The sequence below is a fragment of the Schistocerca serialis genome, chromosome 5 (genome assembly GCF_023864345.2).
Source record: "Schistocerca serialis cubense isolate TAMUIC-IGC-003099 chromosome 5, iqSchSeri2.2, whole genome shotgun sequence".
NCBI classification, from domain to species: Eukaryota; Metazoa; Arthropoda; class Insecta; order Orthoptera; family Acrididae; genus Schistocerca; species Schistocerca serialis.
Genome location: NC_064642.1, coordinates 467,813,707 through 468,098,065, shown reverse-complemented (window position 1 = coordinate 468,098,065; position 284,359 = coordinate 467,813,707). Strand labels below are relative to the sequence as shown.

Here is a 284,359-nt window from a genome sequence, read left to right as displayed (position 1 = left end):
ACAAGGGGAAACTACAGCCATAATTTTTCCCGAGGGCATGCATCTTTACTGTATGGTTAAATGATCATGGTGTCCTCTTGGGTAAAATATTCCGGAGGTAAAACAGTCCTCATTCGGATCTCTGGGTGGGGACTACTCAGGAGGACGTTGTTATCAGGAGAAAGAAAACTGGCGTTCTGCGGATCGGACCGTGGAATGTCAGATCTCTTAATCGGGCAGGTAGGTTAGAAAATTTAAAAAGGGAAATGGATAGGTTAAAGTTAGATATAATGGGAATTAGTGAAGTTCGGTGGCAGGAGGAATAAGACTTCTGATCAGGTGAATACAGGGCTATAAATACAAAATGAAATAGGGGTGATGCAGGACTAGGTTTAATAATGAACAGGAAAATAGGAATGTGGGTAAACTACTACAAAACAGGATAGTGAACGCATTATTGTGGCCAAGATAGATACGAAGCCCACACCTACCACAGTAGTACAAGTTTATATGCCAACTAGCTCTGCAGATGACGAAGAGACTGATGAAATGTATGATGAGATAAATGGAATTATTCAGATAGTGAAGGGAGATGAAAATTTAATAGTCATGGGTGACTGGAACTCGATAGTAGGAAATGGAAGAGAAGGAAATGTAGTAGGTGAATATGGAATGGGAATAAGGAATGAAAGCGGAAGCCGCCTGGTAAAATTTTGCACAGAGAATAACTTAATCATAGCTAACACTTGGTTCAAGAATCACAAAAGAAGGTTGTATACATGAAAGAAGCCTGGGGATACTGGAAGGTCTCAGAAAGATTACATAATGGTAAGACAGAGATTCAGGAACCAGGTTTGAAATTGTACAGCATTTCCAGGGGCAGATGTGGACTCTGACCACAATCTATTGGTTATGAACTGTAGATTAAAACTGAAGAAACTTCAAAAAGGTGAGAATTTGAGGAGAGGGGACCTGGATAAACTGAAAGAACCAGAGGTTGTAGAGAGCTTCAAGGAGAGTATTAGCGAACGATTGACAAGAATGGGGGAAAGAAATACAGTAGAAGAAGAATGGGTAGCTTTGAGAGATGAAATAGTGAAGGTAGCAGAGGATCAAGTAGGTAAAAAGACGAGGGCTAATAGAAATCATTGGGTAACAGAAGAGTTGTTGAATTTAATTGATGAAAGGAGGAAATATAAAAATGCACTAAATGAAGCAGGCAAAAAGGAATACAAATGTCTCAAAAATGAGATCGACAGGAAGTGCAAAATGGCTGAGCAGGGATGGTTAGAGGACAAATGTAAGGATGTAGAGGCGCATATCAATAGGGGTAAGATAGATACTGCCTACAGGAAAATTAAAGAGACCTTTGGAGAAAAGAGAACCACTTGCATGAATGTCAAGAGCTAGGATTGAAACCCAGTTCTAAGCAAAGAACGGAAAGCAGAAAAGTGGAAGGAGTATATAGAGGGTTTATACGCGGGCGATGTACTTGAGGACAATATTATAGAAATGGAAGAGAATGTAGATGAAGATGAAATGGGAGATATGATACTGCGTGAAGAGTTTGACAGAGCACTGAAAGACCTAAGTTGAAACAAGGCCTCGGGAGTAGACAACATTCAATTGAACTACTGACAGCGTTGGGAGAGCCAGGCCTAACACAACTCTACCATCTAGTGAGCAAGATGTATGAGACAGGAGAAATACCCTCAGACTTCAAGAAGAATATAATAATTCCAGTCCCAAAGAAAGCAGGTGTTGACAGATGTGAAAATTACTGAACTACCAGTTTAATAAGCCATGGCTGCAAAATACTAACACGAATTCTTTACAGACAAATGAAAAAACTGGTAGAAGCCGACCTCGGGGAAGATCAGTTTGGATTCCGTAGAAATGTTTGAACTTGTGAGGCAATACTGACCCTACAACTTATCTTAGAAAATAGATTAAGGAAAGGCAAACCTACATTTCTAGCATTTGTAGACTTAGAGAAAGCTTTTGACAATGTTGAATGGAATACTCTCTTTAAAATTCTGAAGGTGTCAGGGGTAAAATACAAAGAGCGAAAGGATATTTACAATTTGTACAGAACCAGATGGCAGTTAGAAGAGTTGAGGGGGATGAAAGGGAAGCAATGGTTGGGAAGGGAGTGAGACAGGGTTGTAGCCTCTCCCCGATGTTATTCAATCTGTATATTGAGCAAGCAGTAAAGGAAACAAAAGAAAAATTCGGAGTAGGAATTAAAATCTGTGGAGAAGAAATAAAAACTTTGAGGTTTGCCTATGACAGCAAAGGAGCTGGAAGAGCAGCTGAAGGGAATGGACAGTGTCTTGAAAGGAGGATATAAGATGAACATCAACAAAAGCAAAACAAGGATAATGGAATGTAGTCGAATTAATTAGGGTGATGCTGAGGGAATTAGTTTAGGAAATGAGACACTTGAAGTAGTAAAGGAGTTTTGCTATTTGGGGAGCAAAATAACTGATGATGGTCAAAATAGAGAGGATATAAAATGTTGACTGGCAATGGCAAGGAAAGCATTCCTGAAGAAGTGAAATTCGTTAACATCGAGTGTAGATTTAAGTGTCAGAAGCCGTTTCTGACAGTATTTGTATGGAGTGTAGCCATGTATGGAAGTGAAACGTGGACGATAAATAGTTTAGACAAGAAGAGAATAGAAGCTTTCGAAATGTGGTGCTACAGAAGAATGCTGAAGATTAGATGGGTAGATCACATAGCAAATGAGGAGGTATTGAATAGAATTGGGGAGAACAGGAGTTTGTGGCACAACTTGACTAGAAGAAGGGATCAGTTGGTAGGGCATATTCTGAGGCATCAAGGGATCACCGATTTAGTATTGGAGGGCGGTGTGGAGGGTAAAAATCGTAGAGGGAGACCAAGAGATGAATACACTAAACAGATTCAGAAGGATGTAGGTTGCAGTAGGTACTGGGAGATTCAGAACTTTGCACAGGATAGAGTAGCATGGAGAGCTGCATCAAACCATTCTTTGGACTGAAGACCACAGCAGCTACATTAGTAAAAAATTCAATTCATAACGTTATGGCTGTTTTTCACCTCTTTAGATATCAAGGGATATTGACTAGCAAGTATAACTTCACATCCTTTAAGCTTGCTCTTGACTGACTGAGTCACATCCATCTGAGTACGACCTCTCTCCAAAAACTTCTGTTAATCAGTATGTCTGTACCAGTTGCTACTTTTAGAAGAGCATTTTCTAATGTCCCATTCTTATTCTAACATGCAGATGTCAGGAAACAAAATGCCTTGGACAGGATTTCCCTCAGTTGTTCTTGAGAGAGTATATACAATACATAAATACTACATCATGATGTTCCAGACTGCACACTGTAATTTTATGGACAGCCAATTTTGTTGTATAAAAAACCATGTTTTCCTGTAAATGTGTACTTAATTTCATGACTTAAAGTCCATGGTATACAGTGAGCTTTTTCTAGTGGATATCTTTCTTATTTTCTTCTTCTTGTATGTGGTTGCTGTCTCTGTGCTGCTTCCAAATTCCTTCAGTCAAGTTTCCTGTGCATTCAACTCCAACATAAGTCTCTCAGATTTTTCTTTATGGAAAATAATGTAAGGTTACTCTCGTCAAAAATCAAACTGTCAGTGGCCACACTAAGAGATGGAAAATTCTCCTCATTGCATTTTATTTGTAGAGCCTGTAAAGGCATAGTTTGGATTGTACAACAGGCTCAAAGTACAGATGAGGAAACAATTTCGTGCAGTAAAATGGTGACAGTGTTGGAAGGCTCTCCAGGAATTCTTTCATGGAGTTTTTCTCATTATATTTCTTCATTTGTTTTGTTTAACAATGTGACATATCTGAATCAGGGCTCAACTCACATCTCAAATCACCAGCTAATATCAAACAGTTCATTGTTTGATTTCAAGAGTGTTCACCTCTCTTTTCTCAAATTATAAACCAATTTGCCTTTCCTCCTTTATTCACTTGTGGTCTTTCCAGTATGTATGGTTGGAATAATGATCAAAAAGTTCCTAGATGATTTGATTTGATTTGATTTTTTATTGGTCCAGTTGTATCATACAGCACAAATTGTACAATGGATATTGGACAGGTCAAAGATAAGTTAAATAATACATAGTACAGGGTGATTCAAAAAGAATACCACAACTTTAGGAATTTAAAACTCTGCAACGACAAAAGGCAGAGCTAAGCACTATCTGTCGGTGAATTAAGGGAGCTATAAAGTTTCATTTAGTTGTACATTTGTTCGCTTGAGGCGCTGTTGACTAGGCGTCAGCATCAGTTGATGCTAAGATGGCGACCGCTCAACAGAAAGCTTTTTATGTTATTGAGTATGGCAGAAGTGAATCGACGACAGTTGTTCAGCGTGCATTTCGAACGAAGTATGGTGTTAAACCTCCTGATAGGTGGTGTATTAAACGTTGGTATAAACAGTTTACAGAGAATGGGTGTTTGTGCAAAGGGAAAAGTTCTGGATGGCCGAGAACGAGTGATGAAAATGTAGCACGCATTCAGCAAGCATTTGTTCGCAGCCCAGGAAAATCGACTCGCAGAGCTAGCAGAGAGCTGCAAATTCCACAATCAACTGTATGGAGAGTCCTACGAAAAAGGTTAGTTATGAAACCTTATCGTCTGAAATTGGTTCAAGCTCTGTCTGCAGCTGATAAGATTAAAAGAATCGATTTCTGTGATTTTATCCTTGCTCAAATGGAAACAGATGAATCTTTCGTTTCAAAGATTGTGTTTAGTGATGAAGCAACTTTCCACACTAACGGGAAAGTCAACCGTCACAATGTCTGTATATGGGGCACTGAGAATCCGCAGGAAACAACTCAGTATGAACGTGACTCACCTAAGGTGAACGTTTTCTGTGCCATTTCAGCCAGTAAAGTTTTTGGTCCCTTTTTCTTCGAAGGTGCTACTGTAACCGGACTACAGTATCTGGAGATGTTAGAGAATTGGCTGTTCCCTCAGCTCAAACAAGAAGCACAACAATTCATATTTCAGCAGGACGGAGCGCCACCACATTGGCACTTATCTGTCCGTAACTACCTGAACGTCAACTACCCGAGGCGATGGATCGGCCGCCAGGCAGCCTGTGACAGAGCACTTCATCACTGGCCTCCAAGAAGCCCTGATCTTACCCCCTGCGATTTTTTCTTATGGGGGTATGTTAAGGATATGGTGTTTTGGCCACTTCTCCCAGCCACCATTGATGATTTGAAACGAGAAATAACAGCAGCTATCCAAACTGTTACGCCTGATATGCTACAGAGAATGTGGAACGAGTTGGAGTATCGGGTTGATATTGCTCGTGTGTCTGGAGGGGGCCATATTGAACATCTCTGAACTTGTTTTTGAGTGAAAAAAAACCTTTTTAAATACTCTTTGTAATGATGTACAACAGAAGTTTATATTATGTTTCTTTCATTAAATACACATTTTTAAAATTGTGGTATTCTTTTTGAATCACCCTGTATTATCAAAATAATAGACAAATTAAAAATAGGTACCTATTACAATTAATTTTGTTACGTATTCAGAAATTCTCTGACACTAGAAACAGTGCTTTATCAGAAATGCCTTTAGTTTAGCTTTAAATATTGGATAAGTAGCATTTTTTATTTCCTCTGGTCTCTTATTGTGTAGTATTACACCAATGTTAATTATGTTCCTCTGATACATGGTTATTCTGTGATATTTTTATGTATATTTGATCTCCCTCTGGTACTATAGATGTGTACATTTTTGTTCTGTAGCAGTTTGTCTGTTTTCAGGAGGTAGTCCCTAGTGAACAAGATAGTTTCATAATTGAATAAACTTGGAACATTTAGAATACCAAGCTCAGTAAAATGGGACTTACAAGGCTCCATCTTTTTAAGGCCACAAATTATTCTTAGAGCTCTTTTTTGCATTCTGAAAACCTTTACACTGTGAGTTGAGTATCTCCAGAAAACAATCCCATATTGGACTAGTGAGTGGAACTGTGCATAGTATGCCTGCAGTACTGTTGTTTTGCTTGTTGTAGCCTATAAAATTCTTAGGCCATAGCACACAGATGATAGTTTTCTAGACATGTTATTTATATGTGTGTCCCACTTTGTCTTGCTAAACCCACAGTCCCAAAAATTTTGTGACACATTTTCTAGGGGATCATTTTTTAATTGTGCTTGAATAAACATTTGATTAGTTGGGGGAATTAAATGAAAATCAACACACACAGTTTTTTCAGTATTTATAATGAGTTTGTTTTTTGCGAACCACTCAGAAAGTCTTTTCATAGAACTTTCTGCTGTGAACTGCAAAGTTTCTTGACTGGATCCAGTGAGCAATATGCTGGTGTCATTGGCAAACAGGATAGGTTTTGTGGGACTCATATATTCAATTAAGTTGTCCACATAAATCAAGAAGAGTAGTGGACCTAAGATTAAGCCCTGTGGTACACCATATTTGATTGTTAATTCGCTAGAAAAAAGGAGTTGTTTCTTGTTTGATTCATTTTGTTGAATTCATACTGAAGTGATACTTTCTCCCTGCGTGTTTTTTTAATGTGTGAACACAACCAGCTGTGTGCTACACCTCTTACTCCTCGTCTTTGTAATTTTTTGAGCAGCATGTTATGGTCCAGACTGTAAAGGCTTTTGATAGATCTAGAAAAATACCTGCAGCTAATTTATGTTGATCAAGGGATTTTAAAATGCAGTCTAAGAATTCGAAAATTGCTGTCTGTGTGGATTTAGACTTTCTAAAACCATGTTGTTGTACTGTAAGAGGTGCATATTTATTTATGAAACTTAAAAGCCTGTCATAGAAGAGTTTTTCTAGAATTTTTGAGAAGGAACTTAACTGTGACATGGGTCGGTAGTTTGATATTTTTTCAGAAGAACCTTTTTTTAGCAGTGGAGAAACTTTTGCTACTTTAAAAATATCTGGAAATAGACCAGTTTTTAAAGAGAGGTTGAAAAATTTTGCCAATGGGTTTGCTATGTGGTGAGCACATGCTTTTAATATGAAATCAGGTACTTCATCAAGACCACTTGACATTTTATTGCTTAATGATTTAATTTTACTTATTATTTCATTGGAGTTTGTTTCGTAAGCGTACATAGAAGCAGTCAAGATCACTGACTTGCTGTAGAAACTTGAGACTGGTCCTTGACAGTGTACTTGAATGAGGTCTTCAGCTAGTGAAGTGAAGTATTCATTGAACTGTTCCACAAATGAAGTTGGGTCTGTGACTTGAGCCTTCTAGTGTTAATGATGCATTCTTTTTCTTTGCCGCTGAACTACAAGTTTCTTTCTTTATAACTCCCCATGTGGATATCATTTTGTTAGATGAGTTTCTTATCAAACTGTCATTCCACATAATTTTTGCCTCTTTGACTACTCTACAATAGATCCTTTTGTAGGCTTTTGAATAATCTGTGAATTCTTGGCTTACTCTATATTTCTTACAACAGTACTGCAGAAGTCTGCTTCTCTCACTGCAAGTTTTTATGCCTTTAGTTACCCATTGCTTATTATTGTTAGATTTTACTGTTTTTACTACTTTTGGAAATGCTACATTAAAATAGTGAAGAAAGATGCTCTGAAAACTCATGTACATGCTATCAACATTGTTCTGAGTGGCAGTGCTTTCCCAGTTTGCCTTTGCCAATAAGAGATTAAAAATTCTAATGTTATCTTCAGAAAAGGTTCTTTTTTCAACTACTTTTTTGGAACTGCTACTGCTTGTTGGCATTTCTATACACATCAGCTGTGCCTCATGATCACTATAACCCATGCACAGTACTCTGCTTGTGAATCTGTAATTTGTTTCCGAGATGAATATTTGGTCAATAATAGAATTTGTGCATTCTGTTAATCTTGTTGGGCAGTGTACTGTGGGGATCATACTGAATGTGTTGGTCATATTTATCAAAGCATCTCTGGTGCTGCTGTCTTTTGAAAAATCAATTCTGAAATCCCCACAAAGCACTATCTTTATATTTAATATACTGATCCTGTTCAGCAGAACCTCTAGTTTATTCATGAAGACTGGCAGGTTTCCACTTGGTGCTCTATATATGATAATAACTATGAAATTAAGCTCTGGCAATTTAATAATGGAAAGTTCGAAGTCCTTTTCAATTGAGTCAATATAACTTTTACTGACATCACAGAACTTTATTTGTTCTTTCACAAAGATAGCAGAGCCACCATGTTTGGAAAACTCTTGGCTAAAATGACTTGCTAATCCATATCCTGAGATTGAGGTTAATTTTACTTCGTTATTTCGTAGCCAATGTTCGGTAATGCAAATTATGTCTACATTTAGTGCATACTGGAGTAGTGCTTCCAACATGGAAACTTTATTTGTGAGTGACTGAACATTATGGGGTAGTACAGCAAAATCTGGGTATTTAGTAATTTTAGTTCAAACCGTTTCTGAGTCTTTATCTAATGGCATTTCTAATACAGCACTTACCCTAAAAAATTTTCGGTATCTTTCTTGTGTGTGGCTTCTGTTTGCTGGTGGCAATCAGCAGGTGAGTTAACTTCTGGATCTTGTATAAGTTTTGCTTCATCTACATCTGTCCTCTTCGGTTTAAACCATTTCGTAATTTTTGTTTGGCTTATGACTTCATTGTTTGTTTCTCACCCAATCAGTTTAAACCACTTGATAATTTACATTTGGCCAATGGCACAGCTTGTAACTCATCTAAAGCACTTCTTAATCTCCATTTGTTTGTCACTTATACTTTTTTCTTCACTCTTCTTCGAAATGCGAGTACATATTTTTTCGGCTAGTAATTTCTTTCCTGGCATATTTAAATTAAGTCCATGGACTGTATGGAACCTTCGCTCCAATCTTTTTCTATCTACAATATCGACATCCTTAAAGTTAGTGCATATTTCAGTGATACACTCTTTTACAACATTAATTTCGCGGTTCACACGCGGCCGCAGTGGTAAATCATGACAATGTGGGATGTTCACAATGAGTACATTTGTGTGGGCTAAATTATTTAAACATTTCCTCATTTCTGTAATAACCTTGTAGGTCTTGTTTCTATAGACATTGTTTGATCCTCCTATTAACATCGAAATCGTCTTTATTCAAACTAGCTACGTCAGTTGCTGTTGTTAGGTCCGTTATTTCCCTCAGTGGAGCCCCTTACTTTATGAAACCAGATGCCTTGAAACTACATGTTCTCATGAAGTATATTTAGAAATCAGTTTAAGAAACTGAAAGGCCGATAATAAAAATCACAAATGAAATTAACTGCATCATCTTTATCTTGAAGAAAATTGAAACCGCATGTAAGTGTGTCAAACAGTTTCAACAAAACTTTAAAAAGAACACCCACTATGAAGTTTGCTTAACTCATTAGTAAATAAATTGCTCATTATTTAATATTGTATTCTGAATTTTCGTATTATGTGTAGGTTAGGTCTAAGGCAGATACTAACTCATAGTTTCACTTTCATTCTTTGGGACAGGGCGATTGTGAAGTGACATTGTGTTGACTGTCTGCCCAGTGTAAATACACCATCATTTGACTGTGATGGCGCCTGCCGTTCTGCTCCATTGACTTCTGGTGTGATCTGGCCTTAAAGTGCACAGCTCCACTGCATAGTGACTTCTATGAATAAAACACTAAGTCTAGAGACAATTATAATTTTTGATAATAAACTGCTTAAAATAACTAAATGGTTCAAATGGCTCTGAGCACTATGGGACTTAACATCTATGATCATCAGTCCCCTAGAACTTAGAACTACTTAAACCTAACTAACCTAAAGACATCACACAACACCCAGTCATCACGAGGCAGAGAAAATCCCTGACCCCGCCGGGATTTGAACCCGGGCGCGGGAAGCAAGAACGCTACTGCACGACCATGAGCTGCGGACTTAAAATAACTGATGGGGACTGTGCCTAATAACAAACTTCCACTTAGCATTAAGAGTGTGAAAGAGCTGATCATATTAAAAATTGTCAAATCTCTGGATTCTAGTACTGATGTAGTGGAAAGTACTTCTTGCATATGAATACATAAAGTACACTCAAATTATAAGAAAAAAAGGTATAAATGAAGCAGACTTCACAACCTGCAATGAGGTGGGCAAAACTGTTGTCTGTAAATTCCTGCTCCTGGGACCACAATGTTGTTAATGCAGCCTGGTGCTAGAATCCAGTCCATTGTAGTGGTGAGCCGTGGCCTGATGCTGTGCTGCTTCAGAGGCAGGGCCCTGTCATAACAAAGTAAACCCACTATATACACTCACCATTCAGACCTAGCAGTATCTTGTGTTTGACTGCTGCCACGCTGAGGCATAATTCATGCCCAAGATGGTTTCATGTGGGCCAACCAGCTCCATCTACATCAAGTTGCTTCATCCATGTGGTGCAGAAAATGGTGGAAGCGGAAAGTGACTGGGGTTTGTATGGTTATAAAATCTTAAGAAAATGTAACTTTATTAAATAGTATAATAACACAGAGCACATGCATGAGAAGGAACAAACAAGGAAACAGCACTCACTTTATCAAATACTATAGTCCTAATATGATAATATAATACACTACGAAATATTTGCTCAACTGGTATTAAACAGCTTTAAAAAATGGTGTATGGATACATATACTAAAATAATGAAGCACTAACCTAATAATGTAGCCCTCTGAGATCAAAAATTTTACAATAAAGGAGGCACCAAATTTTAGACCAAAATAACAAAACACGCAACAACAAGAGAACTCAAGGATACCCAAAAAAAGATCTTAGTCCATACCGGACCTGACATGGCTCACTGACAGCTTGTTGGGCCTGCAATTTGTAGAGGAGAGCTGTATTTGACTGATTTTTGTCTGTTTTTTGCTGCTGTTTCCCTTTGTCTTATGTGATTCTGGGACTGGAGCTGGAGCCACCAAGAAAGGGCCACCTCAAAGGTAACTACATCCAATTTCTGGGCATCTCCAAGGTGTCTTGGGTTCAGAGCCTGCTGACAACACAAATTGATATCCACTATTAACTGTAAGGTATTAACCATATGAACACCCTGTGCTCCAGCACATATTGCACCTGACCCACTGCCAGAGCTGCTTGCTGTCAAATACACTCTCACCTACTGCTGCAGATATTCCTTACCTCAGTTTCACATCCATAAAGCCACATGCTGATGTCCCTATTTCACCGAGGCCACTCTCCTGGCCAGTGTCCACACACCACCGCGGCTAAGCACACACCGCCTTGTGTTATGCTGAGGTAGACGCTGCTGCCAAGGGGTAAACACACACCACTGAGTCGCCACCTCAGCCATCTTACTGATAAATAGTGAATGTTTCCAAATGAACTCTTGTGATTCCATGAACCACTGAGTGAGTGAGTGATGTTACAAAACTCAGTGCCTCATGTCCCAAGTTGTGAGATGGCCATCCTGGTAATTAATCAGTGTTTGCAGCACCCAGCCCCATTACACTGGTGTCAGGACAGAGCCAGAACAACAAATGATATCGTGGGCTGGTATTCAGCATCGTCATCTCAACATTGTAATTGAGAACAAACTGTTTTTTGGCTGCTTTCGATTAGTGATTGACAACAGAATGGTTATGGTGGAGGATTGAAAGGTTGGTTTCAAGGTTCAGTTCATGAAATTGGACTCAGGCAGTGGTCTGAGTGCATTTAGGTTGAACACTAGAGAAACTGATGTAGGCTGTGCCCAGTTATGTGTGGACACTGTAATTTGCTGGGGTGTAGTGCTCCATATGCATAGCCTTCAGCAGTGATTGGTTTTAAATGTAGGCAGCCTGGGCAATATACTAGACACTGTAGACAATGCACATGGTTAGCACTCAGGTGAATGGATTTGGAGTGTATGCAGTCATGAGTTGATGTAGATATTAGTATTAAGTTCTTTCCTTTTGGTATTCTTCCTGTGATATTTTTCTAATTATACACTACTGGCCATTAAAATCACTACACCAGGAAGAAATGCTGATGATAAACAGGTATTCATTGGACAAATATATTATACTAGAACTGACATGTGATTACATTTTCACACAATTTGGGTGCATTCATCCTGAGAAATCAGTACCCAGAACAACCACCTCTGGCTCTAATAACGGCCTTGATACGCCTGGGCATTGAGTCAAACGGAGCTTGGATGGCGTGTACAGGTACAGCTGCCCATGCAGCTTCAACATGATACCACAGTTCATCAAGAGTAGTGACTAGCGTGATGAGCCAGTTGCTCGGCCACCATTGACCAGACGTTTTCAATTGGTGACATCTGGAGAATGTACAGGGTTATTACAAATGATTGAAGCGATTTCACAGCTCTGCAATAACTTTATTATTTGAGATGTTTTCATAATGCTTTGCACACACATACAAAAACTCAAAAAGTTTTTTTAGGCATTCACAAATGTTCGATATGTGCCCCTTTAGTGATTCGGCAGACATCAAGCCGATAATCAAGTTCCTCCACACTCGGCGCAGCATGTCCCCATCAATGAGTTCGAAAGCATTGTTGATGCGAGCTCGCAGTTCTGGCACGGTTCTTGATAGAGGAGGTTTAAACACTGAATCTTTCACATCACTATGCGCGAAACTTGCCCGCACGCGTTCAACCGTGTCTTCGCTCACTGCAGGCCGACCCGTTGATTTCCCCTTACAGAGGCATCCAGAAGCTTTAAACTGCGCATACCATCGCCGAATGGAGTTAGCAGTTGGTGGGTCTTTGTTGAACTTCGTCCTGAAGTGTCGTTGCACTGCTATGACTGACTGATGTGAGTGCATTTCAAGCACGACATACGCTTTCTCGGCTCCTGTCGCCATTTTGTCTCACTGTGCTCTCGAGCGCTCTGGCGGCAGAAACCTGAAGTGCGGCTTCAGCTGAACAAAACTTTATGAGTTTTTCTACGTATCTGTAGTGTGTCGTGACCATATGTCAATGAATGGAGCTACAGTGAATTTATGAAATCGCTTCCATCATTTGTAATAGCCCTGTACTGGCCAGGGCAGCAGTCGAACATTTTCTGTATCCAGAAAGGCCCATACAGGATCTGCAACATGCAGTCGTGCATTATCCTGCTGAAATGTAGGGTTTCGCAGGGATCGAATGAAGGGTAGAGCCACAGGTCGTAACACATCTGAAATGTAACATCCACTGTTCAAAGTGCCGTCAATGCGAACAAGAGGTGACTGAGACGTGTAACCAATGACACCCCATACCATCACGCCGGGTGATACGCCAGTATGGCTATGATGAATACACACTTCCAATGTGCGTTCACCATGATGTCGCCTAATACGGATGCGACCATCATGATGGTGTAAACAGAACCTGGATTCATCCGAAAAAATGACATTTTGCCATTCATGCACCCAGGTTCGTCGTTGAGTACACCATCACAGGCATTCCTGTCTGTGATGCAGTGTCAAGGGTAACCGCAGCCATGGTCTCTGAGCTGATAGTCCATGCTGCTGCAAAACATCGTCCAACTGTTCGTGCAGATGGTTGTTGTCTTGCAAACGTCCCCATCTGTTGACTCAGGGATTGAGACATGGCTGCACGATCTGTTACAGTTATGTGGATAAGATGCCTGTCATCTCGGCTGCTAGTGATATGAGGCCGTTGGGATCCAGCACGGCATTCCATATTACCCTCCTGAACCCACCGATTCCGTATTCTGCTAACAGTCATTGGATCTCGACCAACGAGAGCAGCAATGTCATGATATGATAAACTGCAATCGTGATAGGCTACAATCCGACCTTTATCAAAGTTGGAAACATGATGGTACACATTTCTCCTCCTTACACGAGGCATCACAACAATGTTTCACCAGGCAACGCCTGTCAACTGCTGTTTGTGTGTGAGAAATCAGTTAGAAACTTTCCTCATGTCAGCACGTTGTAGGTGTCACCACCAGCACCAACCTTGTGTGAATGCTCTGAAAAGCTAATCATTTGCATATCACAGCATCTTCTTCCTGTCGGTTAAATTTCGCTTCTGTAGCACGTCATCTGCATGGTGTAGCAACTTTAATGGCCAATAGTGTATTTTCGTTTTCTTCCTGTTGTTGTAGACACAGTCTTTACAACAGAAAATGAGGGGTTATGACTATGGAGGTAGTTCAGGTTTTGCTAAAGCAAATGGCTCAAATGCAGGCAGATAATATGAACTTACAGAAGCAGGTAGAAGCATTAAGAGAGGATAGACCCTCATCCAGTTTGTCAGTACCCATCATAGATGCCAATAATGCTTCCCTAGTATTTCCTTTCTTGGGTAAGGCAGGGGAGGATCTGTCAGGATTTGTAGGTAACCTGTTGACAGCTGTAAATATGAGTTGTTGATCAGAAAGACAATGATATTAAATATGGCCAAGCTATGCTTTGTGGGAGATGGAAAAATATAGATACTATATCATGAGCAGTTAAGAAATGCTCAGGTATTTTTGAAGCTCTGAAGAAAACCTTCTTACAGTGTTGTAGGAGGAAGAATAAATGTATGTACTACAGGGATGTGTTAACCAGCATGTCACAAAGGCAGGGTGACTTCATCGCGATTTTCATGGCCAGAATTAGGGAGCTTAATGTGAATACATATGAGCTGACATACAGTGATGTTACTAATAACATACTTCTGCATGAAGCAGCCTAGAGAGCATCAGATGCATTTTTTCAGAGTTACCATCTGATGTATAGAGAAAGGTATGGGCTGAGATTCATAAAGACTTAGCAGGAGCTATAGGAGGTAAAATTTTTCCCATTCCATCATGTCGTGGTGATAAAGTAACCTTGTTGTGACCAATATTACAAATAGTCATAGATTTCACAATGTTCTTTATTAACTTAAGAACATCACATTTCACATAGGTAGGGCATCATCAGGTTATCTGGAAATATAAGGGGAGAATGACATTACAATGAATCCAGCATGAGCCGGCCATTGTGGCTGAGTGGTTCTAGGCGCTTCAGTCGGGAACTGCTGCTGCTACAGTCACAGGTTCAAATGCTGGCTCAGGCATGGATGTGTGTGCTGTCTTTAGGTTAGTTAGGTTTAAGTTGTTCTAAGTCTAGGGGACTAATGACCTCAGATGTTAAGTCCCTTAGTGCTCAGAGCCATTTGAACTATTTTTTGAACCCAGCATGATACTAACCTGGACTTCAATAACAGCAAAGTAGGAATCAGAAAACTAGCCAAATAAATGGCATAGCAATATGTATATGATAACTTACATAATTTTTTTAAAAGTTACTGGCAAGAGGCATGCATCAATTATATTATGATGCTAAATGGAATAAACCACAAAACAAACCATAAAAATGGACTGGAGGAAAACACCGGGAACAGGAGCAGTTGAGAACAAAAGGAGAAACTGAGACAGCTAGGTAAGTAACAGAGACCTCAGTCATAACAAACTAGAGGAACTAAAAAAAATCATACTTTATTTAAAAATGGGAGCATGGAACCATAGAAAACTTGATTTTTATTGGTCATCTGATCATTAAGCAATATACCTTTCTTACTTTTTGAAAGTTTAACAATTTCAATCTTGTCAAGAAGGTTAAATCTATTCCCTTTGGGAGCATGGTGTAAAACATTATGTTCCTGAGTGCGGGTTGTTGGTGGCCGCTGGATTAGAGGTGTTCTGCAATGGCGGAATTTTGTTTATCCTGGCCTTTCCTTGTGACTAAATGTTCCTGAAACCTAGTTTTAAAAGCCTTTCCTATTTCACCAATGTAAGGTGCTTGATATTCACAGCACTCAAGTTTATGTACACCAGAGGCAGCATATTTATCTTTTTGTGGACACCCACTATGAATATAATGATATTGGATTTTATAATCATCATTGCGATAGGGCCTGCGGCTGCAATGAATTTTTTGAACGATTTTGTGATGCCTTCAGCAGCTGTTCTCTTTGTTTGATCTACAATTGTACAGTTTCAGCCTTAGGCCATTTTCAAGTATCTAAAACGGAAGCATTACACATTGGATGCATTACTATCACTTATGAATTTAATGTAAGTGATACTAATGCAACTAATTTATAAAGCTTCCATTTTATAAACTTGAAAATAGCCTAAGGCTGAAACTGTACAATCGTACATCAAATAAAGAGAATGGCAGCTGAGGGCATCACAAGATCCATAAAAAATATTGGATTTTGTTAGAGGTGGTAAACAACATTCTTATATTTTGATCTCAAAAATGTTTAGTTAGACCATAAGATACATTACCAAAAGATGGAAGCTAATAAAATATGCAGTTTTGAAGTACAGGACTAACAGTAGTTTCTTTGTCACAGGCAGTGTTGTTTGCATATACAGGGTGGTCCATTGATAGTGACCGGGCCAAATATCTCACGGAATAAGAATCAAATGAAAAAACTACAAAGAACGAAACTCGTCTAACTTGAAGGGGGAAACCAGATAGCGCTATGGTTGGCCCACTAGATGGCGCTGCCATAGGTCAAGCGGATATCAACGATATCAACTGCATTTTTTAAAATAGGAACCCCCATTTTTTACTACATATTCGTGTAGTACATAAAGAAATATGAATGTTTTAGTTTGACCACTTTTTTCGCTTTGTGATAGATGGCGCTGTAATAGTCACTAATGTATAAATATGTGGTATCACGTAACATTCCACCAGTGCAGACAGTATTTGCTTTGTGATACATTACCCGTGTTAAAAAGGACCGTTTACCAATTTCAGAAAAGGACAATATCGTGTTGATGTATGGCTATTGTGATCAAAATGCCCAACAGGCATGTGCTATGTATGCTGCTCGGTATCCTGGACGACATCATCCAAGTGTACGGACCGTTCGCCGGATAGTTACATTATTTAAGGAAAGAGGAAGTGTTCAGCCACATGTGAAACTTCAGCCATGACCTGCAACAAATGATGATGCCCAAGTAGGTGTTTTAGCTGCTGTCATGGCTAATCCGCACATCAGTAGCAGACAAATTGCACAAGAATCGGGAATCTCAAAAACGTCGGTGTTGAGAATGCTACATCAACATCGATTGCACCGTACCATATTTCTATGCACCAGGAATTGCATGGCGATGACTTTGCACATCATGTACAGTTCTGCCACTGGGCACAAGAGAAAGGACGATGACAGATTTTTTTGCACGCGTTTAGCAACGAAGCGTCATTCACCAACAGCGGTAATGTAAATCAGCATAATATGCACTATTGGGCAACAGAAAATCCACAATGGCTGCAACAAATGGAACATCAGCGACCTTGGGGGGTTAATGAATGGTGCGGCATTATGGGAGGAAGGATAATTAGCCCCCATTTTAACGATGGCAATCTAAATGGTGCAATGTATGCTGATTTCCTACGTAATGTTCTACCGATGTTACTACAAGATGTTTCACTGCATGACAGAATGGCGATGTACTTCCAACATGATGGATGTCTGGCACATAGCTCACGTTCGGTTGAAGTAGTATTGAACAGCATATTTCATGACAGGTGGATTGGTCGTCGAAGCACCATACCATGGCCAGCATGTTCACCAGATCTGACGTCCTCGGATTTCTTTCTGTGGGGAAAGTTGAAGGATATTTGTTATCGTGATCCATCAACAATTTGTGGCAACATGCGTCAGCGCATTGTCAATACGTATGTGAACATTACAGAAGGTGAAATACTCACTGTTGAGAGGAATGTCATTACACGTATTGTCAAATGCATTGAGGTTGACGGACATAATTTTGAGCATTTATTGCGTTAATGTGGTATTTACAGGTAATCATGCTGTAACAGCATGTGTTCTCATAAGTGATAAGTTCACAAAGGTACATGTATCACATTGGAACAACCGAAATAAAATGTTCAAACATACCTACATTCTGTATTTTAATTTGAAAAACCTACCTGTTACCAATTGTTCATCTAAAATTGTGAGCCATATGTTTGTGACTATTACAGTGCCATCTATCAGAAAGCAAAAAAAGAGGTCCAACTAAAATGTTCATATTTATTTACCTACTACACGAATATGTAATAAAAAATGGGGGTTCCTATTTAAAAATACGCAGTTGATATCCGTTTGACCTATGGCAGCACCATCTAGTGGGCCAAACGTAGTGCCATCTGGTTTCCACCTTCAAGCTAGACAAGTTTCGTTCTTTGTAGTTTTTCAATTGATGCTTATTTCGTGAGGTTTTTCACTTGGCCATGATCAATGGACCACCCTGTATAATTTCTCAATGGTGGGTGGGCTGGAGCCATTATTAAAAGTGACATATTTAAGAATTTCTATTTCTTTTGTAATGGATTGTGTGCTAAGAGGAATTCCTGAGAGACAATGTATCATAGATCTAATGTAATTCATCTTGTACGTATGAGGATGACATGATGTGGCACATATAATTGAGTCACTTCTAGAAGGCTTAAGGTATGTGTCAGACTTGATGACACTATTAGTGAGGCAGAGTTGCAGACCATGGAAGTCAAGAATGCCTTTACTATTCATAACTTCTTAGATCTGCAACTTCACCTCATTAATAATGTCATCAAATTTGACATTTACCGTAAGCCCTCTACAAACCACTCAGTTATACATGCCATGTTATGTCATCCTCATAAGTACAAGATGAGATATTTTAGATCTATGATATTCCTTATAACTGAAATTCCTCTTAGTGCAGAATCCATTACAAAAGAATTGGAAAATCTTAAATATGTCACTTTTAATAATGGCTACTGACAAATTATATATGTGAGAAAACATCATGGGATGACTGAAAAACTACTGTTAGCCCTGCACCTCGAAATTACAAATTTTCCAAGCTTCCATTTTTAGGCAATGTATCTTACACTCTAGCTAAACTTTTTCAGGGTCAAAATGTAAGATTAGTATTTACCAGCTCTAACAAAATACAATATCACTACATTAACAATGAGCATCCCTGAAAAGATAAATATGCTGCCTCTGGCCTACGGTATATAAACTTATGTGCTGTGAATTTCAAGCATCTTACATTGGCAAGCCAGGAAGAGATTTTAAAACTAGCCTTCTGGAACATACAGTCACAAGGAAGGGGCAAGTTAAACATAATTCTGACTTTGCGGAACACCTCTAATCCAGTGGCCACCAAACACCCACACTCAAGAACCCAATGGTTTTACACCATGCTTCTAAAGGGAAGGGGGCTCAACCTTCTTGAAGAGACTGATGGTGCTAAACATTTGTACACTAAAAAGGATTTGCTTAGTGATCAATTTCCCAGTAAAAAATCAAGTCTTTTATGATTCCATGTTTCCCAATTTGAAAGAGCTTGAATCGATCTCCTGGTGCTCTCCTCCCTCACGTTGCTGGGGTGCTGGCATGGTCACTGCTGTCGATAGTTCCAATGCAGGTCACGTCATTGTGGGCTCGGAAACCAGTCCCTCAGGGGTCGGTAACTGGTATGAAATAAGATCCACGTCTGTCATGTTCCGTTCTATCTCAACGTATGTAATAGGCAGCGTCGTCGGTTGACATGTAGGCATCGTGTCTGCATGTGGTATCTATATGAGGCACCTATGCAGGCATTCAGAACAAACATGCCCTCCCTGCCCGCACTCTGAAAACGTCTGCACTCGACAGCCATCAAGTCATGTGTGATGGGATGTGTTTGCGCACTTCGATTTGCACACACATGATGCACTCCGTCCAGAACAGGATACATCTCGAACAAGTGCTGCTTTTTTCTACATGACTTAGTACTTCCATGAAAGGTCGCAGCTTGTCCATAACAAGTGTGGCCAGAATTTCAAATGGCAGCTCAAAGATTTGCATGTTCCAAACACCAAGTCTTGCGTGGTCAACAGTCACTTCACCCTCATTGCCGTCTGAATGGTGGAAACGATATCCATTAGTGGAACAGAGAATAAGCCGTTCACAAGCTGCTTCATTGAATAATTTTAGATAAACTGTGCTGTAGACAATTTAAAGATGTATACTGAGTAGTTCCTGTGGATCGACTTGCATTACTTCATGCAGGAAAAACTCTACTTCATATACATTAGGCCGTGCATACTGGGCGTGGAACATTAATTTTATTGTGGCCTTTCTGTACAAGAGCCCCATTGTCATTCAAGGTGATCTTTTTACAATAAAATACCACTATCAGTGAAAGTAAATAATGGCCCGCTCACAGAGCCCCACACAGACCCCACACACGTCCACTTCAAAGTATGGCCTAGAGCCAACTGCCACTGAGCCACGCCACTAGTGTTCAAAGATTTATTACGTAGATTAATGTGTTGGGCACCAAACTTCTACTTTGAGGCAATCCATCGACTTGCTGGCACAAATCAGGTTATGCAGACAACATCAGGAGGAATGTGTGTGTGTTATGAAGAGTGAGACACAACTTTGTGGAGTTGAAGAAAGCACAAGCAGCTGATGCGAACTGTAAGTTATTTGCAATGTACCCATCATTCATTGTGCACAATGGTTTGTTACGCAAGAAAACAAAACTTGGACCTCATGTTACATTTCTGGTGATGATGCATGAGGAAGTAGTGAGGCACGAATATGATACATGTTATCAGGCCATGGGGTCATACGAGGTGTGATCAAAAAATAATGGAAATTTTTTAATTTCATGGGCTTTATACATCCAATTTTCAAATTTTTTTTATCTTGTTAGGACACATGTTCCTGGTGTGCGTTTGCATTTTCAGCTATTTTGAATATTTAGTTTATTGTTAACAATTGAAAATTTCAAGTGTGTTTTCAAGTGCTTGGCGAATTTTTACCTTCGAAAATGTTAGATCAAACAATTTGCATTGAATTTTGCTTGAAAAATTGAATAAATTGCAGTGCCTTATTTGAAACATTGACTGTGGCTTTTGGCGAATCTAATATGAGTAAGAGAAGCATTTATGAATGATATAAATATTTCATAGTAAGTCAAGAAGACAATGAAGAAGATGACTGCCCTGGACGCGCTGCCATAATTAGTGACAAGAATGTGGAAGAAGTAAAGAAAATAATTCTACAAAATTTCCAAATCATCATCAGAGTGGTTGCTGACAATGTCAGCATATCCTTTGGCTTATGGCATACAATTTTTTCAGATGTTTTGAGTGTGAAACATGTAGCAGCAAAGTTTCTTTGAAAATTTTTGAATTTTGAGCAAAATTGATGTCACTCAGGAAATGCTGAGTGAAGTCGACAGAGATCCAGAACTTGTAAAGAATGTTATAACAGGTGATGGAACATAGTTATATGGGTATGACATTGAAACCAGGGCCAAATTGTCCCAATAAAACTGCCTGAAGAGCCAAGTCTGAAAAAAATTCAAGTTAAGTCACATGTGAAGGTTCTTCTCACTATTTGCTTTGAGTAAAATGGGATAGTGGATCATGAATCCCTGCCTTATGGTCATACTGTCAATAAGAAATACTACCTGGAACTTGTGTGCCGTTTGTGTGAAGCAGTCCGAAGAAATGACCAGAATTGTGGCAAAATCACTCATGCAAATTGCATCATGATAATACTCCTGCTCATACCTCAATGCCTGTTTGTGATTTTTGGACAAAAAACAAAACCATTATGTTGCCTCTGCCCCTGTATTCACCAGACATGGCCTCCTGCAAATTCTTTCTATTCTCAAGGCTAAGAGAACTATGAAAGGAAATTGTTTTGCCGCCAGGGGATCAGGTAAAAGCAGAATCACTGATGGAAATGAACACCATAATGAAAAGTGAGTTCCAGAAATGCTTCCAAGCAAGTGTGTTATATCTGAGGGAGATTTTTTTGAAGGCAACAAAATTCATGTTGATGATTAAATAAGGATTCTTTAAGAAAAACGAAAACTCCCATTAATTTTTGATCACACCTCACTGCTCACTGAACCATGAAACAGTGTGTGGCCAAGTGTTACTGGTGGCATACTTGTAAACCTAATGTGGAACAAATCATGAAGAAGGGGAGTCCACACAGCATCTAGGGGTACCATCTTTGACTGAATTGAGCAAACGAAAAATTCCACTGTGGAAATTACTGGAGGCTAAGTGGTATGGACATCTTAGGTCCTGACAGGGAATCACTATGTGCTAAAAATAATAGATCATTTCCCCTTTGTGTGGGAATGATGGCTATCCCAAATCAGTAAGTCAACACTGGGCTCAGCCCATAGTAAATAACTGGTTGTTGCACTGCAGTGTTCTGCATAAATTAATTATGGGTCAGGGCACCAACTTTAAGTCAGAATTAATGAAAGAGCTTTGTCATTCGCACAATCATCAGTTAAAGACGAGTGTGATGCACCCACAGGCATATGAGAGAATGGAACTAGTTCATCACACAATAGGGAAGATTTTAAGCCATTATTAAGTAACCATCATAATGACTGGGATGACCTGTTGCCATATACTACCACATACAATTCTAAGGTTAATGAAAGTATGGGTCTATCACCATCTGAGGTAGTATATGGCTGGAAAAGGCCATCATTATTCTTAACAGTCAGCCTAAGAAAGGGACAGATGGAGAATAGTACAAAATTTCACAAGAACTTTGTGGGAGGTAGAGAAGCAAGTACAAAAAGTTAATATAAAGGCCCTCAAACATCAGGAATGAATGGGACAATGAAATGTGAAGTTGCATGAAAACTGTTTAGGGCAATGGGTGCTGTTAATGAGTCTGAAGGGAAAGACAAATAAATTCTTCACTCACTATCAAGGTCCATGCCAATGATTGAAATCACCTCACCAGTGAACATAAAGCTACAACTTCCTACCCGTACTATGATTGTCCATGTTGGATGCATTCGTCCCTTTCAGGGCATGCCAGGATCTTTTTCTACTTTTACCAGTACTATTCCCAAAAAAGGGGCGAGGGGGTAGGAAAGGAAGGCAACACAGCAGATAGAGCAGAAAATGTATGCAGGCATTATCTTACATGTTAAGATCTAGAGTTAAGCCAGTGTAAGAGGAAGGGATGGTGTATTAGAAATTTTAATTACATTAGGTGCACTTCTGTGTCATGTACCATGGTGATGAGGATACAGGGAGGGAATGATGCAGAAATGTTGAAGAAGTTTTGTTTTTGTTTGTATATATTTTGTTTAACTTTGAGGTTGTCATTTGTGGATTAATTTCATTCTTGTAGTGTGTTAACATTTATTTAGTGCAGTAATTTTGGAGAATGTTTTGTATTGCAGTACATACAGTGATTTTGCTATGGTAATGCAAACTGTCACAGAGATGGGCAAGATAGAGTTGTTTCTAGGGGGACTGGTATGGAAGGATGCACACTGGACATCCTTGGAACATTAACATATTTCCAGAAGGCATGACCTCACTGGATGTGCTCAGCATATTACCCAATTTATCACCACTTCCTACGAGCATGTAGAGCCAGCCTTAGGCATGTGCAAATCATGCAAATGCACAGAGTCCCTTGCTTCCTGGGAACCTGCACAAAACATTAGAAGGTAATTTGAAAACTGTCACCCATAATTTTGTTATTACAAATAAATTGAAAAAATAAAGTAAAATGTTCCTGAAACAAATTTTAATCTAATGTAATTCAATTATATACCCATTGTGAAATGACTACGCTCACTGGAGTATGTTTCATAAATTATGCCTGCATCGGTGTCGAGGGAACTGTGGGGTATCATACTGATGCACTATAGTAACATCTAGTGTCAACATGTGACTTAGAGTTCACATGTAAGTTAGGATGCATGCAATTCATTGTTTCTTCCCACCCCTTCATGACATTTCTACTCATTGTTGTGGCTAAAAATCAAGCATTACATTCTTCCATCAGCAAGTGTTTTTCTCAGAATAAGTAGTTTAAATGTACGGAATTTTCCAGTTCACGCTGTTCCATGTGTTGTATGTGCACTCTGTGTGAAGATAAAGTGTTTTTGCCTGCCTGTGAAGTTCAAAGTGCCAACAGAGGAATGAACAGTTTTTGAATTCATAAAAAGGCACTTTCAAAAAAATTCTTCAATCAACATCTTGAGACAGTGAGTGTAAGTCTGCTTAACAGATGATGGCATTTATACTAGCCTCTCATCAAGTGATGCTTTAGATACAAGCGAATGTGAAGCATTGGAGTGTGGATCACCTGCTATCACACATTCATGCAGGCCTAGTAGTAGCAATTCTGAAGTAATCACAAATTCGGGCCCAGGCACTCGGCTTAATGTGTAAACATACTCCATGATAAAAGAAACTGTACAGAAAAGCCCTACTAAAATTGCAAGTTTTGAGCATCCCTTAAATGAGAACAGAAGAAAACTTTCAACTAATTTTTATGTAAGAGCTTTAACAAATGGAGAAAAAAGGGATCATAAATGGCTTGTGTATTCAAAATCTACTGAAAAAGATTTTTTCTTTTTGTTTTAAACTTTTTGAATTTTCTTCAAATAAGCTGTCAAGCAATGGACTCTGTGATTTGGTTCATTTAGGAAATTGGCTTCAAGGTATTAACAATCACTTAACCACATAAGTTGCACAAAAAATGGATGGAATGTGAGATATGTTGGAAACAAAAGAGTGGTATTGATCAAATTACCTTGAACTACTGGAAAACTAGAAGGAACATTGGCATTGGGTTCTAAAAAGGAATTATACACACCATCAGGTACCTAGCACAACAAAATACGGCCTTAAGGGGAACCAGCGATGAGCTCTATCAAGAAAATGATGCTATTTTCTTGGTCTGATCAAAATGATAGCAGAATTTGACACTATTTTGAAGGGATATTTAAGGCGGGTAAAAACTCAAGGAATTCATAACCCTTATCTTGGGAAAAAATTCAAAGTGAACTCATATATCTGCTTGCCAACAATGTAAAAAACAGCATTGTTAATTTTGTAAAAGAAAATAAATATTTTTCTGTTGTACTTGATTGTACTCCTTATACAAGCCACAATGAACAAATCACATTCATTGTTAGGTTTGTAAACTTATCGGAAAATGCAGTGACTGTACAAGAACACTTCCTTAACTTTCTGAACATCACTTCAACAAAAGGAGAAAGTTTGGCTGAAACCCTTTTGTCTAAACTAGATCAACTACGACTCAATATTCATGACTGCAGAGGCAAAAGTTACTACAATGGCAGAAATTTGAAAGGTCATAGAAGTGGTGTTCAAGCCAGAATCCTAAAGTGCAATCCAAAAGTGTTTTATATGCCTTGTGCTAGCCACAATCTTAATCTTGTGTTATCAGATGAGAAAAATCTACAGCAAAAGCACTCACATTCTTTGATGTAATTCAAAGAATATACATTGACTTCAGTGCATACATTCAGAGATGGGAAATCTTATTGAACAGTGTATCAGCTTTAACAGTGAAGAAGCTTTCAGATACTCAATGGGAGAGTAGGGCAGAGAGTGTCAAAGCTATAAGATACCAGACAAGAGAAGTCAGAGATGCCCTTCTTGATGTGAGCAACAGCAGTGTTGAATCAAAAACAAAGAGCAAAGCACACTTGCTTGCTGTGAACGAATTAGAAAGCTTTGAGTTTACTGCATGCATTGTCATATGGTATATGACCTTCTTTTTGCCATTAATACAGTAAGCAAAGTGCTTCAATCAGAAAACATGGACATGGAAGTAGCAACTAAATCCCTTGAAAGTCTAGTGAAGTTCATTGAGAATTTCTGTGAAGAAGATTTTGTTAATGTGCAGATAACAATGAAAGGGATGGCTGAAAGTTTATAGATTTTGAGAAATGAGAACTGGCAAGAAGGCAAAGCAATTCAGTTATGAACGTGATGACATGGTTTGCAGAGCTCAACCTGCAGAAGACAAATACATAATCATTTTTCTCTATCCTGTCACTGACACATTGTTAAAATGTTTGAAAGAAAGGTCTCACCAACTGACTATTCGGCTTTTTGTTTTCTCCAAAAAGTTTAAAATACATACAGGATGAAGAACTTAAAATGCTATGTAAAAACCTTGGAAGCTAATTATAAACATAAACAGTGAATGTTCAAAAGATATTTTTGTATCAGACGATTTGACAGAAATTAAAGTGTTCAGAGAAATGGCAGCCGAGGACGTGAAAACTCTTATGCTAATATTGAAATACTTGACTGACACTGGAAACACATTGTGCAACATTTATACTGCCTACAGATTTTTGCTATTCATGCAAGTGACTGCCATCTCCACTGAAAGCAGCTTTTTAAGTTTAAAGTTTATCAAGAATAATCTCAGAAGCAGCATTTCGCAAGAACGCCTATCTTCTCTTACTGTGCTGTCAGTGGAACATGACATGGTTTTAAAATTGAATTTTGATGGCATTATTGATGAATTTGCTCATCAAAAAACAAGAAAAAGATGTTTTGTGTAAAGTGTGTAAAGCAGAAAACCCTTAGTGTTTATAACCTACATCTCATTTGATTTCTTATAAATATACAGCACAATCAATTAATGAAAACATTTAAGTGTATAACCTGAACAACACTTGTGAACGTTATTTGATTTTGAATTTCATTAAACTGGAAGGATTCCCATAGCTAACTTAGTTATATTATTAACATTTTACTAATTACCATGCTTATTAAGATTTCTTCTTCAATTAATTATTTTCCCATCACAACAGTAGGTCTGCTGTAGTAACAGTCTTTTGTTACATTGGTAGAATGTCAATGATGAAACTTAGAATTCTTTTGAACATGACAAAGGTGTACAATCTATGGCAGAGGAGGGCAGGGGTGGATGCAGGAGAGCCCCATGCAGAAGTTTTGGACATGGCCCTGCACTGGCTAAGGCTTGCCTTGTGAGCAGGGATGTTTAAAGGGAACAGAATGTTTATAACTATGGGACAGTGGAATACTGCTGAATGGTACAAAGTGAGACATCTTGGGACTGACTTTTCAGATTCCAGCAACAATAACAGGTGTTACTGCATCTGCCCAAAAATCCTTCAGAAGTGCTACCTGCTAGGAGCTTGACCTTCCTAATAACACCTTGGAACCTACCTTACTCACTTCTCTGGACAAGCTTACAGTCGCATAGTGGGGAACAGATATTCCAACATAGCCATGAGAAATCAGCACAGGACTGTGGTAATGGGAATTTCATCTTTGGGTATCACCATAATCATGGTCCTTGTTTGTACAGCCTTTGTCCAAATATGGTGGAGAATTGTCCCCTTCACGAACTGCCACTCCATTACAGACCAGCCAAGTGAGTCATCAGCAAAATTCAAGTAAACATGAGTGTACCACCCTCTGTACACCATGGTGCAAAGTATATAATGAACAACCACTGCAGAAATTGTAAATAAGTGTGTAGGGTAATGCAAATTGTCCCATCTTGTTTTAAATGATTCGCAGGTTCAGCAGCCGCCTGGGATTCAGTGGACTGAATCCTCTGAAGGGGGAGGAGTGTTGCAGTAACACCCCTCTGAGCACACTTCACAACCCTTGACGAGGTGAGTAAGCTAGATGACTGTGAAATCCTATTGCTGGGGCCAGAATATTGCATGGTGCAAGATCCCAGTCTGCCACAGTGGTGAACTGAATTACCTCGTGCCATGGCCTGACATTATTCTGCCTAGGGCCCTTTGTGCCGAAAAGTGGGGGCAATACATAAATAACATGGTCAAATCCACTACAAATGTTCACCGTCCATCCTAACAGTATCTTATCTTTGACTACTACATATGCTGAAACATTCTTCACACCAGCTAACAGTCAAATGTGGGCCAACTAGCTCCATCTACATGTAGCCTTTTCATATGCTATTTGGTGCTCCAAGTGTGCTGCTAGACCAGATGATTCTGACACTTGAACTGAAGCCTCCAAGAGTGGGTCCCCTCCAGGATGATACTGTCCAGTATCTGGGAGTCTCCAAGGGATCTTCTATTCAGGGCCTGCGCACCTGACCCCTGTCAGAGCTCCCAGCTGTCTGGCGCACTCTCGCCTTCTGCCAAAGAAACACCTGACATCAGTCCCCCCACCCCAACATAAAAATTTTCTTCCCAAGAAATCTTGATGTTGACATTCCAATGCATTGTGGCATAGCCAACTTGCCACAAGCCGAAGTCATGAGAAGTGACAATACTGCGAAGATGGCCTACTACCGATGCAGTGCTATATTCCAGTTGTTGTAAGATGAGCAACTTCTGGCAAAACTTTCATGTGTGTAAAGACAACTGATCTGTACATAAAGGCAAGTTTTCTTACTAAATTATTATTACAGAAATGATATTAAAAGATAGTGTGATAATTTGAAGACACACAACCTCCAATTGAGAAAAATGTTGTGTTACAGTAAACTTGTTGTTGTTGTTGTGGTCTTCAGTCCTGAGACTGGTTTGATGCAGCTCTCCACGCTCCAGTAAACATATATTATTATTAATTACATAACATTTTTCAGATGCTTTGCAAGTAATGTTGTCCCAGAGTGAACATACAGTTGTTTTTACAGTGACAATAAGATTTACACCACGGTATTCCAGGTTCCAACAGATACAAACTTACACAGAGCAATTCTGAGGAAAAGCTGGATAATTTCCAAGAGACCCGTGATCTGTGGAAAAAAAATTTTGAAGAAGAGGTCATTAATAACAATTACTTTGCAAGTAAACAAGCAGAGCTACCCAAGAACTCGACCAAAATTATATAAAAGTGTGATTCCATGTATTTTCCCACAACTACCATGTTATTTAAGTAAACCAAATAAATTTGACTTTGGGAAATATTCTAACATAAAATACTGTATCAATAGCAACATCTTTGTAAGAGAAATTAAGAGTGGCTTGCAGAAAATGTGATAAAAAAGTTTACTCATTGTGTGACAATGTACATAAGATTTTAGGAAGTGATAAGTTATACCATAATTTAATTAAAATTTCTTTATTTTTGTGTAGGCTATAGTCCAGTCAACCAAAAGAGAATCATGGGAAAAATCTGTATAGGTACAAACTTTTGTACAGTGGTAGGGGAAGGGGGGTGTAATGAATAACATACTGAAAATCCTGACCAATGGGGTTTGAGCGTTGGGGTCGGGAGGTGTTTAAAGGACATTGTTTTATGTTTTTTCTTGACTACTTCAAAAACTTTGGTTTCTAGCAAAAATGTTTCCCAGTAAAACATAAACTACATTAAATTTTGTTATGAATAATTTCTGTGGCTCTGTAAACTTTTCCAGCTTAGAACTTGATGATATTCATATCAGGTCTCCAGCTGGAACATAACATCATCTTGTCACAATATTTCAGTAGTCCACCTGGATACCATCTTCTGGTAAGTGAGCTGCCGCACTAACTTGCCGAAACTGAAATCAAATTGCAGAGGTGGCTCCTTTATCCACCACCCGCAGGTCTACTCTGTGTGTGTGTGTGTGTGTGTGTGTGTGTGTGTGTGTGTGTGAACATTATTGCCCTCTAGTACAAAGCACAACAGTGCACTGGTGGTTAAAATTCATGGGAAGGATAAATCAAAATCAAACACTGCTGACACCTTTTGATGACTGAAACAAAGACCTTTGTTTTTAACGTCAAGCAAAGCAGGGTCCCAACTCTTACTTAAAGGATACCCCTTATCTCTGTTTATAATATTGTCAGACAGCCAAATTTCAATGACTTCTTTCAGTCTATAGTCCTAATAATGTGATACAAGGGCAACCTCTTATGTCTCATCATATAACATTTTATGTCCTTCAGTAATACAATGTTCCAAAACCACGGATTTTTACAGCTGAAATAAATGCATGTGGTGGCGGTGCTCGATGGTTGGCTCCTGGACTGCGTGAGTCATTTGTCCAAATAGGGTACGCTTTCCCGCAGTGGCAGGGAATTTTGTAGACACTGGGCTTCCTCAAACCCAAATCGTCCTTCACTGAGCCAAACAGCGTTCTTGTCTTAGCTGGCAGATGGAATACATTTTTAATATCAGGTCTCTTTAAAATTCTTCCTATTTTAGAAGATATGCTTCCTGCAAAAGGTAGGAATGACATCAACTTTCTTGTATCTTCTATTGGTTCCCATGAAGGTCCAATCTATAGAGCATAATGGATCTGATTGTCGGCATAGCCATTCTTCTTGAACACTGCTTTTAGATGAACCAGTTCTTGTGTCAAACTATCTGTCTATGAGACAGCATAGGCTCTTTTTGCCAATGTATGTAGGATCCCTTTGTGTTGGTATGATGGATGACAATTTGATGCATGAAGATATCGGTCCATATGGGTGGGCTAATTATGAAAACTGTGTCGTAATGTTCCATCATCGCTCCTGTAGACTAAGACATCTAAAAAGAAAGTTTCACATCCTTTTCAATTTCTATTAGGACCTTAATATTTAATATTGAGATGCAGACAATTAAAATGATCTAGGAAAAGATACAGAGCATCCCTCCCATCTGGCCACATATCGTCAACATATCTCCAAAAACAAGTTGATTTAAAGGTATGTGGAGTCCATTATCCATCATACTCGCCAATGTTTTTACGGAAGATATTGAGGATTGGCACTGAAGACCATCTCCTTAAAACCAACTACATGTGATCTCTTCAACCAACACCAATGTGAATGTTTCATCTTGCACACTCATAAATTAATATAAAGGGTGAAGCGAAATTCGCGCGCTCGGGCTTCGCAATGCGACACCTCTCATGCCAGTGATAAAAAAATGTCTCTCCCAAAATTTTGTCTGGCAAGTACATCCCGCAGAGAAAGGATGTTAAAGAGTGACAATCTGGCAACGCTGTAACCCCATGTATGGTGACAACCTCTGTCAGCACATAATGGTTGTACTGTGCAGTTGGTGCAGTGTATAAAACTTTGGGTTAGCATGCACGACATCAAGGGTTCAATCCTGGGTTGAGGCATATGTTTTTTATTTTGTAAATGTACTCCAGGTGGTCCGGTATCTGGCATCTTAATCATCAACAGTGATTGCAGTGGGTCCTCTAGAAAACATTTGCACTTACATATTTTATTGTAAAAATGTGAAACCTGTTTTCTTTGTACCTTCCTCCAATGGTCCAATAGATTAGTACCAACTATTATTCTTGCTTCGTTCAGGTCTATTACAATTCGTTAGGGCCTTACGTTACAAGTAGGAATAGCAATGTGCTTTGTGAATAATGTCCAAACTCGGTTACTATTTGTATGTGTTATCACCACAATCCCACTAATTATGCCTTTCAACATTGAGTCTGGTAACCGCATGCTGTTTAGTATCTAAATACGTTATTATTATTATTATTTCCTTCACTTTCTCAGACGTTAAGTCCGGTTAAAAATGGAGTGACGCAGACCTTGATCAAGCGTCACTTCCTTTTAACTGTACGGTATGTGTTATATTGCATTTAGGAACTTTCGGGTAATTGAACATGTATCAATAATTACAGATTTCTGTAGTTGTATATATATGTTTGGATGTAGCTGTATTGCATTGATGTACTGGTGGATATTGTCTGGTATGACTCCTGTAGTTGATAGTATAATTGGTATGATGTCAACTTTATCCTGATGCCACATGTCTTTGACTTCCTCAGCCAGTTGGATGTATTTTTCAATTTTTTCCCCTGTTTTCTTTTGTATATTTGTTGTATTGGGTATGGATATTTCGATTAGTTGTGTTAATTTCTTCTTTTTATTGGTGAGTATGATGTCAGGTTTGTTATGTGGCGTTGTTTTATCTGTTATAATGGTTCTGTTCCAGTATAATTTGTATTCATCATTCTCCAGTACATTTTGTGGTGTATACTTGTATGTAGGAACGTGTTGTTTTAAAAGTTTATGTTGTAAGGCAAGCTGTTGATGTATTATTTTTGCGACATTGTCATGTGTTCTGGGGTATTCTGTATTTGCTAGTATTGTACATCCGCTTGTGATGTGATCTACTGTTTCTATTTGTTGTTTACAAAGTCTGCATTTATCCGTTGTGGTATTGGGATCTTTAATAATATGCGTGCTGTAATACCTGGTGTTTATTGTTTGATCCTGTATTGCAATCATGAATCCTTCTGTCTCACTGTATATATTGCCTTTTCTTAGCCATGTGTTGGATGCGTCTTGATCGATGTGTGGCTGTGTTAGATGATATGCGTGCTTGCCATGAAGTGTTTTCTTTTTCCAATTTATTTTCTTCGTATCTGTTGATGTTATGTGATCTAAAGGGTTGTAGAAGTGGTTATGAAATTGCAGTGGTGTAGCCGATGTATTTATATGAGTGACTGCCTTGTGTATTTTGCTAGTTTCTGCTCGTTCTAGAAAGAATTTTCTTAAATTGTCTACCTGTCCATAATGTAGGTTTTTTATGTCGATGAATCCCCTTCCTCCTTCCTTTCTGCTTAATGTGAATCTTTCTGTTGCTGAATGTATGTGATGTATTCTATATTTGTGGCATTGTGATCGTGTAAGTGTATTGAGTGCTTCTAGGTCTGTGTTACTCCATTTCACTACTCCAAATGAGTAGGTCAATATTGGTATGGCATAAGTATTTATAGCTTTTGTCTTGTTTCTTGCTGTCAGTTCTGTTTTCAGTATTTTTGTTAGTCTTTGTCTATATTTTTCTTTTAGTTCTTCTTTAATATTTGTATTATCTATTCCTATTTTTTGTCTGTATCCTAGATATTTATAGGCATCCGTTTTTTCCATCGCTTCTATGCAGTCGCTGTGGTTATCCAATATGTAATCTTCTTGTTTAGTGTGTTTTTCCTTGACTATGCTATTTTTCTTACATTTGTCTGTTCCAAAAGCCATACTTATATCATTGCTGAATCCTTCTGTTATCTTTAGTAATTGGTTGAGTTGTTGTTTTGTTGCTGCCAGTAGTTTTAGATCATCCATGTATAGCAAATGTGTGATTTTGTGTGGGTATGTTCCAGTAATATTGTATCCATAATTTGTATTATTTAGCATGTTGGATAGTGGGTTCAGAGCAAGGCAGAACCAGAAAGGACTTAATGAGTCTCCTTGGTATATTCCACGCTTAATCTGTATTGGCTGTGATGTGATATTATTTGAATTTGTTTGGATATTAAGTGTGGTTTTCCAATTTTTCATTACTATGTTTAGGAACTGTATCAATTTAGGATCTACTTTGTATATTTCCAATATTTGTAGTAACCATGAGTGGGGTACACTATCAAAAGCTTTTTGGTAATCAATGTATGCGTAGTGTAGCGACCTTTGTTTAGTTTTAGCTTGATATGTCACCTCTGCATCTATTATCAGTTGCTCTTTACATCCTCGTGCTCCTTTGCAACAGCCTTTTTGTTCTTCATTTATAATTTTGTTCTGTGTTGTATGCGTCATTAATTTCTGTTTAATGACTGAAGTTAATATTTTGTATATTGTTGGTAGGCATGTTATGGGGCGATATTTAGCTGGGTTCGCTGTGTCTGCTTGATCTTTAGGTTTCAGATATTTTATTCCGTGTGTAAGTGTATCAGGGAATGTGTATGGGTCTGCAATGTAACTGTTAAATAATTTAGTTAGATGTGAATGTGTTGAGGTGAACTTCTTTAACCAGAAATTTGCTATTTTATCATTTCCAGGGGCTTTCCAATTGTGAGTAGAATTAATTGCTTGGGTGACTTCATGTTGCAAAATTGTCACTTCAGGCATTTGTGGTATCATCTTGTATGTGTCTGTTTCTGCTTGTATCCACCGTGCATGCCTGTTATGTTGTACAGGGTTTGACCATATGTTGCTCCAGAAGTGTTCCATGTCTGTTATGTTTGGTGGATTGTTTATTTTAATGTGTGTGTTATCTATTGTCTGGTAAAATTTCTTTTGGTTTGTGTTGAATGTTTGGTTTTGTTTCCTTCTATTTTCACTTTTTTTGTATCTTCTGAGTCGTTTGGCTAATGCTTGTAATTTCTGCTTCTTTTCGTCTAATTGCTCTGTCGCTTCTTGTTGTGAGATTTTACCTAACCTTTTTCGTTTTTTTTCCGAGATTTCATTTCTTATAAATTGTATTAGCTGTCCGATGTCTTTTCTCAGTTTTTCTATTTTGATCTGTAGCCTATGTTGCCATGCTGGTTTTGTGGGTTTCTTCTGTGTGTTGGTTGGTTCTGATCTCTGCCTAGTGTGTATATTTAGTGTAGTGAGTGCTCCTATATAAACCAGTAGTTATGACTCTTCCATAGTTGTGTTTTCATTTATTTTGTTGTGTATGATTGTGTTGATAGTTTTTATTGTTGTTTCGACTTGTGGGTTATTTGGTGGTCTATGCAAGAATGGTCTAATGTCTGTATTTGTGTCTTTGTATTCTATATATGATAGCTGAAATTTTCTTCTATATCTAACATCTGTGTCACTTCGTGTTCTATTTGTGCTTGTTCTAGTGGCTGTCTTAAGATTTCGTTTTCCTCTGATTGTTTAATTGGTGCGTGTTGTTCTTTGTTTGTTTGCTCTGGGATGTTTGAGTCCATTACTGTATTTTCTTCTTCTTCTGATTGCACATTATTTTGTTCCAGTATTTGTTGTACTTGTTGTTTGATGTTTTCTAATTCTGACTGCGGTATCCTGTTATTTTTTATTATTACACAGATCTGATCAGCTAGTCGTTGTTCTGTTAAAAATTTTAATTCTGGGTATCTGGTAATAAATGTTGTGTATACTTGTGATCTGTATCCAGTTGTGTTGGTACCTAGGTTTGTTGCTTGGTAATAACAGAACATGAGGTGTCGATTAACTTCATCTGACCATCTCATCCTCTGTCTTTGTTTTCCTTCTAGGGTGGTTGCAGGAAGCATATCCTGCAAAACACGTCCATTTGGATTTAAATCATTTTCCAGTTGGCTAGCAGTGTCGTTACCATTGTGGGCGGGCATAGGGTTCAAGCGTCGTCCCCGACCATGACGGCGCTTGTCCGAGGCTTCTTTAGTTCTGTCCTGAACCAAGTAATCACACTAAAAGGGGGGTTAGCCCTATTAGTGGTTTGTTCTTTTCGTCGCCTTTTACGACTGGCAGAACATACCGGAGGCCTATTCTTTTCCCGGGCCTCCACAGGGATTATTATTATTATTATTATTATTATTACACTCCTGGAAATGGAAAAAAGAACACATTGACACCGGTGTGTCAGACCCACCATACTTGCTCCGGACACTGCGAGAGGGCTGTACAAGCAATGATCACACGCACGGCACAGCGGACACACCAGGAACCACGGTGTTGGCCGTCGAATGGCGCTAGCTGCGCAGCATTTGTGCACTGCCGCCGTCAGTGTCAGCCAGTTTGCCGTGGCATACGGAGCTCCATCGCAGTCTTTAACACTGGTAGCATGCCGCGACAGCGTGGACGTGAACCGTATGTGCAGTTGACGGACTTTGAGCGAGGGCGTATAGTGGGCATGCGGGAGGCCGGGTGGACGTACCGCCGAATTGCTCAACACGTGGGGCGTGAGGTCTCCACAGTACATCGATGTTGTCGCCAGTGGTCGGCGGAAGGTGCACGTGCCCGTCGACCTAGGACCGGACCGCAGCGACGCACGGATGCACGCCAAGACCGTAGGATCCTACGCAGTGCCGTAGGGGACCGCACCGCCACTTCCCAGCAAATTAGGGACACTGTTGCTCCTGGGGTATCGGCGAGGACCATTCGCAACTGTCTCCATGAAGCTGGGCTACGGTCCCGCACACCGTTAGGCCGTCTTCCGCTCACGCCCCAACATCGTGCAGCCCGCCTCCAGTGGTGTCGCGACAGGCGTGAATGGAGGGACGAATGGAGACGTGTCGTCTTCAGCGATGAGAGTCGCTTCTGCCTTGGTGCCAATGATGGTCGTATGCGTGTTTGGCACCGTGCAGTTGAGCGCCACAATCAGGACTGCATACGACCGAGGCACACAGGGCCAACACCCGGCATCATGGTGTGGGGAGCGATCTCCTACACTGGCCGTACACCACTGGTGATCGTCGAGGGGACACTGAATAGTGCACGGTACATCCAAACCGTCATCGAACCCATCGTTCTACCATTCCTAGACCGGCAAGGGAACTTGCTGTTCCAACAGGACAATGCACGTCCGCATGTATCCCGTGCCACCCAACGTGCTCTAGAAGGTGTAAGTCAACTACCCTGGCCAGCAAGATCTCCGGATCTGTCCCCCATTGAGCATGTTTGGGACTGGATGAAGCGTCGTCTCACGCGGTCTGCACGTCCAGCACGAAAGCTGGTCCAACTGAGGCGCCAGGTGGAAATGGCATGGCAAGCCGTTCCACAGGACTACATCCAGCATCTCTACGATCGTCTCCATGGGAGAATAGCAGCCTGCATTGCTGCGAAAGGTGGATATACACTGTACTAGTGCCGACATTGTGCATGCTCTGTTGCCTGTGTCTATGTGCCTGTGGTTCTGTCAGTGTGATCATGTGATGTATCTGACCCCAGGAATGTGTCAATAAAGTTTCCCCTTCCTGGGACAATGAATTCACGGTGTTCTTATTTCAATTTCCAGGAGTGTATTATTATTATTCTATTGATAGGATTGTGGAAACATCACATGTAATATCGTTAGGCAAACAATGTAATTTGACACCAAACATTTCACAATTAGCAGTGTCAGGATTAATCATGCAGAACAATATCTGTCAAAAGGGTAATGTGCATTAGGTGGAACAGCGCACAGGACTGACAGTGTGTTTATACTGTATACGCTGTCCAACAGACAGGGACTAGTTGCGAGCGGAGTAATGCACCCGTGACAGACTCCAATGTACATGCATACAAGTATTGAATTTCTTCATTGCAAATCTTTAAATCAGTGTGGCAGACATATGGAACAGACAAACAATGTATATGTGGATATGCTTCTGGTCCTTGGTGCATCTGATATCCGGGATGGTGTTGCTGCTCGTGAATATGCTGCTAGACATCCTTGTCCACACCATCCAGAAAAAATGTGTTTTGTCATCTGGAGCTGTGCCTTCAGGAGTCAGGATGTCTCCTTCCACCATCGCATGACAGAGGTCGTCCATGGACTCGCTGTACCCCAGCAACTGAGGAAGCTATTCTGGAGGTCATACACCAAGAACCTCAGCAAAGTACACATAGCGTAGCAAGGCAGCTGCTTGTCTTGCCAAGCACAGTCATTAACATGCTGCACAAGCATGGGCTGTACCCTCATCATCATGCTTTCACGCAACACCTGCATTCTGCACATCGCTGTCAGAGAATGCAATTCTGTTCATGGTTCCAACAATAGGAAGCCAACAATGGGTTTGTGAACACCGTAATTTGGTTATATGAACCAGCATTCACTCGTGAGGGTGTCTTCAATATGCACAATGCCCAACATTGGTGTGAGGTTAACCCACACATCACCCACGACTGTAGATACCTAGTTCACTTTTTAGAATCAACGTCTGGGCCGGAATATTGGGCGACAGGTGGTTGGGCCCTACGTGTTGCCTGACTGGTTGACTGCACGAAGGTATCATTTATTCCTCTCGAACTATCTGCCTGATGCGCATGAAGATTTTCCACTACATTTTCGGCAGGGGATATGGTTCCAACATGATGGTGCACCTCCACACTCTGGAATTAATGTGTGACAGTATTTGGACAGAACATTTCCAGGGAAATGGCTCGGACGTGGAGGTCCAGTTGTAAGGCCACGGCTTTCACCTGACCTAAATCCCCTGGATTTCTTCCTGTGTGGACACCTGAAAGAGCACATGTACTCTACTCCGCACACGAATGTGGAAGAATTGGTAGCGCATGTTCATGCTGCTCTTGTTACTGTGGATGCACCTTTGGTGGAAGGGGCCAGAGCTGTATGATCCAGCGAGTTGCGCAATGTTTGGATGTGGAGGGAGGTCGCTGTGAGCATCTGTTGTTCTGTGGACAAAGTATTCTGTTGTGAAGGCCATTAATACAGACATTATTATTGTCACTCGCTGCTAATGTGCGACGTCTGAACGCTCATATTACATGTCGTATAAATGACAAGTAGGTGTTGTGTTATTGTACTGTGCTGTCATCTTTAGAATTTCGAAACTGATATTGTTTTTGCAGTTACTCTGTCCTATTCTACCCAGGTGTCGACTGACGGGAACGCAAGACAGCTTTCCAGTGGTTGCCCTAAAGATGTCCAACTCACTGCCTCAAGAAGTGCAATACCTGCCGCTAGTAACATTCAGGAGAGTAGCACAGGACCTGAAAGAATGCCCATTGTACTCCATTGGTGAATTCTTTAATAGTGACCAAAGTGAATGGACAAACAAATATTGTTTCTATTAAGTATAAATGTCGTAATTTTGTGAATATTTTTTTTAAAATGTATATATGTAATTAATCTTGACGTAGTCTGTCCAGTCATGACTGGTAAACGACACAGATCTAGTAATAAAGTAACAATAAATAAAGTATGACAGGTCATTTGTTTCAACTGTCTATTTCTTATTTGTCTAACCACGTGTTTGTTATGTTTAGCATTAAAAATGTTGTAAATTTAGGATACGTGTGACCTAAGAAATGGTGTATCTTACAGAATAAAGTGTCAGAATGAAATTAGCGAATAAAAAAAATGCTCCCCAACCCAGGATCGCACCCTCAATCTCCTGCATGATAACCCAAAACTCTACACACTGGACCAACTGCACAATACAAAAATTGATGTGTTGACAGAGGTAGTCACCATACATGTGGATACAGTGTTGCCAGATTGCCACTCTTTAACGTCCTTTTTCTGCCGGATGTATTCGCCAGACGAAACTTTGGGACAGAGATTTTTTTATCGCTGGCATGAGACGAGTAGCGCTGCGAAGCCCGAGTAGGCTAATTTCGCTTCATCCTGTATATACAGTACAGGAATAAGTAGAGCTATCACTTTATTTACAACTTTGGTTCTTTTTTTTTCGACAGAGGCGTCAGGTGTGGTTAGGGTGGGATGTATGATGACATCTCAAACAGAGGCGAATGAAGCAATGACATCGTTACTCTTGTTTGCGAGAAATATATGGCTTCTTATTCCAAATATGTCGTGGTTCCCATGTAGCGATTTCCGAGGGTATTGGACGGCTTGGACATTACAACAGAGCTTAACCCTACAACGTTAAACGGAGGGACACTGTGACATTGTTACCATCGTAAACTTTACACCATAATTTATTCAGAGGAAGTCATATTTTATATTTTATGCACTAGTTAATTACAATTATATGGCCCCCAGTGGTGTATCACATACAAAGTAAGTACTGTCAACCAGCCATTACCATGGGAAAATGTGTCATTCAAATCAATGCTGAAATTCAATCCGCAACCACAAAACACAGAAGGTCCATCTAGCAATGCGTGTGCAGCAACAGATTTAATGGTATTCTTCTTCTTGTCGGCGGCGGTCGTTGACATTTCAACATCTTCAAGAAGAAGAATACCATTAAATCTGTTGCTGCACACGCATTGCTAGATGGACCTTCTGTGTTTTGTGGTTGCAGATTGAATTTCAGCATTGATTTGAATGACACATTTTCCCATGGTAATGGCTGGTTGACAGTAGCAGTTGTACGTGGTGGGAGTGGTGTCCCGAACGTGTCTGGATTGGAAAGCTTCGTCGACAGAGACATCATAGCCTACAAAACATATCATGTTACCGAAAATGCTAATAAAGACTTCGGCAAATCATCATATATGTCTCCTTCTCCCTTTGTCCTGTATACCCGTAAGAGAGCTAAAATTAATTTAAATGACGTTTGAAATCCTATACTGACAACTGTATTGCTCAAAGTGTTGGCGGGAACAACGAATTGGTACCCACAGCAGTCGTAAATTCTAGGAGGGCTTATTAATGGAGGGTTAAATTTCTGGAAGTGACCATTCTTCTTTGTTACAAGTACATAGCTGTTGTTATGCGAATACGTCGCAATTTCCAGGAGTGTTTTTAAGCTATTTTGTTTGCATTTTCTGAATATCTCACGATTTCCTATGGTGTGGTTTGGCTGCAACCTAAGAGAAAACCTTGAATTTCCAGAAAAAAACCTGGTTGTGGTGGCAGACTGATCTGTAGCATAGCCAGAGGTCTAGGTTATGTTGGAATGCAGCAGTTTGGTTGTAAGTTGGCGAAGCCAACACGCGTGAAAGCAAAAAACCTGGTTGTGGTGACAGACTGATCTGTAACATGGCCAGAGGTCTTGGTTACGTTGGAGTTCAACAACACAAAAAGCAACACACGCCGTGAAATCATAGGAAATTGGATGTTCAGTGGAATTCAGTGAGGGTCGAAAAAATGCTTCCATGAGTCCGTTGAATTTCAGACCAAAGAAGTGTTGTTCAGAATAATAAAAGAAAAGGTCGTCCTTGGGACATCGATCGTTAGTAACTGTTGTAGTTAATACAACACGCTAGGTACCAAAGGTTTCCAGCACCTTAGAGTGAACCACTGTATGAACTTTGCAGATCCGATAAATATTTTGTTGAAGCGTGTAAACTTTACCCACCCAGCGAAACTTTGATGCAATAATTCTTTCGAAAAATGTTACACAATTCTGTGTCTTTCGGCAAACCGGCACCTTCAGCCTCCTCAACATTACAGGTACCGGTATGTTACAGCAACACTTTGCTTGATACTGCACATTACTTTGTAATACCTAATTTATTCGTATTTCACACTTAACATTTTTTCATCATTTGTGTGTTTGTGCATTGAATATGTGATTCACTGGCTGATTTCATAATGTATAATGTGGTCTTCTTTTTTTGTTCTGATTGAGGCAGTGATAACTTGTCCTGTGCCCAGACTGTGTGACAGAAGCACATTGTATGGTGAATTCGTGAGATCACAGTTTCCTTAACTATCATGCTGTTTTTGGTGTATTTCGTATTTATAGTGCAAATATGCAGTTTCAGTGCTACAGCGCATTGTAGGTCTCCCCTATAGACGGCCTCTTTTTCTCAGTTGTGTATGTGAAGTGCGGTAATGATATACCAGGTGGTTATAATTAAACTTCCCCTATTTAACACATTATAACATGGAAACTAATTACCATACACGTACCAAGCTTGGTAGCATTAATGTCCAGAGTATGGGGTGCATGATTTCCAAGTGTCACAGCACCATTGTCCAGTTCTAACTATGATTACCAGTTGCCGTGATCAGTCATTGTAAATTCATAGTCTCACACACCTGACCAGTCACAGTGCACTTGTTGACGTGTCAACGTTAGCTTGGACAAAAGGAGCGGGCATTACTGGTGAAGCTCTATTATCAAAACAACAGTAATGTTGCAGTTGCACTTCGAGAATATTGCCAGCTGAAAGGATTACGGAAGGATCCTCTTCCTCTACCTGCTGTGCGGAGCATGGTGAAGAAGTTCAAATACACTGGAGAACTGGGCGTTGCTCAATGAAGAAGCTGACAACCGGTTGCACCACAGGCGGTTGATGAAATCGCTATTGCTATGGCAGACAACACTGCATGCAATTCCCAATTGTCAGGCAGTGTGCGTGCTGCGTCATGACAGCTGAACGTCCCATGATCCACTATACGGAAGGTGCTTCAAACCATTCTCAAATGGTATCCGCACAGGATCCATAACACACAGCAGCTTGCACCACAGCACACACAGTGACATGTTGTCTTCACTCTCCACTTTCTCGCAAGGATTGAAATTGGCGAGGTCACTTTTTTCTCCGTATGGTGTGGCTTCACAGCTACGCTCATCATTGTCCCATTCTTTCTTGGACAAAATGAACTGATTGAATGTATATGTGAAGAATTTTTGAAGACATTCGTTCAACTTTCAATTGACCTTCATTTCATTCCTGTAATTGTGGATGAAGCAACAGAAGTTTCAGACTAGTCGCAGTGCTCTAGTGCTGTGAGACTAGTGGACTCCAAAGGCGACATTCAGCAACATTTTATTTGCCATCAGGTGTAGTTCTTTTTGTCACATATTGTTTCTTTTTGCAGTTGACAGGAACTTTTTCACCTTCTTTCAGTACCTGTGCAGCATGGTGGTAAGAAGTGGCAAGCTTCAGCATTGATTCATTGTACATAAAACATCAGAAATATTAATTTGAATTGAGCTAGTATTAGTATCAGTTTTTTAGAGCTAGAGTCATTGGACAACAAATCAATGTTCACATCTACAGTTAGTGTGATGTTAACCCAACCACTTTTATGGCAGTGTTTACTGTCTATGCCAACAAGCAGGTCACTAAGAACATCAAAGAAAATATCTAGGCAACCAGGTGGAGGTCTGTTAAGGCCTATAATAATTAAGTTCTCTTTTCCCCATTTGTTATTATTCTATTACATCCCCAACATTGAAAGTACTTACATCTGTTACATCATAGTTACTACCACTCATGCAAGGATAGCTACCCCACAACCATGTTTCTCGTTTCTACTGAAGGCAAAGCAATAGATTATGGAGAGTGGCTTACGTACACTATTTAGCTCATCTGTGTATCAGTGTTCACTTATAACTAAAACATCAGAGTTATCAATTGCTGCAGAGGTATGCAACTTTATTGTGCTTATTGCTATGACTTTGAAAGTTCTGCTGAATTAATTGGAATGTGAGTTTGGATTGTTGAACACTGGTTGGAGGTATTTTTAGGACTACAAAAGTTCCAGTGTATGATATTAGGGCTAAGGTCCTCCTGCTCAACCATACAGGGAGGTTTAGAGCTACCAGGCTGTCCAGCAGGGTTAGCACTACAATGGAAGGAGCTGGGAGTAGAATTTCAATCTACTTTATAACTTTCCCCCTCCACAGACAAATCTGAGTGGGTGGTATCATGGTTGCTATAGCAGCTGAACATGCTCAGTCTGTGGCTCGTTCCATGAGGTAGAACAGTGAGAAAGGCAAGATACTTCACTACTCCTGGTCAGAATCATACACTGCTGCTATAAGAGAATTCCATGCAGTGTAGAACAGGGAAATAAATTGGGAGTAAGAATTAGCATACATGGTAAGTTAAATACACTTCTTTACAGTTTGATGAGACAAAAATATTGCTTAAGTCCATTTTACCTGCTGCCCCCTGGATAACTACCACTGTTACACATTACTTAATCTTGCATGTTCCAGAACAACAGCTTTTAGCCATGTATTCCACAGCCATTGTCTTAGTTGCTGTTGCCATTTAATTTGATTCTGTGTATGTATTTGCATATTAGTCAGTCAAGTGGTTCACTAGAAACATGTTTCAATTTGCAGCTTATGAAGTGTACTAACTATTGTTTTCTATTAACCTGTATAAATTAATGATATGGATATAATAGAGGGAAACATTCCACGTGGGAAAAATATATCTAAAAACATTTACCTGGAGATCTGGTGTGAAAAAAGGTGAAAAAGTTTTTAAACCTATATAAATTGTTTATTAACTTGTGATAAACAAGAACAGTACAGTGGAGAATAAATCAGGCCATCACTACATGATTATTTCCCTAACAGATTATTGTATCATTCAGTTGTTAATGAGATAGACATAAACAAACTGCGAAGTATAGTATTGAAATTAAATTAGAATTTAATTGTTTGTTAATGGTCTGTGTATCAACAACTGTCAATATGAAAACACTCCTCTCCTTGTTCACATAACAAATTTTTATAAACTTCACCTCTACTTTTCACCATTTTCTTTCCTCTCACAAATTTAAATAAAATTTTTGGAAGCAATGCTTTGGCAGTTTGGAGATGAGAATTTAATAACTTTATTTACAAGTTATTAACTCTGTAATAAGCTCATTAAAATATATTCATCTATTACGTTTCGGTTGTTACAACAATAATGAAAACAAGTACATTTGCATTGTTTTTGCAGTGTTATCGAGATTTGAAAATAATGTCATAAGTTTTTGGTGCAAGATTAAAGCCCCCAAAAGCAGTAGGCTTCAGGTCAGTACCATCAGCAGGAACAAGTTGAAATTTTTGCAATATTCCAGCAAAACATTGGAATAAAAAGCTTTTTGAAAACTGCTCCCCCAAACACCGACGTCGACCTGAAAGGCAAATTAAAACTCTCAGATATGAGCCACAACTTATTTTACCATAACTCTTTCTAGTAGCAGTAACTCACCAAGACCAAAAGGCAAGAGTGTGTCATCCTCTCTAAGTAATCCAGTTTCACTAATGAAACGCTCTGGTCGATAAACTTCAGGATCACCCCAGTGTTCTTTATCCATCTGCAGCGACCAGTTGTTTACCAGCACAGTTGTATTCTGCATCAGAATGCATCATTTACTTTATGTTATCAACTGCTTAAGGTTATAAAGCATAAGAAATGTCTCTGTTTATGTACACTTGGCAGATAGTAGTATTACTTTTATTGATCTTATTTTTCAGGTTATAAATAACAGTATCATCAAAATGTTTTGAGTTTAGAAAATTCCATGTATAACATACATTATTAGAAAAGAAATAAAACACGGAGAATATACCAACACAATAGTCATACTTAAACAGAAAATTTTCTTTGTGCCTTGAGCAGTGAAGCCACAACACCAAGAGAAAAGTATGTCAGTTACCAAAGTTACTATGAGATGTAATAAAATTGTTTGTGTATAATAATAACAAAAAATAGGAATTGGACTGTTTGCTGACAAAATGGTTGATTTGCGACATTGAGCTATTGATAACTCGATCACATGTACAGTGTGTTCATTTTAACTCTAAAACTACAAATTGTATCAAAAAAAGTTATAGTTCCAATTTGTTTGCCTTGGAGGGTGACATCCAATGATACCACACTCAACCTACCGCCTCACCCCATGAGTGGGTGGCTGGGGCAACTTTGTAATCTTCAATGGGAACTATTGTTTTTTATTGCAGATTACAATTTTGTGTAAAATTGGCACACGTTTTGTCTGAAGTATTTCCTTCATTTTTCCACAGATGACACTGTAATTGGAGAAATAGAAATGAGAACACAATTGCAATTTATGCCTTGCTATTCAACAACTCTTGAATATCCACTGGCACATGCGACCCCGTCACCATGCTGCGAGAATAGGACAGACCATTGTTTTATATCTTCTAATTGGAAACCCCATTGCCAACATTTTATTCCTCCAAAATTTTGATGAGAGGTCTACTGAATGTGTCACCATGTCTATGTACAGAACTGTGACACATCAAAACAGGCAGTACACTGAGACCAGACCTCACGTATTGTGCAGACATGGAACAGATATCAGCTGTAAACATTAAATACTTGCACAGTGTTTATTGCCTGCACACCTACACATCATCTGGAGAATCGATGTGCAGGTGGACAATGAGTGTTGCAACATGGAAAAAAAAATATTGAAATGGTCCTAATTTACAAAGAATGTAGGAGGAATGTTGAGGCTGCTGTTGCCCTATATGACAAGTGCTTTCCAGAGAAAGCTCACACTCATTCATTCTTTTACAAGGTTGTGGACAGACTTATGTCTGACGGCAGTGTGCAGACCAGCTAAAGAAAGTTAAGCAAATGTGTTACAGGAGAAGGTAATGAAATAGCTGTACTAGTGACAGTGAACTCCCAGATAAGCACCCAGCAATTACATTACAATTCCTTTATGTTTGTAGGTAGCATTTTCACAATACTGCATCATTAAAAGTATCATCCACACCATGTCGCTGTATCAGGAACTTCATGCCACCAGTTTCAATAATTGGGCAGTTTTTTGTGAATGGGCATGTCAACAAAATCCAAATAACACCCATATTCTCAGCCTAGGTGCTATTTTCCAGTTAGACTACATTCATAAACTATGGTAGCATTAACGGGCATAACATGCATTACTGAAGTGTAGACAGTTCCCTCTGGTTATGGCAAGCTGACCATCAATGTCCCGTGTCAGTTAAAATATGGTGTGGCATGATGAGTAACAATTTCTTTGGTCTATATTTTGTCAATTGGACATTCATTGGATGCAGATGCCAAACGGTTTTGGAACAGAAACTACTAGTTCTGCTGAGGATGTTGCCCTGGATGTTCAACAGTGTATGAAGATAACACAATTGAAACACAGGAATTATTAGACCATGGTTACACTGGGTGGTGGATTGGCAGTGGTAGCCCTACTAACTGACCTCCTAGGTCACTGGATTTGAAGTTACTGAATTTGTTTCCATAGGGGCATCTAAGAGTTAAGGTGTACCAGCAAGTGCAAACAGACTGTGAAGACATGGTTGACTGCATCAGAAACACCTGTGCTGATATTTTGGCAGATACACTTCTGTCCTGTGTATGGTCATTTGAAATGCAGATCACTAAATGCACTGAAGTTGGTGGTACTATGTTTGAAACACTTACTGTCCTGGGAAAAGTTGAGTAGCATTCACCTCAAGCCATGGCCACAGTGGCACACAGAGCAGTGCCCTGTTTGATATGTAGGAGGAATACAACATTGTGAATGGGATTTCCAATTACAAGTTACTAAATACTAGTCTGTCCTATCCTTGCATAGTGGAGGTGGGGTCTCAAGTGCCATTGGATTTTCAAGAGCCATTGAGAGACCTACAATTGTATACCCACTTATATTCCTGCAATTACAGCATCATCTGTGGAGAAATAAGAAAATGCTTCAGACAAAAGTATGTAAATATTACCATAGAATCATAATCTGCAATACAAAATTATGATTCCCATTGAAGATTTCAAAGTTGCCCCCACCACCCACTCATGGGTGGGATGGGATATTGAATGTGGTATGTCCCTCTCCACACAAACAAATTGGAATTATAACTTTTTTTGGCCAGATGTGTGGTGTTTGAGATATTTCAATGTCTTCAGTTAAAATGAGCACCCTGCATAGGCCTACTTCTCAGAGACCATAATCTCTATACCAGCATATGCAACGCTAACATGCTTTTGAATGTGAATGCTGTAGAAGGATCTTGACATATCTTCAGGAGAAGTTGAGCATTTGGGTCTTTCCTACATCTTCTGAGAAGGTTCTGTCTTATTGTAGTATATAGCTATGAGTCTATTGTGAAAAATATGCTACCTGCTGCCTAAAAGATGAAATGTGGCAGATGCAGCATCCATGCCCAATGAGTGTAGAGCATCGACTGAATAAGGTGTTTCAGTCTGTACATAGCCTAAGATTGGATTAGATATACTTTATGTTTCAATACATCTTTAGTGAGGAGATCCTCAAGATGTAGATGATGCCAGAAAAACAGAAATATGCAATAAATATTTACAAATAAAAACAAATATTCTAATGTACTTTCCACAGATCTCAACTGGAACAGACCTCACAGAAGCTGACTAAGTAGAAAATATCTTAAATGTATTATTGTTTAAAAGGAAATAAATAACTGATGACAAAACATGGAAATGTTCAGTATAAAGAAGTGCATATGGTAATTCTTAGATCATAACAACCATAGATCATTCAATAGAAAAAACAATTTACAGCACATCTCATTTACAGCAATTACTTTACTGCACTGAATTTGTGCAGAAGTCAGGTTGTACAAATACTTGCCCTATTTTATATTACTTGTAACACATAGACAGTTATTAGTCTACTAAGCAATTCATCAATGGAGTAGGAGCCAGCAAGCAATAAATCCTTTAGGCTCCTTTAAAACAGAACTTTATTAGTACCATAATTAAACTTTATATAACTTCTGGCAGGTTATTGAAAATGTATGTTTGTGAATAATAGACACCTTTCTGGGCCAAAGTAAGTGACTTCATATCTTTTTGAAGATTATTCCTATTTGTAGGGTTGATTCCATTGGTTGAAAAAGAGATATATTTCAAAGATTAATTTAATTACGGAATAAATTTATTGGGAAGCAATATTGGCATCAGTATTTCCCTAAGCATGCCTCCACAGGATGTTCTTGAGTTTACACCACAAATAACTTTTATTACACGTTTTTGAATTCAGAAAACTTAACTTGGCTTAATGAGTTACCCCAGACAATAATCCTGTATGACATTATGCAATGAAAGTAAGAACACTCTATCTTTGGGAGGAACAGAAATGGTCTTAAATCAGTGCCCATCCCACTCCCACCATGTAGCTTGCTTGTCAATCAATCAATCAATCAATCAGTCTCTTTATTCATCCATTAACAATATACATTGTTTGGATGCAGTCAATTACAATATAGTTTCTAATCTTTAATTTGTTTCAAAAACTTGGATAATAAATACAACCTCCCTGTGTACCAAGGTCCCCCAAGTACATGGTCTGTCAGCTGCTGAATATTTCCTCAATCAGAGCTCACCTGATTCCAAACCTATGACTAACTTCCTACTCCCCTTAATGATCTTTATGCTTATCAACAACTACTTCACCTTTGAGGGGCAGACATACAAACAGATCGGGGTACAATCATAGGAACCAGGATGTCTCCTTCCCATACCAATCTTTTCACCAGTCACTTGGAGGGAGCTTTCCTGGGATCCATAAGTCTTCAGATCTTGGTTTGGTTTATGTACATTGATGGCATCTTTACCATATGGACTCATGGTGAGGCTGACCTGTTAAAATTCCTGGAATCTCTGAATACCCTCTCCCAACTAAATTTCATGCGATCATATTCTGAATCCTGTGCCACTTCCCTTGATACTGATCTCACCCTCATCAAAGGCCAGCTACACACTACTGTCCACATAAAATCTACTAACAAACAGCATGCTTACATTTTGACAGTTGCCATCTGTTCCATGTCAAACATTCCCTCTCATATAGCCTTGGCATTCAAGGTAAACATATTTGTTCAGATACAGACTCCTTACAGCAATACACCACCATTCTCACATCAGCCTTAACAGGTCGTAATTACCCCACCAGCCTACTTTAAAAGCAGATTTCCAGGACAATCACATCCAATCCTGGTTCTGCTTTTCCCTCCAAAAAACGACATTAGAGCACATCACTGGTCACTTAGTATAATCCTGGACTGGAATGTATTAATCAGTTACTTCAACAAGGCCATGACTTCCTAAAATCATGCCCTGAAATCCACTGTATACTGTCAGACCCTACACTCCTGCACCTATCTCCCTACCTTATGGCTCCTATCCCTGTGACCATTCCCACTGGAAGACTTGCCCTACGCACCATCCTGTGACTACCTATACCAGCCGTGTCACTGGCAAAACATACACTATCAAAGGAAGAGCAACCTAGGAAATGACACATGTCCTATAGCAACTGTTATGTAAACACTGTTCTGCCTTTTACATCAGCAGCACTACCCTCAAATTATCTTTAGGATGAATGGTGTAGGCAGAGGGTGTACACTGGCAACATGCAGTATCCCATGGCAGAGCATTCTCTACAACATGCCAATCATGACCTTAGTGGACGTTTCACCACACAGACCATCTGGATTCTCCCCCACACACCTCATAACTCCGTATATGAGAACCAGCATTACAACATGTCCTTAGTTCTCGCCACCCACCTGGCTTTAATTTACATTAATTTTTCCTGCCTCAGTGCTTCTTCACAGTAACTACTCCATTCATCACTCTGTTTTGGTTTTCTACATCTTTCATTTTCTTACCTGTCTATTTTTTGCTACCCCCTCCCTTTTCTATTGCATGCATTGCACTTAGCTTTTCACTCTTACTAACTCAGGCACAATGTTTAAGCAGTAATCTTTGTCTTGCATATTACCCTGTCTAGTTCTCAGGTGTTCAAATCTCATCTGGTGCACCCCAAACAATCAGTCTTTCCTTCTCATCCTGTCCAGTAAGTCTGCTCTGATCATAGTTCTGCGTAACTGAACATGAGGCTGCTTTGTAAAAGATGCTTTTTCATGCAGCCTCTATTGCTGTCATGTGGTTGGCCCCGAAAATGATTTTTGAAGGACCTAGTAGCCTGTCCTATACAATTTTTTTTGCAATTACCACTCATAATACTGTAAACACCTGCACCCTAATACTTGTGACATCTGGCCTCAACCAAGCGTAATAATTTGTTTCCTAATTTACTATTAGTCTTTAATCCCAAAGCTCTTGAATCTGTTTACTACATGTTCAGTGAATGTTTCTTTACGTGTCATACTAATCCTTATTGTTTGTTGCTTGTGCTATTTATAAGCAAATTTTACAGAGACCTAATTTCTTTACCATTATAACAATTAGACCTTGCTGTCTTTCCTGTTCTAAACTATTCAATTCCTTTTCAGTGCCACTCTCATTTACAGGCAGCTTTATTAACCTATTTAGCTAAGCCCAAAAGTAGGTCCATTTGTGCTCTTTTGGGTGGCATGCGTCTGCTGCTACAATGGCTTCGATAAACATTAGCTTCCTAAAAATCCCTAATCTCACTTTTTCTGTAGAGCTATTCATAGTTAAACCAATAAAATCTGAAGCTTAACCAACTTTGTGTTCAGCTGTAAATTTTATGTTGGTAACCATACTGTTAAATTTTACAGCTACGTATTTGATCATTTCGTCATTGCCTTTTATTACTATAAATGTGTCAACCATATGTCTGCTATAAGCAACATTATTACTCCAGATTTTGGGGTATTTGGTAATAATACTGTTTTCCAAATGATTTAAGAAAATATTGGCTACTCTGCTTACTAAACCATTTCCTATCCTAAGCTTGCTGGTTGATTATGATATTTACCATTAAAAGAGAAATGACTGAAAGATAAAGTGAACTGTAACATAATGACCAATTCTGTAGCCCCACCTTGGCAAATTTTTTAGTGTTTTGATAAATTATGCTTGGTAATATCAATGCTATCTGAAATTGGTATCCTAGTGTATAGGTTAACAACATCTAAGGAGGCTAGTTAAGCATTTCCTGGTAGGACTAAATCTTTTGTTTTCTCCATACAATGGTATGAGTTCCTCAAGGAAAAGCACCTCTCCAACATGTAAGATTCTCTAAGCTTTTTTATGGAGATCCCTACACCTCTGATCTTCAGGTACAGCCCAACAGGTCTTCATCCAAGTTCACCTGTGATTGGATTCATTATTGTTACTCTAATCCTATCTCTGTCTGCTGGATACACAGAAAACAACTCATCTTTAATTTCATTTTCATGGCTGCAGTTATCTTTTGCACAGGTATACATTTAATCTCATATCACTACTCATGAAAAGTTCCATAGTTTTGTAGTAATGCTGGCAGCACCATAAATGTTTCACTGCACAATGCACATCATAGCTGTTAAGTGAGGGAAATTAAGGGAAATGAGAGGAGAATGTGGGAAATGATGTTGAAGATATGTTCCAGTGAGGAAATGAAAAAGGGAGGGGAAACTTTTGTCAACATGAGGTATTTGCTAAGCTCAGCAGACTACTATACTTTATTTAACAAAAACAAAAAGGTAATATTTGTCTGTACATGGTTTAGTTATGACTGGCACAGTGAAATTTCTGTTTATCAGTTTCAGTACAGGAACAAACACATGTTTAAAATTCATGGGCTTGAGCCATCACTAAGAATGACACAAGTTTGATGGTTCAATAAAAGCACTAAAAGTTTGTCCCTAGCAGAGACCATGCATAATGATGAGTAAAAGTAAGGAAGACACTGTTGTGTGCTGCCTTCACATGTGAAACAATGTACAAAACTGTGGTAATTGAAGAGGAAGATCTGAATGGGTATTTGGTACTGGGATAAAGCAGCACAAAGTACAGGGTATTTATGTGTGATGCTGCACATGGAATTCATGGCCTCCAGAAATCAGAAGGTGGCTGTCCAAAGTGACTTGGGAAAACAAAAGGAAAAATGGTGTACAACCTACAAACTGCTGGATTGTGCTGGCCCTGCTCGGGAAGCTATAGCACTGATAAGCTATCTACCTGAACCATGCACAGAGCTGACCCACTGGATTTGTCCTGAAATATTCATTGTGTGGTGGTCCTCAGGTCCTCATTGAAAGCGTTGGTCCAAAACAAAAGCACTAGTTCACAAACAGAAACAAGAATGGCAGCATTGGTACACAAACAAAAGAAGGTGCATTCACACAAATGCTGCATTAACTACTTATCACTCATGAATGTTGAAAGATGACTGCCTCACAGGCAGATGAGAAATCTGAGTGAAAGCACCAGTGGGCAGATTGCAATAGTGGGAGGGAAAGACATTCCTGTCGATAGGTGTCCACTGTGGTGTAGGTGCTTTGGAGAGCATCTAGGGGCAACTCTGATGGAAGTTGTCCACTGGGGAGACTGTGGGACTTAGCAAATGTGAGAATTTAGGAAGGTGCCACAGAGACCCTACCTCCTCCCTCTCCCTACACCCTGCCCCCCCTCTCACTATGAGAGGAGGTCATTGGGGTAACATCACTGAATGCAGCTCTGGGACACCAGGTGCTAGTGTGGGTGCTACGGCAATAAGCATTAGTGGTGGTGATGTTGGCAAGAGATAGGTGAGGTGGTGACATCAACGGAGGACAGGGAGATCTCAACTGTCAGCATCATATGAGCATTGTCGAGGGTGAGCATGGAAACTCACTTTGTCCTGTCAATGGACAAAACTGAAGTGGCACTGTGGAAGCAGATGCTAAATGTTTCATCACGTGCTTGTAAAATGAGGTGATTATCTGAGTATTGTGAACATAGTTGGGCCAGCAGGTGTTGATATGTAGCATTACATATAAGCATGATGTGAGGTCACTGTGCATAAACATCTTACACTCACCATGACAGGAGCGTCTAATGTGCATTTGCAGAAGCCTTCACTATGATTTACATTAGTTCAAAAGTTCACTATACACACCAAAAGTTCACTACTAGCAAAGGGTGCACATAATGGTGAATGAAAGTAAAGGGAACACCGTGGCAAGCTGTCATTGCATGTGAAAGAAGTAACTGAACTGTGCGATGATTGAATGGGAAGCTCCCCATATTTACATGTGTCACTGCATGTGGAATTCACGTATTCCAGAAATCAAATGCTGCCGAATTCCAGCTGGTCCTACTCAGGAAACTATGGAACTTGCAAGCTACCTTTCTGAAGCAATGCACTATGCCATCTCACCGGATTTGTCCTCAAACAGTCATCATGCAGAGGTCCTTGGGTCCTCATTGAAAGTGATGGTCCAAAACAAAAAGCACTGGTTCACAAACAGAAGCACTGGTTTGCAAATGGAAGCACTAGTTCACAAATGGTAGCACTGGTTCACAAATAGTAACACTGCTACACAAAAAAGGAGGCTCAGATACTTTGGAGAACATCTAGGTGTAAATGTAAGGGTCAGTAATCTGCTTAGGCAGACTGTGGGACTCACAAAACTTTAGAATTTGATGTGGCACCACAGTTTGGTACATCATCACAATTACAGCTTATGTTGTATTATATAGTTATAGTTATTTCTCTGAGAATTAGTTTGAATTTCTGGAAAATGTTGTAATATGTAATATGAGAAAATGATAACAAGTTATGGAATGTTGCACTACAGCCAGTGTATTGTTAGCATAGTGCAAACAAGATGATACAAATTTAAATCATATTCATCATGAGTTTGTTGGTGGAGATTTAAAGTGTGATAATTTAAAGAAATGTGTAGTAAATGTTGGAATGATGAATTTGGATTTTTCATAATAGATATGTCTAGAAAACCGAATGAAGTTAAGTGTAGAAATAAAATACAACATTTTATATATATTTAATTATTATTATCTCTAATATAATGGACACTTTAAAAAATGATATTACATATCTATTAGACCATGATGATGATCTTTTACCCGAACATATAAATGAATTTAAAGAAACTCCTGATTACATAAAACAATATGAAAAATCTGAAAAAGTAGAATAAATTTATGGACAACATTATACAAATTTTTCATGGTCTAACAATAATGCTACATGTGGACCAGACACATGTGGTTGTTACTATTATGATAAATGTATAAGTAAAACACGTTACCTTATTAATTTTTATAAACATAAACATTAAACAGAAACGTTAAATGTAAACATAAAAATAAAGACTACCACAAGCATAAACATAAATGTAAACACTAAATATAAATATAAACATTAAACATAAACATAACTACTAATGTTTTTTCTTCCTTAATAAATGTTTGCAAAGTGCAATGAAAAAGTTGTTAAACAAGTTAAACAAAATAGAAAGAAAGCTGAAAAGAACAATTTAAGCTTTGGAAAAAGCAACTAAGAACAGAATATGAAAAATATGAAAAGGAGGATCAACCTGTTATTGCGCAATTGAACAAGTTAAACAAGGAATCGAAGGATTAGGAGATAATGTTCTGAAAGCAATTGAAGAAAATAGATAAGTTGAAAAACAAATGATTCCATATCGTTATCATATAGAAGTTGTTGGACATTTATCACCAATTAAACGATTAAAAGATTTGTCTGATGATATTCGTGGAAAATATGATTATATATTAAGTGAATCAGAAATTGAAGATGTACTAAAGAAATATCAAGAAGAAAAAGAATCATGTAGTCATCAAAATGAAAATAAAAACATAAATGAAACTAAAAAGATAAATGTTAGCGAAAGAATGTTAATGTACATTAATCATAGTGAAGATAAAGTTTTTGGTTTAAAACCTGTTGGCATGTCTGAATATATTGGTAAATTACCTGTTGAATCCAGTGGAGATAAATCAAAAATTGGAGAAAAAACATATGAAGTTACAGATGGATTAATGAGACTTCTAACTGAAAAACAAATTACTACAGATGATATAAATGAAAAATTCGATGGTGTAGATTTATCAAATTATGCAGATATATTATATAATTCAGGTGCATTGTATTCTGTTAATAATCCAAATAAAATAAGATCAAGTAAAGGTAATAAATATAAATATTTGATAAAACCAATTGTTGATGATTGTTTTCCAACTTAAGAAGAAATTCAACTACAGATTCTTCAGATTCCAGTTCTCCAGAACAAAAAGGTATCGGTTTAATTAAAAAATATACAGATAAATCAGTTGAATATGTTTGGATGAATGATGTTAGATAATTAATTGATAGATTAGCTGTTATTCATGGTGAAGAACTAGCTGGAAATTAGAATTATCGTAATGAAAAAGTTAGTATTGCTCAAATGTTAACAAATAAATTTAATGATTTTATAATAGATAATCCAAAATGAATTCCATATTTAATTAGATTTTTAAATTATCTTCCACATACATTTTGGAAAAGTGATAAATATGGATAAGGATTGGTAAATACTTTAATTGACAAATTAACATATGAAATGCATCTTCCTGGTTGTAATTATAGTGGTCCAGGTACAAAATTAGAAGAAAGATTAGCTAAAGGTGATAAAGGGATAAATCCATTAAATGAAGCTTGTAAAAAAACATGATGCTGCTTACAGAGATAATAAAGATGTAGAAAAAAGACTTATAGCTGATAAAGAACTTCAATTAGCTGCAAAAGAAAGAATGTATGCAAATGATGCTTCATTTGGTGAAAAAGTTGCAGCAACAGCTGTTAGCAGAATAATGTATGGAAAAAGAAAATTAGGTATGGGATTTAATGTTGATCAAAATGGTTGGTGATTATAAATTTTTAAACTATATAAGAAATCTTTATTAAATTTTTAACTATATAAATGAATAACTTTACAATTGATAATTCTTTGCTACCTAGTGCCAAAACAAAATCAACATCAATTAAATTGAAATTAAATAATTAACAATTAACTGCAATTGAACCATTTTCAACAGATGTTCAAAAAAGGAACAAAGAAAAGAAAGTTGGTGGTAATTTGCTTGTTACATTAGCTATTCCTGTTGTTAAAAAAATTATTGAATATCTAACAAAAAAGAAAGATGGTAATGGATTAACACAACATGAAGGCGGATTTTTACCGTTATTATTAGCTGCATTACCATATTTAGCAACAATTGGTTCTTTAGACATAACTTAGAAATGGAAAAGTAAACTGAAACTGGAATAAGGAAAACAAAAAAAAATCGCGAAAAACTAATTAATAAATACCCTACTGCATTAAGTAATGATGATATAGAAGAACTTACTAAACAATTAAAAATTAAACACTTTCGTGGTGTATATATGACTGATGAATTAGTAAATAAACAATTTAAAATTGAATTTGGTATAGTAAATTTAAAATACATCTGATAATCCTGGTACACATTTGATTTGTTATTATAAAAATACAGATAAAATATTTGTTTTTGATTCATTTGGTGGTAATATACCAAAACAATTAATTAACTATTTAGGAAAAAAATTAACTATATTACAATACAGAAAGAATGCAAAATTCTGATGGAGTAATATGTGGTCATTTATGTGAGAATTATAATTCTAACGATATTTTAGGTTTTAATAAATGTACGTTTTTGGTAATAAGATACATTCATTTAAACAAAGTGAACATGTAGTTAATACATCTACTTTCGATCTAGAAAAAATTGAAAATATGATTAAACAATTTAATACAAAGATAACTAATGCAATTAAACAATTTCAAAAGGAATTTAATGCTATTTTTAAAATAGGTAAAGGATGTATTGGTTTTATAAGTAGAAGAGTTGCTAATGTAAATGATCCAATTGATGCAAAAGGTGTAGTTAACAAACGATACTTAGACAAAGGTTATGATGTAGTTAACAAACAATACTTAGACAAAGGTTATGTTACAAAACCTGAATACACATGCATTTTAATACAATTTAATGACTACGTTACGAATACACAGTTTAATGAAAAAATTTATCAGATTCATCAAGATAATTACAACACTTCCAGGATTTTTTTTTTCAAAAAAGGAAATAGAAAAAGGCTTTTTCTGATTATTTCTCAAAAACAGATTTAACACAATACTTAGAAATGTTAGGTAATCCTAAAGAAAAAGTATATGGTAAACAAATAATTGAATTTTCTTTTATGGCAGGTGGTGAACAAAAAATGTACAGTTTTGAATATGATTTCATACTTCAAGGAAATATTATTGTTGGTAAAAATATAAATAGAGATTGAAACTTTGATGATGTTGATATAACAGTTAGTGTAGCTGATAAGCTATATAAAATAAGCAATAATATTCAATCAATAACGGTACATAATTCAAATTTTAAAACTGTAATATTGAAAGATTCTGTTCAAACTGTTCCTGTAGATGTAAATATAATTGTATTTGGTGAAATAATTTTAAATTGAAATTTTAATAAATTTTTTATCTTTATAAATCGAAAAACTTGCTTCACATGATTATCATATGCATTGTCTAAAGTTTACTGATACACATAATCCGCAAAGAGTAACAACTAAAAATGAAAGACAAAGAATTGAATGTCTGTCCAGTCTGTAAATCTAAAAACAGTAAAGTTTTTAAAAAAATATTTTTAAGTGCTGACGAAGGCTTAAAAATATTCGTGAAAATATAATTAATGATTTACATAAACCAATGAGAAAGAATTTTAAAAGAAGAAATGATGTTTCTTTTAGAATAGATGATTTATGGCAAGCTGATTTAGTTGAAATGGATTCAGGTAATTTAAAAGGAATTTCTAAAATAAACAAAGGATATGAATATTTATTGACTGCTATTGACGTCTTTTCAAAATATGCATGGGCTACAACTATTTAAAATTAAACAGCTAAAAGCGATGCTTGATGCTTTTCAAAAAAATTTCAAAAAATTATTCTATATAGAAGGCTGACTAATTTACAAACAGATAATGGTAAAGAATTCTATAACAAAGAATTTAAAGAACTAATGGAGAAGTAACATTAATCATTATTCGACGTTCTCAGAATTAAAAGCATCTGTTGTTGAACAATTGAACAGAACACTTACAGAAAAAAATGAGGAAAAAATTTGCTTTTCAAGGAAATTATAAATGGATCAATCTAGTTAAAGATCTAATTGATGAATATAATAATACAAATCATTCTACAATAAGAATGACACCAATAGAAGAAAATGAAAAAAATTTGAAAATAACTAATATTGTCTCTAATGAAGCCGACACTAAATTTAAAAAAGGTGACAAAGTGAGAATTAGTAAACTCAAAGGGGTTTTCGAAAAAGGATATACAGCTAACTGGTCAACAGAAATTTTTCGAAATTGAAGATGTTATTTATTCTAATCCAATTACATATAAATTAAAAGATATAAAAGGATTTTTTTATGAACAACAACTACAGAAAACGAAATATCCAGATGAATACTGAGTTGAAAAAGTTTTAAAAAAGAAAGATAATCAAGTTTATGTTAAATGGTTAGGTTTTGATAAGTTGCATAACAATTGGGTAAATAAAGATAAAGTTATTTTATGAAAGTTCAGTTTGATGATGATGCAGACTAATTATATCATTAATCAATTGTTCTTGTGTATAGTTATTCAAAATATTCAAATAGTTCAGATGAAAGACAATACTTCAATTTTCTTTCATTCGTTGATACAGATATATTGAATTAGGAATATAGTTCAATCTTAACGTTTCTTCACAATTTGGATGTCTATCTTCGACTTTATATAGTTGCTTTTGTAATTTTTTTTGTTGTGTTCTAATGACATTGTAGTTATATTCACATTCATTATCAAATAATTTTAAAAGAATGAATATTGGTCTTAAAACTGTCGTCAGTTGTGGTAATAATTTTTTTTCCTTTGCATCTTTTACCTATTACTTCTGAAGCAATGTTAACTGTTTCTCTGAAATTTTGAATATGATCATCTTTCATTTTAATTCTATCATCTGTTATTTGAATTATTTCTGTGTTTAATTTATTCAATTCTTGTAGATGTAATATAGGTATCTATGCGTTATATATGATATTTATAGTCATCAATCATCTCATTTCTAATCTTATGTTCAAACCAAGATGTGGTGTAAAAGATTCATTTGATAGTTATAGAACTAGTATGTATAAATGGAATAAAAAGAACATAAAATGGAATTATAAAGGTACAAATAAAAGAGAATTAAAATTATCAAATGCAGCTTTTAGTTTATGGCAGAAATATAGTGAAATTCAGTTTATTCATGATATCAATGATCTTGATATTTTAATTACAGGTAAAAGACGAATAAATTTATATAAAATCATTTTTAATAATATTTCTACAAAGTGGACAATTTTCTTCTAACTTTAATCATGCATCAATACATTCTTTATGAAAATCTGTTTGCTGCTTGTTTTGACAAATTGATTATTTTCATCACTTAAACAAATAGGACAATCGATATCTTTTTCACATACATCAATTAGTTCATAAATATCTTTTTCTTTAGATTGCATTTCGTTTTGGTTCGCCATTTATAAGAAATAATTTTTATTAAATTTATAAAAAAGTTAAATTCTCTAATTTTTGTACTATATCGTTTAATATATTTATTACTTTAGGAATTAATTCAGATGTTTTACTGCAATCAATCCAGATAAAGATAAATCAGTTGTACTAGCTCTAACTACTTTTTTCGTAAATTCCCTCTATTGTAGAGAAAATATCATCTTTGAAAAAATACAACAAACCATTTGTGTATCTAAACGCTGAATTCATTTTCGGTGGTAATCCTGGAAATTTTCTAGTTATAGTTGTGTGTGATTTATATGTAAAAGTACATTCATCTAATTTTACATAGAAATATTCGATAAAGAATAAAAATGTTCTTCCTGAATAAGTGTTTACTATGCTATTCAATAAAAAAACTTTTACATAATCCTGTTGTAGTTATTGATTTGGGATATCCCGAAATTAATTGTAATGAGTTTAAATTTACCATAAAAACATATTATCAATAAATTATACAATTTCACCACATTTTCATTGACATGTTCCACCTATTGTTTGTACATCTTTAGGTAAAAATGTAAACCAATTAGTTATTAATTGCGGTTTATTCCCATTAATAAAAACCACTTATTATGACAAATATATAAAATTCCATTTGCAGATAGTTGGTGATCAAATTTATTAAGTTCACATAATGATCCAATTGGTTCAATTGATTTAGGTGACATAGTAGTAGTAGTAGTAGTAGTAGTAGTAGCAGTAGTAGAAGTTTTTGTTATTATTGTTGCTGTTTGTGTTCCATATAAACTTTCAATAGCATCAATATCATCTTGAGATAATTCTAAAGGTGAAACATTACAGTAAGGATACATTATTGATTCAAATACATCTGAATGTTCTAAACGTAACGCATGACCAATTTCCTGTATTTTGGGGTATTTTTATCAATTTCCAAGTACCAGTTTTCATCTTTATCCATATGTATTTGTAATGGATAATTATTCCCATTTGGAAAAATGCATGACCTAACACATTTCCTTTGCCATCTAACTCCTTTGAACAACGTTGGCCATTATATTCATATAAATATATTCGTCTTTTACCTGTAATTAAAATATCAAGATCATTGATATCATGAATAAACTGAATAGCACTATATTTCTTCCATAAACTAAAAGCCACATTTGTTAATTCTAATACTCTTTCATATGCACCTTTACAATTCCATTTTATATTCTCTTTATTCCATTTATACATATAGTTCTATACCTATCAAATGAATCTTTTACACCACATCTTGGTTTGTTCATAAAACATAACGTTTCTTCATTTAATTCACCAGTAACCTCTAGATTGTATGTTAGTTGAAATAACATTATTGATTCTCTTAATAATTCATTACTAACTTGGGTTATTTCAGTTTTTGGTGAAATATCTAAGTAACCAAAATCTTTTAAATATTTAACTACCTTGTTCTTTTGCAGTTCTAAGCCTGGTGCAGCTACTATTATTTTCACAAACAGTAATAACAAAACCATGTAGGCTTTCACGGCCGGCGTCTTTATCAGTAAACTCTTCCGGGCTAAGTTGCCGTGGTCGATCTGTAGAACTTCTTCTCCCTGACGTTTCGTTCTCAACTGCGGAGAACATCTTCCGAGGTGAGTCGACGACTCATCTCACCTCGGAAGATGTTCTCCGCAGTTGAGAACGAAACGTCAGGGAGAAGAAGTTCTACAGATCGACCACGGCAACTTAGCCCGGAAGAGTTTACTGATAAATAGTAATAACAAAAGTATCTTCATTTAAATAGAATTAAAAAATTATACAATCCATAAAGTTATTTTCATTTTACAATTTAATTTAATCATAAGTAGAAACTACGAATTTCAGGTACTATATATTTGTTGCAAAACTATTAAAAAATATTTCTCTTAAATTGAATCGAATGTAGATTTGTTCAACAACAAGCTTACATACAACGATAAACAAGTTTTTATGATTATTGATGAAGAAAATAATCCATGGTTTAAAGCTAAAGATGTTGCTAAGATTTTAGAATATATTAATCGACAACAAGCTACTAGAGTAAATGTTGATGTTGATGATCGAATTACATTAGAAAATTTATTAGAACAATGCCTGCTACAGAATAGCACACATTTAAATAAACCTAAAAATACTATATTTATCAATGAACCAGGATTATATACATTAATTTTATTATCTAAAAGAAGAAGAAGCTACACAATTTAAAAGATGGATTACACATGAAGTTTTACCATCAATTAGAAGACATGGCGAATATAAGATTAGAAAAGAGATGATTGATGACTATAAATATCATATATAGCGCAAAGATAACTATATTACATCTACAAGAATTGAATAAATTAAACACAGAAATAATTCAAATAACAGATGATAGAATTAAAATGAAAGATGATCATATTCCAAATTTCAGAGAAACAGATAACATTGCTTCAGAAATAGTAGGTAAAAGCTACAAAGGAAAAAAAAATTATTGCCACATCGAAATTGTGAAGAAATGTTAAGATTGAACTATATTCCTAATTCAATAAATCTGTATCAACGAATGAAAGAAAATTTAAGTATTGTCTTTCATCTGAACTATTTGAATATTTTGAATAACTATACACAAGAACAATTGATTAATGATATAATTAGTCTGCATCATCGTCAAATTGAACTTTCATAAAATAACTTTATCTTTATTTACCCAACTGTTATGCAACTTATCAAAACCTAACCATTTAACATAAACTTGATTATCTTTCTTTTTTAAAACTTTTTCATCTCAGTATTCATCTGGATATTTCGTTTTCTGTAGTTGTTGTTCATAAAAAAATCGTTTTATATCTTTTAATTTATATGTAATTGGATTAGAATAAATAACATCTTCAGTTTCAAATATCTCTGTTGACCAGTTAGCTGTATATCCTTTTCCAGAAAGGCCTTTAAGTTTACTAAATCTCACTTTATCACGTTTTTTAAATTTAGTGTCAGCTTCATTAGAGACAATATTAGTTATTTTCAAATTTTTTCATTTACTTCTATTTGTATCATTCTCATTGTCGAATGTTTTGTATTATTATATTCATCAATTAGATCTTTAACTAGATTGATCCATTTGTAATTTCCTTGAAAAGCAAATTTCTGCCGCATTTTTTCTGTAAGTGTTCTGTTCAATCGTTCAACAAAAGATGCTTTTAATTCTGAAAAAGTTGTATAATGATTAATGTTATATTTATTTAAATTCTTTGTTATAGAAGTCTTTACCATTACCTGTTTGTAAATTACTCAGCTTTGTATGTATAAACATTTTTTGAGAAGCATCAGCTACATTCTTACTTGTTTTATTCTAATAGGAACAGAAAATGCATATTTTGAAAAGACATCACTAACAGTCAATAAATATTTATATCTGTTGTTTATTTTAGAAATTCCTTTTAAATTACCTGAAACTATTTCAACTAAATCAGCTTGCCATAAATCATCTATACCAAAAGAAACATTTCTTCTTGTAAAATTCTTTCTAATTGATTTATGTAATTCATTAACCATATTTTCGTGAAAATTATTATTATTTAAACCTTCACCATCGACTGCTTCAGCAGTCTTAGAACATTGTTCATCTACAAAATTTTTTAAATAAATTTACAAATTGTAAAAATACCTTCAATTCTTTGTCTTTCATTTTTAGTTGTTACTGTATGTGGATTATGTGTATCAGTCAACTTTTTACACTATAAACAATAAATGTGATAGTCATGTGAAGTATGGTTTTCCATTTATATAGATAAAAAATATCTAAAATTTTAATTTTTAAACTACTTCACCAAATACAATTATATTTACATCTACAGGAAGAGTTTTAACAGAATCTTTCAATATTACAGTAATAAAATTTGATTTATGTACCATTATTGATTGAGTATTATTCTTTATTTTATATAGCTTATCAGCTACACTGACTGTTATATCAAAATCATCAAAGTTTAAATCTCTATTTATATTTTAACAACAATAATAATCCTTTTAAGTATGAAATCATATTAAAATTGTACATTTTTTGTCCACCATTTGTCAAAAAAGGAAACCCAATTATTTGTTTGCCATATACTTTTTCTTTAGCATTACTAAAATGTTCTAAGTATGGTGTTAAATCTGTTTTTGAGAAATAATCTGAAAAAGCTTTTTCTATTTCCATTTTTGTAAAGAAATTCTTATGAATCTGAAGGACTAGGATATTTATTAATTACTTTTTCTCAATTTTTTTGTTTTCCTTATTCCAGTTCCAGCTTTTTTTCCATTTTTTGTTGTTGTTCTACTTCCTTATCAGCTTTCTTCTTGCTTATAACTGCATTTGCAATCGCTGCAGATCCTCCAGCTAAAGAACCAATTGTTGCTAAATACGGTAATGCAGCTAATAATAAAGGTAAAAATCAGCCTTCATGTTGTGTTAATCCTTTACTATCTTTCTTTCTTGTTAGATATTCAATAATTTTTTTAACAACAGGAATAGCTAATGTAATATGCAAATTACGACCAACTTTTTTTTCTTTTTTCCTTTTTTGAACATCTGTTAAAAATGGTTCAATTTCATTTAATTGTTCATTATTTAACTTTACTTTAATTGCCATTGGTTTTGTTTTGCCATGAGGTAGCAAAGTATAATCAATTGTAAAGTTATTCATTTATATAGTTAAAAATAAAGATTTCTTATATAGTTAAAAATTTATAATCCCCAACCATACCTAATTTCGTTTTCCATACGTTATTCCTCTAACTGCTGTTGCTGCAACTTTTTTACCAAATGAAGCATCATTTGCATAAATTCTTTTGCAGTTAATTGAAGTTCTTTACCAGCTATATGTCTTTTTTCTCAAGCTTTATTATCTCTGTAAGCAATACCATGTTTCTTACGAGCTTTATCTAATGAATTTATTCCTTTATGAACTGTAGCTAATCTTCCTTCTAATTTTGTACCTGAACCACAATAATTATATCCAGGAAGATGCATTTCAAATGTTAATTATAAAAAAAACTATATTCAGTTTCATACAACCTCTAAAGAAGATGAAATTGGAGAAAAACTAGGTGATCAGCTGATATCTAGGGCTTACATACTAATAGCAAACTAAACTGGTCAAACCATATAATGGATCTGTGCAAAAGACTGAATTCCGCAATGTGTGCTTTGCACATTGTCTGCTCTTACAGAAATATGGGAACCATTATATCATCTTATTGTTTCTATTTTTATACCATTATGGCATATGCAATCATATTTTGGGGAAATAAGCCACTTGCTAGAAAAGTGCTATGTGCACAGAAAGAACCATAAGAATCATGTTGGAGTCCATCGTAGAGCCACATGCAGAAATCTTTTTAAGGAACTTGAAATCTTCAAATCTTTGGCACAATATATATTCTCTCTGCTGTGTTTCATAAGTGAAGAAAAAAGTTTTTCAAGTCTAACTGTGTGCATTATAGTCAAGACATTAGAAGAAAGACAATATCACCTAGAGCATGCAAACCTGAGTATGATACAGAACAGGGTCCACTTTGGGGCTGGGTGTAAGATTTTTAATACCATCCCTTCCAAAATTGAGTGTTTAGTAGATAATGAGCTCTTGTAAAATAAATAAATAAATAAACCTTAACGCAAATCCAAGTGTCAGTTAACACTATGGAAGAGCTCCTGAACCATAATGAACATTACTTATATACCTGCAACATGCTGTTTATTTGTGATCCTGTCTATTTATTATTGTAAAGGTATATATTTTTCTATGATATAATTTTTTGATAATATCTATTTTTATGTAATAGAACCTAAGCTGTAGATACTGTAATGTGAAACTGATTAGTACTTTTACGTAATATCCTGACAAATTTGTAGAACTGACATAGTCCATATGCTGTAAATATTCACAACATGGATACAATAATCACTGGAATTTGCAAGAAATAAATAAATAAGAATAATAATGAAGCAATAGTTATAATCTACAACGAATTGGGAACATTTATGCGGTTTGACAATACTATTGTTATTGTTGCTGTTGTGGAATTCAGACCAAAGAATGGTTTGATGCAGTTCTCCAAGGTAGCGTACCGTGCTCCAGGATAATGTATTCATTAATGTTTCTCTTCCATGTAGAACTACACTCGAGATAAATTCTGTAGAAATGGCACACCAATATTTAGATTTACATTTGATTTAAAAAAATTCTTTTTTCAGAAATGCTTCTTTGCTAGTGCTAGTTGACAGTTTATATCCTCTCTACTTCAGGAATTTTGCAGCCCAAATAGCAAAATTCATCTCTTACTGAAAACAATCAAGTATTATGTTAAGTTAATACTGCCATGAAATTGTAAGAGATTTTGCAGTTTTTATGCTGCATTCCTACTTTAAAAACATACAAGTAAACTAAGTTTGTATAAAGGCTACCAACAGATATCATTCCCTTTTGCTGTCTGATAAGTGTTATGGATGAACAAGTAACTGGTTATTCAGTTTGTCTAAAATGAAGAACAAATAAAATTGGTGAAACATGTTCACATAAAAATAAACACATGAAATTGAGATCTACCAATAATTAGACGCTATTAACGATTACTTTTTGCAAGTGAGGTATCATAGTTTCAAAGGCACAAAGAAGTTCTCATTCCTTGCTCGAATGTGGTCATGTCAACTGATTGTTCCTGCAGTGAATGCATTTGTCATAACCTTCAATGATTTACTAGTCAAATGTAAAAGTTCACCTGGAGATGTGATATGTACTGGAACTGTTTCCATTGAAAAGACACTCAGGAATGGCATGACACACTAAGTTTCCATGCGATAAGGGATGATTTAAGCCCAAGCAGCACAAGCTATCAGTTGGGGCCCAAGATAAGATGGGCATCAGAGGTGCCATAGTTATAAGTGTCCTAAACATGACATACAAGAATTAGTAATGTCCTCTTGGGGTGACAAGCTGAGAGGGGCATCAAGGACATCCAATATTGCCAGAGTTGTGTACAGTATGTAACTCAATTAGTAGTGGAAACTGACACAGTGTACAAGGGAAAATTGGGAGGAGGGACACCAAATGACAAATTGTTTGTGTGAAAAAATGTTGTTGAATCAGGCGTGCACAGGAAGGATAAATACATGAAAAGATTTATGTAGTTTTCCCATCTTCAGATCCACAGTCACAATGTACATTATCTGATCAAAAATAGTTGGACATATATTAATGGACACTAATACAGGGTGTGTCCACCTTTTGCCTATATGAAGGCTTGAATTCTGCTGAGGACACTTTTTAATGAGGAGTCTGGGTGTCTTTGGAGAAATGGCAGCTATTCTCCCTCGAGAGCCAAAACTAGAGAAGTTAATTGGATCCTGGGTCTGGAATGAAGTCAACAATCGAACTCATCTCAAAAGTGTTCCACTGAATTCGGGTCAAGACTCAGGGCACGTCAGTCCTTTTCTGGAATACTGTTGCCAATGAACCATTGCCTCATGCACGTTGGTCTATGACAGGTCGCAGTGTCATGCTGATACAATCAATCATTGGCTTCCAACTGCTCTTCTGCTGTACACAGTGCACAATTCTGTAAAATATATTAACATTCTTCCACATTTACCATTTCCTTAAGCACAATATGTGGGCACACCCTAACCATAAATCACTCGCACTTAACAGGTAATATTCTCCAGGCATTTGCCAAATCCAAAACAACTGGATTGCCACATGGTAGTCCTATAGCATGATTCATCACTACGAATCACTAGTTTCCAGCCATCCACTGTCTAGTGTTGTCACTCTTCAATCTTCTCAAATTTTGTTTAGAGCTGACTGCAGAAATGTGTGGCTTATGAAGAGCTGCTTCACAGTTAAACCCAACTTTTTAACTCCCTATGCAGAGTTACTGTTCTAGCTAAACTACCAGTAGCACTGTCATTCTTCCTGCTGATATCTTGTAATTTTTTTGATGACTCTGAAATGTTGAACAGTTCATGTCTGTCAGTACAATAGGTCTGCCCTAATCTTAGTTTACCTGTTGTTGTTCCTTTGCATTTCCACTTCCCAATTCCATTCAGTTAACTTAGCAGCAATAGAATGATTGAAACATCCCTGATGAAATTGTTACTCAGGTGATATCCAATGACTATTCTGCCTTTGAAGTCACTGAGTGCTCGTGGCTAACCCATTATGGTATAGTTGCCTCTTTAATGACAACACTATACTCCCTTCCACCTTTTATATTGGTGAGTCCGCTAGGATCTAATGGCCAATTCCGCAAACTTTTGAACAGCTAGTGTATTTTCTGAAGGCCAAAACCATCTTGTCCATCAAATGCTATTTAATTTGCTGGAACAAGTAGAATATTTTTATTTCAACATTTGTATTACATGCAAATCAATTTCGGCTTGTGATTGTTTTCAGCTTCGAACTGTAACATCCAACGTCAACAAACATCAAAGCTGGATATTATTTCTATATATGGAAGTTGACTCATACTGAAACTACCTTTATGCTAAATATATTTTGAAGTAAGATTTCAGCTTGTTCCAATAAATGAAACCGCATATGGTGGACAACAATGTTTTGACCCTGATATCAGTCATCTTATATTTTACATGAGCAGAATACTAATCTGATTGTGCATTCTTGTGATTTATCAAATAATATACTTTTATCTTTCTAAAATCTACATCTGTGTTTCCCTTACACTCATCTCCAAAAACTATTCTTTGTTCCATTATTTGCTACTTTAATATATCACTGACATTAAATATCTTCTTTGTTCCATTATTTTCTACTTTAATATTTCACCGATATTGTCTTTGGTTTGTGCTCATGTGCCAGTTCTATTTTATGGCAATTTGTGCCTTCAGCCAAAATTCAAAAACAGAAGAGTTTCACTTCTGGGATGGCATTTTCTCTTATTAACAGTTTTCAAAAGAGCTTTTATTTGTTATACTGTGTGATTATGCCCCTGCTATGAGACTAGTAACATGTATGGGAAAGATTCTTAACATGTCTTGAAGAGGGAAAATATGTAGACAGGTCTGCAGGAATAAGACATATGCTGTTCACATCCATGCTGCGTTCACAAGTTGCTAACCCACATCTGCCAGTCTTTTATCCAGATCTGCTGATACTGAAATTTTGTAAATGGCTTTAACCTGCTCAGTATGCCATAGCTCTTATAGTAGGCTTCCGTTTGACCTGAACTTCCATTCAGTGCAGTCATAACATGCTATTTTAATAGCAAGAAACAAGCAGGTATAGGCCAATCACGATCATCTTTTAATATAACGTAAACCATCACTTTCCTGATATATTCTGTAATTTTCCAGTTTGTTGTCATAATTAATGAACAGGTCTCTCTTAAGTATTGTTGATCATTTTCTGAAACATTGGGAGTCAGATGGCATCATGTACAAGTTGTGATTACATCTTGCATGCTATTGAATGTTGGCAATATAGTTCATTTGCAAAATTTCTATTAATTCATCAAAATATAGGCCAAATGATATTAATGTGCTACAATTCTCAAAGTAATAAGTGTTGCAATGTGTATTTGTAAAAATATTTGAGAGAAATTGTGATAGATCCACTGATTTTATAGTACTCTTCAAACTATTTTGAAGTGTAAAGCAAATGGTACTTCTCATTGTACCAGCTATTAGGACATCTTCCCATACCATTCACGTATGGAGTGCAGGAAGAATAATTCCTTAAACGCCTTTGTGTGAGTTGTTATTAGTCTAACCTCATTTCCATGGTCCCATTGGGGGACCGGGGGGGGGGGGGGGGGGGGGGGGTGTCTAGTACACTCTTAGGTATAGCAATTAAAGTTGGTCCTAGAAATTTTGCAATTACTTTTCCACAGGATAGCTTGCAACTATCTTCAAGTTCAGTTCTTTCAGCATGTTCAGGACACTCTCCCATAAGTTAAAAAAACCTGTGACCATTTGTGCTGCTGTTCTTTCTGTTCATTCAGTATCTGCATTAGTCATACTTGCTATGGGTCCCACAAACTTTGGCAATATTCTAGGATGGTTAATATGAGTGTTTTGTGTGCAGTCTCACATGTAGACTGACAGCATTTCCCTAACATCCTATTTGTGTACCACAGTCTGCCTCCGCTTTACCTACGACTGAGCCTATATGATAATTTATCTATTTTTCATTACTTTAGCAGCCTTGGATGTACATACAATCATCAGATCTAATAGAAATTTGCACTACTCTCTACTTGCACTAATACACTTGTATATGATTTTAATCCATTTTTCAAAAGAATGTTTAAATTCATCTTTCATGATGCTTAACACAGCTTCTGTAGTTTTCTTCTTCACCTTAGCAACGTCAGCAAAATACTTTTCTTTCATGTCTCTATTCATTCTAGGAAACAGAAAAGTCACATGGGCAAGGTCAGTTGAGCAAGGGGTGTAAGCAACAGGGATCACACTGACAAGGGTGTGTGAACAGGGGCATTGTCATGATGGAAAAACCAGTCACCCAACTGTATCAAACCAGGCCACTTTTGCTCCATACTGTTATGCAAGTTTTTCAAAAGTTGCAAGTAGAAAGCGAAGTTAACTGTCCGACGCTGCAGAACGAAGTCTGAATGGACAATTCCTCTCACCCTGAAGTAACAAATCAGCACTGTCTTAATGTTTGACTTCACATGATGAGCTTTCTTGGGAAGAGATGAACTTGAAGTCTCCCACTGGCTTCACTGTTGCTTTAATTCAGGATCATGAGCTTAGCACCCAGTTTCATCACCTGTGATAATTTTTGAAAAAGAGTTCTGATCATTTAGGGATTCTTCTTTTAAAGTAAAACATGCTTCCACATGACCTTGCTTTTTTTCAGCAGTCAGCAGTCATGGCTTGAATTTGGCAGGCTCCATTCCCATTACCAAAGCTTCTGCAAAGCTCTGCCAACCAAAAAATTAGCTCTGTTTCTTTTGGGTACTCCTCCTGCACCACTTAACTTTAAATACAATTTAATTGCACATAATTACACACTCTGTATCTACTGTACAGCCGACTTACACACATTTTATTTCCATTCTACTATGTATAAGAACGCATTTTGAATTTACTATGTATGTATCTATACATACTTTAATTCAGTTACACTGTATGCCTGTTTCCAATTTTTTGCATATAGTGTGTAATCACTGACTGATTGGAAAGGACTTTCTATAAGTAATAGTTTTATTGCTTGCTTAAATTTCTCTCTCTAGTTACTATTTGAAATATGAAATGGTAGGGAAACCTATGGTGGTTTGACCAAGTTTTTAAAATACATATTGTAAATCTATTTGGTTTTGGCTGATTTTTTCTAATATTAGATACTAATTCATGAACGTACAGTACCTATCTGATTTACAAAAATGTTCACTGTCTTATAGAAATAACGTTAGATAAGTTGTGTCTGATGGTTGACATGGGTCAGAGCCCTTTGACCATGGGAGATTTGACCCATGGTAAAGGAGATGTAACCGAGTGATGAAGAAATGGGAAATAGGCTCCATACACATAAAGAAACAAATAATAACTGGTGCACATTATATTAGTCACATCAGGCAAAACTACTGAGTATATAACATACATGTGCATAATTGTAACATACATCCAGTGCTGAAAAAGTGACAGAAACGTTATCTTAGAGACAAGATATTGTGTTCCCCCAGTTACAACTGGGTTGGGTAATTTTCTAACATCTCTAAATACAACTACACTATTGTCTTCAATGGTAGGAAAATAAAATGATTTGTGTGCTGCGCTTCTCAATAATTTGACTTTGATTCCATTGCTGTTTATATATTTTAATATTTCTCCAGCATAAAATTACGTGTCAAATCAAATTTCTCAAGAACATAGCCCCAAGCTTGATGGACTCTTGTTGAGGCAGATCACTTAAGTCAGGAAACTCTTGGAAATTCCATACGTATTTGGATGTTAGGAGAGTTCATTTCACTGTTTTTGCAATTCTTTTCTTACATCTTTTACTTAGCCATTCACTATGCTGCTCTTCAGTGAATTTTGATGGCTGTATCAGTCAGAATTCTACTGACACATCTTTTCCTACCAGCTTTAACAAACTTTCTTTGCTCTCCTTTAGGAAATGGCCTAACTGCCTACAGAGACATGTAGACTACTTTCTACGTAGTACGAGAAGAGATTTCTGCAGCACTCTGGCTATATTTGCCAGTAGTTTCAACACAAGCCTTAGATGCAAAAGCTATTGCATGATATTCCAAAGATGTTAACAAAAGCATATTATTATGCATGGAAGTGGATGTTACTGCAATGTCCTCCATAGAAGTTACGCTACTGGTTGATCCTGCATAGAAGCGGCAGCTGTTGAATGACCATCTGTAGAAGTGGATGTGTTTGCACAAATGTCCTTAGAATTTGATGGCCCTGGCACCTCTTCTATGGAAGGGGAGTCTACATCTCCATATGGTCCATCTGTAACATATGACCCTAAAAGATCATCCTCAGTGAAAGTGTTGATGTTAAATGGATAAATACCAATGCAGGCAAAACCTTTATGGAACTCACATGTTCGTTATTGTGTCTTCCATGTCTGGGTGATGGGTAGCTTCCATGGGGGCTCCCTCACCCACATATGGGTTACTCTCTTCTTAGGATGTGCAGTTGGAATTTTGAAAATAAATTAATGGAATAAACACTGACTTATAACTATGTTGTTGTTGTGGTCTTCAGTCCTGAGACTGGTTTGATGCAGCTCTCCATGCTACTCTATCCTGTGCAAGCTTTTTCATCTCCCAGTACCTACTGCAACCTACATCCTTCTGAATCTGCTTAGTGTATTCATCTCTTGGTCTCCCTCTACGATTTTTACCCTCCACGCTGCCCTCCAATACTAAATTGGTGATCCCTTGATGCCTCAGAACATGTCCTACCAACCGATCCCTTCTTCTGGTCAAGTTGTGCCACAAACTTCTCTTCTCCCCAATCCTATTCAATACTTCCTCATTAGTTATGTGATCTACCCATCTAGTCTTCAGCATTCTTCTGTAGCACCACATTTCGAAAGCTTCTATTCTCTTCTTGTCCAAACTATTTATCGTCCATGTTTCACTTCCATACATGGCTACACTCCATACAAATACTTTCAGAAATGACTTCCTGACACTTAAATCAATACTGGATGTTAACAAATTTCTCTTCTTCAGAAACGCTTTCCTTGCCATTGCCAGCCTACATTTTATATCCTCTCTACTTCGACCATCATCAGTTATTTTGCTCCCCAAATAGCAAAACTCCTTTACTACTTTAAGTGCCTCATTTCCTAATCTAATTCCCTCAGCATCACCCGACTTAATTAGACTACATTCCATTATCCTTGTTTTGCTTTTGTTGATGTTCATCTTATATCCTCCTTTCAAGACACTGTCCATTCCATTCAACTGCTCTTCCAAGTCCTTTGCTGTCTCTGACAGAATTACAATGTCATCGGCAAACCTCAAAGTTTTTATTTCTTCTCCATGAATTTTAATACCTACTCCGAATTTTTCTTTTGTTTCCTTTACTGCTTGCTCAATATACAGATTGAACAACATCGGGGAGAGGCTACAACCCTGTCTTACTCCCTTCCCAACCACTGCTTCCCTTTCATGTCCCTCGACTCTTATAACTGCCATCTGGTTTCTGTACAAATTGTAAATAGCCTTTCGCTCCCTGTATTTTACCCCTGACACCTTTAGGATTTGAAAGAGAGTATTCCAGTAAACATTGTCAAAAGCTTTCTCTAAGTCTACAAATGCTAGAAACGTAGGTTTGCCTTTCCTTAATCTTTCTTCTAAGATAAGTCGTAAGGTCAGTATTGCCTCACGTGTTCCAATGTTTCTACGGAATCCAAACTGATCTTCCCCGAGGTTGGCTTCTACTAGTTTTTCCATTCGTTTGTAAAGAATTCGTGTTAGTATTTTGCAGCTGTGACTTATTAAGCTGATAGTTCGGTAATTTTCACATCTGTCAACACCTGCTTTCTTTGGGATTGGAATTATTATATTCTTCTTGAAGTCTGAGGGTATGTCGCCTGTTTCATACATCTTGCTCACCAGATGTATAACTATAGGATATACAAAATAAAGTGGACTCATCTGCGAAAGAAAATAATGAATTTATAACATGCTGGAACTGTAGTCAGTGCTGCTTTAAGAACTCAGATAACTATCATAGAGAAAAAATTTGTGACTGCAGGTGTGAATTATCTGTACTAGTTAGCGTTATGGAAGTGAAATCTAGAGCCTAAAGGCTGAAGTTACTCTCTTAAATGAGAAGGTGTGTGAATTGGAACAACAGCACTTGATGAACGACTGCAGGCCTAAACTAAAAACCTAGGAAAGCTTTCCTGGCATCATTACTCAAAACAGGTTTCAAATTCTCAACGAAATAGTGTAACAAGAACAAGTTCAGTCCATGCAAACTAGAAGTAATCCTTCAAGCAGCAAAAATACTGTCAGTGATAAGATCAGAAAACACTAAGTCCCAAACTCGTGTGCAAACTGTGAAACTGAAAATAAACAAACCGTCCAAGGAAATTGAATCTGTGAAAGTAAATGCAAGAAATCATACCTAGAGAAAAACAGAAGTAATGACGACAACCAGAAACACAAGCAGGGCCAGATTCTATATATGGGGACAGCCATGGACGTGAAATAGCGCAAAGCATCGCAAATATGCAAGACAACTTTGCAGCTGTAGGCCACATCCAGCCTGGAGCCCCTCTTTCTGTTGTGGTGAAGTTGTGCATGCAGGATTGTGACTCCTTCTCATCCAGTGACTGTGTCGTTATCATGGGAAGTTAATATGATGTAGCAAGAAATCAAGCAAATGATGCAATTAGACATATGAAAATGGTACTGGTTCAGTTAAATGACACCAAAACAATTGTTGTCTACATTCCACAGAGGCATGATCTTATGAAACAGTCTGTTGTGAACCGGGAAGTTCATAAAACAAATAATATTTAGCAAATTTCAGAATGTGTCTCTAGTAGATGTCAGCTATCTAGATAGGGAGCTGCACACATCTCATGGTTTGCACATGAACAAAAGAGGCAAAAAGATTGTTAGTAGCAAAATTATTGAGGAAGTCAGGTGACATTGTTCACAAAGTGATGAAAAGAAGTCCATTGCCATGGGGTGGTATAACCCACCTCAACAAAATCTGCCACAACACCAGCCACCATTGGCAAGCCTGGGAAACTTGTAAAGCCTGCTGGCCTCATTGCTAGTCCAAAATTATCCTCTAAGGTCCAGCAGGAACAACTCAGCCTTAAAATCATACACCAGAACCTTGGTAGTCTTAGAAAAAACCACAATGATCTAGATGTAATTTCATGGATTGACCAACCTGATATATTAGTTGTAACTGAACATTGGTACAATGAAGCTCTGATTAGCATTATTCAAGCACTGTGTATGAAATTCTGCACAGCCTTCAGTATAAAAGACAAGACTGGGGGAGGTGTAGCAATTTTCTCTGTAAATGAAAGTAATTTTAATGATGTTAATGTGTGTGCCTTCTGCTTGGAAGGAGTCTCAGAATTTGTTGCAATAAACCTAAAATGGGATAGATATAACATAACAGTTATTGATGTTTACAGGCCACCTGCAGCAAATACAGATACCTTTTTTGTAAATCTTTCTGTCTTGCTCGTATATATAGACACAACATTTTCTGGGCCAAATGGCTATGTAAATATTATAGTTACAGGGGATATAAATATAGATCTATTAACAAATGATGTCAGAACCAAAAAGTTACATCGCTTGTGTGATGAATTTAACCTGACCCCACTCATTCAGGAACCCCCTAGAGAAATTGGCAATAGTAATACATGTCTTGACAACATAACAATGAACATGACCCACCTATCCCACAGTGCATTGCTTTTAAAACTAGCTATTTCAGATCACCATGCAGTACAGCTTAAATTGGTGATTCATGAGGCCCCCACTGTCACCACAAAGCAACAGTTTGTAACTAAAACAATAATGTATAATGACAATATAAATAGATTAAACTGCATGCTAGCACAAATAAAATGGTTTGAAAATAATAGCTTCTCATATGATAGCTTTGCTGCTGACTTCTAATACTGATTTGATGCCACATGCCCAGTTGTAATCACAAAAAAGAAACAAACAAAAAATATAAACAAAAATATTTGGGTAAATAATAATGTCACTGAAGCGAGGGAAAATTTAAAACTACTCCACAGTGCAATGCTGAATAATAGAGAGATTCCTGAGCTAAAGGAAGCCTTCAAAATATATCAAGCACACTATAAGAACTTACTCACACAGACCAGGAGCAACTATGTTGCAAATAAGCTTCAAAACTCACACAAGGTAACTGCTGGCATCTGGGCAGTCATAAACAGTTTTAGAACCTGCAATGACAAATCCTGTATGGACTTTACTATTAACCACAATAGCATGCCCATAATAGACCAATTGGAAATTGTAAATATTTTTAATGAATATTTTCTTCCATAGGAGAAGCCATAAATGACGAACATAAAAACATGCACTATAGTTTTAAAGGTAATACATGTGACCATAGTATATATCTTGCCCCCAGAAACTGTGCAGAAATAATGGGCATCATTAGCTCTCTAAAACCCTCTAATTCAGCTGGGCATGATGGCCTAAATATTAATGTTTTAAAAACCTGTAGCCAAAAGTCTCTGTACCCCTGTCTGTAGCAGTCAACAACATAATAGAATCTGGCACCTTTCCAGACAGAATAAAAATAGCACAGGTAACACCCATTTTTAAGAAAGGTGACAACAACAAAATAGAAAACTACAGACCAGTCTGAACCTTCCTGTCTTTTCCAAAATAGTAGAGAAAGTTACATACAACAGGATTATAAACTTTCTAAACAAACACAACCTGATGTTTGGAAATAAAAATGGATTTCTAAAAGATAAATCAACTAGCACTGCAGCTGCTCAACTAATTGAAGAGGTGTTACAGGGTAGTGAACGCAAGGGACATGTGGAAGGTGTATACCCAAATCTGGAAAAAGCCTTTGATTGTGTCAATGTTGACATCCTATTAGACAAGCTATGGAACATGGGCATTAGAGGCGCTGCTTATGACCTAATAAAGTGTTATATGAGCAATAGAAAACAGTTTGTTCTACTTAAAACAGAAAGTGGTGTCTATAAATCAGAAATCACTTGCATAAAATATGGTGTGGCCCAGGGATCTGTGTTGGGCCCCCATCTGTTCTTGATCTACGTAAATGATATTAAATACTGCACTATAAATTCCAAAATTGTTCTGTATGACGATGACAAGTCCATTGTGTGTGAAAAGGAATCATGTAATGAACTAGAGACCGAGTGTAATAATGTGACAAAAGAAATTGTTCAGTCTCTTAATGAAAGCCACTTACATGTAAGCACCAGTAAAACATGTTTGATGGAGTTTAACAAAAGTAGTTTGAATAATGAAATTAAATTATACATTGGCAACAAATTGGTAAAGAAAGAGTCTAGGATAAAATTCCTTGGCGTAAAAATCCAAAGCAACCTGAAACGGGACACACATATTGACTCACTAGCAACTAAGTTGTCACAAAATATATTTCCAATGAGTACTATTAGCAAGTTCTGTAGAGACACTGTACCCCTAAAGACTGGATACCATGCTCTTTTCTCCTCTCACTAGAACTACGGTATTGAAATTTGGGGGGCAACAACCAAAGCTAATCTACATAAGCTACTCATTCTTCAAAAAAGGTGTGAGAATAATCTGTGGAGCAAGATATGGGGAAACTTGTCGTAAGTTGTTTCCAGAAACAGAGGTGTTAACTGTTATAAACACATACATTCTAAAAGCCATATTGCTTGTGAAAAGACTGCACCCAAACACTTATTCAGATTTCCACCAGTACAATACTGGAAATAAAGAAAGATTTTACATTGGCAGTCACAGAACAGCACTTTACGAAAAGGGGCCTCAGTACGCAGGTATAACATTAGCTAGTGCACTGCCTAGTGCAGTCATGGCTCTTCCTACAATTAAACTGATACATCAGCTTAAGAAATTTTTAGTAAAACACCATTTCTACACATTAGAAGAGTACCATACTTATATGAAGAGCAACAAATGCTTTGTGAAATTATGTGAATAGAAATCAGTAAACATCTTATTGTAATTTTGTTGTAAATTAATGATGTATTCAGAAGAATGTCTCTTGTGTATTATACAAATAATTTTAATCATTACTGTTTCTTTGTACATGTGCAGTGTACTATTCGATGTTGAATAAAGCTATTATTATTATTTTTGATGTACAAACAAAATACTTCATTTTATTCACTTATATTTAGGATAACATATTACATTACACCATCCCACACGGTTACAATAAAACATGCTAAACACATTTAAGGTTGTTTTGGACAGTTGTAACAATAAGTCATAAACTTTTTTGAATTTTGTCTTTACTTCATGTCATTTAGCATTTGCCCTTTCTTCTGGTAACATAGGACATACATATTTCACCTAAGTGTTCCCTGCCAATTCTTACAAATTTCTGAATGGTGGGTCACAGTCTTTGTTTTATTTCTATTACTATCAGGCATAGCATTTTCTGCAGACAACCATTCAGTAATGAGATGTTTCCAAAATTTTCTTATTTTCGCTTTTGTATTATGTCTGTCTGGTACACAGTGTGAGTATTTACTATACTTGTTTTTAAAACAGGGTGTATACGACCCGGGACAACTGGGAGATCCGGGAGAAACCCGGGAATTTTTTCATCCGGGAGAAAACCGGAAAAAATCCGGGACATTTTTAGAATTCCGGCAAGTTTTCATTGTTTTAGTTTTCCGTTAAATTTTTGTAATTTTGACTGGTAAGAACCGATGCTCTAACAGAAGATATTTCCTGTATCCCACTACTGCAGAATAACACTTCAACAGTAAAACATAGAGAGAAAAAAACGAAAAGTAAATGCACCATATGCGACGACACACAGTGCTCATGCAAGCGTGTGCCAACAGCAAAACGTGTCAGAGGCTTTAGGAAGACTACGCTGTGCTTCATAACAACAAATTTTCTGCGATGAGCGTGAAGTCACAACTATTAACATTAGATTCGTTTTAGCAGTTACGAGTGGGCTCATGCGCAAGCGCAGTTGAGTCGCGTTTGAGCAGTAGATTCTCCCGCTTCTGGCTACGGGAATGTTGACTTGGGTGTGCAAGCAGTCGCAGCTAGGAGCTAGCAGCTAGATGCTACCGGGAAAAGGGGCGCCAAATTCATATTCTTGAGAAAAAAAAAACTTGTTTCACAAAGCGCCTAGCAGCCAGCGCACGTTTGTCTATCGATTATGCATATGATTTTGAAACACAGCCCTGTTGGTTTTTGAATATTTTTGAACACATTTTAAGTTTATTTCTGAATGAATTATAAGTTGATTTTTGAATGCGTGCATAGTGTACGTGATGTCTCTGTCAGGATAATCCTCGTCGCATCTAGAAATAAACTTTCTGCAGACAATAGGAGATGAGGCTATACGAGCTGAGAGGAGTAAAGCAGAATGGATACTGCCTATCACTGTCTGATTATGTGGTTGATTGGGTTTGTAAATGATCAGCGTTGTGGTAATTACTAGTGAAATCCATAGATTCAGACTACCAGAATGGAAATAAACGACTAACAGGAATAACAGGTGAGAAAGACTACGTATTATCTTCTCGGTGTATCCAAGAACTTGAAATTTTGACAGAAAATTTTTGGTCAGATCGCTACACTAGTAAGGACCAGTTCTACAGTCCCTGGCTGGCAGCCACTTAAGTTATATTCTGGAAGTAACGCGGAAAAAGTGTTGTACGGACATGTAACAACGCCTAACCAGAAAACAATCATGGGATAACTAAACCTCAGATTCTGCCAGGATTAGTGAAGTTAATCTGTGATAAAATTTTGACAATGACAGGAATAGCAACAGAATTGGTGATGACAAGATTGTTTGTTAGAATGAGGAAGGAGATGAAATGGGGACATCACAAATTATGAAAACAAAACAATTCCAAATTTATATGAAACTACTTTTCAATCTCATGCTTGAGACACTGGTGCATATGTATGAAATGTGAAACTATTTCCTAACATGACCCTTTTTGCTTGTTGAAGGCCTAATAGGCATTTGATATTGGTACTTCATGAATTATATTCTGTCGTTTTATAAAAATGACCATTTGTGCCAAAACAGTCTCGTTTATTTTGTGTCCATTACAAAATTGCTGCAATATTAGAAAGGCCTATTTTGTTTTATCTAGCAGACAGTTACAAAATAGACATAATCAGATCTAGAAAGCACACCTGTCTAGCGTACTATTTGTATTAACAGCTTTTTCAATATTAGATAGCGACAATTAGATTTTTCATGTAGCAAAACGTTTGATGAACTTTGATGAGGTAATAGATTCTTGCACAGATAGGATAGCACACCATGTAAAGCTGTAGCAAGATTAGAGAGAAAAAAATGCTAGGAGCTAAGAATTAAAGAAATGTGTACTTTCTTGTTTGGCTTTTGTCTTTATTGGTTTTAAGTATCCTACATTTAATTTTATATCACACAAAACAGCAAGTTGGCAGCTAATAAGCAATAAAGAGTGCAAATTCTCTGAAGCGTTATTGATCTCCTGATTACAAATAATCCCATTCTTTATTAATTGCGAGATTTTTTTTATATGTGCAGGCTGTCAAACCGGGTGACTGAAAGAAGGAGAGGCACCACAGGACATATCAATTTCCACTGTACTGAATATGGTTTGATGGCATCCATTACAAAATATACACGTTTCAATACCACAGAGCGATATACAGTGACGTACGATAGAAGAATGCTGTCTGAAGAAACGTGGCACTGCACTTGGCACACTTACGACCAAACAACATGTCTTACATTTCCTCGAACACATATATCTTATATTTCAGACTTTTCAGAAAGATGTGCGCTTCAAGGTGAACATATTTTTGAAAATTCGATTGTTTTTTTAGTATTGACCCGGTTAGCAAATATCGTAGATCCAGGGCTGTTGTGCAAAGGAGTCTGAGTTATAGTGGCTAGTCTCCACCTGACCCATGTTTACATTTAGTGATTTTGCTGTTTCTCCTTTGTTTACTCTCACGTCAAATGAAAACAAGAAGATATTTGTGGCTGGGGCTATCAAGTGAATTAAATAATTACGGAAGGCTAAAATATGCTATTAGTTTCAGATTTTATTTTATTTCCACCTGTCCTGACAGTGAAGTTATTTTTGTCTGTTTATTAAAGAAATTTGACTTTTATCAACCTTTTCTGCAGAGGCAGTCAATGTATTCGAAACGAAATGTTTAATTCCACAGTATTGGCTAGTTTCAACTGTTCGCTGTATTTAAAGTGCACGTTTTCATCTTCTAGCACGTATGCCATATCCCATAATAAAGAACCAAACATGATGTAATACAGTACTGGTGCTCCAAGAAAATTTAAATCCCGAAAACTACAAGGAAAGGCTTAATATCAGGTCGAGGTCTACTTCATTGGGAATCTGGAAATACGAATGAGCACTTTAAGTATGCACTTTAAATGTGCGCATTTCAGCATGCCTCACGAAATTCCGATGCTCTTGGAGTATCCTCTGATGTCTTGTTCCTTTTACGACATAATGTATTATCTTTCAATGTTTTACACGTACGTACATCTGGGATTCCTATGTCATGCTAGCTGCACAAGCGCGGTGTCGCCTTTTATCTCCGCTCTCAGGCAACTGCTGAAACGAACCTATTTCTAACAAGTCGCGGGAAATATTGTGAATGGTGGTTTGAAAGGCGTTACTTTCAAAGTAAATATCCTTTTACGTAGGTTGAATTATGTGTGAGAATGTACCATCAATTTCTTAAATCACAGAGCGTTTGGCTCTCATTTAAAAATCAACTCTTTGATGACGAGCCATTTAGAAGAATTTCGAACCCTGAAGACCAGACATTTGTGTCACTATTAAAAGTTTTACTGGCACATTTGTGTGATATATCTTAAAATGTAACACACGCAAAAAAGGTCAACATTATACTCAAAAGCTTAGCTTCTTTTGCAGGTTATTAACTTTGGAGACCAATATTATATGTGATCGCTTTTCTTTTCTTGTAGCAAAACTATGTATACTAATTTAAACTATTAACTTTCCCTGTTTGTGTGTTCGTGCTACTTAACAGTAATGTTAATGTTGCCTGACTACATCAAGTGTGTTATGCTCTGAATACCCGCAGTCATCGGATGGCGAGATCACGTGACATGAGCTATAAGTGGCTTACAGAAGCGCACCGTAATCTCGATTTCAATGATTTGGAAAGTAACATGCGGTGTTTGGTGGAATTCCAATGTATACTTTCGTAATAAGAAAACAAGCAATGTACATGTTGTTGCACATCAGAGATATTTCCAAAGAGTGTCTTTTTCTCTGAGCACCAGAAATACAACCCCCGTGTATAAAATCATAACCATTCAAAAATTGATAAGTTTCGCATGAAAAATATAATGTCACTTAACATGGAAAAAGTGTATTTTCAACCGGGAGAAAGTGTATTTCAACCAGGAAATCAGGGAAAAATCCGGGAATTTTTTTTTCTTGTTCACGTATACACCCTGTAAAAGCAAATGTAGTGCTATTTTCTGATGCCACTTGATACCCTCCTGTATCATTGTGGCATAAGACAGCATCTGGTCACTTCTTCTGATGCCAGTTTTTCCATTATTATATGTCAGTATCACAACATGTTTCTGTTTCAGAGGACATCCATGATGTGTAGAATCTGAGCTTGATTTGTAATAGGTGCATGTTTTGTTGGTAATATCCTACCATTGTGAACATCCCTATGTTCTGACACCACAGTACCATTGCCACCTTCATGTGCTATCATTTCACCTCTCTTCAGTGGGTACAATAATCAAAATGTAACATAATCTTTTTGTTGTGCCATACAGTTTCAATGACATGCGATTGCTAATTCATTGCTCATGGAAAAGTTACCAACATACAACATTTGTCCTTCATTTAGCAATTTAGCTGCAAGTTCAATGCACAGGTTTTTGGCTATTACAGCTGGATTCCTTCCATTAGTACCTCATCCAGAATACCCTTTGGCAGATCACACATACCCTTCAGTGGAGCACAGTTTAAAAGTTTTAAACCATACTTACATGATTTTGTTGGTATGCATTGCTTAAAACTTAGTCACTCTACCAAGAAACCATTATCTTGTCAACTACAGTATCTTTACCTGGTGAAAAGTTGTTTTCATAATTGTCTGTCAATGTCTTAAGTAACAGTAAAACTTTTCAAGTCCGCTACTGTCATGTATTATTTTGTTATTTGCAAAATACAGTTTGGTGACAGTAATTCAATATGATTATGGGAAATCCTGCTACATAGAGTACCGAGCTAGTTGGCGCAGTGGCTAGCACACTGGACTCGCATTCGGGATGACGACGGTTCAATCCTGCGTCCAGCCATCCTGATTTAGGTTTTCCGTGATTTCCCTAAATCGCTCAATGCAAATGCCGGGATGGTTCCTTTGACAGGACACGGCCGATTTCCTTCCCCGTCCTTCCCTAATCCGATGAGACCGATGACCTCGCTGTCTGATCTCCTCCCCCAAACAACCCAATCCCAACCCCGCCACATAGAAATGAAAAGTCGTAAACGTCTGTTGAGCAACACCTAACAAGCTGTGTCTGTACTAGACCTATCCAAATCATCAGTCTGGTAAAAGTTTATAATTTCCTCACGTGAGGTAGGTTTTCATTTTTTCAGTTGAGTATGTTCAATCATTTCATGCTGATGCAATTTTTGCTCTGCATATCTATTAGTGTCTGTGACTAAAAGGCTTATTAGTTTGTTAGTTAAGAACAGTTAAAGGACTTCACTTGTGGTAATATCAGATGGAAAACCCATCAAAAGTGTACACCACTTGTGGTGAATGAAAATGACACCTGTTAGTGAATTCTTTCCACTGTATGTTCTCCAATGAATCTTCAACAGAGTTCAATTTCTCTTCATCATTTGCAGCAAGTTCTAACAACATGTCATGGGGATCTTCAGTTGCACATGATTCCTCTGTATCAGGGTTTGAACTCATTATCATTTTTCATCTAAAATGACCTGGTTGGTCATTACTACTCTTCTCAATTAGAGTTATTCTTTTGTGCCAAATTCTCACCAGTTATCCTACCACTGTCATGACAGCAGAAGTCTGATCCTGGAGGAGCACCAACTTCCATTAACTCATGTACTCTTTTTCTAGAGAACACTAATAACACAATGAAGTGAAACTAATATTCCCTTTCTGTCAAAATGACCTTTGAAACATCTTTCTCTCCACTCTTAATAATTTTCTTCTCTGGATTCTGGACTGTGCTGCAGCAGTTCACCTACTTTGTTTCTTCACTTGTTGTCCTCAGTGTCAACATACTGACTGAAAAAATAGGAGGTGGATGTACAGTACTGTGTACTGTAAATGATGAAGCTGACAGATGCACATTTGAGTTTCACTGTCTTTTATTTTCACTTTCCACAATCCCCCAATAATACACAGTTATATATGTAGCCTGTGCACTATTGTTCTAACTTCCCATAATTAATAGTTAACAGGCGAAAATACACATACTGCTACAACAGTTTACTGTTGAACGTCTATAAGCAGTGAAAATCTAACCACAAAGTTCACAGTTTTTGAAGAATAGAAAGGTCACTGTTTTAACACATGGCCTAATTGTGTAACACTTATTACACTGTTAGGATGATGCATTGTTGTCATTCTAACCAACACAGGTTCCTCATCTGAAACTCGGCTGTAGACTGACTGTCTTGTGTCCTCACAATAATATGTACTGAACTTACAAGTTGTTTGAAGTTAAATTTACAGAAATTACAATTAACTTCATATGATTATCTGAATGCATTGAAAAAATCGTTCTTTTTAACGGTTTCTTTTACTGCCAGGGTTAAGCCGAATTATTTGTTTAAATCATGAATTAACATGTGTAGTTACATAAAGAATACTTTTGATAAATCTGTTAATTACTTTTGAATTAATTAAAGGCTGGCTTTGCTAACATGATTTCGAATAGAGCAAAATAGACACTTTAAGATTACTAGCATTTCATCTTCCAAATGTTTACAATTATTACAGAATTTATATATTTTTATAAGTCAACAACAGAATTTAAGTTACAAAACCATTACTGCTTTCACCCTATAATGAAAGATACTAACTAGGAATAGCCAAATAAATTAGAAAACCAATTATATAAACAAAATTAAGAACAAAATTATATCTGGTGTTATATTCTTTAAAACTGTGTGGCAACCTTTGTCTTTTATGAAAATGCAGATTATATTTATGAATGTTAATGGTAATCAGTTCAAAATGAAAAAATGAATTTTAAGGAGGTAGATGGCAAAACAAGAGGGGAAGTAAAATTATCCCAGCTTGCTTCATCACAACTCCAGTGTCGTCAACATTATAAATGCTTTCAGGATCAAAGTCATGTTTGTCAAAAACTGTACTTAAATTATGGATGGACTCCTTCACTTTCATTTTATTAAAAGCAGATGCTCTTCCTAGGCTTATAGCTTATGGAGTTCACAACAACAGTTTCATATTCTGTAGCATAAAACCATAGAGTTAGCCATTACATGCTGATTTATTATCTCATCAGCTGGCTTCCTGGTACATTTTGGTTTGAGGGGCGATTTCCTGGTACATGGTAAATATTTGGTCAGATACATTGTTAGCATTTAAGGTAGTTTCCTTGTCATATCCTATTTCCTCAACATATCTTTCCAATGTCTTTCTGTCCAAACTGAAACTTTTGCTGCCTTTCTGATATTTTCGCATTTTTCAATAACCTATGTAACAGATCTTTTCATTCTTTTGGGGGAAAAGTTCTACCTGGCATTTCTGCCAGTGTTCCATATAAAAAGCATTCTGAGGAAAAGAAAAAGAATATCATTACTAGAGTAAAGTCGAATTATTTGTTGGGTCAAGCTTTCCTTAAAATTCTGGGTCAAACCTCCCTGACATTACCTCTGAATAACATTGTAATATAAGCAATAATATATTTTGAAGTTTTTACAAAATTACTATATGAAACTACAGAGAAATAACCAAAAAATAGATTGCATTTAATCCCATCCTGATTAATATTAGTTTGGCTTACAGGTACCTACAGGTTTCCAAGGGAAATGAGAAATATCCAGATTGTTCGTAGTAAATGAATAAACATTAGTTGTTGCTATACTGTTCCACAAAATAGTTTCTCTTCAAAGGTAATCTCAATATTTACCACTAGAAAGCACCATATTTCTCTTTACTGATGATGCTGAAACCAGCGAGGGTCAAACCTGGCATTAGTCAAATGTCCCCACCTTCCCTAAACAGTTGTTAAGTTTTACTGCCATATAAACAGTAGTTCATTCTAGTATAGTTGTGTTGTGTCATGGAACTCTTAACTTATACTGTTTGATGGCCTACAGTTATCTGTTCTCCTTGCATTATCCATTATTCTGATGGTTACTTTTTGCAGTTTGTAAATTTTTTTGCAGCACTCGATTGACCCCATATTTCTATGCCATAGGTCATGACGGTATTAAAATACAAGAAATACACTATTCACATAGCATCATCTGTTGCAAGTGCTTTAATATTGCTGAAAGTAAATGTAACTGAACTTAGTTTACTTGTTACGGTAGCAGTATGGTATTTTCTTTGTAAACAGTTATCTACAATTAGCCTCAAGCACTTTATGTTTTGAACTATATTCATATCCAGTTCTTGTAAGTATGATGATTCCTCTATTCTCCTTCTATTGTTTTTACTAAATAGTACTGTGTTAGTTTTCTCTTTGTTGAGAATTAGCGTATTGGTTCCTAGATGCTAAGTGATAGACTCAAGTATCGATTCACTTTTTGTTATGGTATTGTGTAAATTTATATCAATGGTTATGCTGATGATATCAACTACAAGAAACATCATCTCAAATTCAGTGCTCAGAGGTGAAAACAACCGGGGTCGTAATGCGATGCCTTGTGGTGCACTGTGTGTTATTTGTTGAAATTATGATAAATATTTCTTTTATTCAAATTGTATTTCCAGTCCATATTTCTTATTTTGCACATATGTTTTAATGATACTGAGAGGTGTTCGTCTGATCCTTTAGTGATCTAGTTTCCTTATTAAGATATCATGGGCAGCTAGGCTGAAAGCTTTCAGTAATTCACAAAATATACCATGAGAATTTTGGCCTTGATCTAATCCCTCTGAGATTATATTTATACTGTCAAATTCTGCTGGAACTGTAGATTTTCTTTTCTGGGATCCAAATTGTATGTCATTTATGATGCCATATCTTTCAAAATATGACATAAATCTGATGTATATTATTCTTTTCAATAACTTTTGAGAAAATGGACAGTAGGTTAACTGGCCTGCAATTGCTGGAGAACAGTGGATCTCTAGTTTTCTGTAGTGGTACAATTCCGGCTATTTTCATTACATCTGGAAAACTACGTTGCATCACACATGAATTAACAAGGTAGCCAAGTGGTTTAGCCCAGGGATGGGCACAAGAGCTGCCCACATGGTTGCTCACAAGCACCGTGATCTGCAGGGCAACGTGAGCAGCTGCACTGCATGTGGGGGGGGGGGGGGGGGGGGGATGAACAAGGTAATGTACGTAGCGCAGGTGGAACACACATACGTCAGAGGTCATTTAATGTTTCATGCGTATGTGGTGTCTGTGAACACGACACCAGTACACAGTTATTGGGAGGCCAATCATATGTGGCACAACATGCATGTGTGGGACGTAAGTGTAAAATGTGCTTACCCAAAGTGTGTGTATCCCGTGCCATGCAACAGTTGGCCATGTAAGGACAAAACACAATTTCGAACCATTGCAACAAAGTCTACTTTCATGGCCACCAATAGGATGCAGACATAAAGGATTAAGAAACGAAGACATTTGTATTGTAAATGTTACATTATATTTACACAGGAGTGTGTAGTTCAGAGGAGGCGTACTACATACAAATAGGACATAGGCACTGATTTACATCATCCTGGATGTTTTTACAATGCTTCTGAACTAGCAACTCGATATTTGGCGTGGAAATACTGGTCATTAGGCGCACTGCACCAGTTAGATGAACATCAGTAACACTACTCCTAAGCTTCGATTTTGTCAGTTTCATTATGGAAAAACTCTTTCACACAGGTAGGCCTACGTTGTTCCAAAAAACCTATACACACGAGCAATTCTTTTAAACAACAATGGAAACTGTTCACCTGGGAAATATTTGTACAAGCTTTCCAAGGTTTCTGCAGTGCGAAACTTCTTCAGCACACGATTGTATGAAAGTCAATGAGTTCCAACTGAATTTCAGAAGGCACGTTTTCAACATTAACTGCAAAAGGAGTCGTAAAAAGGTTGACATCGCATTCCTGTCGATTTAAGTCCTGAAACCTACTACCAAAACTGCCTTCGAGAGACTGTAGCACTGTTCCAAACCCATCATAATGTTCTTTCACCCTCTCCTGTTCCAAATTGTTTTCACTAACAATTAGTGCAACGCTTGGAAAGTATACACACGACATTTCTGATAGTTGCTTGGCCGACAAAAGCAGTTTTCTCTTGAATGCCAAAACAGTGTCAAAAACATCGCTAATAACATTACTTCTAACTTGTATAAAACTACATTTAAGCTATTCAGATGCTTGGTTACGTCAGTTAAAAACGCAAGGTCTAAAATCCACTGTGGGTCGTTCAGTTTTTTCGCCAATTTCCCTTTCGCATTCATGAATAACGCTAAATCTTTACGTAAATTAAAAAAATCGTTCTAAAATAACACCTCGACTCAACCAGCGTATGTCACAGAAATATGGAACATCGCCGTATTCCACGCTCAAGATCTGCCAAGAACGATATGAATTGTCTGTTTTCAAAACGGTGCGATCTGAGAATGTTAACTGTTTGTATAACCACGTCCACGACGCCACATATTTTGATAGCAAATTAACACAGCGAAGAACGCAATGTATTGCTGGTAGTTCCTGCTGGACACTGACGGTTTTCAACTTTTTTCGTTATCAAAACAACGACACCAGACTTAGACCAATCATTGCAGGAGCCCCATCTGTTGCAATCGATGAAAGTTTTTCCCAACATAGTTGGCATTCTCTATTACATGTTCTATGCACGAAAATATATTGTCGGCTGTTGTTGTGTAATGCATTGACACTACATCGAGGAGTTTATCGGTCACATTAAACTGAACATCAACTCCTCGCAAAAAGACTGCAAGTTAGGCAGTATTATGTACATCAGTGCTTTCGTACAATGGTAATGAAAAGAAAACCAAATCTTTGATCCTGTTTCTCATTTGAGCTTCCATATTGTGTGCCATTTCTTCATTGAGCCTGCAAACCACTCTCCGTGAAAGAGGAACAGTTTCATAAACAGGAAGACTTGTTGGGCACAAAATTGCTGCGGAAACAACGAAAGTCTGTCCCAAATTCTCCATCGTGGAAGGGTCATGTGGTTTTAGCTATTTTAAGAGTTACGTGATAGCTTACTGTCAATGCTGCATCATTGTAGATGATGAGGTTTTCGTCCTGTAAATACGTACAGGAGAAGGAAAAAGTGACGGAAAATGCAAATAACATATTATTGATAACAGTAATAATGTGAGTCAATGACATAATTATCTAATAGTACACGTATGCTCTTTTTTCTGCTTCAGTTCGATAAGTTTGGCTTTTCTTTCTTCGTTATTGAAACTGACTATATCCTTCTCGTGAAACAGTTGATAATGTAGCTTCACATTGTACTTTTTCCATGAAGACAATGTTGTACTGAAAATCAAACACTGAGATTCGCTTTGCGTTCAAAAAAAAAGACCTCTTCTCCTCACTGTGGATTAACGAGTATGGGTTCATAGGACTTTCGTTACAACGATTTTAACTCCTCCTCAGCCATTTTCCACCAACTAGTTCTGTTTTATCACTAACACCAATTGCGATGTCTACACAGACAATAGAAACGACGGAAGTCAATGGACCGAGTGGCTCTGTACGGTGCAGTGACATGTGTGGCTAGGCGAGCAGTTGGTGAGGGTACTGCTGGCTGCAGAGTGGGCGAGAGCCGCTGGCAGGCCTTGGAAGCACGTGCAAGCGCCCGCACTCGCGAAACAGTGTTTCCCAGTCCTGTTTTAGTAGTAGTAGTAGTAGTAGTAGCTTTATTCATCCGTCGATCTCTTTTTACAAGGATATAGGACATGTCAAAGTATTTACAAATTTAGCTCAATTTAAAATAACCTAATTCATATACACATATATTTACAGACTTCTAGTTAGAGACAATCATTAGATTTACTCCTGGTACACAACAATTTTTCTTACAAATAACTTATTAAATAATGTAATGCCATACTGTTCACTCATATCTCATTATCAGTCATTGCACACACTATACACCCATTGTTTCATAACACTACACACACACACACACACACACACACACACACACACACACACACACACAAACAAACATACACTGGTGATCTCTGGGCCATTTTCTGTACCACAACTCCCCATTTGCTATTCTCAAAAAGTGAGTCAGCCTCCCTCCTTAATGAGTGAAATATTGAGATCAGAAAGAGTAAGAGGTGTTAGTATTGTGCTATGCATAGCTTGGGGGTAAGAATTTCTAGAAAGGAAAAAAGAACGAAAAAAACATAAGGTGAAGGTGTTATGTGGAATGTTGGATAGTGTATAATCATTATTATTATTACTGTTTATTTGTATAACACTTTTTATCAAACCCCTACTCTCTTTTAGCTAAGTAATCCTTCAATGTATAAAATGTATTGCATAATAGGTACTTCAGAGCTGCCTTTTTAAATAAGTGTATTTCTGAAATTACCTCGTTTGGGATTTTATTGTACGGTTTTATTCCTTGGTAGGAAATGCTATTTTGAGTTATATATTTATTTTTTATTTGGGTATGTAAGTTGAGTTTATCTCTTGTTGCATTGTCACGGACACAGCTGTTTGTGCAGAAATTATCAATGTTATTTTTGATGTGTACAACTGACTGGTAAATGTATTCACACAGAGAAGTTAAAATCTCCAGTGTTTTGAACAGATCTTTACAATGAGCTTGACTAGTATTTTTGCCTATTATTCTTACGGCTCTTTTCTGGCGTTTGAAAATTGTGTACATATTTTGTGCATTTGCTACCCAAAAAAGAATGCCATAGCTAAGAACTGACTGTACATATGAATAATATGTAACTAAAAGACACTGCATGTTACACACTGATGATAGGATTCTAAGGGCATAACATGCTGATGACACTCTGTTTGCAAGTACCTTCGTGTGTTCACACCACTTCAAATGACAATCAACATTCATTCCTAGAAATTTTGCATTTGTTACATGGTCTATAGAGGTGCCATCTACAGTTAATTTAACACTGTAATTTTTCTCTTCAAACTGAAATTCATGGCATTAGTTTTCTTTATATTCAATGTCACTTTATCGCTTACTGACCAATCATAAACTTCCTTGAGAGTTTCATTTGCTTTCTCAGCAAGGAGTTCTCTTGTTTTCTCAGTGACTATAATATCGCTGTGATCAGCAAAGTGAATTTTTTTCACCATGAGTAACACTACTGGAAAAGTCATTGATGTATATCAGGAACAATATTGGTCCTAATACGCTACCCTGTGGAACCCGTATATTAATGTATTTTGGTTCTGATAAGTATTTTACTAAATGTATAGATCTATTTGAAGTATGTGTAATCTCTACTCTTTGTACTCTACCTGTTAGGTATGATCGAAGCCAGACATTTGGTACTTCTCTTATTCCTAATGCTTCTAATTTATTTAATGGAATCTTGTGGTCGACTGTTTCAAACGCCTTAGAAAGATCCAAAAATATACCTGTGTCACACTCATCTTTATCAAGAGCATCAAGCACACCTTTTATGAATTCTACTATGGCTGACTCTGTATTTTTGCCACTTCGGAAACCAAACTGTGATTCACTTAAAAGATTGTATTTGTTCAGGTAATTCATTAATCTTTCATAATTGATTCTATTATTTTCGAAAATGGTGACAGCAGGGAACTGGGCTGGTAACTTTTTATGTCTTCAGCATTACCTTTCTTAAGCAAAGGTACAACTCTTGCCTGTTTTAACTGCTCTGGAAATGTCCCTGGTGTGAAGGATTAATTTATTTTATTTGTTAAGGGGCCTTGTATAATCCCTATGCATTGTTTCAGTACGCACATTGGTACTTCATCTAAGCCTACTGACTTTTTATTTTTTAGTTCTTGAACAGTTTTATTGACTTCATTCTCTGTGGTTGGAAGAAACATCATTGTATTTACTGCAACATTATTTAGAGGTGTTATATTATTTGTTTTGGGGAATTTTTTCCTCTGCATTACTTGAAAAATGCTCAGTTATATAGTTTGCTAAGTGTAGTGGATCATTTATTACTTTATCCCTCTCCCTTAGCTGTATGTTATTGTGGGTTTGTTTGCCTCTCCCTGTTACCTTTTTTATAACATCTGAGACTACTTTGCTTTTATTCTCTTCCTTATATATTATTTTGTCATTAAATGACTTTTTTGCAGCAATCAAGACCTTCCTATAGATCTTTTTGCATCTGTGATATAAATTTAATAACTCTGGATCATTGTGAATCTTTTTCATGGAACTGAGGTATTTAAATGTTTGGGAAGGCTTCTAAATACCTGCTGTTATCCATCTGTTTTTGTGATATGTTGATACAGACATGCATACTTTTGGAAATGCCTTTTCAAAGTTCAATTTAAACCATGTGGAGAATTTAGAGAATTTCATATTCACATTGGTTTCCTTATACAGTTCATCCCAGCTTTGTTTTTCTAATTCTTTTGAAAAGTCTTTTTTTAGATTTGTGACTGATGTAGTTTGTAGGCTTGTAGTTTAGGAACTTATTCGATGCCTGACTTTACTGTTGTTATTTGACAGAGATGGTCCGATAGTCCAAGATCTTTTATAGTTACATCACATTTTCCCCCGTCTATATTTGTGGCCACATGATCAATTACTGATGAAGTCGTTGTAGTAACCCTTGTTTCACTCTTGACCAATAGGGAAATGCCAAAACTTTGAAGGATGTTTATGAAGGTGCTGCTGGATTCATTTATAATAGTGGTGTTGATGTTAATGTCCCCACAGAGAATTATGTTGACCTTTCTACTTGAGACTTTATCTAGAACTTCTGTTAACTCATTAAAAAAGTGTCCACACTACCACTGGAAGATATGTACACACACAAAATGATTAATTTCTTGGTGATATCAAGCCCTGTTAATTCAATAACTGCTGATATTTCAAAGTATTTGTACTCACTTACTGTACTGAGGTCATGTCTTGGTTTGAACTGAGTTCCTTTTCTGATATAAGTGCATGATCCTCCACCCCTTGAAGTAGTTCTTCAGTAAGAGTTTGCCTTTTCATACAATGATAATTCTACACGTTGGATTTCTGTGTCTCTACATCAGTGCCCAGTAATACAAACTACTGTGCAGTTCAAAGATTGGAACTCAACTTGTAATAGTTGTATTTTATTTTTTTATTGATTGCATGTTTTGATGGAGGATTGTTAAGTCTGTGAAATGCACCATGTTACTCTTTCCAATGGTTTGTTTTTCTTTGTGACATCTGGTGTATGTGATATTTGAGATGATAAAATCTGTCTTGTGAGTGATTGTTCCAGCATTTTTTTTAAAGTGCTGGTGATACTCTTCAGGCAGGGGAACCTGTTGTCTGGATTTAACCTAAGAAGGAACTACTTTTCCTACCTATGACAACAGGTATTTGACCATGTGTGACCCAAGATCCACCCCCCTATACTTTTATGAATCATTTGTACCAATCTTCCCTTTCCAGCCATGTTCAGATGTAGGCCATGCCTACTGAAACCCATCTGTTGATGGGCTTGATGGACACCAGAGAAACATGAGAAAAGTTGGCTGTCCTCAGAGCCATCCCTAACCCCACATTGATTTGCCTCACAGCTCTATCAAGGTTTGGTCTATCATGATGCCGGAACACTTCAACAAAGTCTACACTGGTGCCACGAGTCAGGGAAGCTATCTTGTCAAGGTTACCAACTATGTCATATGCCCCATCCCTGTCCAAACTGTTTCCTGCGCCACCCACTATCACTACATGGTCCTCTTTTGTAAAGTCCTTACATAAAGACCCTAGGTCTTCTATCATGTGACTTAGCACTGCATTTGGCTTGAAGATACTGGTGGCCTGGTATACTGCCCCTAAACTTTCCTGTAACTGAGAGCCTACACATCGCCAATGGCTACTACCTAGCAGCAGCACTTTCTTCTTCCTAAGAGTTTGTATGTTCCTAGGCTTCTTGGCCTCAGTTGAAGTGTACTGTACATTTCCTTCTCGTTCTACCTGAGGCTCTTCTCCACTGAACTCTGGCAGTGGTAAATACCTGTTTTTGGTGTTGATGATAAAAATGTCAGATCGCGTTCTCTTTCTTCCTATCATCCGACCAGCTGCCAGTTCCCAACCATCCTCCTCCCTCCTATCTCCCTTGATCCTTATCAGTTCCTTCCTTGCTTCCTTCAGCTGTGCCTGAAGGGAACAGATTTTCCTTTCTTGTTCCCCAATCAAAATGTTCCTACTGCATACTCTGCAGTTCCAGGGAGAGCCTCTTATGCTCTCCCAACATTCTCGCCACTGCATCTTCCTCACTGAAAAGTTTTCCTGCAAGATTGGCAACAAATCCCTCTACTCACTACCCTATAACAGCTCCCATATTTCACACTCATGGTCAATTTCGAAAGAATGATTAAGTTTAAAAAATGTTTTAAATTTGTCGAGGACGCGAGATTGTCTGTGTGTAAAAACAAAAACAAAAAAAGGGCACAAAGGTCTTATGTGCTGTGGTTGTTGTTTTTGTACTGATTTAGAGATACAATGACAGAAGAATGAATTTGTAATTAATGTGCCTTTAGAGAATTTGCGTTATCAGGCGTGTTTGGTCAGGTTTTTAAACGTTTATAACTCGGGAGATTTAGGCCTAGATCGTGTCTACCTAACTAGCAAACAATACGAAATGTGTTAGTTAAATACGATTTAGAAACGTTTAATTACACTTTTATTGCGACAATAGACACTGATGAAAATAGTACCTGACTTTTTTTAACGAATTTTTCACTACCAAGAAAACTTGAATAGAATTTTTTGTGTTTATGTCATGCAAAATTTCGGGTTATATCACGATTATCGGGACTTCACCTAAAGAATAAGTTTTTTCAAGAACAAGCCATTTCATTTTTCATTAATTTTAATATTTTGTTTGAAATCGGTTTTATGTCACTGGAGGTTTTATTTACGATTTAAGATCTGAGTACATTCTAAGATTTTATAACAAATGGATGTTAAGGATACTGTATGGAAGTTTTGTGGTACACTTCTGCTGCCTTTCCTGTAGATATGTGTGGCTTGGACTTTTTTCCAACTACTGCACACGTCTCTTTGTTGCAGGAATCATCAGTGTATTTGGTTAAAAGAGGAGCAGGAGATAACTCAGACACAAATTTAGTATAAAATCTGTCTGGAAGAACAATCACCACAAAAATATAATTATGGCAATGACAAGCAATGATGCCTTTAGTGCAGATGTATACCAAGCTCGAAATCTTACAGGAAATGCAAGGTACGATGAGTAATGAGACAAACGAGCAGGAGCACTACATCAGTAGTGTGTGGTGTAAGTTCATAATTTGGGGTTAATGGAAGGTGTATTGGAGTAGTTCGTGCATCAATTGTGACAACTGTGTCCAGATGGCGCACTGGACAGCGCAACTGCCTAGTAAGTCAGTTCACTGCCAGTGTCAGCTTGGCATGGACAGCTGTTTATGTTTATGCCACAGATCACTGCACTTGTGAGGTTGAATACCTCTGGTATTTCTCGTGAATAGCTACACTGTAGGCACATCATGGCTCACTCATACAGAAAGTCAACCATTCAGATCAGCTTCAATACTAGATTCACACAACCCAAATATTTCACAATTGAACGATTTGTATGGAAAGAGATCAAAATAGATCCACAGAACCTGACAAGTATCCACCTCTCCATTACGAATAGTGTGGTTTACCTTAAAATGACCAGCAACAGAGAATGTGATAAAACTGTATGTGACCATAAGAATGGGCTAAAATTCAAACATTATGATGGGGACATGGGGACGGTGTCGATCATTCACGTGGATCCCAGGTTCTGCATCATTAGAGTTTTTGAACTTCTCTTCGACGTTGCAGATCACACTGCAATTAATACTTTACAACCATGTGGACGCATACTCAGCCATGTCACCGAAAAAATGGACCACTTTTAAGACATACCCTACTATCAGTGGCATGAGGCGAGTTCAGACTGAGTTTACACGGCATGTCCCATCTTATCTCCTTATTGGTGGTTGTAGAGCAACAATTGTTTATGATGGGCAGGCAAACATGACAATGTGTCCAAGATGTCAAACGAAGAACACTCTGATAAGAAGCTGCAACAGAAGTTTGATGTCACAGGAATGGAGACAAAGATGAAAATCAGCTGGCTGGTGGTACCAACAGCCGCTTTTGTCCCCAACTTTCAAGACAATGTGGCTTCCAAACAGCTTTCGGATTTGGATGTGGTGCATGACAGCACAAACAGAGGTCACCAAAATGGCGAAAGAAAAGATGTAACACACCTTGAGATCATTGCTTTCTTCATACAGGAGAAGATGAACAGGCAGACAATGACAATGCCACAGTAGAAAGTGCCGGGGTCTGCAGCAATGACTGACCAGCGAATGTAATGGCCTTCTCTACTCTGGTGAGACCCTTAAGACAGATCCAAAGCAAGTTTCATAACTTGGCATAGTAGAAGAAGACATGGCCATAGCAGCTCAGGCTGAGGAGGTCTGACCACAGGATTCATCTTGGCAGAACTGGGCAGTTGAGTGAGGAATTCCAGCCACCAGCAGCTGTGGGTATTGTGGTTGAGGCGACATTGCCATATGTTCCAACCCCCCTCTCCCCTCTCCCCCCACCTACACTGCCAAGGATAATGTTAGCCTAACATGCACACCCCTCAATATATAGGACGTCAACAGGTGTTCCACATTACATCCATTAATACAAATACCATACTACCACCGATCAAGACAACCTTATTCAAAGATTCGCTCCTGAGGCACATAAAGATATTGGTCTTTTACAGGAAGTATACATCAACGAACTTCCGTCTCTTTGAGGATACAAAAATTTTCTGTCACTAGCTTCAGAAACTGGTAGTGGCAAGGGCGATAATCATTAAGGATGGCATCATAGTTGAGAACGTCACTTACCTACTACCAGCACACAGAGTGGCTGTAACAGTACTTGGAGTGAGGCTTATCAACACCTATGCTCATCCAGGTAAGGATGGATGAAGAGAACGAGCATGCTACTTTGTGGAGGAAATAGCCTTACTCTTTCAAGGATGGCATGCTCATTACATCCTCAGTGGCGATTTTGTGTGCTGGCACCTAAGGACCAGTTACTACCTTACAAACTGTGCCCAGAATTGAGACCATTGGTATGAGATGTGCAGTCCATGGAATCTGTATAGGAGTTGTAGGGTGTCCTTGAATGTTTACTCTGATTTCAAGATTAAATATTAATTATATTGTTTTTTGTTACAGGTCTACTAGGGAATCTATGAAGTTTCAGCACAGCTGTGTCTCTTTCAACACTTTCACCACAAGAAGCGCTGTATGAGATACATAGTAAAACATGATTTCTTGAAGTGTATATTTTTGTCTGATGATGTTACATTTCATGTTTATGGCTCAGTTAACCACCGTAATGTCTGGATCTGTGGATAAGAATGTCCTCATGTCATATGAGAACATATGGTACAGTCCAAAGGTTAATGTCTAGTGTGGGTAAATGTGTGATTGGCCCATTTCTCTTGCTTGAAAGCAATATATGTGGATATGTTTATCTAGACATGTTGGTGAATTATGCCATTCCCCAGCTACAGAACATGCAAGACACTATCTTTCAGCTAGATGGTGCTCCCTGTCATTGGCTCTAGAAGTCAACAATTTTCTTAATGAAACCTTGCCCAACTGGTGGACTGGCAGAGATGGCCCAATTCCATGGCTCTCGATGTCATCTGAATTAGCCTAGATTTCTTTCTTTGGCGCTAGGTGAAAGATATTGTGTACAAAACGCAGTTCCTGATGTGACATTACAACAATGCACACCATTTATTTACAGAGTGTGTGGCAAGAAATTGAATACTGGCTTGATATTTTCTGTGTTACTAGGGATGCATATATTGAATGATTTAAATTTTGAATGGTATTACCAGAGTTGTATGTATATATAAGATTCAAACCTCAATGAGTACAGGTGTATGAGGTATAATGCATGTTTCATTTACTATATCCAGTGAAGAGTTACACCATTTTGTTATCAGGGTAAACATTTATATACACCCTGTAGAAATATAACTAGCCACTTCGCTAGTCACATTGATCACATCTACATCATATGCTGCCTCAAACCTGTTGTCCATGATGCAGAACTGTGGCGAGCGGCCTTCACTGACTACATGGCACATATCTGCTTGATCGCACTCCAGAGACAGCAGGTTGGTTGGTTCGTTTGTTGATTTTGGGGAGAGGACCAAACAGCATGGTCATCAGTCCCATCGGATTAGGGAACGAGGGGGAAGGAAGTCAGCTGTGCCTTTTCACAGGAATCATCCCAGCTTTTACCTGAAGCAATATGGAAACCACAGAAAAGCTAAATCAAGATGGCCAGGCCTGGGTCTGAACCATCGTGATCCCGAATGTGAGTCCAGTGTGCTAATCACTGCGCCACCTTGCTCAGTAGATAGCATGTGTGGTGAAGCTGTGGCCTAAGGAAAATGAATGTGGTCCACTTTAGAGCTCCAAAGTGTCACCATGTTATTGAAGAAGTCTGGCAATACTGGGAAGAGCATCAACGGATATACCCTACTACGTTATGTTGGTGCTTGGGATGTATCAAACCGGTGATAAGGTGTGCACTGATTGCATTGGGGTATGAATATTCACAGTGGAAATAACAGAATTTAAACCTCTGTTTCACGATTTATTGGAATGTACCGATCAGGGCCCCTCTCTTTAGTGACAGGTTGTAGTACAATGAGCAAGGGCAAAAATTATTGCTATTATGCATTCTCATCTGGGAGGAGCAGTGGGCTGCACAAGGACACTAGACTGAGTTCAGGGTGAACGCTCATTGATGCACCTTATCATTCGTGAACATAAGCAGCGCTGAAGAGCTCTAATACATACCTTTGACACAGAGGATGGCATACATCTGACAACACAAAATGACATAGCAGACACCTTCATTGTCTAGTATATCTGTTTATACACTGAAGAAGAATATGAGAGGATGGCCCTACAAGACAGTACTCAGATGCTTTTCAGGATGCTCAGTTAAGAGGCAGTGGCTATACTACTGGAGGAAATTAACAAGGACAAAGTGTTAGAAGCTATAGATAAAGGGCCACTCAATAAGTCGCCAGGGCTAGACAAAATTCCTTTGGAGTTTTATTGGACGTTTCAACAATTGATGGCTTCCTGTTGGACTGAAATCGGCCATCTCTTAACGTGTCTCTCTCACATGCCCTCATAGAGGGGCTGATGATCCCAATACATAAACCTTCAGGTGGTACCCGACTCCAACTCTACCCCATTAACACTACATAATTGTGATCTTAAGATTTTTAGCAGATTGTTGGCAACAGGACTTACAAGAATACAGCATCGCATAACGTCACTTGACTAGTCATTCCTCAGTGGTGATAGCAACGTCCAGATGGCTCTCATCGAATACTGCAATTCAAATGAAGAATGGGTTTAATGTCTCATTGACTTGAGGTCATTAGAAACAGCACAAGCCCAAATTGTGTCAAGGTTGACCTCTTGAATGGGAGTCCACTGTGATAACCACTGCATCACCTCACTCGGTCATGCTGTTTGATCATATTGGTGAAAGCATGTCAACTACACAGAGCTCTGATATCCATAGAATTCTGTCAAGCCTTTGACAGATTCAGCCATTTATCCATTATGGAAGTGTTGACATAAATGAAGATCCTGCAGTCCTAAATTGCCATGGTGATGCAGTTACCTCATGGAGCTACCTCTAAAGTGCTTTTTAAAGGCCAGTGGGCTGTGTACCATACTATTATGACATTAATCTGACAAGAATGTCCCTTATCCACGATGATATGTGCATTGGCCCTGAAACCACTTCTTAGCGGCCTTTGCCAACTCTTGACAGGACTTAACGATATGGGGACACATTTCTCAGTGCAAGGAGTATGGAGACGACCTATTACTGGTGATTTGGACTGGCTACCAAACATTTTCGGCATTGGATGGAATTAACAGATGCACTACCACTACAGATAGGGGTATGGACATTGAAAAATTGGTCACCTGAATATTGTTGCTGGACTACCTGTGATACCGACGCAGTCTTGGAGATACGGGACAGTGTAAAGTGTCTGGGGACCGTGTTCATGAATGACATAAGACACATCAGATTCAACATGTTGCTGCTAGCTGTTCAGAATGGTGTCAGAGCGAATGGCTTGTGTGCCTTAGAGAATATTTAGCGGGTTGCCTACATGAATACCTATTTTACATCACATAACTCCCTATGCACAGATTCTTCTGATGGTGCAGACATCACTCGATGCATACTGGTAGCCTTAGTGTATTTCGCCAGTACTCTTCAAGACTGATTACAGTGCCCTGACCGTACCCACTGGAAGAGGAGGCCTCAAAATTTTACACATTCATCATCACATGATGGCACTTGATATCATCAGATGTTGAAGACATGGGGTACACAACAGCGAATCTGTCGGAATTGTTTCGAGACGAAATGGCACCAGCTTCCCTACTTGTCCCATTGATAGTGAAGAACATTTCTGAATTATTTCATCATATCAGAGATTTTTTCCTTGAATGTAGGTATTTTATGGCAGATCTGCTGGCCAATAGACCGGCGACAGCACATAACATTTACTGCATACTCACAAGCAGGCACTTCGCAAACCCTGTGGAAACATGGAACTTGCTGATCCGCTGGCTGGTGATATGGTGGACAATTCACCACACAACACTTGACATGGAGACATGAACAATGTTGTACTTGGCAGTTAATGATAAACAAGTCACCAGATGCCACCTCCACGCCATCAATATGCTGAACTCCTTATTATAGCAGTTAAGTACGGCTGGAAATCAAAACACTCACAGTCTTATGTGTGCCCGACCTGCGGAAGTGTGGCATCTAGTGACTAACATGCCTGCCTTTCTTCTCCACACAGGACAACAAGTCTTTGATCCTATGATTGTTATTTTTTCTGAACAGAACTTACTAGCCATGCACCAAGATGAATGCAATGACAAAGCTATGAGCTCAAGCAGTGCATTATCTGCTTTGCGATGACCTGAAGTATGTGCTAGACTTCTGCAACCTCGTGTACAGATGATTTTTTTGGAAATTTGTGGTAAGGTCTTATGGGACCAAACTGCTGAGGTCATCGGTCCCTAAGCTTATGTACTACATAATCTAACTTGAACAAACTGGCACTTTGGACAACACACATACCCATGCTCGAGGGAGGACTAGAACCTCAGGTGGAGGGACCTGCACGGACAAGAAGCCTCAGACCATGTGGCTACCCCAGGCAGCTGCACAGACGTCAAATGGCAGTTGTGTGTAGCCCCAAATACCAACGATATTTTTTTTCTTAATTCCTGGGAAGTGCGCTACAAGGTCCCCCACACAGTTGAAATGTCCCAGATGTGAGAAGCTGATGTTGATCATGATGAAGAGGCATATGGTGATCATGACGAAACTGTTACCTCCTCCAGTTCTATGGGATTATGTGGCCAGAGGTAGATGCACTGGAGAGGACTGCTCTTATACTAACCCACCAGCAGAGATTTTCTTTCCTTCTCTCTTTTCCTTAGTTATTCGAGAGCATGTCTAATTTCCTTAGTGGAGAGCACCGGTGGATGATTAAAAAAATCAACTGGTGTATTTTGCTTAATCAGAGTTGTTTCATTTTCAAAAGTGTTTTGATTTCTCTTCTACTTTTCAGTTAAAAAATAGTGGATCTGTGAAACAGGGTTCATGATATTATTTTCTGTTTGTGAATTTATTTCTTTAGTTAAGGTTGCAGTTAGCCATTCAAACAATGACTTCATGTGGTGTCATTCACTGGAGTGCATGGAAACACCTTGTGAAGAAAAAAAATCATTCCTAAATGAAATTTGAGTTATTCTCTTTTCAAAAGCTTCTTCTACTTTTGAGCTGAAGAAAATAAAAAAAGAAAACAGAGCCTTGTAACAGGGTTCATGATACGAAAAATAAAATAAAATAAGGTAAACAGGAGACCTGGGATCGAATCCTGCTCTGGCACCAATTTTCAACTTTCCCCACTGAAGTAACCCAATGACCACTTTAATTCTTTTGTGTCTTGATTGATAGTGGCTGCATAATCAAAATATATTTTGTTCTTTTGGATGCCTCCATGCACGTACATATATTGTTTTAAGTTTGAGTTATAGCTCCTCTGTATGCATCTGTCCTGAGCTTAATGTTTCAAGTTCCTCATAGAGACATGATGCTACTGCCTCTTTATTTAGTTTGTTGAAAATATAAATCTTTCAACTTGTTTTAGTTGGCCTTTACGCTTTGGTAATCATAGATGCTATAACTGCTTCGTGATCACTGATACCAATGTCAATGTGGTCTTCTGTAAATGAGTCAGATCTACTTGTATACATTAGGTCCAATCTACAGGGCGTCCATATTTAGAGTCCCTGTTTCAAAACGCTATAGAACAAGAACCACCGCACAGAATGACGTCACATCTGAACAGCATATTTTTTGACACAGGGGTAAACGTCATGCAACAAACAAAATTTGATGAAAATTTGACCAATAAATGTGCACTGTAAGCTGTAAGCATCAGAATACACACATCATATCTGTTGCTCATTTTACACCTGAGACGCCTAACATGACTGTCTCCATGAAGGATCGTGTGCTGCTGCTACAGCTCTTTTACAAGAATGAATGGGGGATGCGCGGCAGTAGCCCTGCAGATGTTCCAGACACTAAGTGGTATGAAAGAAGGCTGTGACCACATGTCTGCTGAGGGTCTGGAGAAACTGATTACAAAATTCGAAAAGATAGATTCTTTTGAAATGTAGTGTGGCAGAAGGAGGAAAGCATTTGTGCGACAGCTGTCAAAGAAGTGGCCACAGGACTGTAGGTGGGATCGAAAGGTGGTGTGCAAACATGTAGTGCATGGGGAATTGAACAAACGTTGGACAAGACAGCGAGCACGGTGCATAAAATCCTACGAAACATTCTGCATTCCTATCCATACAAAATCACTCATTTTCAGCAGCTGCTTCCTGCTGAGCTGCCAGCAGGACAAACACTCACTATGGCATTTCTAGCTCACTTGCAAAAGAACAATGAATGGCCATGAAACATTCTGTGGACAAACGAAGTCCACTTCCATCTCTAGCAACATGTCTATGTGCAGAAATTCTGAATATGGCCAATGGAAAATCTGCAATCAGATCATCCAGTACCACTGAATTCTGAAACGGTGACTGTTTGGTTCTGATTAACGGCATCGTCTGTCGTAGGATCGTGTTTTTTCGAGGAACTGAGTCCTGCACGTCCTGTTACGTGTACTGTCTTGGGTAAATGTTATGAGAGTCTTTTGCAACCAATATCATTCCAGCTCTTCAGCGGTGTGGGTGTGTGGGTAGGAACATATTTACGCAAGACGGCGCTCCTCTACACATTGCACAACCAGTGAAGCGGCTGCTGTAGAGGCATTTCGAAAATTCTAGATTATCAGCCATCATTACCCTGCAGCCTGGATGTGCAGATCACCTGTGTAATATGGAAAGGGTGGCAACACCCCACTCTGCATTGTTGCCAAATTTATTCAAGATAGCTGATCCAAGATGGCGGCTATAGATGTGGCAATGTTGCAGTGACGTCATGGTCGGAATTTCAAATTCTGGCGAGAAATAAGTCAACTGGGCTACTTCCTCTAACCTACCCCTCCCTCCCCCATCTGGAAATTGGCAGTAAAAGGACACAGTGTGTGCTGGGCTGCTGGATAGGGCGGACATAAGACTTTAATTTGCATGCATTGCTCCCATCCCCTTCCATCCCTAACAGGAAATTGGCAGGAGAAGGTCTCACTCTGTGCTGGGCTGCCAGATAGGTTGGATGTGTATATGCATTGTTTATTTAAACAATTTGAATTGTCATAGGCAGTAGCTCAATCCAGTGTGTTCACCACGAGGTCTGGAGCCAGAGATTTAGTTCACAGCATTGCCACTGAAGGGTGCTGTTGTCCCTCCCCATCTTATCTCCCATGATATAACCCTGGACAGCCCTCTGGGAAAAAAAGACAGGAAAAGGACTCTGTCTGTGTCTAGCTGCTGGACTGGGAAGATGGACATAATTGTTTACTGTGTTCAACGGACGAGATGTCTGTACTGGTGAAGGAGGAGTGTATTGGCATCTGAGGAATGTGTGAATAACAATGATATTTGGTGAAGACAAATACGCTTCATGAAATAATGAAGACGGGGCTAAGCTACGCTTCACAACTCACACTGATAAATGCATGTGCTGTAACTGTAGATCATTCGTTAAAAGTCGATTCAGTCAGTTTTCCTAAGTGCAAGAGGCAAGACGCTCACCCCCAGTCTCTGCACCCTGCTGGAATAGAGGCAACGCGGTGGCTTACGACACGGCCATGGACCGCACTGGCTTACATCATTGTCACACGGTAGCTGAAGGGCCGTAAGCTAAGCCCTCCATTCGGTTTTGCTGCAGCTCTAATTTCTTTATAAACTTCTTCACCTTTTCGTTTCAAGATAGTACAGTAGCCTTATTACCTTCAAGTGAAGTGTTAAGAATATTTAGTTTCTCAAAAATATCAGTGAGGTAATCCTTTTTAAACAAAAAATCTCAGTTGCTGAAACAGTCTGCCAAAGAGTGACTTCTCTCCGTTAAAAAGCAGAGTACCTTATCCCTCAGTTCAAAGATTCATTTCAATACTTTACCCCTTGAATGTCATCGAACGTTACTAAAAACAGAGCAACTGGGTGTGTTCAGAAAAGCCATCTCCTCACGCAGCACTTTAAAAAGCCTCGAATTTATAGATTTTGCTTTAATAATGTCAAATGTTTGTATAACCGTTTGCAGAACATCATGAAGTAATGGACGAAGTTATTTAGCGACTAGAGCTTCCTGATGTATCATGCAGTGAGTCCATACAGTATCAGGAGCTACGGTTCTAACTTTCGCTTGCAATACACCATGAGTACCAGACATTGAGCGAGCTCCGTCTGTGCATACTCCAATGCACCTATTCCATGAAATACCGTTTTGATTTAAAAAAATATTGAACATACCAAAAAGGCTTTCAGCTGTAGCTGTTTTCAGTATCGGTTCACAGAAAAGAAACCCCTCTCAAATGTTAAATTCATCAAGGAAAGGAACATAAGCAATCAAATGAGCATCTTTGTGAGTATCATTTGCTTCGTCCACCTGAAGTGCAAAATAGTTGTTGCGTAATTTATCGATTAACTGCTCTAGTAAATCGTCAGAAATGTCTAAAATACTTCTATGCACCGTGACATTAGAGTCAGGAATACTTTTCAGCTGTTGAACGAATGAGTCGCCAAACATTGTTGACATCAATCGCTGCTGGTAAAACCAGAGTTCCTGCAACCGTGCGTGGTTTCTTGCATTTAGCAATTGTATGAGGAATCTGGTAAGAGGCTAAAAGGCCCTTAGACGTCACATTCATAGTTCTAGCAAAGTTCTTCTGGGTAGATAATAAAACATTTAGTTTCTTGATAAAAAAATCTTTTGATTCAGGATGTTTGGTTTCAAGATGTCTCTTTAACTTGTTAGGTTTCATGCCATCAGCAGCTAAAATCGTTAAACAAACTACACGCTGCGGACTTTCTTCACCATTGATTGTCCTTCCCCTCTGCCAGTTGACGGACCGCTGCTGTCTCGATGTTTGTCAGTAATCAGGAACCGCTTCATACTGCAGTCAAGTCTTCCTCGCAAAGTCGTCGCTATAAGGATGCGTTGTGATACATGAGTGAAACCTTGCACTGCGCGGGATAGTTACGGAAACAGTAATAGCACAGGCGACAAAGGGTATTCCGCTGACTATCGAAGGAAGCAACGCCACCTAGGAACAAAGCCTACTCAGTTCGCGGGTGTAGGCTTTGTTCCTAGGTGGCGTTGGAGGAAGTCGCGCAGCTCGACCGATCATTGGAAACAATGCTGACAATGTTTGACGGCGGTTTCATGTCGTCGACCACGTCTGGTTTTAACACCGACGTCTTGCGAAATTCAAACCACATCACTGGCATGTCGTTTGTTCGACAAAAGATACACCTAATTGTTTATTACTAAGAACATATTTTTTCTCCTAATGTAACGCGCCTCCCTTGCACGCCATACGCACCGCCTCCTCGGGGTCGCGACCCACTGTTTGAGAACCACTTATCTATACTTAAAGTCGCGGTATTTGTGTGGAAGACCACTTCATTCGGAAGCAGTACCATATTTTGATTTATAAAGCGTGTATAGTTTTTAACATGGACATCGTTAGCAACACTTGTCTGCGCCGGTAGGACGAGGACTGCTTGTGCGTTAGAAACTTAGTTGTTACAATAGTGTTTTCTTAATAGCTGGTCTCTTATAAGACGATTACGTGTCTGGTCCTAAAACACACTGATATCACTCGCAAGAAAATCAAATGAGACATCTCCATCCATTGCAAATTTTCACTCTATATTGTTTGGTATCACCAGCATTCAGTTATTGGCCAAGTACTTTACTTTGTAGGGGATGTGTGATAGATTCGCTGTGATCAGCTGGCTTGTAAAGTATGTGTGTGTTTCTACATGTGCAAAGAAATATAACTATGTTTCTGTTGTAAGGAAGGTAAGGATTTGACATGGAAAACTACGAGGCCTGTTCAGAAAGTAAGCTCCGATTGATTGCCAAATTGAAACCACAGTGAACATCAGAAATGTTTTACTTGTAACAATTAGCTACACGTTTCAGCTACTTCTCTACGTAGTTGCCGTTCTGACTTAGACTTTTGTCATAGCGTTGTACCAACTTTTCAATAGCCTCATCATAGAAGGCAGCCGCCAGTGCTTTCCGCCAATTCTCCACGCTGGCCTACACCTCGTTGTCTGTGTCAAAATGTTGTCTTCAAAGACAGCGGTTCATGTGACCAGAGATGAAACTCAGGGGGAGACAATTGCGGACTGTATTGTGGGTAATCTAACATTTCCATTTGAAAACGATGCAGGAGCATCTTCATTGCCCCTGCAGAATGCGGCTGAGAATTGTCTTGAAGAAGAAACAGCACGACAGTTATGTAATGTTAGCTGCATAGCTTCAGGCGAAATTTCTCACCAGGCCCTCGCACTTGGCGGGAGACACTATTTTCTAGACATCTTTACGCAGTCACTGCGAGCTCAGAAATGAGAAGAGCGACGTGATGCTAACTGGGGTTATACTAGAGACACTACCCAACTCATCTGTGCAAAGCTTTATCGGATTTTCATAGTCGTTTCCATTTTGCGACCGATCGGAGCTTACTTTCTGAACGCCCCTCGTATTATAACCGCAAGGAGAATGAAAGAGGTTTTTAGGTGAAAAGTTATGTTCAGTCATAAGAATGCCATAGATATTTTTATTTCCAGAGCCGAGGTCGTTGGGAGGTGGTGTTTCCGATACTTCGCTCATTGCCGAATGTCATCAAATTGAGACTGCTTTCGTAATATTTAATTGTAAGTACACTGACAAAATATATGTGGCTAGTTTCTTAGGACGATTCTGCCTGGCGTGTGAGGAGTGCATATCGGCTGGGACCGGTGGCCAGAACAATCGACATTTCTGGCTTACGGTGGGAGGTGCCCAGACTGGAGAAGCCAACAGGGGTACAGGAATGTATCTGACCTAAAGCCGTCGCCATCCAGGTGGGTGAATAGTGAACTAATAGTCAGTATGTGTTGGGCGATCATATGTGATGGAAATTTGAGAAGATTCAATACGGGCGTGTATGTTTGCGCTGGACAGTTATTCCCTCCCATGTAAATAGTCCAGTTGACTGCTTCTACACATATCCCATCATTATCATTATTTGGTTGAGAGAACAACGACTGTGGTGTGTGTTGTGTGCATCTAGATGGTGAAAGACAGCTGGAAGACGTTTCCTGGTTCTCTAGACATGAGAAACACCTTAGTTGACTGTGTAAGTTTGCAATCTGTTATATCACTGACATTAGTGGAACTACCAATTTCCTAAATTTTTTCGGGTTTTCACGTAAAGGTCTTCGCAGGCGGGGTAAGTTTCTACCTCTTGCACCTCGCTAAAGTTTCGGGTATGTAGAGAAATGATTTCCACTCTTTGTCTTCGGAATTATACTGTGCAAGTGTTACTGCTATGCAAGCGATGTCCCTATGTGCTTGATATGGAGAATTATCGTGTAAAAGGTTTGATGTTCTGGCAAGCCATGTGAAAATGTATATGTTCTTGTAATCCGAGAGTATGGATACGGTTGTGGAAAGAAGCATGGCAGTAATCTAACAAGCAAGCAGGTCAGGGACGGAAGTAGTAACGCCTTTGTGCCGATGAGAACCAGCCCAGCCTTTGTACAACAGTTCAGAGAGTGAACGCTGTATGTGGAGGGCGCTCTGATCGCTCTTCGGGCCGATGTGTGTGCAGGCGCAGTTGACTCTTGACAATTGGGCATGAGATGACCGACCGATCTCGCGGGAAATATCTAGTGCTGCGAGGGCTATGAACATTGCATGTGCTTATATATGTACGAGAGGCTGGTGGTTGATACTTATATGCAGGCTGCAGAAGTTGTGATTTTTTATGGTGCAAGATACATACTGTATGTTTACGAAATCGATATAGCATGTGGTGATATAATCCGGTTGGAGATAGGTTTCATGCTGAAAAATATTGAAGCTTTCCTCGTCAGCAGCAGAGAAGCGCAATTGCTGAAATGTCTTTTCTTCCATATTTCATGATCTATGGACCACTTTTGCATGGTTTAACTGTCAGTACAATATGGCTGCTTTTTTTTTTTTTTTTTTTTTTTTTTTTTTTTTTTTTTTTTTTTTTTTTTTTTTTTTTTTTTAGATCTGTATGAAATAGTTATGACGCTGAAAGATTCGTGCTGGCAGCAGCAGTTTGGCCGGTTTCAAACCGAAAACTTCAAGCTTTCCTCGACAGTAGCAGATTAGTGTGATTGAGGATGTGTCGTTCTGTATTTCATGTGGTGTGGACCACTTTTGAAGGGTTTAACTGTCAGTGCAAAATGACTGCTGTATGTTTTTCTCGATCTGTAAAAAATACTTTTCCCGGTCTTCAGATAATGGTGGACAGTGCTCCCACACTGGCAGCAGCAGGAGTTTGGCAGGTAAATTAAGTAAGAGCCAGTCAGAATTCTCCACTCAGAATGCTCCACTCACAAGACTTCACGCTATACTATAGTACTATATACGTAAAAAAATAAATAATGCTGGCACAAAAACTACTGATATTTCCTTTCAAGGTTAGTATATCAACTAAAGATTCCATTTTGGTAAGAACAGATAATGAGACAAAGTAAGTTTCTAATTAGTAGCTGATGTACACTATGTGATCAAAAGTATCCGGACACCTGGCTGAAAATGACTTACAAGTTCGTGAAGCCCTCCACCGGTAATGCTGTATTTCAATATCGTGTTGGCCCACTCTCTCAGGATGACGTTCATTCAGCTGCTGGAAGGGTTCTTGGAGAATGGCAGCCCATTCTTCATGGAGTGCTGGACTGAGGAGAGGTATCGATGTCGTTAGGTGAGGCCTGGCACGAAGTCGACGTTCCGAAACATCCCAAAAGTGCTCTAAAGGATTCAGGTCAGGACTCCCTGCAGGCCAGTCCTTTACAGGGATGTTATTGTCGTGTAACCAGTCCGCCACAGGCCGTGCATTATCAACAGGTGCTCAATCGTGTTGAAAGATGCAATTGCCATCCCCAAATTTCTCTCAACAGTGGGAAGCAAGAAGGTGCTTACAACATCAGTATAGGCCTGTGCTGTAACAGGATCACTCAAAACAACAAGAGGTGCAAGCCCCCTCCACGTAAATCACGACCACACCATAACACCACAGCCTCCGAATTTTATGTTGGCGCTACACACACTGACGGATGACATTCACCGGGCATTCGCCACATTGTGTACAGTGATTCGTCACTCCACACTACGTTTCTCCGCTGCTCAATTGTCCAAACTTACACCAAGCGAGGCGTCGTTCGGCATTTACCAGTGAGATTGATGTGTGGCTTTTGAGCAACCGCTCGACCATGAAATCCAAGTTTTCTCACCTCCCGCCTAACTGTCATAGTACTTGCAGTGGATTCTGTTGCAGTTTGGAATTCCTGTGTGATGGTCTGGACAGATGTCTGCCTATTACACATTACGACCCTCTTCAACTGTCAGCGGTCTCTGTCAATCAACAGACGAGGTCGGCCTGCACGCTTTTGCGCTGCACGTGTCCCTTTACGTTTCTACTTCACTATCACATCGCAAACAGTGGACCTAGGGAAGTTTAGGAGTGTGAAAATATCGTGCTCAGACGTATGATGCAAGTGACACCAAATCACCTGATCATGTTCGAAGTCCATGAGTTCTGCAGAGCGTCCCATTCTGCTCTCTCACGATGTGTAACGACTACTGCGGTCGCTAATATGAAGTACCTGGCAGTAGGTGGCAGCATAATGCACCTAATATGGATGACGTATGTTTTTGGGGGTGTCCGGATACTTTTTATCACATAGTGTAGGTTTTGGTCTTAGTGACACAACACATGTACAAACCACTGGGAGTCTATAGCCGTGTAGCGTGGTGTCTTCGAGTAACCGCCGAAATCCACGTATTGGTAACACGAAACACATTCTCATTGACTCCATTAGGGCAGCCATAGTGTAGATCAACCTACAAATAACAGAAGTTTTTGCCATTATTTTAGTGGTATGAATTCTCAGACTTTATTTTTATGGGAGGTGCATCAAACCATGTGATAAAGGTCAAGGCCTTAGTTATTTATCAATCAGTCTTATTCAACTAAACTATTGCAAAAGAATGCATTGGTAGAATTGTACTTTCAAAACAAGGAAATAAAAATATTTCAAACTCAGGATGACTAAATATCGCATTTTGTATAGCCATTTGAGCGCTACGCTACGGATGAATAAAGTGTTGTCAAGATGTTTACAGATCATGGCATCAAAACGAAAGATGCCAAAACGGAGCCTACAGTATTCAATTAACAGCTCTCGATATTGCTTCACCAAAGAAGATCACAACACAGTTTGTAGTTTCGATCGTTACATGGATGCAGAAATGACGCGTTAGATTGTATGTAGAACTATAGATCAATCTCAGTGATGATAATCTGTTATAAAGTAAGGGACCAGCAAAAAGACTGGAGACAGTATAACAGTTTACGTTGAAATCAGAGAGAATGTCTATATTAACAATGAAGTGCAAGAATAGAAGCTATACCTTTATAAATTGCCATGCACCTATTAGTTATGATAAAAGAAGAAATCTGCAGAAAGTAAATCAGTTTAAGGGGCTTTTGGAATCTGAAATCTCCAACATACCTGAAAACAATGTTAAAATACTTCTCAGCGACTTCAATGTGCAAGTTGGGAGGGAAAAGAAATTTAAGATAGTTATAGGTGAATATCTAGCACACTTAAGAACAAACAGAAATGATGAGAAACTGATCATCATGTGTAACATGTTCCAGTTAAAACTGATGTCCACACATTTTTGCAAACTGACGAGAAAGCCAACAGTTGGACACCTCCAACACCAAACCCAAGAGAATTTCAACTGGATCACACAGCCATATCTAAAAGGAATATCATGGAAATTATGAATATTAAAGTAATCAGAACTTGGGAATTTTATTCAGATCATTGTCACTCTAAGATTAAAATCAGGTCTCTCCCATCCAAACCAAAAAGTACAACCAAGAACTTAATCAGATACAACTCCATTACAGCTAATATTGCAATACAAAACATAGAAAAATTTAGAGAAGAAACTGAGACAACAAAAAAAGTGTTCGCATGAACTCTATGTACAAATTACTATAAAGGCAGAGAAAACTTTAGGACTGGCCAAGAATAAAAGGAAAACATGGTGGAACTAAGAGGGAGTGAAATTAAATCAGACGGAAGGTCAAGGAACGATATAGCAAGCCAGATCCATCTGGAAAATGCTGCTTTTAACAAGAGAAGAAACCTTTACACATCCAGCAGCATAGACGAACGTCTTAGGAAAAACCTCATAATGACATTTATTTCGAGTGTGCTGCTGTACGGAAGTAAACAGGGACACAAGAGAAGCAGACAAAATATAAAATAACAGCCTTCGAGATGAGGTGCTACTGTAGAATGCTCAACATTTCCTGCGTGGACAAGACATCAAGCGAAGAGGGTCTCCACAGAGCAAAGGAACAGAAGCCGTGTCTCCTGAAGTTCATCAGACACAGAAGGAACACACGGGTCGGCCATCTGCTGAGACGTGATGGTGTCATTAAAAGCATCATTGAAGAGACAGTAGAAGGGAAAAATACAAGAAGCAGACCAAGACTAGAATACATCAACCAGATCATGAAGATACGAGTTGCACTACCTATACAGCTCTCAAGGGGAAGCCGAAGACAGAAATGCATGGAAAACTGCTACTAACCAACCTGATGGCTGAAGACATAAGAAGAAGAAGATATTGGTATTGCCTGACAGTGAAGCACAGAAACTGCTACATTCCCCAAAATACAAGGATAATTTTGCCCGTTCTTTGACCCCTGTACTGCCATACTGACCGACGCGACTGAACACAGGTCTCGTTTACATAAAAGAAAAAATAAAAAAAGTTAGCTCCTTAGGTAGTGAATACGATTTTTCTTTCGTCGAGCAGAACCTTTCCGCTTTGGAAGAAACTATGTAATTTTCCTATAGCAAGTTGCGTTTACGGAATACAAAATCTTCACCTTCAAGAAGAAGTTTTTAGACGATTTTGTAATTCTCTAGAAAGAAGAATTTCACCAGCCTTGGTGAACAGCAACCCTCAATTGCAGAGAAGTTACGATACATTTGTTCATACGAAACGAATTTTAATTTCAAGTATAATATCCTTTTTAAGAATAGCAATTACAACTGTGTTTTAAGATATGTAGATCTTTTAGTTCTACAGAAGGAGATATTTTCATGTTTTACGATGTTAAAGAAGAAACAACAAAACAACGAAGAAGCGTAGAAGGCAAAGAAGGTGAGTGAATGGTTCAAATGGCTCTGAGCACTATGGGACTTAACTGCTGTGGTCATCAGTCCCCCACAACTCAGAACTACTTAAACCTAACCTAACCTAAGGACATCACACACATCCATGCCCGAGGCAGGATTCGAACCTGCGACCGTAGCGGTCGTGCGGTTCCAGACTATAGCGCCTAGAATCGCTCGGGCACTCCGGCCGGCCAGTGAATGTATGGGCTAAAAGGGGAGATGGGCGGCCCATATGAAAAAAAGAATAAAGGGGTAGAATGTTGGCAGCGCACTCGCCCGCGAAAGACAAACGTTCCAGGTTCGAGTGACGGTCCATCGTACAGTTTTAATACAGAATTTCATGCTTTACTTCCATAACCCAGATCAGGAAATATTCCTCATGATAGCGATTTTTTTTAACTTAGTGTATCTCTTCTGTATTAGTCGTTCTTTTGTGACACAAGGCTAAGTTTCTGCGAGAAACGTACCTTCCTCGAATAAATATTTTAATTAGATATACAATTAGTTGTCAGCAACTTTATTGATCCCAAGACTGTAAGATGAAGAATCAAGAAGAAAAATAAGAACTCTAGTTATTTCATTTTCAGAAGATGATCAGAATAGAAGTACTTCATTGTAACATACGAGTATGCTAGAAGACGGTGAAGTAAGTAATTACTAGGGATATTTCATAAGTAATGCACACGTTGGAATTACTGTGGACTCTTTGATGTAAAAACAGTGAAAATTACGTCACATGTAGTCGGGAGTTTGAGGAAGAAGCATGTGTGTTTGTTTTTTCGCTGTGTACTCTAACATAAAATTGGCTAGAATTAGAAATAGACCCTGCAGGGGTCTCTGGTACTGTGACTGTTGAAAACCAGAGGTCGTACATCAAGACAGAAACTTTATGCGGCAAGAACCCAATAGAAAACCACAGTGCGTTAAGTGAAGTTTGTGGTGAGTTTACAGGGGACCGTAGTACAGTTTCACGTTGGGTTAATAGCTTTCGTGGTGGTCGTATGAGCATAGATGATAATCCATGATCCGGAAGACCAAAAACGTCAACAGATGAACGAAGTGAGAAACTTATGGGACATGTTCAGGAAAGAGATTGCAGTGCGATTTGTAAGGAACTCTCTGAAGCCACGGCAATTCCCCCAGCATCAGTATTCCGTATGATGACGAATGATCTGAAGAAGAGAAAAATTTATGCCAGATGTATCCCACACTGTTTTACTGCTGAAGAGAAGCAGAAACGTCTGGACATTGCAACCTTGCTCAAGCAACGATTCGTCCGTGAGGGTCAAGGATTCTCATGTCCAGTTGTATATATTGATGAAACCCAGATTAGAGACTTTGAACCAGAATTGAAATCGCTGTCCAGTGAGTAGAGAGCCTCATCTTCTTCGTGTCCAAAAAAGTTTCGACGCACTCAATCACAGCTCAAGCAAGTGAAGATTTTTGCTTATGGTCAGCAAAGACTAATCATGACAGATAGAATCCCATGTGGAACAAGCGTTACAGCAGTGTTTTATCGTAACTTCATACAAAACCTGTGCAGAAAAATGTAGCAACTCAACCTCAGTTGCTCGAGCCTCGGTCACCCATTCTCCACGACAATGCTCGCCCGCACATGGGCAATGATGCAGCCCAGAAACTGCGCGAATACGGGAGGGAAGTGTTGCCGCATCCTCCCTACAGTCCGGACATGAGTCCAGCAGACTTCGGCTTGTTACCGAAATTGAAAAAAATCTATGAAATGTCACTTGTGTAATACAAAGAAGTCAAGCTTGGTACTGATGGTAGATAACAGAAAACTGAGATGACATACGAGTATGAGAATAATATTTTTAAAATAAATAACTGTACAGATAATGCAAAATATACAACAAAGAAATTCTGTAGAACTGAAAAGCGACACGATTTTTTAAAATTAATATTGTAAACGGTCAATGCTGTACAGCTAATGGTAAACTTCAAGTCATTTTTCGAAATTAAGATTGGTAGGTTAGATATGTCACAAAATTACGAATTCTAGATGTCGAGCCTCATCAATTTTCTCCTTTACGTGTAACGGTATAACGTTTATTTAAATACCTGTCTTTGTCCTCGAGTGTTGGAAATCTGTCAGTACCAACTGCTTCTTTTATCTCATTGTACACTCGTCCCTGGACATCGGGATGCCGTAACATCATAAGAAATGAAAATCGAAGAGCGTTGCTTGTTTCTTCCAAGCCAGCAACAGTCATGTCGTATAACACACTGAGAAGCTGATCCTCTGGAAAACGAAGAACAATACAACAAACTGGTAGCGAAGAGCTTATCTAATTAAAATGTCCAAGCAAAGTCTGCAGCACCGGTGTACCTGTGAAAATATTTGGGATTAGATTCAAGGGGAGCAGGGAATGAAAGAACAAGCCTTATGAAAATAACACAAATAAAAACAAATTAGTAACAAAAGTAAAGGCAATCCCTTGGAAACTGCACATATGTGAAATCAAAATCTGCATCAGGATAGCATTCAATCGCATGTTGCTGTTCACCACACATTACAACATGGTTTGATCCACTGCGGCTCACTGTCCACGATAGTTGAGCCGAAGCCTGTTTCAATTTTCGATGGCGGCCTCCCGAGTAAGATTCCCACGACTATGCACTGATAGTTTCAACTTGTTCCAAGCATGCATTGTCGGATTCATGTCAGCAAATACCGTAGAACAGGTGCGGCCAAGGTATCAGCTTGCAGGCAATGCCCGGGCCCGAGTGCCAAAGCGCTCAGCCTCGCGTCACAGTCTCCCCCCCCCCCCCCCCCCCCCCTCGACGCGGCGCCGTGCAGGAGGATGAGAAACAGTGGAAGCAGTAACCGCGCCCCCTTTGAAATGGTAGTACACACGTACTGCATATGAATTGGTATTATGATTCACATTTCTCGACAACACAGATTACAAACAAAACAAGTTTTCAGTGTGAATTAATTATTTTTGGCTCTCTGAAGACATAATTTAATTTTTATTATTATTATTTTCATACAAATATGTCGATCGTAATATTGCAGCATTCTTGCAATGTCATTATGAAGACTCGGAAAATCTACCAGAGAAAAGCAATGTAGACGTCCTGGATCTAGTTTTAACGTAAGAAGATCTGTAATTAAGACTAGAATTACCTTGCAGGTCAGTCAGTTACTTCCGAGAAGGACCGAGAAAGCCGAGTGACAAGCTGGACAGCACACGACCCTCACAAGATGCACGCTTGAAGTTTGGCATGCCGCAGACCAGGATCTGTACTTCAGCGAGCATGGATCCTAAGCTAATTTGTATTGGCTGACCTTCGTTGGTCATACGGAATCTGTGGCACAGAGAGCAGACTTAGTGTGAGCAAAAGCTGAATACGTGACATGTTCTCGGATGCGAATATTTTCTCGGTTGCCGGAAGGTTCCAACACTTGTTGCGGGGCTCGAGGTGACTATTGCCTTTGAATTACACTGAAGAGCCAAAGAAACTGGTACACCTACCTAATATCGTGTAGGGCCCCCGCAAGAGCGTAGATGTGCCACAACACGACATTGCATGGACTCGGTTAATGTCTGAAGCAGTGCTGGAGGGGACTGACACTATGAATCCTGCAGGGCAACAATAAATCCATAAGACTACGAGGGAGTGGAGATCTGTCCTGAACGGCACGTTGCAAGGTATCCCAGACATGGTCAATGTTCATGTCTGGGGAGTCTTGTGGGCAGAAGAAGTGTTTACACTCAGAAGAGCGTTGCTGTAGCCACTCTGTAACAGTTCTGGACGTGTGGGGTGTCGCATTCTCCTGCTGGAAATGCCCAAGCACGTCGGAATGCACAATGGGCATGAAGGATGCAGGCGCCCAGACAGAATGCTTACGTACGTGTCACCTGTCACGAGTCGTATCTAGAAGTATCAGGTGTCCCGTATCACTCCAACTGCACGCGCCCCACTCCATTACAGAGTCTCCATTACCTTGAATAGTTACCTACTGACATGCACCGTTCATGTATTCATCGAGTTGTCTCTATACCCGTTCACGTCCATCCGCTCGGTACAATATGAAACGAGACTCGTCCGACCAGGCAACATGTTTTCCCAGTCTTTAACAATTCAGTGTCGGTGTTGACGGGCGCAGGCGAGGCGTAAAGCTTTGTGTTGTGCAGTCATAAAGGGTAGACGAGTGGGCCTTTGGCTCCGCAAGCCCATATGGATGATGTTTCATTAAATGTTTCACAATGTGACACTTATAGATGGTTCAACACAGAAATCTACAGCACGTAGAAGGGTTCTCTTCAGTCGTCGTTGGTCTCGTTCTTGCAGGACATTTTTCCGGCCGCAGCCATGTTGGAAATTTGATGTTTTACTGGATTCCTGATATTCACGGTACACTCGTGAAATGGTCGTACGCGAAAATCCTCATGGAAGTCTCATAAAATGTTCAAACGTGTGTGAAATCTTATGGGACTTACCTGCTAAGGTCATCAGTCTCTAAGCTTACACACTACTTAACCTAAATTATGGACAAACACACCCTTGCCCGAGGGAGGACTCGAACCTCCGCCGGGACCAGCCGCACAGTCCATGACTGCAGCGCCATAGACCGCTCGGCTAATCCCGCGCGGCGTGGAAGTCTCCCTCGGCCAGATGTAATAAGGGTGTGCAAACCCTTGAGGTGCTGTTGGTTGGTATTTATATGCTGGCTCATCTTAATTTTGAGACTAAGTAGATAAAGCATTATCTAGCCAACATTTGGTTGTATGGAACTGTAGGCCCTAAGGTCATTTCATGATTGATATTTAACGAAGTTTTCGAAAAAGTAATTATTAAAATCTGTTATTGGCATTTTGGTGCCGTGTCACATTGCGTGGTGGTGCTCAGCACTATGTAATGTGATAAATTACTCCTGAAATCAGCTGATTCTGCAATTAATGACAACCCACTTAAAAATTCTTTAAAAATTGTTGTTACTGTGTCTGCTTTGGTAATTTATCAGTGACGACTCGTTGTAAGTCAGTGCTGAGATTGCCGAAGTACTGTTTAAACTATCTTATGGAGAATTTAATTAAAAGTTATTATGTCATTTTGCCTCTGTGTTGTATTACGCAGTTTAGTTTTACGGTGACTACGTGTTATTATGTTAGCTGGTAAGTCACTGCTGAGGTTGCTGACGCAGTATTTACCCTGCTTTAAAGAAAAGTTTATAAGAATTATTTTGTCATTTTGCTGCCATGTTGTATTTCATAGTTTAGCTAAATGGTGACTGCTCATTAGTATTTAAGCTGATATGTCACTGCTGATGTTGGAGGGTTGTTCAATTTGCACTTAAAGAAATTTTCTTGAAAGCTGTTATTGTAATTTTGGGGCTGTAATCATCAATTGTTTTTATTCTTTTAGATTTTATTAATTTCTTGCGGCTAAAATGGTTCAAATGGCTCTGAGCACTATGTGACTCAACTACTGAAGTCATCAGTCCCCTAGAACTTATAACTACTTAAACCTAACTAACCTAAGGACATCACACACATCCATGCCCGAGGCAGGATTCGAACCTGCGACTGTAGCGGTCTCGCGGTTCCAGGCTGTAGCGCCTAGAAGCGCCCAGCCACTCCGGCCGGCCTTGGGCCTAAAGTTTTAATTTGTAAGCACAAGCAATTATCAATAAACGCTGATATTCCTGTTGAATATGATTAATTCTTGCAGCCACCACTTCCCAGAGAAACCCACCCCCATATCAGCATTACACGGTCCCGTCGCGTTATTGTGACACCACCAAAGTTCGACATCACCGTGCAATAACCCCTCACAGACGGCAGGTGGCAGCACTAGCAGCGGAGGGTACGTAATGCATGTCGGGGAACACGGAAATCAGTGCAGTTGTTGTAATGCGGAAATGGAGCGATTTAGCTGACGTCTAAAGGAGCATGATCATTGGCTTTAGGCCAGGGCTTAACAACTGGCCGGTTTTGAGCGCGAGTACTCGCGTCTGCTCAGGCACGTGCTCGCGAGCAGGTGCAAGGTCGCGGAGTAGGAAGGGAGGGGAAATGCGCGCGCACGTTTGAATGTGATCTCGCGTTCTTACAAGGGAACCTCCCCATCGCACCCCCCTCAGATTTAGTTATAAGTTGGCACATTGGATAGGCCTTGAAAAACTGAACACAGATCAATTGAGAAAACAGGAAGAAGTTGTGTGGAACTGTGAAAAAATAAGCAAAATATACAAACTGAGTAGTTTATGGAAAGATAGGCAACATCAAGGACACTGAGATTGCAGGAGCGCCGTGCTCTCGTGGTACCGTGAGCAGCTGCGGAACGAAAGGTTCTTGGTTCAAATCTTCCATCGAGTGAAAACTTTAATTTTTTATTTTCAGTTTATGTGACAAACTCTTATGTTTTCATCACTTTTTTGGGAGTGATTATCACATCCACAAGAAAACCTAAATCGGGCAAGGTAGAAGAATCTTTTTACCCATTCGCCAAGTGTACAAGTTAGGTGGGTCGACAACATATTCCTGTCATGTGACGCACATGCCGTCACCAGTGTCGTATAGAATATATCAGATGTGTTTTCCTGTGGAGGAATCGGTTGACCTATGACCTTTCGATCAAATGTTTTCGGTTCCGATTGGAGAGGCACGTCCTTTCGTCTACTAATCGCACGGTTTTGCGATGCGGTCGCAAAACACAGACACTAAACTTATTACAGTGAACAGAGACGTCAATGAACGAACGGACAGATAATAACTATGCAAAAATAAAGAAAGTAAAATTTTCACTTGTGCGAAGACTTGAAACCAAGGACCTCTCCTTCTGCAGCTGCTCGCGCTACCACGAGACCACGGCGTTCCTAAGCTCACGTGCTCCTTGATGTTGCCCATGTAGCCCATGGACTACTCAGTTTGTATATTTTGCTTATTTTTTCACAGTTTCACACAACTTCTTCCTGTTTTCTCAACTGATCTGTGTTCGGTTTATCAAGGCCTATCCACTGTGCCAAGTTATAACTAAATCTGAGGGGGGTGCGATGGGGAGGTTCCCTTGTTAGCAGATTTAACTAGCCATCTGAATGCTTTGAACATTTACTACAAGGTAAAGATCTGCTAATTACTCCTTTCATAGATCGAATACGAGCTTTTAAAATGAAATTGACACTTTGGGTGAGTCAGCTGGAAACAGGAAACCTAGCTCATTTTCCTAAATTATCATCCATGCAAGATGTTCACAAAGACTGTGAACGTTATTCACATAGTTTAGTTGATAAGCGCTTTCAAGATCTGACAGCACTAGACAGTGATTTTGATGTGTTCTCTCCATATTCAACGAATATTTAAGAGATTAGTCCTGAGCTGCAGCAAGAAATTATTGACCTGCAGTGTGACAGAGAATACAGAGACAAATTTCAGAACAAGAAAAACATTTTGGAATTCTACAGACACTTCCCTCAGGATAGATTTCCTCGTTTGCACAAACTGGCGGCTACAATAATATCAATGTTCGGTTCCACGTATGTTTGTGAACAACTGTTCTCTAATATGAAATGTTACAAGACGCGCCTGAGAAACGCGTTGTCTGATCGAAATTTAAACTGCACGCTGCACCTAAAATGCACAAGAACAATTACTCCGAGCATAGACGCAATTGTAAAGGGCAAAAAGTACAAGATAACCGAGAATCCCACACTTCAGTGACACCTTTTGTTGTGTAACAGTTCACAAATTAATGCGAATGTAGAGGCATACACTAAGCTAATAAAATTATGTGGCACGTGTACATTCTCCTTTATTTGTTTCATTTGTCGCAGTAATAATTCGTGAGTGATATCCCTGCAGGTGGCCGCGGGTTTACATCGACTGGCGGCAGCTGTTGTGTACCCCACGTGACTCTCCCCACTCTCCGCTCTGGTCTGGTAGTGGGGGTAGCGTGCTCGCGCTGCTCCGTGCTCGCGCCTTGCTGCTCACAGCTTGCTCCGCGAGCACGTATGTTGTGAAGCCCAGCTTTAGGCCTAAAGCCGTCGGCACACGGACCGTGCATCCGAACGTTGAGCGTTGAGCGTGCGGAGTTTCTGACGTCACAGCATGGAATAGCACGCTCAGGTGTCTTTCCGAACGTGCAGAGCAATATCTGGCATGTCAGATATTCTGAGCGTGCGTATGAGCTTGACCAATGAGATGGCACAACGCAACTTACGTCACAAGCACGCCGTCTCCTTTCAGTATAGAGTTGTGAGGTGCCATATTGGCATTCATTTCAAGCCTATATGTATATATGCCGTTTCTGGGCAGCAGCAAATTGAGAATCACTGGAAAACCCGTTGTTAACTGTGTGATTCGTACAATAAAATAATGAGAAACATCGTATTCGTGGCAAAAGAATTATTGTAAATTGCGTATTATGAGAGTAGGCTATTTGAAGGCAGCGACATACTGAAGATCCACCCAAAACGCATTGTTTTTGGTACAATTTGTTATAATTAAGTTTCAGTTAGTAACATATCTATGAATAAGGTTTTTTGCAAGTGGTAAGATACTACGATTACATTCGGAATACGCGATGTTGGTGTAGCGTAATGAATAGCGTTACTGTCTTGCCATGAGTTTTTTTTTGTTGGCGCGGTGGTTCGCGTCCTGACACAGCCAATTGTTTTCCTAACATTCGCGTTTTTATTAGGTTCTGATATTTTATTATTAGTTTAATATAAGTATAGACTATATATTTGATGCTATGTAAATACAAGTTCACCTTTTTTTTGAGGGGTGACATTGTTCGATTGGCTTTATCTAAACGACAGCTTGCGCTACTTGTATAAAGATATTTTGCTCCTTCTTCTTTTACGCTTCGTAATTCACATGTTGCAAAGATTCTGCTACTGGGTAGGAACAGTGAACAAGTAAGACTGACCTTGGGGTTTTGCTAAAATGTGGGAATGATGAAATAATGTTTATTTTGTAACGCACTGTTCGTAATGGAACTTTTATAAGCCTGTGTCCTTACTGATTGGACATGGTACTTTCCTTTTCATGGACGATGGAAGAAATGTGCGTTTTAATAGAGCTAACGTGGGAATTTTACGCACGCCCGCTGAATAAACAGTGTGATTAACGAACTAGAAGCATCCCTCAACTGTTTCTGGAGTGCGTTGCGATCGCGTAAACCACGTTGGGGCCCACGTACCGTATGCACAAGTCGCATCGTTCCTGAGCGTTCAGCAGAACGTTAAAGTTGGCACGCTCAACGTTAACGCTCCACAACACGGTCCGTGTGCCGACGGCTTAAGGGTGGAAGTGTTTACGAAGCGGCTAATTTGTAAATGGTTCGTATGCTGCCGCGGTTAAAGTGCACTGTCCCTGGGAAAACGGCGCTATCGAAAACTAGCGCCCAAGCAACTGTGGTGCACACGGGCCATAGGTTACAGGGGTGGACTACAGCTGTAAAGGTGTATACGAGCGAACAGACGCGCAGATGTTGAGCGTCTAACCACCGAGATGAAGCAAGAAGCTACCAGTAGTGTCTCCTCAAAGACCGTTCAGTGGACATTGCTACATCTTGGCCTCCACAGTAGGTACCTGGCTTATGAATACATGCTGACTGCTGCTCATGAACAACGAATACAGGATTATTATTATTTCGTTTGGCATCAAGGAAACGAATACAGAAAACAGCACGTTAATACCGCAACTAGGCGTCCACTAAGTGACTTTTCGGATGAATCACGTTTTCTGCTCCATCAGATGGATGGTCTCTTGCGTGGGTGGCGTGAAACTTCTGAAAGCAAACACCCCACAACAAGGAGGGAGCTTTATCATCTGGGGAATGTTTTCATGGCATTCCCCGGGTTATCTCGACTTACTGGAAACAACGCATCTCTCCTTGGGGAATTTGTCCATTCTCCATGCAGTTTGTTTTTCCTTCTCACAATGACATCTATCAACAGGACAATGTAACATGCCACGCAGCTCGCAGTGCACATTTGTGGTCCGAAAAGATGTAAGATGATTTTACCGTACTCTTCTGGCCACCAAACTTCCCTAATTTAATTAGAGTCGATAATCTGTGGGAGCACCTCGATCGGGCTGTTTGTACCAAGGATAATGAACCGAAAATTCTAGCGCATCTGGCCACGGCATTGGAGTCTGCATGGCTCCACACCCCTGTTAGTACCTCCAAGAACTTGATTTACTCCCTTCCTGCATGGCTCCCGTTGCAAAAGGCGGTCGTTGAGGCTTTTGACAAGTGGTCACATTAATGTGACTGGACAGTGTATCCGTAGCATTACCTGCACCAATGATGTCAACACCACTTAAATTAAACACTGGCTTTTATAAGTGGCAAACATCAGCGTAACAAAACAAGTAATTATTTCACAAATGTCATGTGTAACACTCTAAATGCAATCGAACAGAATGATAGTCGTCCTGTGTGCAGAAGTGTCAGTTAGGTCAGAGTGCCTGTTCGCATTAACATTCTCTCACGCGTCCGCCGTTTTCGCAGTTGGCAGTACGACGTAACCACGCAACAAGACGGATTTTATCAAAAAATTAATGCTGACCAGACGTGGTATTGTGAGTCTGACCTAGAAACTAAGCAACGACTCAGCCATTAGAATACTACTTTACCACCACAACTGAAAAAAGCAAAATAGGTCAGAGGCATTGTGGAAACAATGTTGGTTTGTTCCTGGTGTTTTTCATGACAACATCCCTGCATAAAATTTGCCTAGCATGTACGATGTAGCCGACCGCTGTGACCTAGCGGTTCTAGGCGCTTCAGATCGGAACCGCACTGCTGCTACGGTCGCAGGTTCGAATCCTGCCTCGGGCATGGATGTGTGTGATGTCCTTAGGTTAGTTAGTTTTAAGTAGTTCTAATTCTAGGGGACTGATGACCTCAGATGTTAAGTCCCATAGTGCTCAGAGCCATTTGAACTATTCGAATGTACGATGTAGGGTCACGGCAATGTCTCGCAAACAGCTGCAATTAGAAAAGTGGTGCAGTCAGCGAAAGACGACCTTAATTTGAGAGTGCCCTGTGTATTCGAAGTGCCACGCGAATGTGGTGAAATGTACTTAGGGTACACAATCCACATAGTGCTCGAACACTGCACTGAACATGCACTGATTTGACAAAAGTCATAGGATACATCCTAATATCGTGTCGGAACTCCTTCTGCTCAGCTTCGTGCAGGAACTCGTCGTGGTATGGAGTATACAAGTCGTTGGAAGAGCCCTGCAGAAATATTGCGTCATGCAGCCTCAATAGCCGTCTATAATTGCGAAAGTGTTACTGGTGTAGGATTTTGTGCACAAACTCATCTTCGCTTACGTCCCATAAATGATCGATGGGATTCATGTCAGGCAATTTGGGTTGACAAACCATTCGCTCAGATTGTCCAGAATGGTCTTCAGACCAGTCGCCAACAGTGGTGTCCTGGTGACATGGCGTATTGTCATCTACAAAAATTCCGTCGTTGTCTGGGATTGTGACGTCCATGAATGGCTGAAAATGGTGTCCAAGTAGCCGAACATAACTATTTACAGTCAATGATCCACATAAACACAGCCCACACCATTATGAAGCCACCACAAACTTGAACAATGTCTTGTTGACAACTTGGGTCAGGCTTTGTGGGGTCTGCACCACACTCGAACCGTACCATCAGCTCTCGCCAACTAAAATTCCCTAACTATTTCTGTAATGGAATGGCCTATGCAGCTAACTCCAACTACCATTCCGTGATGAAAGCCTGTTAATACCCATCGTGCGGCCGTAATCAAGTCAGAAACCTTTTCACATGGATCACCTGAATACAAATGACGGCTCCTACAGTGCACTGCCCTTTTACACCTTGTGCACACTATATTACCGCCATCTGTATATGTGCATATCGATATCCCATGACTTTTCCACCTCACTGTAACCGACACATTAAGTTCTTGTCTGTAAAGTTCACAGAGCGGGCCGTAACCTTACGAAGACGCGTAAGATCAGTTCTGAAGACACTAAATTCGTGTCTCATGCTTCGTCTTCATGGGGTTCTACAGCCAAATAATCACTACAATTTCACACGTCCACCAGCACATTTACTGGGGACGGGGATGTAATCTCCGTGGAGCCTGGCGACGGGTGCTGGATACGGGGTAGTAGAGACAGTTGAGCGAGAACAACGGCTCTGGAGAGGTGGTGAACAAGTGCAGGCTTGGACAGGAAGCAGAAGTTCAACTGACACAGAGGTAAAATACTGAATCACTTCTACTCTAGTAGATGAGTGTGAATAGGTGGAAAATACTGAGAAATTTTGGCGAAGAGAAGGATGTAGTAATAGAGAACTGGAGAACATAGTTTTCGATTGGAGACTGGTGAGGGACACTCTACAACGTAATGAGCCAGAACATTATGACCACTGTTCAATGCGAGGTTTAATTTCACCTGGTGGCGTTACGGGAACGTGACGCTATGAGGAGTGTATACCGTATTTTACGGACTACGAGAAGCACTTCTTTTCGAAAAATTATCTCCAAAATTCAGGAGCGTCTTGCAGTCAAAATTAATATAAAATGTCCATTGTTTGATTTAAAATTCTCATCAGTCTTATAAATGGCCAAATATTCGATGCCGTGGGAAACCTGTCTCTATCTGGCAACATTGTATTCAATTAGGCAGCAGGAGTGCACCCATGCGATGAACCTAAGTTGCGGCGATTCACAAGCTTGTTAACACTGTCTCCCTGCCGCCTCACCGTCACAAACCCAGAACACTGTCTAGCTTATGACGCGTCATTGCAGTCCACGGTGCCAGTGAACTTGAGAATTGAAAGTAATTTGTGTTATTGGTAACAGTACAATATTGTTGTTAGTGGCTAGTTTCACAACCGAAAAAAATAAAAGGTATTCGTATGAAGTGGGCCATCCGTTGAAAGGAATAGCATATGTAGAAAAACATGAAAACAGAGCAGCTAAGCGGCATTTCGGCCCTCCATCAACAGGAAAAACCATTAGCAATTGGCGGGCTAGTAAAGAACTGAAGAAAAGAGGAAGACTAAATGTGCAAACACATGACTGAATGCAAAATGACGAGAACTAGAAAATGACGTATTGAAATGGATTCAAGGAGACTGTCAAAATGGCAGTAAAGTACAAAAATGATTTAGATACACACTCGTAAGCTTTTGCTACAGTGGAACTTAACAGCCTTTAAGGGTGGAGTTGGTTGGTGATACAGGTTTATGAAGCGTCATGGACTTAGCATGCGAACCAAAACCAAAATATCTCAGAAAATGCCACAAGAGTATGAAGAGAAAATATTGTATTTCTATCGCTTTATTATTTAACATCGAAAGAAAACCAGTATGGAAATAAGCCAGATAGCGAATATGGACGAAATTTCTCTGACATTTGATGTGCTGAGTGACAGAACTGTTGCCATGAAAGGTGCTAACACTGTAACTATAAAAACAAGTAGCCATGAAAAAGTGCGCTACGCTGTTGTTGTGCTGACTGTGCTAAACTTAATCCAATGATCATTTTCAAGTGCAAAACTATGCCAAAATCTTCTGAAACATCGCCAGGTGTTGTTCATGTCCATGACAAGAGTTGGATGGACGAGACTAGTATGAAATCATGGATTAACACAGTGTGGGAGAGAAGGAAAGGTGCTTTAAGAAGGGTTCTCTTCTTGTGCCAGATCAGTTTAGCCGTCATTTGCAAAATTTTGTGAAAGAGAAATTGATACAGAGAAGTACAGAGGTTGCTGTTATTCGGGGAGGACTTGCTTCACGATTGCAACCTCTTAATATCTCGACAAAAGAAAAAAAAGTTTAAATTTTTGTGTGAGATAGGAATGGAGCAATTGGATGATGGACGAAACTCAACATGAATTCAAGCTGAAGGGACTTTTAAAACGACTTGTAATCAAACAAGTGTGTCAGTGGATTAAATAGTCGTGACCTTTAGTGAGAGAAGACATTACTGTTAAATCTGTCAAGAAGTGCGGCTTCTCGATGGCATTGAAGACTATATTATACACGAAAAGGACAATGATGACGACGAAGAGAAAGAAAAAGAAGAAGAAGAAAAAGAAAGTTCACATGACGATTTTCAGGGATTTTAATTGTCTGTTGGGTTTTATAAACTAAGAATGTTTTTAGCCTATCTTTGCAAACTAATAATAAAAATTGTAAAAAATTTTTTAAAAATTGCTTAAATATAAAGTTGCGTCTTGTAGTCCGTAAAATACGGTATGTGTACTCAGAACAGAAACTATTGGGAAATCATTCTAGTGCCGACACAGGTCGCAAATGGGAAAACCATTGATATAAGCGACTTTGACAAAGGGCAGATTGTTATGAGTCTGAATCTCGGACCGGGCATCTTGGAAAAGGCATAGCTGCTCAGCTGCATTTCGGGCTCCTGTCATCATCAATTATGAAAAGTGATTGAAGGACGGTGAAACAACGAGTAGGCGACGAGGCATTGGTAGAGTACGGCTCATAACAGAACGCTGTGATATGAGGCTTAAGTCTTACGTTTTCCTACGCGTGGAAATTTATCGCAGCGCGCTGCAGCATACGGCTGTATCTTTCATTTTCCGAAACAGGTCGCGGAACGCTGCGTGAAACGTTTTCCCAGGTACGGGCGGTGCCTGTCAAAAGATAACAAATTAAAGTGATGTTCTTTTATAATTTGACACGCATGCATGATAGAGTGATACGAGAACTACCTCTGTCATCATCTTTTTTTAATTCAATGGAAATGTTGTGCCACTGAAATAGAGATATGTTTAAGTTCTTAAGAAAAGTTGGTTTATCACACTACTATATATTTATTACGCCACATATCCTAAACTATGTGCCGTACAGTAACATAAATTTGTAGTTGCCTTTAGTAACATATGTCGATAACGTGTACAAGCTTTCTGGTCAATAAACTAGTTAGTAACACTCAGCCGCGCTGGACTAGCCGAGCGGTCTCAGGCGCTGCAGTTATGGACTGTCCGGCAGCTCCCGGCGGAGGTTCGAGTCCTCCCTCGGGCATGTGTGTGTGTGTGTGTGTGTGTGTGTGTGTGTGTGTGTGTGTGTGTGTTTGTCCTTAGGATAATTTAGGTTAAGTACTGTGTAAGCTTAGTGACTGATGACCTTAGCAGCTAAGCCCCATAAGACTTCACAAACATTTGAACTAGTTAGTAGCAGTTAAGTTATAAATTGATATCTTACGTATAATGCAGAGTTTTTAGCAAACCACCATTCGATATGTAGTAAGTGACAAATTATTTCCCTTTACATTGTGTGTGTAAGTGTGTGTGTGTGTGTGTGTGTGTGTGTGAGCGTGTGTGGGAGGGGGGGAGGAGGAGGTGAAAGAGAGAAAAAGTTTCAGAAAGGTTTTAATTTATTGTTACTATTAGTTGGAGATCGGTGGGTGCTACACTTTCTCCAAGATGAGAGCAGTATTGTGTGGTTCAATGGCGCGACGCGAGTTCTATCATTCTACGAGGAACATTGTGCTAGGCGCAGGGCAGTGCGGCGCTACAGTACTAGCGGAGGCAGCGAAGGCCGAACGTGCAGCGCACGCACGATCTAAAAAGCTGTTAATCTGGCACTCAAAAAACTACATGGGATTTAGGGAAGACGCGAAAGACTGTATGATATTTGGAAGGGCACTGTAGAAGCGCAAAGCAGTCAGACAAATGTTCTTCCATCGTGAAGAAGGAGCGTATAACATTTTAGTAACAAAACATTTGCTCGACTACGCGGAGGAATGCCACGTCCCACTGCCTTATAACGCAGACTTTTCAGTACTTAATGAAGTGCCTAAGCACAGCATGATACCCTTTGTAGATGTACATGATTACGCCAAAGCAGAAGGGTAAAATGTGAGGTGCGGATCCACTGTTTACTTCAACGAGTACGTTCATAGTACTGATCACAATGACAACATCCAACTCGTCATAACAATGATTAAAGACTCAGAACAAATATATTTATAAATCTAATCACTTGTTTCATTCATTTTTCTTACGATTTGTGCCCAAATGTACTCGTTTTCTGTTTGGTGTCTCAACTCGGCATCAGGAATGTTCCACAAAATCTGCTATTCAGATACCAACTTGAAAGCTGCTCATCCTCTGAGGCAGAGAAGCGGTCGGCCAACATTTCTGATGAATGTTTCGATAGTTAGATCGGAACAATTAGCTTCTCCGATGGTGGCTGTGTGCACAAAACAAATACTGCAGGTGCCATCTAGTAGTTGGATCCCGCTCTGTCCTTCTTACCCCCTCCACCAACCAAGCAAATCACTGCGACGTGTGGCACAACTCCTCCAGAAGCACGCAAGCATTTTTCGTAGGTGGAGACTACAGCGGCACTGCGTTGTACGCACTCTAGGAAAACGATCTGGCATGTTGCTTTGTGCGAGTGGGGAGCGCGGTCTCGCTTCTCGCTCTGTAAAGATATGCGGCAGTCTGTGGCAGATCTGACGACAGGGCCGTATGGTGGTACAGATAAAAGTGCTTCGGTGTTCACTGTTCAGTGCACGACGATTACAATGGACACAGGATCATCGAGACTGGCCGGTGGATCAATGAAAACGTGTTGGCTGGTCAGATGTGTGGTCGTATCCGGACAAGCCGTCATCCGGGTGGACGGCTGCTCGGAACATGCACCACAGCGCGGATGCAGGTCGACGGGGGGCAGCCCGTATTTTGCCATGCGAGACATTCACCTGATATTTCATGGGATCTGTCGCACTAATCGATGGCACCATGACAGCTTTGGACTGTGCGAACATTATTGCGGGCCATCGGCATCCTTTCATGCTTGATGTCTTCCTCGAGTCGATGGCACCTTCTTCCACGATGGCTGTCCGTAAAACGAGGCCAAGACCGTGCGACAGTGGGAAGCTACCGGCCGACAGCTCTGCGCCCACCACCCACCACCCCGTAATTTACGGCAAGTGTGTGACCTGTACGTACCAAATACCTCCGGAAATCCTATCAAAGATTTGTAGAAGACATACCACGCAAATTGCTGTTCTATTGCATTCCAAATATGGACCAACAAGTTATTAAACAAAAGGTCCTAAGTTTTAACTTTTCATTGAAAGATCTCAGTACTGGGACGTTCTTATACGAGGCGAAATACTGAGTTTTCTAATGCGGAAACCAGTAAAGGTTATTTTGTCCTTTTTGAAATGTGTTTTCGTCACTGTAGCTAGTCAATATTCTCAGTTCCATTAAGAGTATTCATACATCTCATTGTCAACCTTCTGGTATGCTAAAAATTACCCAGCGTTTCTCCGACTCACCGATCTGAAAAAGGTCTATTTGGAGTTTGTTATTTGCATTTTCGAATTTTTGCATTCCTTGGACGATTTTGAGTCGCTTATTATTCGCGCGCAGTCTTTGGTCAGATTAGTTGTGTCACTGGAAGATGTGTTGGTTTTGTCATCGCTGCTTGGCAGCGAGAAGCGCGGGAGTTCCATCGTTTGAGTAATAGCCAGACAGACGCCGAGCAGAGGACTCGTGACAATGTAGATGTAAAGTGAAGTGCATCTATGTTTAAGTAAAATGAATGAATGTTGTGAGATGGAGGAGAAGTATTTGATTAGCGATTTAGAATGAAAAGACTATGAAGAGGAATGAAGGTAATATTGGCAGTACTTTTGCAAGTAGTTAGATTCATTATTGAATGAGATATCCATATCAGGGACGTTTAGATATTTCATTAAAGACTGAGTAATTTTCACTTAAGGTATCTTTCGTGTTTATTAATAATTTGTCTAACATTTGTAAGAGTAAGAGTTTGATACAATATTGCCTATTGTCAGTGTTAATGAGTGTTGTAACATGAATTTCATGCAAGTAATAATGTATCAGATTGTTTAAAAACAGTTTGTTAAAAGAACATATCACATAAGACCTTTGTCCACATCCTCTATCAAAGTCATTTTTATTTAAGGGAATGTCTCGCGCAATGACGTGTGTAAAATAATTTATTCATTGTCTGGAGCATTGCACTAAGCTCTCACCAACTGTTGTTAGAAATTTGCAGCCGGCGCACAGAGAGCAGCAAGCGCCGCGTTTCCACGCAATTACATTATGAGGTAAGATATTTTCACTTCACGATCAGTTTGCTACGAAAATTATCAACGCACAGGGACCATTTCATGAACAGCATTATTAGACAGATCACTAACGCAGACGGACACTTTGTTTAATTAAAGAGATGAATCGTAATATTCGGGATTTAATCAGTTTGCAGCTTTTTTATAAAGATTATAAAACACGGCCAAATTCAGAACGAATTTCAGATATTTGAGACTGAAGTAGACGTGGGCTGCAAGGAGAAGGCACAGTGCCTCCCATGCGCACCGCTGGCCACAACTTGCTCACCGCTGCTCTAAAAGGACTGCGATTATGCCGAACAACAGCTTTATTTTCTACCTTAAAAAGTATAATATTATAATATTGTTGTGTACATAGTTCCGCGTAGTCAGCGCGTACACAACTTTCCCATTAGAGCGCGCCCCGCTAAGCACAACAGCGCAGGCGCAGCGCTCGTCCATCTCCGCACTACGAGATGACGCTGTCTTAGAGACGGACCAAATTCTGCTTCCGCCAATCCGCGTATTAATATGTAACGCAGCCAATGAGATTGCTGCTAATGTAGAACCTTTTCTCCTCGCGGATCACACTCGCGCAGTGATACCTGAACGCGTGAGGTATTATAACGAGTGTACAGACCTCCGATTAGTGTCTGCGTTAGTCAATAGTCAAGTTTCAGTCTGTGTCTAATAAGATTACCATATTCCTGTACATAGCCATGAAGAGGAATGTATAGACACTTTGTCTAGTATCAGAGATATGTGAGAATAAGATTAACGTACCAAGACCTAAGGAACTTCAGATTATCAATTGTAAACAGCATCCAGAATCAAGTTACATAATATCTATGATTGTTATTATTTTAATAAATGTGTGTGAAAATTAATCAAGTTCTGTTTAAAGGTGGTCACCGTCAATCTGCTACTCTAAGCGTGCAAGTGGCATTTCTATCGTCTGACCTAACGGCAGAAGATAAACACGCCACGATAAGACCACGAGACATATTGCTGACACTCGCCTACTTCGTTAGAGCGACAAGTCAAATAATCTGATGGTGTGAGTACCGAAGGTCTTACAGTACGCACACCACACTGGCGACGAGGTACTAGGGAAACAGATGATTTCAGCACAATTACGGATGACCACGTGTGAGCCAAAAATAAAATAGAATTACAGTGGACTTCGGGAAGATACATACTTGCTGTTAACCCGCTCTCTTGAAGCTAAAATATCATTACTGCAGTAATCTAGTCGCACTTGGAATTTTCAGATAACCATGGACCTCACGGCGCAGATCGTAAATCTCATGGGACAAATACAACAGACGCAACAGGCGTTGCTTACAAGGGTGGAACGTTTGGAGTCGCAGCCTGCCGTAGCGTCTCCGCTACAAATTAAACTTCCGCCACCATCTTTCGCAGTTTACAACAGGCAAGGAAGGAGCGTGGCCGGACTATGCAGCACGCCTGGAACAGCACTTCCTCACACACCAGATATCAGGTGATGTAGAAAAAAGATCTTATTTTTTGGCAAATTGCGGCGCAGCTATCTACAACCTTCTCTTAAAACTGAGTCCGACTTGTGAACCGACAAAACAGGGACAAATCTTTGTATGTCACATTACTGGTGAACAAAATACCTATCATATTCCAGATTGACACAGGATCGTCGATCTCTATCATAAATCTGCACGCGCATAAACGGCTAGGTTCTCCTAAATTGCAGCATTGTGACAGCTCACTGTACAGCTATAGTAATGAAAGAATTCCAGTCAAAGGTGCACTGACGACGGAAGTAACTTACAAACAGTTCACCAAGACAGCTACTTGAGCAGTTGTTAACAACCATGAGGCATCCATCTTGCTGGGTCTGGATCTCTTTAACGAATTAGGCTTCACAATCCATGAAGCGAAACAGGTCACACATGAAGTTCCGAAAGGAAAATTACACACAGTGTTGCAGAAGTACGACGATATTTTTTCCTCCGCGACAGGCAGTGTAACGGATTACCAGGCACACATTACGGTGACACCGAATGCAGTGCCGAAGTTTTGCAAAGCTAGACTGTCCCTTACGCAATGAAAGAACGCGTAAAGCAAGAACTTGACCGTTTAGAAGGCAATGGTATTATCGAACCAGTCACATATAGCGCCTGGGCAACACCAATCGTTGTAATAGAAAAGCCAAATGGATCATTACGTATCTGTGGAGAATTCAAGACTACTGTCAATTCACAGTGCATTATAGATACATACCCGATTCCGAAACCGGAAGAACTGATGTATAAATTAGCAGGGGGTGTGTATTTCGGCAAACTGGATTTACAGGAAGCATATCCGCAGATCCCTTTAGACAAAGATACACAAAAGTTTATAGTCGTAAATATTCCATTTGGATTGTACAGATACAAGCGCTTACCATTTGGTATCGCAAGTGCACCAAGCATCTTTCAACGTTACTTGGAACAATTAATTAAAAACAGTCCTAACGCAGTTATCTATCTCGATGACATAATCATGTCGGGAAAAACTCCAAGATTTGCTAGATAACCTGGAAGAGCTGTTCAAGGTTCTCAGAAAGGCCAATCACAGGTGCAACAAGGACAAATGTATATTTTTTGTCAAGAAAATTCAGTATTTAGGACATATATTGTCAAATAGCGGAATCAGACCGACACCACAGCATATAGAAGCAATACAGAAATTGCCTGCTCCGAAAGACTTAAAGCAACTAAGAGCTTTATTAGGCCAAACTAATTATTACCGGAAATTCATACCGAAAGCAGCTGAAATTTCCGAACCGTTGCACAGATTGCTTCGCAAAGGAGTCGCGTGGAATTGGTCCAAAGAATTCCAGCACGCATTCGTCAAACTGAAACAAAGTTTAGTAGACGCAAAATGCCTTACGACATATGACCCGCAAAAGTTGATCACTATTGCGGCGGACTCGTCAGATTACGGGATCCGTGCAGTCATGTCCCATAAACATCAAGGAATTGAACGACCGATTGCATACGCATCGAAAACAATAAATTCAAGTCAACGGAACTATAGCAAAGTAGAAAAAGAGGCACTAGCAACTATCTTTGCAGTGAAGAAGTTCCATGACTGCATATACGGACGAAAATTTATTCTGCTCACAGACCATAAGCCATTGGTGACAATATTCGGACCACATAATAGTGTATCCACTAAGACAGCACAGCGTTTACGACGTTGGGCATTGCTACTGTCTAATTACAACTACGAGATCTTTTATAGATCGACGGCAAAACATGCCAACGCCGATGTACTTTCACGTCTACCGGCGGGTCACAATGAACATTTTGACAAATCAGAGGACGTATGTTTAGAGATAGACGTAATCAGTGAGAACGTCGTGGAAAATTCCCCCGTCAATGCCACCTTAATAGCTAAGTTAGTGCCCAAAGATCCAGTGTTATCAAAGATAAAGCAGTATATTCTTACGGAATGGCCAACCGATAAGAACATGTTAGCTCAGCCAGAAGTGAAATCTTATTGGAACATGAGACATGCTCTCACAGTGCACAAAGGCGTCATATTAGCTCACAGTGAAACGGGAAAAACAAGAGTAGTTATACCCAAATCTCTCAGGAATAAAGTGTTAAAAATGTTACACCAACGTCATTGGGGCATAGTACGCACGAAACGCATGGCCAGAGAACATTGCTAAAGGAATAACATTGATAAAGATATTGAAACAATGCTTTCTACCTGTACATTATGTCAGACGCATCAATGTTTTTTTTTTTTTTTTTTTGAAAGGAATTCAGGATAGGATAAGAAGTTCTTTATTTTAATTTCTGTAATAATGTGTTACATCTCCAGTAACTTGTATTTTAGCACATCTTCCTGCACCTTTAATCCAGACACACACACTCTCTTGTTCACTTATTTTACGGTGATTCCTTGTTCTAAACCAAAATGCCTGGTTAGATGTGAAGTAGGATATACCCAAATCTCTATTGAACACTTCTCCAACATGGAAAGTGCGGTAGGCTATAACATCTCTTGCATTAAATCCTTCCAAACCAGTAATATTTTTCACTTTATCACCATTATAACGAACAACAGCAACAGTAATCCAACCATTACCAGCTTGATGTGCGTCTAATTGGGTAAGTGTAAAATTAATAACACAACCACAAAACACAGATGGACCTTGCAAAATGACCTGTGCTCCTTTGTTAGCAACTCTGATCTCCAGATCGTCTAAACCCTTATAAACAGTCAGACGCGAACGTCTATATCTTCTCCTGTAAGGTGGCATCTCAAATAATAGTACGGTGCTGCTGCACGCGCTGCTGCACGCCGACTGACGCCGGCTTAGACTGATACACACTCGCGTCCTCACTCACCAAGCGCTGGGCTGCAACTGGCAGAGGCTTATCCCGGCGGCGCGCGGTAGGATCTCTAGACCGCGCGCGGACGGGATTCAGCTCGGCGCAGCGGCAGTGCTCTTCAAGGTCATGCGTAGCTTACGTCATGCATTGCGTAACGAGCTAAAAATACTGTTCTCGCTCTATGGCCTCCGGTCAATGGAGCGTACGTCTGGCGTTCAGAATCTAGCCGGTCAATGTTTTTTTTTTTTTTTTTTTGAAAGGAATTCAGGATAGGATAAGAAGTTCTTTATTTTAATTTCTGTAATAATGTGTTACATCTCCAGTAACTTGTATTTTAGCACATCTTCCTGCACCTTTAATCCAGACACACACACTCTCTTGTTCACTTATTTTACGGTGATTCCTTGTTCTAAACCAAAATGCCTGGTTAGATGTGAAGTAGGATATACCCAAATCTCTATTGAACACTTCTCCAACATGGAAAGTGCGGTAGGCTATAACATCTCTTGCATTAAATCCTTCCAAACCAGTAATATTTTTCACTTTATCACCATTATAACGAACAACAGCAACAGTAATCCAACCATTACCAGCTTGATGTGCGTCTAATTGGGTAAGTGTAAAATTAATAACACAACCACAAAACACAGATGGACCTTGCAAAATGACCTGTGCTCCTTTGTTAGCAACTCTGATCTCCAGATCGTCTAAACCCTTATAAACAGTCAGACGCGAACGTCTATATCTTCTCCTGTAAGGTGGCATCTCAAATAATAGTACGGTGCTGCTGCACGCGCTGCTGCACGCCGACTGACGCCGGCTTAGACTGATACACACTCGCGTCCTCACTCACCAAGCGCTGGGCTGCAACTGGCAGAGGCTTATCCCGGCGGCGCGCGGTAGGATCTCTAGACCGCGCGCGGACGTAAGCTACGCATGACCTTGAAGAGCACTGCCGCTGCGCCGAGCTGAATCCCGTCCGCGCGCGGTCTAGAGATCCTACCGCGCGCCGCCGGGATAAGCCTCTGCCAGTTGCAGCCCAGCGCTTGGTGAGTGAGGACGCGAGTGTGTATCAGTCTAAGCCGGCGTCAGTCGGCGTGCAGCAGCGCGTGCAGCAGCACCGTACTATTATTTGAGATGCCACCTTACAGGAGAAGATATAGACGTTCGCGTCTGACTGTTTATAAGGGTTTAGACGATCTGGAGATCAGAGTTGCTAACAAAGGAGCACAGGTCATTTTGCAAGGTCCATCTGTGTTTTGTGGTTGTGTTATTAATTTTACACTTACCCAATTAGACGCACATCAAGCTGGTAATGGTTGGATTACTGTTGCTGTTGTTCGTTATAATGGTGATAAAGTGAAAAATATTACTGGTTTGGAAGGATTTAATGCAAGAGATGTTATAGCCTACCGCACTTTCCATGTTGGAGAAGTGTTCAATAGAGATTTGGGTATATCCTACTTCACATTCTGTAATAATGTGTTACATCTCCAGTAACTTGTATTTTAGCACATCTTCCTGCACCTTTAATCCAGACACACACACTCTCTTGTTCACTTATTTTACGGTGATTCCTTGTTCTAAACCAAAATGCCTGGTTAGATGTGAAGTAGGATATACCCAAATCTCTATTGAACACTTCTCCAACATGGAAAGTGCGGTAGGCTATAACATCTCTTGCATTAAATCCTTCCAAACCAGTAATATTTTTCACTTTATCACCATTATAACGAACAACAGCAACAGTAATCCAACCATTACCAGCTTGATGTGCGTCTAATTGGGTAAGTGTAAAATTAATAACACAACCACAAAACACAGATGGACCTTGCAAAATGACCTGTGCTCCTTTGTTAGCAACTCTGATCTCCAGATCGTCTAAACCCTTATAAACAGTCAGACGCGAACGTCTATATCTTCTCCTGTAAGGTGGCATCTCAAATAATAGTACGGTGCTGCTGCACGCGCTGCTGCACGCCGACTGACGCCGGCTTAGACTGATACACACTCGCGTCCTCACTCACCAAGCGCTGGGCTGCAACTGGCAGAGGCTTATCCCGGCGGCGCGCGGTAGGATCTCTAGACCGCGCGCGGACGGGATTCAGCTCGGCGCAGCGGCAGTGCTCTTCAAGGTCATGCGTAGCTTACGTCATGCATTGCGTAACGAGCTAAAAATACTGTTCTCGCTCTATGGCCTCCGGTCAATGGAGCGTACGTCTGGCGTTCAGAATCTAGCCGGTCAATGTTTTTTTTTTTTTTTTTTTGAAAGGAATTCAGGATAGGATAAGAAGTTCTTTATTTTAATTTCTGTAATAATGTGTTACATCTCCAGTAACTTGTATTTTAGCACATCTTCCTGCACCTTTAATCCACACACACACACTCTCTTGTTCACTTATTTTACGGTGATTCCTTGTTCTAAACCAAAATGCCTGGTTAGATGTGAAGTAGGATATACCCAAATCTCTATTGAACACTTCTCCAACATGGAAAGTGCGGTAGGCTATAACATCTCTTGCATTAAATCCTTCCAAACCAGTAATATTTTTCACTTTATCACCATTATAACGAACAACAGCAACAGTAATCCAACCATTACCAGCTTGATGTGCGTCTAATTGGGTAAGTGTAAAATTAATAACACAACCACAAAACACAGATGGACCTTGCAAAATGACCTGTGCTCCTCACTCACCAAGCGCTGGGCTGCAACTGGCAGAGGCTTATCCCGGCGGCGCGCGGTAGGATCTCTAGACCGCGCGCGGACGGGATTCAGCTCGGCGCAGCGGCAGTGCTCTTCAAGGTCATGCGTAGCTTACGTCCGCGCGCGGTCTAGAGATCCTACCGCGCGCCGCCGGGATAAGCCTCTGCCAGTTGCAGCCCAGCGCTTGGTGAGTGAGGACGCGAGTGTGTATCAGTCTAAGCCGGCGTCAGTCGGCGTGCAGCAGCGCGTGCAGCAGCACCGTACTATTATTTGAGATGCCACCTTACAGGAGAAGATATAGACGTTCGCGTCTGACTGTTTATAAGGGTTTAGACGATCTGGAGATCAGAGTTGCTAACAAAGGAGCACAGGTCATTTTGCAAGGTCCATCTGTGTTTTGTGGTTGTGTTATTAATTTTACACTTACCCAATTAGACGCACATCAAGCTGGTAATGGTTGGATTACTGTTGCTGTTGTTCGTTATAATGGTGATAAAGTGAAAAATATTACTGGTTTGGAAGGATTTAATGCAAGAGATGTTATAGCCTACCGCACTTTCCATGTTGGAGAAGTGTTCAATAGAGATTTGGGTATATCCTACTTCACATCTAACCAGGCATTTTGGTTTAGAACAAGGAATCACCGTAAAATAAGTGAACAAGAGAGTGTGTGTGTGTGGATTAAAGGTGCAGGAAGATGTGCTAAAATACAAGTTACTGGAGATGTAACACATTATTACAGAAATTAAAATAAAGAACTTCTTATCCTATCCTGAATTCCTTTCAAAAAAAAAAAAAAAAAAACATTGACCGGCTAGATTCTGAACGCCAGACGTACGCTCCATTGACCGGAGGCCATAGAGCGAGAACAGTATTTTTAGCTCGTTACGCAATGCATGACGTAAGCTACGCATGACCTTGAAGAGCACTGCCGCTGCGCCGAGCTGAATCCCGTCCGCGCGCGGTCTAGAGATCCTACCGCGCGCCGCCGGGATAAGCCTCTGCCAGTTGCAGCCCAGCGCTTGGTGAGTGAGGACGCGAGTGTGTATCAGTCTAAGCCGGCGTCAGTCGGCGTGCAGCAGCGCGTGCAGCAGCACCGTACTATTATTTGAGATGCCACCTTACAGGAGAAGATATAGACGTTCGCGTCTGACTGTTTATAAGGGTTTAGACGATCTGGAGATCAGAGTTGCTAACAAAGGAGCACAGGTCATTTTGCAAGGTCCATCTGTGTTTTGTGGTTGTGTTATTAATTTTACACTTACCCAATTAGACGCACATCAAGCTGGTAATGGTTGGATTACTGTTGCTGTTGTTCGTTATAATGGTGATAAAGTGAAAAATATTACTGGTTTGGAAGGATTTAATGCAAGAGATGTTATAGCCTACCGCACTTTCCATGTTGGAGAAGTGTTCAATAGAATTTCTGCCGAACAACAGCTTTATTTTCTACCTTAAAAAGTATAATATTATAATATTGTTGTGTACATAGTTCCGCGTAGTCAGCGCGTACACAACTTTCCCATTAGAGCGCGCCCCGCTAAGCACAACAGCGCAGGCGCAGCGCTCGTCCATCTCCGCACTACGAGATGACGCTGTCTTAGAGACGGACCAAATTCTGCTTCCGCCAATCCGCGTATTAATATGTAACGCAGCCAATGAGATTGCTGCTAATGTAGAACCTTTTCTCCTCGCGGATCACACTCGCGCAGTGATACCTGAACGCGTGAGGTATTATAACGAGTGTACAGACCTCCGATTAGTGTCTGCGTTAGTCAATAGTCAAGTTTCAGTCTGTGTCTAATAAGATTACCATATTCCTGTACATAGCCATGAAGAGGAATGTATAGACACTTTGTCTAGTATCAGAGATATGTGAGAATAAGATTAACGTACCAAGACCTAAGGAACTTCAGATTATCAATTGTAAACAGCATCCAGAATCAAGTTACATAATATCTATGATTGTTATTATTTTAATAAATGTGTGTGAAAATTAATCAAGTTCTGTTTAAAGGTGGTCACCGTCAATCTGCTACTCTAAGCGTGCAAGTGGCATTTCTATCGTCTGACCTAACGGCAGAAGATAAACACGCCACGATAAGACCACGAGACATATTGCTGACACTCGCCTACTTCGTTAGAGCGACAAGTCAAATAATCTGATGGTGTGAGTACCGAAGGTCTTACAGTACGCACACCACACTGGCGACGAGGTACTAGGGAAACAGATGATTTCAGCACAATTACGGATGACCACGTGTGAGCCAAAAATAAAATAGAATTACAGTGGACTTCGGGAAGATACATACTTGCTGTTAACCCGCTCTCTTGAAGCTAAAATATCATTACTGCAGTAATCTAGTCGCACTTGGAATTTTCAGATAACCATGGACCTCACGGCGCAGATCGTAAATCTCATGGGACAAATACAACAGACGCAACAGGCGTTGCTTACAAGGGTGGAACGTTTGGAGTCGCAGCCTGCCGTAGCGTCTCCGCTACAAATTAAACTTCCGCCACCATCTTTCGCAGTTTACAACAGGCAAGGAAGGAGCGTGGCCGGACTATGCAGCACGCCTGGAACAGCACTTCCTCACACACCAGATATCAGGTGATGTAGAAAAAAGATCTTATTTTTTGGCAAATTGCGGCGCAGCTATCTACAACCTTCTCTTAAAACTGAGTCCGACTTGTGAACCGACAAAACAGGGACAAATCTTTGTATGTCACATTACTGGTGAACAAAATACCTATCATATTCCAGATTGACACAGGATCGTCGATCTCTATCATAAATCTGCACGCGCATAAACGGCTAGGTTCTCCTAAATTGCAGCATTGTGACAGCTCACTGTACAGCTATAGTAATGAAAGAATTCCAGTCAAAGGTGCACTGACGACGGAAGTAACTTACAAACAGTTCACCAAGACAGCTACTTGAGCAGTTGTTAACAACCATGAGGCATCCATCTTGCTGGGTCTGGATCTCTTTAACGAATTAGGCTTCACAATCCATGAAGCGAAACAGGTCACACATGAAGTTCCGAAAGGAAAATTACACACAGTGTTGCAGAAGTACGACGATATTTTTTCCTCCGCGACAGGCAGTGTAACGGATTACCAGGCACACATTACGGTGACACCGAATGCAGTGCCGAAGTTTTGCAAAGCTAGACTGTCCCTTACGCAATGAAAGAACGCGTAAAGCAAGAACTTGACCGTTTAGAAGGCAATGGTATTATCGAACCAGTCACATATAGCGCCTGGGCAACACCAATCGTTGTAATAGAAAAGCCAAATGGATCATTACGTATCTGTGGAGAATTCAAGACTACTGTCAATTCACAGTGCATTATAGATACATACCCGATTCCGAAACCGGAAGAACTGATGTATAAATTAGCAGGGGGTGTGTATTTCGGCAAACTGGATTTACAGGAAGCATATCCGCAGATCCCTTTAGACAAAGATACACAAAAGTTTATAGTCGTAAATATTCCATTTGGATTGTACAGATACAAGCGCTTACCATTTGGTATCGCAAGTGCACCAAGCATCTTTCAACGTTACTTGGAACAATTAATTAAAAACAGTCCTAACGCAGTTATCTATCTCGATGACATAATCATGTCGGGAAAAACTCCAAGATTTGCTAGATAACCTGGAAGAGCTGTTCAAGGTTCTCAGAAAGGCCAATCACAGGTGCAACAAGGACAAATGTATATTTTTTGTCAAGAAAATTCAGTATTTAGGACATATATTGTCAAATAGCGGAATCAGACCGACACCACAGCATATAGAAGCAATACAGAAATTGCCTGCTCCGAAAGACTTAAAGCAACTAAGAGCTTTATTAGGCCAAACTAATTATTACCGGAAATTCATACCGAAAGCAGCTGAAATTTCCGAACCGTTGCACAGATTGCTTCGCAAAGGAGTCGCGTGGAATTGGTCCAAAGAATTCCAGCACGCATTCGTCAAACTGAAACAAAGTTTAGTAGACGCAAAATGCCTTACGACATATGACCCGCAAAAGTTGATCACTATTGCGGCGGACTCGTCAGATTACGGGATCCGTGCAGTCATGTCCCATAAACATCAAGGAATTGAACGACCGATTGCATACGCATCGAAAACAATAAATTCAAGTCAACGGAACTATAGCAAAGTAGAAAAAGAGGCACTAGCAACTATCTTTGCAGTGAAGAAGTTCCATGACTGCATATACGGACGAAAATTTATTCTGCTCACAGACCATAAGCCATTGGTGACAATATTCGGACCACATAATAGTGTATCCACTAAGACAGCACAGCGTTTACGACGTTGGGCATTGCTACTGTCTAATTACAACTACGAGATCTTTTATAGATCGACGGCAAAACATGCCAACGCCGATGTACTTTCACGTCTACCGGCGGGTCACAATGAACATTTTGACAAATCAGAGGACGTATGTTTAGAGATAGACGTAATCAGTGAGAACGTCGTGGAAAATTCCCCCGTCAATGCCACCTTAATAGCTAAGTTAGTGCCCAAAGATCCAGTGTTATCAAAGATAAAGCAGTATATTCTTACGGAATGGCCAACCGATAAGAACATGTTAGCTCAGCCAGAAGTGAAATCTTATTGGAACATGAGACATGCTCTCACAGTGCACAAAGGCGTCATATTAGCTCACAGTGAAACGGGAAAAACAAGAGTAGTTATACCCAAATCTCTCAGGAATAAAGTGTTAAAAATGTTACACCAACGTCATTGGGGCATAGTACGCACGAAACGCATGGCCAGAGAACATTGCTAAAGGAATAACATTGATAAAGATATTGAAACAATGCTTTCTACCTGTACATTATGTCAGACGCATCAATCTGCTCCGCCAAGACAATATTTTCCGTGGCCACAGGCAACAGAACTTTGGTCAAGACTGCATATTGACTCTGCAGGTCCTTTTCTTGGAGCTTCTTGGTTAATTGTGATTGATGCATTTTCAAAATTCCCTTTTGTACTAGAAATGTGTACAACTTCTTCTGCGACAACAATTCAAGCGTTGTCAAAGATCTTTTCCATTGAAGGATTGCCTCAAACCATAGTGACCAATAACGGCACACAATTTACGTCGCAAGAATGCCAGTCATTCTGTCAGATGAACGGAATTGCACATTACAGGACGGCACCATTTCACCCTAAGGCTAATGGACTCGCCGAACGATTCGTACGAACGTTCAAGGCACACATGACAAAGCTGGTGGAACAATACAACAAACAGACTTCCTTATTAATTTTTCTGTCACAATACAGAGCCACTCCGCGCGAGTAGCAGTCACCAGCAGAAAAACTGCATGGGCGACAACACAGGACTTTGATGTCTATCCTAAAACCCACAATGCATCCAGAAAATGATCAACGAAGTCGAAAGGACGACGATTCCACGTAAACGACAAAGTCCTCGTAACTGTCTACAGTCGAGGAAAGCGTACTTGGACACAAGTAATCATTGTAGAATGCATTGGAAATGTCATGTATAGAATAAGAACAAAAAGCGGCATAGTTATTCGCCATACTAATCATTTACGGCAGCCAAGACAGCAGTCACATATAGGCAGAGCTCCTAGGCTGTTTCATTTTGCAGACTCAGTAGCAGATGTCAACCCCGAGCAGCTCACAGGATTCCAGACGCCGTCACCGGCAGCCGATGACGCGGCCGCCGCCGCCGCAGCCAACGCAGACACCGCCGCCGATGCCGACGCAGCACCTTCATGAGCAGCCGACTACACCAGCCGTCCACAGCCGACATCCCCAGAGAAGATGGACGTCGAAGAAGAATTAGATTTAAACTATGATCAATGTACCGATGTTGATATGTAATTATGTAACAAAACTTTTGCTTCTCCGGTTCCCTGTTCCATAGGTTTTGAGTGGGTTTTCCTAGCGGACCGCGGGCGAATGCCACGGGGAGCAACATGTGTGCACCCACAGACATTCGCACGCCTGAAAGCAAGGACGCAGAAAAACAGGCTTTTCAAGCAAACTTCAAAAGCTTTTTTTCTTCCCCCGGAAGGGAGGGATGTTGTGTACATAGATCAGCGTACTCAGTGCGTACACAACTTTCCCACTAGAGCGCGCCCCGCTAAGCACAACAGCGCAGGCGCAGCGCTCGTCCGTCTCCGCACTACGAGATGGCGCTGTCTTAGAGACGGACCAAATTTTGCTTCCGCCGATCCACGTATTAATATGTATCGCAGCCAATGAGATTGCTGCTAACGTAGAACCTTTTCTCCTCGCGGATCACACTTGCGCAGTGATACGTGAACGCGCAAGGTATTATAACGAGTGTACAGACCTCCGATTAGTCAGTCTGCATTAGTCTATAGTCAAGTTTCAGTCTGTGTCTAATAAGATTACCATATTCCTCGACACGCAGGTCGCCGAAGTGGCGTCAAATCGAAAGACCTGCACCAGGCGAACGGTCTACCCGGCGGGAGGCCCTAGCCACATGACATTTCCATTTATACCATATTCCTGTACATAGCCATGAAGAGGAATGTATAGACACTTTGTCTAGTATCAGAGATATGTGAGAATAAGATTAACCTACCAAGATTAAAGGAACTTCAGATTATCAATTGTAAACAGCATCCAGAATCAAGTTATGTAATATCTATGATTTTTATTATTTTAATAAATGTGTGTGAAAATTAATCAAGTTCTGTTTAATGTTGGTCACCGTCAATCTGCTACTCTAAGCGTGCAAGTGGCATTTCTATCGTCTGACCTAGCGGCAGAAGATAAACACTCCACGATAAGACCACGGGACATATTGCTGACACTCACCTACTTCGTTAGAGCGACAAGTCAAATAATCTGATGGTGTGTGTACCGAAGGTCTTACATTACGAACACCTGAAATATGTTTTGTTTTCCTTGAGTAGGTGAGTTGCAAACTATTTAAAAATTTGTTAATGAGACATTACTAGAAACCTCTTAGGATACGAGAAACACTGCTCAATAATCTAGAATTGATGACTGGTGTTGTCCGCAGAACGAGGCATGATGCAAAAGTTGGTACCTCAAGATGGCACCACAAGTAAAGACACACCTTGCCAAACGCAGCAACGAATCGGAGGCATCACCGTAGACACGTCTCCTGGTGCTTCCTTACGTCGTTGCAGTCTGAAAGCTATTTGCACGAATGGAAAAAAATTGCAACACCAAAAATAATCAATATAGAGAATGAAATGTCGGAAATACATTTGTCTAGGTAACACTGCAAGATCACAGGTTGATGTGAGAACGCGATAAGCCATTGCAAATGTGAAATGCTGGCACATTGATAACAGGTGTAACTACCAGAATGTTGAATGCAAGTATGGGTGCTGGATGTTAAGTTTGTGGGACGGAGTTCCATGCCTGTTGCACTTGATTAGTTAATACAGAGACACTAGGGTTGTCGCCAGATGATGTCCCATATGTGCTCGACTGGAAACAGATGTTACAAGAGCGATATGTGGGCGAATGTTATCCCGTTGGAAAACGACTCCTAGAACGAGTTCCATGAATGGCAGTACAACAGGTCGAAACAACAGATTGACGTACAAATTTGTAGTCAGGGTGTGTGGGATAACCAGGAGAGTGCTTCTGCTGTCACACTAAAACATCAGACGATAACTCCAGGTGTGTATACAGTGTGTCTTGCATGCAGACAGGTTGATTGCACACCCTCTGCTGGCCTCCTTCTAACCAACACATAGGCATCACTGGCGTCGAGGTAGAACCAGTTTTCATCAAAAAACACAAGAGACCTCCATTCTGCCCGCCAGTGAGCTCTCGCTAGAGGCCACTGAAGTTGCAAATGGGGGCGGTTTGGGGTCAGCGGAATGCACGAATAGGGCGTCTGGCTCGGAGCTATCCTTGAAGTAACTTATTTGCAACAGTTCGTTGGGTCACTGTGGTGCCAGTTGCTGCTCAGATTGCTGCTGCAGACGCAGAGCGATGCGCCAGAGCCACAGGCAAACCCAATGGTCTTCCCTCTCGGTGGTGGCACATAACTATTCGGAGCCCGATCTTCTCGTGACCACCCCTGGCGGCAATCATGTACAGTGGCTACATTCCCGCCAAGTCTTTCTGCAATATCGCGGAAGGAACATCTAGTTTCTTGTAGCCCTATTACACGACCTCGTAGGTGTGTAGGAGTGTTGATAACGGCATCTTTTTTGTCTTGAAGGCGTTCTCAACTAACATCAACTCACCAAATTCAGTCTCAAAGGTAACTAACGCTCACGACTGTTATAGCGCGTATTAAAAGCAAACCTGATTTGCATCCCCTTAGCGGCGGTACTAACGCCACTCTTATGCGACTGGTGAGAAATTTGAATAGACGACACTTTTCAGTTGTAGAAAAACGCTTATCAATTTTCGGTTATGTCTGACATCATCTTCTTGGTGTTGCGACATTTTTTTCCGTCAGTGTACGTCCGAGAGCAGTGCCGCTCTGACCGTTGTCTATGTAATCAATGATCAAATGTAATCATCGCTTACGACGACATTGTACTCGTGCTGCAGATCTGACCACGTGCGACTAGAACATTTATACTGAATATTATGTCATGTCAGAGACAAATAATTGGACTCTGATGTCAAACTATCACTCTGTAATAAAGTGCCAAATGTCCTAAGTGTCAGCAGCAGCATCAGTTTCGTGTCATCTGTGTGAACACTTCTCGTCTTAAAATTTAAGTATTTACCACGCTCAAGTTTTAAGAAATTACTAGTAATTTGTTACCCTGTTGTAGTATCCGATCGATCTCCCCTTGAACTAGACTTGTTGCAATACACTACTACGTCCCCAGTCGAAAGACACGGAGTGCTCCAAAATGCATTAGGCTCACACCTACGAGTCACTGGATTCTGAGCATGATTTGTTCGTTTGTGGCTCAGGACGAAATGTGTTGACGAACACAAAACGAAGAACGCAAGAATCGAGGTATGCCGGCCGGAGTGCCCGAGAGGTTCTAGACACTTCAGTCTGGAACCGCGTCACCGCTACGGTCGCAAGTCCGATTCCTGCCTCGGGCATGTGTGTGTGTGTGTGTGTGCGTGTGTGTGTCTGTTGTCCTTAGGTTCCTTAGGTTTACGTAGTTCTAAGTTCTAAGGGACTGATGACCTCAGATGTTAAGTCCCATAGTGCTCAGAGCCATTTGAACCATTTTATAGAGGTGTGATCAACATCTGAGCACGCATGGAGCAAACTCATCTCAGGCTAATGTGAGGAAGTTGGTCAGTGTATCATGTTATAGCTCCTTACTTTCCTTTCCTCTCTTTCTTTCACCGAATCACTCCACTGTTGTTCAGTCAATAACGCATTATAAACGCAGAGAGTTGAGGACCACACATTCACACAGAACTGACACAGAATATCCATAGAAACTGTTTCAAATTGTTTCTCAATTAAATTGCAAAATGTACTGATCCTGTACAAAAAAGTAGTCGTTTGCATAAGTAACACCGACGCAACTGTTTTAGATGATATTGTTTGGTTTTCTACAAATTTTTAGACTCTCTCTTGAGAACAGCTGAAATATTTACTTTGCTTATGGACAGCAGATCTCTTTTACAGCGCTTTGCGAATAAACGCACCGTACAAAGTACTAACCACCGCCAGGAGATACCTCGCTCCTTCCGTGTAACGCACCTCTACTTAGCCCAGATAATAGCCTCAATTCAGCGAGAGTCCAAGTCTCTTCAAATATGTTATATCCAGTTGAAGGCACTCTAGTCCGATTAACCAACGACGACGGTTCGCGTAGGTCGAGGAGGAGGAGGAGATTAGTATTAACCCTCCCGTCGACAACAAGGTCATTACCGACAGAGCACAAGCTCGGATTAAGGAAGGATGGAGGAGGAAAGCGGTAGTGCCCTTTCAAAGGAACAATGCCTTAAGCGATTCAGGGAATCAGGATTCAAAAGCTGCGACATGAACGTGAACAGAATAGTGATCCGAAAATGAAGAATAAATTTATTTCACGTTTATGATCAGAAATATTGCAGGGCCTCAGACTACCGGTTTCGGTCAGGAAATATCATCTTCAGATCTGCAGCAAAACACAAATACAGCTAGTGGGTGTCTACAACTTAAAATAATAAAATAGGCAATGATGAAAAGAGTTACTGAAATATATGCGAAAATTATGCGCTTTCAATATGACGAGGAATACTTATTTATAAAAAAGAATGTCCTAATGTACTGGAGACGTAGCGGCATGGTCGCACAGGGTAGTCGCGTGGTCTTAGGCGACTTGTCACGGCTCGCACGCCTCCACCCCCCCCCCCTCACCCCCCCTTCCCCCCGTCAGAGGTTCGAGTCCTCCCTCGGGCATGGGTGTGTGTGTGTTGTCCTTAGCATAAGATAGTTTAAGTTAGATTAAGTAGTGTGTAAGCTTAGGGGCGGATGACCTCAGCAGTTTGGTCCCATAGAACTTACCACAAATTTCCATTGTTGCATCGTCAAATGTTAAACACAAAATCAGCACCAGCATCGTCATACGTGTATAAAATATGGTATATACTATAGTCTTCTTGGCAGCAGTTGGACTGTTCAAAACAAACTGCCGTGCAGAAGCCACAAAATGTTTGTCTCGCAAGCTCGTCAGATGTCGCTACTGTATGCGTGCACACGTTCTTCAATGATGTAACTATGCGATATAAATAAAAAGAAGAATACAATTAGTAAAGTCTGTAATATGCTTACCAGATGTAAAAGTCATTTTAGTAATAAAATCCAGTAACTTAAGACATGACAAAAGTTAGATTGTTTACAACGAGAAACTTAAGCGATAATAATCTGATACGCTCCGGTGGCAAATTATGGATGAAAATATAAAGCCGTAAGTATAATAAAATAAAACGACTAAAACAAAGATCGAAAGAAGTCCAATGAATGAAAACATACTGTAGCAAATAATCAGCGCTCTCTGTTGACGCTACTGACAGAATGCCGCATAGGCGAGGCGTGGTTAGAGGAACGCAACCGCCAGCACGGCCCTCGTACTCTGCGACGCGCCGTTCCAAGAAAAGAATGATAAATCCCAGTACCAGTCCATTAACAGGATTATCTAGTTAGTGAAACATGTTATACAAACCGAGAAGGGAGATGAAAAGACTTGTGTTACACGCTCAACGTGAGAAAAACGAAACGAGTTTGTAAAGCACTCTATACTATGTCGTTTCTCTTGCGTTTCGCATATACCTCGAGTGTTTTCTTGTCCCTTCTCTGTTTATGTAACATGTTTCACTAACTAAATAATCTTGTTAATGGACTGGTACTGGGATTTATCATTCTTTTCTTGGAACGGCTTGTCGCAGGGTACGAGGGGCCCTCTGGCGGTTACGTTCGTCCAACCACTTCTTGCCTATGTGGCATTCTGTCGGTAGCGTCAACAGAGCCCGTTGATTGCACAGGCCAACGAAAATTTTTTTAAAAAGCTTTTTTGCTTTTGTAGCTGATCTTTATAGATTTTTCCGAGTTGAATCCAAATCTTGCCTTAGCTTTTTTGTTCCACCCACAGTTTTCGAGCAATATGCTTTTTATTATATAGTATAAAAATCTTATGCTGTACGGTAAACGGGGAAATTAATGAAACGCTTTGTTACAACATAAGCATTTACAGCAAGCTACCTAAAACAATGATATGTGTTAATAGAGGTTTCACTTGTCAGTTGGAATTGATTTGTATTTTCTTTCTCTTTTTTCTTTCAAGCTTCTTTTGTAGCTTTTTCCACGATAGGTCGCTTGCTGAACTTCTCGGTGAAGTGACCAACAGTAGTTCCCCATCATGTTGGTAGTGTTTTTCCATCACTTTAATGTCCTGGTGAAAACGCTCTCCATGCTCCTCACTAACATCTCTCATATTGTCCGGGAAGTACTCATGGTGACTGTTCAAAAAAAGAACTATCAAGCTCATTAAATATCCTGAAGTTTTAAACTTCTTTAACATTGTAGCTACAATAGAAACACATTCTGGGTCTTTTTCATGTCCTAAGAACTTTCTAACGCTTTGCTTGAATGATTCCCATGCTTCTTTCTCATTTAAGGTCATTGTGGATTCAATGTTAACATCAAACATCAATTTTCTAATGTCATATCCGACAAAGACGCCTTCTTTTAGTTTAGCTTCTGAAAGGTGTGGAAATTTTTGGCAGAGATACTTAAAACATGGTCCATAATTAGGCAAAGCCTTTACAAACTGTTTCATTGCTTTATATGTAGAAGTGGTAGGAGTACGTTTTTTGGACCTACAAGGTTTTTTCGTAAAAGGTTTAAAGACCCCCTCACGGACCAGTTCTTTCTGCACCAGTGTTGATGCCTAGCCCTACTGTCCCATTCACACAAGAAACATGGAAATTTGGTAAAGCCACCTTGCTGACCAAGGAGCATGCATGTTACTTTTAGATCGCCACATATCATCCAACCATGAGCAGAATAGCCTATTTTATTTAGCACTATTTCTAGGTTTTCGTAGCTTTCTTTCATACTTACAGAATGTCCAACAGGTGTAGAAGCATACATATTACCATTGCGTAAAAAAGCAGCCTTGAAACTGGTTTTTGATGAATCAATAAACAGTCTCCAGTCTTCCTTTTTGTATTCAATACCAAACTCATTCATCAGACCGAAAATGTCTGAACAGTACACTAAATCACCTTCTTGTTGAAAAAACTTGGAAAACTACTGCTCTCTCTTTCTATAGATGTATATGTGGTTCCAACTGTCAATAAGTTCTTTTCTGTTAATCTAGAGCCAAGCAATTCAGCTTTTTCTTTCGCTAAGCCCAGATCCCTAACCAAATCGATAAGCTCGGTCTGAGTAAACAATGTGGGCTCTAGAATTTCTGAATTACAATGGAATTCATCATCTGGTTCATATAAATCAGATTGTACATCAGAAAATACTTCTGTTGGAATAGAATTTAAATCATCTGGTGATTCAGGAACAGGCAAATCTGCACCATGCCCTACTGGTCGGATGGCGGATGGAAGGTTAGGGTAGATTATTACCTTCTTGTTTTCGAATTATTACCAGTAATATCAACACTGCAAAAGTAGCAATCATTGGAATGATTTCTTGGCTGCCTCCATGTTATAGGAACATTAAATCCAAAGGCTTTTTTCTCCTTTTTGGACCATTTTATAAGATCTTCAACACACACATAACATACCTTATGTGGAACCCAAGATTTATCTTGATCACCAAGTTTAGATCCAAAGTATGACAGATAAAACTTTTTCACGTAGTCTGTAATGTTTCTTTGTTGTTTTGTAATCACAAATTCACCACAACAGCAAATGTTTTTCAGCAGTGCTAGCAACGTCATCTACATTCATTACACTGCCTTTTAAAATTATTTCAACTATATGAAAGCTGTTAAATTCTTTTAAAAAATCGCTTAATTTAATATATTTAACTGTAAAATGTGAAGATATGGTGGTTAATACAGTTTTTTAAGTATCATATTTGGATTTACCATCCAAAAAACATAAGAATAAGGTATTTTCAGCAAAAAAGTTCTTCCATTGTTGGCCTATGTTATTTGCTACAACATGTTTTCATTCAATGGGCTTATTTCACTGTTTGTGTCTGTCACTTTTAAATTATTCTGTGTACTCTGTAAGCTGGTTATTACTTACGCCTTTATATTTTCGTCCATAATTTGCTACTGGAGAGTATTAGAATTATTTTCGCTTATCTATTTCCTTTTTAACAACCAAAATTTTATCGTGTCTTAATTTATTGGATTGCATTACTGTAATGACTTTAACACCTGGCAAGTGAACAACTGATTGTATTCTTCTTTTTATGGTATATCGTATAATTACATCATTGAAGAATATGTAGTGACATCTGGCCAGCTTGCGAGACAAACATCTTGTGGCTGCTGCACGGCAGTTTGTTTTTAACAGTAGCACTGCTGACAAGATGACTATAGCATAAAGCATATTTTATACATGCATGACGACGGTGGTGCTGCTTTTGTGTTTAACATTTGACGATGTCACCATGGCTCCAGTACATTACAACATGCTTTTCTATAAAACAGGTATGCCTCGTCATATTTAAAGTGCATAAGTTTCACATGTATTTCAGTAATACTTTTCGTCATGATCTATTTTATTGTTTTAAGTTGTAGACATCCACTAGTTATATTTGTGTTTTGCCGCAAATCTGAAGATCGTCATTGCTGACCCAAACCGGTACTCTGGGGAGCTACAATATTTGTGAACATAGACGTGAAATACATAAATTTACTCTAAAACAGGATGGCCGGATGCGTGTTTGAACCGTCGTCCTGCCGAATACGAGTCTAGTAGGGTAACCACTGCGCTACCCCACTCGGTCGTGCAGGTCGGGGCTTCGACGGAGTTTGATTTATTGCCGGCTCCAAGCGACAGTTGCGGTGCTCGCATACACGTGCTATGCGTTTGAAGAAAGCGTTTATCCTGTATATTATGTCTCTCGCTTGCTTAAATGGAATTTTTTGCTTAACCACTAACACGAGAGTTGATAATTTGCAACAAACAGCTACGAGATTCAATGCAGAGCGTTCAGAATACTGGTGAACGGTCATTGGCTGTCGAAGAATGCCAACAAGCCTTAACTCCACCTCCATCTTTCGTGATTCCAGCTGGAAGTGTTGATTAGATCCCGTAGAGATTCTGAATTCTTCTGGGCCGGCAGAGTTATAGATCTCGTGTGAGGACATTATATATTTAGTAACCCAAAATGCTGCTAGACAAAAACTTTTTATTACGGTATTAGTTTTACTGCTGTAAGCTTATTTCGGCTTCATGGCCATTATGAGGCTCAGAAACACATGCAGTTGTTAGTGCATACATCTGTATTCATTTGTAACTAATAACTGTTTTATGTATATGTTTCGTGGTACTTTCTTCCTGACACATCGTTAACGCTTTCACTGTCGAATACCTTGTACTACTCTGAATCGTAGGTGTAGCGCAGACGAAACTGAAGATACGTAAAGTCTCAGCAGGAAATTGTTGCTGAGCAATATTCGTTAACAGGTATTTAATATTTTCCGTAAGTTTAACAGCTTGATTTGACAACGAAGTCAACGGTTTTATATGGTTACATAATTAGCTTTTCCATTTATGAAGTTTTGAGTGGTTGCAGCAAATTCTTTGCTAATGTTTTATCCATTGTGGTGTTCTGCAGTTTCAGTAAAGTTGTGAATATAATTTTTATGTTTTAAGTCGGTACTACGTTAAAAATTTTGTCTAGCTGTTTGTGTCTGTGTATACTGATTTCTATTTCTTCTAAAAAGCCCTTTATTGGGCCCTTTGGTGCTATGTGCAAAATTTGCATCGCATTTTCGATCTGGTTTACACTGTAGCTTTCTGTTCGTATGTATTTGAATTCTGTGAATAGGTTTGTGGCACTGTTTATGGTATGATCTAGGTATGTAATTTTGAAAATTCTGCCTGTTTGGCTTATGTAGAATTTTTCACATTAATTACAATGTGAATCAGATCAAAAATTCGATGAAAATCCTCCACATAACAACAAAGGACCCAATAATTAACTCTATGGAATAAATAGAAATCTACATAAAGACGCGTAAATATCGAGACAAATTTTCTGACGAACAAACTGACTAAAAATTTTAAAATGATACAACTTTACTGAAATTACGAAACACAATAACGGATAAAACAGGGAAAGACAAAAGCAACGAACATTAGCAAAGACTTACTACTACTGTACATAGCTCCATAGATGAACAAGACCATTATGCAACCACATAAAATCGTTGACTTAGTTGTAGAATAAAGCTCTCAAAGCGATTCCGTAGAGCTACCAAATGACGGTGAGGTTGGTTGCTACGTTACACTCACTGTTTCAAATGGTTACAGACATTTGCCATACGATTACATTCCATGATTCATCGAGCCAGTCTAGGACGCCTGACGAACGTGAGTTTGCTCAAATGGTTCAAAAGGCTCTGAGCACTATGAGACTTAACATCTGAGGTCTTCAGTCCCGTAGAACTTAGAACTACTGAAACCTAACTAACCTAAGGACATCACACACATCCATGCCCAAGGCAGGATTCGAACTTGCGACCGTAGCAGTTGCGCGGTTCCAGACTGAAGCGCCTAGAACCGCTCGGCTACCACGGCCGGCGTGAGTTTGACATGTAAACCTTTTGATGAAAACAAGAGTTGTAAGTATAACATTTTTACCGTCCTCGAAAAACTTATGTATGTCTCTTTTATGCATCATTCGCCCTTAATAAAGAAATGTTATGTAATTGCGATGATCCCCATTTTAGGAAATTGCAATAATTGTAATTGTCAGTATCCGCTTAGAGGAGGGAACTTTGGAGGCAGTTAAAGACTTTGCAGAGACTTATCATAGATGCAGGAGCAAAATCCGACAGGGATGAGTAACATCCAATGCACCCGATCAATCATATTTAAAACAAAAGCGTGTAATAAAGTTTATTGCGCATTACTTACCCATAAATGTTCTGTTATTAATTTGGGCTTCTTCAGCTTTTGCAATTTCACACAAATATGCATCTATGAGATCCCTCTTCTTCCCTGGAACATATGTGGCCTTGTGGTCTTCAATAAGTTTCTGGAAAAGAGTAAAGGATTTTTGTTAAATATAATTGTGTAGGTTTTTACGACGTGAGTCACTTAACATAAAAGTTTACTGAGTGTCGTACCGCTTTATAATGTGAAAAAATACTATGCTGGAGAAACCAAAAGAATGCCACTGCAACCGCGACCGTAACCTTGGTTTCTCCAGGACAGCTGTTTTCTTTTCCTTTGTTTACATTATGACGCGGTACGATACTCAGAAAACTTTTGTGTCAACAGTGAATAAATAGGTGTCTCTGGGTAGATAGTATTCATACCAACACGAGCAAGGAGAAAATATCTTTCAGAAATTTAATGGAAGAATTTTTTCCTTTTACTTATAATTATACTTCCTTTCCAGGAACATCTGCGAGTTTTGTAACCCAGTGTACAGTGAGCAATCACCTTCAAAATCTTTTGTTCACCAACAAACTGTTTCCTTTTGATGACGTCGCTACGTTATTATACCAAAAAATCTCTCGTATTTAATACAAAGCAATGGTGGGAATTTGATTTAAACGTGTGATAAAGAGTGAGGGCATATGTTGTGACACCGGATCCGAATTCAGAGAGGTGGGGTTACATGCCTCGAGCGGTCAGTCTTGTTTGGATTTTCCATCAGATTTTCTAAATTATTTCAGGCAGTTGGTAGGATGATTAAGGGACAAGTCCACAATCAATACATTACATCATCCTTCTCCAGTAAGTCTAGTGGCCAGTCTCACTTATCCCCTTGTGGAAGGAACACGAAACCTAACATTCCTTCCCTTTAACCTGCATCTGCTTGTACGCAGGGGCATGATAGACAGTTTCTTTTATTGCTATACACTCAGACAGAGAGCACAGAAAGAATTATTGTTACTATGGTCCCTTTTTCTTTATTCTCCTTTAGGGGCAGTCTGGCAATGGCTGTTTAAACTTTCTGGGCATAGGATTGCAATTTAATTAGAAGAGATTACAACATTAAAGAATTAAATAAAGTGGGTAGGAGAAGTGATTCAGCTTAAAACAGGTGAGAAAGGACCCATCTCGGCAAAATTACGGAAACTGAACTTAGTATTTTACTAAAAACTAGATGTCTGTACTGAAAAGTCGTTCCCTAAAAATTTACATTTACCAGATAGTTAATGGGCCAGAATTCACATAAGCATGGCAAACACTCATTTTAAGTTAATAAAAGGAAACAAATAAATAAAGATTGTAGAGAAGATTTTAGGAAGTACGCTGACAGTACAGAAATAGTCCCATACTCAGGGAATAAGTGTAGGGGGAGGAGATTCAGGAATCTTGCATTTCTGTTCGTGGCAATATCCTAGTGGAGGTGGTTTGGCATAAAGATGGTAGTAACATTTAAATTAATAAGTAATATAGAAGTATATAACCGTGAAGAAAGAAATAGACGAAATTAGTAAAAAACAAGTAATCTTATATCGGTCACACAGAATGACTCATAGAAGATAGATAAGAAGGTAGAGCAGTCTGAAAAATTAAAAGGCAAATCCAAACGGCTTCGCAAAGTGGAAATTGGCTTAAATATGCACGAAACTGAAAACGGAACAAAATTTAGAAAAATAGTAATAGATGGGACAGTATCCAAGGCAAATCTGTTCCAAAAATTCTGGGTAGAAAATGGACAACGCAAGAGAGGAAAGAAGAAAGTGAACAGAAGGTGTATTGCAGAAACCTCAAGCTAACTTAGTGGCTTGAAAGTTGTACTTTGCGACCTGTAACAATAGCGGAAGAAATAAACAACAGATGGTTGTTTAATGTAAGTACTGTGCCATTTCTTGCGTAAGTTTAACTTACACTCATTTATCTTGCAATCTGCATGCGGTGATGGTGAGGTTCTGTGTTGTTTCGGAGAGGGCGATACTACTGCCAATGCTAGTGGAGACAGCAGTGTTGTTTGTTATGCATTAAAACAAATGTGATACAAACACCGTCATATATTCGACAGAGCGCAGATTTTTGACTAGAACTATGATGTACAGTATGTGTTGTGCGGCAAAGCTATGCACTTTTGAAGAGGAAGACCTGCTCACGATCTTTTACAACTTCACACAATTTGTAGTCTGCTGCCAGAAAATAACAGAAGTAACATGATGACCTGGCTTAAGAATTGTTGAGTTGTTAAACAGTGAACTTAAAATTACGCGCAGTATTATCAGTAAAAACACAAAATAGTATTGTTTTTGAGCTATTATATCTAATAGTACTAAATTGCAGATGTGTTGTGTGTGTGTGTATATATGTGTTTATGTATGTGTGAAACCCTTTGTGGCTAAGATATTTAGGTGGTGTTCCTTTGTTGTTGTGTGAATGCCGGACTCGAAATTCCCTGGGAATATATCGAATTGGGAACCCATTTATCCTCATTACAAGATAGTAGTGAAGCAAATGTGATGTGGTGCACTTTGTTTGTATGGGTTGCATACATTCAGGAGGAAGATTACATTCAGGGGTAAACTATCCCCTTCCCCTTAACCTATTGTTATGCTAATTCATTTATAACAGCCAACCCATCCCCTTCCTCATCCCATCCCTCTGGGAAAAGAGATGCCAGTACTGGGGCACTTTCTTGTCACCCCTTTTCAGTTCAGTTCTGGGCCACTTTTCCCCATCATGAGAGAAGCTCCCAACCCTCCTCTCCACTCCTCCACTTCTCCCTCCCTACCCCCACTTCCCCTGCCCTTCTTCCACTTGAGAGTTAGCAGGAAAAAAGACTTAGTCTGTTCTGTGCTGCTAGAAACAAGGATCACATGACAATAAATTCAGATCAAAGTCAATTACATTACAGAGGACATATTGTTGATACATAAAATTCAGTTTGCATATTTTTTATTTAGTCAGTTTGCAGGAGATAGTTCACCAACCTTCCCTATCCCCATTCCCCCAGCAAGAAAGATTCCCAGCCATCCCCGTTGTAACCTCCCCCCAGTTTCACACCGAACTAAATTATTCGCATACGCTGTAGGTGAAGTTATATTTTAATTATTTTAGCATAATATACATCTTTCCTCCTTACCAGGAGACTCATTGTTGTCCACTTCCGTTATTGTGAAAACTACTAAATGATAACATCGCCTTTCTTAAATGCTGGAATTTATTAATTAAATCACTGAATTTATAAACATTTATGAACATCAAACACTGTGTGCCATTCTGCCACTCATCTCTGTCCTTGCTATCGAGCAACCTCTCTCTCCAGCCTCTCACACCCGACTTCCACCCACGGACTCCATCACTCAATTACTGCTACCCACTCGCACATTGTTGACTACACTCCAGTCTGTGCTTAAACCATGTATGATATCTGCATAGTGCATAATCGATACTACACAAGGGTACTGTATCCTTACATATCCCCACCAAAATAACACTTAAATATGAAAAATGTAACAGTGATATTAGATTTGAATATTAAAGTAGAAAAATATATAGAAAGACAAAAAAGAAAAAAAATGTAAAATTACATTATTTAGTCAAAACTATTTGCTTATTAATGGAGAACCTCAAGTCATTAAGAATAATTCTCATTTGTGTAAGGAAAATGGTGCTTAAGAAATTCAAGTATCACTTAATCACAGTACATTAATCAAATTATATCATTAAATCACTCACTAATTAGCAACAAGATAAGTCAGGTTAATCGCAAATGCTTGTGCACACTGCATAATGTCATTGAATTAACATAGCAACATGAATCATAATGCTGTGACGTCCCAAATAATTAGAATGGCTAACTGTGATACACGAATAACAAGTGTCTATTAGCTTGTTCATGAATATTTTTTTTTGTAATTAATTAAATACTAATGATCAGATAGTCACTGTATTGAATTAATAGAAACATAGGCCTAACTGAATTAATGTGATCAAAAAATAAACAAATAATAAACAGACAACTCTAACTACTACACAATATTCACAGGAAAATATTCTATTGCTACGCCACATAAATTAACACTCCAAGTGGCAGCATATTTTGAAAATGCGATACTGTTATATTTATGGCACACAGTTTACAGGGTTAGTAATACAAGAAATTTGACAAAAGGCACATACCTCGGAAAGTAATCCATACACAAATAATCACCTTGTAAAACACTTTTTTTTTACGAGCGCTTCAAATCTAATTACTCTGCTTTAGGTCCCTGCCTATATGTTGAGTCGTAAATCACACGCTGGTTCACTACGCACTGGGCTGTGGCATCGATGCCGCCGGGGATATACCATCACAACAACAATAACACTTTCACTGTTTACTCTGCTTTTTCACTACCCTATATGACGCGATGCAAAGCACACGTATTCGTAGCTTTCGATGAATTATAGGGCTGTGGCATCGAAGCCGCTGGGGACTGTAGACTCGTTGTCTCTGAAAATTGGTAGAATCTTAGTAACAGTGTCATAACAGCGACTCCCGCGCCGTGAAGCTTGTTGTTGTTGTTGTTGATCAGCTGGTCGCTGACGTCAGCATCCCATGGTTTCGCGTGCCACACAGCTCGCCAACCTGACAGGCTAGCGCAGCGCTGGAACAGGCGACAGTCGCGCTGCGTGCTAGGTCCTGGTCTTCGACCATAAATATAATAGACTGGCCCTGACGTCATTTTCGTGGCTCGAACATCTCTGGGCTGAAGTCACGTGAATGTTGGCAAAACATGGTTGTTTCGTGTTGCGCTTATGGCTGTACTCAGCGTTTTGTCGGGGAAATGGCATTACATTTCACGTGTAAGTGTTTCTATGATAGTGCAGATGCGTTTATTGAAATGTGCTGAAGTGACTTTTATATGTTTTTTACACTTGAAATAGAGTATCACGTAAATTAAATTGTTGAAAGTGATGCCTGTAAAGTCAGACTCATATTACATTTTGGAAAGTATCTGTGATAATTCGGTTACAGAAGTAAGTATAATCGTTTCTCATTCCTACTCATAGGTTCCGTAAGGATGAAAACCGAAGGCAGCTTTGGATACAGGCTCTGAAATGGAAAAACTTTAAGCCATTTGCACATACGCGCCTTTGCTCGAAGCACTTCGCGTAGAAGTGTTTTGATAGGTTAGTTATTATTTACAATGTATATCTATAATTTGTATTTACAGTGTCTGTCATGTTTAAACCTAGGCTCCAAAATTATTTTCTGAAACTGCAGAGTCTCACCTTTCATCTAAAATATCATTTTTTTAAACTGATAGTTTAAACTTTTGTAAAAATAGTGGGAACTGAACCTTTGAAGTGCACCTAAAATTGATACTCTAAAATGGAACTGCTCCTAAAGTAAACAATTTTGACACCTATAGTTGACATAATTCCCATAGCCCACTTTCTTTTATAAGTGACTAGAGCTCGAAACGTGGCGAATACAATGTTTAAAGTTTTGACACGAGCCCACTCTTACTGTTTAAAAGAATTTTAACGACATTTTACTATAATTGATAGTTTATAGTAATTTCGTCCCGCTGCCCACCGGAGTGGCGTTCGATGTATTTGTTAGATTTTATAAGTGGTACTTTGAACAAATCCAGGTCAAATGTAGTTCTGGCATAATTTTTCACAAATAAAAAAGTAGAGTTTGTTGGAAACGTTTGGTAGTCAATTGAGAAATGTGGGGAAAATCCGATACGAACATAGGATGGTAGACCGCTGATTTGAAATCCCGCCACGTTTTGCCAACAGTCACGTGGTTTATGTTGGAGCCACACTAGCACCATAGCTTCTGCACAGCAAGGCCAGTCTACTAGTATCTATGGTCGAAGGTCCTGGTAGGGATTGGTACATCCTCTGCTGCAGTTGTAACATGTGACGACCGCGCTGCGCGCGCATCGCTTCACGTCGGTGGCTCCATATCGACTCGCCAACATACTAACACAAAACGGAATTACGGCAGTGGGGAAACAAAATACACTGCGCGCGCACGTCAATCAGTCTGTACTAACCACAACACTCGCGCCACGCTTTCCTATTATTGCTTATAGACGTGTCTCTGATTCAAGCACTGCACAATGTTTACGCGACAGCATAAAATGCTTAAAACTGATTGCATCTAGCTCACAGTAGCAATGTTTTGTGCATGTAGGCTATGATACTGACCGGACTGCACCATTTCAATTTCAACCGAATTAGGGTGAACAAGTTTTCTAATTTTGAATGGTCCTCTGTAGTAGTGATGAAACTTTTGTATCTCTTAATTTGCACTTGATGATTTCATATGAGTTCGAATAAGTAGTAAATCATCGACTTTGTACGTAATGGGCTTCACTATCTCGTCATGTGCCAGCTTCTATTCTTCTGCTCGTTTTTCCATCGTCTCCAACGCGATTTTAAAGCGCTCCTCTTTCGTAATTTCCTTCTTTTGCGGAAAGGAAATGTATTCATGAAAGATACTGTCAGGTTTCTTTCCAAAGAGAACTGTACATGGCGACAATCCCATTGAATCATGTGACAAACTATTAATTACTGTTTCAAAATCTGTCAGTCGTTCTATCCATCTTTTATGTTTCTTCCCACCATGTGCATGAAATAAACGTCCGAGTTCACGCATTTGACGTTCAGTCGGGTTGGACGCGGGTCTTCATCATTAATAAAATCTTTCCATAAGTGTGACCGAAATTGTCGACCATTGTCCGATAAAATGCACTCTGGCTTGACAGTATTTACTAAGTATTCTTCCCTGAGTTTCTTGATTATGATCTTACTGTTGGCTTTCCTGAGTGGGTAAAGGCGTACAAATTTCGAAAAGACATCCATCACAACCAAAATTTGAGTAAAATTCCCTTTTGATCCGGGTAGCGGTTCATAGAGATCAAGAGCTGATATTTTTCCAGGATTTTGAGGTATAATGCTATGCATGAAACCTTTGTGCTGAATCGTAGACACTTTAGTTTTTTGACAGAGATCGCAAGATTTTAGAATTGATCGTACTTTTCGTGCCATGTTATCGAAGATGACGTTCTCCTGCAATTTTAGTATACATTTACGTGGCCCAAAATGAGCATAGCTCACGTGAACGTATCTTATTAATTCATCCACTACATGATTGGGTATATATAGCCTCCAATGATCAGAATTCAAGTTGCTTCGCCGGTAAAGGATACCATCTTGTTTTAAATAATATTGACATATCTTGCCACTACTCTCGGCATTCGGATCATCATATTTTTCTTTAACCATCCTCAATATTTCGTCAGCGTCTTGTTCCTGTTTGATGTTCCACAGAATCTTGGATATATGATGTTCGCCTTCAACACCTCGCATAAAACGAATCCTTATATCTTTCTGGCGTGGATGCGCAACATTAACTGAATCTTGTCCTTCTGATAGCCTTGGCAGCGCATCCGGTACGACGTTCTGCTTTCTTGGTATGTAATGAATCCCAAAACTGTGTTGCTGAAGCATCAACGACCACCGGTTTAACCTATTGTGCATCAATTTGCAATTCATCAAGAATAATAATGGTTTGTGATCTGTCACTACGACAGTATGCCTTCCAAATAGATAAAAGCGAAACTTTTCGAAGCTCCAAACGATGACAAGTGCTTCTCTTGCCGCGATAGTATATTTTCGCTCCCAGCTTGTGAGTGCGCGGCTCGCAAATGCGATAGTATGATGTTCAATAACTCCATCGACTTCAATTGATTGATATAATTCTGCGCCAAGCGCATAATCACTTGAATGGGTGCCAAGGTAAAACTTTTCACTTAAATCAGGGTGGTGAAGGATAGATGCTTCACACAGTTGGTTTTTTATTGAATCAAACGCTTCCTGATGTTCAGAAGTCCATTTCCATGTAGAATCCTTTCTCAGCAAGTCCATTAAGACAGGAGAAGATAGGCAGCATCCAGAAAGAAAACGACGATAAAAATTACGGAAACCAAAAAACCACTTAAGTTGCTTACGGCACTTAGGTGACGGAAAATTTCTTACTTTGTCCATTTTTGTTGGATCCGATTCAATCCCTCGCGACGAAATAATATGCCCATGGAATTTAATTTGCGACTTGGCAGATTCCGTTTTTTTCCAGGTTAACAGTCACTCCAGCTTTCCTAAATGCTTCAAGTATCCGATGAATAATTTCCTAATATTATTCCCATGAAGCTGTGCTAATCAAGATATCGTCAACTTAAAGCGTTACGTGTTTCAACAACTCTTCGCCTGAAACTTTATCCAGTGCTCTCATAAAAGCCGCTGAAGAAATCGAGAGGCCAAAGGGCATTCTCTGAAATTAGTAACTTCTACCATTATTAAGAAATGCTGTATACTTTCTACTATTCTCTTCTAGCATTAACTGCCAGTAACTACTACTCAAATCAAGGCTACTTAGATATTTGACTCCTTTGAATCATTGTAACAAAAACTCAGGTTTTCTGGCTGATCATGCTGTGGTAAAATTATGCGATTCATTGCACGGGCGTCAAGAACAATGCGAACTGTGCCATCCTTCTTTGCTACAGCATGTATTGGGTTCTAATATTCGCTATCTGAGCGCTCAATTATTTGATTATTCAACATCCTCTGTATTTCCTTGTTAACAGCTTCCCTTTTTGCCAATGCTATTGCGTATGACTTACTGCGAAATGGTTCATGGTTCTTTACTTTAATTTTACTAACATATCCATTAATTAATCCTGGTATCTTTGAAAATATATCGACGTAGCATCTCAGTAGTTCCCTCAGTTCTTCTCGTTCTGCTTCAGTCAAGTCCACTCACGCTCGAATCTTGGTTTGAATACAATTTAGAGTATCCTCCTCGTTCCTGTCCCGCAGCTCAGCGCAGTTCTCTGAATTGTTTAGAGTGACAGCTTAATATTCTCCTCTATAACGCATCATCCTTATTTTCACGCCCGCAGCGACCTTATTATCCATAATAAACCCTTTGAATACAATACTTCTTTCTTTATTATCTCTCCACGTCCGCAGACAATTCTCCTCAAAATTAATACAGCATCTCATCTCTGACAACCAATTAACTCCGAGAACTAGCCTAACATTGAGAGAACCAACGATTAACACACTCTGCTCGTATTCGTCCCCTTGAATACAAAATCTTAGTAATGCTTGTCCTTTAATTGGTTTGCTTCGGTTTCCAACTGCACTGACAATACGTACGCCGTTAACAGGAAATGTGGGAATAGCCACAAGATTGCTTAATTGCGAAAATAGATTTTCAGAAATAGCACTTGCCTCGCTAGCTGAATCAATTAATGCATCCATAACAATACCACATACTGCGACTTCCACAAATGGCATCAAAATTTCTTTATTAGTTTCTTCATTTTCTCGACACAAATCTTCGTTGACATCATTTACATGTTCACACTTTATGGCATTTATCATAATATCCGACCCTTGTCCCTGTGACAGAGTTCCGCAGCGGGTCGTCTCCGAAACTTTGCTTAGTTTAACTGTTCAGAATCTCGCTGATTGTGATTGCGGCTTCTTGCACGTTCTGGCGATCGACACTGTCCTCTGTCTCTGTCATTGTGTGGCCGGTTCGGCGGATGATTTGACCTGAATCTGTCTTGTACATTGTATTCGTTTCTCCTGTGTCTATCATCGTCACGGCGATCAAATCATTTCGGTCGTTCGTAACTTGGGATTCCTTCCCGCGCTGGGCCGTTGTGACGATTGCGGTAATTGTTATTACTGTGTCGTTCACGTTGATCGCGTTCGGCATTGAGCAATTCCATTCGGTCAATTAGCAAACACACTTGCTCCATTGTTAACTGTGGTGTGAGTGCTAACTTCTCACGCGCCAAAAATGGTAATTTCTGAATTAATATAAGCATTAGCTCTTCTTCTTTAACCGTATCATCCAAGCATGCATAGACGTTCCAGTACCTTTGCATAAACTCACGCATTGTACCGTGATGTCTTGCATAATTTGGCGGTGTGAGAATTTTTGATTTTACGTCCCACTGTTTTTCTTTCGGCCAAAATTTTTTAAAAATGCTGTTTCAAATTCTTCATACTTGGTGTAATTGTCGTATACACTTATACCCCAAATATGTGCCTCACCCTTCACGTGACTGATGCAAGTATCAATTTTAGCACGTTCCGTATAATGCCTCGGAAACGCATGTTTAAATTGTCTAATGAACGCAACTGCGTGGATGCCTTGTTTCGGTTCATATTCATGAAATTTTCGATTGCTCAGTCCATTGTCAACAATTACTTGAAGCAAAGCAATAATATTGTTTTCTGGTTCACGTAATACTGCATTAATTTCATCGCGCAAAATTTCTTTATTAATTCCATTTGACATTGTGTCGTTATTCGTTACCTTTTGTCGTATCTCATGTACCTCATCACTTAGTTCATCACGTCGCGTTTGTACGCCGTTAACCATCTTAATTATCGACTCTTTCTTGGCTTTACAAGAACTTTTAATTTTGACGATTTCGTCATCTTGAGCCTTAACTGTGTCATTAACTTTGCAAATAAAATCTTCCGTTTGCCTACACCGCCCGTTAACTTGAATTTTAAGATCTGTAATTTCGCTGCCAATGGCCTCATGTTTGTCTTGACATTCTTGTCGGAGCTCATCATGCTTTTGTTCAAATGAGCTGGTGAGTGCCGTTCGCAAATTGTTAATCGCATTAGTTAGTGTCTGATAATCATTTTTGATTTCCTGATGAAACTTTCCTGTTTCCTCATAAGATCTTGCTATTCCCTCACGCACCTTTTTATTTTCCTCATGAAACGTTCTAGCTTCTGCACGCGCCTGTCTATTTTCCTCATGAACATTTTTGATTGCTTCTAACAATTGAGATATACAATCTTTACTGACAATAGGAGTTTCTGTTTGCTGGATAACCATTGGTGTTGAACTTCCGTTAGGCAAATGAAAACTAAGAGTACCACTGTCCTCTGTCGACTTAACTGTAGTGTTTTCCATCACATTAATTTGTTCTCCGTCGAGCACATTATTAAATTCTCCTACCTCGTCTTTAGTAACACTACCGTTTTGTTCTGAATTAGCCATATTAACACTGTTCACAACAATCACTGTTCGTTATAACTTATGCTTGCTCTACATTGAAAATTTCACTCGCAACTTAAAAGTCAGTAACACTATTGATTATTCCTATTCATGTTCATTTCCACACATCGTCGAGTTCACTTAATTTCGAAACGCTGCTGTGCTGAAAAGCTGCGGACTCACTATTTGCTGTGTTGTCTTCTCTGTCGTTTCCGAAGATTGCTGTGGAATCGAAGTCCTGTCACGGTCGCCATATGTAACCTCCCCCTAGTTTCGCACCAAACTAAATTACTCGCATATGCAGTAGGTGACGTTGACTCATTGTTGTCCACTTCTGTTATTGTGAAAACTACTAAATGATAACATCTCCTTTCTTAAATGCTGGAATTTATTAGTTAAATCACTCAATTTATAAACATTTATGAACATCAAACACTGTGTGCCACTCTGCCACTCACCTCCGGCCTCGCTACCGAGCAACCTCTCTCTCTAGCCTCTCACAGCCGACTTCCACCCACGGACTCCAACACTCGACTACTGTTTACCCTCTCGCACATTGTTGACTGCACTGCAGTCTTTGCTTAAACCATGTATGATCTCTGCATAGTGTATAATCGATACTACGTAAGGGTACTGTACCCTTACACCCACCCTTTCTCCCATGTGAGAGTGCTACCCACCCCTTCTGCTCCACTTTAAACCAGTATGAGTGCAATTCTGACAGCCATCAATCGACTGATTGATGGATTTATGACCCCTACTGTTCTGCTAAGTGGTAAAGGGGTGGCTGATACATCTCTAAAATGAATAAAGATCGCACACTACCATACATTCTTCCACTTTAACAAATAAAAATGGCGGAAAATTCATCCCACTCTTGGAAATACTTCATATAACTTATAGATTGACTATTAATTTGCAGTAGCAAGGTGAAACTCTCTATAAATATGTAACACGTGATTACATGATTACCCAAGCACTCTCCTCCACTCGCTGCCAATTCTCCACACCGCTGCACTGAGATTGCAGAGGAATTGGTATCGTGAGCCACATAGTCCACCGCTGCACTAAATGAGAGATCACACAATGCACAGAGAAACTATTGCTGGGGGCCACGCTGTTAGCTGACAGGAGCCATGCACGCTGATACCAGTCTGAGGGAACACAGCCGGCCGGACTGGCCGAGCGCTTCTAGGCGCTACAGTCTGGAGCCGCGCAACCACTATGGTCGCAGTTTCGAATCTTGCCTCAGGCATGGTTGTGCTTGATGGCCTTAGGTTAGTTAGGTTTAAGTAGTTCTAAGTTCTAGGGGACTGATGACCTAAGCAGTTAAGTCCCATAGGGGACACACAAACCTACCCATCTGAGGAAGCTTGCATTGTTTTTGCAGCCAGGGCGGTGGCATTCCACTGACCAGGGAATTCTAGACTCTTTCTCTCTCTCTCTCATGGTTACTTCCTGTTTGGGTGAACACCTGCATGAACCAAAGTTTCCAACTATGCAGGCCGAGGTTTCCATTCCTCCTCAGAATACTATGTTCCTACTGCCTGATGCTGAATCAGGAAACTGTAGAACTCAGCTCGCTCCGTTCCATCTGATCAGTTCCAAATTATATTGGAGACCCTGTCGCATGGAGTGTTAACCAAACAGATTGCTTATAACACTCACCACCAACTACAGTGATTGTTCTTCATAATAAAACATATTTTTAACATTTGAGAATCACACAGATACACGTTGCAAATGCAGTAATTACATTCTGCCACAAATGGATTATAGTGATGTTTGAGAACACGAGCACCTTTCTTCAGCCGCCGCCCTACTCGCCACCACCGAAACGTTTCCACCCTACACTAAACATATCTGGCAAAAAAACCTTTCGATCGCACACAGTAGAGTAGTATTTTGGTTATCATTTTCTTTTTATTGTCTTGCACTCTTATCTGGCTTGTGCCATCACAAGAATAGTTGTGCTTCTTGTTGTTGTTGCGTTTGAAAATTAGTGCACGCCAAGAACGCGTATTTTTGTTAAAATAAAGTGTATTCAGACTTGATCGTTAGTTCTTTCCTGCCGACCAAAGGACACTACAGTTATTGGCGACGGGGATAAAACTTTCATTTTCGGAAGAATTGACTTCCTCAGAGGAATTTCTTCAGTCCTTGATGGAAACTGTACGAGAGATTCAGGCAGCGCACACAAGGTCAGACCACCGCCCACATTCCCCAGCGTTGCTAGAGGTAGCTTGTAGAGTTGATTCCGTCACGGGTAATATGAACACTTTGCGTGGCTCCACCGACGTTTCCAGATTTCGATAGGTCTGTCGAATCACGGTCAACTTATTTCGAACCGTTGGAACAACAATTACTGTTACATGGAATCCACGACGAAAATCTAAGTTGAGCTTTTTTATTTAGCAACATCTGTCCACAGATGTATTGTTTAATTCAACAACTGAACCCTGAGCAGTCCCCTCGGGATCTCTCCTTTACCCGTATAAGGGCTGCCTTTTTGAGTACTTTGACGCACAATACACGTTTACCGCCCGTCAGTCTTTCTTTCCTTGTCGAAAGTTCCCAGATCAGACATATCGGGAATGGATTAGGACGCTCCAGGATCTCTCCCGCGATTGCAAATTCCAGTGCGCCAACTTTGAATGTAAGCAGTCTTATGCCTCTTCGTTGATTCGTGATATGGTGGTGTTCCACGCACCAGACGAGGGTCTTTGGGCTGATATTTTGAAGTTACAGGACCTGTTCCTCAACTCCTGTCTGCCGATCATTCCTGCGTTTAAACAGTCTTACTGGCTACAACCGCCGCGTCTTATTCGGATTGTTTTTGCGGCTAGCCAGTTGCGTAGCGCTGAGCAGGAGTTTCGTCAGTCTGTTGGTACATCCGGTGACAGCAAGTCTTTCGCCTGTTTTCCATTACGTCCGGACTGTTTCCGAGCTCACCAGCGGTCGGACTGCCCCCACCAGTGAGCAAGGTGCACGGTTTGCAGCCGAACAGGCCCCATCGCAGTTGTGTGTCAGGCTTTGCAGAAACTTCGCGTCGATGCAACGGTTCCCGCGGACGCACAGGCTCGTCACGAATCATCAGCGCTGGACCTGGAAGCCTTGCATTCCATTGACGGACAAGTATTCTCCATCATTCCTCAGTCGGGAGCTAGTTTCGTCCTTACCTTGGAGATAGCGCATATTCATGTGGTCTTCCAGATTCACATGGCATCCTTTGTTTCTGTTGTGGGTGGTACCCCATACCAATGCTTGGGCTCGCCAGTTTAGTCTCCGGACACTTGCGCCTTACGTAGTCTCAGGAATCACTATATATCAGCCGACGGCGTTTTCTCGACACAAACCTCCTACAATGGTCGTTCCTTCACCGCTCAGTTTTTGGTGGTCGGCTCCTCCGCTGCTACTATCCTTCTGGGTGTGGACATTTTTGCTCGTCTGCGTTTGTCAGTGAAGCATGAGGTACAGGCGGTTGGAATACCCTCCTTGGATACCCTCCTTGCCCTTTGCTCAGCAAATACGAAGCGTTGTTTTCATCCTCCACACCAGGGGTTAAGGGTTTCACTGCGCGTGTTCAACTTCTTCCTTCTGCTTTGCCTCGTTTTAAGGCCTATCTAGTTCCATTTCCTCTCCGAGACAGGCTCCAGGTGAATCTTCGCTGCTTACACGACGATGGCATTCTTTCTCCCGTCACGCACAGCCGCTGGGCGACGCCTATCGTGTTAATCGAGAAGCTGAATGGTGCTTTACGCATCTGTGGCGATTTTAAGGTCACGGTAAATTCTCAGTTAGTCATCGATTCTAATCCAGTCCCATCGGTGGATGACATACTCGCACGTCTTGTGGGCTCCACCGTTTACGTCAAAACTGATTTGCGCGATGCTTATTTGCGGCTGCCGTTGGACGAAGAATTACAGCAGATCCTAGTCATCAATATCAGTGTGGTCTTTTCTGGTACAACCGCCTCCCGTTTGGCACTGCCAGCGTCCCCGCCATTTTCCAACGTTATTTGGAACACCTCAAAAGTCAGGTGCCCGGTGCAGCAAATTATCTGGACGATGTCATTGTCGGTGGCTCGTCCGCATTGGACCACGTGGATAAGCTGGGTAGGCTGTTTCATACTTTTTCCGAGACTAACCTGCATTGCCATAAAAAGAAGTGTGACTTTTTTGTGAGCGAGGTCAGTTATCTCGAGTTCACGATTGATGCCTGTGGCCTACATGCCTCTAAGGAGTATGTCTAGGTGATTCAGAAAATGCCTCTACCCACCAACGTGAAGCAACTGCAATCCGTCCTCGGTCAAATTAACTATTATCGGCGTTTTATACCCAACACTGCCCAGATTTCGGCGCCCCTGTCCGGATTGTTGCACATGGGTGTGCGTTGGGTTTGGGATCCAGCATGAGAGCAGGCTTTCACAAGTGTCAAGTCAGCTCTCTCCCGCCCTCCATGTCTGGCCACTTACGACCCTTCCCTGCCCATCATCGTCGCCACCGATGGCCTGGGTGCTGTCCCCTCTCAAGTGCTCAATGGCGTTGAGAGGCCGGTAGCTTTCACATCCAAAACATTGACCGACGCTCCAACCAAACATAGTTAAATTGAAAAGGAAGCTTTGGAGCTGGTCTTCACCCTGACGAAATTCTACTATTTCGCATATGGTCGTCATTTCACTCTGCAGACCGACCACAAACCTTTGGTTTCTTTGTTTCACCCGAGTGCCGCAGTGCCCACCTGGACAGCGCGTCCCTCTTCCTGGTGATGTTCGACTTTGATATTGTCTTTCGCACCTCTGAGTGGCATCTGCGATGCGGAAGTCCCGAATTTTTGGGATCATTGGCACAATCTCTTTCTCCGCAGTAGCGTCATATTTTTGGATAGTGACTCAGACATTCCCAGGGTGGTCGTACTGCATGCATTGGGCCGCCGTGTCCTCGTCCTCCTCCACCCTGGTCAGTGGGGAATCGTCCTCACCAAACAGTTGGCCTGCCGCCACCTTTATTGGCCCAGATTGGATAAAGACATTGCCTCCCTCGTGTCGGCCTGCACCATGTGCCAAACCCGTTAGGCAGCATCCACACCCCAGTATTTTTCGTGGCCTGATCAGCTTCTCCATGGGAATGTCTCAACTTGGATTTAGCAAGGCCATTTCATGGTACCCAGTGACTCATCCTGATTGACTACAGGTTGGGATACCCTTTCATATCCTGCATGATGAACACCACTTCCGCTAAGACTATCAAAATTCTCTGGTGCCTCTCTGCTGTCAAGGGACTCCCCAAAACGATCGTTATGGGTAATGGTCCACACTTTAATTCGACCGAGTTTCAGCAATTCTGTGCTGCCAATGGGATTTCCCTCGTCCGCACTTCCCCATTGAACCCTGTGTCAAACAGCCATGCACAATGTTTTGTGTGGGCGTTCAAGAACCAGCTTGATAAGTTGCTGAGCCATCACCCACTGGAGGAGGGCATGCTTCTTTTTTTGGCTACATACCGTGCTGCCCCCATGTCGTTAAAAGTCCAGTAGAGATACTTCACGGTCCACCATTCCACTCTCGCTTATCTGCCCTTGTTCCCGAGACTTCTCAGCCTCCCGGTCGCACTTCGGCGTATTCCTTCCACGTCAGGTAGGAGATCTGGAAGTGGATCTTATCCACAGGCACGCTGGGAGCCTGCTGTCATCACCAAGCTCTGTGGATGGCGTTTCTACGGTGGGCCAACGGTTCTGCTGCTCGCTGGCAGCTCAACCAGCTCTGCCCCCGCCTGGTGGACCATGACGTCCCAGGGAGCTGTCATTGCCTGTCGCCGGCCACCCTGTGATGGAACATCCGCTTCTGCCTCTGCCTCAGCTGCCAGCTGCCACTGCTGCATTGCCGCCCCCTGCCCCTGCTGGCCACAAACCTATGGATGTCGGCCTGGATGCCCCTACTCCTCTGGACGTTTGTGGTACGGTGCATTCTTTTTCCAGGGGTAGAAATGTCATAGCGACCCCTTATCAGTCAGAGGGCCCACACAACAGATAAGCAAGGTGGACGGCTAACCTCCCTTCCAGAGCACAGATCAAAACATCGACAGTGGATGTAAACACCAACAGACTTTCCGCATTAACACGGAGCTACTTTGTGAAAAGCCATGTGACAGAGATCCACCAATTGGAACTAATGTGACTACATGTAGCTCTCCGCCGAATCGGCGTTATAAGCGCGCCAGCAGTCAGACCGGCACAGCTAAGACAGCTCAAGCCAATACTTATGACAGCACCAGCATAATTGACATTCGCCGTAGCTTGCAGTAGAAAGTTGTATCTTTGTAATTGTGTAGAGTAGTATTTTGGTTATTATTTTCTTTCCGTTGTTCAGATGTTCAAATGTATGTGCATCCCTAAGGGACGAAACTGCTGAGGTCATCGGTCCCTAGATTTATACGCTACTTAAACTAACTATGAACAACACACACACCCATGCCTGAGGGAGGACCCAAACCTCCAGCGGGCGCCTCAAACCACGTAGCCACTCTGTGTGGCTCTTTTCGTTATCTTATACTCTCATCTGGCTTGTACCATCTCAAGAATTGTTGTGCTTCTCGTTGTTCTTGCGTTTGGAAATGAGTGCATGCCAAGAAGGCGTATTTTTGGTAAACTAATGTGTGTGTTCAAATTTGATTTAGTTCTTACCTGTCGACCGCAAGACACTACACCACTCAGCACCGCTTCTGCACACATAGTGTACACAGGGGATCTAAATTCCATGTGGGATTTTATAGCTGAACATTGTTACTTAGTCACTGTACCACGTGCTAAGGAATTAGCAATTTGTTAGGATAGTCAGCCCACTCACAGTGGGGGAAAGGGACCAACAAACATTTGATATCCGCCCATTTTAACTTTGCCACCTAATTATTCATGGAAACTTGTTGCACTTGTTATGCACTTCACTGGTCATGCATTATCATAGTATCTGAGTATTTGGTTCATTTGTGCATTAAATCAATAAATCTCATTGTTATACTAAATTTCACTTCCATTTCAGTAATTTATAGAACAACTTCATGTTTTCCCATATTAACCACATTTTTGGGAGAGATTATTCAATATATTGTAAATTATGCAAAGTGGGTCAACCCATGAACTGTCATTAGAGACAGTGCCAAATAGATTCTTATGCATTCTGCCATCCTTGCGAGTGATGCGGAGAGTGACAATTCCTGGGGGTGTGTGTATCTTCACAGCACTGACATACGGGTTTTATTCAAGCCAGGCGACTAGCTTTACCTCGCCACCAGGCAAATTTTCAAGCGCTTCGGTTTCTTTACCCCAGTTAACTACAAAGTTTTACCTTATTCATAGAGCGCGTGCTTCACGACTTGACTACCAGTACTTACCATACAGAAGGCGCTTGTTATCTCGTTGAACTTGGTGATCGCGTTGTAGCCCGTTGCCGCGGGCTGGATGAAGCGCAGCCACGGCATGGCGCTGAGTTTGCCTCCAGTCATGTCGAAGGCGCGCGAACGCACTTCCTGCAGATCCATCAGCGTCTGCACCAGCTGGTCGCCGCGCGGGAAGCGGTAGCCTGCTCAGAAACCACGGCCAGACCTCAGTCTACGGTGTACTCACCACCGATAACAAACAATACTGTTGGCGAAGAGTTCTCGGGCTTCCAGCCGGGTAGCGGTGTCTTCAAACTGCGACGTTTCGACGAGTGACATACTCGTCATCTTCTGGCGACGTGCCGAGACTTTGCGGATGCCGATCCCTTTATACCTGCGGCGTGTCCCCCACCACCTGGCCGCGGCAGGCTGGGTCCTGAGGAGCCGGCGGGCGGGGTGGAGGGGGAAGCGGGTGCGCCGTTCGTGTCTCCGTCAGAGCATTCCGGTCGCGTCTCGTGAGCTGGACGGTTCTTGGTGCGTTCCTGGCGTATTGCGGCTAATACTGGATTCGAGGCCGCGCTCAGTTGATAACCTTCGTTCCTGTTCGCAAGATTCTCGTGGACCCGTATTTCTATTGATTCTTTAATGACGCTGTCCCAATAGCTCCCGGCTCGGCACAGCACCCTGGTGTTCTCGAAATCAAAGATGTGGTTTTCTTTGATGCTATGTTCAGCTATAGCAGATTTCTCTATATGTCCAAGTCGGACATGCCTGGTATGTTCCTCGCACCTTTTCGAGATGCAGCACTGCATTTGTCCAATGTACTGTATGTACTGTACACCACATTCGCAGGCAATGCTGCATATACCAGGTGTGTTGAGTTTGAGTCGGCCTCTAGCTGAGCCCAGCAGCTCTTTCATCTTCGGTGGTGGTCGGAAGACGGTATTTATGTTTGATTTTCGCAGTAGCCTCCCGATTTTGGCTGATATGGGCTCCAAATATGGAAGAAAGGCGAGTCTCTTGTTAACTTCCTCTTCCTTTTCTTCCTCTTCCTGAAATTTGTCAGCCTGTCTCCTCTTGAAGGCCCTACCAATCTGTGTTTCACTGTACCAGTTTTTCCGAAATACCTCTCTTAGGTGGTGTAATTCGTCTGAAAGGCTTTCTTTGTCACAAATGACGCGCGCCGTATGTACCAAGATGGTCAGTACTAACTGGCGTTGCGCCGGATGGTGGCAGCTGGTTGCATGGAGGTACAGGTCTGTGTGCGTCCTCTTTCTATAAACTGAATGGCCCAGCGTGCCATCCGCTTCCTTCCTGATCAGTATGTCCAGGAATGGAATACAGCCATTCTCTTCTACTTCCATCGTGAAGGTGATATCCTCATGTATGCCGTTTAGGTGGTCCATAAACTCCTCCAGTGCCTGCCTGCCATGCTGCCAAATCACGAAAGTGTCGTACACATAGCGGCCTCGAATCCAGCATTAGCCGCAATACCCCAGGAACGCACCAAGAACTGTCCAGCTCATGAGACGCGACCGGAATGCTCTGACGGAGACACGAACGGCGCACCCGCTTCCCCCTTCAACCCAGCCCGGCGACTCCTCTGGACCCAGTCTCCCGCGGCCAGGTGGTGAGGGCACGTCGCAGGTATAAAGGGACCGGCATCCGCAAAGTCTCGGCACTTCGCCAGAAGATGACGAATATGTCACTCGTCGAAACGTCGCAGTTTGAAGACACCGCCACCCGGCTGGAAGCCCGAGAACTCTTCGCCAGCTGTATACGCCGGGAAAGCATACATTCACATTTAAAACAATACTGTGTTCACGTTTTGTTTGCAGAGCTGAACAGAGCATGTGCTCCTGTGTTGCTAGTTCTCTCATAGTTTAATATGTCATTTTCTAGCGGTACTTGTAATTTATTACTCGTGTTCACTAATTATGGGTGTAAAATGCAAAATCAGAAATGCCTTCGGCCGTCTATGATTTGAATATAATGCATTTATGCCACGTGTTTCGGCTTTTCGCTACGCCATCTTCAGGCCCCATGACCAATGTGTAGGTATAATCAGCTCCAGGTGCAGTCGAAACAGGGGCCACCATTAAGTAACTGGCATTCGTAGACTTCTGGTTTCAACTCAGGGATCCCTACAGTTCGGTTTGAACGTTTGCTTAGCAATCTTCAATTGATGAACGAAGGGATTGCGTTATTAAAACCCGAAGTCTACTGTACCGTCTCCTGGAATGTAATAAATAAAATAACCGCATAATTATACTGAATGTACAGTGCTGTGAGGTCAAAGAGCTATCAGTAAGCAGCGAACGAACAGTCTCTTGGAGATGATAAAGACGTTATCAAAAAATGAAAGGCGTTGTCTTTTGTTGTATGTGGACATAATCATGACTTCACGACTGATCATTATATATATATATATATATATATATATATATATATATATATATATATATATATTGGACTGAATGCATGCAATGTCTGATTTCTGTCAACTGCCTCTTATGGTCTGTAATATATTATAATGCTAAGTGCGTTTGAAAATAAATTAAGTCTTGTTAGTTACAAAAGCCTTTCCTTATATAGAAATAGTATCCTAAACCAAATATCGGACTAATAACAGTGTTTAAATTAGTTTGATTGTTGTCTGCCATTGAAGTGTATAATAAGATTTTTATTAAATACAGCCCAGAGGCGAGTTCTTCTAAAGATTAACAATGGATATTCGAAACATGGTAAAACTCTGCATATATGTTGCAAATATTTTAATAATTTTCATTCTGTGTGTCCGCATCGAGGTACATAAGCCGAGTACATCATTACGTAGCAAGCTCAAAACAAATCACCTGTTTTATTATTTCAGAAATATTTCGTGAGTAATTACTTCAATGGTGTTTTTCTGTACCTACATAGTTTAACGAACTCTGGTCTATGAATATGCATCAGATCATGGTCTAGATTTGTGATAGCAGATGTAAAAATAGTTTCACGCCCTACATCAGATTACAAATAATTTACAAACGTCACTCGAAATCATCACTATTTAATCTTTATTATGAATAACTTACAGTGAATTGATTAAAGATTTCTGTATGCATTCAACAGATTTGAACCCACTACAACCAAAGAATAAAAATAACTTATCTTGTAGTCGGTGAATGACACAGTCAACCACAAGTATTTTTTGAATGTCTTATTTTACTGACATAACCTGTTTTATGGTACCATGCTCATCTTCAGATGGCTAATATTTCTCGTTACATAGATGTCTTGGTCAACATCTTGTCTGCTCCACAATACGTTTCAGCAGATGGCTGTTCGTTTCGTTGTGGTTCATGTGGTTTTCTAGCTCGATGTATACGTTCTTGAATTCCACTACAGCACACATATTGTAAATAAGATACTGTGGCAACACTTCGTAATATTCTTAAAATGCCTGTTGAGGATCGAATTAGAAAACCACGTGAACCACAACAAAACGAACCGCCATCTACTGGAACGTATTGTGGAGCATGCGACATGCTGTTCAACAATGCACCTATTTAACAAAAAATGTTAGCCATTGGAAAATGGACATGATTGCCGAAACCGGTGATGACAGTAAAATAAAACATTCAAAAAGTATTTGTGACTGGTTGCGTCATTCATCGACTATCGTTAACAGTCATGGAATTCATAAGATCCAAAATGGATAAAATACCATAATTTATCATTACTTAAACACACATTGAGCGCGTCACACTACGATATCATTTACTTAACGTAGGCCCCATCTCAACTGTACAAGACGCTGGATTCTTCCGCCCCGTTGGTCAGGGGGCCCTAAGATGGCGCCGTGAAACGCCGAAACTGGTCGCATAGATAAATTATATTCAAATTATAGACAGTGGAAGGTGTTTTTAATTTTAAGTTATATGCTGAACAGCAGCTGTTCCTCAATCAGCTTTTACAAAAACTGACTTTCAGAGACCCAATTCTGGATGTGGTTCTTTTACTCAGAGGATAAATGTCAGATTGAAATTGAAAATTAGCTAGTCTGGGTTTCAATCCATTGCTGTCCATAGCATTTTCTACTCACTTGTCTTTTGTTTATTTCACCTTTGACAATGCTTTGCGTGTGTGTGTGTGTGTGTGTGTGTGTGTGTGTGTGTGTGTGTGTGTGTGTGTGTGTGCGTGAGAGAGAGAGAGAGAGAGAGAGAGAGAGAGAGAGAGAGAGAGAGAGAAATGCCAAGCTACACTGTGTTTTGGAGTGTACCTTAACTATAGGTCCCTCTCCCTCTACAACGAGCTACGTGTAAGCTGACCATATCTTTGGAAACCTTTAATCTCACCTCACATTTCAGTCACGGGTACCCCAAAAATGATCGGAACGAGAATGATTTTTTTGGAACGCTGATACAGCTCTGTGTTATGCTCCTTTGCGGTCCTAACAAGCAGAGAAAATGTATTTAGGAGACGAGAGTTAAGCAAGTCCAATCATTCAGGGAATGTGAACTAATTTACTTGAGTTTGCATCTTGTAGGATAATATCATTCCATTTAGAAAAAGAAAACGGAGTTGTTGCATCAGTTTCTACTACAGTAAGTGAGAATCAGAAGAAGCTGAATTCAGTTGTTTTAATTTAATACTGTGAACAAACTGAGGAAAATGAAGGCTCCAGACATTACAAGTCTGTGTTCCCGTTCAGTGACTGTCTATAAAAGGAAGGTACAAGCTCTAAACTTAGGTGATTCCTGTGGAAAAGTACAGGTATCTTTGATCGCTATCATTAACATCAACTACGATCATTTGTTTATAGACTAATACTTAATGAACAATGGTACTGCGAAAATATGCTGTTAGTTTATATAAGAGTTATTACTGAAACCATTTCAATGAAGGTGCTTTTCATACGGGCTATCTTTCGTATAATGGTTTATTGAAGAGTTTAATAATCGAAGCAAAACATGGATCCGTAATCGAGCCATTTGCAACATTTTTACGAATGTATTTTTATGAGCCAAGCCACCATCGAATTCGGTCTCAAGTATTACCCAAGTCGGAATTTGAGCCCAGTTAGAAAGGAGGCTCAATAAAATAGTTTACATTTCAAATAAGTTTGTTCTAACTAGGATAAAATCACTTATTAAAGTCTGTGGTGGCATGTAACCACACATGCACAAGTATATCACAGAAGGCTTACTCGAACGTTTTGGCTTCTGTTGTCAGATATTTTACATTTGTGAGTTTTGACTATTAAACAAATAACAAATCTCATGTGGCCCAAAGCTTGGTGCAAACATTTTATCTGACACCATTTTAGTGATGGACATGTCAGTTTAAATTGATTCTGTCACCAGCAGTCGATACCAGGTCCACTGAGCAATTTTTCTTTCATTCCACTCACAACTTTTTATTATCCTTTCCAATTGTATACACAAACATTTTGACCATTTTCATCGGTTTTCAATTCCTTTCAAGACAAATTTCTTAAAATTTAAGTACTTACTGCTGAGTTTCCTTCACATGTACCCTACTACTTACAAACTTAAACAGTGTCCTATCTCTAACACATCAATATAAAATTACGTGATATTTTGTCCAACTTTTCTCATGAAAAATGAAACTGTAAGTAAATAATAGAATTAAAAAATTCACTTATCAAACAAAAATAACATAAATTTTATATTTTCTTTCTTTTCCACGCATTTTAACAGATAGAACAATTTTATTGAAACTAGAACAATACAGTAGGCCTACCTAGAGAGAGGTTTTTAAAGGTCTCAAGGCTCATCTTAGGTGGAAATACTCTACACTTGTAAAATGTAAACTTTCACAGCCGGAATTGTCACAATTATTAAAATATTCCGGGCTCTTAAGCTGGGTTTTGAAGTGAAATCCCTTACACTGCGACATAATAGAACGGAATATTTTATTAATTGTGAATGCTGTATACTGTTTCTTATTTTAGTATTTAGCAGTGGAATGAGATTTTTACAGAGGAATAAGTACTTAGAACTTATTTTGAAAGATAAAAGAATTCCATTTGCATAGTTAGTTTCATTTTTAAGAGGAGACATTACCAAATATACCCACAATGCGAAATTTGTCAATTTTACATACATTTTCTCATTAACTGTTTATGATAATGTTACAAATTGTACTGGCTGGTAGAGGAAGGGTTTCTCTTCCTTGATCTACTTTTGTAAATAAATAACTTGTGTAATTTATATTTTAGAGAATTTTTACAAGTTCTAAAAAATTTCAAAACATTTCACTTTTCTTAATTCATAATTTAGGAAAACTGTGCCTACCATCGCTTTCAATATATGTTTTCACTAACATATCGAGGGTAGATTGAAGTCCCCACCAACTACAATTACATGAGTCACGTACCATTGCTCAAATTTCCCTTGAACATTTTCATGGAATATTTTGTCTGAGTCAGGGAGTTTAGTCTGTCCTTCCTGAACACCGATAGGTCTCTGGTAAATACTTCAGTCTTCTCTAGCCTCAGCCAGCTTTAAGAGTTTTCTTTTCAGTGCTTTCTATGAGCGATTATAGCTCCAACAGAGCTCCAACAATTTACAACTGCGATACAGAACTTCTCTAGTTCTAATCAATGTCTTGTGTTTGACCTGATGCCTTTGATGCTGTGTCCCTGTTTGAATTTTTCTGAGCTGCTCTAAAATTTAAAACCCCCAGTCCACGCTACACAGTCTCCACTACTGGTGTAGTCACCTCCTTTGATTAGTGGACTTGTGATCTATTAATAGATCGGGAGTCCACTACACAAAAGAAGTGACTACAACAGTAAACTGCAAATGGTTGCAATGACATACAAGACCTGCTAGCCGTGTACAGTCGTGAACAAACGAAGAACCTCACGCCAGTTAAAAGAATTACTGAACACAAGGTCAAGGTAGCAAGACTGAATATTGAACCACACAAAACTACAAAAAATAAGTGCAAAATATATCTATTAAAGAAAGATAAAAATTCGCTTGAGGCCTTCCGCAGAGACAGTCGCCACACTTTCCATACTATGTATGTGTCAACCAAATATGGTTTGACTTCAAAGAAATATTATTGACGACAGTTGAGAATTTTATATCAAGTAAATTAATAAGATATGGAACAGATCCCTTGTGGTACACAAAAAACGTCAAGACACTGTTGTAGAAACAACTTAAAAAGTATGCCTGATTTTAAAGAACGCACAGTCTCCAAGATTGGCAACTGTTTGCAGAGCTCAAATACTAGATCCAACTTTCAGTGCGAGATGCCTTTAACAGCTTCCACAGCAAAACTTTATTTCGGAAACTTGTCGAAAATTCCAAGAATTTCTAGTCGTATGTACAATATATTATCGGCAAGAGACAGTCATTACCTTCACTGCGTAATAGGAATGATAATGTTACCGACAACAACGTCATTGAAGCGGAGTTACTAAACAATATTTTCCACAATGAGGTCAGGGGAGACGATTATATGCTATACCGAGGTGTGGAAGGAGAGATTTATGTGTTACAGTAATGTGTGGACACGGGATGCATGTTGAAATGGTACTCATAACAGTGTCAGTGCGAGAGATCGGTAGAGGTTCATATTCAGGACAAGTGTGGGCGATGAAGCTATTTTTTGGAGGTAAGGGAACAGTCTCAAATAAAAAAAGGTAAATGGAATTTCTACACGCAAAAAGTGAGGTATAATTCTCTAAACTTGTTAACTAGAACAGAATAGGGATGAACAGAAAGAAATAAATGGAAGAGATATTGCTCAAATATCCGTTTAGCTGCAAAAAAAGGTTGCAGGGAAGCAATTTTGACTATCTGTTTTTTTAATGGAAGCAAACAAATACCTATATAGAATTTTGTACTTTGGGGAAATACAAGATTGTAAAGTGGAGTAATGTAAACGAAATTCTGATCCAAATTCAAGACGTAGTAAAACAAGTGGGACATAAAATCATTTTCGATTGTGAGAAGGTCAATTTGAGTTTGATGTACCATCGATGACGTCATTAGAGCCAGAGCACAAGCTTGAATAGTGAATAAGGTCGGGGGGAAAATCAACTGTGCCCTTTCAAGGAACCATTCTGATTCTGTGCAACAAATGCGGATCTTCTGTAGGTCTTCCACAACAGTGCTACAATTTTCTAAGATTGAAACTTCTATTTGTACAACAGCACAGTCTTCCTATAGTACCACTAGGTCGTTTACACAGTGTTATTCATAAGTAGAGTTCATGCAGAATAACGTGGCTGGTAGACGCGCAGTCAGCTGGGCAAAGAGTGGGGAGCGGTAGTGGTGGGGCTTGTGGGTTGGCCATCAATGCACTGTAGGGGAAATTTTGTGTGCTGGAGGGGAAATTCATTCTAAACTGAAACCTCCGCTTGTATTTTGGTAAATATTGTGTTAAGCCCTACCAAACCTACTCTTGCATGGTGACCATCCAAAAATATCTACTGTCACCTCTGGCTTGGTTAACAACGAAAAAGAATTCGGCTTAATACGCAGCGAAAGCAGTGATTTATTTTCACGTTCCATGTCAACCATTTGTAACTTTAAGAGAAGCACCGTGAGCGGCAAAATTTCAGTACACCAACATTTCTCTTTTTGCCATTTTAAAATCTGCTTCTTTCGCCAAAACACAGCGGAGTTTACAAACGTCACTTCAGTAAAGTGCTGTGCAGATGCAGCTGCATCAGAATCGTTAAACAATGATTTATTAAGTTTATTGAGGAACTAAGGTCAAGGATCGTCAATAGCTTATGAAAAAGCGCATCCTTGGTACAAAACTAAACGTGTAACGTCTTCACTTATGTTATTCTAAAACTCATAGCAATTCTCATTTCACCAGCTACCGATGGCACTTAAAACTTAAACTGTCTCGTCGAAACAGTCTGTAGTTAGTTGAATAACAAAGTTAGTAATGAAGCCTCACATATTAACCATATGACAAAATACTTTCCTTTTTGTGTACTATAATTTGCCAATATCTCGTTTTGAGATGTCAGACTATTTAAGTGTTATGAGGAATGTTATAAATATTTCATTCTGGCGTTGTGGCTGGTGCAGGAGGTCACAAACAAGTGTGCTACATAATATCAATTTTCTCTAGATTAGTGACAGATGGAGACCTCCACTCAAGTCTAAATAAAAATTGAATATACTAGCTATATTTCATAACCAGCAACATATGGTGTAATATGCACCAACCGCAAATAAATACGGATCCCTATTTTTAATTGCAAACTTTTCGGAATTTCGTGCAGTGTCTTATTTAAATGCATATATTACAATAACTATGACCAATAACAAAATGATGTGCACTTCATCAGGGAAGCTGACATATTAAGCTTTAAGTGACATGACACAAAAATGAATTCTTTTACAGATTAGTTTTTGTAAAATCGTTTCAGAAAGATTGCAGGGCATGTGCTTCGATTACATCAGTGCAGCGTGTCGCCAACTGTCCGAGTGCAGGCAAACAGTGGCGGCCTTCCGTCCAGAACGAACGTAGGAACTTACCTGGCTCTTCGGACGAATATTCGTCGCTGTGCACCGGCCACCATATCCTGTGCGTACTTTACCTCCTGAATTTCACAAGAAGACTGTGTAGAAACCAGAAAACATACAAAAAACAGACACCTATCAGTGGACATAGCATCTCTCTAAGTTCTTAACTCACATTTGAAATGTTTAATATAGATACCATTTGCAACATGTCAAACGGCAACATGTGCATGCAGTTAACTGAAGTCACTGATGCTGCTACCTAGGAATGTGCAAAGACATCATGTTGCCCTTCAAACCTGTACACTGGTTACCTGTCTGTAGGCACAGACCAATTCCATGCGACAATACAGAGTGGTTGATTGTATACATGTTGTGAAACGCCTGCGACGACGTAGTTGCGGCTCTGTAACAACACCATGGCACGTATTAAGAATCGAAGCTCGTAGGGATGCTCTATACACAGATCTGTGTCATTTTTCTGTGTCTTTTTGTTTTCTAGCTGTCACCTTTTGGAACAGCAGAAGTACTTATGAATAACCATGAACATATTGTGAACAGTAATGGGCCTGTAATACTTCCTTGGGGTGCACCCAAAGTTGCTTTCACATCTGGAGATTCTGCTAGGCATTGTTCAGTCCAATAAAAAAAGCTGGTATGATTTTCTGTACCTACGTATTTTCTCAGTACACGAGAGCAAATAACTGCATAAAATACCATCCGAAAGTCAAGGAACAATTTACCATCCTAGGGGTCGGTATCTACTGCTTTCTGGGTCTCGTGAACAGAGGGACCTGGTTTCACACGATTGTTGTTTTGTGGAATCAATATTGATTTTTACAGAGGAGATTTTGCTTAAAACAATAACACCATATTTAAATACCCAACAGGCTGCTGTGAATTCAGATTTAATATACAGGGCGAATCACATAAAAGCTGCGCAGCAACTATTGTGAAACAGAAATTGCTATTTATGGTGCAGTTTTCACACTGTGGATTGGTAGTCAGGGGGTCGCATTGTCAGCGAATAAACAGATTGTAATGACACTTAGAAAGTGCATTTTTTGAGCAAATGTATACTTTTTTAAATGGAAAAATGCCTACTGACATTAAAAAACCATAGGTAAGAGAGCCATGTTGTGGCTCGCGCTGGTGCTGTTGTAGATTTCCGCCTTCTGTTGAGGCCCGACGGTATCGTTTAGTTGGCATGGTTGTGGTTGTTTGTCTTCTTCTTGTGTTGACTGGGCGCCACTCGGTTTCGCAAGCATTGCCTGTCCTACAGTGGCAGCAGCGGCGGTTATCGATATGTAGTAACTGTGGCCCTATATTTGGGGCGACGTCGGACGTCGTTGTTTACCGGGTCGTGTGAGAGGGCCAGTTCGGTTGGGTACGGAGGAGAATCCAGGACCGCGCAGTGTGGAAACACGCCGGGACCGCTGCCGGTACGCATGGTCTGCCAGATGGAAGGGCTGTGGTCACGAGGGTGGACGACTTCGTCGTAAACCGGATCCAGCGAGCTTTAAGATAAGTGCATTTCAATCCAAGTAGAGAAACCTCCACCATTGTGATATCCCGCGATTCTCCAGTGACTTGGATTCCTGTTACTGCTCCTAGCGCCGCAGAGGAGAAGAGCAGCGATTGGAGTGGTTGGGGAAGGCCTATCTGATTAGCTCTCCTCCACATCTTGTTGCTGTTTACTGTGTTCAACTTGTTACGATTTGTTAAGTTCAACCAGCGGTATTTTTCTTGCCTGGTGGCCGCTAATGCCCCAGTTACCTGTCCTGCGGGGTTAGTATATGTAACGGCAGTGTACGTTTCCTCGCCTTGCCGCTGCTGTCCGGTAAGGAGTGTAATTTTGACAGCTTTCTTGATTGTAGGTCGGTTGGTGATTCCTCTACTCTGGTGGTAATGATTCCTTTCTCGTTCTGGGGGTTCTAAGGACAATATTCTGGACGCAGTGCAGACCGCTGGTTCCGGATTTGACGGATTGGTCCATCGTTGCATTTGGTTTATCGGACGTCAGGTAGATTCAGCAAGATTATCATTAGTCATTCGTTAGACTGACACTTGTCCGAGTTACCATCTTCTGAAGTGAATGCAACTCTTATCTCGCTCGCGAAAGTGTTTGTTGCCGGACCTTCTCAGAGGCCAATTCCTGGAGCATCGTCTGGATCAGTTGCTTGTTTTTTTTTTTTTTTTTTATTAACTTTTGCTAATGTATTCCGCCCCCCCCCCCCCCCCCCCTCATGAACCATTGACCTTACCGTTGGTGGGGAGGCTTGCGTGCCTCAGTGATACAGATAGCCGTACCGTAGGTGCAACCACAACGGATGGGTATCTGTTGAGAGGCCAGACAAACGTGTGGTTTCTGAAGAGGGGCAACAGTCTGGATGATTGGCTGATCTGGCCTTGTAACACTAACCAAAACGGCCTTCCTGTGTTGGTACTGCGAACAGTTGAAACCAAGGGGAAACTACAGCCGTAATTTTTCCCGAGGGAATGCAGCTTTACTGTATGATTAAATGATGATGGCATCCTCTTGGGTAAAATATTCCGAAGGTAAAATAGTCCCCAATTCGGATCTCCGGGCGGGGGCTAATCAGGGAGACATCATTATCAGGAGAAAGAAAACTGGCGTTCTACAGATCGGAGCGTGGAATGTCAGATCGCTTAATCGCTTAGGTAGGTTAGAAAATTTAAAAACGGAAATGGGTAGGTTAAAGTTAGATATAGTGGGAAGTAGTGAAGTTCGGTGGTTGGAAGAACAAGACTTCTGGTCAGTTGAATACAGTGTTATAAATACAAAATCAAATAGGGGTAATGCAGGAGTAGGTTTAATAATGAACAGGAAAATAGGAATGCAGGTAAGTTACTACAAACAGCACGATGAAAGCATTATTGTGGCCAAGATAGATACGAAACCCACGCCTACCACAGTAGTACAAGTTTATATGCCAACTACCTCTGCAGATGACATAGAGATTTATGAAATGTATGATGAGATAAAAGAAATTATTCAGATAGTGAAGGGAGACGAAAATTTAATAGTTATAGGTAACTGGACCTGGATAGTAGGAAAAGGAAGAGAAGGAAACGTAGTAGGTGAATATGGATTGGCGGGAAGAAATGAAGGAGGAAGCTGCCTGGTAGAATTTACACAGAGCATTACTTAATCGTAGGTAACACTTGGTTCAAGAATCATGAAAGAAGGTTGTATATATGAAAGAAGCCTGGAGATACTAGAAGGTATCAGATAGATTATATAACGGTAAGGCAGAGATTAAGGAACTAGATTTTAAATTGTAGGACACTTCCAGGGGCAGATGTGGACTCTGACCACAATCTATTGGTTACGAACTGTAGATTAAAACTGAAGAAACTGCATAAAGGTGGGAATTTGAGGAGATGGGACATAAATAAACTGAGAAACCAGAGGTTGTAGAGAGTTTCAGGGAGAGCATTAGGGAACGATTGACAAGAATGGAGGAAAGAAATGCAGTAGAAGTAGAATGGGTAGCTCTGAGGGATGAAGTAGTGAAGGCAGTAGAGGATCAAGTAGGTATAAAGACGATGGCTAATAGAAATACTTGGGTAACAAAAGAGATATTGAATTTAATTGATGAAAGGAGAAAATACAAAAATGCAGTAAAGGAAGCAGGCAAAAAGGAATAAAAACGTCTCAAAAATGAGATCGACAGGAAGTGCAAAATGGCAAAGCAGGGATGGCTGGAGGACAAATGTAAGGATGTAGAGGCGTATATCACTAGGGGTAAGATAGATACTGCCAACAGGAAAACTAAAGAGACCTTTGGAGAAAAGAGAGCCACCTGCATGAATATCAAGAGCTCAGATGGAAACCCACTTCTAAGCAAAGAAGGGAAAGCAGAAAGGTGGAAGGAGTATATAGAAGGTCTGTTCAAGGACGATGTTCCTGAGGACAATATTATAGAAATGGAAGAGAATGTGGATGAAGATGGAATGGGAGATATGATACATCGTGAATAGTTTGACAGAGCACTGAAAGACTTAAGTCGGCCGGCCGAAGTGGCCGTGCGGTTAAAGGCGCTGCAGTCTGGAACCGCAAGACCGCTACGGTCGCAGGTTCGAATCCTGCCTCGGGCATGGTTGTTTGTGATGTCCTTAGGTTAGTTAGGTTTAACTAGTTCTAAGTTCTAGGGGACTAATGACCTCAGCAGTTGAGTCCCATAGTGCTCAGAGCCATTTGAACCATTTTGAACTTAAGTCGAAACAAGGCCCTGGGAGTAGACAACATTCCATTAGAACTACTGACGGCCTTGACAGAGCCAGACATAACAAAAATCTACCATCTAGTGAGCAAGATGTATGAGACCGGTGAAATACCCCAGACTTCAAGAGGAATATAATAATTCCAATCCCAAAGAAAGCAGGTGTTGACAGATGCGAAAATTACCGAACTACCAGTTTAATAAGCCACGGCTGCAAAATACTAACACGAATTATTCACAGACGAATGGAAAAAACTGGTAGAAGCCAACCTCGGCGAAGATCAGTTCGGATTCCGTAGAAATGTTGGAACACGTGAGGCAATACTGACCCTACGACTTATCTTAGAAAATAGACTAAGAAAAGACAAACCTATGTGTCTATCATTTGTAAACTTAGAGAAAGCTTTTGATAATGTTGACTGGAATACTATCTTTCAAATCCTGAAGATGTCAGGGGTAAAATACTCGGAGCGAAGGGCTATTTACAATTTGTACAGATACCAGATGGCAGTAATAAGAGTCGAGGGACATGAAAGGGAAGCAGTGGTAGGGAAGGGAGTGAGACAGGGTTGTAGCCTATCCCCGATATTATTCAATCTGTATATTGAGCAAGCAGTAAAGGACACAAAAGAAAAATTTGGAATAGGAATTAAAATCCATGGAGAAGAAATAAAAACTTTGAGGTTTGGCAACGACATTGTAATTGTGTCAGAGGCAGCAAAGGACCCGGAAGAGCAGCTGAACGGAGTGGACAGTGTCTTAAAAGGAGGATATATGATGAACATCAACAAAAGCAAAACGGAGATAATAGAATGTAATCGAATTAAATCGGGTGATGCTGCGGGAATTAGATTAGGAAATGACACGCTTAATGAGTTTTTCTATTTGGGGAGCAAAAAAACTGATGATAGTCGAGGTAGAGAGGATATAAGATGTAGACTGGCAATGGCAAGAAAAGCGTTTCTCAGCAAGAGAAATTTTTTTAACATCGAGTATAGATTAAAGTGTCAGGATGTCGTTTCTGAAAGTATTTGTATGGAGTGAAACATGGACGAAAATAGTTTGGACAAGAAGACAATAGAAGTTTCCGAAATGTGGTGCTACCGAAGAATGCTGTAGAGTAGATGGGTAGATCACATAACAAATGAGGAGGTATTGAATAGAACTGGAGAGAAGAGAAATTTGTGGAACAATATGCCTATGCGAAGGGATCGGTTGGTAGGGCATATTCTGAGGTATCAAGGGAACACCAATTTAGCATTGGAGGGCAGAGTGGAGGCTAAAAATCGTAGAAGAAGATCAAGAGATGAATACACTAAACAGATTCAGAAGGATGTAGGTTGCAGTAGGTACTTGGAGATGAAGAAGCTTGCACAGGATAGAGTAGCATGGAGAGCTGCATCAAACCAGTCTCAGGATTGCCTTTCCTGGAGTGTAAGGCCTTCTGCCGTGATTGTGGTCATTTGCCTTAAAATTCTAATTTGGTATTTGTATTTTAGCAGTAAGCCTTAAAACCTTATTTACTGCCATTCCTGGCGTCTGATGCCGTCTACTGTGTTTGTGGCGACTTGCCTTTAATATTTCAATACCTATAATTTGCAAGTTGCGACGAGTTTTAAACAATTCTTAATTTACTGTCATTCCTGGCGTGTAAGGTCTTCTGCTCAAAAGCAAGTGGCTTGCTTATAAAACATTATCTGTTGTATCTGTTTTTAGTGGAGATTTGCTAAATTGTAACTCGCTGAAAACACTATTACACTACCGGCCATTAAAATCGCAACACCAAGAAGAAATGCAGATGATAAACGGGTATTCATTAGACAAATATGTTATACTAGAGCTGACATGTGATTAATTTTTCACTCAATTTGGGTGCATAAATCCTGAGAAATCAGAACCCTCAACAACCACCTCTGGCCGTAATAACGGCTTGATACGCCTGGGCATTGAGTCAAACAGAGCTTGGATGGCGTGTACAGGTATAACTGCCCATGCAGCCTCAACGCGATACCACAATTCAGTAAGAGTAGTGACTGGCGTATTGTGACGAGCCAGTTGCTCGCCCACCACTGACCAGACGTTTTCAATTCGTCAGAGATCTGGAGAATGTGCTCGCCAGGGGAAGCAGTCGAAAATTTTCTGTATCCAGAAAGCCCCATACAGGAACTGCAACATGCGGTCGTGCATTATAATGCTGAAATATAGGGTGTCACAGGGATCGAATGAAGGGTGAAGGCACGGGTCGTAATACATATGAAATGTAACGTCCACTGTTCAGAGTGCCGTCAGTGGGAACATGAGGTGTCCGAGACGTGTAACCAATGGCACCCCATACCATTACGCAGGTGATACGCCAGTATGGCGATGACGAATACAAGCTTCCAATTTGCGCTCACCGCGATGTCGCCAAACACGGATGCGACCATCATGATGCTGTAAACAGAACCTGGATTCATCGGAAAAAATGACGTTTTGCCATTCGTGCATCCAGGTTCATCGTTGAGTACACAATCGCAGGCACTCCTGTCTGTGATTGAGCGTCAAGGGTAACAGCAGCCATGGTCTTTTTTTTTTTTTTTTTTTTTTTAGCACTATGGGACTCAACTGCTGAGGTCATTAGTCCCCTAGAACTTAGAACTAGTTAAACCTAACTAACCTAAGGACATCACACACATCCATGCCCGAGGCAGGATTCGAACCTGCGACCGTAGCGGTCTCGCGGCTCCAGACTGCAGCGCCAGAACCGCGCGGCCACTTCGGCCGGCCCATGGTCTTCGAGCTGATAGTCCACGCTACTGCAAACGTCGTCGAACTGTTCGCGCAGATGGTTGTTGTCTTGCAAATGTCCCCATCTGTTGACTCAGGGATCGAGACGTGGCTGCACGATCCGTTACAGCCATGCGGATAAGATGCAGGTCATCTCGACTGCTAGTGATACGAGGCCGTTGGGATCCAGCACGGCGTTCTGTATTACCCTCCTGAACCTACCGATTCCATATTCTGCTAACATTCATTGGATCTCGACCAATGCAGCAGCAATGTCGCGATAAGATAAACCGTAATCGCGATAGGCTCTAATCCGACCTTTATCCTCCTTAGACGAGGCATCACAACAACATCTCACCAGGCAACGCCGTTCAACTGTTGTTTGTGTATGAGAAATCGGTTGGAAACTTTCGTCATGTCAGCACGTTGTGGATGTCGCCACCGGCGCCAACCTTGTGTGAAAGCTCTGAAAAGCTAATCATTTGCATATCACAGCATCTTCTTCCTGTCCGTTAAATTTCGTGTCTGTAGCACGTTATCTTCGTGGTGTAGAAATTTTAACGGCCAGTAGTGTATTTTTTTACCGAATAGTTTCCTAAAAATCGAATGAGAACGACAGCACAGTTGAGCACAAGAGCGAATCCGAAAATAGTGTATTTATATTTTTATGTGAAAACTAAGTTTTGCGTGGGGCGACCAGTACCTCAGTGGTCGTGGGCACACAGATGGAGGGCGAAGCTTGACACATCTTGTGCAGCCTATTTACTTCTATCCTCTGTGGCTACAATCGACTTTCAACGCACCCATCTGGTGTCTGCCGTCCGGTGTTATGAATCAGCTAATTTGTACCTCTGTCATTGGGTGTTTGTATTGCTAAAAGTGTTGTGTGGTTAACTAATACGCCAAATACGTTTATTTTGTGAGTGTATTGATCCACAAAAATTGCCTAAAATTTGCATTAATTATATTTTTTATTTTTTCAACCGCAGATACCACATTTTCTGCCTGTGTTTCATTACTTACACAAAAATAAACCTTTATTTCTGTGTGTTAAGATAACAAATATACTTAAACAATTATTTGTAGTATATATGGTGACAGCATGCTGTTTGCTCTTGAGATATAAATATTTTCCACCTTTGCCTCTCTTACTATATATGTAGCAATACGCGGTAAATATTACTCTTGATTCCTTAGAAAATGCTGAGCAGCAATAATATTCGTTTGCTTAGACTGATCAGTAGTGGAATACAAAATACCATTGATGTAATAATTTCTGATGTTATGGAATTGTGGTATTGAAGTATTTTATACAGAGGTAAGAAGTATTATCAGTAACTTAACGATTTGGTAATGGGACTTCCTTTGTGTACAATCATTGCACGTAATTTACATAGATTTATATTAATAATCATTAACAATAGTATGATTAGGATGTGGTACATGCCGGAAAGGAATTTTTATATTTTCTTCTAATCATTCTCGCAATAAGACAAAGTTGATTTCTTTGTATGTTGATTACCATCTAATACATAAACAAAATGTAAAGTTCATAATTTTCAGCGTAGGGACGAGAGAATGCGAATGTACATGATGTTTCTGCTGGATTTCAGTGTGATAACTCAGGAAGGAGAAATTGTTGGGTTGTTCATCGATTATTTCTTTGCTTGTTGGATTTCTATTTTATTCTCTATTGGTTATCAAAAAAACCTGCTTTCTCACATTTTTGAAAAAAAAAAGGGGAAGGGGAATATAAATGAACACTGAAGTCTTTGATGTCACAGCGCACTGATATTGCACACCTTCCTTAACTGCTCGCACCTGTTTCTCCGAAAAGCAGTGCCTTGCTGTATAATGACAACAACGCCCCAGCGCTAGTAGTAATGCACGGTCTTTTCATTAGAAGGAGAGTCAATGTTGAGCTTCCTTATGAAGTGGTCATGCGCTGCTATGCCCATATGAATAACGTGTAGAACTTGGTAGAAAGTATAATTAATAGTAAAAAGTGTTACTTCGGTTTGTAGATCGGAAAATATTTTAGTTATTTAGCAGAAAGCTGCTTGGTATTAATCAAGAGAATTATGTTTGATGCAGACCCTGTCTGAGAATCAGTGACTGTCGTGGAGAAGCATATTGATAGCAGAACGAAAATGGAAAGGCCTTCATGATCAGCGATTACCTGATTAATTAATGAGGTAACGTAATGTAGCAATGGTTGCTTCAGTGTGAATGTTAAACAAAGGTAACTGTTAAAAAAGAGTGGCTGAGTGTAGATATTTTTAGGGAAGAGTGTTGTGTGCGAAAGGAATAACAAAACAAAATATTTTGAGTTATACTGTTACCATTGCAAAGTGATATGTCCGAAAGAAGAGACACTACACATTCATATAATTGCTACACCTCAGCGGGCTATGAATGCACTACCATCAGTGCGGGTGCACATTTACATTCGATCTCCAATGAGAATCCAAAATTAGTGAGCATGGAGGACATGGACAGGGACTATGGAAAAGTGGTGGGAGGTTGAGTCAGCTGAGGCGCGTACCGAGATAGCCCGCGCACTTTACCATTAACACTGTGTGTGTCTGGGTGGCATAGCGGCTAATGCAACTGTCTAATTGGCAGGAAGTCCCGGGTTCGAGTCTCGGTCCGGCACACAGCTTCATTCGTCGCCGCTCACTACACAGAAAGTCCCAATGCAGCTGATACCTTCAGTTCCATCCCTTTCCTTTTCTTCCTCTCCCCCTCCACCTTCAATTTACATAATACATATCACAGCTGCGGAATCTGCTAGGTGTCTGGTCTTTCAGACATAAAAGACTGCTTTTGCTTGAAAAGTTATTTTCCTGCCACAAAGATGATCTTCATGAAACTTTTTGTCATTTTTAAACCACACGTAATAAGTTAGATGCACATCATTGTGGTTGTTTGTAGCTTTACCAAAGAGAACAGAGAAACACAACTACCTGTGAGTTTTTCAGGCAGTTGAACATTACAGTCGTCAGCTTTATTCAGCATTCGATGGCTAGTACTATGGTCTGACAAAGGTACCCTTACCAGTGGCTTGGCACCTATGTAAATTATCATAATAGGTACCATGTGCAGAGCATCTAGTAGAATAAGGTCTTTCTTTCTCTTTGCCACAAAGTAGGCAACTTTCTTAGATGAATGAAGAGCTTTTATAGGAATCGTAACATCTTTAGTGTAAGTTTTTTTTTTTAATTTGTGGAAGAGTATTCTCATGGATTGTTGACCACACTACCATGATTTGAATGCAATCATTGTTTCATTTTATTAGGAAACATGCTTAAAAAAATGACACCCTGAGGTCGATCTTCATTTCCAACATTTAAAACCGGAATTCAAGAATCTGTCGTCGCATTTCCTACATTTACGTCTGTTCGTCTCTTTACAATCGCTTGATACATTTGAAATATCAGGTTTCGTACTTGCATTTAATGATTTGTCCATGCTGACAGAGAAAAACAAATCACAAATGCAAACAACAATTTAAAACGGATCCGTATTCGACAAAAGTTGCCTTTAAAATTTCTTTGCTAAAAACAAATGAGGTATATAGTAGGATTTAACTGTCATAGCAAAAGCACTTCATTGCCAGCCTGCTAGATATCAATACTAGCGCACCCTTGTTCCTTTACTCATGAAGCAAATGAACGAAAGTATTGTTTTTATAAAACCACTTCGACTACTGAAAGGCCGCGATGGTCCTGGGAGCAGTAATTCACAGCTTGAGAACGCATTGGTAAGCTGAGCTTGTCTTACAATTTGAGTGCCACAGCAACATGCAACTACAGCTCCGTATTTTATGTGACTGGATAAATTAAGTGAGAAGGAGAGGAAGAACCACAAATTATACACTGGTTAGCAGTCGATGGAAGGTTGGGCACACTCACCAGCGCAGAAGTGGAAAATGACGTTGAGCACGGAGGGCCCCAGCAGCTGCTTGAGCTGTGTCGGCCTCCCACGGCTGTCTCTCAGCTCTTCCAGCAGGGCGCGCACCTCCTCACCCACCAACGCCTGCATAGCAGCCCCACTGAAGCCCAGAGAGCGCAGGTGTCTCATCACGAAGGTGCGCTGCTCCTGCCACAACTTGCCATCCACCAACGTTACTCCTGCACAACCAAAACACCTGCCAATCAGCTCAATGTTTCACGCTCTACCCAACCAGATATTCAGTATCAAGTCAGAAGTACAAAGAAAAAAAGAAATATCTGGGCATAACGACTCGTCGACATTGAGGTCATTGGAGACAGAGCACAAATTGCGATTGGGAAAAGCGTTTCTACTTGTCATTTTCAAAGTAGGCATCGTTGCTAATCATCTTTTTGGGGTTGGAAGCTTCAGTTGAATTCTTTTTCATCAATTAAATTTGGTTTTTTAAACTTTGTGTTTTGAAAAACACAACGTATTTCTTTTTCTACTTATCCAAACATATTCGGACGTCTATGGACCATATTCTGTAGATGTCGCTTTATTTCTGAGAATTTATTATACAACAACCGTAGCTCATGGTAATGTTAGGCCTAAAAATTTTAGCACGTGAATTTTTGGTATTGAGAATGTTAAGCCATCAGTTGTCTTCTGTGTGAAATTTTTAGCAGAATATGTTTTGAGACAATGTACTACCATTACAAGTGCTATAAAACAAGGAAACCAATCAATAAATGGCAACACAACATGTACTTGCTGTTATATAAAATAATTATATCGTCCTGTAGTATAACACATAAGCTTCTGTGCCATTAGACACCATCAAAAGTAAAAACCCAGTAATAGACAAGTTTTTTCAAACATAAAACTCTTCTTAAAACATTTTAAAACATCTCAAATCGCAGTTGCAAACTAAAGGTAGCCGCTTTCACCAGCCAAAGATAGTACTTTCCTGGGATGCATAGATACAGCCCCCAACGATGTAACTCTATCATAGAATCTATGAACTGTAACGGTGCCAGGTGGAGACACCTCAATATTGTCAGGATATGGGCCTGTAGAATATCTTTTGGCGCTAATAAAACATGATTAGCATGTTAAAATTTTTGGTTCAGATTTATTATTGAGTTTCTCCTCATCACCAGCAGCTGACATTTCATACCAGGGACCTTCTGGAATTCCAGTGACTCCTGTTGTTGGCCTGGCTTGGCTGTCACCAGTGCCACTTCTCCAGCAGTTCAGCTGATGTCTTGTGAGCTGCTGCCTGCCTTTCTGCAGGTGGAGCTATAGTGTGAGAGTGTTCCTACACTATTTAGGGCACTCTCAATCCCACTCTGTAAGATGACAATGATCTGCGTTGACCTATTGAGATGTACCATGCTGCTGGATGTCATGTAGTTGGACAATGCTGGCCCCATTGGACATGTAGGCTGTAGCACCTGCAAGGTGCCTACCATGATGATTAGAAACTGAGGCACTGGATGGCTCTTTGACCCTGCAGTGACGATATGTTAATGTGATAACCACCATGAAATGTACTGGTGTTGGAAGACCCTCAGCATCCATATCATCAAAATGATAGATGGCTACCAATGGTAAGGCCGATGAGCGAGAGGTCATGGTTACCTGAATGTTGCCTTCTCAGAAATAGTAAGCAGCATGTTTATGAGGATTGCTGAAATATGTAAAACATAAATGTCATTAAACCATAACATCACTGAATTGAATGCTATTGGTATGAACGCCATCACCACTAATGACCAACTGCATTCAGATCTGGGGAACTGAGGTATTTATGGATTGAGGTAAGATGTGAAGCTCTGATCATTATGACTGAATGTGGCCCATTTCTTTACCAGAAGTCAGCAGTCCTTGTTCCACAGTAAAAGTTGTTACAGGTGCTTAACTGCAGTGTTAGGTCTCTGAAATGCATTATTGCATCTGAGGTAACGCTTGTTTTTTCGCATCACAAGGGCTAACAAATATTAATCTCTCTGTCCATTTGTCTCAGCGCACATTTTGCTGAATGTGTAACTTGTGCTTGTTGGTTGGCACCAATGTAGCAGTGTGTGCTTACGTACATGACCGATTTACAGTGCTTATTGTTCCTTTCTGCTGCACAGCTATGCCAACACTTCTGTCTGGCACCACCTGTGGCTGTGCTAGTGTGATCTTAAGAAAAATTTAATTCCTTCCCCTTTTCTATTTTGGGGTGTAACAGAAATTACACTGAGGTGACAAACTTCATAGTATAGCAATATGAACATATACAGATGGCGGTGGTATCGTGTACACAAGGTGTAAAACGACATACATTGGCAGAGCTATTATTTACACTTAGGTGATTTATGTGAAAAGCTTTCCAAGGTGGTTACTGCTGCACGAAACGAATTAACAGACTTTGAATGCAGAATGGTAGTTGGAGCCAGGTTCATGGGACATTCCATTTCGGAAATCATTAGGGAATTCAATAATCTGAGATCCACAGTGTCAAGAGTGTGCCAAGAATATAAAATTTCAGTCATTACCTCTCACCATGAACAATGCACTGGCAAGTGACCTTTACTTAACAAATGAGAGCAGTGGCATTTGCATAGAGTTGTCAGTGATAACTGACAAGCAACACTGCGTGAAATAACCGCAGAAATCAACGTGTGATGTACGACGAATGTGTCTGTTAGGACAGCGAGCCGAAATTTGGCATTAATGGGCTATGGTAGCAGACGACTGATGCGAGTACCTTTGCTAACGGCAAGACATCACCTGCAAGCCTCTCTGGGCTCGTGACCACTGGGCCTTAGACCACTGAAAAACCGTGACCTGGTCAGATGTGTTCCGATTTCAAATGGTAAGAGCTGATGGTAGGGTTCGGCGCGGACCCCACAAAGCCATGGACCCAAGTTGTCAGCAAGGCACTGTGCAAACTGTTGATACCTCTACGATGTTGTGTGGTGTGTTTACATGGAAGGGAGTGGGTCCTGGTTATATTTGGCTACTTGGAGGCCATTAGCAGCCATCCATTGACTTCATGTTCCCAAACAACGATCGAATTTTTATGAATGACAACGCGCCATGTCATCGGGCAACAATTGTTCACGATTGGTTTGAAGACCAGTCTGGACAATACGAGAAAATGATTTGGCCACCCAGATCACCTGACATGATTCCAATTGGACATTTATGGGACCTAGTGGAGAGCTCAGTTCATGCACAAGATCCTGCTTCGTAACACCTTCTCAGTTATAGACAGCTATAGAGACAGAACTGCTCAATATTTATGCAGGAGACATCCAACGACTTGTTGAGTCCGTGCCATGTCATCGTTGCTACACTATGCCAAGCAAAAGGAGGTCCGACACGGCATTAGGAGATTTCCTCTGTCACCTGAGAGTATATATAGGGTCATAGAAAATTCTAAAAACCGACACTACACATGTGTTGCGTGATGTACGTCCATATAGAATGGCCAACAGAAAACATACAACCTATACAAAGGACATGAATGCAAGTCTGAAGGACATTGTATTATAATAAATGCAGTTACTTTATCAACACAGACACTGTCACCATTAATTATATAATCAGGCCTCGTGGGTCTGAAATGACGATACAGAATAATAACAGATATCTTCCTGTTCTTAGTTTCACGAAAGTGTGAGCATTTGGATTGTGACTGCGTGACATCTGGAGGTTTGGTGTCACAACTACCTGACACTAATATGTATTCACAATGCATGAATCCATTTAACGACTTTCACAACTGCAAATTGTGAAAGACAGTGTCTGTTTCTTCATACATGCATACATGTTTAAAAAATGTTAAAATGTATGTGAAATCTTATGGGACTTAACTGCTAAGGTCATCAGTCCATAAGCTTACACACTACTTAACTTAGATTATCCTAAGGACAAACACACACACCCATGCCCGATGGAGGACTCGAATCTCCGCCGGGACCTGCCGCACAGTTCATGACTGCAGCACCATACACCGCTCGGCTAATCCCACGCGGCATGCATACATGTCTGGCGGACATTTGCGGTTGCTGCATAAACACACAGACTGTCGCCATTAGTGATATTCTCAATACAGCTTCATGAGACAGTTGTAAGGTAGCTTCACAAGAGATAATGTGCATTTTTAATTTTATTTTGATTACTCACCTGAAACTACCTTAGTTTTTAAAGTGCATTTGTAATGTCGCTTTGCTTTTATGTTGTTTTATGACTTGAAAGCATGTCATCGGCATGGTAGTCGGAAGAATTTGCTTAAAGAGTTATCGATTTTCAGATACTTTTTTAGAGAATAATAGTGGTGTGTGTTCTGTACTTAATTTTCGGGCCTGTTGTACAACACTAGCGTGCTTTCTTTTAGATTTTAATTACATCCACTGTTTTCGTATCTTTCACACTTCATTCTAAGCTTGTAACACACGAGATTTGGGAGAAAACTAATGTCGCTATACCCATCGGGAAACACTACGTTATTGTCACCGCTCGCTAGTATATCGTATTGTTTTTGTCCAGTGTGGCGCTAATTTTGAAGTAAATGTGCGTCATCATGTTTGATTTAATATATGTGTGTGTGTGTTTGTGTGTGTGTGTGTGTGTGTGTGTGTGTGTGTGTGTGTGTGTGCGCGCGCGCACGCGCGCGCGCGTGCGTGCGTGCGTGCGTGCGTGTGGGTGTGTGCATGAGACAGAGAGAAAGAGAGAGAGAGAGAGAAGAGTTGAGAAGCAGGTATTTTTGGGTTATCGAGGATGTTTGTTATACTAATTTCTTTGAGGAAGCGTCTTTGTGTATTTATTAAACAGTGTTTGTGTTGCATAGTGTCGTGTATTTGTTCAGAACTGCCTCTCCTTATGTTATCGATTTTTGTATGTCATAGTTTCGATATTTTGTAAATTTTCCGTAGAAACTCATCTCACGGTCCTCACAGGACGCAACAGTCTCGCTTTCAGCGTTACGCGATTTAGGAAAACCATATAGAAAACGTAAATCACTATATCCGGAAGCGATGTTGAGCCCCATTCTTCCAGAAGGCGAATCCACGGTCTTATAAACCGAGTCACCTTGCTGTAAATGGCTAACTGTTGGTATGACGGCATGAGAGCAAAATATAACACTGTAAGTGCATATTTCGTTCACTCAAAGGTAACGTCACGTGTAAATATATGTTTAATGTCCAGCGACACAGAAAATTAAAAGCAACCACATTCTATTCATTAAATCTTTCCCGAGATGTGACTGCGTTGTCGTATTGTTATGGTATCTAAGGTGTCCATGGACCGTAGACCTTGTCACTGGTGAGGAGGCTTTCGTGCCTCATCGCCATAGGTGTATCCACAACGATGGGCATCTGTTGAAAGGCCAGACAAACACGTGGTTCCTGAAGAAGGGCAGAAGCTTTTTCAGTAGTTGCAGCGGCAACACTCTGGATGATTGACTGATCTGGCCTTGTAACAGTAACCATAACGGCCTTGCTGTGCTGGTGCTGCGAATGGCTGAAAGCAAGGGGAAACTACAGCTGCATATTTCCCCCGAGGGCATGCAGCTTTATTATATGATTCAATGATGATGATGTCCTCTTGGGTAAAATATTCCGGAGATAAAATAATTCCCCATTCGGGACTGCTGAGGTCGTCGCTATCAGGGGAAAGAAAACTGGTGTTCTACGGATCGGAGCGTGGAATGTCAGGTCGCTTAATTGGGAAGGTAAGTTAGAAAATTTAAAAAGGGAAATGGATAGGTTAAAGTTAGATATAGTGGGAATTAGCGACGTTCGGTGGCAGGAGGAACGAGACTTCTGGTCAGGTGAATACAGGGTTATAAATACAAAATCAAATAAGGGTAATTCAGGAATAGGGTTAATAATGAATAAAAAAATAGTAACTTGGATAACCTGCAACGAACAGCGAAGCGGACGCATGATTATAGTCAAGATTGGCACGAAGCCAACTCCTACCACAATAGTAAGTTTATATGCCAACTAGATCCGCAGAAATGTATGATGAGATAAAGGAAATTATTCAGATAGTTAAGGGAGACGAAAGTTTAGTAGTCATAGAGACTGGAATTTGATAGTCGGAAAAGGAAGAGAAGGAAAACTAGTAGGTGAATGTGGACTGGGGGGTAAAGAATGAACGAGGAAGCCGCCTGGTAGACTTTTCCACAGAGCATAACTAATCATAGCTAACACTTGGCTTAAGAATCATGATATATGGTTGTATATGTGGAAGAGGCCTGGACACACTCGAAGGTTTCAAGTTGATTATATAATGGTAAGACAGAGATTTAGTAACCACATATTAAATTGTAAGACATTTCCAGGGGCAGATGTGGACTCCGACCACAGTTTATTGGTTATGAACTGTAGATTAAAGAAAAAGAAACTGCAAAAGGGTAGGAATTTAAGGAGATGGGGCCTGGATAATCTGGAAGAACCAGCGGTCGTAGAAAGTTTCAGAGAGAGCGTTAGGGAACGATTGGCAAGAACAGGGGAAAGAAATGCAGTAGAGGAAGACTGGATAGCTTTGAGAGATGAAACAGTGAAGGTAGTAGACGATCAAGTAGGTAAAAAGACGGGGGGTAGAAGAAATCCCTGGGTAACAGAAGAGATATTGAATCTGATGAAAGGACAAAATATAAAACTGCAGTAAATGAAACAGGCGAAAAGAGTACAAACGTCTCAATAATGAGATCTACAGGAAGTACAACATGGCTAAGCGGGGATACCTAGAGGACAAATGTAAGAGAGTAGAGGCCTGTATCACTAGGAGTAAGGTAGATACTGCCTACAGGAAAATTAAAAAGATCTTTGGAGAAAAGAGAACCACCTGTATGAATATTAAGAGCTCGAATAGAGCAAGTCCTAAGCAAAGAAGGGAAAGCAGAAAGGTGAAAGAAGTATATAAAAGGTCTATACAAGGGCGATGTACTTGAAGGCATTACTATGGAAATGGAAGAGGACTTAGATGAAGATGAACTGGGAGATATGACACTGCGTGAGGAATTTGACAGAGCACTGAAAGACCTAAGTCGAAACAAGGCCCCGGAAGTAGACAACATTCCATTAGAACTACTGACAGCCTTGGGAGAGCCAGGCCTAACAAAAGTCTACCATCTAGTGAACAAGATGTATGAGACAGGCGAAATACCCTCAGACTTCAAGAAGAATATAGTAATTCCAATCCCAAAGAAAACAGGTGTTGACAGGTGCGAAAATTACCGAACCATCGGTTTAATAAATCACGGCTGCAATATACTAACGCGAATTCTTTACAGACGAATGGAAAAACTAGTAGAATCCGACCTCGGGGAAGATCAGTTTGGATTCTGCAGAAATATTGGGACACATGAGGCGATACTGACCCTACTATTGATCTTGGAAGATAGATTAAGGAAAGGCAAATATACGTTTGTAGCATTTGTAGACTTAGAGAAAGCTTTTAAAATTGTTTACTGGAACACTCTCCTTCAAATTCTGAAGGTGTCAGGAGTAAAATACAGGGAGCGAAAGGCTATTTACAATGAGTACAGAAACCAGATGGTACATATAAGAATCTAGGGGTATGAAAGGGAAGCAGTGGTGGGAAAGGGAGTGAGATAGGGTTGTAGCCTATCCCCGACGTTATTCAATCTGTATGTTGAGCAAGCAGAAAGGAAAGAAAAGAAAATTTTGGAGTAGGATTTAAGATCCTTGGTGAAGAAATAAAAACTCTGAGGTTTGCTCATGACATTGTAATTCCGTCAGAAACAGCAAAGGACTTCGAAGAACATCTGAACGGAATGGACAGTGTCTTGAATGGAGGACGTAAGATGAATATCAACGAAAGTGAAATAATGATAATGGAATGTAGTCGAATTAAATCGGGCGATGCTGAGAGAATTAGATTAGGGAATGAGACTCTTAAAGTAGTAAATGAGTTTTGTTGTTTGGGGAGTGGATGATGATCGGAGTGGAGAGGATATAAATTGTAGACTGTGTATGGCAAGAAAAACGTTTCTGACGAAGAGAAATTTGTTAACATCGAGTATAGGTTTAAGTGGCAGGAAGTCTTTTTGGAAGTATTTGTATGAAGTGTAGTCATGTATGGAAGTGAAACGTGCACGATAAATAGCTTAGACAAGAAGGGAACAGAAGCTTTCGAAATGTGGTGGTGCAGAATAATGCTGAAGATTAGATGGGTAAATCACGTAATTAATGAGGAGGTACTGAATAGAATTGGGGAGAAGAGGGATTTGTGGCACAGCTGACTAGAAGAAGGGATCGGTTGGTAGGGCACATTGTGAGACATCAAGGGATCACCAATTTAGTACTGGAGGGAAGCGTGGAGGGTAAAAATCGTGGAGAGAGACCAACAGATGAACACAGTAAGCAGATACAGAAGGATGTAGGTTGTTGTTGTTCGGAGATGAAGAGGCTTGCACAGGATAGAGTAGCATGGAGAGCTGCATCAAACCGCCCTCTGGACAGAAGACTACAACAACAAAAACAACAAGCCATATCATAATTAATGGCATATAAGCATATAGTTGAAAGTACACTACACTCCAAGTAAACACAGGTTCGCAAACGAACTGCTTGCGAAATAATTGCGATTTTGTGGTTACCAGCCATTACCGATGTGATTCTGTGTAAACACCACATGACAGTCCGTGGCGTGGTCTTTGTTTACATTTTCGAGACGAGTTGTATACAGAATGAATGCGACTGTACAGAGCATAGTAAGAGTGCCACTCAAGTCAGTTGTCTACGGAGCATCAGTTGTGTCCTAGAAATGTTGATGGTAACATGGAACATTACAGAAACGAGGATTGTGCGGATATGCATTTCATACATGGCATCGCTAACGGCAGTTCACGGGAGGGCTGCATGATCGTACCAAGAAGCATACCCTGCACGTAGGTACCACGCGAGTTGAATGTTTGCAAGAGTGAATCAACGCCTCCGAGAAACTGAGAGCGTTCCACATTCTACACGAGCACGAATTGCACCTGTGCTTAAAAATGTGCTGCTGGAAACAAATGAACACTCTTCCTTGAATGAGCCACAATAGTGGTCGGAGAATAACTTTTTGCAAGCCAATGTACACGCGTCACCTCGAACTAGGTCAGTGACTTAGTGAGGCGAACCTTAGTCCTGGACTAACGTTCCGTCAGTGGACGGAACAATCAAGTGTAGGCAGCCCTTCATTTTAAAAGCCCAGTTCGATTTTACGGGGAACTAGATTGCATTCATCGTGAATCTCTTATCGAGCGTAAAGCCCCAAACGACTGAAAAAATCAGAGACGATTTCAATATTTAAGGACAGGACAACGGACACCCAAAATTACAGGCAAATATCCTTAACATCGGTTTGCTTGCAGGATTCTTGAGCATAGTCTGCGTTCGAATATAGTAAATTTCCTTGACAGAGAAAAGCTTCTGTCCAAAAATCAGCGCGGATTGAGAAAGCATCGCTTGTGCACGGTGCCCTACGACCTGTTGGTGAATGGCAATAGGCAGCTTCCATATTACTAGATGTCTGGAAAGCGTTTGACACAGCGACCTACTGTAGAATGTTAACGAAAGTCAAGCACACAGAATGGGTTCTCACATACGTGAGTGGCTCGAAGACTTGTTGAGCAATAGAACCCAGCCCTCAATGTGAGCAGCAGTTTACGGCTGTTGGCTGATGACGCTGTGGTGTATGGGAAAGTATCGTTGTTCAGTGTCTGTAGAAGGTGACAAAAAGACTTAGACAGAATTTCTATTTTGGCGTGGTGATTCGAATGTATAAAAATGTAAGTAAATGCAGATGAGTTGGAAAAACAATCCTGTTATATTCGAATACGTTATTATTAGTGTGCAGATTAGCACAGTCACGTGATCACGTGAGTTGGTGTGACGTTACAGAGCGATATGAAATAGAACTAGCGAGTAAAATCGGTTGTAGGGAAGGCGAACAGCCTAAGTCAGTTTATTGAGAGAGTTCTAGGAAAGTGTAGCGCATCTAGAAAAGGAGAACGCTTATCGAACACTAGTGCGACACATTCTTGAGTACCGTCCGAATGTTTGGGAGCCCACCGGGTCGGATTAAGGGAAGTTGTCGAAGCAGTGCAGGCGGGTGCGGCTAGATTTGTTACCGGTAAGTTCGATCAGCATGTGAGCATTACTGAAGTGTTCCTTGAACTCAAAAGGGAATCCTCGTAGGGAAGACGGCATTCTTTTCGTGAAACACTGTTGAGAAAATTTAGACAACCAGCATTTGCAACTGGCTGCAGGACTATTCTACTGCGACAAACGCACATTTCGCATAAGGGCCCTACCGTGGTTTGTGGAATATGTGTAGGCACTTACCCACGGAGTCACTTTATTTTGTGTTTAACTTTTATACCCCCCCCCCCCCCCCTCCAATCACTCGGATGAACTTCCACGCGTTTTATTTATGACTTGCAGTTTGCGGAAGAGGAGGAGGAGATTAGTGTTTAACGTCCCGTCGACAACGAGGTCATTAGAGACGGAGCGCAAGCTCGGGTGAGGGAAGGATGGGGAAGGAAATCGGCCGTGCCCTTTCAAAGGAACCATCCCGGCATTTGCCTGAAGCGATTTTAGGGAAATCACGGAAAACATAAATCAGGATGGCCGGAGACGGGATTGAACCGTCGTCCTCCCGAATGCGAGTCCAGTGTGCTAACCACTGCGCCACCTCGCTCGGTACAGTTTGCCATTTTGGGCGGTGTGTAGTAGTAGTTGTAGTGAAGCCGAACATGAAACTGATCTATTCGCATATAACTTCCTGCAGTCGTGCTATATTACGTTAACAGCAGTACCACTCACCTTTCCTCAGCCCCAGGCTGCGGAGGCGCACGAAGAAGTTCTGAGGCCGTCCTTCAAATTCGGGTCGCGTGAGCACCTCGCGTATGAGGCTCCTGGTGGAGACGATGACGGTCAGCTCGCCGCCCAGATGTAAACCAATCACGGGTGATCCGTACTTCTGGGCTAAGTACGTGAACGCCTCGTGCTGCGATCCCAGCTTCTCGCTCAGCCGGCACATGTCCTGGTAGTTGCCCACCAAGGGAAGCCAAGTCGGACCTGCGGAAGTAAACAGTAAGTCGTCTTTAGAGTCGTTCTTTATTAGTGCTTTAGCGATATTTTCCAACTAACCTGTCTTCTACGTTATACGTTTAATTTCTTGAAAGCAGGGTGAGTTCATGCACATTCTAGGCGCAATATTAAATACTGCAATCAAGCATGTATTCATGAATGAGTCTGCTACAACCATTCAACTGTTTGACTGGCGGACAAATGTATGATACTATGGTAAGTATTCCCTGTATATAAAATAATTAATGCAGAAACATTTGTCGGGTTTGCCGCCTGACAGTATTGTGCAAATCTCACAATGCTCCAGCGATACAACTGTTCGACGTCTTCAGGTTGTGAGAGTTTCTGTTGTCACTGATGCGAAACGCGACTGATGATCACCGCGCGGAGGCGATGAAATTTGTCAGGCAAGGAGCAGCAGATACTCGTGCGCGGGGAGGCACTGGTTTACAGTTACCGTGGAGAGACCGCTATAAAACATGTTTACGTCCGTTTTATTTGCACACCACTGCGCATTCAAAGGAAAGTAGCATACTTTCAATGAGATTTCCCGCTCGCATTCAAAGAGAAATGGCATGCGCTTTATTTATGCGATTTCCGGCTAGCTTTGGAAGAGAAATGGCATAATTTAAGCGATATTTGCGGTCTACTGTAGCGCATTAGCACATGATCACCACCCGCTACTGTTTATCCGTCTACTTTAACAGCCGTCTGCAGCACGATAGCTCAAATGCTTCAATATACACTATGTGATCAAAAGTATCCGGACACCCTCAAAAACATACGTTTTTCATATTAGGTGCATTGTGCTGCCACTTACTGTCAGGTACTCCATATGAGCCACCTCAGTAGTCATTAGACATCGTTAGAGAGCAGAATGGGGCGCTCCACAGAACGTGGTCAGGTGATTGGGTGTCACTTGTGTCATATGTCTGTACACGAGACAGACAGTTGAAGAGGGTTGTAATGTGTAATAGGCAGACATCTATCCAGACCGTCACACAGGAATTTCAAACTGCATCAGGACCCACTGCAAGTACTATGACAGTAGGTAGGAGATGAGAAAACTTGGATTTCATGGTCGAGCGGCTGCTCATGAGCCACACATCACACCGGTAAGTTCCAAACGACGCCTCGCTTGATGCAAGGAGCGTAAACATAGGACGATTGAACATTGAAAAAATGTTATGTGTAGTGACAAATCACGGTACACAATGTGGCGGTCCGATGGCAGGGTGTGGGTATGGCGAATGCCCGGTGAACGTCATATGCCAGCGGGTGTAGTGCCAGCAGTAAAATTCGGAGGCGGTGGTGTTATGGTGTGGTCGTGTTTTCCATGGAGGGGGCTTGCACCTCTTGTTGTTTTACGTGGTGTTATCACAACACAGACCTACATTGATGTTTTAAGCACATTCTTGCTTCCCAGTATTGGAGAGCAATTCGGGGATGGTGACTGCATCTTTCAAGACGATCGAGGACTTGTTCATTATACACGGCCCGTGGCGGAGTGGTTACATGACAATAACATCTCTGTAATGGACTGACCTGCACAGAGTCCTGATCTGAATCCTATAGAACACCTTAGGGATGTTTTGGAACTCCGACTTTGTACCAGCTCTCACCGACCGACATCGACACCTCTCCTCAGTGCAGCACTCTGTGAAGTATGGGCTGTCATTCTCCAAGAAACATTCCAGCACCTGATTGAACGTATGCCTGCGAGAGTGGAAGCTGTCATCAAGGCTAAGGGTGGACCAACACCATATTGAATTCCTGCATCACTGATGGATAGCGCCACGAACTTGTAAGTCATTTTCAGGCAGGTGTCCAGCTACTTTTGATCACATAGTATATTAGTTTCATATTTCACAGCCGTAAAGTTCTAATTCAGCTCTTAACCAGCTCTTTCCTCACACACTATTTACGCGAGCTTCAACGACATTGCATTCCTTTCCACACGAAACGACAGTTTGAAGAATGAAATAGAGTTTCGAATATTTGCAGGGGGCTACAGCTACACACCCAGGGGAGATGTCGGACACCGGTCCTCGAATTTCGAAGGCACTGCACTTCCAAAAACATTGCTCGTATCTTATTCTGCCCATTGTTGATCTTGGGTGCTGCAGGCGTATATACAGGGCGTATTATAATTATCAGCGGAAACTGACGCGGGTGAAAATATCCTATAATAAAGCAAAACCGTTCCAGTAAACAATGGTCCACGTCTGGTGTGAGGTCGGTTGCTTGACGGTGCTCTTGGTGCGGCCGCGCCCGTTGTCAGCGCGACGTAAGGCACAGAGGCTCGCACTAGTCATATCGCTTCTAGTCGGGCGTGCCGCGACAGACCTCACAAGGCGAAGTGATACGTCTCTCATAGCCTCTCCTTCCCAAGTGGCTCTTTCCGCCTTCCCGTGGTGGCAGACGTTAAGGTCGACATTTCTCGGGCCCGCCCGAACGCTGCCTTGCGACAAAAGGGAGAGCTGCGACCCAACCCAATACGAAAGCGAGGGGTGCGTGGCACAGGGGGAGCTGTGTCTGAGGGACCGAAGATCAGTCCCTTTTTCTTTTCATAGGGCACAGACCAGCAGGTGCTCTGCATGCCGACGACCTCCTTTGTCGGCGTGGGATCGCGGCGCGAGTCGACAAGTGTGCTTCGCCGCGCCCGTGGGTAACCTGGAAGTGGGTAACCAGGAGGTGGTGACATCACCTGGGCCAGGTTAGCTGGGTCCAGACCGCCGAACGTCTGGGTGACCGGCCCACGACCTGAGTAGGAGTGGGTCCTTGGCCGAGAGGTGAAAGCTCGGGCTAGTAAGCGGCGAAGGACGAGAGGTGGATCCACCTCTCCGGAGTGCGTGTTGCACTTGCCGAGGAGCGTCAGGTGAAATCGTCGGTGACGGGGCCACCGAGGGGGACCAGTGTGCTGGCGACGGCGGGTAGAACCCAGCAGCTCGAAAGTGCCCTTGGCCTTGGGGTGAGGCCGGTGGGCGAGCTGCATCAGTCCCCCCCCCCCCCTTCCTCCTCCTTGCTTGAGGAGGCGGTCCGTAGCAAGAGATGGGCTCCCACTTTGCCATCACTCGTCACAAACATGGCTGAATCAGAGACGAGTGAATCGAGTGCGTTTTCGAGGGCGAGTATGTCTGCTGTTCCTACCTCACAGGAGGAAGTGTGACGGAACGATGAGAACGTATATGAGAGACACACAAGAATCAGTCAGATCCTAGATTCTAGTGTTAAAAATGGTAAAATCAGCCAAGCTGCAGTCTTGGCAATAAAAAATGAACTTGCCGCCTGGGCTATTGCTAGTGCGAAGCTTAAGAGGTGACTTGAAGAACTGGAAAAGGAAAATGAAAGACTGAGACAGTAACCAACCAAAACATGGGCTGGAGTGGTAGCGCAAGCAGCCACAAAGGCCCAAACCACGAAAGAGACGATAGCGAAAATTTCAAAAAGACCAGACATGGCAGTCTTTCTAAGACCCCTGCCTGGCCAGACCACAAAGAAGGTGCAGGAGATCAGTACCACCATTGACCCTGCTAAAAACAAAATTAAAATTAATAAAGTCGAAGCAACCAAAAATGTCATAGTAGTAGATGTTGCAACCGAAGAGGATGGGGACAAAATTCTAAAAAAATCCCAAACTAAACCAAACTATTAAATGTGAACCACCAAAAAGGCGTAAGCCACTGGTGATTCTGTATGATGTGCCAGTTGCACTAAAGGATTGTGACATATACGAGACCACGTACAACCAAAATTTTGACAATGTGGAATGGGAAACCTTTAGAAATGCTCACCTGCAGGCTCACCACCTCAGAGAGGAACGGGAATTGATCCTGCAAGAATATACCCCAACCTGGAGCACACTCTGCAATTGTCTCGTCTAGAGGAGCCGGTTGTCCTCACCACAACCTTAAGGCATGTGGTGCGTTTTGGCCACGAATACGGTCGAGACATCACCTTCCCGATAGTGGAGGCTGTAGATAGAATTCAGCTCAAGAGATAAAATCTCCCCACTGACTCTGGGGCCCTGTGGCACTTGGTTAATAAAGTGTTTCAAAGACGTAACGAAAAATTTGATCTTGATGAACTATAGGGGCCAGAGTCACACATCCATACATATTTTACACGTGAGCCGTTTAAACGTGGGACAAATTAAGAGTCAAAATAGTAAATTACTCCTGCAGGAACTCTGAAATGTGGTGGAGGAGAAGAGTCTGGTCATGCTCTCTCTGCAGGAGCCGTACTCCCAAACTGGGCGGATCCCATTCGTGACTGCCAATTGACAAGTGATTTACTGTGGAGCGGAACCAAAGGCCGCAGTCATAATCACCAACAGAGCTTTAAGAGCCACAGTCCTTGCGCAATTTTCCAGTGACCACTGCAATGTCGTGGAGCTACAATCACCTGCAGGAATGTTATACGTCATCAGCATGTACTTCCAATATGGAAGAGGAATAGATGAATTCTTTGATAAGTTAACACAAGTAGCCACGGCATTGTGGGGGCGTAAATTTATCGTGACTGCAGACACAAACGCGAAGTCCCGCCCTATGGTTCAGTGGCACTCAAGACGACAGAGGGGAAAAAGCAGAGGAAACGATCATGGCACTGCAACTTGTGGTCGCCAACAGGCAAGGGAACCCCCACCTACTCTGGCAGAAGGGGGGGGGGGAGGTACAAACATTGACGTTACATTAGTAACGCCAAATCTTGTCACAAAAATCACAGACTGGAAAGTATGGGACAGGATAACGACAACACAATCTAATAACCTTTACTACAGGGGACAGGGAGTGCCACTGGGACATAGGGTGAGAGATACAGCTTAATTATAATAAGACAAACTGGGACCACTTAGCGACAGAGTGCAACATCCCGATATTGCCAGATGGTGATGAAAACGTGGAGGAATACGCCGAAGAACTGGCACAAGCAATTACCAGGGCAGTACGGCAGCTGTACAAACCAGGAGTAGAGCTGTCGCAGCCTCCCCCACACCATGGTCTGCCGAACTGGGACAGATGCGCCAGGCTGCAAGGAGGGCGAGGAGGTATTACCAGCGGAGTGTTGTCTGGGGAGAAAAGCAACGATGGCTGCAAGTCTATAGAGAGAGCAAAGACCAATTTCAACAGGAGCTCAGGGCAGTCAGGATGAGGAGTTGGGAAAACTATGTGCAAAGCCAATTAGCTACAGACACTTGGTGTGTCCTGTACAAACTTGTAAGGGAAAAAATAAAATCACCTATATTGTTATCCACCACCAGGGATGGGGACCAGATGATGGACACTTGGCGGGAAACCGCCAAGGTCCTCCTTCAGGTCCTATTGCCCGACGATGAAGAGGACTCAGAAGAACAAAAAAGAATCAGAAGGGAAGACCGAAGGGCCTATGAGAACAACAATATGCTCTACTCTTTCTCTGAAGAAGAAGTAGCTGCCCAAATCAAGGCCCTTAAGAGGGGTATGGCTCCTGGCCCAGACGGCATTACAGCGGAGGTGGTACAAATCCTCGCCTCCCAACTGCTTGCACCTCTCACTACATTGTAAAACGAGTGTCTACGACTCGAGAAGTTCCCAGCAATTTGAAAAAAAGCAAATGTAGTAATAATCAAAAACGGTCTGGAAAAAGATCCCACAGAAATTAAGTCATACAGACCCATCAGTTTATTGGACTTACTGGGCAAACTTTTTGAGAGGTTGCTAGCAGAAGACTGACAGCACACCGTGTACAGTGCGGGATGAGTGACAGACAATTCGGATTCCAGTCGGGGCGGTCGGCGTCTGACGCAGTTGCCCTGGCTGCCGATGTCTGTGACTCTGCCCCGCACAACTATGTCGTCGACATCATGGTGGATAGCAGTGGCGCCTTTGTCAACCTGTGGTGACCCTCACTCTTCTCCTGCTTGTGGGAGAAGGATTATCCAGGGCCGCTATATGGCAGTCTGAGGAGCTATTGTGAAGACAGGGAGGTCTGGCTATCGGCCCCTAGCGGAAAAGTCAGTAAGAAAGTAACCAAAGGATGTCCTCAGGGCTCTGTCCTGGGACCTCTCTTTTGGGACATCAATATGCAACCACTTCTGGAAGACCTAAAGAGCAGTGACGACGTTCTGGTTAGCGGTCGGAGCCGCGAGGACTTGGAGCCCAAAGTAAAGAGAGCCATAACTATTCTGATAACATGGTGCCGCAAGACAAAACTGACAACTGCGCCTAGTAAGTCAACATATCTGTTACTCAAAGGTCAACGTGCTAGAAATTCAACTGTAAGAATTAACAGCTCACCAGTTCTTAGGCGCCGTGAGGCCCAATATCTAGGTGTAGTCATCGATGAGAGGTGGAACTTAACATCACACATTGATACCGTATCACAAAGATCTCTGGTACTGCTAAACAATCTTATCGGAATAGGTCACAAACGTTTCCATCTCCCACCTAACCTAATAAAACTGTGGTGTCACCGCCAGACACCACGCTTGCTAGGTGGTAGCCTTTAAATCGGCCGCGGTCCGTTAGTATACGTCGGACCCGCATGTCGCCACTATCAGTGATTGCAGACCGAGCGTAGGTGTAGGTGAGTCAAATGCTTTTCGGAAATCGAGAAGTACTAGATTTACCTGGCTCCCTTGACCCATGTATTTCAGTATGTCATGTGAGAAATGTGCTAGTTGTGTTTCACATGATCAGTGTTTTCGAAATCCGTGCAGGTTGGTATGGAGGAGGTCACTGTGTACGATACTTCATTATGTTTATCTTTTTGTAGAAGGGTGACCTGTGCTTTCTTCCAGTTACTAGGAACGGGTTTTTTCCTCGAGGAATCTACTGTAGATTATAGTTAACAGAAATGATAACTCAGCCAGAAACTGGGAGAAGAATCTGATAGGGATGTCATCGGCCCTGGCTTTCTTCAGTTTAAGAATTTCAGTTCTTTCTTAACACCACTGATACTAATATCCATCTCACTCATCTTTTCAGAGGTACGAGCATTCAGTTGGAGCATTTGGAGAATCACTGAATAGGATTTAGTGTTGCGTACAACACCTGACCAGAAGTATCTTATGGGATAGGAGTTTGTGTTAGCTCTTGTCCGTCATAATTTTAACATGCTACGACTGCAGCAAGAAGTCGATAAATATATCACACCATAGGAACAAAACAGGGTATTTGGTATCCCATAATGTACTCACACTGTGTAGGTCCCACAACAATTACTTAGAGCTAACTCGATCGTACCCCTTTAGTATAAAGCGAATCTGCGATCAGTCCGACAGGAACACAGCTATGCTGACTGGCCAGCGTATCATCCTGCGCCTTATGGCTTCATTTGAGTTCAGTACGGAGTTACATGGAGCCTGCATACTGCTCTCCAAGCCGTTGTCAGCTGTCGAGATCTTTCAGTCGTTAGTTCTCATTCAAGTAACTCCTCAATTGGCCTCACAAGACTGAGCGCACGCTATTCCAATCATCGCACCAAGGACAGATCAGTCAGTGGCAGAACCGAAAAATGAATCCGGGCTGTCCATATGGATATCAGCCACGCAGACCGGTCAGATACAGAGGTGGACTCACCTATAACTACACAGGAATTAGTTAAGAGCATCAAATGGAAGCAACAGCAAGATTAAAAATCAATCGATAAAGAACATGTACACCTGGAAACAATATGTGATAATTACTTTTCGCTTTGTAAAGTTTTCAATGTTTCACAAATTGTCGCGAATCATATCTTAAATACGCCTAAGAGTAATATATAACAAACATCATCATTTCTACTGCGACAGTAGAAATGCCGAACTGTCCAGCAGTTTTAGATATGCCATTTTTTTCACAGTTAAACACAATGCATAGATTAAGTTTTCTTCTTGATGCCTACTAACGATTTTCATAATTGACTCAGATTTTAATGTTGGTTACAAAGACTATACTGGTATTTTGATTTTCACAAACAGCACCAAATTTACTTTGACCATTAGGTAAACTGCAGGGTTTTAAAGAAATCCACGTCACCTAAAAACGTGCCCATAGGTATTAGCTTTTAATAACAACTATAAGTAAAATGTCAGTCTTGCACATGGAGTTAGAGTGAAGGGACAGACTTACGCTGTCCGTTGCTCTGAAGCCAGCGCCGCCATGTTAGATCCTTCACAACATTAGCAGACTAAAGTTTACGATTGTTATTGTTCTCAATTTCTCTCGTGTGCATGCAACAGGTACTTTAAGTAGAAACTGTTGCAGTGATTTCGTGAATTACGAAGTCCTTTTCGGTCTTTTTCCTGCTCCTAAAGGCGCATTTGATCCAGTAATATGACGCACTTCATCTCGTTAATGTAACTTCCTTTATATATATATATATATATATATATATATATATATACAAATAAAGGAAAGATGTTATGTGGACATGTGTCCGGAAACGCTTAATTTCCATGTTAGAGATCATTTTAGTTTCGTCCACCTACGCTCAATGGAGCACGTTATCATGATTTCATACGGGATACTCTACCTGTGCTGCTAGAACATGTGCCTTTACAAGTACGACACAACATGTCGTTCATGCACGATGGAGCTCCTGCACATTTCAGTCGAAGTGTTCGTACGCTTCTCAACAATAGATTCGGTGACCGATGGATTGGTAGAGGCGGACCAATTCCATGGCCTCCACGCTCTCCTGACCTCAACCCTCTTGACTTTCATTTATGGGGGCATTTGAAAGCTCTTGTCTACGCAACCCCGGTACCAAATGTAGAGACTCTTCGTGCTCGCATTGTGGACGGCTGTGATACAATACGCCATTCTCCAGGGCTGCATCAGCGCATCAGGGATTCCATGCGACAGAGGGTGGATGCATGTATCCTCGCTAACGCAGGACACTATGAACATTTCCTGTAACAAAGTGTTTGAAGTCACGCTGGTACGTTCTGTTGCTGTGTGTTTCCATTCCATGATTAATGTGGTTTGAAGAGAAGTAATAAAATGAGCTCTAACATGGAAAGTAAGCGTTTCCGGACACATGTCCACACAACATATTTTCTTTCATTGTGTGTGAGGAATGTTCCCTGAAAGTTTGGCCGTACCTTTTTGTAACACCCTGTATATATATAACCAGGAAGAGCTGTATGTGATGTGAAAAGGTTGCATTCGTAATCTAGAATTTTCCTAAATACAGACTGACGAAACTTGCTTTCGGTTCATGTTCTCTTTCTGAAAATACTGAGAACATATTTTCTTATGTTTGGTCGGTTTCCAGTCTTTCATTCTCACAGCGTTCACTCAGGGGTTTGCGAGCTGGACTGATGGGAAATCTAAAGTTAAACGACAGAGGTAAATTCACTATAGTAAAACTGAACAGCAAACCAGAATTCGTGTATACAAAAGAAAAGAGTTTGAAAGTGTCCACTCACGAAAAAAAGGTGATTCGTCATACTTAGTACTGTAATTAGAATGATTAGTACACCGGTAAATGACGCAAGCTGACATTTTTTATCAAAACAATTCCACCGGAAGTGAGTGTTTGGGGAGCTAACACGGTGGAATTCTGCTTCAAGTTGGTAACATATGACAACTCCCCTTTGTATATTTCCATAGTTTTGCACATTGGCAAAAGGATTCGTGCAGGAAGCAGTAAACAATAATTTGGATTGCAAACACACAAGATAACTTCTCACATGTCTACCCATTTTATTTGCCCTAGTGCGAAAGAACGTGGCAAGCTACATTTATCATACTGCCCGGACATGATTAGGCCTAATTTTACACAATTGTACATGCAGTGCATATATTGTGCCTATAAACCGTGCCATTGTATCTGTATGAAGATGTTCCTAACAATGATGCAACCTGTTCAGTATAATTTTCATTCACAATTACTCGCGATGAAACTGAAGTAGTCTGTGCTACACAATTCTCTTAATAAAATCGTGGTTAATTTTTGTAATACAACAGCCCAAAGCGAAATAATGAATGAGTCGTACAATTATAAACTTAACGACTTAAATTACAGTTCCGTGACAGATGCTATTACCGTCTTAGTATATTAGTACTGACTATCCGAAACACTTTATTTCACTATGATGGGATGATGAGGTCGTATACGCCTAGGAGCGTAGGGAACGATGCGGGAGACCCGCACCGCTGACTAGGCAAGGTCGTAGCCGAGGTGCCTTCCTCCGACCGTAATGAGGATAGATGATGAAGACAACACAACAACGCTCAGTCATCTCGAAGTAGGGAAAATCCCTGACCCCACCGGGAATCGAACTCGGGACCCCGTGCGTGGGAAGCGAGGACTCATTTCACTCTAGCAAAATATTAAACCTTAGGTATACATGTCATGTTATTTTCTCAAATAAATGGTTTTGTAAGTATAATAATTTATTTATATAATTTGAGAAGCGTGAAATCCTCGGCAGGAACTATGCCACGGAATTTCATTCTTTCTCTAATACTTGCAAGTAGATCGTGCAGCCTTGTTGTATCAGTCGCGAGTTCCATTCTCTTTGTCTCGTATGGAAGTCCCAAACTTCAACTCGTTTCCATGGTAACCTGCAAGATTTCTTTTTCTTGAACTCGTTCTACAGCCCCTATGAAGTCTTTAATACGCAACTACGTAATTCATATTTATGTCGGGCCGATGAACTGACTAGTAGCGGCTCCGATGGAGGGGTATTAAAAACTCCATTTAGCTGTAGGAGCACCTCCTTCCCCGGCCACTGTCGTACTAATTGATTTTCATATGAGTTACCATAACAGACAAAATGGTTTTGGGATATGTCGTCACAGCACGATGCAGAAGCGTGCAAGCAACCTGCACGTGTCAGTCATTTGCATGACAAACCCGTAGGATAACAAGCTTTTCACCTGGTGTAGACAACGTACCTTTAAATTCAGGTGCTTTTATATGTCACGGAAAGAGGTGCAGTAAGTGACAACGTGTGTGGAGTATAAATTAATATTTAGAATGGACCGTGATGGTACGACGCTGGTCGGCCTGTCTAATTCGACCCTTGTAACTTATGGTACAGTGCCGATGTGACAGAGACAAATGGTGGTGTCACATTGTATGCCACACTGGACTTGCATACAACCGTGCGAGGTGGCACAGTGGTTAGCACTCTGGACTCGCATTCGGGAGGACGACGGTTACAAACCGCGTCCGACCATCCTGATTTACGTTTTCCATGATTTGCCTAAATCGCTTAGGGCAAAAGCCGGGATGGTTCCTTTGAAAGGGCACGGCCGACTTCCTTCCCCATCTTTCCCTAATCCGATGGACCTATGACCTCATTGTTTGGTCTCTTCCTCCAAATCAACCAACAAATTTGCATACAGAGACAAACGTAGCAAAAGTATCACCTTACTTTATACACTAGCTCAGATGGATGTAGAAACCGCATTTTTTAATATTTGTTTATGTTAATTGTGATCTGTATATATTGTGTATTAATATCTAAATTTTGTCAAAGTGTTACAGGAATTTGCTGAAGGGAAAGAAACGCCATGGTTAAACAAGTGGAGGCGATCTGCAGTACTCGTCTAGGCGCCAAAGAAATGGCCTCATCAAACAAGATCGTCCACTTCAGTGAAGCTGGCGCAGCAAGAGCTACATGACAGCCAGTTTTGTTACCATATCCCATTGTTTATAAGGAAATACAACGCTGCTCTTTTGCTTGTCTATAATTCTTACACAAGAACGAATAACCGTACTTCAGTTGGTAAAGGATAGTCGAAGTTCAGTTGATTCTGAGTTGCCTTGGAGCTGTCATCCATCTACATCTACATCTACATTGATACTCCGCAAGCCACCCAACGGTGTGTGGCGGGTATGGGGAATTATTTCGCTTGGTGTTTGATTGTATGGAGACTACTAACGCTATATAGGCAGTTGAAGTCTAGGTTGTGGCCGAATTGAACTTATATTTTTCCTGTGTGATTAGAAAAAATATATTGCCCCTAGAAGTAAAATAGCATCCGGGTCCTGGGAAATGTGGTTTGGTAAACATATGATTGTTAGCCCGTCACAATGGAAAGCGTGTCTCGGACTAATTGAATAGAGCGTTAATGGGAAAGAATAATTTTTAACGGTAATTTCACGTGATCGTAAAGTAGGTTCTTGTATCGTTCGCCCGAGAAAGGCGATGACAGAACATTAGCTCTCCTATGAGCATGCAGAAGTGCCGCAACACGACTTGGCATGGACTTGAATAATGACTGAAGCAGTGCTGGAGGGAATTGACACCATGAATCCTATAGGACTGTTCATAAATCCATAATAGTATGGGGGGTGGAGATCTCTTCTGAAGAGCATATTGCAAGGCATCCCAGATATGCTCAGTAATGTTAATGTCTGGGGAGTCTGGTGGGCATCGGAAGTGTTTAAACTCAGAAGAATGTTCTGGAGCCACTCTGTAACAATTCTGGTCATGCGGGGTGCCGCATTGTCCTGCTGGAATTGCACATGTCCGTCTGAATGCACAATGAACCTGAATGGATGAAGGTGATCAGACAGGATGCTTACGTACGTGTCACCTGTCAGAGTCGTATCTAGCTGTATCAGGGGTCCTGTATCACTCCAACTGCACACGCCCACACCATTACAGAGCCACCACCAGCTTCAACAGTCGCATGCGGACATGCTGGGTCCATGGATTCATGAGGTTGTCTCCATACCCGTACACGTCCATCCGCTCGATACAATTAGAAACGATACTCGTCCGACCAGGCAAAATGTATCCAGTCATCAACAGTCCAGTGTCGGTGTTGACGGGCCGAGGAGAGGCGTGGTTTTGCGTCGGCTCCGAAAGCCCATACCGATGATGTTTCGTTGAATGGTTCGCACGCTGAGACTTGTTGATGGGCAAGCATTGAAATCTGCAGCAATTTGCGGAACGGTTGCGCTTCTGTCATATCGAACGATTCTCTTCAGCCATCGTTGGTCCCGTTCTTGCAGGATCTTTTTCCGGTCGCAGCGATCTCGGAGATTTAATGTTTTACCGGACTCCTGATATTCACGGTACATTCGTGAAATGGTCATACCGGAAAATCCTCACTTCAGTGCTACCTCAGAGATGCTTTGTCCCACCGCTAGTACGCCCACTATAACACCACGTTCAAAACCACTTAAATCTTGATAACCTGCCACTGTAGCAGCAGCAACCCATCTAACAACTGCGCCAGACACTGGTTGTCTCATACAGGCGTTACCGATCTCAGCAACCCATTCTGACTGTTTACGTATCTATGTATTTGAATACGCATGCGCATACCAGTTATTTGGCGCTTCAGTGTTATTCTTACATCAACTGCGTGTTTGTTACTAAGTTTTGCGGAGGGATATTTTCAATTCGGGTACTCTTAAACGCAATTTCTATGATGTCACGCTACAGCAATGCATTAAGCATTGATTCAAACAAAATAATATTATTACATTACAACGTTATCGGTTACCCGAAGCTGTGCTCACATGTCAGTAGCTTTTTTATGATGAGTGATGGCGGGTAAGCAAGCTACTGATTGTGCAGTAACATTACCTGCCCTCACGTGTCTGCGTGTTCAGGTAAGCATCCGCTCTCCCCCTCCCAGGCTGTCCCAACGCACAATGCGTTGGCATGTGCATGTGCAGCGTCGCTGCAGAGCAGTGCATAGAGAGGGATATAGGCAGGAGCACGCATCTATGTATCATGCTATTACTAATTATTATACAATGTGGCCGTTATTCGACAAATGGTGTGGAAGTACGGATTAAACACAATAATGACTGTAAAAGCATTGTATTCATTAGTTTGTATCGTATCATGTAGCCCACATCAACAAATGAAGGCATTTTCAAAAATATGACAACTATCAAAAGTCGAAGAATATACACCTTTCACAAGAGTAAATATTTTCCCCTAGTTCGTGTAATATTCTTCAAATCAATAGGTGTCTGTACTACACCCTTTCTAAAGTAGCCTATGTTCTTCCTCAGGGTTCAAGCTTCCCCATACCAAATTTATCGAAATCGACTCATCGGGTTGGTTGTGGAAACGTAACAGACAGAGCTACTTTGGCTTTTGTACTATTAGTGTGATAAAACTTTCAGTTACGACTTCTTTTTTTGTGATCCGATTTTGATGAAATAAAGTCAATACAGTGCCCCAAGCTGTGCTCAAGTCACCTGTGAAATCCCCATGCAAGAGATTAGTGTGTTCAAACAGACAAACAAATGGACACAGCAGTTTTACAGATTTTTTATCAGTATAGATTTTATGTATTATTATTATTATTATTGTTATCATGGAGATCCTGCACATTTGCGGCACGTTAAAACTGGGGTAATAGCAAGTTGTATTTGTAAGGTGAAATGGTGAGTAATGTTTAATTTATAGCACACTTTTAGAATATGTGAATCATGAAAGTAATGATATTTGTATGCAAATTAAACATAAATGAAGAAGTGAAGTGTCGTCGACTATTTCTCATCTTGCCTTAAGAAAACTGTATTGCTGCATAAGCTCTGAACAAACTAATATGATAACTGAAATGCGACCAGAGATGCGCATCACACCAAGGAACGCAGAATTGTTCTACGTGTATCGTACACTGTCAGCCTGTGGCAGCCCGCTGGAGGTGGGCTGGATTACTTATAATCTGTTTAAAGTTACCTGATAGTTGACATCTGTCGCTTGGCCCTACAGTGTTGTCGCATGTCGCTCGGTTAAAGGCGGCATGCAAACACTGCCGGTCACTTAGCAGGTGCCGAAATGCTGTTCATGCAACGCAGAGTGGTGTTGGAAGCTGCTGCCATCATGAACGTCGGGAACGCGAGATGCTCTGTCCACAGCTGATTTTAAATGGCCAGTGACCGAACTGCGGCAGACAAAGCATTTTGTAGCCCTCAGTTTACACTCATGTCCTAACTTAACCAAAACCTCTTGATATGAAAATGATATCTGTTCATTCGGACATGTCCGAATGAACAGATACCATCGGTGACCGCGCAGCTCTTTAGAATAAAACGATAATTAAACCAAGACCCTAAGCTTCGAAAAGACGTGGATATACATCAACGGGGACAGCTGAAAATGTGTGCCCCGACCGGGATCTCCTGCTTACATGGCAGACGCTCTATCCATCTGAACCACCGAGGGCACAGAGGATAGTGCGACTGCAGGGACTATCTCGCGCACGCCTCCCGCGAGATCCACATTCTCACCTTGTATGTCCACACACTATATTCGTAGTGCCCCTGCCCATTACACTCATTACTCGCGGCAGACAATTTGACCGATTCCCGTAAGAGTTAGGGCAATACGTGTGCATCCGCACAGAAGAAGGTCAATGGCCGGTCAGCCTTAACTATATGAAGATGATATCTATTCTTTCGGACGTGACCGAAAGAACAGATACCATCGGTGACCGTGCAGCTCTCTTGAATGAAACGATAATTATTAGATTAAAATGGGGAGCTTGCAAGGCATAAGTTACTGCAGTCGCACTATCCTCTGTGCCCTCGGTGACTCAGATGGATAGAGCGTCTGCCATGTAAGCAGGAGATTCCGGTTGGAGTCCCGGCCAGGGCACACATTTTCAACTGTCCCCGTTGATGTACATCAACGCCTGTGGCCAGCTTAGGGTCTTGATTTAATTACCGTTTCACAACCTCTTGATGTGCAATCTATCTGAGAAAACGACGGTTAGCAACCTGCAGTCGAACTCTTAATCACGCTCGCTTTGCTCATGGTTATTAAAGCTGACCTGTATAGGCAAATCCAAGACAGAAAAAATTCAGTTTCAGAGACAATAGCAAACTGTAATTTCTCGATCCTGGTTAAAAGCCATTTGCAGATTATAGGGACACGCGGATTTCGAATGAAAGGAGAATGATAGAAAGAAAATAAGAGCAAAAAAAAAAGATAGTACGACGATGAAAGTGATACAACCAAAGATTAAAAATAAAAAATAGATTAAAACTAATTATTTGAGAATAAAAATAACCAGATTTAAAAAGAAAAGAAGTGTTACCATCTGATGACATCAGAACACTTATCTTTTGCACCACAGACTGTGACGTTACCACTGCGCAGTGGAAGACCTAAGATTGTAGCATTATATTAATTTATCTGTAAAACCGATAACAACATAATTTTCTGCTTTCAAAAAGTTCAGTTTTACACCATGTCATATGAACTTTACCTAATGTAGGCTGATCCCGGTGATGGTTGAATATGTGAAGCCGAATGGCGTCTTGTGCAAAAGAATCCAGCAGTCTGTGGTTAGCGGTACGTACGAAATGTGCGTATTTCGTTACCAACGTTTAGCGTGTGTGTTTTGTTCTGGGGGCGTTTATTATGTGTGATGAAATGCGAAATAAAAAGGCTGGGCACAGGACTCGGAATCAAAACACAACAAGAAAGAAAGCCAGACAAGGAAATGAAAGTTAACTGATGATTTGTTGGGGCAGTTTGGCAACAGCGTTGAATACTCTGATTGGAGGAAGACACTTCCAACATGTGAAGTGTCAGCTATCAACTAATTTAATCAGACTATAGCGTGAGCAGGCTTAGTCCAGCCTGGTGCACCAGATCGCGCTCTACGTCGGCTGACATTTACCGGGCTGGCCCATCGGCCTGCTGGGCTGACAACTACTTATGAGCTACAGTGTAGGCTGAACTCACTCTCAAGGGACCCTTTTGATTTCGAACACTCGGCACGGCACGAAACAATGCTTAGAATAACATTCGATCATAAAAACAACATTGGCCTATGTCATTGCCATGCAAAACTCAGCACTTTTCTGCTAAGCCATCAGACAGCGACCTGTTGAACCAGCACGAGCAAGTGCTAGAGGTTGCATGAATGGTATAGCTGCAGCACGAATGTATCTTTTAGAGTATTCCCATGTGGGCTACTATGTAAACCGTGTACTGCGATATGAAGAGAATTAATCGTACGAATGCGGTCCAAATATTGGTGACAAAGATGCGACGTACTGAATATTGAATTAAAATCGGTGTAGAGGATAGCGAGTTCGCTGATATGTTATACAACATAATATCTCAGTAATACAATGGGGAAGACACAGAAATACACGATGTTACGTTGAAGAGATACACTGATTTTGAAGAATAGGAAGAATCTGAACCTAAAGGCGGCTGTCCAAGCAGTACACGACGTTCATCTCCAGAGCAACAAGAGCAGCTCAGTCAAAGTGAGTAGGAATTATCTCCACCAAAAAAGTCGAACGCCAGAAGATACTGATGACAGCGTACTTCGTAACATTTATAAAGAGTACTAGCTATTCCGGCAATGCATTGCAACTGCTAAATATGTATGGGAATTGCATGTACATCCTAAATTCCTTGCTCCACCCCCCTCACTCTAGCCACTTTCTTTTCTTCCCTGTTTATGCCCATTTCCGTGTGAATGTTCAATAGGGTATCGTGTAAAAATTTGAAGTAAAAACGTCAATATCACTTCTAGTTTTTTGGTAATAGCCTTTTCCCTTTATGTATTACATACATAATATAGTACAAAAATATATAGCCTGTGTCCATCACATTGTTCATCAGAGTATCGGGTAAAAGCAAATAAAGTAAATTGGTCAGTAACTGATATATATATTTAAAAGTTTTGCATCACCTCGGTTCCGAGAGTTCCGGAACGCGTGCAGAAAATTGCAATAGAGATCAACATTAACATCATTTCCGCCCTTTTTGTTGCTCATGAAAATCACACATTGCATGTTGTATCACAATACAGCGAGACCTTCAGAGGTGGTGGTCCAGACTGCTGTACACACCGGTACCTCTAATACCCAGTAGCACGGCCTCTTGCATTGATGCATGCCTGTATTCGTCGTGGCATACTATTTATAATTTCATCAAGGTACTGATGGTCCAGATTGTCCCACTCCCCAACGGCGATTCGGCGTAGATAAGTCTGAGTGGTTGGTGGGTCATTTCATCCATAAACAGCCCTTTTCAGTCTACTCCAGGCATCTTAGATGGGGTCCACGTCTGGAGAACATGCTCGCCACTCTAGTCGAGCCATGTCGTTATCTTGAAGAAGATCATTCACAAGACGTGCACGATGAGGGCGCGAATTGTCGTCCGTGAAGACGAATGCCTCGCCAATATGCTGCCGATATGGAATTCATGGCGGGTCGCATCAAACCAGTCAGAAGACTGATGAAGAAAAAAGATTGCACTATCGGTCGTCATTCACGTAACATACAGCCGTTACGGCGCCATACATGACCTCCAGCGGTGTACGCTGGTCCCACATAATGCCACCCCAAAACAGCAGAGAACCTCCCTCCACCTTGCTGTACTCGCTGGACAGCATGTCTAAGGCGTTCAGCCTGATCGGGTTGCCTCCAAAGACTTCTCCGACGATTGTCTGGTTGAAGGCATATGCGACACTCATCGGTGAAGAGAACGCGATGCCAATCCTGAGCGGTCCTTTTGGCAGGTTGTTGGGCCCATCTGTACTGCGGTGCATAGTGTCGTGGTTGCAAAAATGGACCTCGCCATGGACGTCGGGAGTGAAGTTGCGCATCATGCAGCCTAATTCGCAGTTTGAGTCGTAACACGACGTCCTGTGGCTGCACGAAAGCATTATTCAACATGGTGTCGTTGTTGTCAGGGTTACTCCGAGCCATAACCCGTAGGTAGCTGTCAGCCACTGCAGTAGTAGCCCTTGGGCTGCCTGAGCGAGGCATGTCATCGACAGTTCCTGTCTCTGTGTATCTCTTCCATGTCAGGACAACATCGCCTTGGTTCACTCCGAGACGCCTGGACACTTCCCTTGTTGAGAGCCCTTCCTGGAACAAAGTAACAACGCGGACGCCATCGAACTGCGGCAGGGACAGTCTAGGCTTGGTTGAACTACAGACGCTGCTCATGCATGCGGGTTTAGTAACACTTCAGAACAGTCAAAGGGACTGTGTCTGTGATACAATATTCACAATCAACGTTTAGCTTCAGGAGTTCTGGGAACCGGGGTAATGCAAAACTTTTGATCCAGGGCAAAAACACCACAAGCGCAAAGAGCTGGTGCTAGTGGCACTTATGGGCCGATTTACTTCAAACTATTATATTTTTACAGGATACTCTAATGAATTCTTTGATAGACTTTTACAACATCTTAAAAAAATATATAGCCTATGTCCGTCCGAACGTTCATTAGAATGTCGTGTAAAAGTTCGTAGTAAATCGGTTAAGAACTTTTCGAGATTTTCGGTAACAACGTTCCCTCTTTATACATTACATATGTATTTATATATTATACACATAACTATCAAAGATTTTTTGTTATGTAAATACATAACAGCATAACTGTCAAACTGAGAGAATTTTTCTGTTTGCTTTTTCATACCAAAAATACCATTACAATCAAGAATTAAGAACACACATAAAAAAACGAATCGCATGGTTCGAACCGTTCTCAAATAATGGCTTTTCATAATTGATTTTAATTTTCGACTTTTCCGTGGGATTTTACAAAAATTTCCCTTCACAGAAACGAGCACAAAAACAAAATCAACCAAAGTGGTCAAGCAGTTGTCAGGTGATGACCTTTCATACATACGGCAATTGATTTTTATTTCCATAGAAGAAGCTTACAATGATTTCGATGACAAACTGAGGCGCTATAAGTGCATTAAAAGTAAAACATATTGCTCATTAATTCTAAATTGTGTGTCTAGCAAAAGGCGAGCAGGAGTTCGTTTCAGAGGAAGCAGACTCTGCAATTACAAACAGTAAAAGAGCATGTAATATCGCAGTTTTCTTGAGCAGGTTCGTATGAATCTACAGGCTTTTTCAGATTAATCATGTTCTGTGCTCCATCGGTGTGAAAGTCTGAAAGCAGACACCCTGCAACAGTTATCACAGGGATCCGGGCCAGAGGAGGGAGCGTTGTGGTCTGGGGAATATCTTCGTGGCATTCCCTGTGCTATATCGTCATTCTGGAAGGCACAATGCATCAATACAAGTATTCCTTTACCCTACAGTCATCGGAGGGATCCGGGCCGGAGGAGGGAGCGTTGTGGTCTGGGGAATATCTTGGTGGCATTCCCTGTGCTATATCGACATTCTGGAAGGCACAATGCATCAATACAAGTATTCCTCTACCCTACAGTCATCGGAGGGATCCGGGCCGGAGGAGGGAGCATTGTGGTCTGGGGAATATCTTCGTGGCATTCCTTGTGCTATATCGTCATTCTGGAAGGCACAATGCATCAATACAAGTATTCCCCTACCCTACAGTCATCGGGGGGATCCGGGCCGGAGGAGGGAGTGTTGTGGTCTGGGGAATGTCTTCGTGGCATTCCCTGTGCTATATCGTCATTCTGGAAGGCACAATGCATCAATACAAGTGTTCCCCCACCCTACAGTCATCGGAGGGATCCGGGCCGGAGGAGGGAGCGTTGTGGTCTGGGGAATATCTTCGTGGCATTCCCTGTGCTATATCGTCATTCTGGAAGGCACAATGCATCAATACAAGTATTCCTCTACCCTACAGTCATCGGAGGGATCCGGGCCGGAGGAGGGAGCATTGTGGTCTGGGGAATTTCTTCGTGGCATTCCCTGTGCTATATCGTCATTCTGGACGGCACAATGCATCAATACAAGTATTCCCCTACCCTACAGTCATCGGGGGGATCCGGGCCGGAGGAGGGAGTGTTGTGGTCTGGGGAATATCTTGGTGGCATTCCCTGTGCTATATCGTCATTCTGGAAGGCACAGTGCATCAATACAAGTATTCTCCCACCCTACAGTCATCGGAGGGATCCGGGCCGGAGGAGGGAGCATTGTGGTCTGGGGAATATCTTCGTGGCATTCCCTGTGCTATATCGACATTCTGGAAGGCACAACGCATCAATACAAGTATTCCCCTACCCTACAGTCATCGGAGGGATCCGGGCCGGAGGAGGGAGCGTTGTGGTCTGGGGAATATCTTGGTGGCTTTCCCTGTGCTATATCGTCATTCTGGAAGGCACAATGCATCAATACAAGTATTCCTCTACCCTACAGTCATCGGAGGGATCCGGGCCGGAGGAGGGAGCATTGTGGTCTGAGGAATATCTTCGTGGCATTCCCTGTGCTATATCGTCATTCTGGAAGGCACAATGCATCAATACAAGTATTCCCCTATCCTACAGTCATCGGAGGGATCCGGGCCGGAGGAGGGAGCGTTGTGGTCTGGGGAATATCTTGGTGGCATTCCCTGTGCTATATCGTCATTCTGGAAGGCACAGTGCATCAATACAAGTATTCTCCCACCCTACAGTCATCGGAGGGATCCGGGCCAGAGGAGGGAGCGTTGTGGTCTGGGGAATATCTTCGTGGCATTCCCTGTGCTATATCGACATTCTGGAAGGCACAACGCATCAATACAAGTATTCCCCTACCCTACAGTCATCGGAGGGATCCGGGCCGGAGGAGGGAGCGTTGTGGTCTGGGGAATATCTTGGTGGCTTTCCCTGTGCTATATCGTCATTCTGGAAGGCACAATGCATCAATACAAGTATTCCTCTACCCTACAGTCATCGGAGGGATCCGGGCCGGAGGAGGGAGCATTGTGGTCTGAGGAATATCTTCGTGGCATTCCCTGTGCTATATCGTCATTCTGGAAGGCACAATGCATCAATACAAGTATTCCTCTACCCGACACTCATCGGAGGGATCCGGGCCAGAGGAGGGAGCGTTGTGGTCTGGGGAATATCTTCGTGGCATTCCCTGTGTGATATCGTCATTCTGGAAGGCACAATGCATCAACACAAGTATTCCCCTACCCTACAGTCATCGGAGGGATCTGGGCCGGAGGAGGGAGCGTTGTGATCTGGGGAATATCTTCGTGGCATTCTCTGTGCGATATCGTCATTCTGGAAGGCACAATCCATCAATACAAGTGTTCCCCTACCCTACAGTCATCGGAGGGATCCGGGCCGGAGGAGGGAGCGTTGTGGTCTGGGGAATATCTTGGTGGCATTCCCTGTGCGATATCGTCATTCTGGAAGGCACAATGCATCAGCACAAGTATTCCCCTACCCTTGGGAACCATGTTCATGTTTTCGTCACAATGGTATCTACCAGTAGGACAATGCAACATCTCACACCACTTGCCGTGTACGTGCGTGGTTCGAAGAGCACCAAGGTGAGTTTACCATACTCCTGTGGCCACCAGGCTCTCCTGATTTAAAGCCAATCGAGAATTTATGGGACCACCTCGGTTGGGCTGTTCAAGTCCTGGCTCCTCAACTGAAAAACACCGTGCAGTTGGCCACGACACTTTTTGGTTGCACATCATTGTCGATACCTTTCAGAATCTCACTGACTCCCTGCCTGTAAGAAAGTTGTTATTTAGACATTTGGCAGGTGGTACACTAATGTTACTGGACAGTGTGTGTCTATAGCTAAAACTAGAAACAGTGTAATGAAAAGCACCTGGATCGTCTCCCATGTCGGCTACATCAGTGTTTGACCTTAGGGCTAAAAACACTGTATGCTGAGTTATTAAATTGTGTATTCAGACTATGAATTTGAAGCTACTAGTCTCTAAAATCTAGATCGCTAGATATAGTGTTCAGTCTAGAAATACTTTGCTAGAGGTTGGTGTTGGAAGAAAGTTTCATCACTGGAATTATTTTTTTATCACCAACATTGTGCCTTTGCGTTAGGTTAAATTCCAAACCATTCTGCAAAGTTTCATGGAGCGTGAGAGAGCGTGTGAAATTATTTATGTTGGTCCGTCCATCGAACAGAACTTTGTGTCCAATGTTAACTATGTTGCTGTAGGCCTTACGTCGACACTGGGCTCACTCTTTCCCTTCGTTCAGCATCACTACTAACCCAAGCACAAAACACGATACTCTACAGGTGCAAGTATACTTAACAGATAACGGCACGTGTAACATCCACTTTCCACTTAGGAGCACAGATGTCCGCGGCGGAGAGGCAAGAGAGGGCACTTTTCACCTCCTGGCCGATTCGTTGATGCGGCTGCCATTTCGGCGTTTTATTACTGTGAAAATGGATGAAAACCTTTACAGATCATGTCGGTAATAGCGTCTACACGGTGGATTGACAGACTGAGTGGGAAAAGCTTTCTTTTTAATCGAAATTTTTAGTTATAACGTGGATCTGCGTTTCACTGCAGAGCTATTGGTATACATGGGCTGGTTCGGTACCGGGTACCGCTGGATATCGTCGCCGGCACACACCTTCTTCACGTGCATACCATTCTCAAAGCGAGTATCGCTGACGACGTGATGTTTAGGTGAAGCGTTGCTGACGACTGTACGCTTCCAACATACCCTCTACCAGCCAGTCAGAGGGCAGTGAGTGGCCACGTAGAGGCCACAGAGCTGGCTGAGGAGAATGATCCTGGATCGACCTGACGCTCTTTTCGTAGTCACCTTTTGGTCCATCCAGACATGCCTTCCGCATTCTTCTCTCGGGCAGTACGCCCTCTGGAATGAATCTGGTACACCAGCCAGTTTTTTAAACTCATTCAGTTGTTCTGCTTTAGCATTCCCTCAGATTATCCAGTCCTGAACACCTTTATCTCGCAGTCTCCCGTCCCTCGTCAAGTCTTGAAAAAACGTCTATTGTCTTCTTCTGTCGCTTTCTCGTTCAGTCGTTACGGACTTGACGAAAGAAACCAGTCCAATACACAGGCGCATGGATTCCGTCGTATGTTTCCGACACATCATAAACGTGAGACCCGCTTATGTGCAAGTCATCCATCCCCGATTCCCGTAAGGCTACGCTTGCTTCGCAGTCGAGTCACCACACTACCATTTCTTTGTGGACAAGGAAAACACATGTTATTTTGCTGATTCTATATCCAGTTTTACACGACTCAGCTACTTATTGTGACACAGCTGCAACAACACAAGCATGCTATGGTGTAGATGTGTACATCTGTACTTAATTATACACTGAAGAGCCAAAGAAACTGGTACATCTGCCTAATATCGTGGACAGCTCCCGCGAGCACGTAGAAGTGCTGCAACGCGACGTGGCATGGAACCGACTGAAGTCTGAAGTAGTGCTGCAGGGAACCGACACCATGACTTCTGCAGGGCTGTCCGTAAATCAGTAAGAAGACGAGGGGGTGGAGACCACTTTTGAACAGCACGTTGCAGGGCATCCCAGATATGCTCAGTAATGTTCATGTCTGGGAAGTCTGGTGACCAGCGGAAGTGTTTAAACTCAGGAGGATGTTCCCAGAGCCACTGTGTAGGTATTCTGCACATGTGGGAAGTCGTATTATCCTGCTGGAATTGCCCAAGTCCGTCTGAATGCACAATGGACATGAATGAACGTAGGTGATCAGACAAGATAACTATATCCGTGTCACCTGTCAGGGTCGTATCTAGACGTATCAGTGGTTCCATATCAGTCCAACTGGACACGTCCCACACCGTTACAGAGCCCCCATCAGCTTCAACAGTCCCCCACTGACATGCAGAGTCCGTGGATTCATGAGGTTGTATCCAAACCCGTACACGTCCATCCGCTCGAAACAATTTGAAACGAGACTCGTCCGATCAGGCAACATATTTCCAGTCATCAGCAGTCCAAATTTGGTGTTGATGGGCCGAGGCGAGCGAGGCGTCAGGCTTTGTGTCGTGGAGTCATCAAGTGTACACCAGTGGGCCTTCGGCTCCGAAAGCCCATATCGATGATGTTTCGTTGAATGATGCGCACGGTGACATTTGTTGATCGCCCAGCATTGAGATCTGTACCAGTTTGCGGAATGGTTGCACTTCTGCCGTGTTGAGCGATTCTTTTCAGTCAACATTGATCCCTTTCTTTCAGGATATTTTCCGGCCTCAGTGATGTCGGAAATTTGATGTGTTACCGGATTCCTGATATTCACGGTACACTCGTGAAATGGTCATATGGGAAAGTGCCCACTTCGTCGCTACCTCGGAGATGCTGTCTCCCATCGCTCGTGCGTCGACTGTAATACCACGTTGAAACTCACTTACATCTTGATAACCTGCCGTTGTAGCAGCAGCAACCGATCTAACAACTGCGCCAGACTTTTGTTGTCTTATATAGGCGTTGCCGACCGTTGCGCCGTATTCTGTTTACATGTCTCTGTATTTGAACACGCATGCCTGTACCAGTTTCTTTGGCGCTTCAGTGTAGATCTAAACATATTAGTCGATAAAGGCAAATACAAATCTGAACACAATAGTCGAAAAAGGCGAATACCATTTTGTGTGCTAGATCAAAGAGGAAAAAGTGTGACATTTAAAGGTCGGAAAACGTGGACTCCAGGATTGGGCCGGAACGCCTCCTGCAGTCCCAGAGCTACGAATTTTGCATTCCAGTCAGCATGCTGAACGCTATTGTGATGAACTGCAAAGACGAGCCTATTGTAGGTTGTTAAAAACTCATTCTACAGGCCAGTCTGAGGGTGATTTTGGAGGTTTCCCACATTGATGTAGTCGGAAATTGATTCTGAGCTACTCGTTGCCTACTAAACCTAAGAAATATAGCTTTCCGGGCACGTTGTTTTTTTCAACTGCAGTTACGTCAGCCGGCACTAGAAACCTCGAACGTAATGCAATAAATCTATTGACACGGCCAGTCTGTACATGGTTTTAGGCGGTTTCTTACATCTGACTAGGTGAATATTCGGCTGGTACCCCGCTGGTACCCACCTCATTTACACGATTCGCAACCATTTAGTTAACGTTAAGGAAATTTCACGTGGGATGACACTAGGTGCGGTCAGCGGAGGTACACAAATTCCATCGCGGGGGTTGTCTTGGAAGGGGGCAGGATTATTTCAATCATTCTGACTTTTTTTTTACTATTTCTGACTTTCAATTTCAGTTTCACTTAAAATTATGGGAATATGAATGAAACACTTTTTAAACATTTTCTAGCTTTATTTGGTTGGCTGGTTGGTTCGGGAGAAGGGAGCAAACAGTGAGGTCATCGGTCCTATCACTTTAGGGAAGGATGGGGAAGGAAACTGGCAGTGACCTTTCTAAGGAACCATACCGGCTTCTACCTGAAAATCTAAATCGGAAAGGCCGGACTCAGGTTTGAACCGTCATCCTCCCGATTGCGAGTCCAGTGTGGCAACCACTGTGCAACCTCGCTCGGAAGTTTTATTTCATAGCTCGTAGGACATCCTGGATTTAATCATGGGAGCGTGTAATTTCACACTGTTGAATCAAAAAAGTGGTATCCATATTCAAACTAAAAATTTTGCCCCCTCTTGAAAAAATTTCTGCAAATGCCAATGCTTAAATGTTTGGAAATGGAAAAGAACTGCTAAATTGAAGCTGCTGAATGGCTAGGAGACTTTCCACACAATATTTAACATCCATACTATTTGCGATGTTTGTGATGTGGAAGGAAGGAAGACTGAAGAGGAGAACAGCAGTAAAAGTAAAAGGTTCAAATGGCTCTGAGCACTATGGGACTTAACATCTTAGGTCATCAGTCCCCTAGAACTTAGAACTACTTAAACCTATCTAACCTAAGGACATCACACACATCCATGCCCGAGGCAGGATTCGAATCTGCGACCGTAGCAGTCCCACGGTTCCGGACTGCAGTGCCTAGAACCGCACGGCCACCGCGGCCGGCAAATGAAAAAGTAAAAGGATGGAGGGGAGTAATACATTATCGTTTCTATAAGCTCCAGACGCTACAGAACTGTTTGAAGAGCACTTGACCGCGAAAGGCAAAAATCCCGAGTTCGAGTCTTGGTCCGGCACACAGTTTTAATCTGCCAGGAAGTTTCATATCAGCGCACACTCCGCTGCAGAGTGAAAATCTCAGTCTGGAAACATCCCCCAGGCTGTGGCCAAGTCATGTCTCCGCAGTATCGTTTCTTTCGGGAGTGCTAGTTCTGCAAGGTTTGTGGGAGAGGTTCTGTAAAGTTTGGAAGGTAGGCGACGAGGTACTGGCAGAAGTAAAGCTGTGAGGGCGGGGCGTGAGTCGGTAGAGCATTTGCCCACGAAAGGTAAAGATCCCGAGTTCGAGTCTCGGTCCGGCACACATTTTTAATGTGCCACGAAGTTTCATATCAGCGCACACTCCGCTGCAGAGTGAAAATCTCATTCTGGTAGGGCATATGATGTCATATGAATCCCCACCACCGCAGAACGCACTGGAAACACCAACAGAAATACCTCATCCTTCTTAACAAATGTCATTCCTGATTGCTGAGAGACGACTGCCGATTGCCCTTGCGTCAGCTGCAGCTACTCAGTGTGAGGGGAAGCTATGGAGGTCCACCTTCAGTATGCCTAGCAGTCTTCTATGGAACAACCATGAAGGTAACAGCAAACAAGCACACATTGCCAGCCTAATGTAACCAATGAACCGACTGTGAACGATCAGACATGTGACATGGGCTTAAGAAATTAAATGGGACGTATAAGAGCCGTGAAACGCCAATTTGTGAACCTCAGTGGTTATATATGCCACCTCCGGAGCTAATGCCGAGGGCGGGAGGGACCACCGAAGAAATCGTAGCTAACAACATGGCCACACCCCCACGTTTTCTCCTGAACGCCATCCACTAATAACAGCGCTAAAACCAGCTTATGTATGCATGGCATTAGCTAAGAAATGCCTGTGACAGAGCAAACAATAAAAGTAAGACATGAAATGTATAATGTAGCTCACAAGAAAAAAAGGAATAAAATATATAATGAAATTGTCAAGAAATAAAACCATAGTACGAAATATAAAATTAATAAAACTGCAGAATAATATTAAAATGTCCAAACTGACATACCACAAATTAAACATAATAGTGGAAGATATGTGAATCTGCAGAATACTTCATATTAATAGAGCAAGGCTATGGATGCAGATAGTGCGACACCACATGTAGGGTAACCTACGTAATAATCGTGCATAAAATCTCCAGTAATGGAGAAGCCAGCGTGACTAGTAAACTCCAAAAATTATTAACATATACACAGCGACAGAGCTACACATTACGTACTATGAAGAGGAACAACATATTACGTACAACACCTTAAAAGAAATGTCGATCTTAGCTCTGAAAACTTCTTGTATAAATAATAAACAGCCAATCTGTTGCAAAATGGAACATTTGTTATAATCCCTTTACCATGGTCTCAGCGTTTATAAAAACATCTTATTCAGAAGGAGATACTGACAACTGTATTACATGTTACGGTGGAGGTTGGTTAAAATATAGTCAAAATGTGTCAGTCAAATATAAACTTTCACCTCCACAATAAATTAAATTATGGGCAACAAGGTTGTTGTCATATAGTATTTCCTCATCAATGTACAGCTAGTACATATATCATATTCCTTAGATACATTTAGTGCAGCTAGTTTCGGCCACAGCTTCTCTAGCCAAAGGAACACTACACATTTTCTAACAGAGCGGCGTAGGCTGCAGAAGAAGAAATCGCTGACAGAGGAGTGGACCACTTCTGTAGGCGAGACGATGCACGTTGAGCTTTTTCGTCCGGGCAATACAAAAGCTGTAGTAGCTCGAAAGCTCGATCGAGAGTGATACTGAAAGGGGACAGTGTAGCACAGTGGGCGAGAGACAGCATATTACAGTGAATGAGAAAGTGAAAAACCGAGATAGATGCAACCAGATTTGGATCTTTGCGAAGGCAACCCAACCATCATCCATACGATGGGAGACACATCATAGAAGTGTGGAAGAGGTAGCGGCAAATTTTTCAGTTAGTTACCGGTGGAGCACACCGTCACTGAAGGCATATGCAGTGAACATGGTCCTGGAAACTAGTTAAGCAGAAGGTGGAGTTTGGACACTCAAAGGCGACACGCCGCAGCTATGGCAGACAACTGGAGGTTTATTGTGGCTGGTATTTGCTTCTATTAAAAGACTTGCCATGGTGGAGAAGAGCGACAATTCTGTAAGTGTGCAAGAAAGGGACATGTCCCAGTTCAGTGTGAGTGCCAAGGAAGGCAACATTTCTGAACAACGACAATAGATAATAATGACGCTTCAGTCGTTAAGGTACAACAGTTATGTCCAGATGAGAGGGTAGAACTAGAACAAAATTCTTCAACAGGTGCAATAATGGGAAATGCTTTAAATTTTGTCAATAATCAGATGAATAATTTCAATAATACTAATTTGTTCTGATGTTACTCTATTTAAGGTAAATAAGCAAGAAACAATGGAAGCAAATGACAAAATTGGTATACTGGCCGTTAGCCAAATTGAACTAGAACTGTACATGAAGAAAATAATTGAGAAAAAATTCAGAAAATGGTAGCTAAATTAACGGTGAGAATAGGCCAGCAATCTGGCAGTATTAAAAGTTTGGCTAGTGATCTCCGTAAGAAAATTGGTCAGCAGTCTGGAAATATTACTAGTTTGGCTAATGATCTCAACCAACAGTCAATAAATATGAATTGTTTGGCTACTGTAGTCAAACAACAAACTAATAGCATCAACCGTTTCCTGGTGATCGTTAAAAGTTAAAATTTGAGATTAATAGAAAAATTGAGCGTATTACTGATGAATCAGGGGAAATGTGGAAGAAAGCTATGTGTTTTTTTGACACTAGGATTGAGGAAAGAGTGTCTCAAGTTGAGAATAATTGTAAGAACTCCTCCGAAAGTATTTGAAGTCTATTAACAGGGATTATTAAAAAGGTGGCTCTTGGGAACAAGAAGTGAATCGATAAAGGATGATGTACATAAAACCAAGTACAAATAAGCTGCTGTGGAATTTGTGAAAATAGTCATAAAGCTTTGGATAATAAAATTAAATCTGCACCTGAAAATTGTTTAAAATCTGTGTAAAAGTTGTATCTGATCGTATGGAAGTGGTAGAGTCTAATGTAGATCAGGTACTGAGACTGTAGAAAATAAACTGCATAAGCATGACAACAGACTGTCTGTGGAAGAGCACAACATTAGAATAGGCACTAATAACATTAGAATAGGCACTAACAGCGTGGAATGTAATCTTGTTATTGAATCAACTGGATTTTCGTATACTGCAGATAATTCTAACGTTTTGATCCGCCAGGAAATGTGCATCGGAAGGAATTTTTGAAAGATTTTGAAAAAGGTTTTTTGCCCGGAGACGACATTCGAATTTATCAATTATCTGGAAAGGATAGATAAGTTGTGCAGGAAGAGGAGCAAGCTAACAGAAATTTAAGGCCGCAGGGGGGGGGGGGGGGGGGACTGTAGGAACTCATCAAATGGTTTATGAAAACAGAATGCGTGGATTCTCGTAACATAGCGGTAGAGAAGCAAGCAGATGGCACCATGCTGCGGCAAATAGGCCAACTAATATAGATGCTGCTGCTACCCATTGCACTGCCAACTTCCTAGACCACACTAATGGGGCACAGACGCCGCCGTAACGCTGGCAGGCCTGCTCAAGAGGCTTGACCTGCGTGTACTGGATGCTGTCCGTCATCCGCCTTCGAGTGCGTGTGTGCTGCTGCAGCTCATCCCGTTCCTGTGGCAGACACCAACGCTGCCGGCTCTTATTTCCTAAATGGCGGCTGAGAGTTGACCCCTTTGTGCAGCAAGTACTTCTGGTGGACCTGGGTCGTAACTCCCGGTTGAAATTCTTCGACGACCACGAGTGCACTTTGGAGATCGACACACAGAACTGGAGGCCGGCGGATCCCGTGGTCGATGGCCGCCTGTGATGCAGCAGCTGCTACCTCACAGATCACTGTGCTGTTCAGTACTGCAAGACAAGAGCAAGACCGCCTTCTGTCACTGACAAGGCGCTGCTCCGCCAGCCCGGCTGCAGTGCGGCACTTGGAAAGACAACCCTTTATTACTCCATAATAAATATATTATTGTCAATGAAGTTTCCTTGGCGCTCTGTAGCATAACTAGGATCTCACCACAACATCCTGCCCGGCTCTCTCCTGACAGGTGTAGGAGTCTGGGACGGGACCCCTGCACAATTAATACACTCTGTGGGACATTCAGAACTGTTGCTAAAATTTCTCATGATGAATAAATCCCTTCGAGGTGTACGTGACAAATCCTTTATTTGAATAAAATCGTACACAAGACATGGTTTCACGGTGTAAATCCCATCTTCAGGCTCTTTAAAAAGCAAGGAGAACTAAGAGGGAGTCTACACAAGTTAACTATCAGTGAAAGGGCCCACAGAAATGTAACATCATGTCATACCATCGTTGCGTACGAGAAAATCGTACCAGTCAAGTAGTTTATGAGATACCACGCAGAAGAGGCATGAAAAGGTTGTCTGAGTCAGCCACTACCACACCGGGTAAACGAGGCCTAATCAAGAAAAACCATGAAGGTAACAGCAAACAAGCACACATTGCCAGCCTAATGTAACCAATGAACCGACTGTGAACGATCAGACATGTGACATGGGCTTAAGAAATTAAATGGGACGTATAAGAGCCGTGAAACGCCAATTTGTGAACCTCAGTGGTTATATATGCCACCTCCGGAGCTAATGCCGAGGGCGGGAGGGACCACCGAAGAAATCGTAGCTAACAACATGGCCACACCCCCACGTTTTCTCCTGAACGCCATCCACTAATAACAGCGCTAAAACCAGCTTATGTATGCATGGCATTAGCTAAGAAATGCCTGTGACAGAGCAAACAATAAAAGTAAGACATGAAATGTATAATGCAGCTCACAAGAAAAAAAGGAATAAAATATATAATGAAATTGTCAAGAAATAAAACCATAGTACGAAATATAAAATTAATAAAACTGCAGAATAATATTAAAATGTCCAAACTGACATACCACAAATTAAACATAATAGTGGAAGATATGTGAATCTGCAGAATACTTCATATTAATAGAGCAAGGCTATGGATGCAGATAGTGCGACACCACATGTAGGGTAACCTACGTAATAATCGTGCATAAAATCTCCAGTAATGGAGAAGCCAGCGTGACTAGTAAACCCCAAAAATTATTAACATATACACAGCGACAGAGCTACACATTACGTACTATGAAGAGGAACAACATATTACGTACAACACCTTAAAAGAAATGTCGATCTTAGCTCTGAAAACTTCTTGTATAAATAATAAACAGCCAATCTGTTGCAAAATGGAACATTTGTTATAATCCCTTTACCATGGTCTCAGCGTTTATAAAAACATCTTATTCAGAAGGAGATACTGACAACTGTATTACATGTTACGGTGGAGGTTGGTTAAAATATAGTCAAAATGTGTCAGTCAAATATAAACTTTCACCTCCACAATAAATTAAATTATGGGCAACAAGGTTGTTGTCATATAGTATTTCCTCATCAATGTACAGCTAGTACATATATCATATTCCTTAGATACATTTAGTGCAGCTAGTTTCGGCCACAGCTTCTCTAGCCAAAGGAACACTACACATTTTCTAACAGAGCGGCGTAGGCTGCAGAAGAAGAAATCGCTGACAGAGGAGTGGACCACTTCTGTAGGCGAGACGATGCACGTTGAGCTTTTTCGTCCGGGCAATACAAAAGCTGTAGTAGCTCGAAAGCTCGATCGAGAGTGATACTGAAAGGGGACAGTGTAGCACAGTGGGCGAGAGACAGCATATTACAGTGAATGAGAAAGTGAAAAACCGAGATAGATGCAACCAGATTTGGATCTTTGCGAAGGCAACCCAACCATCATCCATACGATGGGAGACACATCATAGAAGTGTGGAAGAGGTAGCGGCAAATTTTTCAGTTAGTTACCGGTGGAGCACACCGTCACTGAAGGCATATGCAGTGAACATGGTCCTGGAAACTAGTTAAGCAGAAGATGGAGTTTGGACACTCAAAGGCGACACGCCGCAGCTATGGCAGACAACTGGAGGTTTATTGTGGCTGGTATTTGCTTCTATTAAAAGACTTGCCATGGTGGAGAAGAGCGACAATTCTGTAAGTGTGCAAGAAAGGGACATGTCCCAGTTCAGTGTGAGTGCCAAGGAAGGCAACATTTCTGAACAACGACAATAGATAATAATGACGCTTCAGTCGTTAAGGTACAACAGTTATGTCCAGATGAGAGGGTAGAACTAGAACAAAATTCTTCAACAGGTGCAATAATGGGAAATGCTTTAAATTTTGTCAATAATCAGATGAATAATTTCAATAATACTAATTTGTTCTGATGTTACTCTATTTAAGGTAAATAAGCAAGAAACAATGGAAGCAAATGACAAAATTGGTATACTGGCCGTTAGCCAAATTGAACTAGAACTGTACATGAAGAAAATAATTGAGAAAAAATTCAGAAAATGGTAGCTAAATTAACGGTGAGAATAGGCCAGCAATCTGGCAGTATTAAAAGTTTGGCTAGTGATCTCCGTAAGAAAATTGGTCAGCAGTCTGGAAATATTACTAGTTTGGCTAATGATCTCAACCAACAGTCAATAAATATGAATTGTTTGGCTACTGTAGTCAAACAACAAACTAATAGCATCAACCGTTTCCTAGTGATCGTTAAAAGTTAAAATTTGAGATTAATAGAAAAATTGAGCGTATTACTAATGAATCAGGGGAAATGTGGAAGAAAGCTTTTTTTTTTTTTTTGACACTAGGATTGAGGAAAGAGTGTCTCAAGTTGAGAATAATTGTAAGAACTCCTCCGAAAGTATTTGAAGTCTATTAACAGGGATTATTAAAAAGGTGGCTCTTGGGAACAAGAAGTGAATCGATAAAGGATGATGTACATAAAACCAAGTACAAATAAGCTGCTGTGGAATTTGTGAAAATAGTCATAAAGCTTTGGATAATAAAATTAAATCTGCACCTGAAAATTGTTTAAAATCTGTGTAAAAGTTGTATCTGATCGTATGGAAGTGGTAGAGTCTAATGTAGATCAGGTACTGAGACTGTAGAAAATAAACTGCATAAGCATGACAACAGACTGTCTGTGGAAGAGCACAACATTAGAATAGGCACTAATAACATTAGAATAGGCACTAACAGCGTGGAATGTAATCTTGTTATTGAATCAACTGGATTTTCGTATACTGCAGATAATTCTAACGTTTTGATCCGCCAGGAAATGTGCATCGGAAGGAATTTTTGAAAGATTTTGAAAAAGGTTTTTTGCCCGGAGACGACATTCGAATTTATCAATTATCTGGAAAGGATAGATAAGTTGTGCAGGAAGAGGAGCAAGCTAACAGAAATTTAAGGCCGCAGGGGGGGGGGGGGGGACTGTAGGAACTCATCAAATGGTTTATGAAAACAGAATGCGTGGATTCTCGTAACATAGCGGTAGAGAAGCAAGCAGATGGCACCATGCTGCGGCAAATAGGCCAACTAATATAGAGCAAGGACCTGTTTATAGATCACGTTCTCTAATGCGTGGCGATGATGACTTTCAAAATAGACGGCAGGTGGGGAGGCGAGTAGGGAATGATGTAGAATCACAGAATACGGGAAACTGCAGATGCTGGACAAAAATAATGAAACAACAGAATCAGAACACATTACCACGCCTAATAAGATGTAGGAAACTCGTTGACATTCAAAACGGATTCCAGTCATCTCCGCATGGATAAATACAGGTCCTGTATGGTTTTCTAGGGAATATTATGCCATTTTCCTGCAAAGTAGTGGCAAGTTTAGGAAACGATGGAGGTGAATAGCGATCATGCACCATTCTCTCCACAGCGTACTACAAAAATATTGAGATATGGTGACTGTAGTGGCCAAGGAAAATGTCCTAGTGGTCACAAAAACACTCCTGGATGATGTGAGCTGTGTGAACGGAGGTCATGTCGTTTTGGAACGCAGCATCACCATTGGGAACAAACGTTGTACCATGGGTACAAAATGGTAACATGATCCTTGGCAGTGATGCGACCTTGCAAAGTAACCATGATATGGCTACCCAAATCATCGCCGAACCCCCACCACAATTGGGACGAAACCTCGTCCAGAAGTTGAAAACAGCTTGAAACAATGTCTGTCTTCTATTGCCCTGTAGTCCAGTTTTTATGGCTTCAACACTACGCTATCTTTTCAGGCAGTTGCATCAGTGATGAGTGACTTTGGAATTCCATCTCGCCGTGAAATTCCCTGCTTAGGGAGCTCCCTTCCTGCTGTTTTGGTGGCGACAGTGTTCATCAGTGCGAAATTCAGTTCTGCAGTGACTTTTGCAGATGGTGTCCACCTGTTTTTCGTCGCAATCCACGTCAATAGCCGTCTCTCACGGTCACTCAACACACACTCTCGTCCGCGTTGTGTCTTAGCGGGTGAAGTTTTTCTGCTTTCTCTGTACGTGACACACATCTTGGATACAGTGCCTCTTGAAACACCAAAGACTTTGGGTTCCTTGGTTATGGAAGCACCCACCATATGAGCACCAACAATTTGACCACGTTCGAATCCAATTAGCTTCGAAATGATGCACTCACAGCTACATGGAACACTGTCCTGACGGAGATTGACACTTGCAACGTTATGACAGCAATGCATAGGGCCATTCATCGTCTACAACAATGGAATCTGCAGGTTCAATTATCATCTACATTCTTGTTCAAGTAGGAATTTCTCGTACTGCAATAAAATGAATATCCCTAGCTTCATACAGGCCTTGACAGGGACAGCTGAAAATGTGTGCACCACCCGGGACTCGTACCCGGGATCGCCTGCGTACATGGCAGGCACACTATCCATCTGCACCACCGAGGACACAGATGACAGTGCAACAGCAGGGACTTGTCTCTGGTTCGCCTGCCGTGAGACCCATATTCTCAACTTATGGTCCCGCACTATATTCATAGTGCCCCTGCCCATTATACTCATTAACCGCGGCTTTTTGCCGATTCCCGTAAGAGTTCCGTCAGTGTTTGTGCATCCGCACAGAAGAAGATGATCAAATGGCCGGTGAGCAGTAACTTATATATTTATATATGAAGATGGTATCGGTGACCATGCAGCTCGTTAGAACGAAATTACAATGAAATGTATACCCCTAGTTGTATACAGGCGTTGATATAAGTCAACGGGGACAACTGAAAATATGTGCCCCGACCAAGACTCGAATACGGGATTTCCTGCTTACATAGCTGACGCTCTATCCATCTCAGCCACCGAGGACACAGAGTATATGTCCGAAAGAACAGGTACCATCTTCATATGTATATTTATCGTATTATTTCCATACATTTGTTCAACGCTTGTAGATCCCGTCTGTGAAGTGGCTAGCATTTGCAGAACGCATAATTTGAACTTTCTGTTTAATAACAACCAAATGTCGGAATCTAGAAATAATGATGGAGGAATGCAACTCAGGCAAATGAAATTAATAAAGTTAGGATATGCATGATTAACGATGGTTTGGGAGAGGTTTTGAAAAGAAGTGGGCTAAGTAAATACTTTAGTATAGATACTTTGTTAGATAGTTTAATTGGAAATGATGAAGAACTTCATAAACAGGAAATGTGTACAATGGACCGCCTGAGAAATCTTGCTTGAAGAAAAAGAGGATAAATGTAATGAAGGTGATTACAAGATGTAGACGAAGAAAAGAAGGAAAATCTATTGGAGACAGTTAAGATGGATTTATTGGTAGCAAAAGGGAGGATGATCATAATGGAGGACAATCAGTTAATGGAAATGAGAAGGAGGATGAAGTTGAAAGTGAATTGGAGGAGTTAGTGGACACACTGATTACTTTCAAAAGAGATAAGAGTGATTTGTTGAAATGTTTTGATCTGTTGTTAGTGGACAGATTAACTTATGTTAAGAAAGTGAACAGAAAGAGCAATCCTAAAAATACACTCCTGGAAATTGAAATAAGAACACCGTGAATTCATTGTCCCAGGAAGGGGAAACTTTATTGACACATTCCTGGGGTCAGATACATCACATGATCACACTGACAGAACCACAGGCACATAGACACAGGCAACAGAGCATGCACAATGTCGGCACTAGTACAGTGTATATCCACCTTTCGCAGCAATGCAGGCTGCTATTGTCCCATGGAGACGATCGTAGAGATGCTTGATGTAGTCCTGTGGAACGGCTTGCCATGCCATTTCCACCTGGCGCCTCAGTTGGACCAGCGTTCGTGCTGGACGTGCAGACCGCGTGAGACGACGCTTCATCCAGTCCCAAACATGCTCAATGGGGGACAGATCCGGAGATCTTGCTGGCTAGGTTAGTTGACTTACACCTTCTAGAGCACGTTGGGTGGCACGGGATACATGCGGACGTGCATTGTCCTGTTGGAACAGCAAGTTCCCTTGCCGGTCTAGGAATGGTAGACCGATGGGTTCGATGACGGTTTGGATGTACCGTGCACTATTCAGTGTCCCCTCGACGATCACCAGTGGTGTACGGCCAGTGTAGGAGATCGCTCCCCACACCATTATGCCGGGTGTTGGCCCTGTGTGCCTCGGTCGTATGCAGTCCTGATTGTGGCGCTCACCTGCACGGCGCCAAACACGCATACGACCATCATTGGCACCAAGGCAGAAGCGACTCTCATCGCTGAAGACGACACGTCTCCATTCGTCCCTCCATTCACGCCTGTCGCGACACCACTGTAGGCGGGCTGCACGATGTTGGGGCGTGAGCGGAAGACGGCCTAACGGTGTGCGGGACCGTAGCCCAGCTTCATGGAGACGGTTGCGAATGGTCCTCGCCGATACCCCAGGAGCAACAGTGTCCCTAATTTGCTGGGAAGTGGCGGTGCGGTCCTCTACGGCACTGCGTAGGATCCTACGGTCTTGGCGTGCATCCGTGCGTCGCTGCGGTCCGGTCCCAGGTCGACGGGCACGTGCACCTTCCGCCGACCACTGGCGACAACATCGATGTACTGTGGAGACCTCACGCCCCACGTGTTGAGCAATTCGGCAGTACGTCCACCCGGCCTCCCGCATGCCCACTATACGCCCTCGCTCAAAGTCCGTCAACTGCACATACGGTTCACGTCCACACTGTCGCGGCATGCTACCAGTGTTAAAGACTGCGATGGAGCTCCGTATGCCACGGCAAACTGGCTGACACTGACGGCGGCGGTGCACAAATGCTGCGCAGCTAGCGCCATTCGACGGCCAACACCGCGGTTCCTGGTGTGTCCGCTGTGCCGTGCGTGTGATCATTGCTTGTACAGCCCTCTCGCAGTGTCCGGAGCAAGTATGGTGGGTCTGACACACCGGTGTCAATGTGTTCTTTTTTCCATTTCCAGGAGTGTATGTGTGTAATCTGTAGACACAGAGAAGGGAAATTGTGCGAGATTTTCTAGAAGAATCTGAAGTCGATAACAGTGAAGAAAAAACCAGGACATCTAGTTATGACTTCGATGGTAAAGTATGAAGAAGGGCAGTGTTTTGCTGACAGTAGCAGATGGACTATGACTGCTTAGTGCTAGTTGCTGGACTGAGCCAAGAAGACGTGATGCCGCCCAAACGATCTGTCACCGTGATGCTCTCGGTGGTACTGTGCCATCATCAATGCTTATACACCAAGGCGCTTGCACCACGCAGCCGTACGTCACACGTCACACATTCCCGGCTCATACACAGCTCCGCTTAGCTGACCAGCGCAGCCACGCCCCATGCATATAGCCACCTCCGTGTTAATGTAGCAACTCACGTCATGTACCTGCATAATGATACCGCACCAATCACGTTGTGCTATACTGTCGTAAACTTGTCGATGGCGAACATATTCCTATGCCGCCAGGGCTTTATATGCACACGTGGCACCTCACGCTGGCAGCCTCGTCTTTCCCGGACTTCACTACTGCTGATACCTTGACGCTACACCATTCGATTCGCGCTAATAAGGAGATCGACTACGCTTGGATTTTTACTACTTGGCACTCCACACATCAGATTCATCCACGGACCTTTCTTATCGCCATTCCAGTGGCAGCACTAGCCTCGTCACTAACGTGTTGTTTATTGTGTTTTCTGTCTTCACTGATAAACGTTGTTGATCACTTACACCTTCTGTTATTTGTCGTTCCACCATTCACGGATGCTACGTTTTACCTTAATTATTTTCTTATACGGTCACCTTACTTGAAGTTTCTTGATGTAGTAGACCTGCTATGCAGTGCCACCAATTATTGCCACGTTACTTCGTCACCTCTTGCATAGGCTCGGAAACTGGAAGAAGGAAACTTTGTGGTATTTAAGTTACGTAACTATTTTTTAAATATGTCTTCTATATTTTGTAGCTCTTATGTAACAGTTACAACGTTGGGTGAACACATCTCTTATTACATCAACGTCTCTGAAGAGAGTCCTCAAACGGAACACAATTTAATCTCAGAATAGAAAACAATGTCATTTATCTTAACCCTTAATCAACTGTTTTATGCAATTTGTCACTGTCGGCAGCTCCTCTTGTTCTCTGTCTTCTAAAATATTGTCAAGCCACGATGCCAGTAGGAGCTACACCACAACAGCAGGTGGGGGCGCTCGATTTCCATCGCGCTTCGCGGATGTCCTGCCATAGGTGGATGCTCTACCTGATAAGGAAACAGTAGTAATAATGCCTGTTATGGGTATTCAAATAATTGCTGTCACAGTAAAGGTAAAGATGTCCGTGAACGTGAAATGATGTTGCCTATTAAAATAAATTGTATGCAGTTGTATCAGAACTTCTTCATGATTTCTGGCTTGAGTGTTGACATATTAATGGGTACAGACTTTCTCTGCAAATAAAAAGGGCAGTTGGATTGTAATGTTGGAAATAAATGGGAGAAATGTGAGTGTACTATTTTCTAGGAAAAGAAAACTGACAACAGAGGAAAGGGATAATATTCTCGTTAGGTACTGTAGGATAAAGCAAAAGTTGTAAGTGTATGCTGAATACGGTGATGAAGTGGGAATGGATCCAAAGAAATTTCTGGCAGTGCAAAATAAAATAGATTGAAAACAGAAACAACTTTTTGAATTAGGTAGGAGCTTGGGATAAAGACTTAAGAGAGCATTGCAGTCTTTGCAGTGTTAGGTGACAGACATCACTTGACACGCAAGTTATTGGCAATATTACTTAAGTCCCTTTCATAAAGTCAATCTTCCTCTTTTGTTATTCTGAACTGTATCCATCACCTTTAGCCTCCTTTGCTGTCGGAAGTTAGTAGAAGTGTCAGATTGCACTGTCATGTTGAAAGCTAACTCTTGATGGCAATATGTAAACAGAGGAATGAAGAAAGTGTTAATGAACTTAGAAGTATGTAAATAAAGGAAGTAGTCTATGAAACAAGAAATTAATGATGAAATAAAGTAACTTTTCGTTGAGAGGTGTGTTGTCGAATGGAAAAGTAGGTACTCAATTTTGAAGATGTGACATAAAGAATACCAAATGTGACCTGTAAAGGATCTTATTAATATGTGGAAACTGACAGTGAATCTGAGAACTGACATAAGATCTGTTGCAGGAATAGAACGTGACCAGATAAGAGGTAGCAACCAGAATTTGAGAAAACAATGTAGTGGTGCAGGAAGACAGTAATTTGCTTTATAGTGAGGGAAGACTGAATTTATAAAAGCAGATGGTAATGTAAGGGTTTTAGTGAGAAAAAAAGTGGAATAGATATCTTAATGATGATATGTTCAACCTAGAAGTGCGAGAGAGTAAGAACAAAAGAATGTGATAAGAACATTTTTATAGGATAATTTCACGATTTAGTACGTAATCCATTTTTGTATTAAGTAAAACTTTTACTACAAAGACTCTGAGCAGCATCGTGGCTTACCTACAGTATACATGACTGTGTACAAAACATGAAGAAGAAACTGTTAAAAATAATGGTAACCATGACATGTTGTAAATTTCGTAAAAGAGTGATTTGTGCTATATTTAAGTTTCTTTCGATAATTTTGAAAAACTAGTATAAATAATAGTCTGTATTAATTTAGTACGTATAGAAGATGCTGGCTTCAACAACCCAATTATTCCTTAGGTTATTGATTTTATTCCTCAGTGTGAGAGGAATAGTATTTATAAGTAACTTCTGTTTTGTGCCATTTAATAGAACTGTTGTTGTTGTTGTTGTCTTCAGTCCAGAGACTGGTTTGATGCAGCTCTCCATGCTGCTCTATCCTGTGCAAGCTTCATCTCCCAGTATTTACTGCAACCTACATCCTTCTGAATCTGCTTAGTGTACTCATCTCTTGGTCTCCCTCTACGATTTTTACACTCCGCGCTGCCCTCCAATGCTAAATTTGTGATCCCCTGATGTCTCAAAACATGTCCTACCAACCGGTCCCTTCTTTTTGTCAAGTTGTGCCACAAACTCCTCTTCTCTCCAATTCTATTCAATACCTCCTCATTATTTATGTGATCTACCCATCTAATCTTCAGCATTCTTCTGTAGCAACTCATTTCGAAAGCTTCTATTCTCTTTTTGTCTAAAATATTTATCGTCCACGTTTCATTTCCATACATGGCTACACTCCATACAAATACTTTCAGAAACGACTTCCTGACACTTAAATCTATACTCGATGCTAACAAATTTCTCTTCTTCAGAAACGCTTTCGTTGCCATTGCAATTCTACATTTTAAATCCTCTCTACTTCGAACATCATCAGTTATTTTGCTCCCCAAATAGCTCCTTGATTACTGTAAGTGTCTCATTTCCTAATATAATTCCCGCAGCATCACCCGACTTAATTCGACTACATTCCATTATACTCGTTTTGCTTTTGTTGATGTTCATCTTATATCCTCCTTTCAAGACACTGTCCATTCCATTCAACTGCTGTTCCAAGTCCTTTGCTGTCTCTGACAGAATTACAATGTCATCGGCGAACCTCAAAGTTTTAATTTCTTCTCCATGGATTATAATACCTTCTCCGAATTTTTCTTTTGTTTCCTTTACTGCTTGCTCAATATACAGATTGAATAACAGCGGGGAGAGGCTACAAGCCTGTCTCACTCCCTTCCCAACCACTGCTTCCGTTTAGTGCCCCTCGACTCTTATAACTGCCATCTGGTTTCCGTACAAATTGTAAATAACCTTTCGCTCCCTGTATTTTACCCCTGCCACCTATAGAATTTGAAAGAGAGTATTCCAGTCAACACTGTCAAAAGCTTTCTCTAAGTCTATAAATGCTAGAAACGTAGGTTTGCCTTTCTTTAATCTTTCGTCTAAGATAAGGTCAGTATTGCCTCACGTGTTCTGACATTTCTATGGAATCCAAACTGATCTTCCCCGAGGTCAGCTTCTACCAGTTTTTCCATTCGTCTGTAAAGAATTCGCGTTAGTATTTTGGAGCTGTGACTTATTAAACTGATAGTTCGGTAATATTCACATCTGTCAACACCTGCTTACTTTGGGATTGGAATTATTATATTCTTCTTGAAGTCTGAGTGAATTTCGCCTGTCTCATACATCTTGCTCATCATTTGGTAGAGTTTTGTGAGGACTGGCTCTCGCAAGGCCGTCAGTGCTTCTAATGGAATGTTGTCTACTCCCGGGGCCTTGTTGCGACTCAGGTCTTTCAGTGTTCTGTCAAACTCTTCACGCAGTATCGTATCTCGCATTTCATCTTCATCTGCATCCTCTTCCATTTCCATAATATTGTCCTCGAGCACATAGCCCTTGTATAGACCCTCTATATACTCCTTCCACCTTTCTGCTTTCCCTTCTTTGCTTAGAACTGGGTTTCCATCTGAGCATTTGATGTATATACAAGTGGCTCTCCTTTCTCCAAAGGTCTCTCTAATTTTCCTATAGGCAGTATCTATCTTGCCCCTAGTGAGATAAACCTCTACATCCTTACATTTGTCCTCTAGCCATCCGTGCTTAGCCATTCTGCGCTTCCTGTCGATCTCATTTTTGATACGTTTGTATTCCTTTTTGCCCACTTTATTTACTGCATTTTTATATTTTCTCCTTTCATCAATTAAATTCAATATTTCTTCTGTTACCCAAGGGTTTCTACCAGCCCTCCTCTTTTTACCTACTTGATCCTCTGCTGCCTTCACTACTTCATTCCTCAGAGCTACCCATTCTTCTTCTACTGTATTTCATTCCCCCATTCCTGTCAATTGTTCCCGTATGCTCTCCCTGAAACTCTGGACAACCTCTGGTTTTGTCAGTTTGTCCAGGTCCAATCTTCTTACATTCACACCCTTTTTACAGTTTTTTCAGTTTTAATCCACAGTTCATACCCAATAGATTGTGGTCAGAGTCCACATCTGCCCCTGGTAATGTCTTACAATTTAATACCTGGTTCCTAAATCTCTGTCTTACCATTATATAATCTATCTGAGACCTTCTAGTATCTGCAGGATTCTACCATGTGTACAACCTTCTTTTATTATTCTTGAACCAAGTGTTAACTATGATTAAGTTATGCTCTGTGCAAAATTCTACCAGACGGCTTCCTCTTTCATTTCTTAGCCCCAATCCATATTCACCTAGTATGTTTCCTTCTCTCCCTTTTCCTACTCTCGAATTCCAGTCATTCATGACTATTAAATTTTCGTCTCCCTTCACTACCTGAATAATTTATTTTACCTCATCATACATTTCATCAATTTCTTCATCATCTGCAGAGCTAGTTGGCATATAAACTTGTACTACTGTAGTAGGTACGGGCTTCGTATCTATCTTGGCCACAATAATGCATTCGGCATGCTGTTTGTAGTAGCTTACATGCAATCCTATTTTTTATTCATTATTAAACCTACTCCTGCATTACCCCTATTTGATTTTGTATTTGTAACCCTGTATTCACCTGACCAAAAGTCTTGTTCCTCCTGCAACCTAACTTCACTAATTCCTACTATATCTAACTTTAACCTATCCATTTTCCTTTTTAAATTTTCTAACCTACCTGCCCGATTAAGGGATCTGACATTCCATGCTCCGATCCGTAGAACGCCAGTTTTCTTTCTCTTGATAACGCCGTCCTCTTGAGTAGTCCCCGCCCGGAGATCCGAATGGGGGACTATTTTACCTCCGGAATATTTTACCCAAGAGGACGCCATCATCATTTAACCATACAGTAAAGCTGAATGCTCTCGGGAAAAACTATGGCTGTAGTTTCCCCTTGTTTTCAGCCGTCTCAACGGATACCCATCCGTTGTGGTTGCACCTACGGTACGGCCATCTGTATCTTTGAGGCACGCACGCCTCCCCACAAATGGCTAGGTCCATGGTTCATGGGGGGGTTCAGAGAACTAGTTGCAGAAAATCCTCTATTAATTTATATACATTGAGGAGAATGACTAAAATATTTAAAAGTGTAATGAATACTGTCAGGGTAAAGATGTAGAGAAAGAATATGCACTAATATTTATCTTTCACGAAGGTACTATGTAAATTAAAGTCTCAGACGAAACTATGATTAAAGGAAAAGTCGACATGTAACTGAACCATGGACTGTATTTAATATGAAGGTGGAGTGTTACGGAAAACTAAGGTGACATACTGATGTGAAAAACAAGAAAAAGAGTCCAAGTATAAAAGGATGCTAAGAAAGGTAAAACATGAATTCATTTATGCAGAAAGAGCTATAGTTTCAAACGGTGCGGGACGAACACAGGAAGAGAGTAGACACAGGAATAATCAATTATATAGTTGTAAACTGTCGTAGCTTTGTTGGAAAAGAACCAGATTTCCAATAATAGAAATCATTGAATCTCAAATCGTTACAGTTACGGAAAGCTGGCTAAGGCCGAAAATAAATTTTTAGAGGGGATCTAACAGTGTTCAGAAAGAACAGATTATCTACAATATGTACCAGAGTATTTATTGCCGTCAGAAATAGTTTACCTTGTAGTGAAATTGAAGTAGGTAGTTTCTATGAGCTCCTGTGGGTAGCTGTTATACTTGACAACCGGAAAAAATTAATGAATAGTTCCATTTACCGACCCTCCAACTCACATGGTGCAGTTTCTGAAGAGTTCAAAGAAAACTAGAGTTTCATCGCAAGTGAGCATACCACTCATACAATTATAGTTGATTGTTTATAACAAATAATCCTGATTAAATAGGGAGAATCATGACAGAGAGAGAGCGATTAGTGACTACAACGTGGTTGTAGCTAGACTGAATACTGTGACATCCAAACCCAAAAAAAAAAAAAAAACGCAAAATACATCTATTTAAAAAAGCGGATAAAAGTTCGCTTGACGTTTCCCTAAGAGAGGGTCTCCACTCCTTCAAATCTGGCTATGTAAGAGTAGAGCAGATATAGTTTAAATTCAAAGAAATAGTGTCGACGGCAGTTGAGGGGTATATAACAAAAAAATTAATAAAAATGGTACTGGCCCGACATGGTTCACAATACAGTTCAGAGCATTATTGCAGAAGAAACGAAAACAGCATGCCGGATTTAAAATAACACAAAATGCCCAAGATTGGCGTAGTTTTATAGAAGCTCGAAATTTAGCACGAACTTCAATGCAAGATGCTTTTAACAGTTTCAATAACGAAAGTCTGTCTCGAAATCTGGCGGAAAACCCAAAGAGATTTTGGTCGTATGTAAAGTACAGCAGCAGCAAGACGCAATCATTACCTACAACGCGCGATACCAATGGTAAAAATGCCGATGGTAACTAAAGCAGAGTTATTAAACACAGTTTTTCGATATTCCTTCACAAAGAAAGACGAAGTAAATATTGTAGCACCGAAATCAAGAACAACTGCCAAGATGAGTAATTTAGAAGTAGATATTCTTGGTGTAGCGAAGCAGTTTGAAACAATTACGAAAGGCAAGGCTTCCGCTCCAGATTGTGTACCAGTCAGATTCTTTTCAGAGTATGTTGATAAAAGAGCTCCATATTTAGCAATCATATACAGCCGCTCGATCGAATAAAGATCCGTACTCAAAAACTAGAAAATTGCACAAAACAGCCAAAAAAGAAAATAGGAGTAATCCGCTAAATTACAGACCCATATCAGTAACGTTTATTAACGATAGGATATTGGAACATATACTTGTCTCGAAAATTATGAATGTGGATTTATTGACAAGTAGCGAACACAGATTCAGAAAATATTGTTCTTGTGAAACACAACTAGCACTTTATTGTCACAAAATACTGAGTTCTATCTATAGTGGACGTCAAATTTTTTCCATATTTTTAGACTTCCAGAAGCTCTTTATTTGACACTGTTCCTCGCAAGCAACTTCTAATTAAATTGGGTACCTACTGAATATCGTCTCAGTTGTGTGTATGGATTCTTGATTTCCTGAGAGAAAGGTAATAATTGACGGAAAATTATCGAGTAAAACACAAGTAATATCTGGCGTTTTCCAAGGAAGTGTTATAGGCCCTCTTTTGCTCCTGATCTACGTAAGCGGTTTAGAAGACAGCCTGAGCAGCCCCCTTAGACTGTTTGCAGATGATGCTACTATTTACCGTCATGTAAAGGCAGCATATGATCAAAACGAATTACAAAATAATTTACACAAGATATCTGTATGATACTAAAAGAGACAATTGACTCTAAATGATGAGAAATGTGAAATCCAGATGAGCACTAAAAATAATCTGTTAAATTTCAGTTACTCGATAAATCAAAACAATCTAAAAACTGTAAACCAACTAAATACTTAGGGATTACAATTACGAGTAGCTTAAGCTGCAACGATCGCGTAGATAATGTTGTGAGGAAAGCAAATCGGAGATTGCGATTTATTGGCATAATACTTACAAATATAACATGTCTACTAAAGAGACTGCTTACACTACGCTTGTCCGTCATAATCTGGAGTTCTGCTTTGCGTTGCGGGATCCTCATCAGAAAGAATTGAAGGAGAACATCGAGAAAATTCAAAGGAGGGTAGCTCGTTTTCTGTTATCGCGAAATAAAGGAGAGTGTCCAGGAATAGATAAACAAATTCGGGTTGCAGCCACGAATACAAAGCCGTCTTTCGCTGCGATAGAAGCTTCTCATGAAATTTCGACCACAGACTTTCTCCTCTGACAATATTTTGTTGGCGCCAACCAACTAAGGGAGAAATAATCATCATAATAAAATAAGAGAAATCCGAGCTCGCGATGAAAGATTTAAGCGTTCGTTTCTCCCGCGCGCTGTTCGAAGGGGAACGGTAGAGAAGTAGTTTATAGATGTACGATGAACCCTCTGTCAGGCACTTCATTGTGAATTGCAGAGTAATCATACAGACGAAGATGTGTAGCATGACACAGGCTCACTGTAATGCTAAATGGGTAGGAAAATTTGATATGGAGTGATTAACATTCTAGAGATGCACTCCAGAGGGCGTGAAAAGAAATAATAAGCCATGCGGATTTAAGTTATTCAAAAGGTCACAGTTCATACAGAAAACCCATAATTTGCAAATTCGGCTTTTGCTTTTCGTCACTCCACAATCTTTTTAAGACTTTAATTCCTTAAAATTAAAACATCTTTCCAGCGTTTAATGTAAACTTAGCCGATCGTCATATTGCCTGTGTCGTGAATTTATTCTAGACTCTACAAAGCAGTTCTCTTTCCCACAAAAAGCGCGTGAATGCTCTCACTTCTGACGGGCTGTGAGTTACCATAGCCAATCAGGTTGCAGTTATTGACCTTGCTATTCCATGTACATTTTAAAATCGATTTATAAACAAAGAATTTCAATAAACCCACAAACAGCTGAATAATTCGTTCTTTACATTCATTATATAACTGAATTATTGGAGTATGTTTATCGTTCCCCAATACCATAAAGACAGCGAATTTTACATTACCAATTTCCGTTGGTGTATATAACTAACTCACATTATGCAGTTACGAATCCTCAAGTTATCATATACTCAGTTAACAGAAATGCGAACATGCACATATCGCATATTTCACATTCTTCTCTTCTTTCACTCTAATAATCAAACACGTGAAATTCGCAATAATTAACATAAGACATATTAGCAGAAGATAAACGATTTTGCGAAAAATACGTTGTTCGACAGCTTAAGGTTTCATTACCCGTTCAACAGTGATACCTCTCTGTAGGAACCGTAACTACTAGCACCTAAATAGACTATAAGAACAGACATCTGCCGCAAAAGGGTCGTGACACAGCGTCTGTATACGACTACATGTTATTGTCAGACATGTTGTATGAGTCAGTTATATTACTCTGTAAGTGTAATTGTTTGTGACTTTTGTGTGTAATGACGTTTGTTGCAGAAGGGGAAGTTTACTCTCTGATGTTGTTGTTGTTGTCGTCTTCAGTCCAGAGACTGGTTTGATGCGAACATGTACTACCAGCCGATCCCTTCTTCTAATCAAGTTGTGCCACAAACTTCTCTTCTCCCCAATCCTATTCAATACCTCCTCATTAGTTATATGATCTACCCGTCTAATCTTCAGCATTCTTCTGTAGCACCTCATTTCGAAAGCTTCTATTCTCTTCTTGTCTAAACTATTTATTGTCCATGTTTGACTTCCATACATGGCTACGCTCTATAGAAATACTTTCAGAAACGGCTTCCTGACAAATCTATACTCGATGTTAACAAATTTCACTTCTTCAGAAAGGCTTTCCTTGCCATTGCCAATCTACATTTTATATCCCCTCTACTTCGACCATCAACAGTTATTTTTCTTCCCAAATAGCAAAACTCCTTGATTACTGTGTCTCATTTCCTAATCTAATGTGAAACAAATCATTATAAGTCAGGGATCAGAAGTGTAAAGATGGTTGGAAGGAGCATGTTTGACTGGGAGGGACTTCTTGAATGAGATGTGTAAGAATTGTCTGTCGACATGTTTTCAGAGAGCCAAACAGACACAACACACTGTCGTTGTTAGTGGGACACACACTGACACTATTGGTTGTGTCTGCGTGATAAGCGAAACGGGTGAAGAGTGATAAGAGACAGTGACGTACACTACGATTCCAGCCTTTGTCTTTCACCGCTGATGTCTTCCTCCCTTTAGAGTTTACGTCCTTTTCCACATGCAAGTCAGACGGTTTGACGTGTTTCTTGCAGAACAATACAGATAGTTATTGTCCTGGGGTTGGATCTAGAGCTCCTCTGCGTGAGTACTCTTATGTTAAAATTTCACTAAAATAAGGGTGTCATCTTTCAGAAATCTTCCCATATTCTCTTCTTCGTCACTGTAGCTCAACGAAAAGGGAGGAGGACCTGGAGAAGATGATTCCGTTACTAATTTTCTACTTCTACAGATACGTCATCTACAGGGTGACCCAAAAATTTAGGATTAAAAGTATATAAAAAATAGAGGATAATAAACAGTATTTTTACACACGGAATCAACCGACCGAATGGATTATTTCATGCAATACGATATCTTGAAAGACAACCGTGTATTACCTATGTTTAATAACAAGCAACTGCCTGCCATACTGACTTTGACCGCGGTACCAAGAAAAATAAGATTCATTTATCTGTGACGTGCCCACCGTGGAGTTAACGACAGTTATTTGTTCTTGAGTGATTGTCGGAAATGGTTCACTACAAAAACTTGCAGACATGTATTTAACAACGGTAGGGCAGGTTGTAATGCCAGCAAAGACAAGCCTTCGCCTTTCTAAGATAAGGGTGGTAAAGATATGGTGAGGTAGATTACTGCAGTCCTTTCTTGTTTGGCGAGTATTGATTTATGGCCCTGTTTAGTTGCCTGAATGACTTTGAACCCATAAAGGAGCCCCATTTCCCAACGGATACAAATTGACATGTGCATCTGCACGTGCAGATATTAGTTTCAGCGTTTATAGTTCCTGTTAGTTATGACGCGTGGGCATTCATTGTTGAATTCAAGAGTGTAGGCGCAGAAGACGCCCTATAGTGGCGTAGTTCCACCTTGAGTACCCTTCTAACTAAAAAATACGATCTGGGTCTTGCTGCTTGAATTTCCTATGCATTTTTGTCCTTCATTGAACTTTGGGAATATCCGATTCCACCATGGCTGTGTGCTGTTCATGCAATGTGGTGGGGCAAGCATATGGTGCCTGGTTTCAAGTACTGTTTGACACGATCTTCCGCTGCTTGCGAGGTCTTTCTATCACAATATAGTATGGGAAGCCTGTGGCCACTGTAACATTATAGGGGATTTCGAAAAATCGTCTCACTTTGAGTCTAATGTAGTTTGTCTTAAGAGAACCTGGTAACACAGGAGTATTAATATTATAGCAAACGTAGCAGTTTTTTCCACAATACAACCTGTATTCTTTCATGTATATCACATGCTTCTGTGACACATTCTAATTCTTATTCTTTCTGCAAATTGGTTGTTGTTGTTGTTGTTGCTGTTGCTGTTGTAGTGACGGTGGTGGTAGTGATCTTCAGTCCGAAGACTGCTATTCGGTCCATCTTCTCTACATAATTACTGCGACCCAAATCCAACTGAACCCGCTTACAATATTCATGACTTTATTCCCTTTACTCTGCACTTATCTGGCCAAAGATCCTGTTATTCCTTCCATGCACCTCACTAATTGCCACCATAACTTCAACCTAACTATTTCTATTTTTCAGTTTTCTAATGTTTCTTTCCGTTTAAGAGAGTTAACATTTCACACTCCGACACGTAGAGCACCTGAATAGTTTTTTCTGATGACGACTTTCTCCTGAGTAATTTCCGACCGGAGATCCAAATGGAAGACCATTTTACCTTCGGAATATTTTACCCAGGAAGATGCCATAATTATTAAGCCATGCAGTAGACTTACAGGTTCTTGGGAAACATAACACCTGTAGATTCTCCTTCCATTCAGGCGTTTAGTGTTACAAGGCCAGATCAGTCAATCACCCAGACTGTTAAGCGTGCAGTTACTGAAAAGGCTGCTGGCCGTCTGTAGTAACCTCACGTTTCATCTGGCCTCCCAACAGATGCTTCTCTGTTGTGGTTGCACCTAGGCTACAGCTGTCTATATCTTCGAAGCACGTTAACATCTCACCATGACAGGGCTCGTGATCCAATATCCGTTATATTCTAGCACGTCGAAACTTTAATTCATTATACTCCAAGACTTTTAGTATTCATTAACTATATGATGAACGGTTGTCGTTTCGAAAAATTAGGCCACCTTTCTTTTCTCTTAAGAGATTTCAGTGCCCCAGCCATCTCCTCTCAAACATTTCCAGTGTAGAATGGAAATACTTTATGGAATGAACCTTCTCATGGTTTTATAATTATAAAAGCGTTCATTAGCACTGGAGAGTTTCTGTCTCTAAGGGAAGCTTGATAGGGAGTACTAGCTTCCGAGTACTCTTGGTTGTGGCGGGGGTGGGGGATGGAGGCAGGGGTGTTTATGCTCTCTCACGGCACACCAGTCTTGCTGGGAATGTTTTATGTGCCAACACTATGGTAAATATCCATGTACAACAAGATGACACAACTGTCGTTGATTACGTCGGGTTGCAGTTTGGATATCGGATTATAGTGTCGAAGTGTCGAAAATCGTTCTTCAAACCGACATCGGGCGAATTGAATAGTCATAAAAATAGGAATGTCCCGTTATTTTAGGGTATGAAAGCTGTTTTTCCCTAATAGCAAGTGATATAGCTACTCGTTGCAAAGTACAGCCGTCAGCATGGTCGTTGAAATATATTCATCAGATGTTCAGTGTTTGAAAAGAAGATAAGTTTAACTGATTTGTAGTTTTACGTTGAAGTACACGTCGATGAGCCACACATAAGAAAATCAAGTTCCTTCGACAGTTTATGAACAGTTCGTGCTAGTGGTAGCTTCTTCAATGAAGGACTGCTTCAGTGCGAGAAATAGAAACCTTAGCATCACTACAATTGTCCCTCACAGGCGAAATAATTGTAACCAGAGATAATCGTTACCTCCTGTTCACAGGACGAACGGATGCACAGACTATTGAAACTGGTTCTATGTTAATACTTAAGTAGTGTGTGCCACTGGTATTGCGATACTTACGTACTTTAAGAGAAAACAACCAGACCATGAGCAACAAGCAAACAGTCATCAAAAGAAATAACGAATGTTTTGCCATAAAATCCGGAAATATCGAATTTTCCAAGTGTGTAGACAAACAAAGATCCAGAAATACGAGAATGCTAAGCTGCAGCTGGAAAAATTAAAAGCATAATTTCAAAACCAAGACTTTCAAACGTGAGACAATCACAAAAATGGTCTGATCAAGGCAGCAGTCAAAACGGCATCGTAAAAAAAAGAAGAAGTAAGAAAAACAGACATGTTAGAACGATCAACGCGATAATGCTCTACAAGTAAGACAGCAGGCAGGAGAAAAGTGGAATGCAAATAAAAGTCAGGAAGACAGAAACAACCTCATAAAAAGAAGAAGAGAAACCACTAGAACTTTCAGTAGAGATAGAGAGAGCCCGTTATGCGAATGCTGTGGACAGGACATACATCCTAACGGAATATCTGAGATTGGCTCGGGAGGTGTACTGCAGATTGCTCAGAACAGTACTTGGTGGTTCCGTGACTAGAAACACCACCACTTAAGATGGGCGAAATTTTTCTCGGTATTTCGCCAATAATCATTCTGAATCCATTCTACGCTGTTAATAAGCAGAGTTTCCGGTTCCCTGCTGTCAGATCTGGTGTTAGGGGACAGCAGTGAGAGTCGCTTCGCATGTTTCTGAGATGTTCCACATAGATTCTCTTTCTATTATCATTTTTCTTAAGTCATCGCAGTGCTCAAATCTACAGAAAGACAGTGCTTTTCTGATTCACCAACATAGCCCAACTCCGAGGAGGACTGAATTCAACCTTCTACTGGATTCAAGGGAGACGAGCTGTTGCAAACTGAAGCACTGAATCGCACCGGGCAACTGTTTCTATTACGTAATTCAAAGATTACCATAGGCAAATGTAGTAATACTGCACTAATCCAGTGTTTATAAATACTGCCATAGAAACACGAATTTCAGGTCTGCAGTAACATAGACGAAAATATTGGGTGATCGATATTAGTATTCTCTTTTTGATTTCTGTTTATTTTTTCCAGAGGTTAGGCCGTGTGCTGGACCAGGATTCTAATCTATAGACAAAGAGTGCTCCTCCGTTGCCGTCTTCATTTCAGTATAAGTGCTGAATCTTGCGTCATCAACCATCTGCTTTATAACAGCCATATCTACACCTGCCTCTGTCAGAATTGCCTCCATGATCGTCGTACTATGTGCCCGAACGTCCATCTTCTCGATTCATTACGTTCTTTAAACGATGCGACACACTACAGAGGCTTACCACAACTTGTTATTGGATGTTGTCGGGCTCCTTCTCTCTGCTGAACGTAACATCTTGCTTTTATCGATGTTTAAAGAGAACTGGCATGCAGAACATCAAGTTGAATAGCTTGTTCTGTATTTCCCTGTCACCTTTCAGCGACGATGCTTTTCTGTAGATAACAGCAATGTTAGTGAACCATTTGAAGTTGCTTCTGATCGTATATGACAAATCATTTACATGTTTTTGTTGAGGTATTCAGTCAGAGGCTTGGTTTGATGAAGCTCTACACTCTACTCCCGAATTCAAACTGATATTCCCCGTGGTCGGCTTCTATCAGGTTTTCCACTCTTCTGTAAATGATTTGCGTTAGTATTTTGCAACCATTACTTACAACCCAGTAGATACGGCATTTCGGATTGCGAAATGTGAAGAAATTTTGATTTTCTGGTGTGTTGTAAGTATTATCCCTCTGATGAGAAATCCAAGTTTTAGATGTTCTCCCCCTGGTGCGCTATCCACCATCTTGAACAAATTGCTGTGAAATAGTACTTTTCTTAGTTTTTTCCACTTTCACTCAAATTGTTAATGCAAAAATTTGCACTAAAGTAAATTACTAAGGAGAAACCACCGACATATCTAACTTATTGAGATTTCTTGACTTTTTGCAGGTTTTTACAGCGTCTTATCTCAGTAGCTATTTCGAATTTTCCAATATATTATGTATGAAACTTGCATGAAGTTCAACGCTCTTTAAAACCGATAACTTCAAATTTTTGCCTTAAATGCACTGAAAGCGAGTCACCGAAGAAAACCTGAAAAAAGTGCCATTCTTTAGCGGTTTTTTCAAGATGGTGGATAACGCATAAGGGGGAAGATATAAAACGTAGATTTTTCACAAGAGGGAGAGTACATACAGCATACTTAAAATCAAAAGTATTCCACATTTCGCAACCCAACCCCTTCGTCTGATGTAACTTTACTAGGCTATTATTAAACTGATAGTTCGGAAATATTAACACCTGTCAGCACCTGATTTTTTTGGAATTGGAATTATTACAGTTTTCTTGAAGTCTGAGGGTATTTCACCTGTCTCATAGTTTTGTTACGGCTGCTCTCCCCAGCTATTCCGATGCAATGGCATACGGTTACGGAACGTGATATACCATGAAAACCTTGAAGAGTATTTCTTTGCCTGTGTGATACGTTGATTAAAATTCCATTGTTGCGCGATATTATCTGCAGTATAGAGAAAAGCCATTTCCACGTATAAAGAAAGGTGTGAGTAGGTCTATCGGCTATTGGGTGAGTATAACGGTAGTGGAACTTTTCAGATGGAGATCGATACACATCACGCCTAGATGACATACACGAGCAGATTATTGTCATCTTTCCGACTTTGGGAAAGATTGAGTCATTGCCATGTGAGACCATGGATCATATCGCACAGACAGTTAGCTGTGGTACAAGTATTGCAGAACGAGTCGTGACAACATGGACACACGACAACAGTACAGGGAGGTGAGTAGGCATAAGTCCTTCCACAAGGACTACTAGAAGATCACTGGATTGTTCGACAGGCTCTCAAGAGTAGACTTATGACAACAGCTGAAATCCGGGCAGATTTTGCTGGCCAGAGTGTCACCATGAGATGTCGGACAGATGGGTTGAAATCTTGAGTTGCCATGTGTCGTTTCCCGGTGACATCATATCACAAATACGAAAGACGTAGATGACGTAGAGCCAGAGTCGACTGGGACACTGAGTGGTAACCTGTGGTGTTCAGCGAGTCTCGCTTCTGGCTGTGGCGGCCAGATCGAGGACAGTGTGTCTACAGACGACCTGCTGTAAGGTCACAGGAAGCAGCGACTCTCCAGACTTATACCCTCCAAGTCCTAGAATCATTGTGTTGGAAGCTAATGGTCTTGACAAGAGCACTAATTTGGTAGTTGTTGAAGGGTGGATGAATGCTCACCTGTATGTGGAAAGGATGCCAAACCCTGTTGTCATATCCTTCGTGATCAGAATACCAAATGGCATATTCCAGCAGAACAATGCTAGATCACACAATGGACCGCACACCACAAATGTCTGAGGAATGTAAGAATCGTTTGTCGGCTATCTTGGTCTCCTGATTTTTCGGATGTCGTCCTTGCACTTTTCAATTCATTGTCAAATATTATTAAATGTACAAGAAATAATATATCTTTACCAGATAATACCTGCGGCTGTGCACGCATACCAATAGTTTTGTTATGGTGAGTGACTGTGAGTAAGTAAGGTATTGCGTAGGCAATAACGTCAGCTCTCCTCAGGAGACTGCCTGAAGTAGCTGTACGTTATCCAACGTGTGCTTTATGCAACAAATTTTATAATTTCTTAACATGGCTTATCTTTAATGAAGCAAAAAAATATGTTGCATTCCCTACTTCACCCTCTTAGGAGACGATTTTCTTTTATTTTCTAATGTAGCCTATGTTCTTCCTCGGGGTTCAAGCTATCTCCATACCAAACTTCATCGATATCGGTTCAGCGGTTTAGTATTGGAAACGTCTCGTACAGAACTACTTTCACATTTTGTCAGCATGGATAAAACTTTAAATTGCAATATCTTTCTTTTCCTTATCAGATTTTAATGAAGTAAAGCTTATGTCTTACCCCAAGCCACTCTCAAGTTACCTGTGAAAAACCCATAAAAATATGTCTAGTAGTTTTGGAGACTAGCGTGTTCGAAGAGACAGACTGAGAGACGCCACCATTTTACTGTTTTATTGTTAGTAATGATTTAAATCTAATGTAAAAAGTACCTGCTTGAACCCCATTTTAAGCAACGAAATAATTGTTTTGTAGTAGGAAACAGAAGCTTTTGTCTGAAACTGTCATGTAACACATACAATTGCAAATTCCTGTTAACTGTATGTGACAATATGTATTTTGATCTAAGGTGGCAAAGAAAAAATACTGTGCGCTACGACACTATTTGTAATGGTCAGTTCTAAAAATATGTTATGTTGTGTATCTGTATGTTACCGTTCTGGACTGTTCCTTTTTTAACATGTGATACAAAGTGCAAGACACTTTCATTGCCGTTATCAGGCTATAGACTTCTGTGCTATAGAGTTTTCATTCAGTACAGTATTATCACCTATTTCTAAAAATCATGATCTGCGATTCTACTAAAAAGCATATTACACGTTGCGGAGTGCGACGGGAACTATTGCGTCTTTCGTTTGTGTGGTGCCACGTTTTCCACGTTTTGTTGGCGTGGCTGCGGTTTCTGCGCTCTTTTGCAGCCAAGACAGATGCGAAGCTTTAGAGAACAGCATCGAACTGGATTCCCCAACATTTTCTCCTCGCTTCTTCGTACCTACCCTTACCGCGTTGCAGAAATAGGACCAGTCCCACACTGTGTCGTGCGGAGGTCAACGCCGTGTCCCTGGACACCCCTTTCCTTCCTCATCAGCACTATATGAGGTGTTTCAAAAAGTACTTCACAACTTAAGAAATTCACATAAATTTATTGAAACAAGATATAGAGCTAGGTTTAGTGTTATCAAGTTCTTTGACCTTCGACTAAATATGCATGTGGTTTCCGTTGGTTATCCTTCACACATCCCATCGGAAGTCAATTTCTTCCCAATCTCGCTGTAGCATTGCAGGTGTAACTTGCTCAGTGGCTGCGTAAATTCTTGCTCTAAGTTAAGGTAGAGAAGCCGGGGCACAGAAGGTACAAACACGGTATCCTTTATGAACCCCATAAAAAAATCAAGTGGTGACAGGACTGGCGAACGGGGCGGCGATGCAATTTTCGCATCACGGCCTGTCCATTGACCTGGGAAGCGGTCACTGAGAAAATTCCGTACATCAGCCAGTTAGTGGGGTGGTGCACCATCTTGCATGAAGTAAACATTTCGTTCTTGGTCATCCTCATCGATCTGTGGTATCAAAAATTGTTGTAACGTATCCAGGTACACTATCACGTTGATGATTCTCTCACGGAGCACCCCGTTTCTGCAAAACAATTATGCCACTCATAAAATGTAGGCCTACTAGAAGGATCTTTAGCGTACTTGGTACGGAAACTACGCTGAACTGTTGTCGCCGACTTCGATTATTCAAAACAAAACAAACAGCTAGCACGCTCAGGTCCAGTGAAGGGTACCATCTTAAACGCAATTCCCACTAGCGCTGCTTAGGGTGCTATTCGGCTCTATCGAATTAAGCGAAACAAAACTTGATGTATTTCTCTTCAAACCGACACTATAATTACCTCTGTAGGTACTATGAATTAATTTATATGAATTTTCAAAGTTGTAAAGTACTTTTTGAAACACCCTGTACAATCAAAACTATAGTACACTCGGCCAGCATCTTCCACGATCCCAGAAACATACCTTAGAGCAGATATTACATTTTGTTCATGCACATACAAAACCTGAGGCGGCTTTCTCACGGTATATTCAGTTTCAGACGGTAGAGCCGCTGAAATAGTCTCTGAAGAATATGGACATGTTATTATGTAGATGTGTCCATCTATTATTTAGTAAAGAAAATATTATTTTCTGTGATACAGGTGAGGCAGAAAACTGAGATTTCAAGATCGACAACATGTCTTTTCCCAGAAGTTGATACCTTCTCTGTTTCAACGGGACTATACAGCGCAATATTGAGCAGTACAGTTACATATTCTGCAGTTCAGTTAGCATAGCTGTATAGAAAAATGTGAAACTGGGGACACGAGAAACATCTTGGTCCATTCCGACGCTGTTACGTCACTTCTACAGGCCAGGCTGAGTGAAGTTTAGGCCTTCGCCCACGCGCATGTAGTCTAGTGCTGAGCATTGGTTATATTTATCACGAAAGCTTAAAACATCCATCTTCGTAAACACATTCATTCAGCTTAAATTAATCCAGTCAAAATAGCAAAGAAAGAAAGTCTGAAAATCGTACAAAGCACTTATAAAATGAAGTTTAAGAACCAAACGATTTCTTGTAGATATCAAAGGTGTAAAAGTGGTTTTTTCCCTAAGATTATATCCTGCTCCACCGCCTTTGAAGAAATTAAATTCTATGCTTGTTATTATCGTTGATATGCAACATGATTTTCGCTCCTACTCAGAAACTTATTTTTAGAGTTTTAAATTTTTGCGTAAGATAAAATTATTGCCGTAAAGTAAAAATATTTTAATGAAAATTTTCTAGTCTTAAGAAATTTTTCTTAACTTGTTGGAAGCACTAGATTTACTCATTTGAGTTCCAGAAGATTAACTAAAAAAGTGACCTCCATAATAATCTTGATAACATTGGTACCAAGCACTCTCTGCTACGGGACATTCATACGAAGCACCCCCTCCCACCTAACACTGGTAGGAAGTATCCTCTACCAGCAACATTTCACTGAGCACCATATGCCACGCTACATCGGTGGAACATTTCGTGTGTACTAATTCGATGTTGTTAGCTTTTAAATATCAAAGCAATTTACCTGCAGAAATGTATTGGGTGTATTACCATTTTTTGAATTGAATTGGTGGTAGACTTAAGGATTAAATGACGAGAAAGGAGAGGAGAAAACGGCAAAAAAGGACTTTACAAAATATAGCGTGAGAAGAAGGTATTTTTGGAGAGAGAAACGAGGGACTATACGGGATATGGGAGACAACAAAGGAAAAGAAAGTGTCTGAGTGTTAAAAATGCCAGATTACAAGTACAAAGATCTTGGGTTCGGTCCTGGTCAAACCTAAGATTTTTGTCTGCCACTTACCGCTTCTTTCATCTTTGGCTGTATCTGTTGCTATGGAAAATGCCGTGGTTTGGAATTCACTTTAAACTGTAGGCCGGTCCGTAGGTCGGAGGCAGGCAAACACATACACTCTCCAACAGGACCATGTCTCGTAAAACACTGTGATGTCCAAAACAATCTTCAGATTGATAACGATCATTGATGAAAAACTTTTTATTGTATATACAGGGTGATTCTTATGAACGTTTAAAAACCTCTTAAGCGACAAAGGTAAGCTGAGACAAGACGCATAGGGCCGCAGATGTCGGGAAATACCCCAAAAGTGGATGTGACGTCAGCAGATGACGTACCTCTCGCATGTGCTTGGCTCCATGTGTCTCATATTAATTTACTTTTCTCCTCGTCGTATGCATCGCTTCGGGGTTTTTTAAACGCTAAAGAGAAACACCCCTTATAATGACAATGGAGCGTGGTTTTTATATGTTTTTTAATTAACCAAACCAGTGTCGAGCACTTGTTCGTCGTCGGTGCTACTATATTTCACTTTTAAGTGTTCATAGAATCATTTCAGCCGGCCGTGGTGGTCTAGCGGTTCTAGGCGCTCAGTCCGGAACTGCGCGCCTGCTACGGTCGCAGGTTCGAATCCTGCCTCGGGCATGGATGTGTGTGATGTCCTTAGGTTAGTTAGGTTTAAGTAGTTCTAAGTTCTAGGGGACTGATGACCACAGATGTTAAGTCCCATAGTACTCAGAGCCATTTGAACCATAGAATCATTTCATATCTTCTATTTGATTATAAAAGCGGAGAATTTTGCTTTCAAACATTAGTGACGTATTTTGTTGCAAGTCTCTTGAGATACTATTAGTTGTAAACCTCCGATAAAGTTCTTGCAGTCCTACACATCTTCAGACTCAGCTAATCAGTCGTACCGAAATATGCAATTTCTAGATTCTTGCTCCCAATTTACAACTGAGTACGTTATACAGTAGGAGTTAGCGCAGCAACAAGTGTTATCCGCCGTCAGCAACTGATACACAGAAGATGTGTAGGGCGTACCTCCCGGCGCCACTATATAGGGTGATTCTACACTTATGCTCATAAATTAAGGATAATGCTGATATATGGTGAAACAACGCTCTTGTGGGCGGTCTGCGGATTTAAATCACCTCGGGGTTGACCATGCGGTGCATTTGACCTGCGGTCGTCGCACGGTGCCGCTGGTAGCAGTCACATACGCAGAGGTGTGTTGATGCATGTCAGAGTACGGTGCAGCGAGTAAGTGTGCAGACTCCTTCAGACGTGCTAATGCCGACTGTGTTGAAAATGACCCAAAGAACACACATTGATGACGTTATGAGGGGTAGAATACCAGGGTGACTAGAGGCTGGTCAAACACAGCAGGTCGTAGCACAGGCCCTTCGTGTGACAAAAGTGTGATCTCAAGATTATGGCAACGACTCCAGCAGACAGGAAACGTGTTTAGGCGCTACAGTAAGGGACGGCCAGTGTACAACACCACAAGAAGACCGATATCTCACCATCAGTGCCGCAGATGGCCAAGGAGTACTGCAGGTAGCCTTGATCGGGACCTTACTGCAGCCAGGAGCAGTTGTCTCCAGACACACAGTCTATAGACGACTAAACAGACATGGTTTATTCCCCCGGAGACCTGCAAGGGGCATTCCACTGACCCCTGGTCACAGGCGAGCCCGCAAAGCACGGTGTCAAGAACACAGTACATGGGCATTGGAACAGTGGTCCCAGGTTATGTTCACGGACGAGTCCAAGTATAGTCTGAACAGCGATTGTCGCCGGGTTTTCATCTGGCGTGAACCAGGAACCGGATACCAACCCCTTAATGTCCTTGAAAGGGACCTGTATGGAGCTCGTGGTTTGATGGTGTGGGGTGGGATTATGATTGGTGCACGTGCACCCCTGCATGTCTTTGACAGAGGAAATGTAACAGGTCAGGTGTATCGTGACGTCATTTACCATTAGTATGTCCGCCTTTACAGGAGTGCAGTGGGTCCCACCTTCCTTCTGATGGATGATAACGCACGGCGTCACCGAGATGCCATCGTGGAGGAGTAGATTGAAACAGAAGATATCAGCGAATGGAGTGCCACCACATTCTGCAATTATCCTTAATTTATGGTTCAAATGGCTCTGAGCACTATGGGACTCAACTGCTGAGGTCATTAGTCCCCTAGAACTTAGAACTAGTTAAACCTAACTAACCTAAGGACATCACAAACATCCATGCCCGAGGCAGGATTCGAACCTGCGACCGTAGCGGTCTTGCGGTTCCAGACTGCAGCGCCTTTAACCGCACGGCCACTTCGGCCGGCTTTAATTTATGAGCATGAGTATAATTAACGTTTAAAAACCTCCGAAGCGAGGTAGTTGACGCTCAGACATGTAATGTAAGGTAAGATACATGGGGTCGCAAATGACAGGAAATATCACAAAAGTGCATGACAAATGTTGAACATGTGACTTCAAAAGATGACGTAACTCGCCGCATTGCAATGGTTGAGCATATCTTACTGCCGTACCTGGTCATACCAACCCAAGTCTTGCAGAAAGTATTTTTTTCATTGCCTGAGACAACTGCGTTTTTACGTTGAGGTATTAATTTATTTACCGGTCTCGCGGTCTCCGCAGGTTTATCGCAAAATACAGCACAACAAAAATCTACCGTATTGTGTCACAAGTAAATGAGTACTAGCGTCCGGATTGCTTCATTACCACTAACTGACCTGCGTTTTCTTTACTACATAATGTCTGTAAACAAGGGAAGAAGGGGGAAAGTAAAGGAACACAAAATAAGAGCAGCTTTTGCTTGATGACAGCAAGGACGATTATGTAACATCTACATTTACAACAGATCACATTTACAGCAGATGTTCAAAATTTGCACCTTCTGCTTGAATGGAATAATTGAGTAGCTCAATCACCCCTTCGCACATGCGCTTGAGAATACCCTCCGTATTTTGGTTGTGATGTCACATATTCGACAATTGTTATCCAGCTTTGGGGTATTTCGCGACATTTGTAGCCCCATATGTCTTATATTAAATTACTTTTCTCAGCGCCATCTACATCAACAGCCGTGTTTGCGTGTTTTGACAGACCGACCTACAAATTAACTTCGTCAGGATGTCGCGCAAGTCGGACCACACGACAGCCGAAGCCTCCCACCACTTCACCTACGCCGGCCGCGGTGGTCTAGCGGTTCTAGGCGCTCAGTCCGGAACCGTGCGACTGCTACGGTCGCAGGTTCGAATCCTGCCTCGGGCATGGATGTGTGTGATGTCCTTAGGTTAGTTAGGTTTAAGTAGTTCTAAGTTCTAGGGGACTGATGACCACAGATGTTTAGTCCCATAGTGCTCAGAGCCATTTGAACCATTTGAACTTCACCTAACAAATTATGCCGTGTGTAGTGCTGTCGTGCCAACCACCCGAATAAACTTCATCTTTTGTCACAGTGCGCGGTATTCAATGCTGCTCTACAGAGTGCGAAGCAGACGAAACTGTGACAGAGTTTCTGAAGAAATTTAATGACTATAGACGTTTGTGGCAAACGTCATGCGACAACTATAGCAATATAGATACAAGAAATGAAGCATTTTTTTTCTTTTTTAATGAATTCATAATGGTTTCATGTGGCATATAGAGAGAATAAATGTCAGTCCACCTTTCGCATTTCTGTTTTTAGGTTTTATTGCCGATGTTTGTCGTAAACAGAATCTAAAACCCGACATATCTACATTTAATGGACGTTAATTCAATAAACATCCTTGCTTCATTGGTGTGTTACAGCAGGCCCAGTCTATATCTAATCCCAGTGCTACGAAGGGCAAAGTGCGCTTTTTTTCCATTTCTAACTGTTGCCAAATGCCACTAGACGATGTGCGCTAGCACCATGTTAAGTCTTTCATGTTCGAATGTGAAATGAATTTCTCTAACTTACGGGTTATCCTTTAGGCTACGTATATAAATAAATTAATAACGTTTACGTGAACTTCTTTTGTTTTATCTATCTTCCTTTACCACGAGATGTTTCTTCAGTCAATGAAAAACCACACTGCAGGTTTCAGGAATAATTTTAGTAGATAATTGTGGGAATGCAACATCACTGTACCCTCTTATCTTCTGCTATTAAACAGAAATCGTAATGTAGCTAGCAACCTCTCCTTGCAGCTTGCAGCCTCTCTCATGACTGTACTGTTTGTCATTAAGAATGGTCTGATGATGTTCAGCAGCGCCGAAATGCATGTTTCATCCGTTGTTAGATAATTACGAAAATCATTGGCTTCCAGCTTCTTAACCGTTCAAGACCTGAATTTTTCCTGGAGGAAGGAAAATTTTTCTTTATTTAGCTATGCTCTTAGGTGACTTTTTAATGATTTTTATGCAAGATTAAACACAAATACATACCCGTTTCCAAAACATACATTGTGTATTTGGCTTAATTTTATGGAGTGAAATAACTAATTACGAAATATTCTCTATTGTGACCCGCCAGGTTAGCCGAGATCGCTAATGCGCTGCTTCCTGGATTCAAGTAGGCGCGCCGGCCCCGAATCGAATCCGCTAAGCACATTAACGACGAGGGCTGGTGTGCTGACCAGCCTGGATGCAGTTTTTAGGCGGTTTTCCACATCCCACTGGGTAAATACTGGGCTAGACCCCATGTCCCCCCCACAGTTACACGACTCTCAGACATTTCAAAACGTTCGCACTATTTGATGGCTTACACTAGACGCAGACAGCTGGGGTACACTACTGCCAGGGGTACAGGGTGGTGACAGGAAGGGCATCCAACCACCCACTGACATGAACATTGCCACATACATAGTAACATGTACGACCCCGCGTTGAAGTGGGACAAAGGCCCAAGAAAATGATAATGATGAAATATTCTCTATTGTGATAAATAATAAATCGATCATTCAATAGTTATCCTGCAAAATAATAATGTTGTTGTTGTGGTCTTAAGTCCTGAAACTGGTTTGATGCAGCTCTCATGCTAATCTATCCTGTGCAAGCTCCTTCATCTCCCAGTACCTACATCCTTCTGAATCTGCTTAGTGTATTCATCTCTTGGTCTCCCTCTACGATTTTTACCCTCCACACTGCCCTCCAATGCTAAATTTGTGATCCCCTGATGTCTCAGGACATGTCCTACCAACCGATCCCTTCTTCTAGTCAAGTTGTGCCACAGACTTCTCTTCTCCCCAATCCGATTCAATACCTCCTCATTAGTTACGTAATCTACCACCTAATCTTCAACATGCTTCTGTAGTACCAAATTTCAAAAGCTTCTATTCTCATCTTGTCCAAACTATTTATTGTCCATGTTTCACTTCCATACATGGCTACACTCCATACAAATACTTTCAGAAACGGCTTCCTGACACTTAAATCTATACTCGATGTTAACAAATTTCTCTTCTTCAGAAACGCTTTCCTTGCCATTGCCAGTCTACATTTTATATCCTCTCTACTTCGACCATCATCAGTTATTTTGCTCCCCAAATAACAAAACTCCTTTATTACTTTAAGTGTCTCATTTCCTAATCTAATTCCCTCAGCATCACCCGACTTAATTCGACTACATTCCATTATCCTCATTTTGATTTTGTTGATGTTCATCTTATATCCTCCTTTCAAGACACTGTCCATTCCGTTCAACTGCTCTTCCAAGTCCTTTGCTGTCTCTGACAGAATTACAATGTCATCGGCGAACCTCAAAGTTTTTATTTCTTCTCCCTGGATTTTAATACCTCCTCCAAATTTTTCTTTTGTTTCCTTTACTAAATTATACAGTGGAATATAGTGAACCAACCGCATCCATGTACTCTGGTGGTTATGAGTTGCTGTGCATTGCTATATTGACTTGCTGATATTTTTATAGTGATGTTCAACAGTTGGCAGCACTTGCACATGATGAAACTGTTAAATATTCACAAATGTGTACCCTAGGTTTCTATGGGCAAAAATACTTCTGTTGAAATTATGACACAGTAAAAGTTAAGATACACAAATGCAGCCAGAGGGACTGAAAGGGTTAAGTAATATAACATAGATAAATTTCATTCATTGCATTAGCCACTTCCGTGCCCACAGCTTTCTCTCAGCCTATTTTTTGTTTGACCTTGTTACCTCTAATATAGCCAGGGGAAACCCCCGGTTTTTGTTTCTGTGTAAAACCAAGCGGGACCTCATAAAATATAAACAATGAATTTAAGATTAACAAGTCACAACAATAGGGGCTGCGGCACTGTAATCGCTGAGTGGAGTGGTCGGGACGTGTGTCGGCTGGCATGAAATTGATCGGGAGGTCTATCGGACGAAGGGTTGGTATGTGTGTAGGGGTCTTCAATAAGAATCACGCTCCACATCAGCAGGTGGCGCCTTACCTGGCGGGAATCGCGGAGGGCGCCTCAGCTGCCCCCACAGCCACACGACCAGGGCGACTGAGGCGAGCAGCAGGGGCAGCACCAGAGAAAGCATGTCGTCTCTTCCCATCGCCCGACGAGCACTGGACTGACGCTGCGTCCAGGGACCGACTGCCCGTCCGCCCAGAGCCGCCGTGGAGGGCGGGGCAGGGAGGGGGGTGGGGCTCAGCTCACCCAATCCCGCTACTGCACGGCTCGCCGACACTGCTGACGCACTTTTTGCCGCTAGTGAGGACAGATGGCTCTTTCCCTCGTGTTATCTATATATGTCAGCTCCAAATCAACGTCTACTTAGCATGACACTCTGACCACTTCCAATACAGGTGGAAAACTTCCACTTACGCACTTTCTGCCTTACAGTTTCTACTTTCATTTCTACATCTACGTTCATACACCGCAAGTACAAGACGCGATCGTGTTTCAGTCGAATCTGCTTACTGTTTTCAAACCTTACTCTCTCCCTATAACCCTCCCCCCACCCACCCCTCCCTTCCCATTTCCTTCTACTGCCAAACTGAGGATTCCTTGATGCTTCAGAATGTCTCCTATTAACCATTCCTTCTTTTAGTCACACATGTACATCTACATTAGAAATTGGACCTTTTGGTCCATCCTGTCATCCTCAAAATTGTTCAAGACATTTCTGTATTGGTCTTCCTAAAGATCTTTTGCTTCTTAGTTTGTATTGTTTTATTGTTTTAGTGATTCTTCCACCTGCAATACTGTATATATATTCTTCCTATCTTAACTTATATTCTTTAATTATTTTAATTATGTTTTGAATGTTCAGATTCAGCTCGGATGTCATCATTTCTCTTTTTATTCATCAAGGTATACCCAGGCACGTGTCTAAGGTAATTCATTTCATATCCTTGTTCCCATTTCATCTCTCTTCAAACAGTCCAGTTATCGCATCAATTGAGCAGTGCTGGTAGCCAGAACCTTCTTGAACTTCAGTAGAGTATCTATGTGAACTTTCTTTCCCAATATTCTGCGAAAATTTCCATACAAATAGTTAAACAGGTCTAACTTATTTGTATTTCATTGTTTGCACTGTATGTAATACTGCACCCTAAATGTTGAAATTTATTAATTATCTCTATGACCTACTTATCAATTTCCATCTTGAACTCGGATGGGAAGATGTCCTAAAAATGCCTCTGGTTTTGTCTTTGTGATGGAGACTTTCAGATTGTATTCTCTGGCTATTTTAATTAGATCAAATACACCTTCTTGTAAGTCATTTTCATTTTGCTTAATATTTACTTGACCATCAGCAAGAAATAGAGTACTAATTGAGTGGGTGCGAATGGACACTTTTGTCTACCTTCTTGTTTTATTTCAGTCATATTATGTCTGCTGCTTGCCATTTTCATTTGTATTTTGTTTTTAAAATACAACTCTGTTTCTTAAAATTTCCCGCAATTTGTTTCAATTTACTTTACCAAACGCCTTTTCGTAGTCAATGACGACAAGAAACGTTGGTTAATTGAATTCACATTTTCTTCTGTTAGTTATGTCGTGGTGAAGATTCAGCCCAAACATGCTCTGCACTTTCGAAAACCAAGTTGGGCATCATATAGCACAGTCAGCGATTGGCGATTTTGCTTTCTGAAAATTCTAGCATATAATTTATAACATAAATTCGCAAGGCTAATACCTCAGCAGTTCTGACATTCATGTCTGGTTCAAATGGCTCTGAGCACTATGGAACTCAACATCTTAGGTCATAAGTCCCCTAGAACTTAGAACTACTTAAACCTAACCAACCTAAAGACATCACACACACCCATGCCCGAGGCAGGATTCGAACCTGCGACCGTAGCAGCCTCGCGGTTCCGGACTGCAGCGCCAGAACCGCACGCCCACCGCGGCCGGCACATTCATGTCTGTTTCCTTTCTTATCAATTGGGCATATCTGGGCTATATATTCCACACCTCAGGTATATAACCACTTCGCCAGAAAATATTCATAAAATCGAATGTTCTTATTTTTGCAATATTTGGTGCACATTTTATTAGTTCTGTATCGATTTTTTCACATCCTGGAGTCTTCCTCTTCTTGCTAGGCGTTGAATCCTGTAGCTCCTCCAGAGGTATTAACTCTACATTCCTATGTGGTTCAGACTCAGACAGAATCACCTGTATATCTAGCACATCTGTCCACACTGATTTATAATATTGTAACAAATTAGGTTCAGATGCTGTGTTTGTTTGTAGATTGCCCTTATCCCCTTTGTTTAAATGTTTCATTATCGTGTATGCTTTGTTTTGTTCTCCTCCAACTTCATTTTTCCCAATTAATGTTTTTAACGTTTGTGACTTTCCTTTTGACTTCAGCTGATTTAGTTTTATAATCTAGTCTCTGATCTTGATTGTATAGGTAATTTAACATTTTTAAATAGGCATGTTTCTTATTTTCAATTAGACTATGTATTTCCTCATTCCAATATAGCAGGCCCATTTTAAAAAACTTTTCTTTCTTGTGCCAAGTGCTTCTCTTTCTGCTTTAATTACTGCTTCCTTTACATTGTTTCATTCCTGGTTAATTTTATTGGCTTTTATATTTAAACTTACATATTCTTCAAGCTTTTTTAATATAGTAACTGGTATGCTCTCCTTGAAGTAGTTGTACTTCATATGTAGCATCAGCTTTATTTTGTTTCTGTTTGGAAGATATCTTAGTCATATTGTGCTACAAATCTCTTTTTTCTCATTTCGATTCAGGTACCTCCTCATTACTAACATAATCTACCTACCTAATCTTCGCCTTTCTTCTGTATCACCACATTTCAAAAGTTTCTTTTCCTTTCTAGTCTGAACTGTTCATCTTCCATTTTCCACCTCCATAAAGCCTAGAAAAATATCTTCAAAAATGACTTTCAGACACTTCGATTTATATTAGATGTAACAAATTTTGTTGCGACTGCTAGTGTGTATTTTACATTCTCTCTATTTCGGCCATAGCTAGTTATTTTGTTACCTAACTAGTAAAACTCATCAATCTATTGCTTCTAGCATCAAGTCTCCTAATCTAATTTACTCAGCATCGCCTCATTTAATTTGGCCATATGCCATTCCACTTTTTTAAATCTTTTGTTGATTTTATCTCATAATCTATTTCCAAAATTCTGTCTAACTGATCTTCCATAGCCTTTGCCATCTGTGGCAAAATGGCAATGACAATGGCAAACGTCACTTTAATTTCTTCGATCTGAACTTTAATTTTCTCTCTAAATTTCTTCCTGGTTTCCTTTACTGTTTGCTCAATGTACAGATTGTATAACGTCGTAGGCAGGTCACAACCCTGGCGATATTACAGCCTCTCTCTCATGTTCTTTGACTCTTATAACTGACGTCTGCTTTTTGTGCTAATTAAGAATAACTTTTCGCTTCCTGCATTTTATACCAGCTACCTTCAGGATATCAAAGAGTATATACCACTGAACATTTTGAAAAGTTATCCCTAAATCCACAAACACTATGAACTTACGTTTGCTTTGCAGACATAAGCATCGAAAAACTAGTTTCCATTAGTGCATGGCATAATTTGGTTTTGCTTACATTAAATAATCTCTCCTTTCATACTAAACAAACTTTGCCGAATCTAGAAATATTTAATCAAGTGAAGGAATAAGCCGGCTTTAGGAGTAGGTATATTAGATGGACACCTTGCAAGTCATGAACGAAATCATACCGCACACCAGCAATAACAATGACACAACTAAAAAATGCAATACTTCAGAAAAACCGACTTAAAGAACTCCATAAGGCTTATGTTGAATTACTATAAGCTTCGTTCAAATTTCAAATAAGTTTTTTGGCAGTAAATTCTGTTTTATTTGTTCCAACAGTCATATGGACATGTAGTTCTGTTCTCGTCGAATGTCAGGTGAAATCAAGAATTTTTTTAAAAATTTCTTTAAGTTGTGTCACTTTTCTTGCTTTTCTAAAAACTTTTTTGTTTTTTTTATAACCGCCCACGTAACACATTTGCCACTTTTACGGCAGTATACGTAATATACTACAATATTCGAACTTACATCAGGCGAAATTAATTAGTACTTAAGTTAGAATAAAAAATGAAAAACAAGTTAAAATATTATATTAGGAACATATAAAATTATAATTTATAAAAATTAATACACTTTAATAAGGGACATCGAATAGGTACAATTTAAGGAACATAATTTACGAAAACATAGAATCATAAATGGGCATATATATTATAAGAACACTTTTCGCCAAGAAAAGGGATTCTATGTCTTTTTTTTGTTGTAAGCTACAACGCACGAAATTTAGTAATATTTACAACAGCTGTAATAGTCAAAACAGTGTCTGTTTCTTCGGACATGCATACATGTCTGAAGGACATTGTAATGTAAGGTACAGACAGTGTGCAAACGCGGACCTTGTGATAATCATTGACCTTAAAAATTTCGTTCATCTTGCCTTATGAATGAAAAGTGTCACAACTCAGAATGTGCCGCTCTTCTTGGATGACCCGGGTACACCTACCAGTAACAGTGCTGAAGCGACACTGTTCTTGCCGTGGCGTATTACGAAATATATGGGATGTAACGGATTAATAAATGTTAGTTAATACCCTAAGTTCAACAAAGCTCTTTTCTCAGTTAGAAAAAACGTGTACTAACAGCCTTTGAGAAGAAGGCGTTAATTCACTCTACATCGGAGCAGACGAAACATCGCAATTAATAACGAAAACTGAAAAAAATGTATGTGATAATACAAGCAAAAAAGGAGGTCAAGTAAACATGCGTCCGTATACGAACCGACTGCGAGATACAGGGTGACAATTATTGAACTGTATCGAAAAAACGTAAATTAATTAAAAACTACGGCGTGCACACACTTTATTCGTCATTATAGATGCTCGGATTTAGGTTATGACATGTTCGATGTGCCTACCATCATTGGCGATGATGTGGCGCAGACGGAAAGCGGATTTCTGCGTGGCCCGCTGAATTGTAGAAACATCGATGCTGCCGATGACCTCGTGAGTGGCTGTTTTCAGCTCAGCAATGGTTTTGGGGCTACTGCTGTATGCATTGTCTTTAATATAGCCCCATAAAAAGGAGTCGCATGTGTTGAGATCCGGAAAATACGGCAGCCAATCGAGGCTCGTGCCAGTGGTCTAATGTTATCCCAAAGCGGGAATGCGGTCCCCAAAGTGCTCCTCCAGAACATCAAACACTCTCCAGCTTCGATGGGGTCGAGCTCCGTCTTTCATGAACCTCATCTTGCCGAAATCAGATTCACTTTGGAAAATGGGAATGAAACCATCCTCCAAAACCTTCACGAACCGTTCGGTAGTCACCGTGCCATCAAGGAATATCACACCGATTATTCCGTGACTGGACATTGCTCACCACACAGTCATGCTCTGAGGTTGAGGAGACTTCTCGATCGCGAAATACGGATTCTGAGTCCGCCAAATGTGCCAATTTTGCTTACTGACGAACCCATCCAAATGAAAGTGGGCTTTGTCGCTAAACCATGCGCATACTAATTCCCATCCTGTCCTGCGGCCAACAGTGCAGTTTGATAGTTCTAACGCAAACCGTTCAGAAGTTATGACGATTTTAATTCATGTAGTCCATTAATTGTCACCCTGTATTTGCAAATGTGTGTTACGAGCCACCACCGATTTCGGTATGAAATATTGCCCTAGTTAGTAGAAATGACCGGACACGAAAACTGACAACGGCCGGGAGAGCGGTTTGCTGACCTCATTTCCCTCCATATCTATATCCAGTACACGTGTCGGCTCACTACGACGCGGCGGTCGGTGTATACCGTTGGGTCTTCCGAGGTCTCTTCGGGTGGCGTTTAGTTTAGTCGAAATGTATTTGAAACGTAAACTTTGCGATTAAGTCCCCGACTGATTGGGCTCAACTATGTCCTGCCTTAACAAGAAAAGCAATACTGTAAGTAGGCTGTTTAGGTCTTTATGTTGCTAACACCACGTAGCGCTCTGTACTAAAACCGCTGACTGCGCTGTGTGCAGTCTGTGGCTGGTAGGACTCGTTGTTGGAAGTTATTCGCCAGTGTAGTGTTGGGCAGTTGGATGTGAACAGCCCGTAGCGTTGGGCAGTTGTAGGTGAGCAGCCAGGAGTGATGGATGTGAGGAGAGAAATCCCAGAGTTTTGAGATGTTAATATGAGCGGACGATCTGGACCTTTATGCGAGTTGCTCTCGCATTTTAGTAGTACTTTCCAGTCACCTCTGCAATTAGCTACGAATCAATTAAAACACGACCGGATTATCTTGTCAGTGTCGATAAAACTCCTCAATTCGGTGCTCCGAAATTCGAACGTGGACTAGTCATTGTATGTCAACTGAGCAACAAATCCATTAGAAACATTTAAACCCTCCTACAGCTGCCCAAGTCGATTATCAGTGACGTGATAGTGAGGTCGAAACGTGAAGGAACAATCACTAGCTAGACGAAGACCAGGCAGACATTATGTAGTGATGGACAGGGTCCACGGAAAATGCGGAAGGTGATGGTAAAAAAATCACATGAAATCAGCAGAAGCAGCTGCTAGTGAGTTCCACAGTGCCACCAGAAGTCTAGCTAGTACAATGACTGTGCGCGTATGGAGTTGAGAGAAATTGGGTAGAATCGTCGAGCACTGCTCACACTCCATACATTTCTGTAATCAATGTTAAATTATGCTTGTGATGGTGTAAAGAGCAGCGTCACAGGACAATTGATGAGTGGAAACATGTTATTTGGAGTGATAAATATCGGTCATACCCTGTGGCAATCCGATGGAAGAGCTTAGGTTTGGCACACGATTGGAGGACGTTACCTGCCATCATGTCTAGTGCCAACAGTGAAGTACGGAGGAGATGGTGTAGCGGTAGGAGAGTGTTTTTTGTGGTTACATTGAGGTCCTCTTATTGACCTTAAGAAAACGACAAACGCGCAAGGATATGAACACATTTTACACTATTGTTTATTGCGTAGAGTAGAGGAGCATTTCAGAGTCTACGACTGACTGTATCAGCATCTCTCTCATAAAGCAGCATTTGTGAAGCAACAACCGTTTGTGGACAATAGTGTTCCTGAGATGGACTGGCCTGCCCAGAGTTCCCACCTGAACCAAACAGAATTTCTTTGGAGTGAACTACAACGTCAACTTCACTCCAGACCTCAGCGGCCAACACCTCTAAGTTCTCTGGTTTCGGCTGCTTCAAGAAGAATCGGCTGCCACTCCTCCACAGACATTCAGACACTTCAAACACTGAAAGTGTCTTCAACATAGTTAATGGTATCATAAAGGGAAAAGATGCACACACCCCATATTAATGTCCATTAATAGGTGTCCAGACAGTTCTGATCAGTTAGTGTATTACTTACTTAAGCAGTGAGGTGTCGGAAATGCATATCGAATGAGCACCGTGTATCCGTAAGTACGCCCACTGGAACTAGATGAACAAAGTGTACCTTATATGCAAATGGAAGTTGAATGGGAGGAGAAAGGAAATGGAAGGTGTTACTGATGTCAGCTGCATCGGGACATTACGCAGAATCAGCGGCGATGAGTGAAAATATGCACCGGACCAGGACTCGAACCTGGGATCTCTGCTGGAGTGTGACGTATAATTATATATATATATATATATATATTCGGTGCCTGCAGTGTCACGTCTTTCAGTTTCACACAAATTTTTACTTTTAAAGCGGATCACTTAAGACTATTTTCGTGGGTTCGCCCCTCACATTTCTCCCTCATATCACAAAATTGCCGTCTGATGTAGTTCAAGCTGAAAAAATAAATTCCTTTTAAAGCACAGTTTCGTATATAATTTGTATTCAAAACCTCACACCTGTATTACTGCTGCTGCAGCCACTAATAATGATAATAATAATAATAATAAAAGTCATAACAATAATTGTGACATTAATAACCATAATGATAATGGCAGATATAAGAAGAATTTATAGGTCTACAAAATAGATGTTTCCTGACATAGTGAGTTCTGCAGAAAGGAAATTTAGGGTGACTACTTCGGCTAAGAGTACTGGGAAATGAGGAAGATCAGGCTGGAAAAAGGGATGAGTAAGGATTACAAGTGTGTACAGGCACAATGGAAGTCTTCTTGTTGCTTTAATAGATATGTCATTACCTGTATTTTGAAGGTGGAGATGTTATTTAGTTCCCAGTAATAATGGGGGGGGGGGGGAGGTTGTTTCAGAGTTCGATTCCTGTTGCTGAGAATGACTTCTAGAACGTGACTGAATTATGGAGACAGAAAGGATTTTCTCAAATTCGAACGAGTGTTTCCGCCGTGTTGTTCAGACAAGAGCGTTAAGGTCGAGGAGGGATACACCGAAGAGCCAAAGAAACTGGTACACCTGTTTAATATCGTGTAGAGCCCGCACGAGCACGCAGAAGTGCCGCAACACGACATGGCATGGACTCGACAATATCTGATGTAGTGCTGGAGCGAACTGACACCATGAATCGTACGGGCCTGCCAAAAATCCATAAGAGTACGAGGGGATGGAGATCTCTTTTGAACAGCATGTTGCAAGGTATCCCAGATATGCTCAATAATGTTCATGTCTGGGGAGTTCTGTGGCCAGAGGAAGTGTCTGAACTCGAAAGAGTGTGCCTAGAGCCATGCTGCAGCAATTCGGGACGTATGGGGCGTCGCATTGTCCTGCTGGAATTGCCCAAATCCGTCGGAATGCAAAATGGACATGAATTGGTGCAGGCGATCAGACAGGATGCTTACGTACAGGTGTGTCAGAGTCGTATCTAGAATTATCAGGGGTCTCATATCACTCCAACTGCACACGCCCATACCATTACAGAGCCTCCACCAGCTCGAACAGTCCCCTGCTGACATGCTGGGTCAATCGATTCATGAGGGCACGTCCATCCGCTCGATACAATTTGAAACGAGACTCGTCCGACAAGGTAACATTTTTCCAGTCATCAACAGTCCAATATCGGTATTGAGGGGACCAAGCCAGGCATAAAGCTCTGTGTCGTGCTGTCGTCAAGGGTACACAAGTGGGCCTTCGGCTCCGAAAGCTCATATCTATGATGCTTCCTTGGATGGTTCTCACGCTGACACTTGTTGGTGGCCCAGCATTGAAATCTGCAGTAACTTGCTGGAGTGTTACTCTTCTGTCACGTTGAACGATTCTCTTCAATCGTCGTTGGTCCCGTTCTTGTAGGATTTTTTTCCGGCAGCTGCGATGTAGGAGATTTAATGCTTTACCGGATTCCTGATATTCACGGTGTACACGTGAAATGGTCATACGAGAAAATCTCCACTTCATCGCTACGTCAGAGATGCTGCGTCCCATAGCTCGTGCACTAACTAGAACATCGGGTCGAAACTCACATAAATCTCGATAACCTGCCATTGTAGCGGCAGTAATAGACTTAGCAACTGTAGTCTTATATAGGCTTCCCGACCGCAGCTTCGTATTCTGCCTGTTTACATATCTCTGTATTTGAATACGCATTGCATATGCCAGTTTCTTTGGCGCTTCAGTGTATGAAGAACAATGTTCAGTAATAAAAACAGAAGAGAAGACAGAGGGCATGGAAATCTCTGCGGTTGTCTGCAGGCATCCAGAATGGCTGCGCATATGTTGGTGAAGCGTGATCAGAGTTGAACATCACAGATTCAACGAGCGCATACGTTCACAACCAACCGCAAGGGCGTGAGCTTTCCTGAGAAGAGCCTTGCAGGATAACATCGCTGTAATCAATAATTGGAAGTATAAGTGTTCGTACAAGTTTCCTTTTCAGATCAAGAGGGAAGAGTTTTTTGTATTTTTGCGGGTCACGGAAAGACGCTAATGCGTTCTTCCACATTACAGTTCCATCCTCAGTCAAATTTAGAGTTTCATCTATTATTACTCCTAGACTGTTTGCTGAAGAAGAGAAGTTATAATTTGTCCTATTTAGGGTTAAAGGTGGTAGGATTCCCGATATTTTGGACTAACGAGCGTAAAATGACAAATCAGTATTGCTTGGATTTTGGATGGGTTCAGGTGTAATCCAATTTTGATAGTACACACAGGTCGGTACTGAGATTCTCGATAGCTGTCTTCAGATTTATATGTTTTGCACTTACATACAAGTGGAGGTCATCAGCATACCTGAAGTATTTGCAATAGGACAAGACTGGTAACACATCAAGAGATACAACCCAATACAGAACTCTGGGAGGTGCCTGATGCTACCTGTGTCGATCGTGACTTTACGGTGCCGGACATGAAGCATTGCTGGCGAGACCTCCGGTATGAGCGAAGTCATTGCACTGCACTTGGCGAGAAATTTAGGCTGCTAAGTTTGGAAATTAAGATGTCACAGTCAATGGTGTCAAAGGCTTTGGTGAAGACTGAGAAGCACATGATAGCTGCCTCTTATGGATCCATGGTAAGCTTCACGTCATCTGTTACTTTTATTAAGGCGGGTGTGTGCTGTGATGTTTACAGAAACCTCTACATCTACAGCTACATCTACGTTATTGCTCTGCTATCCACAATACAATGCCTGGCAGAGGTTTCAATGAACCATCTTCATTCTGACACTGTACCGTTCCACTCTCGAACGGCGCGCGGGAAAAACTAGCACTTAAATTTTTCTGTGCGAGCCCTGATTTCTCTTATTCTATCGTGATGATCATTTCTACCTATGTAGGTGGGTGCCAATAGAATGTTTTCACAATCGGAGGAGAAAACTGGTGATTGAAATTTCATGAGAAGATCCCGTCGCAACGAAAAACGCCCTTGTTTTAATGGTCACCACGCCAATTCACGTACCATATCTGTGGCACTATCTCCCCTACTTAACGATAATACGAAACTAGCTGCCCTACTTTTAACTTTTTCGATGTCATCCTTCAGTCCCACCTGATGTGGAACCCACACCGCGCAGCAGTACTCCAGAATTGGGCGGACAAGTGTGGTGTAAGCGGTCTCTTTAGTAGACCTGTTGCATCTTCCAAGTGTTCTGTCAACGAATCGCAGTCTTTGGTTTGCTCTACCCTCAACTTACCTATGAGATCGTTCTAATTTAGGTTATTTGTTATTGTAATGCCTAAGTATTTAGTTGAATTTACAGCCTTCAGATTTGTGTGACTTATCGCGTAATAGAAATATGCCGTTTTTTCTTAGTACTCATGTGAATAACTTCACACTTTTCTTTGTTCAGGGTCAATTGCCACTTTTCGCACCATGCAGATATCTTATCTAAATATTTTGCAATTCGTTTTGGTCATCTGATGACAAGACAGTAAAAGACAGCATCATCCGAAAACAATCTAAGAGGGCTACTATAACACTTTCTTGTGGAACGCCGGATATTACTTGTGTTTTACTCGATGACTTTCCGTCTGTTACTACTACCTGTGATCTTTCTGACAGGAAATCACGAATCCAGTCGCACAACTGAGGCGATATTTCATAGGCATGCAGTTTGGTTAGGAGACGCTTGTGAGGAACGGTGTCGAAAGCCTTCTGGAAATCTCAAAACATCCCCTGTCGATAGCACTCATTATTTCATGAGTATAAGGAGCTAGTTGTGTTTCACAAGAACGATATTTTCTGAATCCGTGCTATGTGTCAATAAATCATTTTCTTCGAGGTAATTCATAATGTTCGATCACACTATAAGTTCCAAAACCCTACTGCAAATCGACGTTATTGATACGGGCGAATTACTTCTATTTTCCTTTTTGTGTATTGGTGTGACCTGAGCAATTTTTCAGTCATTAGGTACGGATCGTTCTATTACCTAGGTGTTGTATATAATTGCTAAATATTGAGCTATTATATCAGCACACTCTGAAAGGAACTTGACTGGTATACAATCTGAACCGGAGACCTTGCCTTTATTAAGTGATTTAAGCTGCTTTGTTACACCGAGGATATGTACTTCTATGTTTCTCATCTTGGCAGTTGTTCTTAATTGGAATTCAGAAATATTTACGTCGTCGTCTTTGGTGAAGGAATTTCGGAAAACCGTGTTTAATAACTCTGCTTTAGTGGCACTGTCATTAATGACTTCACCGCTGTTATCGCGCAGTGAAGGTATTGACTGCGTCTTGCCACTGGTGTGCTTTATGTATGACCAGAATCTGGTTGGGTTTTCTGAGAGATTCCTAGACAGAGAATTTGTTGTGAAAATTATTAAAAGCATCTCGCATTGAATTACGCTCTATCTTTCGAACTTCGGCAAAACTCTTCCAATCTTGGGGATTTTGAGTTTTTTTAAATTTGACATGCTCTTTTCGTTGCTTCTGCATCAGCGATCTGACCAGTTTTGTGTACCATGGGAAATCAGTACCATCACTTATTAATTTATGTGGTATTTATCTCTCAATTGCCGTCGATACTATCTCTTTGAAATCATTCCATATCATTTCTTCGCTTACATGATGAGATCGGAAGGAGTGAAGACTGTCTTTTAAAAAAGCATTAAGAGCATTTTATCAGCTTTTTTAAACAGATGTACCTTGCGTTTCGTTTTGATGGTTGTGGGTGTTACGGTATTCAGCCTAGCAGCAACAGCCCTGCGGTCGCTAATCCTGTATTTGTTATCATACTCCCTATTTGTACAGGATTATTTGTTGCTAAGAGGTCAAGTATACTTTCGCAAACATTTACGCTTTGAGTGTGCTCATGAACCTGATTAGTATTCGTCTAACAAGTTGTTTGTAGTTAGACAGCTCATTAGCTGGTAGTGGAATATATTTTCTAGGGTCTTGGGCAGTCCAGCAAGAAAACAAATAAGTCGGTAATTAGAAGGTGCTGCGGCAGTGTCCTGTGCAGGCAGTGGCTTATCTAGTTTCTGTTTCGAGGCCTCAGGGAAAACGCTTGTGGCTAAGGAGTGGTTGAAGATATCTGTTATAGTGGGCAGCAATGGGTCAATAATAAGCTTCATCATTTTGAGTGTGATGCCATTGTGTCAAGTAAATGCCGAAGCCATACACACGATGGCTCTTTTGATATCGTTGTACCTAACAAGTTTTATAGTCAGTCCCACGAGAAGGTGTACCCAATTACCTGCATGAAATGGAAGTCACTATTATAGACACATGTTTACATGAAAGTAAATGTTATTACTAACTGCACAATTGCCTAATAGTTAATCCAATCGCCGCCATTATCAATTTTAGCTTGGTAGCTTAGCCCTCTCTCCAGTAGGTCACTGACGTTTGCAAAATCTAAATATCGTTTGACCCACTTCGCAACGAATGGTTCTGACTTTCTAAGAATTTCAGCAGCAGTTCCATATGAAAGCTTTGGTCCCGTTGGATGATTTACAAGGAACACTGCCTCGTGACGCTTCAGATCTTTTGCACTCATTTTAAACTGCGACCGACAAAACAAAACAGTCAGCTCTCACATTCTTCGCAAAAGCGAATTCATTGCAGATTCGATATCACTACCAGAGATATCGCTGCGGACTTTACATTTAAAATTATGGCTTACACTTTCTTGTGGAACTGACAGTAGATAGAATTTTTTGTGGCTACAATCGTTTACCCCTATGAAGAAATTTGTGAGTGTCTAATTCGTTTGTGGTCCAGTAGTAGTAGTAGGTAAGGTATAGTACCGGTTCAGTTCATAGGCTGCAGCTCTTTCTTTGCCTATAGCAAGATCGTGTAGGTTTTTTCGGTGGACGGCTGGTCTATTTCTGTTGACAGTTAATGTATGGGCTTGACTGTGTTTTGCATTTCTCACAGCTTGACTGACTTTGCCCCGCTTCTGTTTGTAAGTAATATAATCCTGAGGCATGAGCGCTGTTTGTATGCACTATGTGTAGCGTCTCTGAGACTCTTGAGCTGTTTTAGTTCTTCAGTTAGCCAAGGTGTTGGTCTCCTTCTTAAGTTTCCGTTCTTTAGCGGGGCATATTTATCATATAGTTGAGTAAGTTTGTTACTATTTCCATCAACATATCTGTCAGTTTGGACACTGAAGACACTGGAGGTAGCACGCGATAATAGAAGCAAAGACAACGTACATATAACCGACATGGAAACTTTCACTAAACAAGATCACGACCAGTCGATTACGGGAAACATTCAATACCACACAGGTATCCCATTGTTATTTCATGTATACTCAGAAAACAGACTTATGCAGCATATGAGATTAAAAGTTTTTGAAAATGTGTAAAGAAACGTACATAATATTAGATATTGTGCTTTAGGATTTGGTTAGGCTCGATTTAGTAAAACACTAAGCAGGGCGCAAATGGATGTGGTGCTGCTGTCAACTGGAGCATTTGAAACTACTCCACTAAATTTGTTGCTAGTCATAGTCGGTGTTTTGTCTCATAGGAATTACCGCCAGATGTCAAGAGGGAGCTTGTTGGCTTGAAAATATGAGCTAAACAAATTTCAGAGTGTAATGCCGGATTTACCAATAAGAGTCGATTGAAGAGCTGACGGATGAATGCTTGGCAAGTGGACTGGGACACTTCTGATAAGGTTCGTCAAGTCAATGATATCTTCCCAAATAGCCAGC

General features: G+C 40.6%; 1 protein-coding gene across 1 annotated transcript; it reads right to left on the bottom strand.

Annotated features, from left to right (window-relative positions):
• Positions 1 to 43,498: 43,498 nt before the first annotated feature.
• Positions 43,499 to 269,912, bottom strand: LOC126481067 (methyl farnesoate epoxidase-like). Its single transcript, XM_050104552.1, has 9 exons — positions 269,791 to 269,912; positions 204,286 to 204,540; positions 193,429 to 193,647; positions 173,011 to 173,198; positions 154,519 to 154,639; positions 114,911 to 115,091; positions 110,351 to 110,468; positions 43,990 to 44,131; positions 43,499 to 43,912 (listed from the first exon to the last, which is right to left on the bottom strand). Exons 1-9 carry the CDS (start codon positions 269,897 to 269,899, stop codon positions 43,737 to 43,739), a joined length of 1,509 nt encoding a protein of 502 aa, XP_049960509.1. The 5' UTR covers positions 269,900 to 269,912; the 3' UTR covers positions 43,499 to 43,736.
• Between the last annotated feature and the right edge of the window lie 14,447 nt (positions 269,913 to 284,359).

Excerpts from the sequence above, each read along its gene's own strand:
- LOC126481067 (XM_050104552.1), bottom strand. The coding sequence starts at position 269,899 with ATGGGAAGAGACGACATGCTTTCTCTGGTGCTGCCCCTGCTGCTCGCC. Across the intron at positions 44,132-110,350 it reads ACGGCTATAGACTCCCAGTG|AATACAACTGTGCTGGTAAA; the intron begins GTTTGTACATGT and ends ATTCTGATGCAG. Across the intron at positions 43,913-43,989 it reads ACTCTTGCCTTTTGGTCTTG|GTCGACGTCGGTGTTTGGGG; the intron begins GTGAGTTACTGC and ends TTTGCCTTTCAG.